At 37.1% G+C, this 283,351-nt stretch overlaps 3 protein-coding genes across 3 annotated transcripts; all 3 read right to left on the bottom strand.

Annotated features, from left to right (window-relative positions):
- Positions 1-13,929: 13,929 nt before the first annotated feature.
- On the bottom strand, positions 13,930-113,231 carry LOC306842597 (voltage-dependent calcium channel subunit alpha-2/delta-1-like; the record flags this gene model as incomplete). The annotated part of the gene is made up of 38 exons (XM_079373552.1): positions 112,907-113,231; positions 104,754-104,835; positions 104,434-104,550; positions 79,974-80,033; positions 76,982-77,017; positions 76,469-76,601; positions 69,486-69,617; positions 67,375-67,444; positions 67,185-67,235; positions 66,793-66,892; positions 59,099-59,257; positions 58,232-58,336; positions 57,277-57,355; positions 57,053-57,102; positions 56,849-56,932; positions 56,685-56,762; positions 54,578-54,658; positions 52,424-52,498; positions 43,454-43,525; positions 42,789-42,860; positions 42,649-42,710; positions 42,472-42,548; positions 34,798-34,858; positions 34,406-34,503; positions 29,896-29,977; positions 29,261-29,323; positions 26,248-26,351; positions 25,623-25,709; positions 24,426-24,493; positions 24,199-24,237; positions 24,026-24,097; positions 23,792-23,944; positions 23,618-23,670; positions 23,474-23,529; positions 20,480-20,606; positions 17,576-17,688; positions 16,039-16,121; positions 13,930-14,046 (listed from the first exon to the last, which is right to left on the bottom strand). Exons 1-38 carry the CDS (start codon positions 113,023-113,025, stop codon positions 13,930-13,932), a joined length of 3,270 nt encoding a protein of 1,089 aa, XP_079229678.1. The 5' UTR covers positions 113,026-113,231.
- An 8,890-nt stretch (positions 113,232-122,121) lies between these two features.
- On the bottom strand, positions 122,122-191,261 carry pclob (piccolo presynaptic cytomatrix protein b; the record flags this gene model as incomplete). Its single annotated transcript, XM_079374277.1, has 31 exons — positions 191,138-191,261; positions 188,604-189,382; positions 187,222-188,097; positions 183,211-184,110; positions 173,678-174,502; positions 172,637-173,536; positions 171,453-172,502; positions 169,579-170,676; positions 157,672-158,145; positions 151,167-157,473; positions 149,086-150,818; positions 146,786-148,919; positions 144,540-144,566; positions 142,321-142,409; positions 141,908-141,983; positions 141,562-141,687; positions 139,752-139,860; positions 139,100-139,167; positions 138,414-138,625; positions 138,239-138,289; positions 137,520-137,650; positions 136,544-136,570; positions 135,923-136,016; positions 130,625-130,696; positions 130,229-130,508; positions 129,467-129,661; positions 125,197-125,302; positions 124,195-124,262; positions 123,298-123,426; positions 123,016-123,161; positions 122,122-122,265 (listed from the first exon to the last, which is right to left on the bottom strand). The coding sequence occupies exons 2-31, from the start codon at positions 189,261-189,263 to the stop codon at positions 122,122-122,124; spliced, it is 19,107 nt and encodes a 6,368-aa protein (XP_079230403.1). The 5' UTR covers positions 189,264-189,382; positions 191,138-191,261.
- Positions 191,262-217,616: 26,355 nt separating this feature from the next.
- On the bottom strand, positions 217,617-259,473 carry LOC306843221 (semaphorin-3E-like). Its single transcript, XM_079374558.1, has 17 exons — positions 259,028-259,473; positions 244,254-244,414; positions 242,986-243,045; positions 242,723-242,842; positions 233,623-233,719; positions 232,559-232,675; positions 230,133-230,275; positions 229,718-229,832; positions 226,846-226,915; positions 226,590-226,734; positions 225,583-225,805; positions 224,427-224,518; positions 224,274-224,315; positions 223,746-223,912; positions 222,282-222,349; positions 221,443-221,570; positions 217,617-220,179 (listed from the first exon to the last, which is right to left on the bottom strand). The coding sequence occupies exons 1-17, from the start codon at positions 259,137-259,139 to the stop codon at positions 219,724-219,726; spliced, it is 2,316 nt and encodes a 771-aa protein (XP_079230684.1). The 5' UTR covers positions 259,140-259,473; the 3' UTR covers positions 217,617-219,723.
- Positions 259,474-283,351: the final 23,878 nt, after the last annotated feature.

Raw genomic sequence — 283,351 nt, forward strand, 5'->3', positions numbered from 1 at the left:
GGCACAGTAAACAGAAGAGTCCTCTCCAAATAAACACACACTTCCTGTCTGTGACTCTCACTCTGGATTAGAGATTGCTGAGAGTTGACACTCTTCCTTGTAATGCACTTCCCTGTGAAAAAAGACAGAAAATAACTTGATAAATTAGTAAAAATCTGTAAACAGACTTATCATGATTGACGACATGAAATAAAAGCATATTTAAACAAAGTACTTTTTAAAAACACATGAAATGTGTTTATTTCACATAAAAACCACATGTTCCCCATTAAGTAATCTCTCTGTCTCTTTCATTTTTTTAATCCAAAACGTTTTGAAATGGATATAGGAATCAGTCTATTAGAGGAAATTTAATAATAATCAACATTTATAAACATTCTGAACAGTGAATAGTGAGTTTGTTTCAGTTGCAATGAATTTGGTCATTTTGAAGTAGTTTCACAAAAGCAAAGTTTAGGATGTGTTTTGTTTAACTTTATAAACAGTATTGTGCTTTCTTTTGGACAAGAAGTCTCCAGAACTTTCTCGAAGTCACGTACATTTACTTCACATGGCAAAAATGTGTACGTCATGTCAAATATTTATGGGTGTTACCACACAAAAGCCATAATACATTGTATGTAGAGTCGACAGAATGGTCTCATGACAAAGCCATTGTGTTTGTGTAAAGTAGTGTTTGGAAGTGGAAGACTTTTCACATCACATGACCTAACAAACATCCCAAGAACTTTAATACACCAATATAAACACAAAAGATCAAACAAAATCAAAGAAGTATTCAAATGTACCTTTGTTGCTCATAAAACGACTAGAAAGCTTCATGAAGAAACACGAGGAAATATCCTTCATAACCTTTCATTCAAAAATTGCCACAGTTTCCAACAAAGTATCATATTTATTTCAATTAATGCAATTAAAAATATCTTGTGACTTTCTGTTGGTAGATGAAAAACATTAGGGGAAACAGGTGAACAAATCTCATAGAACTACACAAAACAAAACAAAAAACAGAACAGAACAAAACACAAAACAAAAAAAACAAAACAAAAAAACAGCAGGTAAAATGGCTGAAGTCTAACAAAACAAAACAAAACAAAACAAAACAAAAAAACAGCAGGTAAAATGGCTGAAGTCTAACAAAACAAAACAAAACAAAACAAAATAAAAAAACAGCAGGTAAAATGGCTGAAGTCTAACAAAACAAAACAAAACAAAACAAAATAAAAAAAACAGCAGGTAAAATGGCTGAAGTCTAACAAAACAAAACAAAACAAAACAAAATCAAATATTCAGCAGACCTGATCTAAAACAAACCAACTGTTTTAAAGTGTGAGAAAGTTTTTTCTCAGATCACAAAACATTTATACATTTTATTGTGATTGATTTATTATGTGGCCACATTGAATAACATACATGTGAAAGTACAAAATAATATTGACATTGGCTTAGAATGAGAAACTATGTGAGAAGGACAACGAGCTAGCTCATGTATGCACGGTATACAAACATGTTGTTCTTTCTTTACTCTGTCTATAATAGACCTATTAAAGTAAAGTGTTTCAATCACTTAAGGCGATCCAGAGGAGCCTGGGTAAATGCAAACACTAATGAGGCGGTCGTAAAGCTTGTATCTTTCACATGGTGACTGCAAATGTTTGAATGCACCCCAAATTTGGGGATAGTCTGGGGTACATTTGAAATGACAAAACAATGCTACTTTTTAAATCTTCAAAGAAACAAAGCCCAGGCCACCTCAACTTACACCTGGACACACAATAGACACACACATCAGTCTCTCTCTACCCCCTAAGCACCTGTCAATATGCATCCCCCTAATTAGTCCTTTGATAGTAGCCAGATTTGGAAGGTCCATTACAGGCAGCTGCGCACAAGTCAGAAGGTCCTGGTTGACTTGAATTAAGGAGCCAGCCTGAGGGGAACACCGGTGAACTTCTGCACCAGGACCTGTGCACACAGCTGGGCTCTGACAGACCAAAGAACTGGAGAATGCCAACTCACACCACTGACTAGCCTCAAACGGAATGTGTGGAATTTTTGTTTCATGCATAGATTTTGGGGGAAAACCTGTGGAACAGCTATAAGCATATGTATGTATATAAAACTTATGGAAGATATGTATATAAATATCAAATGAAACAAATGTATTATAGATATAAATAAATTAAACTAATAAATTAATTAAATTAATAAGCATAAATAATTTATTAAGCATAACTGTGACCACTCTATGCGCATTGATATATAAATGCATGATGAAATTAATAATAATTAAATTACAGAATCACCTTGGCATCAAAATATTTTGTAAAAATATAAAATATATTTTTTTTTATACTATACATATTTTTAATTGTTATTTTTTGTAAGATTTTGTTTTTAATGAATAAAATACCGTCTCTTTCTTTCTTTCTTTCTTTCTTTCTTTCTTTCTTTCTTTCTTTCTTTCTTTCTTTCTTTCTTAGAACTGTGACCACTGTACTTGTATTGGTATATGAATGCACAATAAAATTAACAACCATTAAATGACAGAATTTTTTTGTCTAAATATAAAATATATATATATATATATTTTCCTTTTTTGGACTTAAAAATAAATAAATAAATAAATAAATAAATAAATTGAATTATAGTGTACGTATCATATTGTACATAGTGTATTATATGTGTGTATTTATTACTATTGTGTGTGTGTATTATATATATATATATATATATATATATGTGTGTGTGTGTGTGTGTGTGTGTGTGTGTGTGTGTGTGTGTGTATATAGAAAAAATAAGAAAAAAAGGTCATATGTTGAATTTCATAGAGTATCTTTAATTTAAAAAAAAAAAACGCAAGGGGATATAGATGCTGAGAACTTTGTGAATATTCCGTGTGGTCCTGCTTCTGACACCACACCTACGCACACAAACACACACACACACACACACACCGCGAGGCACATGCAGTGTACAGTCACAAATCTGTGGGCATAAATACACACGCCACTCTTGGGCTTGAAGCACATCTACAGCGGCCCCATGTTTGCGTGATTAGCTCTTGATGAGGCAGTACTAACGCCATCTGTAAATGTTTTAGCTTACGCACACACACACACACACACACACACACACAATCTCTCTCTCTCTCCTTTCAGCCTGATTAGGTCTGAAATAAGCACGATAGAGGTGCTTAAAACAAATGTCAGGGAGGTTTGTGTGCTTATGGCCCTGCTGCTATAATAATTACCGCTGATGCTAAATGACCAACAGATGAGCTATTAGCACATGTGTGTTATTCTGTCTTACATGTTTTCTTTGAATCTCTGTCTGGGTGTGTTGCATGTGGGTGGGAGGTTTCGGTTAATGTTCTGTCATATAGTCATGGTTTTGGTACCAGGAAACCAGTGGAACTAGTAGTTGCTGACAGAACATCATCTATCAAGTGGTCATATTGAAGGCAGCGCTGGAGGTCTGGTAGTGTTCCTGAAGGGCATAATAAATTAGCCAGCGGTATTGTTTTGCTCCTTGTGGTTGATGCTGGGCCATTTTTTTCTTTTGTTTTAACATTGAAAAATACTGACAGAATTAAATATAAGGCTTTGTTCACACTGACAGCTCACATGTGATTTTTAAGCAAATTTATCCTTGTAGGCCAATTTTTTTTTATTACTTTTTTTGGACTCATATTTGGACTCATATTTCACCCAAAAATGAAAATCCTGTCATCATTACTCACCTTAATGTTGTTCCAAAACAGAATTTATTTCGCTTATGGAACACAAAAAAAGATTATTATTTAGAAAATGTTCTATTTAAAACAATATAAATTTACAGATCTTGACTATATCATTATTTAAAAATTAATTAATAACAAATTAATATTGGGGAAACTACATCCCATATGTTGAATTTGGAAATCAAATCAAATTTGAATGCACGGACCGCTATTATTTTAATTTAAGACTACATTCACAATAACTGAAAGCTTAATTAAAATGAATAACTATTAATATTAGTGCCCACACATTTCTTTAAGAAGAGTTGGTTAAAGAAGAACTTTTTATATATTATTATTTATTTTTCCTCATTGGGAATTTTCCTTGTTTTAACTTAAAAATCTAAGTTCAGTTGCTTTCTTAAATTTTTAGGTATAATCAACTTGTAAAAGTTGCTTGAACTTAAATTACATTAAACCAACCTAAAAAATCTGTTGTTTTAAACTGTGTACCGTTTTATCAAATATTCCCCAGGTTGGCACGGAGGCCCTAGTTTCCCTTTCCTGATTGCTAGAAATTCCCATTGTGGAATGTCATTACTCTTGACAGCAACAAGAAGACCAATAAAGGAGAACTTTGGGATTTGTAATGTAGATGTAATGGCTACACATCCATCCTATGGCTAATATGGGTCTCGGCAATTTAATGAGTCAAAGAGAATGAAACGTAGCAGTCAATGAGGTAAGAGTAGATGATTACATGATCATGTTTCAGCCTCTGTTCTCCGATCGATTTTACACATGAGTGCATGCCCTGCTCAACTGCCAACTGAAGTTATACTTATTGCACGTCTACTAGATCTAGAAAAGAGGGGCTGCTGGCACATTGAGTGTACATGTTTATTTGACTGGTTCTACGTTGCTCATTCTACCATAAAAAATTCTCCAGAGGATAGTTACAGGCCCTTTACATATTAATGACTAATTACCATACAGCTCAGTAATGAGAATAGCATGTTGCTCCTAATGATCTGAAAGGTCTGGCAGTCACGGACACTGGCTCTCGCTTTAACACAGCACATAGAATACAATATATACTCATCAATATTTCATTACACCTAAATAAGAACTAATTCTCTTCTCTCTGTGCAACAAGGCTGTTCAATTTGAGTGGTTGCACAAATCTTTACAATTAGCCACTGATGCATGGAAATTACCTAAGGACAAAGACTGGGCCCTGCTGTACTGTTTAATAAAGAACCACATCGATATTTGCCAGAGTTTAAAGCTGCACTATTAAGACTCATTTAGTAGTTTCATGCACTTTTGCATTTATTGCTTGCAGGTGAGTTTGGCAGTGGTCACTGTTCAAGTGTTTGACTGCCATTATTCATGCATTCAAGTTGTTAAACGTGCATCAGAACAATTTAAAATATTTTTTTTCCAATACCTTTAGGCCAATAATTATTTCACATTTTGGCTGATAAAAAAATGGTAACATGTAGTCCTAACGCAAAAAATTTAAACTTATATTTTACAAAATGAATGCAAAATATTGAAAACATTTAAAAAAATGGCCTACCTAGAGGTGAACACACCATTCCTTGTGTCCTTGGTCAAACGTGTTGCTCTCTCGAAGCACAATCTGTGCTTTATTAAGAGACAGGAACTAATCCGTGACCCTCACACTCCTTACAGAAACAAACAGCACCCTTACAAATCTCAAACCAGCACTGACCAATTAAGTTTCAGTGCACAGAGGTCAGAGGTGAATCCAGAGAGTTAGTCTGGCGCTGTGTGCGAATCTGTGTGGTTGTATAACCTTCTTTACTGGCAGCTACACCTCAATAAAAACATCATTCAAATAATAGAACAGCTATAACTTGAACAAGTCATGTTAATTGTAGATATAAAATTGGGTACTTGTCCTGCATTACAATTAAATTCATAGAATTGTGAACTTACCTGCAAACTTACATACTGTTCAAAAGTTTGAGGTCAGTGCAGTTTTAAAAGTCTCTTATGCTTATCAAGGCAACATTTAATTGGTCAAAAAATGCAGTAAACATTAATATTGTGAAATATTATTACAATTTAAAATAACTGTTTTCTATTTAAATATATTTTATTCCTGTGATGGCAAAGCTGAATTTTCAGCATCATAGCTCCAATTTTCAGTGTCACGTGCTGATTTTCTGCTCAAGAAACATTTCTTATTATTTTCAATATTAAAACCAGTTGAAACCTGTCACTGTCACCTGTTTACTATCACTTTTGATCAGTTTAATGCATCCTTGGAGAATAAAAGTATTCATGTCTTTCAATAATAACAACATCTGTAAAAGCTGTTTGAAAGGCAAATGATGGTCACGCCATATATTGATTTGATTTAGGAAAAATAAGTTAATTTACTGGCACTATTTCTGAAATATCTGCACCTTTTCTCACACATAATACCTAATAAAAAAAAAAAAAAAGCTAATTTTCTGAACAACATATGTGACCGTTGCCACTGGGAAGGCCTATGTACACTGCCACGAGTCCTATAATTGGTTGCTGAGACTAGTTGGGGCCCCAGAGGCCTCTGTGGCCCCACACAAGACCTCAGTACTGGCTCACATTAAAGGGCCTAATGTTAATCTGATCCCTCAGATGCCTTTGCAATCTAATTCTAACGGATTGTTTGTCAGCCAAGCGAATATTGCAAGTTCGATCGCTTAGAAAAATAATAGCACACTTCAAACTACACGACTGATGATTCTATTACAAAGAAATCACACACGTCCAGCCATTGTGTAATGACTGAAACACAGTGCTTAGACTAAACTTAAATATATGGATGTGTATATTTCATAGATATACACAAAGGACAGGGTTTTTGAATATGTATATAAATAAATATACACACTTTTCTAAATCCCAACGGATAACCTAAACATTACATGGATCTGTGTTCAAACGTCTGACAGTTTCTATAACCTCCCAGTATCCTTGAAGTGTAATGAATACTGTTATTATTTAGACTTTGATTATCTCCGCTCAGGTTTTGCAGAGGATAGAGTCGTGAGGTCATATCTACCGGGTAGCAAAGCAGAGGAGTGTGTCTCGTATCACACCGTGTTTGTTATTGGTCCATGGCTTGCTTGTTTTGAGATGGTAACTGCGCTCCGGGTCACAAGCTGTGCATCTACAACAAGACATATCTGATTACGGTGACCCCACGCCCCAGATAACCATCTCAAACCCATCCACTGGCCCTAAAAGCATCCTGCACATCCAGTAAACCACTCTCCTGCACATCCAGTAAACCGCTCTCCAAACACCACTGAAGAAATTAAATGATAGTCTCTTAAAAGCCAGAGCGTGGCGCAGACACAGACACACATGCATCTGGACGTCTTCTGCTCAATGGATCGGAAATAACAGGCCAGGCCTGTCATCATAGATAGCCTGTTAAAAGCCATCAAGAAGCCAGGAAAGAGCTCCAGAAGATTCGCTCTCCCAAAATCTGGACTAAGGTCCACGCTCCGTCACCCTCAGTCAAACGTCGTTTCATCTGCCGGCGGGGATGTCCTCTTAGTGGTCGGGTGGGTGCGTTTTCTGACTCTGTCTGTTCGTAAGATGGGCAGAGTCAACAGGAAATGACTGTTTCATGGTTGTGCTAACTTTTAAGAGGCCACATTCCTGGGTGGGTATTCCTTGAGTGACTGACAGAAAAATAGAAACCATATTATATGAAAACTAATATAACAAAATCTAAAATGTAAATACATTTGCTCAAATGGGTTTTACTGAAGGTAAAGAAGTAAAGACCCCCTGAATGTGAAGTGGAGATCTAGTCAGGACTATACAACCCCAATTCCAGAGAAGTTGGGACATTTTTTAAATGCAATAAAATCAAGAATCTGTGATTTGGTCGTTCTCTTTAACTTTTATTTAATTGAAAAAAAAAGTACAGAGAAAAGACTTCTACTCTTTTCACTGACCAACGTAAATGTATTTTGTAAATATGAACAAATTTTGATTTTGATGGCTGCAACACACTACAAAAAAGTTGGGACAAAGGCACGTTTAACACTGTGTTCCATCGACTTTCCTTTTAATTACAATGTTTCATTGTTTAGGAATTGAGGATGCTAATAGATTTTTGTCCAGTCTCGCTTGAAACAAGGCTTCAGATGCTCAGCAGTCTGTGATAGCTGTTGTCTGATTCTCCTTTTCATGACTGGTCATACATTTTCAATAGGAGACAGATCTGCTGGCCAGTCTACCACATTCTCTCTGTCTCTACGAAACCACGCTGTTGTAGCACATGCAGAATAAGAGCTGGCATTGTCTTAATCTAATAACCATGGACTTCCCATGAAAGACATCATCTTGATGGCAGTATACATCTCTGTGCAATCCCAATATATGCCTCCATGTCAATAGTACCTTCACACATATGCCAGTCACCCATGCTGTTTTCTCTGCTGCACCCCCATACCATGACAGATGTTTACTTGTGCTTCTGTCGCTAAGGAAAATCTGGATGGTTCCGTTGGTCTTTGGGACTGAGAACTCTAAATCCATTTTTCCCGGAAACAAGTTTAAATGTGGACTGATCTGAGCACAGCACACATTTCCACTGTCTTTTTGATTATCTGAGATGAGCTCGGGCCCAGAGAACCCTGCAGCATCGCTGCATAGAATTGATGTATAGATTTCTCCTAGAGTAACAGATATTCAAGTTGCATTTCTTGATGCAGCAGCAGACTGTGGTAAATGGCAGTGGCTTTCTGAAGAACTCCTGAAGAAAGAAGTTTCTTATGCAATGCCATCTGAGGGATCAAAGGTCAAACACATTCAACTGAGGTCTCCTGCCTTGGCCAACATGTACTGTGGATTTCTCTGGATTCCCTGAATCTTTTCACAATATTATAGTTGGTGAAAGCTTTTATTTAAATGTAATTTTTGTATTAACAATGCAAGTGTCTTACCACCACTTTTGATAAATTCAACACATCCTTGAATAACAGTATTGATTTCTTTGTATATATATAAAAATAGAATATGATAGGTAGAACTAGATTTATATTTTCTGAAGAAAATGTGAGTGGTGCAAGTGGTAACATGAATAGCATGTTAAAATGAAGTTAACACGATTAGCATGATGCTAATACTTTTAACATGTCATTAGCATTTAATCAAGATGCTAATGTGTTTACCATAATGCTAACACTGTTAACTTGATGCTAACATGTTTTAGGATGTTTTAGCACTTAGCTAAGTAAATCCTAGCATGTGTTAACATGTTTTTATCATGTTCTTAGCATGTTTTGCAATGCCAACATGATTTTAGGGTTAGGGTTAAGTATTAGCTGGGATTTTTATCATGTTTCAGCACTTAGCTATTCACTGCTTGCATGTAGAGCATATTGGAAGTTCTGTCTCCTAGTACGAGTCAAAAGAGCTAACCTATATATGATGTTTTGATGCAGAGATGTAGGTTTTGCTAAATGGTTGCTTACCAGAATGATATAAACCACATTCAGATTTAAAGATATGCCTGGGTTTGGATTGCACTTACTATAGATAGAACAATACATAGATGATAAAATGATAGATAGATAGATAGATAGATAGATAGATAGATAGATAGATAGATAGATAGATAGATAGATAGATAGATGAACAAATAGAAATAAAATACAATATTAAACTCAGAGGTAGTAATGATAAACTTTTATTGTTAATATATTGTATTTGCACAAGAATTACACATTTGTAAACTTTACAAACTTTTTTGTTTTATTTTCTTGAACAACATTATTGTAGAAATGTATACAAAATCGTTTCAGGCGTGTCAAGTTCCACAAGAGAATATTATATATATATATTTAGGTGGGTGGGGCTTTTGAGGCACATACCACGCCCCTTGCCCCTCCCCACCAATGAACACACACGAATCAAAGAGTGACTTCGATACACACTAAAGAAGCGCAACCTCAGTGAAAACTTTCCGGCACACCGAGCACCAACACCAGTAAATACAGACACATGGCAGCCCTATGAGGCAGCACAGCAGCATTGAGAAAAAAAAAATACAATAAATACACGCATCCGATTCCTCTTTACATGGGGGGGGCACGTCTGTACACATCTAACCTTTCATGCGAGGGTCGAAATGTCAAAGAGCATCACGGGAGCACCATGCAAACCTGAACACACTTAAAAAAGTCTGTCCCCTCTTATGTAAAGTGGAATGCTTTTTATGAAACAGATTTTATTGATTTTAACTTTTTGGATTCATGATTTAGACTTTGGAGTGTCTTTTTTCACTTCTACTTAATCAATTGATCTACAATATACTCTTAAAAATAAAGGTTCTTTATCGGTATCTATAAGTTTTAACATCCATGGAACCTTTCCGTTCTTTATAGTGGAAAAAAAAATCTTTAGATGATTCAAATATTCTTCACACTAAGATTCTTTAAGGTTCTTTTAAAGGAATAGTTTACCCAAAAATAAAAATTTTATGAAAAATTACTAGCACTTAGTTATTCCAAAATGTAGATGAGCTTGTTTCATCAACTGAACAATTTATCAAAATTGAGCATTACGTCACTTGCTCACCATTGAATCATCTGCAGTGAATGGGTGCCGTCACAATGAGAGTCCAAACAACTGCTTAAAAACATCACAATAATCCACAAATTATGACTCCAGTCCATCATATAACATCTTGTGAAGTGAAAAGCTGTTTTTGTAATAAACAGATCCATCATTAATACATTTATAATAGAGTTCTCTATCCATAATATTGCTTTCTCCAGTGAAAAAGTATGTTTACAAATCTAAAACAGTTCGAAACAAACAAGTTTAACTTTCATGTGAGAGGACTTTTTCCCTGGAAGCATTATCATGGATTATGGACTCATTCGTTTCTTACAAACATGCACCTTTTTAATTAAAAAGATGCTAATTGATGGTCTGGATTTGTGTGGATTACTTGTGGATTATTGTGATATTTTTATCAGCTCTTTGAACTCTCATTCTGACGGCACCCATTCACTGCAGAGGATCCAAACTCATCTAGATCTCGGATGGCCTGAGGTTTTCATTTTTGGGTGAACAATTCCTTTGAGAACTATTCACTGAAAAGTTGTCTGAGGAACCAAAAAATGCTTTATGATTTTATTCAACTTTTTTAAACCTTTATTTTGAATAGTGTGTCATAAAATATTTTTTTGTGTGTAATATTAAAAGTTTAAAATAATTTCTTGTACTCCATCATGATGGAAAACATATGAAAACACTTTGTTTTGAAGCGAGCCAATAAAATTCCCAACTGAATGCTACTTTTAGGTAATTCGCTGTTCTTGACTAACCGTGTACGCACTGCCAGATTTAAAGTTTTTAGTTTTAGCATAATCATGTCATTAACCGATTTCATGTTTTGCGGACGTTCTTTGTCAGACATGGCATGGGATCAATTTGCGTTCAAACGGTGAAGCAGTCTCTGTGGGGTTTGTATACATTTCGCTGGCATTTTAAACCCAGTATAGTTTGTAAAGAGGGGAGTTAGTTCAGCTCTCTTGGATCAAATCACATCTCACGTCAGCGTTTAGTGAAGTATTTAAATGTTACATCCTACAGCCTCCACCCCAGGCCTGAGATGAGAAATCCAGACTCCGAAAGCCTCCAAGGAGTCCAAAAACGTCTGTAATGATTCATAAATGCACTGCATATTTAGGTCTGTAACTCAATGCTACATCAGTGAAGACAGAAAGAAAAATTCATCTCATTCCGAAGGAAAAAGCCTGACGTGGATGCACAGGTGCGAGCAATATTTTGCGGACATCCAGTAAACTAAACACACACTTTACTTTAAATTGTGCGTTTCTTTACATTTCATTCTCATTTGGCAGTCACAGTGACATTAAACGTCCGCCTTTAATTTTAGTTGCACTTAATATCATCACTGTAATTATATCACTTTAACAGCCTCCTCATCAAAAAGGCTTTAACAAAGAAATAAAACATAAAAAAACTATAAAGCTCCATACAGTCTATTAAAGCCATCATAATTTTTTTTTTGCATGAATAACAAGCCATAGAACTCATGCAAACACTGATTGTAAGTTTATATTTTAAAATAGACAAAGATTTTAAGCCGTCAAACTTCTCTGAAACGATGAGAGAAGCATGTTATTTTATTCCTGGATACTTGGCCTTTGGATTGTGATGAATAAATATTTCATTTTTCATAGCTCTAGGCATTGCCATTGGTTTTTTGTTCTTCTTCCAGAACACGAAAATATTCCCCCGTTGGCAATAGCTTTGATTGATATCATCTAATCTCATGCATGGACCTTCTATCAAATAAATAAAAAAATTAAATAAACATACATTCAACCATCATAAATGCACGATTCTCCCGGGTTGAATATTTTTATAACCTGTCATGTGCTGTGTTTACGCATAGTGGTTCAACATGTGGATGTAATATCTGACACGCTTGTGATATCATGTCTGTCGTGCTGGAACAAAATCTGACAGATGAAGTATCTGGACGACATACAGTAAAACACGCAATCGTCTGATAGCAGGGGCCCTGCAGACGGGATGGGGAGGTACAAAGCACATTCAACATGCTCTGGACACTTGGATGCAAGCGTGTGATTCTGACATGAAAAAAAGCCTTTTCTATACTAATTGGTGCCTGTTCAGTCTTTAGAGTTGTCTGCATTTCGCATCAGATGATGCACTCATATGTGGTTTGATCGCATATGAAATTTTCCTTGAATCATGACATTCAACATGGCACTTTTTTCAAACATTTATATCAGATGCTTACAGTTACCTCAGATGATCGAGTTATCAGGGGATCTCTGAGATGTTTATAGTCAGCAACAAAAGAACGCTAAGCATAAAGACCTAGTAAAAATAACGATACAATTTGATAAAATCACATTGGGTGAATCTCAAAAATTGTCAAGAAATGTCCAGGTCACAAAAAAAAAAAAAAAAATATATATATATATATATATATATATATATATTTTTTTTTTGTATAAAGAAAGTCTATACTGACTTTATTTTCATGACAATAATGTTCTCCCAAAATCTTGCTATTTATTCTAATGTGAAAAGCAAAAACTATTTGAAATATAATAAATAATGATATATTATTTAAATTGTAAAGAACAATTTTTAAAGCATACACACAACACCACTATTTAACTTATAAACTTTGGGGTCAGTAAGATTTTTAAAAATCTTTATTATTATTTATAATAATACATTATTTAAAATATTTTAAATGATGTAATATTATGCAATAAAATATTACTTAAATATTATTCAGCAAGGATGGATTAATCAAACATAACAGTAAACTCTTTTACAATGTCAAAAAATTTTGACATTTTGACATTGAAATTATATTACATTTAAAAACATTAAAATACAAACAGTTTCTTTTTTAATTGTAATAATATTTTGCTGTTTTCTTAATATTAAATGCAGCCTTGGTGAGCATAAAATACCTCTTTCAAAAGCATTACAAAATTCTTACCGACCCCAAACTTTTCAATGATACTGTATATATTTTTATCTCTTAATTTTGAGGTGAAATATGACTTACACATTTCTTCATGAGATTTCCCCTACTGCACATACTAGAGAAATCAAAGAACATAAAACAAGAAAAACAGCCCTTGATGGGCCTAAAGGGCTTGGGTGTGACATCACTGACCTACTACTGGTGCAAAGCTCACTTCCAGCAGAATTCATAATGAGCTCCAGAGCTGAACAGTCTTTCCTGTCCCATTAAACCCTGCTTCAGATCCAGGCTGGTGCTGTGAGCCGTCTCTGACCACATTGTTGACACATATTAGCCTGTTTGTGGCACTAAACATTTTGCATGAACCATTTCTGTGGCCATAACGTGGTTCTGTGTTCCAAAGTAAAAAAAGATAAGTGTATATAGGTCTCTCGTGTCTGACTGTGTTGCTCTTTCTGGTTGGTCTTAGAGGGCAGTATTTGGCAGTGAGTTGATGAGTCGTATGACTTTTACAGTAGAGTTTGAATCTGCATTAGTTGTTTGTTTTTGGCTGACTAACAATCAATCTAAGGTCATATAGTCAAAGTGTGGTTATGTTGTGGTCTGTATAATAAGAAGTTCAGTCAGTAGTTGTTGTTTCTAGTCTGTAGATGTGCTCTGGTCAGGACAAACAAGTTCTGGTTCCAGTAAGCAGCCAGAGTAGAAGGAGCTGAAGAGCCAACATCGGCCAGAGAGACGGACTCAAACTGCAGCCACCACCACAGTCAGATGCGTCCTCCTGCGGTCAATACAGAGACGTTAGTGATTTCAACCTCACATAAACACACCTACATAATACAGTCAGGTCATTTCAGTTCCGACAAAGCAGCTTAAAGAGTCTTGCACACTGAGTCCGAAATTTTCATGTGTTTTTTTGTTTTTTCGTATTCGTCATACGGATGCAAAAATACAGAAAATCAAACCTGATTAAATTTTTTTTATGATGGATGAAAGTTTCAGAGGCAGTGTGTAAACATGACTGACACAACATGAGGTTGTATTAATTTTTTAACGTGTGAAAATTTCAGACGAGAATTTCAGATTCGGTGTGCAAAGACCTTAAGGGTTTCCAACTGACTATTGAAACCACATCTGGTTTGTTTCTGGTTCAAGATGATCTATCTGCTAAAACTAAAACTGAATTAAGGCTGAAATAAAACTATATATATATATATATATATATATATATGCGCGGGGTTTGTGAAGGAGGGCAGTGTTCTGAAAGGAAGGGTCCAGGGTAAGGGGCAGAGTCTGGCTCCCCTCTTGGGTCTGGGGCACGAGGGGCGGTAGCTTCGTTTAGCGGCTTTGTCTTCCTTTGGCCCGCGGTGCTTCCAGGGGTTATACGGCCCGGCATGCTGGCCCGTCAGCCATCTCTCGAGTGTGGTACTTGTCCGGACCATGGGTCTGGCAGGTCATGTCTTCGGCGGGACTCGATCCCTCAACGCTCCCTTCCTGGACCTACGAGGACACCAACGTGCATGCACGGGGAAGAGACCGGTCTCTCGAGGAGAGGTGCGCTCAGCATTTAAACAGCGGTGGTGATGAGGCTCTATTCGGTTCACGTGCGCCTCATCACACGCCGCCAGCCCTGGCTGTTTCAGTGCCCCCCCCCCCTCCTCTCTCACACTCCCACTCCCGTCGGGAGCCTGGTGAAGGGTGGCGAATAAGGGACGGGTGGTGATGATAATAAGGGGGAGGCAGCCAACTAGTCACAGTATTTATATACATATATACATAATAAATATACACAGTACACACACATATATATTATGTACACAAAAACTTTTATTTTGGATGCGATTAATCGCGACTAATCGTTTGAATGTTCTAATATATATATATATATATATATATATATATATATCATATCTAACATATATATAACAACTATCAGAAGTTGTTTTTTCCAGCAGGAAGAAGATCCATAAAGAATGCAACTCAATGAAAAGACAGTCTGATATATGTGAAATGAAAAAAATATATTGTGAATATCAAAACATGTTTTGGCTGAACTGAAAAGGAATGAATCAAATCAATGACACACATGCAAAATCTCTTGCAGTAGAAATAATGCACGACTCTGACTACGTTCTGGTCTTCTGAAACTAGACTTGCGTGCTATAGTATGTGCGTGAAGGGCTTGTCAATGAAAGTCCTGGGATGCCCCAGGTTTGAGAAGCATAGGGGCGTATCATCAATGTTAGCATGAAAACACATCTGGAGTTTCCTATGTTTATTCCACAGAAAATCTCTCAGGGAACTAGCTGGAAATGCACTTCCTACTTTCACAGCAGGAGGAAAGCAGTGGCGTCCTGCCTCTAGATCCATACTGAGGCAATGAATAAACAATATTTGAACCTACATCTAGACCCTTATATGACAGGACAACCAGATAAAATCCAGCATGCTACAATTAATTCAATAAAGAATCAAAGAAGAACGAATCAAAGAAATAGTTCGCAATATAAATGGCAGCAACAGTAAGATGAAACTGACCATCAAACACAAAGCAGAAACAGCAGCAAAATGATGGATGGGTAATAGGTCAATGAAGAAGAGCCACTGATTGGACACAAAGGCTCATCCTAACAGTGACAGGCATGATGAGCAACCAATGAGCATTCAACGAGCAAACAGAAAGGAAATGAATGTTAGTTAAAAAAGAAGAAACGCAAGCAGTGAATGATGAAGATGCATTTGTTGAGAATTACCCATTTTGGTTTTAACTTACATCTGGATTGTTGTCAAAGCAGACGTCCGGTCCTTTCCTGTACCGAGGGTTCTGGGCCAGCACACATGGATCAGGACCAGTAGCTGAAAGAAATCGATAAGGACAATAGCCAAAACTTAAAAAAAAAAAAAAAAGAGTTGGACAGGCTTAGATACTTGAGGAATAATTCAATCAATTTTTTTTCCTCTGTTTGGGGGACCCATTTCTTGGGTACTTAGAGGTCTACTGAGTGGTTACTATGTCTAATGGCTCTTCTGCGGCCTAAAATATGAAGCACTTCTATGGACTGTAGTGGTCTGGGAGTTATTTATTGTTGTGATTTTTATTTATTTATTTATTGGTTGGTTGATTGTATGTGTTATGTGTTGTTTAAATCTGAAAACCTTAAAGTTTGAAAAAAAGTAATAATAATAAGAAGAAGAAGAAGCAAAAGTGTAATTCTTTGTGTTTGAAGCTTTGATCCAAAGTGACTTACACTACAGTTCAAAAGTTTGGATTAATTTATTCATTGATTTAAAATTAATACAGTAAAAATATAGTCATATTGTGAAAAATGTTTACAATGATTACAATTCCTTCATTTGTAAATTTGATCAATTTAATGCATCATATTTGAGCTAAATACAGAAATAAATAAATAAATACTTCATGTATTCCTTATTTTGCCAAAAATGAAAATGACCCAGTTCAAAAAAGTGCATCCAGGGGGTTAATAAAGGCTTTCTGAAGCAAAGCGATACGCTTGAAAAGAAAAATATCCACATTTAAAACTTTATAAACAATAATCTCTAGCTTCTGCTAACTGTAGTACGCACATTCACAAGAGAGTGGCATTCCAGAGGATGGCCTAGGATGGAGGTGTAGCGTAAGCCTTTATTAACACCCCAGAGCTGTGTGGAGTACTTCTATGATGGATCTCAACCCCCATTCACTGCTATTATAAAGCTTGTTATAAATTGAATGAATGAATGAATGAATGAATGATGCATTTATATTGCTGTACACCCAAAGCGCTTTACAATCATGAGGGGGGGTCTCTCCTCAACCACCACCAATGTGCAGCATCCACTTGGATGATGCGACGGCAGCCACAGTACAACGGCGCCAGTGCGCTCACCACACACCAGCTACAGGTGGAGAGGAGAGAGAGATAGAGCCAATCAAGTGGATGGGGATTATTAGGAGGCCATGATAGACAAGGGCCAGTAGAGGGAATTTATCCAGGACACCGGGGTTACACCCCTACTCTTTACAAGAAGTGCCATGGGATTTTTAATGACCACAGAGAGTCAGGACCTCGGTTTAACGTCTCATCTGAAAGACAGAATTACAACTCCGATTGGATTTTTCTGCAAGAAGAAAGTCATATAAAACTAGGATTGCTTGAGGGTGAGTAAATCATAGGGTAATTTTCATTTTTGGGTGAACTATCCCTTTAAGAATCAAACCCATGACTTGTTTCTAGCACCATGCTCTACTGTTTGAACACTGCAAGATAACACTGTAAGAAACAACAAGTGAATCACTTGAAGGATACAGGGCTGTTCGGCTTGTCTCAGCGGTTTGGGATCGCAGGAGAGGCAGGAACTCTTGGCATCAGAGATCAAAAAAACCAAATTTGTGTTTGGGAGCTTCTCGGCCCGATACATTCTTGGAAAAAAGGTAGGAAAACAGCAAAATCGTCAAAACAAACACAGTTCTCAACAGCTTATATCATAAGACAGGTATCATGGTTTATGCATCTCTAAACTAAGCAGATATAAGCCTCATCGAGACCACCCATTTTACGGAAGGAGCAGTAAACAAGCATAAACGGCTGCCGACTCACAACATTATGCGTAAGCTCTTTGTCAGGAATCAATTATACACATCTTACATATCCAAAACCGTCCCAACATGTGTGGAAGTCTTTAGTAAGTGTAACAGGAGATGAGTATATTATATTGGAAATCTGCGTCGGTTGGCAGCTTGTTACGTACTGTCATCGCTGAACGAGTTTCAGCCATGACTTTTCTTTATAGCGTTCTCTTGTTCTCTTTTATAGCTCTCCTCCCTCTCTTTAAACAGAGTGACACAGGTTTTTGCACCGGCCTGTGTGCATGTAAACGTATATATGGGGATGTGTGCGTAAAAGTTCTTTGTTACACATCACCTGCTCTCTTGGTAATCACAGGCTGTTTACCGCTACCCAGCATGCTCGCCGGTGCATAACGAGCCTCAGATCATAGCGACCATCGGGGTCACACTCACACAAACACATATGCGCACACACATGGAGGGCTTGATGATCACAGAGAAGCATGGAGTCCTAAAGTTCAGTGGCTCACATCTGTCTGCCCTCTGAGGAATGCTTTATTCATGAGAGCAGGAGAGGTTATAAGAGCACAGAAGAGTGCTTCAGGTGGGTTTATGTGGTCTCCATGAAAAACATCCTGTGAGAAACTATACTGATGTTCCAAAACCTAGTGAGTTACATACTCAGACATCATTTTAAAAGGTTAGTTCACAAAAAAATTAGCATTTTATAATCATTTACTCAAACTCATGTCACTCTAAATGGACACTCTAACACTGGACCTCACTCATTTTTATTATATGGACAAATAAAATGCCATGTTCAAAATCATGTTTCACAAAATAATTACAGCAGTGCTGACCTGGAAATAGTTGCAGCTTGAACTGAAACGTAAAAGTTGCAATGAGTTATTGCATGGACATATTAAATATGTTTGGGGTGAGAAAGTTATTTTTTTAAAGAAATTGATATTTTATTCAGCAAGGGTACACTAAATTGATCAAAGTAGACATTTATAATATTACAAAAGATTTCTGTTTTAAATATATGCTGTTCTCTTGAACTTTGTTCATCAAAAAATCATGAGAAAAAATCCTTAAAAAATGGTATCAGTTTCCACAGAAATATTTAACATAAAAAATATTAAACTATTTTCAACATTGACAATAGGAAATATTTGACATATAAGCTTATTAGAATGATTTCTATGACACTGAAGACTGGAGTAATGGCTGTTTAAAATTCAGCTACTCCATCACAGGAATAAACCATGTTTTAAAACATGAAAATATTTAGTTATTTTAAACTAAAAATATTTTTAGTAATTTTATGTTTTTGATCAAATACATGCAGCCTTAAGTATAATGTGAAAGAGGCTTGCAAAATATATATACTTTATTTAAAAAAAAAAAAAAATTACCATCCCCAAACCTTTGAACAGTAGGTATGTTTAACAAAAGTAACATATATTGAACTCTTTATATGGTGGAATTTAATGATCATTGAAGTGCAACAACATTAAATATTGCATGTATTAATACAACACTAAAAACATTATATTTGCAACTAGATATATCTGCATTTATTTCACAGTTTACATTTCTTTTTTGATTAAAAAACAGTATTCTGTAGGAAAAAATTTAATACACATATATTATTCTAATTGTCAACTTACCTATTTTCATTCTTTAAAAATAAATCATGAAAAATGTACATTGAATTATTGAATTTATTGGCAGTTCATCAGTCGGCTGAGACTGTTTGTTTGCTGCCCATGGTCTTAATTCAGTATAAATACCATGGGTCCAGAGGATGGTACTGTACTGAAGCCAAAATTTCAGTATCGATTCAACCCTAGTGTCTACGTAGGCAGTATAGACAGCAAGGCAGCTCACTAGGTTTCAAAACAGAGGCATTATATAACCTCTGAGGGGAGTGTGTTGTCCAAAAAGCTCTATATCTGTAGGGCTGAAAGAGGACAGGCAGACCTTAGATAACCAATGCAAAAGTCTAAAGAAATATGAAGTCTAATTTGCCGTAGTCTCCTTGATGTTCTGTTTAAGCCATACTTTCTCTGGTAATTCCTGCAGTCCTCTCATCTGTGTACATGCGTTCCTTTAGCCTGAGCTGGTGTTGATGTCTCTGTGAGCGAGATTGAATTACATACGCCGAAGCTCAGGTCTCGAGCTCCTGAGATCTCACAAATGGATTTCTCTTTATGGCTCTTGTTAAACTTTACATGTCTAAAGTAGTTAACATGGAAGAAAAACTATCGTACGCAGAGTTACACGTGGGGCTTGTAAAAAAGGCATAGAGTTTCTGTCAGGCCGAGTGCCCCCACCCACCCCAACACGTTTCGCTTTAGCGGTGTTACATTAAACAGCACGGCCGGCGGGATTTACGGCCGGCTGGATGTCAGACGGATCCGGGGAATGAGGGAGCAGGCAGAGGGGACGGAAAGAAAAAGAGAAGGAAAGCTGAGCTGCTCGATCCTTGGAGAGATGACTTACCGGGATGAGCAATTATCCAGGAAGAAATAGAAAGACAGCGCTGACATCATCTGCACATGCTCACACGCACTCCCACACACGCGGACGGAGAGAATGCGGATGGATTTATGCTCACACAAACAGAAAAATTCCTCACCTGGAGCAGTTTCCACAGTCCATAGCTCCAGAGAAAGATTTGTTCTCGTTCTCAAAGAAATACTGAGTCTGTTCGGTGATACAACTCTCTTTGGAGAACGCATCCGACAAGTCATCCTCCGAGTATGCTGCAAACACACAAACACACCAGCAACATGCTGTGTATATCAAAACACATGCAGATCAACAGCCTACATACCAAGCACACTCACAAAATGCATTTTTGCTGCTTCTTCAATTGACGCAAATTACTACAGCATTTCTTGAACATTTTGACAACAGCATTGCATTAAATCAATTAAAATTTTACTTTATTTAAAATGTAAAGTTCACTTACTCAATGTTTAAACTAATACTCAATGTTCTGTCCATGTAATATATATATAGTGCCCTCCAAAAGTATTGGAACAGTAAAGACAAAATTGCTCTGTTGGCTGTGGAGACAAGACATTTACAAATATGATTAAAAGATGAATATGAGACAAAACTACAGAATGTCACATTTTATTATTGGGTGATTCAACACATAGATGTTTTACCAGCTAAGAAGTTCAGCACTTTTAGAGTTTCATCCCTCTATCTGATGTGAGCATAAGTATTGGAACAGTTGCCTCACAGGTCTTTGTAAGTGATCAGCTGTGTCCTGCTGCATTAATTCTTCAGATATTAAAAGCAGGGAATGTGTCGTATCAGTTATATCCATTACTTCTGTATTCTGAATCCTGCAATCGATGATGAGAAAAGACTTTGACTTTGAGAGAAAAGTAAGCAATTTGGATGCTAAAAGAAAAGAGGAAGTCAATTAGAGCTATAGCAAAAACAAAGGGCATGGAGAAATCAAGAGTTTGGAAACCACCAGCAACATCAGCAACCAACAACGACCTGATCGGCTGAGAAAACAACAGTAGTTGATGACAGACAAATCAGAAAAGCTGTGAAAATGAATCCTAAAAGACGAGTCTGTAAAATCACCAACAACTTCCAGAAAGCTGGGGTGATGCTCTGACAATCTGCTGTCCTCAGGAGACTTTGACACAGAATTACAGATGCTACACAGCAAGATGCAAACCTCTGACCAGCACCACAAATAGAAAGGCAAGATTAGAGTTTGCGAAAAAGCACAAAGGTGAGCCAGAAGAGTTTTGGAACTGTGTTTATGGACCGATGAGACAAAGATGAACCTTTATCTAAGTGATGGGAAATCAAAAATGTGGAGAAAAAAGGGAACTGCAAATGATCCCAAGCATACAGCCTCATCTGTAAAGCATGGTGGAGGTGGTGTCATGGCATGGGCATGCATGGCTGTCTCTGGAACAGGCCCTCTCAACTTTACTGATGACTTAATGTATGATGACAGTAGCAGAATGAATTTGGAAGGGTACAAAACCATCTTGCCTACAATATTCAAGAAAATGCCACCAGATTCATTGGGAAGTGCTTCATATTGCATCAGGACAATGACCCAAAACACCCTGCCAGTTCAGTCAAGGAATTTATAAGGGCAAAGAAATGGAAAGTCTTAGATTGCCCAAGTCAATCTCCAGATTTAAATCCGATTGAACATGAATTTCACCAGCTGGAGAGGAGAGGAAAGGCAGAAACTCCCCAAAACAAGCAACAATTGGGATTGGCTGCATTAAAGGCTGGGAAAAGCATTTCAAAGAATGATTCCAAGAGTCTGGTGATGTCTATGGGTCACAGACTCAGTGCTGTGATTGTGCGCAAGGGATCTGCAACTAAATAATAGCTTTTAATCTTTTATATCTGCCTTATGTTCAACTGTCCCAATACTTATGTTCACATCAATGAGTGGGATGAACTCTAAAAGTGTTAAATGTGACAATAATAAAATGTGACATTCTGTAGTCTTGACTCCACAGCCAACAGAGCAATTTTGTATTTACTGCTCCATTCGGATTCATTTGAGTAATACTAATCTTATACAGGCTACAGGCACTGGACTAAAAATACATTCAATCAGTCATCGCTCCCAAAATGAATTGTTACATTCATTTATTTGACTAGTGCTATACGCTGTATTAACAAAAACATTAATGGCATTAATAAAAATACTTACACTGTAAAGCTATGCAATATTGCATTAATAATCGAAGGCGATTCATCTGCGATTATGAACGTGATATTGCATAGCTTGTCAGTAATCTACGGCTCTGTGTATTAAATGCCACTCCATCTGAAAGCATGTGATGGAGATTTACTACTAATCACAGAACCGGCTTTACTGACGAGACGCGCATGACAATCACATGTGATTTATCGTGCAGCCCTAATTTTGTTTGTTGATCAAAAAGTACAAAGTAGATGAGGTAAACCAGGATGCCGGGTGTATTCAAAGTGCCGCCATAACTGTTTACAATGCGTGGAATGGTGTGTTGTGATTGGTTGAGCGCATGTATCGCATTCTGAAACTATTGTCCTGAAACTAAAAATGGACTTTTCAATACCGACCAGATACAATACTGATTTTGGCAGAAACTCAATTTTTATAAAAATTTAATTTATCACATTTTGGAACCAAACTCTTCATATATATATATACATATATATATATATATATATATACATAATACATATACACAGTACACACTCATATATTATGTGAACAAAAACTTTTATTTTGGATGCGATTAATTGCTATATATATATATATATATATATATATATATATATATATATATATATATATATATAATTATACATAATTACATATACTTCTGTTAAATTATACAAACAATTGTAAACAGTACATTTTAAAAGGAAATAAATCACTACACATACAAATATAATAAATTAAAACACTAGAATAAAATTGTTCAAATTACCTTTAATTGTGTAGAATTAAAAAGTTAAAAGTTTCTTGATTTAATTGAAAAATTAAAAAGTTTCTTGATTTAAAAAAAAAAATCCAAAGTTCATTGAATGCAAATAGAAGAGAATAATGTTTCTTGAGCAGTGTTTTGTTTATGAAACATACCTGTTCCCACTATATTTGGGAGAGTCAGACTGAGAAGTAGCTGCTGCAAAACTGACCTAAAAAGAAAAACAAATGAAAAATCCACCTCACACTGCAAACCTTCATCTGCCTATTTCTCAGTGAGTGGCATCTATTTGTTCTTACCAGACAGCAGTGGAGGCCCACCAGCCTACAGTCAGCATATCTGCTATTGTTGGCTGTCAAAAGCAAACACACAAACATGGAAGCCACAATCTAGACACACAATCAAAAATTTGGACTTTGTTTCCACATTACAAAAGTCCTCCAGAAACCCCTAGTACATTAATGTAACTTTACCACATATACAGAGCGGGGTCCGGCAGCAGCTTTAGTTTCTCTCTCCGGGTCGCAGACGGATTGGTAGTCGTAGGTTTTATTGAAAGAGAACAGCGAGGTATTGACCAAAGAGATCATCAAAACAGGGTCCACTTCACCAAAGAACTGACCTATCTGAAACCGAGTAAACATACGAAAAAGACTAAATACGAAGCACACAATATTGCTGAACCTGGCATTGTAAATATATTCTACCTGTGTGATATAGTCATCCTGATTGGACATGAGCAGAAATCCGCCATCATCCAGAATCACGCAGTCCACTTGCTGAGGAGCAAAACCAGCCATTCATCAGAAACCGAGAGTGAAAGCAGCTTTAGATAAGTGGCTACAGAGGTCAGAGCAGCATGAAGCAGTCAGGACCCTACCTTATCATTTCTGAGGCACCCGCAGATCTCATCCTTGCACTGCGGAGAGGAAATTATGTGAGGAGAGAGCTGAGAATTCATGAAACAGGCCTTTTACAACATTTATTAGAGCGAGTCAATTCATCTCCGCTCTCAGACGGCAATCTCGGCCCATCTAGAGAGGCTGCGTTTGTGAATAAACAGCTTCCACATGTGCCGATAAGGAAACAGGGGTCATTTCTACTTACATTTTTCTTGGTGGTAGCGTTTATGAAGCTGTTCATCCAGGCCGACGCGTTGAGTTTGACTCCCACCACTGTATGATAACATAAAACACACACTGTCATCGGTGTTGAAATCTTACTCACGCGAGGTCAACAGATATAATGCTAAAAGATTCAGATGATGAGATGACGCAATGTCAGGGTCAGACAAAGCTCTGAAATTAACAATTAGTCATCAGTGATGAATCATTAAGACACAAACTAAATTATTTACGCAAGAACTGACCAATTTCGTTAAAGCCAAATACCAGTGACATTACTGGCTTGTTTTCTTTTTAAAAAAGATTAAAAAGATTAACCTTAAATTCAGTTATGACATTTATTATATCAACTAAATATTTAATAGAAAGCATTTTCACTACCAAGTTCAGTGGTCTGTGATTTTTTTTAAATGTGTTCACCAAGGGTGCATTTATTTGGTCAAAATCACAGTAAAAACACTAATATTATGAATTCTATTACGATTGTAAATGCGTATTTTATATCTGAATATATTATTATTATTGTTTTTCCTGTGAATTTTCAGCAACCATTACTCCAGTCTTCAGTGTCACATGATCTTTCAGAAATCATCATTATCAATGTTGAAAACTGTCATTTGTGGAAACCAATTTTTTTTTTTGTGGATTATTTGATGAATAGAAGACTCACAAGCACAACATTTATTTGAAATACAAATATTTTGTAACATTATAAAATTATAAAATCTTTACTGTCATGTTTGAGTTAAGTATTAATACAGCTGATTAAGGAATTCATTTTACTGGAAAGAAATATTGAAAATAATATAAAATAAAATGAATACATAAATAAATAAATAAATAAATAAAACAAAGTAAATCACCCTATACAGTCAATTAGACTGCATTTAAATATTTAAGGTTCAAGATGTCACAGGTTATTTCATTTTATTAATTAATGAAAAGAAATGGCTGAATCATAAACAGTTTTTTTGTGCTATCTACTGAATAGAAGAGTCAAAAAAGTACAACATTTATTTGAAATATAAATATTTTGTAACATTATAAAATGTCTTTACTGTCACTTTTGACCTATTTAGTTCATCCTTGGTGAAGAAAAGTATTATTAATAAAAAAAAAAAGAATTATACTGGCCCCAAACTTTTGAACAGTAATGTAGCTGAACTTTTTAAGAGCTCACCAGCAGGTTTGAGTTTTGCTCCATTAATGTCCAAGTCCACTGCTTTGCTGACAAGGATACCGGACTCATAACCAGACTCTCTGCTCTCTGTTTCAAGGGAAAAGACAGCACAAATTCAGAACAATAAAATGCATTAAAGGTTAGACTGGCCCTCTTTGCTCTATTTCATTTAACTAATCCAAACAGGCATGGTTTTAGTATCCTAATGCTGTTAATGCAATTCTTCTGGTAACACCTGCCAAGGTAGACATGTTACATCTGATATCGAAATGTTTGAGAGATCTATAAGGGTTTCAGTCTGCTTTCACCATTAACTTAAATGGTAAAACCTCTCATAAACACAAGGACCAGGCGTTCCCCTGGGGTTGAGTTTTTGGCACATGGGTGCTTCTCGACCGTGTGTGCATTAGTCCTGCAGACCACACGTGCGTGAATGTGAGGTAGTCTCATTGAATGGTAATCCCCCAGTAATATAAGCTTACTCGACCTTGGCAGGAGATCTGTAGGTGCGCATTTCAAGTAGATCAACAGCTGTCTTAGTAAAGCAGTGTGCCAAAGAGAGCACACGTCGATCCAAATGTTAGAGAAGGGATGTGTACTGAAAGAATAAGAGTGGGCTTCTTACTGTTGACGTATGGGGCAGTGAAGATGTATATGTCATTGTCCAGACTCCTTTTGTAAAAACTTGAGTCATAGGTCTCAGAGTTTTCACCCCATTCTTCCCCGGCACTGAGAAAGAGAGAGAAAAACGAGAGAAATAAATAAATTAATAGGCATTTTAAACAAAATGATGAACAATAGCAATGTAAATAATGTAACGACTGAACTCAAGATTGCATAACCCAAAAATCCTACATAAATGCATACAGAGAATCAAATGCCTTGTACTGGATTGAGAGGTTTTCATTAAGAAAAGGCATCCTGCTTTTATCTTGGCAGTGTAATGAAATCATTTAAGAATGAAAACACAAATGTTTAAATATTAAACATATTTACTTGAATATTTCTTCACTTTCCTACATACAGGTCCTTCTCAAAAAATTAGCATATTGTGATAAAGTTCATTATTTTCTGTAATGTACTGATAAACATTAGACTTTCATATATTTTAGATTCATTACAACACAACTGAAGTAGTTCAAGCCTTTTATTGTTTTAATATTGATGATTTTGGCATACAGCTCATGAAAACCCAAAATTCCTATCTCAAAAAATTTGCATATTTCATCCGACCAATAAAAGAAAAGTGTTTTTAATACAAAAAAAAAGTCAACCTTCAAATAATTATGTTCAGTTATGCACTCAATACTTGGTCGGGAATCCTTTTGCAGAAATGACTGCTTCAATGCGGCGTGGCATGGAGGCAATCAGCCTGTGGCACTGCTGAGGTGTTATGGAGGCCCAGGATGCTTCGATAGCGGCCTTAATCTCATCCAGAGTGTTGGGTCTTGCGTCTCTCAACTTTCTCTTCACAATATCCCACAGATTCTCTATGGGGTTCAGGTCAGGAGAGTTGGCAGGCCAATTGAGCACAGTAATACCATGGTCAGTAAACCATTTACCAGTGGTTTTGGCACTGTGAGCAGGTGCCAGGTCGTGCTGAAAAATGAAATCTTCATCTCCATAAAGCTTTTCAGCAGATGGAAGCATGAAGTGCTCCAAAATCTCCTGATAGCTAGCTGCATTGACCCTGCCCTTGATAAAACACAGTGGACCAACACCAGCATCACTGACTGTGGGTACTTGACACTGGACTTCAGGCATTTTGGCATTTCCCTCTCCCCAGTCTTCCTCTAGACTCTGGCACCTTGATTTCCGAATGACATGCAAAATTTGCTTTCATCCGAAAAAAGTACTTTGGACCACTGAGCAACAGTCCAGTGCTGCTTCTCTGTAGCCCAGGTCAGGCGCTTCTGCCGCTGTTTCTGGTTCAAAAGTGGCTTGACCTGGGGAATGCGGCACCTGTAGCCCATTTCCTGCACACGCCTGGACACGGTGGCTCTGGATGTTTCTACTCCAGACTCAGTCCACTGCTTCCGCAGGTCCCCCAAGGTCTGGAATCGGTCCTTCTCCACAATCTTCCTCAGGGTCCGGTCACCTCTTCTCGTTGTGCTGCGTTTTCTGCCACACTTTTTCCTTCCCACAGACTTCCCACTGAGGTGCCTTGATACAGCACTCTGGGAACAGCCTATTCGTTCAGAAATGTCTTTCTGTGTCTTACCCTCTTGCTTGAGGGTGTCAATGATGGCCTTCTGGACAGCAGTCAGGTCGGCAGTCTTACCCATGATTGCGGTTTTGAGTAATGAACCAGGCTGGGAGTTTTTAAAAGCCTCAGGAATCTTTTGCAGGTGTTTAGAGTTAATTAGTTGATTCAGATGATTAGGTTAATAGCTCGTTTAGAGAACCTTTTCATGATATGCAAATTTTTTGAGATAGGAATTTTGGGTTTTCATGAGCTGTATGCCAAAATCATCAATATTAAAACAATAAAAGGCTTGAACTACTTCAGTTGTGTTGTAATGAATCTAAAATATATGAAAGTCTAATGTTTATCAGTACATTACAGAAAATAATGAACTTTATCACAATATGCTAATTTTTTGAGAAGGACCTGTATATAATAATAAAGAAGGAAATTCACGTTAATTATAGCTGCGTAAATTAAATAGCTGAGGCTCACATCTATGAATCAAATAAAAATAAATATCAAGCAATTAATAAATTAATTTAAAGTGCAGACATAAATCTCAGCGTGGGGACATAAATCTCCAAGATAAGTATTAATAATACAGAATATCAAGAAATTATTTTATTGGAAAGAAATAAAATAAAATAAAATACACCCTATAAAGTCAGTTAGACTGCATTTATGGATCTAAGGTTCAAGCAGCTATATGTTACTGGTTATTTCTTTCCATTAATTAATGAAAATAAACAGTTGAATGATAAAAGGTTTTGTGACACCAACGAAAACGCAAAATATATGATTGTGGGGGAAAAATATTACTTCTAAAGTTAGTTGGCAATGGGACACAAATTTCTATAAGTAATAATAATACAACATGTTAAACATTTGAGGAAGAGGAGAATCTTTAAGTGAGAAGTGGAAAATCTCAGCCATGTCAATCAAACCTTATATTTCCCCCAGTGAAACAAAAAAGACGATTAGCAGTATGTACATGCTGCTCAATGCCAGAAAATACAAATGGATTGTGGTTGGTGCTGTGAAGACCAGGACAAAGAAAAGACAAAGAAACATGTATTTTGTTTTTGGAACTGAGGTGAGTAAATATGAACTGCGAATAAGTGCACCACTGTAGCTTCTTAAACACCATCCTGCTGGTTTATACCACCAGAGAAAATTTATGAACTCAACCAGTCGCTGTTATAGATTTAAGCTAATAAAGACAGGCGAAAGAAAGCGAGAGCTGCACATGGCTCCCATAAGAAATCTCAAAAGAGAGTTACTCTGTACCAGAAACATCCTCTCTCGCTCTTTCTTTCAGTCTCAACCGCAGACCCCTGCGGGGCTTGCCGACAGAGGAAAGATCGTAAAGAATTTAGCATCTCTCACACACACATGCACACATGGGGATGGAGAAGTGCACATATTTCACACAACTGTGAATGGAACTTACCTTTTAGGATACACACGTGTAATGCCTCCATCTGTAGCCACAAACCGGGCCAAAACTCCATCTCTAATGAAATAAAAAAAAAAAAAGACGTCAGTATGTTTAGCATGCAGTTTAGAATTTTCCCAAAGACCGCAAACAGAAACCAAGCAACTCTGACGAGCTTTACACCTGTGAGTGTTTTGTTTAGGTATTCTAGCCTTGCACTTTAAATTCAATTTCTTCAAAAACGTTTCGAGTAACTAATAACACATTCAGCCTCCAAATTAAAAAAATAAAACATAATGGAATATTTGGGTCATTCCTCAATGTACAAATTTAATTGAAACACCATTTGTTTAATTGAAAACACAATTTTGAATTGTGTCACATGCATTAAGTACTGTGTTTTTGGACTCCCACATGGTCGGGTTCTTTAATCCTGGTTATAATTGCTATAGACTCTCGAGTTTGCTTTTGACAATAAGACAGCAGTCTTATTCATGTCAGGACTCTAAATAGAGCTTTGTCTTCAGCAGTCATACGAAGGCGTCTCTCTGGTCTGCAGAGATCTTTGTACTTGAAAACCCGAGACATTTCACACAGACGTAGATGAGTGTTTTATGTTGTTCCATGTTTGTGTTTTGCTCTAAACTTACACATTCTGATCCTTCCAGACATTGACAAGGTCTGACGTGAGACCGGCGTCCAGCAGCAACCGGTTTACAAGCGTGAGATTACCTGAACAATAAAGACAAAGAGAAAGGAAAGTCTTTATAGTTGATAGCTTTGGATTATGTCATGGAAAACAGGATTTTCCCATGTTCAAACTCCACTCCCTGTCAACCCAGAATGTGGAAACTAACTGCAAAACTGAAGAAATATTCATGGTTGTGGCAATCACACAAAATTGTTGAAATGAATAAAATTAACTAGAAAATTCAAAACAGAGATTGTTTGTCAGTCTGGTGTATATATATTGGTTTGTTGCTAATCATAATTCTACATAAACATACATACATACACATATACAGTGCCCTCCATAAGTATTGGAACAGTAAAGTAAGTAAGTCGCTTTGGATAAAAGCGTCTGCCAAATGACTAAATGTAAATGTAAAGACAAAATTGCTCTGTTGGCTGTGGAGTCAAGACATTTGCACATATGATTAGAAGATGAATATGAGACAAAACTACAGAATGTCACATTTTATTATTAGCCATTTCAACACATACGTTTTACCAAAAAGAAAAAAAAACTTTTAGAGTTCATTCCACTCATTGATGTGAGCATAAGTATTGGGACAGTTGAACATAAAGCAGATATAAAAGATTAAAAGCTATTATTTAGTTGCAGATCCCTTGCGCACAATCACAGCAGTGAGTCTGTGACCCATAGACATCACCAGACTCTTGGTCTCATCCTTTGAAATACTTTTCCCAGCCTTTAATGCAGCCAATTCCAAATGTTGCTTGTTTTGGGGAGTTTCTGCCTTTACTCTCCTCTTCAGCTGGTGAAATTCATGTTCAGTCGGATTTAAATCTGGAGATTGACTCGGGCAAACTAAGACTTTCCATTTCTTTGCCCTTATAAATTCCTTGACTGAACTGCAGGGTGTTTTGGGTCATTGTCCTGATGCAATATGAAGCACTTCCCAATGAATCTGGTGGCGTTTTCTTGAATATTGGTAGGCAAGATGGTTTTGTACCCTTCCAAATTAATTCTGCTACTGTCATCATACATTAAGTCATCCGTAAATTAGAGAGTGCCTGTTCCAGAGGCAGCCATACATGCCCATGCCATGACACCACCTTCACCATGCTTTACAGATGAGGCTGTATGCTTGGGATCATTTGCAATTCCCTTTTTTCTCCAGATTTTTGCTTTCCCATCACTTAGATAAAGGTTCATCTTTGTCTCATCGGTCCATAAACACAGTTCCAAACTCTTCTGGCTCACCTTTGTGCTTTTTTGCAAACTCTAATCTTGCCTTTCTATTTTTGGGGCTGGTCAGAGGTTTGCATCTCGCTGTGTAGCATCTGTAATTCTGTGTCAAAGTCTCCTGAGGACAGTAGATTGTCAGAGCATCACCCCAGCTTTCTGGAAGTTGTTGGTGATTTTACAGACACGTCTTTTAGGGTTCATTTTCAAAGCTTTTAAGATTTGTCTGTCATCAACTACTGTTGTTTTCTCAGCCGATCAGGTAGTTGTTGGTTGCTGGTGGTTTCCAAACTCTTGATTTCTCCATGCCCTTTGTTTTTGCTATAGCTCTAATTGACTTCCTCTTTTCTTTTAGCATCCAAATCACTTGCTTTTCTCTCAAAGAAGAATTAAAGCAACAGGACACAGCTGATCACTTAGAAAGACCTGTGAGGCAACTGTTCCAATACTTATGCTCACATCAGATAGGGGGGATGAAACTCTAAAAGTGCTGATCTTCTTAGCTGGTAAGACATCTATGTGTTGAATCACCCAACAATAAAATGTGAAAATCTGTAGTTTTGTCTCATATACATCTTTTAATCATATTTGTAAATGTATTGACTCCACAGCCAACAGAGTAATTTTGTCTTTACTGTTCCAATACTTTTGGAGGGCACTTTATACACACAAACCTTCCTTCTCAGGAGAAAAATAATGGCTATTAAGCAAAGATCTTTGGGTGTGTTCGTGCATGAGCTCTGTAGCGATAGCATCTCTTTACTGAAAAGAGTGAGTCATGATAGCTAAGAACATTAGGATGACAGCATGGAGTCATTACAGAGCAGACTAATCAATTACAGTGTGATTAAACAGAGCGCTGGCAGGGGTCACCTTCACAGACGGCAGGACGGCCACACACGCTGACATCATTTGAGCGGGAATCAACCTGACTCAGCCACTAAAAGAGAGTAATCGGAGCCCTCTCACCTCTGATATCGCTACATCACGTTTTCAAAAATAACCGCAGTGGTTTGTGTTTGCAAAAGGTGGTGTTATACAAGGGGCTGAAAAAGTATTTGAAACTTTGATGTCCAGTTGGTTTGATTACAGCAGGTTTAATATCACTGCAAAAATGACTCACATAAAACACTTGAACATTTAACTATAAACAAAAGAGAGTTCACTGAGGGTGCTTCTATGTTCATTTGAATTTATCCTTCATTTTGAATACTGTCTTACTGCATTCTGTGCAACACACTTTGTTTATACATAGTACATAGTAGTATGTACACTTACACGGCAGTAAAACTGCAGTTGTAATCCAATATTTAAAAAATAAAAATGTATTTTTGCTACTGGCAGCCTGATCAAATTAAAATCAAGAAGGGAATTCTAAATAAATAAATAAATACCCAGGGCATAAATAACACAGAGATTAATTTTGTCAGTTTAACAGCATTAATAATATTTAATGCAGTTAACGCAGGGGCGGAGTTGGCCACCCCACTGCTGCTTCTGTCTCTTTTTTCTTGACAAGAATTGTGTTTATTTAAACGCAGAACGTCTTTACAGATGTGTACTAAAACTTCGTCTCAGCGTCAAGCGCTAGTCAAACGAGCGCGCAAAAAGGTACAAGTGAAGAGGGAGCTTCAGTAGAACAAGAGTGAACTGTGGTCAGATGAGTTGTTGTCAGGCCATATGTCAGTAAATGTATTTTTCCTGTCCTGTCAGCCGTTATATACTGTGCTCATAGCGTGTTCTCTTCAAGTGCATGCACAAATATGGTGGCGCACGCTGTAGCCTGTTTCATTTCATATTAAAGTGCGAATGAAACTACAGGCAAGAGTGTCAGATTCGCGTCACGTTCAGCAGCAGCAGCTCTTAAAGTAAAAGCAGCCAAATAACCTAATAACCCAGCTGCTGTGATATCTGTTAATCAAGGAACAAAAGAAAATAGAGGAAATCAAGAACTTTTTTAGCTTCAAGGATTCATCCATTTTTAATTTTAGAATTTAGTGTTTGATAACTTTATTCAATTTCTGTATATTTCCTACTTGCTGAAGGGCACAGGAAAATATGACATTTATTATAATTGGTTTATGAGAAGACTGTTTTAAATTCACTTAAATTAGAAGTTGTAATTTTTTAAAGTCTAATAAATTTTCAAATTGAGTTCTCTCAATTATACTGTAATGTTGAATGGCTATAGTCAATGGTTAAATATTAGGCGGAAAAACAATTTCCTAGAGCCATCAATAGTATTGGTATCAGTGATACTCACCTTCAGGCAAATAAAGTGAAATTCACGAGTTCAAACTTACATATATTTAGCATAAGTAAGATAATGCGTATTTGGCGAGTATAGTAATGCGTAGTTGGCGTGCTGTCCTGGGGAATGGCCCGGACCCAGAGTACCCCCCCCCCCCCCCATAGTGTGGTGAGAACTCTAGTGATACCTTCTTGAGTGGAGAAGGGGTGGTGGAGGGATGCTGATTATCCGTCAAATGAACAGAGGTATGTCAGCTGTACATTGATTAACTTGAGTGCGAACCTCCTGTGTTAATTAGGCTAAGTATCTGAAGCGCTCCTCCCGAACCTTGTTAATAAAACATCATGTGACGTGACATACGGCCAAGTATGGTGACCCATACTCGGAATTCGTGCTCTGCATTTACCCATCCAAAGTGCACACACACAACAGTGAACACACACATACCGTGAACACACACCCGGAGCAGTAGGCAGCCCCGGGGAGCAGTTGGGGGTTCGGTGCCTTGCTCAAGGGCACCTCAGTCGTGGTATTGAGGGTGGAGAGAGCGCTGTACATTCACTCCCCCCACCTACAATTCCTGCCAGCCCAAGACTCGAACTCGCAACCTTTGGATTACGAGTGTGACTCTCTAACCATTAGGCCACGACTTCCCCAAAAAAGATGCTATTAAACAAATATTAAAAATATACCTTTATGTTGTTTCTCCATTAATTTCAAGATTGAATGTGAAATTATTGCAATATAATAGTAAAACTTTAATGTTAGGTGGGATTAATCACGATTATTTGTGATTAATTTCAGAAACAAATGTGATTCGTTATTTTTTTTAATCAATTGACAGCACTAATAAATACATAAATAAGCAAGCACAGCTTATAGTCATCGCACAAGAAAATGAAGGTCAAGTTTAGCTTATTGCATTGTGGGACAGAGCTCACACTTTACGATGGATAAATGTGTTCAGGTTTGCACTCACACAGAGGATCATTTGGAGTTTTCCTATCAATATACTCATTGAAGTCCATCAGAAACTGGGTGTTGTTGGATGAGACTTTGAGGTCCTTGCAGTATTCCCTGAAAAACATTATTAGTGTTTAATCACAGAAAAACACACAATCAGTCTGATGACCACAGTGCGGCCTGTGTATTCAAGTAGCATGACGTTTTCACCAAACATTTCTGCTGCCGTGTCTGTGGGATCCATTGTTAAGGGGAATGAAGTTTGGGTCTGAAGGTGTGAATTTATAGGCCTTCAAAGACCAATGGAGTCTAGATACAGTCAACATAAACCTGTCACGACTAAACCCTGTGGGAGGTCTGCGGTTTCTGCTCTGTATGTGTGTGTGTGTGTGTGTGTGTGTGTGTTACCTGGGTGCAATAAAGGTGTACCCATATTCCTCAGATTTCTCCTGCTGCATGGTTTCAAAGGCTACCGACAGAGAGAGAGATATTTAAATGTGTTTAGACAGCATATTGAAAACATTTAAAACTATATATCCATCTTAATATTTAGCAATTCTGAGATTAGACTGGTATAGATGGTAACTATCCAAATGAAATACTAGTAAATATGGCATAACAAAATGTTATTTCATTGTATATGTACATCTGGTTAAAGATGGTCTTGCAGCCTTGCCAAGCTGGTCTTCAGCTGGTTTATCTGGTATACACAGCCCAAAACTCTCTAAAACCAGTCAAAAGACCAACATGGGAGACCAACAAAGACAGTCAAGCCATTTTAGGCCGGTTTAAAAAAAAAAATTTTCCCAAAAGGGATATCACACCAGCATTGTAGCAACCATGCCAATCTTTAGTTATTGGTATCAGCATTGGCCATTGAAAAACCCAACATGTTTTACAAAAGAAACTGGCATGTTAAATCAATTGTAGTAGTCTTTCCCTGCTGAAAAACGCACAAAACCAGCCTAAACTGGTTTAAGATGGTCTTGCAGCCTTGCCAAGTCGGTCTAGCTGGTCTAGCTGTTCTCCACAGCCCAAAAAGCCTCTAAAACCAGTCAATAGACCAGCATGGGAGACCATCAAACCATTTTAGGCTGATTTAAGATGATTTTTGTCAACAGGGATATAACATACAGTATATCAGCATTTTAGCACTCATACTAATCTCGGTAACACTTTATTTCGATAGTCCACTTTAGACATTCTACTAACAGTAAGTAACTTTACAACTACATGTCAACTAGCAGTCATTAGAGTATTAGTAGACTGCCTGCTTAATATCTTCTAACACTTTATTTTGATGCGTCCACAACATACAACATACTGACTATTAGAAACTTTGCAAGTATATGTCAACTTACTCTACTAACCCTAAACCTACCCTACTGAGAGTTAGTAGACATGCAATTGCAAATTAATGAGAATTAGTTGATATGTAGTTACAAAGTTACTTATAGTTAGTAGGATGTCTAAAGTGGACTATCGAAATAAAATGTAACCCTAATCTCTAGTTATTGGTATCAACATTGGCCATTGAAAAACCCATATCAGCTGATTTGACCAAAGTTGTTTTACAGGAGAAGTTGGCACGCAAACAAACAAAGTAATAATTAACAGCATGCAGAATGAATGTTTATAGATTCAAAAAAAAAGTGTATGTGATATGAAATGCACTCGTGAGAAGTGAAAGATTATTTTAATAAAACACACATACACAGATGTGACACGACTGCTCTGGAAAAAAGGACAAAAATAGATGCAGGCAAATGACACTGAAAATAAATGATACAATAACTGATGAATGAAATAAAACACGAAGGTCTGAGAAGAGAAGGGTGCAGTACTTGCCCTTGTTCCCTGTGGTGAAAATCCAACCAATCAGAAGACAAAGAGAAAGACAAAGTTACCACAGTCCAACACAGTCCCAAAAGACATCCAAAATTGTAAACCGGATACTCTGAAAACAGCATTTCATATAAAACATGCACATGGAGACGATGGCGGTTTCAGATTAAGCAAAAGTCTGGACACACAACAAAGACGTGAGTTTGAGATTACAGACGTGAAGAAATGGATGCAGACAGTCCTTTCCATTCAACACAGAGAGTTACGAGAGGAGTGAGCGGAAAGTTTGGCAGGCATGGTAAAATAATTCTGACGCTTGATGAAAACATCAAATGACATGATGGTTGAACAAATTGGCATGTGGTATTAACGATCAGCAAAAAAAAAAAGGTCAGCCAGTGTTTGGTGAAGTCACATCAAACTCTCTTTGTACATCAAAGGTGCACACGCAATCAGCCATTAATGTGAGCCAGTAGATCAAAACAGAACCAGACCATCTCAGAATACAGGAGAAGTTGCTTTGCCTGGAAACTTCCGGACTGCACTTTCACCAAGCCACACAAAGGATTAACCCTAATTTTTATGTTAAAACAATAAAAATCAACTGCGATTGTAATAAAATCAGTATAAACAAAAGAGATAGACAAAACAACTCAAAACAGTTGGTCTTAATATATTGTTGCGAACCGATGGCTTGCTGTGCATACACGACATTGTGTTCTTGGCTGAGGCAATTGTTTGCAGAATCTAATAAAAGAAGAATCACTAGAGAACCAAAAGGAATAAAATAGTGCTACATCCAATTTACATATTTTTACTAAAGCCATGAGTTGCCATGTGTTACTGAATTTACTGGGTTAAGGTGTGCATTTATTGGCTAATTTAAAACAGCTTTGAATTTAGAACCAGAAATATTCATGTTTTATTTTTTAAGGGTTCATCAAATCTGGCCCTGGAGGTCCATTGTCCTGCAGAGTTTAAATTCAACCCTAATCAAACACACCAGAGCAAGCAAATCATGTTCTTCAGCATTACAAGAGAGTTATTACAGCCAGGTGATGTTGATCAGGGTTGGAGCTAAACTCTGCGGGACAGCAGACCTCCAGGGCCAGATTTGAAGTACCTTGTTTATATTTTTAAGTGATGCCCTTGAAGGCTATACTTAGGAGTTTTAAACTTTAGTATTCAACTTTGGTGGTATTGCGATTCTTTTTTTTACCATATTACTAAGTGATCTGACTAAAGATGTTCACTTGGCAGATGACAAAAGACCAAAACAATTTCACTGACTGAAAGAGGGACCACAGCCATATCTAGAGACCAGAATATCACAGATTCTTGACGGTGGGTAATCTTGCCTTGGGCTACTTAGCAATCACCCAGAATACTATAAAATACTATACTATAAAAGTAGCAATGCCTTAACACTTACCTACAATACCTTTGAAACTGCATAAATGTATCCACTCAGATCTGGTTGCAAGATTTGCATGGACAAGCATCACTCAAAACTTCTTAATGCACAAATGTATTTTAAAATGTGTTTTAAATAAGGAGCATGGTTTAATTAAATACAGAAGTCCTAAATTTGGAAGCCGTTGCACAGAATCTGTGAAAGTTGTTAGGATTGTTACTGAGTTTCATTGTTGAGTCATCATCACTGTTGTTGTTGTTAACTAAAACTATTCAAAATGATTTCCATTAATTGAAATCAAGCTGGAATGGAATAAAATTATATATACATATATGAATAAAGAAACATTTAAAGATAATTAAAAACAAATAAAGAAACAATTTTAAGTTGTAATTATAAATTACTAAAATGTATATTAAAATGAAAACTGAAAATCTATATAAAAAAAATTCTACTAAATATGAAGAAATATTGTTACAGAATATAAATACTAAAATTTTGTCAAGATTTGACAAGCAGCATGGGGGGGGGGTTGCAAATACAATCAAGCATAATCTGCGGCCTATACACTATACACACACTATGTGTCTATACACAGTCCCTCATTAGCTCTGCTCTCATTATTGCCATTAGCAGAGCTTCTGATCAGAAAACCATGACACAGCCATCACCAGCTGATAGACAAGGAGACTGACGTGATACGGTGTGTCTGTGCATGTCAAAACAGGGTGGTATTAGACCTTTGTTTGTGTGCAAATGTGTTGGAAGCTTCTGTCAAATGTGTCAATGAGTTAATGGCTACACATCTGCTCTGAATTTGCCGTCAATATAATTAACACCATGTCGGATTCTTTTCTTCTCAAACTAATGCTCTCAGCATCTCTGATCTCCAACAAAAACTTTTCACTGCAACCAATTATTTTCTTTCTCAGTATTTTTGTCTTGTTTTTCAATACAAACAAAACATTCTTAAATGAACATGCATTTATTTGAGAAGATATTAAGGGCTAGATTTACTAAATAGGGCAAAATAGCGTTAGAGCGCAATCCCATAAAAGCGCAGATGGGAGGGGACAATTCTGCAGGTGATTTACTGACAATGTGCATACAGCCAGATCATTTCCATAATGACCAGCACAATACCAAGAGCAGCGCGAATTACCACTTGCTTTAAGACATGCTTTTTTTGGGCGTCAAATAATGGTGCAAATACCAGTAATTTGACGAGCTCAAACGTTAGTAAATCGCGTTGCGTGATTCATTTTAATACTCTCCTTCCATTAATTTTGCGTCTGAAAGGGAAACTCCTACAAATGCATATTCAATAAGCTCAGGTGCAAAAATAACTGTGTCCACGCCTTTTCAGCGCTAATTCTTCACTGCACGTCTTTAGTAAATCCTGACAGCACTATTTTAATGCCAAAAGATGGAGTGTGTTGGCACAAGCTGTAAGTAAATCTGACCCTAAGGCTTGTTTTCTGGAAAATGTGGTGAGGTTTTCCTTAAAACAAGAAAACAATATCTGCCAATATCTTCTTTTTTCTTGTTTTAAGCATAAACTGACTTAATTTTGATGCATTTTACAGAAAACAAGACAGTATCTTTTGTCATGTAGCTCTAAGAAAAGGCCAGTATATAAATACCATAAATCTAAAGATAACTATAACGATAACTATTTTAGCATCTACACCAACAGATGATAATGTTCTGTTTATTATAAGCACACACTGCTGTTACATAGTCTTGTCACTTTAAATGCTTGCATCAAATGGAAAAAATACGATATTGGTTTTGCCAACGATATTGTTCCTCTGCGTCGTTATCGTTATAGTTATGGTGTTAACTCTGCTATTCTTCAACATTTAAATCTATATCTTTCATTATCGTAATAGTTACCATCCTAGGAGTGAACGGGCGTTACGACCATAATTTTTTTTTTTTTTGCAGTGTTGAGTACTTGGTGACACACACATGTGAGGCTAATCAACTTCTAAGATCCAGTCAAGTTCAGATTCTGCCAGGTTCAAGCACCCGAGTCCATCATCACAGTTTTCGGTTACGACCAGCCGTAAGGACACATCCCTCGAGAGAACTTCACGTTCACCTGTTCTTCTCATTATTTGCTCTACACGGCTCCCAAAAGCCACACTTCTATAGTTCTGCCTTTCTGAAGTTTACAATCGGCTTTCGGCTTTGGTCAAACAAGCCCTGTGGAGCTCCCAGAGTGCAAAGTCGGGCTCCTAAGGTATTCAGGAGCACACTGAAGACCACCACAAAATCTGACCCCTGTGCCGCTGCCTTTTTCCCCTTTCTCAATAACCATATGGACCTGCCTCTTTACGAGCCCGTAAACCTATGCCAGGATCCTTTACGACAAGAAATGGAGAGAGAGGGAATACGAGGAGGAAGAGAGAGAAACAGATACCACATCTCACACATATCTGCAGTAGCACACGCCAGGATACAGAAATATCGTAATTTTAGTACATTAACACACACCCAAACACGCTCGCACGTAATAAATTAGACACACAATTATAACTGGCGTACAAAGCGTCAAATTCCTGTGACCGCTTGTGCAGCGAGTTTCCTCAAGTAGCTGATTGTTACTGCTTACAAGCCACAATATGACCTTCTGTGGCCCTTCCAGGCTTCAAAACCTGCTTTACTCATTGTTTCACAAGCTAAAATTTCCTTTGTTGGCTTTCTTGCTAGTAATGACTCAAGTTGAAGCTATGTGATCTTACAAAGCACTGTTATGCTAAAATAGTTATGCTGATGAACAGTGAGAAGGGGGAAGGGATTCTGGCTCAGAGCTCTGCATTCTAGTAGCATGGCCTCTGTGCAGTGTTGCAAGAATAAAACTCATAGTTCATCTCACAAGCCTTTACGCTATGGGCCTGAATGATACAACAAATAGTGTGGCTTGTTGTGGAAAGGTGTGCTATCAGTTTTAATAATAATAAAAAAACATTTCTTAAACAAAAATGAAAAATGCTTCCTTTGCTAACTGAAATAATTAAAGTAGTAAAATTACTCAAACTAAATTTGAAATAAAAACTAATTTCAATAAATTTAGAAATTTAATTAAAAAAATTAATAAAAATTATGAAAGTACATAAAAATACTAAAGAAATTAAAATGATCTGAAAATATTAGTGCTGTCAATTAATCACGATTAGTCACATCCAAAGTAAATGATTACATAATATATGTGTGTGTTCTGTGTATATAAATATACACACATACATGTATATATTTAAGAAATGTATGTAATATATATATATATATATATATATCTATTTATATATAATATAAATCATATAAAAATACACACACGCACACGTAAACAATTCTTAAATATGTTAAATATGTCAAATTATTTTGGATGTGATTACTCACAATTAATTTACTTGACAGCAATAGAAATAAAAGTTCATTCAAAATATTAATAGGTACTATTAATAGTAAAAACAATAACACTGCTCAGAACACCTCTTCTGCAACCACATAGCAACACACTAGCAATATGTGGTGGTCATTTTCATGGGCAATAAAAATATTTTTTTAACATATCTGTGCATGCATGTTTAGACAAGCACCAAACACTGTTTAATAATCGGTCGATATTACAGCCCATGCGCAACAAAATACAGGCTACTCAAATGAATGGATGAGTTAAGCATAGAAGATGTAACTTAAAATCATGCATAAATGAATGTAAATAAAAAATAATTGTTAATAAAATGACTAAAATCAGGAGAACAGACAGTGAAGGAACAGTAAAAGACAAAGAGATATTTGAGTACTTGCCCCATTGTGCTGTGCCATTTAAAGATGGAAAGGCAGAAAGGATAGATCAGAGAAAGACTTAGTATTTTGCACGTGCATTTATGTAGAATAAATGTGTGTGTGAAGGCTTCTCTGATAATGTATATCTTCTTTGGTTTAAGGAATAGTCACCATTCTGACATTTTTAATGAAACACATTTTCTGATTCCGGAAAGAATCCTTCTTTTAATCCAGTTCTTTTCAGGAACCGGTTTAAACATCAGACTGATCTGGTTCTCGAATTCACCTCTCTGACTTTGGTCTGTTCGTAAAGCTTCAAAAGACTTCTACAGGAGCCATTTAGACTACATATAATCATATAGTGATGTTTTAGGTACTATAAACATTCATTATATGAAAAGGAGCAACATAAAACATCCAGAAAAATAACAGCAATTTTCATTTCTGGGTGAACTATTCCTTTAAAGAATGTTCTGGCTTAAGTACAAGTTAAGCTCTATCGACAACATATGTCAATTACCACGGAAATATAAGTGTATGGGGTAACGAGATATGATTCAAAATCATTTTCGACTCAGTTTTCTAAATTGACAGCAAGCCACACGCCATCGACAGAGCTCAACCTGGAATATTCCTCCAAATGAGCTGAGCGTCTGCGTATGTGTGCAGATCTGGAGCTCAGCAGCACATGTCCAGAGGGGAGGGAGTGTTCGCAGTCTCTCTTCCCAGCCGGGGCCCCTGTGTGCTGGGGAGAGTCAGATCAAACGCCTGGCTACACTGCTCAGGATGGGTGGAGACCAGCTGGACCTCAGTTTAATACAGAGAGCAGCCCTGACAATCGAGGTCACACACACACAAACAGCCAGACCTCTCTCGCAAGCCGATGAGAAATATTTGCGAGCAGTCTCAGCTATTTCATAAAACAATAGCTTTGCATGACGAAGGCTCTATCTGATCTTTAATAAATGATAGTGTGTTTGCTCAACGTGGGGAGCTGGTTTGAGTGTTCTGGGCGAACAGACGGTACTCACACATGGCTTGTTTTATAGTGTCCCCCAGGTTTGCCTCGATGTAATGCAGACTGTATTCAGGCAAAACCAAGGCCAGGCTGCAGAACACCCACACACAGAGGAAAAAGACAACATGTTTTATACACACAACTACTTAGGAGGGTTATGAAACACTTTGCATAGGTAAAGCCAACAAACCTGTAGTCTGTCCCGTTAACCGGCGCCCAGGTGTACGTCCTGATTCCTCGATCAATATATCTCTGATATTGGAATAAAAGGTGAAAAAAATTAAAGGGGAAAAAATGGTGCAGAAGAAGAAATATATAAGATCTACACACCTCATCTTGAGATTTCACAAGCGTTTCTATTGTTTTCTCCCCAGGGTCTCTGTCAATCATCAGAGTCCGTATCTGAGAGAGCGAGAGATATCAGAATAATCAGTGTTAACTATAGTAATGATGGCAACACCATGGTAATTTGACTTTTACACTGGTTCTACAGTGTTTAAGAAGTTACTCTAAAAAAGTAATTAATCACTCCAGTTAAACAATACAAGGATATACATAAAGTGTCTCTTTTAATTATTTCAAATAAAATTGCATAAATTATTCTTGAACTGGCCAAAGTATATTTACAAAGAGAAAGTTACATTAAAAAGTACACGTAGCAAGGTTCAAATTACAATTATAATCAAATTACAGTAATTAATTACACTCCTAATGTACATTTTCTGCAAACGCATTTCATTTTGTACAAAAAGAAAAAAGCTCTGTGACTTGTGTGGTCAGGCATTATGTCCACTACTATCATAAATCCCTACTATCTAAGCTAACTATGCATCCCTTGAGCAAAAGGGTGTTTTCAGCACGTTTTGTAACAGAAATGTAAGCATTTGTAAGTATTGAAATACCACACGGCACGTGTTTACACATGAAATCAAAACCTCTCAGGTGTTTCATCAATATGGCAATAAAATAATACTGGTGCGTGTATTGTGGCATACCTGAACTTTAATATCATTTTCCAGCTCTGCATCCAGAAAATCCAGTGTAACAGGCTCCTGGAATTTAGGGTTCTAAAGAGGAACCAAATGATGTTAACATTTCTCTCTCTATAGTTTACTTTCAGCTTTACGTTGAGTGTTAATGTAACCCAGGTCTACAATACATCACAGTGAAAGTTTCTGTTGAGCTAAAGAAATACACAGTGTTTAAAAAGTTCATTTATGTAGGCATAAATCTGATTAATATGTTCTTCTACACAGAGAAGGAAGAAAATAAATTAAACTCAGTCCTTTCATGGAAAATAAATCGGTATTTTATTTACATTTAATCTCCTTTGTGTCTCCTTTTCATAAACATTCACATTTTTTGAATAATTGGTTCATCTGTATGTATCACACGTCACATTGCTCATGTACACATTAACAACACTGGCACCTACATCAAATCTATGACTTGAGAAATGCTAGAAAGTGAAATGAGGCAATCAAACTCTTACATGCACCATGTAGAGCAAGCATGAACACGGTCAGAGGAGAGGATCAAAAACAGAGACAATGAATAAATAACATGAGACAAAACATTTCACATTACAGAAAGAAAGAAAGAAAGAAAGAAAGAAAGAAAGATATACAGATGAAAGAAAGAAAGAAAGAAAGAAAGATATACAGATGAAAGAAAGAAAGAAAGATATACAGATGAAAGAAAGAAAGAAAGAAAGAAAGAAAGATAAAAGAAAAAAGAAAGAAAGACAGACAGACAGACAGACAGATAGACAGACAGACAGACAGACAGACAGAAAGAAAGAAAGAAAGAAAGAAAGAAAGAAAGAAAGAAAGAAAGAAAGAAAGAAAGAAAGAAAGACGGATGTACAGATGAAAGAAAGAAAGATGAACAGACAAAAGAAAGACAGACAGACAGACAGACAGACAGACAGAAAAAAAGAAAGAAAGAAAGAAAGAAAGAAAGAAAGAAAGAAAGAAAGAAAGAAAGAAAGAAAGAAAGAAAGAAAGAAGAGGGACATATAATTGAGAACAAAATCAAAGGCAAAACAGTGAATATGAAGCAGGAGTGTAATGAGAGACAGATAACACTATGGAAGGATTTCAAAGTGTCGGGGTCACCCTCTGCTCTGCTACTGGCCCCTGGGGGACCCCCACATCGTCCAGATATGACTGACATGTGTCGGCTTCATGTGTCAGTCTAACAGAGCGTGAGAGAGACTGATGAAAACTATGTCTGGCACTTCTTATATAGGCTGTGAAAATATGTAAACTATTTCTTTTCTACCAAGTGTGAAGATATTCTGCGCTTGAATAGCGCCGGATGCCCAACGTCAGACATAAACGTGTCATGTGGGCGTCACTGTTTAAGTTGATCGTGATAATAATAGCACGCCGCTGAGAGTCACGGTGACTAACCCCATTATCACACTAATTACAGTGTTCAAGAGAGAGATAAAGAACTCAAGGCCTCATTAAAAAACCATCTCATGAACACTACTGAGCATACAGTGGCTCCGAGCCAAAAATACTTGCTCTTTTCTTGCTGAGATGATAACACAAAATTGAAAAACATAATGTCTTAATACTTAATGTCCCCTAAAAGTATTTGGGAATTTACGGTATACTTAAAAACGACATTAATATCATTACATTAGACTTTGAGAAAAGTAGTATCTATGAGTAAATAAATTGAAACAAGCTCTTTCTTAGAACATCTTTTATTTTTTGGGTTGTTGTTTTAGAAAGGTCAAAACTTTTAAATAATTACACTTACATAAATAAATGAATTTGAAAAACAAACAAATAAATAAATACAGGAATAAATGAATTAATACATTTCATAGAACCTATTTCACTTGTCAGGTTGTTGTTTTGGAGGTCAATACTTATATAGTTACAAATAAACAAATAAATAAATTGAAAAAGCAAACAAATAAAATTAATTTCTTAGAACCTATTTCAGTTGTTGGGTTGCTATTTTTGAAGATAAATTATTTTAAATAGGTAGAAAGAATGAATGAATAAATAAATAAGTAAAGAATAAAAAAAAAAACATTTTACAAGTTTTATTTAATTAAAATTAAAATTTATTTAAATTACTATTATTATTTTTTTGGAAGGTTGTTTTAGTAGTGGTCAGTTCCCTTAAAGGGATTCACTAAGTGTTTTATACAGTACATTCATTGCTTTATTTAAAACCTATAAAACGTTTTGTGAAATATTTTGCCTTTCCATTTTTTTTCTTTTTTAAATATGCAAATACTTCCTAGGGCACTTCATTCAACAAAAACAAAGTATTATTCTAAAACGCAGTCAAAGAATCTACAGAGTTACCATCTTTAGCCAGTCCAAACATCTTTCATGCAGAATATGTTGACCAAGGAGCAATAATTTTTATAAACAGGAAAGGAAGATTTATACAAGCTCCTGAGTGTCCTGCCCAAATCCCTCCCTCACCCTGAAACACACAGGCAATGCCAGTTTTACAAAACATGTAACATCATATTACAACCCTATCATATTATCCATTGAAAAGGATCATGAAAAGGACATTTTGCCAATTAGGAGCCCAAAAAAGCATCAGAATTTGTAAAAACATGTCAGGCAGTCAATTCCCCCATAACGCCACTGTGGGACAGGTAATGTACCGTCTCAGCAAACATTTTTCCTTTCCCTTTTCTCCTTCTCATTTTTCACTCGTGTGTTTTCACTTGGACAGTAAATCATCTTTTTGTTGTTCGCATTACAAATGGAGGTCAAGCGAGAAAACAGATCTGCCGTATGAAGAAATCATTACCGAATCCTTCAAGATTACAAGCACATGACATGAATACCAACTGCTTGAGATACACATTGGATGCAAGTGCTGAACGTGCTACAGTAGGCTGAACTCGCCTCTATATCTGGTAATGGTTGGAACAAATAAAAACCATTATCTTTCTGATGCGCCAGACAGGAAATATCTCGATGAACTCTCACGCTGTAGACACAAACAAACATCAGATGGCATGCTAGCACTCCTGATAACCATTACACACACTTACTGAAGTCATATCCCCGCTGAAACCACCAGCATGACTGATCATAAGCATATGCTGTGTTTTGGATGCTGGTTCCCGACATGCTTTGTTGGAGTGCTGGCATCCCCACTAGGCTGCTAAACTAGCTTAACTAGCGGGGTAGGACTACTACTGTTTAAAAGTTCGGGGCCAGTAAGATTAAAAAAAATAAAATAAAATAAATGAATGCTTTTCATTCAGCGAAGGTGCATTAAATCGTCAAAAGTGACAGTAAAGACTTTCATTGCAACACAAAATATTTCAAATAAACAAATACATTTTTTTGAGATTGTTTCCACCACATTCTATTTTTTCTGGATTAAACAAAACATAAATAAATAAATAAAATATTAATAATAATACAAAGGCTATTGCAACTTTTATTTCACAATTCTGAAATGTAAATTAAAATTAAAAATTGCAAGACAAAAGTCAGAATTGATAGATAAACTGTTGCAATTAACTTTAAAAAAAAAAACTATTTTATAAAAAACTTTTTATACCAGGACGTGGGGGGGGGGGCATAATTGTGAGATGTAAACTCAGAATTCAGGGACATGAAGTCGGAATTACAAGAATTAATTAACGTTAGAAATGTGAGAAAAAATTCAGAATTCTGTCTCGCAAATCCAACTTTTTTCTTGCATTTCTGAGTTCTTCAGTCAAAATTGCAAGAAAAAAGTCAGAACTGAGAGATTTTAAATTATATATGTATATTTATATTTTATTCCGGTGCCGAAAAAAATAATTGTGATATGCAACCTAGAATAAAAATCTGAAATTTAATTAATTTTAATTTCAGATTTAAATAAATAAAATTTACAACATTAAGCTCAGTAATGATATTTGGTAATAAATACACTACAGTTCAAGGTCCCTAACATTATGGTTAGGAAGGCATACTAGATATCGTACTACAACTATAGGAGCCAAACGAGCTATTGAGCACTATTTCACTATTTCTATGACAGAACGGACTGGATCTACCACAATTTGCATGGTCTCACCTCAGGGAACGTAAGAGCAAGCTTTTTACTTAGCCTGCGGCGACGGCTCTGAATCCTGTTCTAATGAGAAATATGGAGAGGATTTCAGTGGAAACAGAAAGGGGATTATTTATGGTGCCAAAAACTGACTTAAGCCTTGAAAGAGACCACACTTGTTAACAATGCTGTTATTGTAAAACACGGTAATCCATCATAGATGAGAACGTTTGAAAGAAATAAAAGTGCATGCTATAAATCGATTCCCATCATGTAGGCCTTCCTACTGTTTGAACACAATTATTTCGATCTCTGGCGAGCAGACAACATATGGCTGACATACTATGAGGGTTTGTTCAATTTCTGCACTGTCAAAATCAAATTAGCCCTTCCTGCAGTGTTCAAAGTCTCCTTGAAAGACTCTCCAAAGTTCGTTCGAAGTGGTCGCTTTCTCTTAACTTTAGCCGACAAATTCAGTCATGTGTTTTGCACCGCTGGATGCTGGTGGAGCACTTTGAACTGTTTCCAGTAGATCTGGCACCCCATGGTTTAGGGGCTTGTGTTTGCATATCAGCGCTGCTCGGGGTTAAGTACGGCATCCACGGTTCAGAGATTCAATCCATGCCTACGTGTCTCTCTCAATCAGCCTGCCGATCTGCGGCCGGACCAGATCGCATCTCAACATCTGTCCTTGAGAGATCAAGCCTTCAGATGTGATCAGAGTCGGCTCGCTAAACTAAAGTAAAACCGACCGGATCGCGCAGCCTGTTCCACACATGGAGTCCCGCTGGGAACAATAACGTTGGCGTTTATGTTTGTCATGGCGCATGTATTTCGTTCGTTTTTATGCCTTTAACGATATAGATGAGCTCATAAAAAAAAAAAAAAAAAAAGTTATGTTACGAGTTTGTTTCGGTAAAGTCTTTTCAAAGTCTTTTCCATAAACGATGGGGAGTGGAAGACATCTCAGAGTCTGTCGTTTCTTTTAATGCAAAAGCTGGAGGATGGAACTTTGAGGCAAGATGGAAATATGTCATAACATTTGTTCTTACTGATGCCAAGGACGGAAATGTGTTCTGTATGCTGGATTTGACTGGCTTGTGGACTGAAGTTAATATTCTCCATATATAAGACCTGGAGCTTTGTTTTTTCAAGGTCGATTTAACAGCAAACATCATTCTTCTCTGACCCAACATTTCAGCAATAACACTGACATGTTTCAGCACTTGCTCTAACTTACAAGCCAGGTGTCCTCAGGCACAGACAGCTGAAAGAGCGAAGAAATCTCTCAGAGTTACACATTAGGACTCAACAATAAGGATTTTTTCCGCTGGTTCGCTTTCATATTTTTACCTGCCCTGTTAAAATGTACTGTTATACACACACACACACACACATTTATATACATACAGTGGGGGGAAAAATTATTTGACTCTTGCTGATTTTATACATTTGCCCACTGATAAAGAAATGATCAGTCTATAATTTTAATGGTAGGTTTATTTTAACAGTGAGAGACCAAGGATGTCAGGGACAAGATGTAGACCTACACAAGGCTGGAATGGGCTACAAGACCATCGCCAAGCAGCTTGGTGAGAAGGTGACAACAGTTGGTGCCATTATTCGCAAATGGAAGAAACACAAAATAACTGTCAATCTCCCTCGGTCTGGGGCTCCATGCAAGATCTCACCTCGTGGAGTTTCAGTGATCATGAGAACGGTGAGGAATCAGCCCAGAACAACACGGGAGGATCTTGTCAATGATCTCAAGGCAGCTGGTACCACCAATCACCAAGAAAACAATTGGTAACACACTATGCTGTGAAGGACTGAAATCCTGCAGCGCCCGCAAGGTCTCCCTGCTCAAGAAAGCACATTTACTGGAGGATTTGCCTGAAGTTTGCCAATGATTCAGAGGAGAACTGGGTGAAAGTGTTGTGATCAGATGAGACCAAAATCCAGCTCTTTGGATTCCAGCATGACAATGACCCAAAACACGGCCAAGGCAACAAAGGAGTGGCTCAAGATGAAGCACATTAAGATCCTGGAGTGGCCTAGCCAGTCTCTAGACCTTAATCCCATAGAAAATCTGTGGAGGGAGCTGAAGGTTTGAGTTGCCAAAACGTCAGCCTCGAAACCTTAATGACTGGGAGAGGATCTACAAAGAGGAGTGGGACAAAATCCCTCCTGAGTTGTGTGCAAACCTGGTGGCCAACTACAAGAAACGTCTGGCCTCTGTGATTGCCAACAAGGGCTTTGCCACCAAGTACTAAGTCATGTTTTGTGAAGGGATCAAATACTTATTTGACTCATTAAAATGCAAATCAATTTGTAACTGTTTTGAAATGCATTTTTCTGGAATTTTTTGTTGTTATTCTGTCTCTCACTGTTAAAATAAACCTACCATTAAGGTTATAGACTGATCATTTCTTTGTCAGTGAGCAAAATGTACAAAATCAGCAGGGGATCAAATAATGTTTTCCCCACTGTACATATATTATTAATATATATATATATATATATATATATATATATATATATATATATATATATATATATATATAAATATTAAGCAGTACAACAGTTTTCAGCATTGATATAATAAGGAATACATTTTAAAAACATTAAAATATATTAAAATAGAAAACTGTTACTTTATAAATCATAGTAATATTTTTGCAATATTACATTTAAAGCAATACCGTTTACATACAAAAGACCGTTTAAAAGTTTGGGGTTTGAAAGTTTTTTTATTGCTTTAAATGTAATATGTAATAATAATTAAATGTAATAATAAATTTTACTCTAATTAAAAAGACAAACAGTTTTATATTTTAATATATTTTGTATGTTTTTAAAACGTAGTCCTTATTATTATCAATGCTGAAATATGTTGTCCTGCTTAATATTTTTGTAGAAACATTATATTTTTTCAGGATTTTATTTTAAAGAACAGAAGGTTTAAAAAAATATTTATTTGAAATAGTTTAAAATAAATGTAGATTTCTTGTAATACTTTTAAAGTATTCACTGATCAATTCATGCATACTTGCTGAATAAAAGCTTTAATTTCTTTCAATACATAAATAAATAATACTAACCGCAAACTTTTGTACCCGTAGTGTATATAATTTGAGTTCTAATTTATTTTTTAAATATGATTTTATTTTAATATAATTAATAACAATAACAACAATACCAACAAAAAATTAAATGTACATACCATATGCATACACAAATATATTATAACTTCCTATAACTATGTAAAAAAAAGTCCTATAACTACAAATTCAAACTGTTTTTTTTTTTTTTTTTTGGAAAGCAATGGAATATGGTGCAAAACATTACAATTAGTTTGACACTTCCATCACAAGTCACAATTTTAAAAAAAAACTACATTAGCAGGCTAGATAACATTACCTTGGTTACATACTTCAATTAGCATAATCATATAGCATAAATACATCACCCAAAACCAAATGTTTACGATGAATGTTAGTTCTCACATTGGCCCCGAGTCATCCTTATTGTCGAGTCCTGCACATGTATAACTTTTTGCGATTGCATTTTGAGCTTAAATCAGAGAACGTCTAAACGATTTTCAATCTACAGCCAACCAGACATAATATATTTAATGCATTTTACCTCCTTAACTTGCGAGATTGTCATGGTGGGCTGGGGTTGTCTTAGACTGGGTGATGGACGGTGCTTTTACCATCCAGACCAAGGATAAACTATGACCCTAAACACATACACATGATCTCTTTTCTCTTTCACATTCTTTGTTTAAAAGATGAAATACAGACTGGCCTATGTGTGTGGCTGGATACCAGAATCAAAGGAACCTGGAAACAGACTGATATGTAAGAAGTGTAGTGGACTTGCATTGAGAAACATGTATGCAGGTTCGCTGCCAGAAGCATGGCGTATTACTTCGGGCGATTTGCAAAGGTTATGTGTAAATCTCACCCAGCAGAGGGGCTTGTGTGCTCGATCCAAAGGAAAAAACTCTATGAGCAGCTGTTTACACACAGCAAATGCATGTTCATACATTCTAAATCTACAACTTTACATATGAGGTCAGATACACTTGTCAATAACGATATGAGCTGAATCAGTCGCAGATGCTTGATCTTCCCGTTTGTGTCATGGGATAGATAAATGTAATGTGTTATTAACTATAAAAATATATGAATGGAAGGAAAAAATGGATGATATTAGGGCTGGGTATTGTAATATGTCAAAATTCAATGCATTACATTAAATTCCAATCAGAAAATTGAAACTGCACCAAACACCACATAAGAAAAAAATACCATGCTTTGATAAATCATAATTATGAAACATGACATACAAAGTTTAAATAGTGACATTTTAAGCCATAATTATGACATGTAATGTAATTGAATCTGACATAGTGAAAATTTGTATCATAATGAAATTGATTTTTATTAAGGCTTTATATCTCTTTGTACGCCATAATTATAACTACTTATAATGTCATAATTATTTGATCATAATTATGTTTTTTTTTTGTCGTATGTGGTGGAAATGGGCTTCTATAAGAACCTGCTTCTTCATTAATTGAACTGTGGGAGATTAAATTAATACTGATACAACAACTTAAAGTATCAATGCAAAATTTAGAGAAAAAAAATCATTGCGATTACGTTAATATAAGATTATATTTGCAAAACTCTAGATTACACCACCATTCAAAATTTGAGGTCAGCAAGATTTAGATTTTTGGGGATATAGTGATAAAGAGAGAGAGAGATACAAATCTACAGATGTTAAATAACACCAATGTCAAACAAGATACAAATGTATTAGACAAGTATGTCATGGTTTCCCACCACAAACAGCCTCAAAACCTCCTCCTGGGTCATAAATGTGGTATTTGGGTAGAGAAAATGCTTTAGTACCTTTGGTTGCAGGTTTGGATGGAGCAGCACGTAACCGTTAGGATCAATAGCGAAATAATATCCATTTGGACCAATCTGAAATGAAATAAGAGGAGAACAGTGAGGACACCTCAAAAAAGAAGACCACCATCAAACCCAAATCCCTGCTTGGACCGAATAGGCCTGGTTCCTCCGAGATGTGGCGGTTAATCCCTCACTAGCGGGGTACTGTCTAATATCCCCCGAGAACACCAACCCGAGCTGTCAATCAACCCCGAGCACTTAGCGTTAATCAAATGTGTCGGTTCATCTGGAAACATTCCTCTGAGCTTAACAGAAAATCACAACCATTTACAAATCAAATGTAAGTACAAACAGATGTAATGTACAAGGGCTTACGTCCTGTTAAGAGCGATCTTACTGTAAGGAGGCGAAACCGCAAGACGGCAGACCGCAGAACAATAGCGCATTTATCTTATGCGTGCCGTGTTATTCTTATTACAGAGACTCAAAGAGTCCGCAAAGAAAACATCTAACACATGAGCTTCGCTTTGTTCTCTTATAAATTGAATTATGTAGCGTTCAAGGAATAGTTCAGGCTAAATGAAAACTCGTCGCCATTTACGCGCCCTCACGTCGTCCCAAAACCAGATTTTCTTTCTTCTCAATTTTTTTTTTTCTCATGCAATGAAAGCAAATAGGGCTGTCAAGCACCAAATCTGAGAATAAAGTACCATAAAAGCACCATAAAATTAGTGCATGTGATTCAGGCGCTATATACTATGTCTTTTGAAGCCTGTCTTTGACATCAAACTGGCGCGACACGTCTGACACTTCAGATATTATTCTACACTACTGTTCAAAAGTTTGCGGTTGGTAAGATTTTTATTGTTTTTCAAAGTCTCTTATGTTCATTTATTTGATCAAAACACGGTAAAACTGTGAAATATTATTACGTTTTAAAATAACTGTTGTATAATTTAATATATCGTAAAAAGTAATTTATTCCTGTGATGCAAAGCTGAATTTTCAGCAGCCATTACTCTAGTCTTCAGTGTCACGTGATCCTTCAGAAATCATGTTTATATGCTGATTTTGTGTTCAAGAAAAGATTTCTTACTATGAAAATTATGAAAATAGTTTTCAGGATTCTTTAATGAATAGAATATTCAGCAGAACAGCATTTATTTAAAAATAAAAATATTTTGCAATATTATAAATGTTTTTGTTACTTTTGATCAACTTAATATGGAGGCCCATTACCGCTATGTGTGTACACAACGTCATAAGACGTTGATATTTGCTTAAATTTCGGTTGCGACGTCGGGTGACCAAAATTCAATGTATATTCAACTTAATGTCAATGATAAATTGATGTCCAATACTGACGTCAGCTGACTTAGATATTTTGTTGTTTTTAGGTTGTGTAACCAAAAATCCAACGTTAAGTCAACATCAAATTGACATCAACCCGATTTTCATTTTCAACCAAAATGCAACGTCTGACCGACGTCATGTCCAACGTTAACCTGACGTTATATAGACGTCCGGTGCCTGCTGGGACAATTCTGACTTTTTTTCTGGCAATTGCGAATTTATATCATGCAATTCTGAAAAGAATTAAAATCAGAACTACGAGATAAAAAGTCGCAATTGCGATAAAAAGTCAGAATTGCATATACAAACTCACAATTGCGATAAAAAGGATTGTGAGATAAAAAAAAGTCGCAATTGCCTTAATTTTTTTATTCAGTGGCAGAAACGGGCTTCCATAATGTGTCCTTCCTGAATAAAAGCAATTTCTTTCAAAGAACCTTACAGAGCCCAAACTTTTGAACAGAAGTGTACATGAAGATTACATGCAAATTAAGACTTTTGTATGATTATATTATTATGCTTTTTTGTTATTTTTGGAGCTTCTCTTCAAGTCCTCATTCACATTCATTATATAAAAAAACAGTGTGAACATTCATCATATCTTTGTTGTTTCACAAAAGAAAAGTGGATTTGGACAATTTGGGTTTCAAGTGACTGAAGGGTGAGTAAATAATGACGGAATATTCATTTTAGGTTAGCTATTCTTTTTACTTTTTTTTTTTTTTATTAGACTGGAACACAAACCTCATGAAATGCTGAAGGTATTTGAGTTGAAATGGTAATAGTTGTGATACTCACTGTGAAGCGGGGCGTCAGTCTTTTGATATCATCCAGAGACACATCCACCCCCATCACTCCTAAAATCAATTGGTTCTGATGCTAAAAGAAGATCAAAAACACAAAGTTTCCCCTCTGACATGCAATGGGGTGACATTTACCAACAAATATGAGGCAAAACTATACCTGGAAAGCATAAAACCTTGAATGAGATTTCACAACAACACAAACTGTTGCATTTGGGCAAAAATAACCACCATGACATTATGTGAGGGTGTAGAGCATCGCATCTAAACGGCCTCAGTGCTCGTCATCCATACTGGAAAATGATATTAACTTTATCAAAGAAGCCATTGACGCAGTTGGGGAGTGGAAATTAACGGCAGCGGTTTAGTGGACAAACAATGTACGGATCCTTTGACCCCCAACTGGGAAACTTTAGGATAAGATACTGTATTTATTACTGTATCTGTTACTTTTGTAGTGTTCCTGAGAAGGTCACTGTCCGCATGGTTAATATGTTCAAAAGATAATAAGGTTTACACGTTTGCGTCAGTAGTAGCTCTATTCCCATTAAACGTGACAAAAATAGTAGTTTGTTCTAAGAATTGGGCTATTATTAGAGTATTGGGCCTGTTAATGACGCATCTGGTGTTCTGGTCTGTGTTCAATCGAATGCTTTATTCCCGCTCAGTTTGAAACATTGTTCTTGTTTGTGCACTTAAGGACCTGTGTTCATTTTAAATTATATGTACACACTTATTTTTTTAAATTTAACAACATGAGTTAACATATCAGAAATAATTAGTGGTATCAAATGATTAATCGCATCCAAAATAAAAGTTTTTTTTTTTTGCATAATGAGTGTGTCTGTGTGTGTGTGTGTGTATATATATATATATATATATATATATATATACACACACACATATATATATATATATATATATATATACACACATAAACACATACAGTATATATTTAGAAAAAATGTACATGTCTATATTTCTATTCATATAATTATAAATAAATATATTTAATATATAAAAATCACATATTTTACTGAAATATACATGCATGTATGTGTGTTTATTTATACATAATAAATATACACAGTACACATACATATGAAAAGCAAAAACTTATTTTGGATGCGATTAATCGATTGACAACACTAGATATAATCTTTGCATTTTCTATATAGGCTGCTGTTAATGTAGAAAGAAGAAACCTTTTACAGTACATATAGATTCAATTTTACCAATAGTTATTCAGTCATATTTATACAAAATTAACCATATAACCAGTACTTTTCCCCCACAGAATTGACTTTATAACTCGCAATTGTGAGAATTTTGAGAAAAAAAATTTAATTGTGAGAATTTGTTAAGGGTCTGGTGTGTATAAGACAAAGCGCACGACGAAAGAGTCCAAATCAAAGAGTTTTCTTTTAATAATCCAAGATAACTGAGAAGGGCACAACCAAACGTAAATCCAGAATAATAGCAGACAAAGGAACATGGGAGAACACAGGCTTTAAATACTAAACGTTATCAGGGAGGAACAGAAAACAGGTGTGTAACTAACTAATCAAAAACCATGGAAACAAACGAGGCAGGAAGACAGAGACATAGAAACTAAACTAAAACAGATCATACATGTAACAGATATAAACTTGCAATTATCTTTTTTATATTTTATTCAGTGGCTGTAATAATATTTCACAATATTACTGTTTTTACTGTATTTTTCATCAAATAAATGCAGCCTTGGGCAATATAATAGACTTCTTTCAAAAATTAAAAAAAAAAAAAAAAAAAAAAAAAAAAAAAAAATTCGCCAACCTTAAACACTTGAATGGTAGTGTATGTGGATTTAATATATCTACATTTTATGTATAAATTTATGTTCAAGATTTTATATTTTTTTTTCCTGGTTGGTCACCCGTTTTACTATGAAGTATCTGAAATAGATTTGTTTAGATTGTTCAATTCCCATTCCACAGCCTTAACTATTTCACTTTCATACAAACATTATGAAAAGTAATACAAATAAAGAATTTGCGAGGGTTTCCAAACTATTTATCTTGGGAGCTCAACTGGAAAATCAAGATAAACAATGACCTGACCTGGTTTCCAGATCCACCCTCCCTGGATTTGGTCTTGTTGAACACAGGTAGCGTGCCTGTGATGACTAGGCCCAACTCCTGAGGTCATGAAGAGAACACAAAAACAATCAAACACAATGCACTTTCACAATTTCTATGATGTTTATTAAAAAAAGGGGCTGTACCAGAGCGTCCAGGTACACATTGGTCCACTGCACTTGCTTGGCATCTGCAAGGACCATCGGCCTGCTCAAAACATCTAGATACTCCTATGCAAGAGTGAACAACAAAATGCAATCAATGGGTGGTCATCATTGAACCTTCAAATACTTCTAAATGACTATCTAACCAAATGAGTCACATTTGAAATGCTTTGGCACTTTACAGACCTGTGTGTTTATGCGAATGGCTCCAATGGATGGGATTTCATAGAAATATCCTAGAAAACATATATGGATTATCATATTTAATATATATATATATATATATATATATATATATATATATATTGTTTAGCAATCCAGTGCTGAATCTGCTAAAGAGGCTGTGAGAGGTAAGAATTATTTTTGTGCTACTGCCACTAGGGGGCAAACACAGACTGAGCAATACTTACCCTTATTAGCACAGGCCATCCACTTTATTGGCCCGGTGTCATAGTTATGTTGACCCACAGAGAATGTGAACACACGCACCTACAATCCAACAGCATAGTGTACGAATTCAGACCACCGTTATTGTATTATGCCAAAAAGATCAAACAAAAAATAAAAAGAATGAATGAATGAATATAATTGGCACCCCTCAAAACAATGTACTATAATGTGTTATAAAATGTGTGTAAATAATAAGTATAAAATAATGTGTGCAAATGCATAATAAAATAAACACTACATATAATAATTGAAATCTTCATTTAAATGTTTGGAGAAATTGCTTATGATTTATTTAGTACCAATTCCAACCAACAATTCCTACAAAAGTGTTACTTCATTATAAGAATAGTGTACTCTTTTAAAAACATATTAACAAAAATGATTGGCAGCCCTAAAGGTTAATATATCAAACCTGCTTTTAGGAGCTACTAATATATATATATATATATATATATATATATATATATATATATATATATATATATATATATATATTATCATTTTTAATGTACTTCTATGTACTTTCTATGATTTAATTCAACTCTGTGCACTATAGTTATATGTTCATCATTTGTTTTGTACAGTGGTAAAGTCTGTAATATATTAATGAGAACAGATATAGAGATTAATGAAAAGAAAAAAAAAAAACCTTCGGAAAGATTTATAAACATTTTGAAAATATAAGGGAAATCTGATCTTAATTTCCCCAAAGAAAAATGTCTGTCTGTCAGTCAGTCCATCTATCCATCCATCAATCTTCACAATACTGTAAAAATCTACTTTATTTAAAATTAAATTGCTTGAAATGTAACCATGATATGTTTTTTTTGTTTTGTTTTTTGTAATAGTCACAAACAAGTTGGTGTTAATTAAATTTGTCTCATTACAAACTTTAAAATCCAGCTTCACACAGACCTTTCTGTCAATGTTGTATCTGCTGAAGATTTCTTCTGCCCTCTCCTCGCCTCCATCAGTAAACAGCATTATGATCTTGTTGCAGTTTGCTCTGGTGATGTTTGGCTGAAATAAGCACAATCATATGCAGTTACATATAGCGACCAGCAGAAGTCAGCAGAACACAACAATACTACTTTTACCCTTTTAGGCAAAGGGAAAGGGAAGTGGTGTGTGGCCAAGTATGGTGACCCATACTAGGAATTTGTGCTCTGCATTTAACCCATCCAAGTGTATACACAGCAGGGAACATACACCCGGAGCAGTGGGCAGCCAATGCTGCGGCACCCGGGGAGCAGTTGGGGGTTCGGTGCCTTGCTCAAGGGTCTCACCTCAGTCGTGGTATTGAGAGTGTTGGTTATTCACTCCCCCCACCTACAATCCCTGCCGGACCTGAGACTCGAACCCACGACCTTTGGGTTATAAGTCCAACTCTCTATCCATTAGGCCACGACTGCCCCATTTTAACCCTTTTAGTAAATAAATATTACTAAGCAGAGGTGATTCCAGGAGTTCAGCCTCCAACTTGTGGCTTAGTAGCATATTTCTTGCCTTAAGTCAGCTTATGATTGAATCCATCAGTGACTGAAGGGAAAGATAACATTTAAACTGTACTTATCAGACTCTACAGTATTTTAACATCAGGTAAAAGGAGGATGCAGAGTGAAATAAGCTTATACATTATTACAGACATTCTCTTCAGCCAACATGAAGAGAAATCACACAAAGTGAAGATTTTAAGGCTGCTGGAAACTGAGACGAAAGACTGAATACTTTTATAGATACATTTTCAATATAAAATCTCCCCAAAACAGCAAAAACTCATACATTTGACAGCTGATCGAAGGCAAATTCGAAGCCTTTGGTGTAGTTGGTGATGCCCTTGGCTGTGATGTTCTGTACTGCGTCTTTTAAGATCTTCTTATTGCGAACGTTAGCTTGAACCAGGTGGTCGAAACATGCTGTGTTATTCACTTTTGTGTTGAACTGAAAAAGAGGAGAGAGAGGCATACAGTAAATTAAAAATCATTGGTCTTCTCATTGCTCATTCACAGCAAGGCTTTTCAGAATCACAACAAATGTTTGTGTGACTTAAAAGATCTCTATACTGGGGTCAGAATGTCTGCAGGTGTTTGTGAGTATGCGCATGTGCTGTGGTACAGTGATGAAAATAATTTGAGCCGACAAGCTGGATACCCTTACAAGTTTCTAATTTTCTGTTCAGATAGGGCTCTCTGTGTTCTGTCACTTATTGCGGCTGACCCCTGTGAACCTGTTACTTCAAAGCTTGAGAGATTGAGAACAAGAAAATAGACTTGGGTAGAGGAAGGAAAGAGAGAGAGAAAAAAGAGAGAGAATGAATGTGGGAGGAAAAAAGAAGGAAAAACAGTATACCGCAAACTCTAATAGTCCACGAACAAGTCTAGAAATTAAGTCACTTAAAGCTATAGAGCTATAGATATAATAGATGCACTCTAAAATAAAATAAAATAAAATAAAATATAGGGGGTAGAGTTAGGGACCCAATGTTATTAAATTTAGTTATTAATAAACATATTCCCAATAAAAAAAGCTAGTTAGTTGAAAGTGAAATAATAAAGAAAACAAAATAATAATAAAAATGTATTTGGTAATTAAAACATTGATTTTTTTTTTTACTAAAATTTAATTGAATACCAATTCTATAGATTATATTAAAATAATGAAACAATATTAAAGAAGCTAAAAACCTCTGAGAAGAGTAAGACCCAAATCATCCTTTTTTATTTAGTTTAGTTATTGATAAACATATTTCTAATAAATGAAAAAAAAAATGGTTGTGAGAGTGAAACATTAAATACTAAATAATAACATGTTTTAGTCAATTAAAACTAGTTTTTACAAATAAGAAAAAAAATGTTTTTACTAAAATATAATTTAATATTAATTTATATATATATATATATATATATATATATATATATATATATATATATATATATATATATATATATATATATATATATATACACACACACAACTGAAGACCTCTGTGTAGAGTTTTTTTGTTTGTTTCTTCGTTTTTTTTAATTTTATTTCTACTAAAGGAAAAAAGTTGGTCGGTGAGAGTAAAAATACTAAAAAAATACTAAACAAAAAAATAAAACAAGTTTTTGGCAACTAAAACTAGAAGATAGTTTCACCATTTTAAAGGGGAAACAAGACACTGCCTGTGTTTAAAACTAGTAACATTTCATGCTAGGATAATTTTAGTTATCCTAGTTTAATTAAAGTTAGTTAATAGTTTATTTAATACATCAAACAGTTCTTTCTAAAAAAGGTTCCTCTGATGCTTAATTGGACACCAATTTGTACCTTACCCAGGGACGGCGCCTCCTATAACCCCAACAATGTGAAAAGTCGGAATGATTAACAGGTGTGAGTCAATTACGGCACCATTACAGCTAATGAGGTGGTATGTGAAAGCTCATGCTAAAATTAAAATGATTATTATATCTCCAGCTCTCCCCGAGGACGTGAAAAAGCACATGATGCACTTCCTGTGGCAAGTGCAAGCAGAACACACCTTCAAACCTCCCGTGTTTACCATAGTGTAGTTTTTCATAATCCGATTCTTATTGTTCATTCATGTCAACTCAAAAGGCTTCCCGACTTTGAATTTCTGGCCGGACACAGAGAGACGTGCGCCTCATTGATGTAATTGTGTGATCAGGTGTCTGTGCTCTGTTGAATGGGCTGGATGTCACAGTGTCTGCTGAATGAACCGATGAGTCATGGTTCGATTAGTCGCTCTAGCGCTGACTGAATATTTAATTAATGCTCGGAATTATCGCCACGGAGGCCCCCGTGACTCACTGCTCTCAGCATACGGCGGGTTATAAATAGAGGAATAGGACACATTGATGATACACAGACCCCTACACACAGCAGACGGCGCACACTCACGGTGTAGACTGCTTCTTGATTATAACGAGAACGTTCTAGTTCTGTCGAGTCACGGCTCTCCCCAGAGGAACGTTTTATTGCTTGGGATTGCTCGTTCACAGCTCAGGGGAATTAAAAGAGTTTTCATTTATGCTTTAAAATTTCCTCAGTTGCTTCTTCGAAAAGTCCTATGGTGAAATAAAAATAGTAACAGTATTTATCAGGACCCTTCATAAAAAAAATTCCCCTTTATCTAATTTGGTGTTTACTAATTTGATGGAAAAATGCTTGTAAATCTGTCATCATGCTATATTATCAGCAAATCTCAGATTCAATCTTTTTGTCAACTTGTCTTCTTTCAATTGAATAACATTAACTAGCATTTACAGGAAAATAAATATCCACCCTTTTGGGAAAAATGACAAAATGTTTTAACAAAATTATTTTTATTATAATTATCATTTAATTATTATTAAATAATTAAAATGTTAACTGTTTGATATTTTAAATATCAAACAAAAATATTTCAGAATAAATATTTTATTTGTATTTAAATTCTGGATTATGCTGAATAATTACATATTACATGGCAATTCACAAAATTAAATAAATATTTTCTTTTAAGTTTTTAAGTAGCCATTTAAGAAGCATAAAAATGTCACATTTCTTGATATATTGCATTGTTTATTAAATAATTGAAATTTAATTTGATTATTATTAGAGTATAATCCTGGGCTAAAATATTTGACATTTTTATTTATTTATTTATTAGAAAAGGCCGCAATCAAGGCAGGTGATACATTTCACACTATTTTTCTTCTCACAAATAGTTAGAACAAGTTCAACTTAAATAGTAAATTAAAACTAAATATTGATTTTATCTTGTATTTAAAATATTGAATTTAAATATTGAATTTATTTTAATATGTGAGAAGAAAGAGAGCATGGAGTGATACAAATTATTATACAAAAATAAATGCAAAAATAATTAAGCAACCACTGTGCATGATCAACCAGAATCAAGTATTCCAGACCACAGTGGAAATAAACAGCTATTAAATGAACTGACTTGATATGCTGAAAAATGTAAAAAAAAAAAAAAAAAACCTTTGAGACCTGGTTAAAATCTCTTTTGAAACCTTAAAAATGAAACCTTGACAATTCTGAGAAGCAGAAGCAAAAGTCTCCATTTAGTCTCACTGCTGTATAGGAGAAACAATTAAGATATTAAAGAGATTCCAAAAGCATTAGAAGCAGAATTTAAATGTCACATTTGCAATTTTTCTTTCCAATATAGATTACTCTTATTGTAGAGAGGGTGTAAACCCTGTACAGAGTGTGTATGTGTGGGGATGATTCATAAACCGAGAATCTTATTCCATTCGTCATCTCCAACCAGGGAAAGGGACACGTTTCCTGCATGAAATCCACCTCTTTAACCCAGAGCAACCTCTAGGGACCAATTTAAACCTGTAATCTTATGTTCACTGTTCAAATTGTTTGTCATGCTGCAGGTCAACTGCACAAGTCAATCATTTCCTATGAAAATATAGATGAGCCCCACAGATGAGTCAATATAAATGATGAATCGGGTAATATCCTTGAACAATTCACACCGTTCACACAAGCCACAGCAGAGCCCTAATGAGCATCAATAACCTTGATCCAATATTTGCCTTCATAAACAACTAATCAAATATTTATTTGGACAACGGCTGAAATTAGAGACACTTTAGCTGACCAGCGAAGCAGACTGTTTTATCATAATATTTCATATTTCGTTCGTCTCGCCTCTCTATAAATGTCACATTTGCATGGATATGCACCATCTATAATGATTACAGCTCTTACATTAAGACAAAAGGCTGAATTTAGCATTATCTATGAAAGAAGCAAGCATGCATTTGTATCACCTACTTTGATTCAGCCTTAAAAATATTTTAATTATGGATTTAATTAATTATGGCTCATGCAGCGTAATTAACAGGTTAAATATTTGCTTTAATAATGGTTTAATTAAAAATGGTTCAATTAAATATGCAATGCAATGTGTGAAATCTAGTCTGTTTTAATCACTTTTCATTTTTGGTACACTGAAAATAGATGAGAAATTCTGTTCCTCCATTTTTCTCCGCCCAAATCCATTTTTATGATCTTATGTGTAACCGACTGCATTATTGGCCCACAAATACTGTATGATCAAAAGACAAAATCTTATAATTTCCTTCAGTTGGCTTTTCAAAAATGTATGAAGATTTATGAAATCCTTGATCTATTGTTATAAGAGCCTTTAGTGGCTGTGTATGTGGCATCGTATTACAAAGCCTTGTTAAAATGAGCAACATTTGTTTGTAGGAGACAGTCGAGAACCCCCATGCTGCATTCACTCACTCACACACACACACACACACACACATACATATATACACCAATAACAGGCATATATTGTGTATACTGTCCATATGTACTGTATGCAGTAAGCAGCACACTAGTATTAAATTCCAAACGCACCCTGCATTACAAAATATTTTTATTCCAAGTCTTGTTCTTCACTGTAACTTGATAGGAATGCATAATATATCTTGCAATAGAAGGGCAAAATGTATAAAATGTTCATGAAGGAGGCTTAATTACAACTGAAATTTTATTTGTCTTGCATTGCTAAAGCCATAAAACTGTTTATTGATCATAATACTCCTCACTTTCTTCATTCATAAACTAAAGAGCTACCATATTTATAGCACATGTTGTTTAGACTGATGGTGATCAACTCTCTATAAAATTATAGATTTATAAATTCAACCAACACAATGCCCACAAAGCCCTTTTATTTAAAACTACAGTACCACAGATGCTCTCAAACTACTGATCTGTACAAACACACACTCCAAATTTGATCTTTGGGTATCCAACTGATGCATTCGCACTCAAATACACCCCAGCAAACTCACACACATAACAAAACGCTGCTACATTCACATTGGCATACGCTCCCTGAAGCGAATCCTGTTGACAGATCTCACAGAGCTAATCCTTTATCGGAACAGTGATTCTCCAATGCAAGAAAAACTCAAAATCCTCTGAGAAGTGAAAACAATAAATAAATCAAACTTTATTCACTGAAGATTTAAAAAATGTGGGATGCCAAGCATGGTTTTTGAGGTAATATCACCCTGAGAACAAAAACTGAGCGTGATTGTTCATTTCAAACCTGTATGACACTTGTTTTGTGTTCTTTTTCATACAGTTACATTAATGGGGACTGAAGCTTTCAAGCTGAAGGACACAAAAGCAACATAAAAGCATCATAAAAGTGGTCCATACGGCTTATGCACTATATTCCAAGTCTTTTGAATTCATACAAACATATTTCAAGTTATTATTCACAGTAATTTTCTCCTGAAGTGAGCCGTCCGAGAAACAGATCAGTGCAATTTGTGAATAAATCCAATTATGTGAATTGAATTAGAGTCATTTAATGATATGACTCAAATTAATCATTCATCAGCATGATGTCAAGATTTTCAACTTACGTTTCTCATATTTCAAGGACACTTGGAATACAGCATATGTACCATTTTATTGTTTGTTGGGCTTCATTTTTTAAGCTAGAAAACTTTATGTAATTAAAATGAAAAGAGCATGGAAAAAAATCACCTCAGGTTTGGAAAGTCACGAGTGCAAATCTTAATTTTTGTTTGAACTACTCCTTTAAGAAATAATGACCCCTATGGGTTTAGACATAGGAAAGTTTGAGAACAAAACTGGCAGCACCCGAGTAAAAGATCAGCTAGCCGAGATGGATTGGAGGTTCCTTCCAAGAGGAATGATATATAGCAATTTCCTCCCTTTTCCTCTGGCCTTCTCTTTCTCACTCAGCCTGATCTCTTCCCCTCACTTTGTCCAGCCATTTTCAATTCAGCACACAGAGCCCAGAAGCAGCCTTTTTCATTAAGCGGCTGTTTTCAAGTGGCAAACTGCGGCCAGATCCATATTTCATTACAACTCCTCTGTCTCTCTCTCTCTCTCTCTCTTTCCCTGTCTCACACACACATACATTGTTGCATCACACAGCAACCTGCAACCTACAAACTCTAGAAACTCCTCACTTTAAATTGAATTCAGAGTAACGCCTTGTTCCATTTTTACTGTACAGCTGCAGCTAAATACGCTTGTTACACTTTTCTGAGCGATTAATCCCATTCAGTACACACGCAGTTTGTTTTTTACACACACATTTTTCTTTTTTATGGAAGTGACAAGCCCTTTCTGCAACCCTCAAAACTCTGAGCAGTGAAAAATAACTTTTATTAGATCCACATAGTTGCTAATGCAGTGAAGCTACACTTTTTTGGATAATGACAGCTCAACTGAAATGTATCTTTCTTGGAAGAACAAACTTCACATGGGGTTTAAATGATATGAAGGTGAGAAAATGATAACAAATTATTAATTTGTTAAGGAATAGTCCACCAAAAATCTAAATTTACCTACCCTCAGACCATCCATGATGTACATGAATTTGCTTCTTCATCAGAACATATTTGGAGAACATTTGCATCACATCAGTCTTCTGCTGTAAATGGGTGCCGTCAGAATTAGAGTCCAAACAGCTGATAAAAACATCACAGTAATCCACAAGTAACCCACATGACTCCAGTCCATCAATTAATGTTTTGTGAAGTGAAAAGCTGTGAAACAAATCCATCATTAGGATGATTTAACTTTAAACCATCACTTATTTAAAGTTAAAGCGCCATAATCTATAATAACTCTTCCTCCAGTAAATGTGATGTGTCCTCTCACATCAAAATCCACCAGTGTATTTGTTTTGAACTGTTTTGGATTACTTTCTCTTGTAAATATGCTTGATTTGTGCATATTTTTCTCCTGGTTCAGACAAGACAATTTTTCTCTGGAGAAAGCAATATTATGGACAGCGGGAAGCAACAGTTTAAAGTTAAAAAACGTCTTAATGATAGATATATTTCACTTCACAAGATGCTAATTGATGAACTGAGAGGTGTGGATTACTCGTGGATTATTGTGATGTTTTTATCAGATGTTTGGGCTCTCATTCTGACGGCACCCATTCACTACAGAGGATCCATTGGTGAGCAAGTGATGTAATGTTAAATATTTCCAAATCTGCTCTGATATAGAAGCAGACTCATCGACATCTTGGATGGCCTAAGAGTGAGTACATTTTATTTTTGAGTGAACTATTCCTTTAAAAACTATAAAGAAAACAACACCTTTGTCAACAGAACTAGTTTAATGTGACGAGATGCCAAAGTGTTGCTACCAGTATCGCTATTCACATGTAGGCTACTCATCTAGCAGATGCTACATGGGTGCTGTCCAAAGTGAATTACAAATTAGGAATATTACAACAAAAGTGACTCATCCTAGAAAAACTACTGCTGCAAAACAATGCTCCAGAAATACTCGGAAAAGTATGGGAATGTATGTGAAAATCAGAATGAGAAAATGCAATGTTACTTTGTAAACCATTGCAGAAACCAGAATGAGTCCTATGGTTGTCACATCAAAAATCTGCAGTGTGCACACATACAGTAGCATGTGATCTTACTTACATGGACAACATTAACATAATCATCATCAGAAAGTGTCTCCAGCATTTCACTGACAGAGGTTCGGATCAGTTTAAGGGTCAGTCCAGATACACTTCCACTCCTGCAACCCACCAATACAAACACAATGGCAGTTCATAAGCAAATGATGACAGAATTTTCATTTTTGGGTGAACTATTCCTTCAAGCCCTAATAAAAGCACTCAATTGCAACAATGTTTAAATAAATGGTATGTTAATATATCTACACATACATCTCTCTCTCTTTATTTATATATATATATATATATATATATATATATATATATATATCTGCAGCACAGCATCTAAGACTAAATGCATATTAAAATATTATAATATTCATAATTTAAAAAGCACATTCACATAATACTCACGCATCAACAAGAATCAGCATGTCCTTGGGCGACGCGGCACCTTGAACATACCTGGATACAAAGAAAGACATGCTCTGGATCTCTTTCAACGAGATTTTTAAACTGAGAGAACAAAGAAATGAAGGTTGAAGAAAAAAGGGACCAAATGAAAAAGAATTCAAAGCGCACACACAGAAATACGCATTAGTACCAAGGTCGCCGGCGTACATCGTACAGGTCGATTTTACTGGGTGTTTTCCTGGCATCCATCCAAGGGGACGCTAAATGGACAGAGAAAGGACATGGAAATATGAGTGACCCCTGATCCCAAACTCCATCTGATTTGTCACATCTCTGTCGTGAGCACATCAGCAAGCCTCGCTAGAAACCAGTTTCTGTGTCCGGTGGGGGGTGGTTTGTGGTTTATATTGACTGCAGTGAGCCGACGTGGAAAAAAAAGGGCCCCAGTAGAATTTCAGCTTCGATTTTTCTCTTTAACGGAGAAAATAACCTGGTGCAAATGAGGGTGCTCATCTGTGACTATCACAGCTGAACATCTAACAAGACGTGTTTCTTCATAAATGGCATCCCACGTTTTGACATTTAGCGAGTGGATTGCAGCTGTAAGTGCCGACAGATAGGCTGAGACACTGCGATTTGGCCACAACAAATTAATCGACCAGTGTTCTGCCAACTATAATGAATTGAAGTTTACAAGAACATCAATATTTTATAGGCGTATATGTATCTATAAGGAGACAATCAATAGTTGGGAGCCCACATCTTATTATATTACAGTCTTAAAGGAATAGTTGACTCAAAAATGAGAAATCACCGTCCTTCGGATGAGACATTAAACCGAGGTCCTGACTCTCTGTGGTCATTAAAAATCCCAGGATGTCCTTCGAAAAAGAGTAGGGGTGTAACCCCGGCATCCTGGCCAAATTTCCCCATTGGCCTCTGACCATCATGACCTCCTAATCATCCCCATAGACTGATTGGCTTCATCACGTCTCCTCTCCACTAGTAAGCTGGTGTGTGGTGGGCGTTCTGGCGCACTATGGCTGCCGTCGCATCATCCAGGTGGATGCTGCACATTGGTAGTGATTGAGGAGATTCTTCTATGTAAAGTGTTTTGCGTACCCAGAAAAGCGCTATATAAATGTAACAAATTTAATTAATTATGTTGTTCCAAACCTGTATGACTTTTTTTTTTAATGGAATACAAAAGATGAATTTCTGAAGACTATACCAGGCCGTACTCTCAAGATAATAAAAGTGAATGAGGACCAGCATGACAAATTTGTGCACTATATTCAGTGAAATAGACGAACAAACAAGACATTTTTCAATTAAAACTTTTTAAAATAGAAAATATAGTGCCTTACACAGCTGAATCACATGTAGGTATCAAATAAAAGTACAATATAAACTCAAACTCAAGCTCATATATATATATATATATATATATATATATATAAACCCTGTACTCTCCTCTACTGTTATCCTAAGGAGGGTCAATTAACAGAAACGCTGCTTAAATGTAAAAAAAATAATAATTAGCAAATTAATAAATTTATTATATTCATGCTACATTCATAAAAGAGAGAAATATTTGTGAATGAACCATTCTTTTGAGTCAACCTGGTTCAACGTTCAATGATCTGGTTTTCTCCAGTTCAATTGTTCAATGATCCAGCTTTCCAGTGAATAATTTTGATCTGCTCCTCACACAAGTGAAGTGTTTGTATGGCTTCAGAAGTTATATGGACCTCTTTTATGATGCTCCTTGTTGAAGCTTGACGGCCCCAGTCTTTACTCACTTTTATTATATGAAAAAGAATAATCAGAATATTCTTCCAAAATTCAGCTTTTGTGTCCTGCAGAAGAAAGAAAGTCATACAGGTTTGGCAAAATATGAGGATAGATATGAGAAATTCAAACTCTTATAAAGCCGTTAAGGCACAGAGGTTCAACGGTGGCTAATACACTATTTATATGCAACATTTTTTAGTACAGCCTTACCAATTACAAATCTGAAAGTAATGAAAATGAATTGACTACCTCATTACTTTTCTCCTCTGTCATCATTAAATCTCAGAAGAATACAATAAGCTCTCTGCTGAGCTGCTGAGATATTTGATATTATAATTTGTTATGAAAATTTGGTGTAATTTGAGCTGGGACTACATGCTATGTTTACCAATTAGAGACAGTGGAGTCTTGGAAAGGGAGGGGGAGGATGTGTGTGTGTGTGATTCTGATTATGATGCACAATGAAATGTGTGAGTTCTGAATTAAACAGACACTACGAGCTTATACCTGGGTAATAGCGAGCTAATCCAGTAGCGCTGCCGAACACCTGCCATAGTAGCGTTGGATCCTCTTCTCGGTTTTTCTTAAAGACGTCTTCCAGTGCTTCAGTCCAGTTCAGCTCATTCAACACAATGGTGGCTGGAATACAGGCAATAGCATACAATGCATGGCATTTCATTGATTGTTTGTTATGGCTTCGGTCAACAAAAGACTTGGAAAAATTGCTTTTTTGTTTTTTATAATTCTAATATTCTGGTCAACAAATGTTATTTATTTTAATTTTTTTCTATGGCCAATTATTATGCTTAGATGCACTTGATAGCAACCATCCAGCACAGCTTAGGAACCACTAACTAGCACCATAGCTCCACCTAACCGCCTATCTAGCTGTATATATGATCTGAACAGATAATTTAGTAAATTCTGAAAGTCTTACTTGTATTACCTTGTAATATTTATAACAATAGTGATATAGCACTAACAGTGCAATACAATATTTTTTTTCTCTCGTATGCTCATCAAGGCTGCATTTATTTGATGAACAATCAGGGTTATTATAGTTAACTAAAATTAAAATGAACAAACAATAAAAAAATAATTATTTGAAATAAAATAAAACTTTCTTTATTTCAGCCAGCTTCTAAAAATATTTACAATTTTAATTTAGCTTAACACTTTTGGATTACTTAGCTTAATATAGTAAAGTAACTAAAACTAAATTAAAAATGAATATATATGAACAAAAACTACTAAAAAAAGACGGCACACACAAAATTACTAAAACCTCAATTAAAATTAAAATTGAAAATATTAAAAAGAAACTGACTCAAAACATTAATAAAAATGAACAGTATTACAATGGCATGAAAATACCACTGAACAATACAGTAAAAACAGTAATATTGTGAAATACTACTACAATTTAAAAGAAGCTTTCTATTTGAATATATTTTAATTTAAATGCCATTTATTTATGTGATGGCAAAGCTGAATTTTCACATGATCTTTCAGAACATGATCCTTAATAATTCCAACTTTTGACCGGTAGTGTATGTGTATCAATAATTATACATCATCGTCATAATCATCAAATTGAATGCTAAATTAATTAATTTAAATTATTCATAATATAAATAATTACATCATCTTTAATTAACAAATAGTGTCATAAAAACCATTTGAATACTTGAATCTATTTATAGAGGTCACAGTCCAGAGAGAGGAAATGAAGTGAGAGGAGGAGGAGAGACACAATGAGAGGTGTAATTTACTCTCATCTCAAACGCTGTTAACAGAATAATTCTGTGCTATGCACTGAGGGCTCTTCATCTCCACAGCCGCAAACAAGCTAATTGACTTTATTACATCATCACTGAGGCAACCATGGAAACCTATAATCATCCTATCAAACCTTGTGCTTCTGAAAAGGCTGCGTGCTGATAGGCAGTCAGAAGTGCTGGTAGAGATATGCTAATCAGGTGAGAAAACAGCCTGCGTGTCAACAATTATTGTAATGAAGCATGAAAAATTCAGTGTTATAACAATCTTAACTTTAATTTTATTGGTTAGCATGCAGCAGAGACAGGAGGGCAGGGTTGAGAGAAAGAAAGAGAGGAAATGAAGCACAACAGGCACATTTTCTTCAGCTTTTTGTCTAAAAAAAGACAAGAGAAACTGCAGCCTTCACAATAAATCAGGTTGTGTTTTAACTGAATTGCAGATATTATAGTATGTGCAAATACTGACATAATCAGAATCATACTTTGACTGTCGAAAATGTGAGCTGTGCTTGCCTGTGCAAAACCATCTATCTATCTATCTATCTATCTATCTATCTATCTATCTATCTATCTATCTATCTATCTATCTATCTATCTATCTATCTATCTATCTATCTATCTATCTATCTATAATCTGATTATTTCTATCTATCTATCTATCTATCTATCTATCTATCTATCTATCTATCTATCTATCTATCTATCTATCTATCTATCTATCTATCTATCTATCTATCTATCTATCTATCTATCTATCTATCTATCTATCTATCCATCCATCCATTCTTTCATCTACCCATCTAACTATCTGTTCATCTATCAATTTATACATCGATTCATCTATCCATCTACCTATCTATCTGTTCATCCATCAATCTATTTGTAAACCTAACCGTCTATCCATTCATCATCCATCTACCCATCTATGCATCTACTGCTCAATCTATCTATCCATCTATTGAACCATCTGTTCATCCATTCATCCATTCATTCATCCATCCATCCATCCATCCATCTTCCCATCTGTGCATCTACCACTTCATCTATCTGTCCATCTATCAGTCCATCTGTACCTCCATCCATCCATCCATCCATCCATCCATCCATCCAATTTATCTGTCTATCCATCTATTAATCTGCCTGCCCATCTATGCATCTATCATCCCTCCATCTATCCAATTTTAATCTATCCATCTATTAATCTACTGTATAAAACCTATCTCTATGCATTTTATCCATCCACCCATTTGTCTATATCTATCCATTCATCTATTATCCATTACCCATTTATATGCCCATGTATCCATCCATCTGTCCAATTTATCTGTCTGCCCATCTGTTAATCTGTCTGTCCATGCATCTACCCATCCCTTCATCTATCACATTTGTCTATCGATCCATCTATTAATCTATAATACCCATATGCATCCATTTGTCCACCTATCTATCCATTCATCTATCATCCATTACCCATCTATATGCCCATGCATTCATCCATCTATCCATCCATCACACTCTGTCCATCAATCCACCCATCTAACTATCCATCCATCCACCTATCCATCCATCCATCCATCCACCTATCCACTTATTCATCCATTTGTCCACCCATCTATCCATTAATCCATTACCCATCTATATGCCCATGCATCCATCTATCAATCCACCCACCCATCTAACTATCTATCAATCCACCCATCTATCTATCCATCCATCCATCCACCCACTCATGTTTCAAGTTTTATTAAACCATTAATATATGAAGAATGTGTTATACTGGGAAAAGGAAAACACTAAACTTGCTTAAGGTATTTAACTGTCAAAATGATTTGGCAAAAAAAGCAAACCACAGGTTATCATGGAACATGGGTTATATTTTACAATATAAAAAGCTCACAGAAAATGCAGTATACATTGACTACAATATAATCAGTTATTAATATTTCATTGGTTCTCCCCTCTATTTGAATAGCAGCCATTCACATGCTCATTCCTCAATTAGCATTTTTCCTCATGTTATCACAAATGAAACAATTAATAGGCAAAGCACATACACTCTCCAAACACCTCTACGAAATATGCTTAGAAAACCCACATCAACATAATACCAACTTGTTTGAATAAAGGGGTGAAGATATCAATTTGCCTGACATCTTTGGCCACTAAGTTCAACACTTCTACACAAATTTAAAGCGTTTTATAGACTAAAATTAGTCCATTAGCCCTTTTTGATGGAGGGGTAAAACACAAACACTACAACTTTTTAAAAACGTGTGGTTTGTTTCAATCAAACACAAACTAAAATCAAATTCACACCACTCACATGCTCTCCACAGTACATTTTGCCTTTTGACAGCCTTGCTCTATTTGATGGTCAATCTTATTTTTTTCTAGTAACATCAAATATGAAAAAAAAAAACGATTCTAACAATTTAGATTTTAATTTTTTTTCATGAACAGTAACATATCACAATGCTCAAAAGTGTTGATTATTTCCTCAACCTCCACTTATATTACATCAATCCTTTTGGACGTGAAAGAGGGGAAATTGGCCAGCACCCACTGTGAGTTGTCTGTCTTAATCATGGTTAAGTTTTTCTTGGTGTTAGCTCCCTGTGGCAGAGGGGGGGTCACCCACCCTCTTCTATACAAACCCCTAAACGATGTACTACTTTATCCACGAAAATCCAATTTTCTCCCCGGCGGGAGCAGCAGATCTGTTATTTCTGTGTGTCTATGTGTGTGTGCTGGAGGTTCCAGGCTATTCGTGGTATCTGAGTGTTTGATAGGGCTTGATGTGTGCAAACTTTGCTTTTAGAGTCGCTAGAGAAAAGCCACTAGGTTCGCACTGCCTTACATAGAGTCAACAACCTCTGGAATTAATGGACATATAGACACTTCAGTAATATTGGACATTACTCACACACAACTGTGTTTAAGTACAGAGTATGAGAGGGTCTGTCACCAGCTCGATTCTACACACGTACTATGTTTCCTTCTGGCACAAGGTCAGGTCAGACCCAAGACCGCAGCAATTATAGCTCTACCCTTCTCGCCTTCCATCTATGTCTCTTTCTGTCACTTGGTTATTATCCCTCTCTCCCGCTATAAAACATACAAGTTTAAACGAATAGTTGAATGAATTCTTGAATGAATAGTTGAATGAATAGAAAATGAATTCTGCTATCATTTACAAAGAATTATTTTGAAAATTGTCCTGACTATCTCATCCATACAATGAACTTGAATGGTAAAGAGGCCTAGCAAAAATAGTATGACTTCTGCAAAGCCATATAACAGCTTTGTTTGAGGACCAGATCAAACTGAAGTCATTATTCTGTGCAAATCGTTCCATCTGCAATAGCTTAAAATCTCATTCACATTTGCATATTTGCGAATTACGGTAATTTCTTAAGAATAATTATATACTGTATATACAGTGTGGAAGATATTGACAAAATTTCAACTGTAGTAAGTCAGTCTGGTCACTAGTAACATACTAGTAACAACATTTGGAACACGAAAAACCCCAATAAAAAAAAATAAAAAGTATAGTTATAATCACTGAAGCTGTATACACTGTGAAAGAATCTCTTACATTGTGCGTACATCTGCGCTTTGTTGTTTATGATAAGAGAATTTGCGTGGAATTCAGTCAGCGAACGTGCGCGCACTCATGGCTGATGAGTTTCAGCGATGACTCATCTGAACGCCTCTGATTGGCCATTGCATTCCTAAGCTCAACAGAATGTGTGTGATTGGCTAAAATGCGCAACACATTAAAAACGCCTCAAATGAAATACGGTGCAACAAGAGAAGATCTTAATTAATGCCACAATCGACACAGTCTATTAATTTTCACTTTGTTAGCAGCAGACATAATAGATTTAATTTGTTTGTGCAGGGGAATTTTTGTTCAATTTAGTGGCATTTTTGCCCCAAGTCCCCATGGCCAGTGGAAGGCTAAGCGTTTCCCAGCCTTATACACGCTCCGCCTATGACTCGGAAACTCTGGTATCAAAATTATTTCCAAATTTCCCAGTAGTAAATACGACTTGAGAGGCTGTTCCTAATTTCCGATTAGGAAACTGGTATTTATGATAATTCCGATAGCACGTGAAGGCAGCATTAATTTTTGAAACCTTTTGAGATGCTAAGAGTGCTAGATGGCGAAGGGTTGTCAAACAGTAGCCATGCATGAAATAACTCCATTTAAGCCACACTTCTCAGTTTGGAAAATACTTAAAATACATATGAATATGAAGGAATAATACAAATTCAGAATATATTCATAGGCTATTAGTTAATGAGTGTGAGTGGGGGGATTCCTTAGTCTTTAGCTTTAGCTTTAAATTACAAAATTAACAGACATTAATAACCAACAGGCTCTTCTAGTTAAAAAAAAAAACCCTATGCCATCATTTATTTAAAATACATTTATGTCATACTTAAGTATACTTTCAAACCATTAACCTCTTTATTGACATATCACTTAAGACTTACTGATATAAAATTATAATAAAATTTTATTTGGAGTATTTCTTTTTTTGCACAATGCACATTTCTTAATATTATGCCTAAAATGTTTTGAATATCACTATTAATAAGGATTGTGTGATCTCTGTATAATATTAGTCTTGAAATTCAAGATATTTAAAGTGAACCTGAAGTGTACTTGCAATAGTTCCACTTTAGTTGGACCTCGGCACTGCTTCCGCACAATTTAAGTGTATAAAGCACAAAATTAGTTGTTCCAGACTTTACGTATACCAGTTTAGTACACCAAAAGTACAGTTGCAGGGTATTTTTTTAAGCACATCAATATATAAATTTATGTATTTTATTTCAAATACATTTTAGTATCTGTGATGAGAACCACAGATAACCAGAGGAAACAACCCTACCCAAAAAGACTAAATGACTCACACATAAAATTAGAAATGGCAATATAGGATTAGGAAATGACTCACAGATAATTGCATAAAATGGTATACAATTACAAGACAAGCGACGAGGAAACTCCCTTCTTAAATTACAGGGGCAGTCACCTCTTTCAGCATGTGTTGGAAAGACTTGGAAACAGTGCTAAGAGACTGAATCATCACTTTATCTCTAAAGTGATTCGGTATTCTGTATTTAAAAAGAAGGCAAACTCATCCACCATATAACATTATGCTCACCGCAGAGCACATCTGTCTGACCTGATGTCATTTCAAATACCTCACTACTCTGTTTACCAAAGGGTACAATGGCCAAAGTAATTACCTGAATTTATTTGTCTTTCATTTGTATGTGAGTGCGTATGACAAGGTCAATAGGGAAGAGCCGTCTAACACCAAACGGGCCAGACGCTATCCCAGCAGGCCAACGGAGACTCTATGGCTTGGCCAGCCTACTATCCCCGCCTAAAAATCATTGTGATATTTAGTTTAAATAGATGCACATGCACACCGTGGGCTTAGCCAAACAAGTGCACCTGCACTTATTCTGACAAAAGTTTCCTCAGAGAGTCTTTGCTGTCAAATGGATTCTATAATTCTCCTCCAAAAGCTCTTCCAAAGACACACTTATACTCCGCTTTATAACTGACATCCAACGCAATCAGCAGCAGAGCGTCTCATCAGATTCCCAGCAGTAGATAATATGTTTACGGCGGAGCAGGCAGAGCGCTATGGAAGTGTGTCTGTGGGGGGTGGGGGAGTTACTTACAGCCGTCATATATGTCCGTGGGGATATGCACTGCCGTGTGGTTGTAGGAGGTGAGGCGGTTTTTGAATGACGGATCTTCTTTAAATTCAGGTCTGATCCGGTTTTTCCTTCCTTCTGTTTCATTGGCTTCAAGCTGGAAGAGAAACAACAGCAATCAACTTGATGAATAAAACCTAATTTTCTCTATATGTTCATCCTGCTTTGCTTCCCGTCTTGTATTTTACACACTAGTGAACACGCTCCCACCATGTGTTTTACACAGACTCATCCTAATTGGCAGTTGAGATGTATGGCACACAGACAGTGTGTATCCGCCAGAAGATTCTGCGTCAACTGAGAAGATTTATTATCATCATATCTTGACTGCCTGAAATAACTCACACATAAGCTCACTAACGCATGATCATAACTGGACAGAAGAGCTCACGGTATTCATGTTTGATATAGTATCTGCGCTTGAAAAAAAATGCTGAGCGTGTCTGTGTGCAGAAGAGTCTTGAATTATATACTCACATTATCCTTGGCATTAAAGTAAACTATATCATCCTCCTGCAGAGAAAGAGGAAAATATGATAATTAAAAGAAAGGAACATTTTTCAGGCACGGATGTAAAACCATGTAAAAGATCTCATAAAGTTGTCCATACAACTCATAGGTTATATTTCATGTCTCCTGAAACCATACAATACTCTTCCCCTTTAGTGAGCTCTTAACCACTGCAAAAAAATAAAAATGAAATAAAGCAAAGCTCAGATAATAAATAATTGCACTAACTATTATGGAGTTCGAACCTGCAACCTTTTGGTTACCAGCTCAGATCTTTTAACCTGTACAGTATGACTGTGATGTGTCCTCAGAAAACCTACCCATCATGCAAATCAGTAGCAGTATCACTGTACTAAGCCAAGTATGCATACAGCATGTGTTCCACAGATCTGAACTGTCATACATTTGCTTTACAGCAAGTGTGAAATGCATTAAGGAGAGCTAAAGAAAGATTGGTAATGCCAGGTTTTGCAGCAAGTGGTCAGGATAACCTGCTGATGTTAAACCGCTCTGGGCCATCAGTGTTGCCGGGGTCAGGCATTTTTCGTCATTCACAGCATATGGTGGGTGTGTGTGCGTGCATGTGTGTGTCTACAGTAAAAATAAATCCTCGGGAGAAATGCAGAATGTGTATTCAGTGAAATCAAATCTTCCGACATCTGCAGGGAGTGTGGGAAGTGAAATTAGATCCATTAAGCTGCAACACATTCCCTCACTTAAACACAAACTCACATATGCACAGAGGAAAAACACTCTGGCCATTGGTACAATAAGATTATTTATTTATTTGTCAATTTATTCACTTGTTTGCATTTAATTGAATGGCTCATGATTTAACTAAACGAAGCAGTCTAACACACCAAAGCATTTAGCAGTGAAACCGAGCAGAGGTAGTATCAATTTCAATAGCATCTACTGCCTGCAGTCTTCATTTGGAATGATCTAATTAAAAATCTGCATAAAACATCAGAATTTATTCTTGCGATCAAGTAAGTCATCTACGATGTCTACCATTGCCTTAAATCAATTTTAATGTGCAGGATGCAAACTGATACTACTATTTTTAACTGAATACAACTGTTAAAGAAATTAAAAATCTATCATATCATGTACCTTCATGTCATTCCAAACCTGTATTACTGACTTTCTTCTGTGGAATGCTAAAGAAGATATTTTGAAGAATGTTGGTAATCAAATTGTTTTGGTTACCATTGATTTCTATTGTTTGGCCCCCCCAAAAAAACCCTAAGACATTTCTCAAAATATCCTCTTTTATTGTTGCAGAGAAGGGGATAAAAGTCACACAGGTTTGGAACAACATAAAAGTGAATAATTAAAAAAAAAAAATTAATAATTAAAGAATTTAAAATTTTTGGGTGATCTATCTATTTAAAGGTTGAATAGTTTTGGAGTGTTTTTGCATGTTTGTAATAAATCCATCCTTAAAGACATTTTTAACTTCAACCCATTATTTACATCTAAAATACAAGTCTCTACATAATATTGCTTTCTCCAGTTAAAAAAAAAAGTCGTTTCATCTGAATCAGGAGAGGAATATGCACAGATCAAACACCGTTTAACAATCTAAAACAATTCAAAACCAATCAAATGAGGGCAACAGGGGATGGACTTTTAAAAAAAAAAAAAAAAAAAAAAAAAGGATGAAGGGTCACTATGGATTGTGGCCAGAAAAATAATAATAATAATAATAATAATTTAAAATGCCTTAATGATGGATGTTTCTTAAAAAACATGCAGCTTTTTACCTCACATGATGTTAAATGATGGGCTAGATGTTGTGTTGTGATATTTTGTCAGCTGTTTGGACTCTCTTTCTGACGGCACCCATTTACTGCCGAGGATCCATCAGTGAGAAAGTCATCTATAATGCTAAAATTCTCCAAATCTGTTCCAGTGGAGAAATAAGCTTATCGACATTCTAGATGTCCTGCGAATGAGTAAATATTCAACAACATTTCATCTCTTTACGTCAGGATAAGCAATCTGATTGGCTGAAAGGTCACAGAACCATGCTGTTATGCGTGTTACTTAGACCACCATAGTTGCATAGTAACAAATCACTTGCGAGTAGAGATGGTTGACTAGTCGTCCAGCAGCCAGCTAGTCGATTAGGGAGATTGCTGCTAAAAATATCAACATTAACTGCCCAGTGTTTTAATTACTGTTGCACTGTAAAATTCTCCACCAGAAAAGTCTTTAAATTCATGCCCTTTAAAGCACCACGCTACACCTAGATGCACTAAGACAGACATCTTTGGCCTTTGAATTGCATCTCACAGTTTTTGAGCATGCCAGTTTAAAAATAGTTAAATGTCTATGTCTTGAAATCCTTGCATTCTATTTGATCTGTTTTTGAATGCAATAATGTGTCTTATGTAAACAATACCCCCAAAAAGGCATGATGCATGGCACATTCAATTTCATTTTATTTGTATAGCTGCTCATGGTGATTATAAATGGCTATTTCCTTGTGTGAACCAGTAACCTTGTAATAACCAGCCCTGAGTTTATTTGAATTAATTTGGATTTAGATTTGCATGATTCCTCTCTATTAAAGGAATGAAAATTCTACCATCATTTATTCACCCGTAAGTCATTCCAAATCTATGACCTTTTTCTCCAATACAGCACAGAAGGGGATATTTTGAATAAAGTCTGTATTTTTATTTTTTTTTTGTCCTTATAGAAGTCAATTGTTGTTCAGACCCCAAAGATCTTCAAAATATAATCTGTGTTGGTTTGAAACAACATAAAGGTGAGTAAATCATGACAGAATTTCCATTATCCCTTTAACATCTAATCTTGTAAAGCCGCTTTATGTCTTATACAAGGGCAATACAAATAAAACTGGCTTGAGTTGATTTGGAACATTAAATCAAATAGAATAACTCTATATGCACCTTGTAAATGTTCAGTACACACTTGTAGAAACACTTACTCCAAATTCATCTTTCCATTGATGCTCCATTTGGAAAATCTCTGCTGCAGTTGCCAAAGTCTATAAAAAGAACAAGAGAAAGTAAATCATTTTAATTAGTTTAGCACTGCATCAAAGTATCTGTGATCATGATCAAAGCAACTCTGATAAGGAGATAGTAAATTAAATGCAACCGTAAAGCAACATTATATAGCCCTACTGGATATGTATAGTTTAGTTTTTTTTCCATCACGATTAAAAAAAAAAGATTAAATGTGACCCTGGACCACAAAACCTTAAGTCTTAAGTCGCTGGAGTATATTTGTAGCAATAGCCAAAAATACATTGTATGGGTTAAAATGATTGATTTTCTTTTATGATTAGTAATATGCATTGCTAAGTACTTCATTTGGACAACTTTAAAGGTGATTTTCTCAATATTTCGATTTTTTAACCCTCAGATTCTAGATTTTCAAATAGTTGTATCTCAGCCGAATATTGTCCTATCATAACAAACCATACATCAATGGAAAGCTTATTATTCAGCTTTCGGATGATGTATACATCTCAATTTCGAAAAATGACCCTTATAACTGGTTTTGTGATCCAGGTTCACAAATGTGTGACTATACACAGACCTTAATCATCAAAACAACTGGACCGAACAAATGAACTGCAAATGGAGATAGATACTAGTCATGTAACAAATATAGAACTGCTGTGTGCATTGTTCCAAAACTCAAGACATCATCTCTAAATTCGCATAAAGAAGAAACAAAACAATTCTGTTCCAGCAGCCTTGGTTCTTGCCCAAAAGGTGACACCAAACAAACATGTGGGCAAGAGGTCTGACAGGACGGTGGGTTCTTTTTAAGAAAAGGGCAGAAGAGAACAGAATAGAACGGAACATTCAGGTCTTTGTTCTGTCACCCGGAGCTCTCTGCAGCTCAACCCCCGCAACACACACAGTCTGAGAGTCTTCCCTGAAGGAAACGCTACTGTAACATGGTGTGACATTTCCAGAACAAAGACGAGGATTCATGAGTTTTCACTCTTTGACACATACAATATTTCAGAATATATGTTGGGATTTTTACAACTCGGACAGAACAAGATGAATTCTGGCACTACTGTCAGTTACACACGACCATGGTTAAACTAAATCAGCAAATGTATAACTCAAGAGAAAAAATATAATTTTCAGTGCTGTGCAGAATATATGGAATTTTTTAAAAAGAACTAAACGACTACATTCTTCAGCAGCAACAAAATACATTTTTCTATATAGTGTAGCGTGACAAAATCTCTTACAATAGTGTTTAATATTACACTCTGCATGATCAGTTGTTTATTTTAAATACATAAAAAATATATATTTAAAAATAAAATTCAACTAAAATACAATTATTATTTTATTTTCAAACACAAAAATAAAAACTATTTATTTAGTAAATTAATACAAAATTCTAAAATAAATTGAATAAAATATAAATAAAATTCATTATTTTAAATAAATTAATTTAAAGCAAATTTTTTCACTACCTTTAATACCACTATATGTAAACGTCCTACTTCTATTTTTATTTTTTGTTTTTTTAAACCTGGCCACATGGTTTGGGGCAGGCTGAGTTTCTGAATACTGAACAAGTGTCAACATGTAAACACAGTCATATTCTAATATGCATGGTTGTGATATTACAATTTGTAAACCGAATGTTTCTGCAGCTTGCAATAAAATGGTCTAGTTAGACAAGGGAGGAAGTTTCGTACTGTGAACTTTCAAGAGCCTATCTACATAATACATCAAACTCTTATTTTAAAAGAGTAAAGAAAATTATATGACAAGAAGATGGAATCATATGAGCCTTATTCACTTGAAAGGTCTGATGTTCAGTAATATGAGCTTCCCAACCCAGCACTTGCCTTAAATAAACAGGTCCATCAAACCTCAAAACCTGCCAACCAACACAGATACCTCAGATCATCAGATACTCTCTCAAAAAAGCCATCACTGCTCTGAAATCCAACCCTTCATCTAGAACTTAGTACTTTATAATTGTGCAATGCCCCACTTCTGAACCCCAAAAAGTTGTGTAATTTTATAAGATAGCAAATGTGGGCTCGTAAGGTGGGAGCTAGCGATTGCATTTCAGATTCAACTCGCTCCAGTCTGCAACACCTCTCACAGTTCCAACAAAAACTTTTACAACAATGACACCCATCATCGAAAAAAAAAGAAGCACGTCAACCCTTCTATCCAGACACTATGGATGGTGTTCTTATAAACAGACGGGCACTCACGCACATTATTAGACACTCCAGACCTGGAAGTCTGGGCTGAGATCCAGCAGTCTCTGCACCTCCTCTGCACAGTCTGGGAGAAACTAAAAATACACTGTTTCACACTTCATTTACACATGCGCTCAGCGCTTGTTAAGCAGGATATGTAAAACTGCGTTCAGACTAACCTTACTCCTAAAATATGGCAGCAAAATCAGAGAAATGCAAAACAGTAAGTCACTCGTGCTCGTGCAAACGCACTACAATTATAACACACCGTCAGTGTGCAAACAAGTCGATATATATCTACACGGCATCGACGGCATGCTGCTGCCATAACAACCGTTTCCAGGAGAGACTCATTAGTGGCCTGTAGTCATTAGAGGTCCTCGAGGAGTAAAGGTTCATGGGGTTCATAATGGAAACTAAGACTGAAGTATTTCTGCTGCTCATTATAGAGAATAATCAATTATGTACAATAGAGATAATGAAAGACGGAGGGCGAGAGTTTCATTCATTCAGATGTTTCCTGGCAAAAAGCAAAGGCAGGCAAATGTTGAGAGTTGAACTGATGTGAACTGTAATTTCTGCAGCCTCTCAGCAAGAAGACATCATCTTCAGATGACAAAGTACAGGAGACAACCATTACTGCAGGTAACACGCAAATGCTATTTACAAGTGAAATCAATAAAAGAGAGAGAAAAAAAGAAAAGTAAAAAGAAAAGAGAAAAAAGATAAATAAAAATAAGGAAAAAAGAAACAAAAAATAGAAACAAAAAGAAAAACGAACAGAAAGAGAAAAAAGTGAAGGAAAGAAACAAGAAACAAAAAGAAAAAAGAGAAAGAAAGGGAAATAGATCAATATAAAAGAAAAAAACAAAAAAGAGAACACAAAAGTGGAAAGGAAAGGAAAGGAAAGGAAAGGAAAGGAAAGGAAAGGAAAGGAAAGGAAAGGAAAGGAAAGGAAAGGAAAAGGAAAAAGATAATCAAAAAAGAAAAACAAAAAGGAAAAGAAAACAAAACAAAAAGTGAAAAGGAAAGAAAGAAAAAAGAAAAGGAAACAAAAAGAAAAGAAAGGAAATTAAATAAAAGAAAAGAAAACACTGCAAAAAATGTTTTTCTTACTTAAGATTTGTTGTCTTGTTTCCAGCTAAAAATTCTTAAATCAAGAAGGATTTTCTAGACAAGTAAAAAATATTTTCTAGACAAGTAAAAAATATATTTTATTTTTATAAAATAAAAAAAAGATTATTTTGCTTACCTTGTTGGCTATGGAAGCATATGTGTAGCTAAATTCAATTTGCAGTGTAATATGCAAAATGGCAATGTATTTCTGTATTTAAATGTACATTTTCCCATTCATATGTGCAACATTTAGTGCAAAATGAAAATGAAAATTCAATTATATCATTTAAATTTGCATTCTACACTATTTTTTATATGCAAATTAAAAACATATTTTAAAGCTTTATAAGTTGCAAAATTAAAATGTATTACCCAAATTGAGTAGATATGTTTTACATATCCAAGCAAAAACTGTAGCAAAATTATCATTTAAATGCATTTAGATTTAGGAGTAGGACACTTTTCATCGTGATACCACGTGATAATTGTAGCAAAAAGCAATGAGTGTTTCAAAATGCATTCTGAGCCAAAGGTGCAGCAAAAGGGTAGCAAAATGCTGATTCAATTGCATTTTCATTAAATACCCTGCGATGAATATAGTTTTTTGTGGATTTGAAAATGCATTCTGAGCCGAACACGCCCCCTAGCTGTCAATCATTACATCAAGGCGGGGCTCAGCAACAGGACACACGATAGGTCAATATTCACCATTAACCAAACGCTTTTCACCTGCCTGAACATCTCTCACCGTTTACAAGCAGATTGATGCACATAAGCAAACAGACAGTGCTATTCTACACTTATTTACTACCTTACCTTATATTTTATTACTCTTTTATTTTTAATCCGTAAAATAACTTGTGTTCCGTGGCACCGGATCAGGGACGTGCAGAGGGGCAGGGGCTTTGGGGGCTCGAGCCCTGTCCTTTTTTCAAAATTACTCAAAAGTGCCCCTCTCAGACAAATATCAATGATATTGTAGTCAATAAAACAAAATGCATTTGAATTCTAATTAACATGGCAATATGTACAAAACGGTTACTAATCGCTCAAAAGTCAGGAAATTCCTGTTTATTTTTACATATCTGTCAATCTGAGGCATTGCTATGGGTAGCGTGCGTTTTGCTCGACTGATTATATTCCACAGTCTGTTCAGAAACCATAGGCTCTCGAGCCATATATAATTCTTTCAGTGAGTGGGTCGACAGAAGGAAAAAAAAAAATTAACAGTTTTCTTTTTTTTTCAAAGCTAGTGTGTCGATTTAACAAACATTAACAAAATCTTGTTTTCTGTTTCTGTTGTTTTTTTCTGATAACAAGGCAATAATTTTTACTTGTCTAGAAAATCCTTCTTGATTTAAGAATTCTTAGATATTTTGGCTGGAAACAAGACAACAAATCTAAGTAAGAAATGCATTTTTGCAGTGAAGAAAAGAAATACAACTGCAACGTAACCAATTTTACTGATTTTTCTTGTTTTGAAGGTCCAATTATTTGATTAAAACACAGTTAAGACAATAATATTATGATATCTTTCAATTACATTTTTTTGCATTTAAATATATTTTTAAAATGTAATTTATTCCAGAAATGGCAAAGCTGAATATCAGCAGCCATATCCCAGTCTTCAGTGTCACATGAGCCTTCAGAAATCATTCTATGCTGATCTGCGGCTAAATATTTCTTCCTATTAGATCAATGTCTTGCATCCCAAAATAATTTGTAGCATATCATTTAAGACATCAGTGGTTGAAACAGTCTACCACAGATTTCTAATCAAGCAGTGAATGCAGCACCCATTAAAAGTTGTTCAGCTAAATGGAATCACTTTAGTTCCGAGGCGGACTTGACTCAACAGGAGGACAACCGCTCTAGTGACGCAAAGGCAATAAAGTGGCACAAAGTGTTACAAGAACTAATGCGTTCTGTAAATCATGACCTTTGTGTGTAGGTGTGTTGAGAACCGACAGTCCCAGTAATAAACTACATCCGCTAAATAACTCCCATAAATAACTTCATCCGCTGCTACTTCACTCGCCTCCAATTCATCAAGCTGATTACAGTAACCACAGTGGAGTAAGTCAATAACCTCACAGGAGGTCCATCAATACCTTTACTCCACTTTAATCTCGCCAGACCGGAGAGAGAGAGAGCGAGAGAGAGAGAGGAGGAAAAAAGTGGATAGTGTCAAAAAGTGCTCACTGGAATGGCTTGTGAATCTCATATTAAAAACTGCATGCATACAATGTCCCGATAGGGTAAAACTCAGTGATAATGTTATAAAATGTGTGGAACATTTGTGTTATAGATATGCATGATACCTCAAATCATGTGGCTTAAAGGGATTGTTAACCCAAAAATGAATTCTGTGAGCAAATGATGACATAATTCATTTTTGGGTGAACAATCCCTTTAAGTAGAGGTGTGATGTTAGACTGGTTATGGTTTCCAATTGGAAGAAGATAAAAGAGGTGAAAAATCCCTCTGACTTGCATTGAAGGAGGGACCTGAGCCATGTCTAGAGACCAGAATATCAAAGACTTGATGGTAGACTCTTTTAACTTGAGCCAGTAAGTAACCACCTCAAACACCCTAGCAACATCATAGCAACACACTAACAACCACTGAGAGCACCTTAGCAACCACCCTCAAATCACCCTTGAAAGCAGCAAGTTTTGTTCACAGCCTTCTTCTGAAGAATTTAATTAAATTCTCTCTCTCTTTTTTGGAGTATTTGGTTTCCTGTCTTTGAAGTCTTTTAAAAATGGTCGCATATGAAAACTAGACATGCATTTCAAGAAGACAACACCAGCGCATGCAGGGCAGAAAAACTATAGGGTAAATTTTTAGGTATAAGGATAGTTAAAAACTTCAAAGTAAACCTAAATTGTCAGTCCTCTGTCGTGTGTGTCATGTGTTCCCGCCTCTTGTGTCCATATTTGGTTTGTTTCCTGTCCTTGTTATATGTAATCATTAGTTCATTCTTGTCCAGCCGTGTTCGTCTCGTTATCTATGATTATCCCTTGTATAATAGTCCTGTCTGTTGAGCTTGATTTCGTCTGGTCTACTCGTTACTCCCCGGTGTTCCTGTCTGTGTCTTGCCCTGCCTTGATGTTATCAGTAAAGACTATTATTTGAAGTTACATCCTCGTCTTCGTGTTCCTGTGTCCTTCCTCGTGTGTGCACCGTGACAAAATGCAGAAGAAAGACAGATTAGCAGTAGTTTGTAATATACAGTAGGCTACTTGGGTAAACAAACAGCAATTTGAGTATGCAAATATTATAACAGCATCATCATCACTAATTAGACTTTAAAATGAAATGACATTCCTTAAGTGTCAATCACAAATGTACAATGTTTCATATTTCTTCCAAAATGTGTTTTTTCAAAGACCAGTGCTAATAACAGTATCTCGATAGCAGGGAAGAAGTTGAAAATCTTTTTTACTTGAAATCTTTGAAATTTTGAAATCTTAAATATGATAATAAAGTCTAAATATTAATAAAAGTTGAACAAAAATTACATTTTCAAAGCTCTATGAAAATACTATACTCTACTATTTATTTATTTATTTTCAAATTAAGTTTTATTTTAATCAAATTATGTGTGTTCCATTCATTTTCTGGATTCCATTTGAATGATTTCATTAATTTTAATAATCAAAAGCATCTCTGATTATTTGCTTTTATAAAAAAAAAATATTTTTTTTTTCTTTCCAGAAATACAGTGTTGTGTATTTACATTTTACAAAAAAAAAAAATAATAATAATAATTATATATATATATATATATATATATATATATATATATATATATATATATATGGTAAGTAATTTCTCTGTTAAATATTCTTTAAAAAAGTATGTTTTAATAATAATACTAAATTAAATTAATAATAATTTATAATAAATAATTTAATAAGAAATAAAGAAAGAATGAAATGTTGCCTTGGCAAATAAATAAAATAAGTACTACAATTACGAAATTTACTAAAATTACTAAATAACCAAAGTAATAAATTACTAGAATAAGATAAAATCACATAATTACTAAAACAAACAAAATTGAAAATAAGCACTGAAAATATAAAAGCTAATTTCAAAATATTACTGAACACAAATAATACTAGAATAACAATTGTAGGGTTAAACTAACACAGGGGATGTAATGATTCATTTACTAGGCCGATATATCTGTCTATCTATTTTAAGTTGTCGCACAACTAAGATTACTTCAGTTTGAGTACATTAAATGGTAAATTAATTGCAAAAATGAAAGTAGGAAAAGAATCAAAATAAGAATATGGTATTTTAGTACAGTGGTGCTGTGAAACACTAACAACAGGGAATAACAAGCCAAACACGCCTTTCAAACTTGTTTGCCACTTACGATTTAGGCTGATCTTTCCTCATGCTAAAACAGAGATGGCTAACTCGGGTCCTGTCCATTTGAAATAAAGGGATTTTGACGGGACTGTAAACCACAGCATCGCATAAAGGTGAAACAAATACATCTCTGAATGAGTGATGAGAGAGAGAGAGAGAGGGAACTCACCGCTGCTATAATATCACTCCCATCAATCCTGGATTATTCTAGCCATTAAAACACAAGACAAAAGAACAAATGACACTCAGAGGCCTGAGCTTACATGGGCACATTCATCTTTTTCTCAATTTGCATTAAGCCTCTCATTTGCTTCCAGAAAGCAAAGCTACCTGCTGCACAAACACTCCGCGCAACTGGCAGCCTCATTTATTCTGTACTGATCCCGAAAACCAGCAACAAAGACGATGCTTTCTCATCAGCTCATCCCGATAAGATGCTCGAGAAACAATCTAAAATTCACCTTCCTGTCACCTGAATGCACCTTACAGTACAGTTGGTCCATTATTCCAGGACAAAGGCCCAGACAGACTGTGAAGTGACACAGGCTATAAACTAAGCAAGGCCGGAGGTATATTGCTTTCTAATGGGAGACTTTGGCTGAGCGTCGTCATTGAGTTACGGCAGTCGGTCATAAATCCTGTTTGGTGCTGCTCTCCTGGGCAGTGGCGAGCTTCATAAATGATTCAAGATCTGATGTGCGCGTCTATTCACAGATGAAGATGTCCTCTGCCCTGTGATGATGGACTGCAGCGGCAAACCCTCACACTAATATGGAGCACTGCCATGCCTGGGTAGACGTTTAGGCAATGACATTCAAGTGCAATAAAGTCAGTAAGGTGATGGAAAAAGAAAACTCATAAATAAACAACACAAACTATAATACAATGTTTTTATTTAAATATATAATATTATTAATAATATGTTATTACTATTATTATAAAAAAAGCATTAGTGATTTTGTTTAATAAAATTATTATTATTATTATTATTTGTAGTAGTAGTATTACAAATTTTTGTTGTTTTATTAGATATTAATAATTATTTATTATAATATAATATTATTATTATTAATAATAATAATAATATTAAAATGCACCGTTGTTTTCATTATATTATTATTAATAATAATAATCAATAACTATGACTATAAGTAAAAAACTCTGGCTAAATTAAGAAAATAAATAAATAAAGTACAGAAAATAGCTTCAGTTGGTACATATTTAATTAAATTTTTAAAATGCTATTATTATTTTTATTATTATTACAAAAATGCATTATTGTTTTTATTTAATTAAACTTGGTTAATACAATTATTATTATTAGTAGTAGTAATTATTATTACTATTATTATTATTATTACTACTAGTATTAATTGTTGTTTTATTCGTTTTTATTAATAACTTTTTATTATAGTACAACAATATTCTTCTTATTATTATTATTATTATTAATAATAATAATAATTATTATTATTATTATTATAAGCATTATTGTTTTCATTAATACTTATGATGATAATAATGATAATCAATAACTATCAGTAAAAACACTTGCAAAATTAAGATTTTCAATAAAATAAATAAATACGTAAAGAACAGAAATTCTTCGCACATTTTTAATCAATGCTGGATTTAGTAATTCATCTTAAAAGTGTGAATTAAATTAGTCTAAAAACAAAACAAACAAATAAACAAACAAACAAACATTTGTTTTCTTATTTAAACTAACAAAAACTAAATTGAAAATGAAATGCAAAACAATTAATAAATAAATAAATAAATAAATCAGCAAACCCTCCTCAGAACACTTGGCAACCACACAAACAGCACAATATCATCGCATCAGTTTGAATAACTTTTCCATGTCATTGTATCATGTTAATTTAATAAGACTGCTTTTTGAAGTCTTATATGGATTCTGTGTGCGTGCTGGATTAACACTGATTTGGGCAAAAGCAGCCCAAGTGTTACAATAGGATTATCCACTACTGTCAACAAAAAAATTCCTTACAAATTGCAAATGGGATATTCAAATAACCTGGCAATCCAGCGGCAGCGGGTGATTATGGTGATGGAAGGCGGTAGAAAGGTGTCTTTAATAATGTGATTCTCCCCAGGGATATTCAGGCTGACAACAATGTTGCATTCATGACTGGATCTCAACACTGCTTTTTCTTTCCCCCAGAGGAGCTCAGAGGAACGATCCAATTACCTCCGCACATTGCATCCAGTTCCATTATTTAAGGGGCACAATCGTTAAACACGGCAGCCAGCATTAGGTAGATGGTTTAGTGGGACGCCTGATTGGAGAAACCCCTTGGCCAATAATGACATAGACATGGCAAACGTGCAATTCAGGTCAGAAAGCTCAGTGCAATTTGACCAAACCAGCTATTTCATTTTCCATTTTCAAGTTTATTCACTTTTTGAAAGTGTCTGGCTAACAGGTTATATCTTACTATTATACAATTTTTAGGTTGATATTTGATCAACCTACCTTCTAGTATAAGTCTGTTACCCTAAAATATAGCTTTCTTTCTTTTTTACAATTCTTTTCACAAAACTCCAAATCTGAATTTTTTAAATCATAACAAATCCAAATTTTCAAACACATAATATTCATAGGGCCACGTGGTTGAGAAAAATAACTGGTGACACTTTAAGGTATAATTAAGGTGCAACAAGGTTCAATTTGTTAATACATACAAATGATTTTTTTCAGACGTTTATTGGAGTATATTGTAGAAGAAAGTACTATTTCAGTCTTTCTACATCAAAATGGCATGCTTAATTCAATGCGCTATTTGCTTAGAAATTTCTAGTAAACTAAATAATACAAAACAAATAATGATACAAATAATTATTATATTATTATTATTATAATAATAATATATAATATAATTATTATTATAATAATACAAATAATAATACAAAGTGAAAATTGTTTCTACACTTTTTCAGTGATTAGGAACCATGAACCAACAATGAACGACACTTATAAAGTGTCATATCATTTATTAATATTTTATTAATAGGTGTGTTCCTCTACTTACCCTAAGTTTCTCATATTTCAGAACATATGTATTTTTTTATTTTATTTTTTATTTTTATTATTATCATCCAGTATTTTGCAGGTAATTTGTTTGATTGCAATTTTATTGCAAGGATTAGTGGCTTGGACCTGGGGAACCACTGGGGGATTTATTAATTTCAATAATATCAATTATAATCATTAAATTACCATTAACACAAGTTGAACAAATATGATTTGCTAATGTACAGATTACAGAGGCATATTTATACATTAACAAACTTAGAAAAATAGAAAAATATCTATTTATTTGTTAGTTCATGGTACCAAATGAATTAATTAATGTTAACAGAAACTGAATTATTGTAAAGTGTCGCCATATCATTAAACCAAAGACATCATGGCCCATATTTCACAATCCAATCAAATCCTGATGGATACAAGTTCTACCTTACATTACTTAAGGTGGGGGACACATTATGGAAGTTCAGTGTGTTTTAAATGCTACCTAATATTGTCTGTAATGTTAAAATAATCCTAAATTGTACAACATCAGTTCTATTGTGGGTGTATGTCACGATTAACACTAAAAGTTCACAAAAAACACTGTTTCAAGGACACACAATTCATGCTTTTCATTTTCTGAAAAGTTTCCCAGGAGCTATATAGTGCACAGTTCATTTCCCATGTTCTCAATGCCATGCAGCGTAATCGTATCTGTTCTGTGATATTCGGTGAGAAGCGTTTGATGCATATGGATGTAGAGGCACTCAGACAGCTGTGTCTCGGTAGCAAACAGAGTGTGCCGAGCATCCATTGCTCTTGCCCTGCCCTCATCAGCGGGCCTCTGGCTACCTTCACACACATGCCGTTATCGACAGCCCCTCGCTAACGAAGAAGCCGATAGGCTAGAGCAAAGAGACAGATACGTCCCTCGAGTCCAACTTGCCAAAAAAATCAATGAGCCATTTACAACAGTCTGCATCCTGTGACACCACACACTAATTTACAACCAGAGATATTAAGCCATGTAAAACTCTGACAAAATAAATAAATAAAACAGTCAGATTTTGATTTAATCTTTGGCAATATTCAACTAGTAATGCAGAGAAAAGGAAATAGACCTGCTGTGTTTTGGAAGAGGAATGGAAAAAAAATATATATAAAATTTGATTTAGTGAACATAAAAAGAGAATGAAATATAATGAGAAATAATGTTCATAATCAGTATAATAAACAACCTAGACCAATCTATTTTTTTAAACAAATAAAAAAATAAATTAATAATCAAACATATACACATATTCTTAAAAATAGGTATATTTATTTGAGGAGCAAGACTTGATACTTTAAATCAAGACACACGAACGAGACACACCTATCAAATTAACACAATCAACATGAGGGGAAAACTGGGTCACAGGGAACACATGTGGAGCAAAACACACACAAAACGCCCTCGGGGAAGTTGTGGCCTAATGGTTAGAGAGTCGGACTTGTAATCCAAAGGTTGTGGGTTCGAGTCTCGGGCCGGCAGTGATTGTAGGTGGGGGGAGTGAATGTCCAGCGCTCTCTCCACCCTCAATACCACGACTGAGGTGCCCTTGAGCAAGGCACCGAACCCCCAACTGCTCCCCGGGCGCTGCAGCATAAAATGGCTGCCCACTGCTCCGGGTGTGTATTCACGGTGTGGAGCAGGTGGTGGAGGAGCCCAAGGCAGAGATGGAGAGCCAACGAGCAAGAGGGATGCTGAGGATCCGGGGGGCCAGGAGGGCTCTGGCGACCGAGGCGGAGCCGGAAGTCCAGAGATCAGCAGCGGAGCCGGAGCGACTGAGGACCCAGGCGGAGCTGAAGGGAGGAAGGAGCACAATGGAGCCGGTGGGACGGAGCGACGAGGCGCAGTCAGAGGAGAGGAGTCCCGAGGCGATGGCGGGTCGACGCCCGACCAAGGCGCAGCCAGAGGGACGAGGGAGCCCGGTGGAGCTGGAGGATCGATGGATGATGGTGGAGGCGAGGGAGCTAGGAGTTGAGGTGGAGCCACTGGGTCTACGGGCCGAAGCGTAGGTGAGGGACACTCCAGCCCGGCAACGCTGGAGGATGGCAGACCCACGGAGTTTGCACTGTACAGATAGGGGGCTGAGGGCGAGCGGGGGGGCTGCCAGACGACAGCGGTGGAGGAGGCAGGAGTGGGTGGGTGGGAGGGCGGGCATTTTCGAGGAGTGGGCTCTGGAGTGCACGTTCGAGGAGCGGGCACTGGAGGGCACATGCGAGGAGTGTGCACTGGAGGATCTGACGCCCCCTCCCTGTCCAGCAGTCCCAGTCCCAGATGTATCTTCAGCTCACCCTCAGCTGCGGTGCAGGGGGCGGCGCTCCACTCCGCGCTCACACCATCCAACGGCTGGCTCCCTCGTGGTGGGCACTGCTCTCGCACCTGGTCTGACGGGTTGGGCTCAACTTCTGGGGCGATCCTCCGCTCAGCTTTGCACTGACTCACTGATCGTAGCGGGAAATGGCTCTCCGTCATCGGTAGGTTCGGGCTGATGCGCCGCGGGGAGATGGTGCGCTGGGCTCTGGGTCTGGAGTGGATCTGGCGAGTCCACTCCACGAAGGCAGTGAATTCTGCTCGAGGACCATCTTCAGACGACAGCGCTCTGCATGCGGCGTTCAGGCTTGCGTCATAGAACGCGCAGTCGTCCGGGTAGCTGGTGAGTTCCGTGAGGGCCAGAAACAGTCTGGTATGGTCCTCGAGCGAACGCTCCCCCTGCTCCAGCAGGAGGAAGAGAAATTCGGGCCGGACGAGGGGATCCATGGGGCACACAACAGAAACAAAAACACTGGTAGAAAACGGGAAACAAAACACAGGGTAGACGCAGAGGTAACTGTTTTTGGTTGGTTCTTCTGTCACACTTCACCAGGGAGAAAGGAGTACTTCAAAAACACGGTCTTTAATAGTCCACACACGTAGGAGACACAGGAACACATGGAAAGACGTTCAGAACCGACAAACACTAAGTGAATGGACAAGATCTAAATACACAGGACAATCAGGGAGGAACGAGACACACCTGGAGTCAAATTAACACAATCAACATGAAAAAAACTGGGTCACAGGGAACACATGGGGAGCAAAACACACACAAAACAGTCCACAATCCTGACAAACACCGCCTACCAAATAAATAAAATTTAGAGAAAAAGTCAGATTTTAATGTAAACAATTCTCATTATAAACCAAATAATGTGAGCTCATGTGAGCCACATTAATTTTATAAAACCATCCACATTCTGTCTATATTTTCTGTTTTTTATTTCATTTTTTCTATAATTTTCTGACATAATTTCTTCCTTGGTATCTATGAGTGCATCCAACCATGCATCAGGACGAGAACAGAAGGGGCTGAGATAACAAACGAATAAGAATCACAGAAAGAAAGACAGAACGGGTGTCGGTGGTTCAGATTCCTGACAGCATGTGTCTCAAGTGAAGCAGGCTGAGAATGCAAAGCATCCAATTTGGTGCATTGGCCAATAGAGGCGAATCTGGGAGTATTAGAGTAGAGGATTTATGGGGCTGTCTGTGGCCTAACTGAGCTCTAGGGATAGATTCCCTCTTTCCAGTGGCCTTTCACAAAGGCCAGCACACACTGCTGGGGACAATAAAGATGAGCCACCACCGATGGTTATTACTCTGTGACGCGAATGTGTACTCATTTATCTCATGATTGCAAAACACCACACACACGACCACCCACATACTCTCACTCAGACACAACACTATAATTACAGCTCAGACAAACCATGACAAAGTGACCCCAATACAGAATTTCACAGTCCATTCAATGATCGCTACTGAGGGATCATTTAAATAATTGAATAGCAAGCATTAAAAGTGAAGTGTGTGATTTTTACAATGAAATAAATTGCGATATAATTTCTCCCATAGCGATGTTATGTGCAGAGACGACTATACTGTAAGCTATTTATACTAACCTCCCTGAAAAGTGTAAACGGTGGATATTTAAAGTAATTTTGTCATACGGACAATTAAAATCTACCTAACAATGACACTACTATGAGCTTGCCAGCTTCCAATTGGTCTTAGTTCAATTGCATTAATTTGAATAATTGATTCTCAATGTGCAGCTGCTCAAAAGCGTTTAAAAGTTTGGGTTTCCAAGATTTGTCTCTTATGCTCACCAAGATTGCATATATTTGATCAAAAATACAGCAACAGTAAATTGTGCAAACAGTAAATTGTGAAAGTATATATATATATATATACACACACACACACACACATACATATATATATATATATATATATCGTGCTTTTCATCGAAGGATGCTAAACATAATTAAGCAATAATTAATAATCGTTAATTATTAATTAATAATTAATAATTGTTAATAATACTTAAGTTCATAATTAATTAATTTTTACGTTTTGGATAGTAGCGTATACTTTTTTTTCCAATTCTTGGATGATTCATTCATCTGCATTTTAAAGGAATCATTCATGCATGTTCAGTGCAACCCATTTAGAAATTTAGCAAAAAAATGCACTAAAATGAAAACTAACGGGGTGCAAGAGCTGTCCAAACATCCCAAAATAACTAAAAGTCATACTATTTTATGAAATAATCTTCTCCCATATATAACATGAGGGTGAGTAAATTATAGCAATTAAAATTTTTGCATGAACTGTTAAGATGTGATAGGAACACACACACACACATCCACACACCATCTTTAAATCCCTGTTTGCATGTGGATAGCAGTTTGAAATCCTTTACACAAGCATCATTCCTTCCATAAACAGCATAAATATGCATTCCAAGCCTGATAACATGTCAATTAAATGAGAATCTGAGCTGTGAATTAATAACTCCATTAGAGAACGAAGAAAAATAACCAACAAAATATAACGCAGATGTCACTGAGCCGTCTGGGCTTATTAAAAATCCTCTGTACACAGCGTGCTTTGATATGAAACTGCTGGTCTCTTGCGCAGACATCAGAACGTGATTGTTTCAAGATAACCCCATCTGCCTGTACAGCACATTTCACCGAGCTGTGCCACGTTATGTCCCGCTATGCTGCGTTATAGCATCCTGTGCAGTTCTAGACTGCATTCCGTGTCGGCCGTGTTGCTACGACGGTTGATTACGTGTGTGTAATGCGAGTGAAAGTTCCTCTGGGCTGCTCTCGTTTGATGTGAGGATATTCACAGGAGGACGAAAGGCAGCATCTGCTCTAGACACACGGATTCAGTAATCAAGCACACTCATTACAAGCCAAACACACACACACACACATACAAAGATGCAAGCTGATGTCCCACACACTCGCACACACTCATAACAAGATGAAACACCAATAAACCGAGACACGATACGACTTCTGTATATAACGCCAATGAAAATAGAGCCAATGACACCAGATAAGCAGCGTCTGATAGACATTAGATTACATAACCGATATCGCAGTCTGGTAGATATGTGTGAAAATGTCCAGATTTATGTTGGAGAGCACACATATGCAGTGTTTGATGGATATTTTCTCATCTTGAGCTCTCCTAAGGAAGAAAAATCAGATCACATAACTCTATTGTTTCTTCTAGAAAGCAATTACACAGACAGGAGATCAAATGGAGTCTAAAAAGAAAAAAAAAACCTCTCCTCTAACTCTCCTCTAGAGTTTTGAAGATATCTCAATGTCACAGATTTCTCTACAATCAAAAAAGTCAACAATCAAAAGTCATAATAAATATTTCAATTTGAACTTTTTTCAAGTTGTCTATTTTGATTTCTCCAAAGAAATTTTAGGAGAAACAAGGAAAAATGTCTGCAGCAGCAATGCGTCACCGTAACTAGAAACATAAAATACCATTTAAAAGTTTGGAGTGAATAGAATTTTTTTTTTTTCTACTTTTACACTTGCATTAATTTGATTGTCAATGAGAGTAAAGGCAATTATAATACTGCTAAATATTTTAAATAGATGATGTTTTTCAAACTTTGTTCAAAGAATAATAAGAAATATTTTTAAAGCACCAGATCAGCATATTAGAATGATTTCTGTAGGAGCATGTGACACTGAAGAGTGGAGTAATGATGCTGAAAATTCAGCTTTTCCTTGACAGGAATGAATTACATTTTAAAATGTGTTCAAATATAAAACAGCTATTTTAAATTGTAATTATATTTATGTATTTTGCATTATTTTTGTTCAAATAAAGGCAGTTGTATTAAACATAAGCCTCTTCTTTAAAAAAAAAATACACAAAAAACACATATTCCTTACTGACTCTAAACATTTGAATGGTATTGTATCCGAGAATGACCAACATGAAATGTGACCCTGGACCACAAAAGCATTCTTAAGTGTCAATTTTTCGAAATTGAGATTTATACATCATCTGAAAGCTGAACACATAAGCTTTGTTAAGATAGGACAATATTTGGCTGAGAAACAACTATTTGAAAATCTGGAATCTGAGTGTGCAAAGAAATCAAAATATTGAGAAAATCGCCTTTAAAGTTGTCCAAATTAATGCATATTACTAATCAAAAATGATGTTTTGATACATTTACAGTAGGTAATTTACAAAATATCTTCATGGAACATGATCTTTACTAAATATCCTAATGATTTTTGGAATAAAATAAAAATTTTGACCCATACAATGCATTTTTGGCTATTGCTACACATATACCCGTGCTACTTAAGACTGGTTTTGTGGTCCAGGGTCATAAATGGCATTCGCAACCCGTATTACTTCCAATTTTCACCATCCTACCAGCTGCAAAAGTAAGTCCTTCCCTACTTTAGTTTTTTCTCGTTGAATATGGGAGTATTTCAATACTAGTTTTATTTTTTGTATTCATTGGTTAACAATATCCAATACGTTATGTCAGCCGAAAAAGTTGTTTCAGAGGCAGAGCAAAATATTACTTTGATAAAGATCACAAAAAAATATATTTTTTTGTTTATTTAGAATAATGCAAGCTGTTGAATTATGCACAATAAGACCAGGAACATGTGCCAAAAAAGTAACATAAATTTTGATTTAATGCTGACTTTAAGTCATCTGAGCAGAAAGAGCAACCTTTGAGCAATAAAAGTCTCCTCTGGGGTGGACTTCATGCCATTTGTCTATACGAAAGGACATATTTCACCTTGAGGTGGGGGATCCCAATTTGAGACGGTGTCAGAAGGATCCCACTTTAGCTGTGCTTAATGATCTGACATAGCAGAGAACAGGCAGTCTGGGATGTATGCACACGGGACAGAGAAATCATTTCAAGTGTCAAACGAAGACCGCAAGGAAGGAAGATAGAATGTAAAGAGACAATAGTTTTGCCCCAAGCCCACTCTAAATGACTAATTACTCTCTTCAATCCAGCATGTACTATTCTCTCCACATACACACATGAAGGTGATTTAATATAAATTATTCAGCTCTTAATTCCTTTTCACATGGCTCTTACAAATAGCCACACACAAAAATACATTAATAATTCAGTTTTTGAGAAGATCCACAACCCAGCTCCCATTATCAAACAGAAATAACACAGCCAGGCTTAATAAACACCAAGAAAACAGCTGGAGGACAAAGGCCACACCACTTGGATGTCACCGCTGGCACTGTAATAATCTCAATAAGATTAAATGGGTCAAGAACCGAGTATGATTCATAAACCAGGGTAGATATTTTACTTTTTTAAATTTATATATATATATATATATATATATAATATACGTGTATATATATATGTCAGTCCTCTGTAGTGTGTGTCGTGTTCCCTGCCTCTTGTGTCCTTATTTGGTTTGTTTCCTGTCTTTGGTCCTTGTTTAGTGTGATTATTAGTTAATTCTTGTCCAGCTGTGTTTGTCTCATTATCTATGATTATCCTGTGTATTTATAGTCCCGTCTATTCAGTTTGATTTGGTCTGGTCTACTCGTTACTTCCTGGTGTTCCTGTCTGTGTCAACCTTGCCTTGTCTTGCCTTGCCTTGTTTGGAGTCAATAAAGACTGTATTTTGAGTTACATCCTCGTCTGCGTGTTCCTGTATCCTCCTCGTGTGCACACCGTGATATATATATATACATATATATATATATATATATATATATATATATATATATATATATATATATATATATATACACATATATTTGTGCGATTAATCGCAAATAACAGTTTTTCTTTACATAATATACGTGTGTGTACTGTGTATATTTATTTTGTATATATAAATACACACACATACAGTGTATATTTTGAAAATATTTACATGTCTATATTTACATTAATATAATTTATATTATAAAAATATTTAATGTATAAACTTAATATATTTGTCTGAAATACATACATGCGTGTGTGTATTTATATATACATAATAAATATACACAGTACACACACATATATTATGTAAACAAAAACTGTTCTTTTGGATGCGATTAATCATGATCATTTGACAGCACTTATATATATATATATATATAAATACACACACACACACACACACACACACACATATATACATACTACACACACATCAAATCGACTGAACATTGAATGATTCTATGAGACGAAATTCTCTGATCTAGCTATCCATCTCCCTCTCACAATCCTCTCCTATTGCACGTGGATAGCAATGATCTAGCTATTCTCAAACAAACGCCTCACATCTATTATTAATAGGAACATGAAGGGGGTGAATTATTCACTATGATTTTCTGTAGATAACAATTAGGTGAAAAATTACAACTTCCACTGCATGACAAAATGCATATTTACTGGAGTGCCATGCCTAGAAGCAATCATTTCCACAGTAACACTGCTTGGTCTCAGTGTGATATTCAACATTGTCTCCTCTGAGATCCCTTAACAGGAAAATATGGACAGAACTGTGAAAATCGGAACAGCCCCCGCTACAGATTGAGGAAATGCAAGTCAATTAGGCAGTAAACATTTCACTATCTACTTAGCTGGGCCGAGCAGACAAATATACACTATTCTAGAGAAGATAATTAAACAACCAAAAAAAAAAAGACTTCATCCCACAGATGGAAGAAATGCCTTTTAATTAGGCAGTAAACATTTCACTAGCTGGGAAATGTTGGACTCTGGGCACGAGCCACAAACAGTAACATATGATGGGACGTCTGGTCTGTGAAATGCATCTGAAATAATTTGAAGTCATGGGATTTATAGGATGTACAGAAGGTGGAGAGGACCCTTCCTGAGCCCAGCGTGTGACATGACCCTGCGGCTCAGTACGGCCACTTAAGAGAGCGACCTGCTGAGCACCAACATGCCCCAGGAAGAGTGTGGCCGGCTGGAGGCTGGTTATCTCAGATACGGTGCTGATCAAGGGGAGGAGAGGGCTATTTAACAATGCATGTCAAAGCAGACCGAATCAAACGCAGGGCTGAGACCAGACTTGTCTCAGACAAACCAGGCCACTGGATCGATCAACTTACACCCATGCACAAACACATACAAATACAGTCACAGCTGAAAATTAGCGAAATGATGTTTTGATGATATATTATTGCTTAACAAAATAATAATAAAATATTAAAAGTTAATAATAATAATAATGATAAGAATTATTATTATTATTATTAGAAATCTTACATCTTTGCTTCCAGGTTTAAATTGGACATTGAATGTGGTTTCAGACATTTGGACCCCTGTATGCCTTATGCTTGTGTGCCATCTACACATACACGGGTTCTTATTCTAATCAACACACTCACAAAAGCATGTCAAAATGACAAGTCCCTTGAATAAATACACAGATATTAACGACGGCTCAGACTTCCAGCTCTCCACACACCAAGAAAAGTTAAAGCTGCCTACTGGTAAACAGTCACAAACCTAACAATACACACACGCCACATGATGTGAGAGGTTGCGGCTTATTTACGTGCTGCATAGCTAGCTCTAGTGGCTGTTGACCTGCAAATATTAAAAACACACCATAATGAGGAAAAAACCTACAGACCACATGTGACACACAAACACTCGTTCTCAAGCTTGAAACCAAGCCATGCTACGTTTCATCTGCATCATCAAAGCAGATCACAGAGGTTGGAGCTGAGAAGGCTGAGGGTTTGTGTCTGTGTTTTCAGAATGGTGCAGTGGCTGAGAAAAACAGAGAGACAGATGCTAAAGCAGTCCTTTATTTAGTCAGCTGACGGCCGCTCTAGGGGAAGCTATGTCTGCGATTAAAATTTTCATCAATCACTAGAAAAAAAACGGAAAAAGATTTGCATTTCCTTAAGGAAATAGCAGTGGCTGTGAAGCAGAGAAAGAATGGTGTAAAAGTATTAGCCAAGATTAGATTTTAAGCTTTAGTTCTGTTAATGAAAAGCCGAATCAGAGCTCAGAATCTTGTCAGCTGTGCAAGAGAATCAGTACACAGCCTGACACCAGCTTTGTATTGTAAAGGCAAGTAGAAGGTTAAATAGATGCAAAAAAAGCCACATCATGATTCGGTATGCAAATGGATGCAAAAGACTAATCACAATTCAGTATGCAAAATATAATAAAGTCATCACTGTCAGTTAGATTTCCAATACCAAACATTCTACAGTCAATGGGAGATTTTCAGAAAGTAATCATACATTTCTGAGTAACATTAAATAATAATTATAAAAAAAATAATAATAAATAAGACACTTGAGGCTCAAATTAAATTAGGAAAGCAGAAAATTGTGTCAAGTTGTTCAAGGTTAATTGCAAAAAATTATAGCCAAAAAAAAAAAAAAACAGCAACAAGATTTCTTAGATGTCTCAAAACCCTCCTTCAATGTAAGCCTATGGAACGGTTATTATTGTAATTAATAAAACTAATAAAAATAGAAATATAATAAAACAAATATTAGATAAAATACACAATTAAATAAAAACCTAAATTAAACTAAACAATTTTTTTTTTTTTTAACTAATATACGTTTAAGTTGAAGCACTACAATTACAAACTGGCAATAAATTGAAATAAATAAATAAACCTAAATAGTATTTTTTTAAAATTTATAAATGGCATTCAAATTAAAACGGAAAATTAAAAAGCTAATTCAAAATATTAATAAGTATAATCCAAATAATACAAAAATAGCACTGTTCTATAAGTTTTTTGTTTTGTTTAGTTTTTTGCTTACTTGATAGTCTACTAGGTTAAAAACCTGAATGCTAATGAATTCTAAATGACGGCTGAAAATAGTATTTTTAAAGCACACAAAATTAATAAACATCTAATCAAAACTGAAAAAATAAAAAGCTAATTCAAAATATTAATAAAAATATACAAGTAATACTAAACAAAGTATTACTTGTATATTTATTTTTCTGCTTATTTGATAGTCCACTGTAAAGAAAGAGCATAGATCTGATTTGAGACACGATACATTTCCGAAACACGAACAACAGAATGAGTTACATGCCAAAGTTTAATACTCACACTTTACCTTAATAGCACCACAAAAAGAAGTAAAAATATGAATAAAAGCAATCAATACTGTTTACACAAACAGCAAAACATCTCCTCATTAGCGTCCTAGTAAATGACTTCCTTGTGGCATTTCTAAGAAAAGGAATCAATATCCAGTCTTGCAAAACCTCAAATTAAACCATCACTCCTTCGTCCCGCTCTAATCTTCCTGTCCGTATATACACAAGACAATCGTGTGACAAATCGTAAAAAAAGATTAAATCTATTCTAGTGAAACATTTAAGTCAATGTTAAGTGTTCTGGGGAGGCCGAGAGATGGGGGGATGAAAAACAAGAGCACGAGTGTGTTATTGAGACAGATGTGAGTGAAAGAGCGAGGAAATTCCCAAAGGCCTGTCTGTCTGTCACTAAAAGACGAGAGAACACCTGAGTAATGGGCTGAGAAGGACCAGTCCAAACATCCCTCTCCCTCTCCTGCCTCCCTGCAAAGACAACAACATTATTCACACAAACTAATACAATCATCGCCCGACAGCCTTGACCACTACTGAGACTTCCTCTGCATGCTAATGGAGCCACGGGTAGACAAACACAGCAGCCATGCCAAACCCCCTCCAGGTCTGCAGACAGGCATCAGTGAAGCGGGAAAGCCCGACACATCTGCAGCGGGCGCAGACACCCAGAATCTTTCAAAGGCTGATAACAATTATAACCCGCTGGCATCCGTCCATCCATCTTTCCAAAGAATATGCCAGCTGGCGTGTGCGCGGAAACACATGTACACACATTCTCATGGATGCTTAGATCAGATGCAGGTCAGTACGAGCACACAAGAGGGTAGATGCAATTTTATTTTGCTGTAATCACCTCTGGTGTGACTTTATATGCAGACCTTGAGCCAAAAACTCATCACCAAACACCAATGACTTGTACATAAGAGTGCTGTCATTTTAGACACGGCCAAAACTGTTGCAGCAGAGATGGAAATACAATTTTTAAATACATGAATTATGTTTCCATCTTTGTTGCCACAGTTTTGTTAGTGCCTTTTTCTGTTCTAAAGAAGGGGGTGTCCCAACACTTTTGTCCTTATAGTGTCAGTACAAGTCATTGGTGTTTGGTGATGAGTTTTTGGCTCAAGGTCTGCATTTAAAGTCACACCAGAGGTGTTCAGCTGGGATCAGGACTTGGCTTTCTGCAGACCAGTCAAGTTCTTCCACACTGACTGAATCAATCATGTCTTTTTGAACCGTGTCTTATACACAGAGGCACTGTCATGTTAGAATAGAAAAGGGTCCTGTCCGAACTGTTGCTATAAAATTAGAAGCACACAATTCTGTAGAATATCATTATATGCTTAAACATTAAGATTTGTACTCATAGAAATTACTAAAGTAGTCAAACATGTTCATTAGAAGGGGGTGACCCAATACTTTTGGCAATATAGTGTATGAATCAAAGATGAAAAGGTATTTTCAAGCATCAAAACAACAAAAGTTTAATACAGCTTTAATTTTTTTCATACAATAGAATATGTCCAATACATTTTTTTTTTCCTGAGCATAAAATAATGTTTATCATACATTATCACCATGTTTTACAGGAGAAAACCACAAAAATGTCATTCATTGTAACTAACACATTTGAATTATTTTAAATTAGTATTGTCAAATCGATTAATCGCTATTAATAACGTCCAAAATAAGTTTGTTTACACAATATATGTGTGTGTACTATGTATATATTCATTGTACACACACACACATATTGTGTGTACTATGTATATATTATAAATACACAGAAATACCTGTATATATTTAAGAAATATATGCAAAATGTAATAACATTAAGCATGTTTCATTTGTAAATATATGTGTTACGATGAATGACATTTTTTGACATGAGCTATATATATATATATATATATATATATATAAAAAATTGTTATATAAAACTACAAATTATAATTATGTGTGTGATGAATATTTTGTTGTTCTAGATATACATATACATATATATATATATATATATATATATATATATATATATATATATATATATATATACAGTATATATATATATATATATATATATATATATATATATATATATATATACATATATACATGTGTACTTTATATCGTTTGATGTTTATGCAATCATAAACAAATAAAAGTAGGATGGTCTTACCTCTAGAGCTGCGGCTCGCTTCTTCAAAAAATTTTCTATATTCCGTGCCGCTGTTTCTACAAGCTGTGCTGCATTATTTGTTTTCACAGTGAAATAATTCTGATTATCCATAAAGATCTGCCATAATGGAGAGAAAAAGACACTCATTAGGGACTCTGGTAATGAGATGATGGTTTACCGGTAATGATTGTTTTGATAATTAAGCAGGCTTAACTTTCGCTTATGATTTGTTGGGGTGAATACACATTAAAATACACATACATCAATATGTACAGGGGTGTTTGTGCATGGTAAAGTGTGAAGGCCTTTGGACCTCTGACCTGTCTTAGATTATTCCCAGCGCTGGCTGTGTCTGCTAGAGAAACCAGCTCCTGCTGCAGCTGATCTACCCATTCTTTTATCCTGCAAACACAAACACTCATATTAAATACACAGTTGCAATCTAAATATATACCTAGAGAAGTCAGAAAATGTGATGGAAAACAATTCAAGTCTTTATGAAGTAACTAAGCCACAGTCATGAATACAGATACATATGTGAGTCATATTGAAAACAATTTGCAGTATGGAAGAGTTACAGCAAATGTGATCTCATGACAGGTGCTTTTAATATGCACGTTTTAAAAATAGCACGAAGCAGCTACAAACGACTAAACAGTCAGTTAGTGCACTGCAAGCAAGAACTCAAGATGAATAACTTGAAGGCACAAAAAACCCTGTCCTTCAGAGCAAGCACAAAAGGCTTCGAGCACAAACGTGTACCTCAAGAATGGCTTTAGGGATCGTTTGTTGGTTTGTAAATGTTGTGCTTTTATTTTGAAGTTTGTGTGACCCTACCTGATTGTTTGAACTAAAGAAATGGCTCATTTATTTGATCAAGATAACACAAAAATCAATCAAGCAAGACAAATCCTCAATAAACCTGGGCATATCAAACATGGCAGACGAAGGGCAGGAAAACACGAGTGTCGTACAAACACAAAGAAGTTATGAGTGAAAACGGCACCTATACCTGGAAACAATCAGCGAACATATGCAAAATAAAAACATAAACGCACAAATGTACAAAATGAAATGCATCTGCAGAATAACAAAACTGACAATCCCTCAAACTGTTACTCTTCTATATTTTTAAGTATTTATATTTTAAGAAAGCAAACAAAAATCTTTAACCTACAATTCCTCTTGCAAATCTTATAAACTGTGCATGGCTGCAGAACTGTTCATAAATACAAAAAAAAAAAAATGTTTGTACATAAATACGACAAAATTCAGAGAAGTCACTAGTTCCAATGACTGCTGCGCATGGTTAAAAAAAAAAAAAAAAGTCGTGACTTATTGTCAAGTATGGTGACCCATACTCAAAATTGGTGCTCTGCCTTTAACCCATCCAAGTGCACACACACAGCAGTGAGTAGTGAACAAATCCACACACACACACACACACACCGTGAACACACACCCGGAGCAGTGGGCAGCCATTTATGCTGCGGCGCCCGGGGAGCAGTTGGGGGTTCGGTGCCTTGCTCAAGGGCACCTCAGTCGTGGTATTGAGGGTGGAGAGAGCGCTGGACATTCCCTCCCCCCACCTACAATTCCCGCCGGCCGGGGGCTCGAACCCACAACCTTTCGATTACGAGTCCGACTCTCTAACCATTAGGCCACGACTTCCCCCACATCTAATTATAGCATCTATAGATATAACATCTAATTAATATTAATAATTACTATACAACCACACTTTGACTCTCTTTCTTCATGATATTCCTTGATGTTACACTGCAAGAGGAAAAGAAGAGTGAATTCATGGACATCAGGGTGAAGTCACATGTCTTTCATGGCCTCTGTGATCACAGATCTAAAATTACCCAAACCACGATGAGAAATTTGGGAGGTGTTTGCGAAGTGTGAAGTCCATTGGAAAACTAGAGGTATCATCTCCTGAAGAACTATAATTCTGACAAACTGTGATGCTAAACACTCATTTTTTTTTATTCAATATACATTTTATATTTTATCAAAATATAAAATGTTCAAAAGTTTTTGTTATTATTTATCAATATTTATTTATTTGTTTGTTGTTTATTTTTTACTTATTTATTTTTGAGGAAATGTGTCCTTGCGAAACAAAACTTTTAATTTCCTTAAACAATAAATTAAATAAAAAAACGATGAAATAATGTCTATAATTTACAAATAATGCGTCACACAAAAATATTAAGCATCACAACTGTTTTTAACATTGATTATAATTAAAAATATTTCTTGAGAACCAAATCTGCATATTAGAATTACTTCTGAAGGATAAAGACGAGTAATGGCTGCTGAAAATTCTGCTTTCCCAACACAGAAATAGGGGGAAAATACATTTGAAAATATTAAAATAGAAAACTGTTTAAATTGTAATAATATTTCACAGCATACTGTTTTTACTGTATTTTAATAAAACAACTGCAGCCATAGTAAAGCAGCCTTTTTCAAAAACATTATGTAGTGTATATTAAATCATTTCTTATCTTTAATTATTAAACATTCTCACTCACTTATGCAGCACAGAAATATTCGGTAAAGCATTCTGCCCTCTCATGTATTATTTTTGTGAGAGACCAAAAGTCTGCTGTCTACATAAAAGAAGCTGAGTAGTGGATTTGTGGTACCAGAGAAGGCCAGGGTCTTACTCTCTTTCCCAGAAGAACAAAAACACACATATCCACAGCAGTCGTCCAAGTTTAAGTTGTGAACCTAGACCGTCAATACTATGATAATAGAACCCTCCAGTGATCTCTGTATTGGGGTCAGAACCGAATTTGAAAAAGGAAGTGAAAAAAGATAGATGGGCTGCAAAGAATTCTGAATTTAATATAGGCTCCTCCATTCTTCTCCTCTAGTGCTCATTCTATTCTTCTGTCATAGGCTTTTTCCTCAGGGGCTGGAAACACAGAAGCACAGATGTAGGTTGCAATGAGACAATCTGTTGGCTGAGGTGCTTTCTAACAAGCAGAGGTGGACAGATATGGTTATACCAGCACTTTTTTTGCACTAAGACTGCCAAGTCAAAATATCCTGTTTGCAACTATGCCTCAAGCAATGTAAAGTCCCACACATTCTTTAAAACACCCTGTAAATAAGCCATTACCAGTCAGACCTCCTTCACTCACAGGATGTTGCACACTACCTAGTAAACTTACAACCACACACGTTGCCAGGTTTTATGGTGGAAAAAAAGCAAAGTTTCTCACGACTCATGTAACAAAGTCTTAATGAAGTGAAGTGACATACTGCCAAGTATGGTGACCCATACTCATAATTCCTGCTCTGCATTTAACCCATCCAACGTGCACACACACAGCAGTGAACACACACACACCATGAACACACACCCGGAGCAGTGGGCAGCCATTTATGCTGCGGCGCCCGGGGAGCAGTTGGGGGTTCGGTGCCTTGCTCAAGGGCACCTCAGTCGTGGTATTGAGGGTGGAGAGAGCGCTGGACATTCACTCCCCCCACCTACAATTCCTGCCAGCCCGAGACTCGAACCCGCAACCTTTGGATTACAAGTCCGACTCTCTAACCATTAGGCCACGACTTCCTTGGATTAGTCAGGTGTAAAGTATAATGAAAGTTCTTAATTTTAATCACAGCTAAAATATACTACAGTACTTGCAGGTTTCTTACTATGCATACAATTGGTTGATTATAATGTGTTTTAATGCATTTCCCTCTTTAAAGGTGTAACATTGATGTTGCAATTATTCATGAGAACAAACAATGGTGCATTTTGAGGCCTAATTAATGCAATAAGAAAACTTTTATAATGTATAATACATACAGGCCTCAAGTGAAATGTTACCTAACTGTTTATGTATCTTTTAAAGGTACATCCAACAGCATGATCTTGAATTAAAAGATACATCTATCTAGTACAGTAGGTAAGATAAAATGTCTAGTCAAAGGAAACAGCCACAGTTCTTTAGATGGTTTCTGCTAAAAAGGTCATTTGTTAGTGATCATAATGAGTTTATTCCAGCGAATGTGTGCTTTCATTCACTTCCATTTCCAAGGTCCATTCAGAGATTTCCCTGTGCTCCTCTATAATAAGCTATTTAATCCCTTTACAGGCTGAGGATTAGCACTCATCTGACAGGGGAACAGAACTGTGACTCTAAGCTTTTTTCTTTTTAAAGAACTTATGTCTAAGCTTACACTAAACAGTTGCTGCTGGGAACAATGCAAGGTTCTAGACCAGGCAACCATGCAACTATTTTTTAAGGGGGCACCAGTAGCAGTTAGACTTGGGTGAGTTAGGACAGATTAAAACAAAGCTCTAATGCCACTAAACTTGCACGCTTTGGCAAATCCTGTTATTGTTTCTTTTTAAAAAAACATGTTATGGATAGCTTAAACATTCCTGTAGCTTAAACTGTTGAGCATGGCACTAGCAACACCAAAGTCAGTGTTTAGTTAATTAACTAATAAAATGTATTACTTAAATGCAACACAAGTCTGTCAAACACTATTCAAAAGTTTGGGGTAAGAAAGGCGTCTTGAAAGAAGCCTCTTATGCTAACCAAGACTGTATCAAAAATACAGTAAAACCGTAATATTGTTAAATAGGGTGGTATTGTTAAATGGGGTGGTGATGGCGCAGTGGATAAGACACATGCCTTTGGTGTGAGAGACCCGGGTTCGAATCCACTATGAGACACCAATGTGTCCCTGAGCAAGACACTTAACCCCTAGTTGCTCCAGAGGCGTGCGACCTCTGACATATATAGCAATTGTAAGTCGCTTTGGATAAAAGCGTCAGCTAAATGAATAAATGTAAATGTAAATATTATGACAATTTAAAATAACTGTTTTCTATTTCATATATTTTAAAATGTCATTTATTCCTGTGATAACAAAGCTGAATTTTCAACAGTCATTACTCAAGTCTTCAGTGTCACATGATCCTTCAGAAATTGTTGTGATATGCTGATTTGGGCCTGCTTGTTAGCAGAGCTTCTATTATAAATACTATTTTAAAATAATAATAATAAAACAAACTTTGCACAGCTAATGAAATGAGAATGCGTAAATAATATAATCATTTTTGGCTGAACTACTCCTTTAAGTGCACTCTTATAAATATACCGCTTAATACAGCATAACATATATCTGGTCCTCTCCACAGGTGAGTGGCGTCTCTGTGTCAGTAAGTGGACTAGTCTGGGACCGAGGGACAGGTGTCTCTGGCTGTCAGGAGGACACAGTCACAGTGATCACCTGCGTCATCTCTCGGTGGGAATCCTGCCTCAGTCCCCTTTCGAAAAAGCCTGTTTCTGCACTAATAAGAAACCAGAGGAGCAGTGTGGCTTATGTCGCTCCAAATTGAGTGGATTAGTTATTGCATACTCTCACTTCCTTTATAAGTGTATCTGAGGCACAGATGGGAGGGAAAGACAAAAGTGTTTTATTTATTTGTTTTTTGCTGTTTTTGTCTTGATGCACCTTTTCTTGTTCTCCCACAGTAATGGTTTCAACAATTTTTATACATCCAAGAACAGACAGCAATAAAAATAATTGTGGGAAGCAAAATATATATGCAAACAAGACTGAGCTACACACATACACATATATTAATACTTTACAGTATCTCTCACAGCTTAAGAAGATGGTTAAATATGTTATCTTAAAGGGACAGTTCACACAAAAATGAAAATTTGCTGAAAATTTACTTTACCTTAGGTCATCCAAGATGTAGTTCATCTGAACAGATCTGGAGAAATGTGGCATTACATCACTTGTTTACCAAAGGATTCTCTGCAGCAAATGGGTGCCGTCAGAATGAGAGTCCAAACAGCTGATAAAACATCACAATAAAACAACAACCAATCCACATGACTCTAATCCATCAATTAACGTCTTGTGAAGTGAGAAGGTATGTGTTTGTAGTAAACAAATTTGAACTGTTGTCCTATCACATCAAAATTGACTGACATTTTTTAGAACTGTTTTTGCTTATAAACAGTGCTTTTTCTGCGCATATTTCTCTCCTGATTCAGACAAGATGAATTTTCACTGGCAAAAACAATATTATGGATAGAGTACTCACATTTTAGCTAGAAACAATAATTGCTATTCGCTTGATTGACTGGAGTGTGTGGATTAATTGTGATGTTTTCATCAGCTGTTTGGACTCTCATTCTGACGGCACCCATTCACTGCTGAACCCATTCACTGATGCAATGCTAACTTCTCCAAATCTGTTCCATTGAAGAAACATTCTCATCTACATATTGGATGGCCTGAGGGTGAGTAAACTTTCAGCAAATTTTCAAGTTGTGGTGATCCATTCCTTGAAGCTTTCCCCTTACTTTTAATTTACACTGTACTATTCTGCTGTAACATTTTCAAGGAAACCTTTTCAACAACTGAAAATAACACAAAGGCATATCATTCTTTTTCAAGCAATGCATTTTTTAAAGCAATGCATTATTGACGTAGATTCTCGGAAATCTACCAGAAGAGCCCATTTCACTAAAACAATTTCACAAAAGCACTTATCCTGTTTTTTGGGGGTTTTTTACGGCCATTACAAATGTATTGACATCAGTTCAGGCCACCCAAGAGGTTTCTTTTTCCTGAATGCATGTTCTACTGCATGAACAAACAGGTGGTCAAATCAAAAGGTCCAGCTTCTTACATAATCTTTGCAAATTGCTATCTTAATGCATTGCATTAATGCACTTCACACCATGCAATAAAACACAATGTGAGACAACAATCACAATGTAAAAATACACTAATTATGTCTATTACTGCATTCAGAAATGACAGTTTATAGATTTATGAAAGCATGTAAATATCTGTGGCATGTTAAGATTGTATAACAGTGTGGAAACTGACAAATCTCTTGTTCTGCTCTCACAACCACCTGGTGAAACAATCACTTTTTAAACAGCAGTGCAGACAATAAGAGCAATTCATCTCAGATGCATATGTCCTGAAACATGCAGGAACACCTCAATGTACTGAGCTGGGGAACAGCAATGGGCCTTTCCGTACAAATTCACGACCGTGCACATCCACTTACTTTTCGCATAAGATATAACATGTCTGCTATACAGACTCATTTAAATATCAGGTTAACAAAAGACTTGCCAGCTCAAAACAGAAAAATGCTCAACCATCTGTCAGGTCACATCTGTCTCTCACAAACACAATCACTTGTTCGCCAAACATGCACTTCTGTTGAATATTGTTATGCAATGCATTAACTGAAGCCATACTGAACTTTTGTTCAAGTAACATTGGGGCAAATAATCTGGGAATCTTTAGCAAGGTAAAATAATGAGTCAATTTTCAGTTAAATATCTCATGCTGAATGATATTTGTAAGGTGAAAAATCTTAAATCGTGGGAAAAGATTACATAAGGTGAAAGTGAAATGGAAACCACAGGAGGTAAAAGCTTTAACCTGGCTTAACCTTTAAGATTAGTGTAAGTACAAAGTTGAACACATACACACAATATGTTTGCAAGATTAACAGACCTTAATTTGTCAAAATTCACCAATAATCTAAAAGAGAGCGTTTAGCTGGAGAACCATTGCGAACAGATCGCTGACTCAGATTTTAAGAACTGGAGCAGTGAATGAATAATTTTTTTGAGCCAGTTCTTTTCAATTGGTTAAACCAGCTCACAAATTGTACTGATTCTTTTATGAATCATAGTTCAACCCTGACTCACTGATTCAGTCCCACGGGTTCTCAAGGTCAGTGGAGGAGAAGATCATAATCAGAAGACTTGAGAAGACTTGGAATTTCGCTCACAAGTCAAACAGAACACTTTTAAGGTGCTTTTTGTTCCTTTGTTTGAATCTCAACAGTTGTGCTTATCAGTTGCATGGAAAAGACTTACATGACAAACCTTTTTTTTGTTCCACAGAAGAAAGTCAGACAGGTTTGGAACAACATGAAGGTGAGTGAATAATGGCAGAATTGTCATTTTCGAGTGATTTATTCTATGCCTTAATAAACAAATTAAATCAATAATGGGAAATAATGTCTCCTCCCCCCAATCATTCAACTTAATTCAAAATATCCATTGTGAATTTGTCTGCAGTATTAATAAACAACGTTAAACACATAGAACATAATTTATATATTGTCTTTAAGTTTACATTTTTGTTTCAGCGTTTGAACGTTATTGACCATTACTGGGCCATATAGGTGTGAAGACAATAATAAAACAAAAATCTAAATAAAGTACAGATTACATACGATGCGTTAAATTCATGTTAAACTGCTCACAAGTAAATAAATAATTTGTGCATTATGCATCCAGCACGATATGTGCACTCACAAAAACTTAAAATTACACTTACGCACGTTCAAACAGACACAAAGCGACTGAATGAAAGGAAAATGCGTTTTAATCAACAGTTGAAACACTGTGACGTTCTGCAAGGACAACAACGTCAAAGTACTTACATGAGCGGACTAGGGAACTGCGATGGGCACGAGATATGAACAGATGCGAAGAGGAACACCATCAGCACGGAGATTCTGAACGGATTCATGACCAGATCTGTTGATCTCGAGCGCACCATCACCTGTCAGTCCACACCAGTTACTTTTCTCCAGAGATATAACGCGTCGCTCTGCTGTCCTGCTGGATAATCTTATTATTTCCCGTCATCAGGTTTGAGACAGACGGGATCGGATTGGTGATGAGTGTCCTGTTGGATAGCTCTATACGCGCCGCTTCATGTTACAAAAGCGCGTGTGTCTCTTCTGTGTGATCCTGCGCGCGCTCTGATCAAACTACTGACCCCGTATAGAGGGGAGGGAGAGATCAATAGCCCCGAATCAGCGTCATTCTGCCCCCACCCCTCTCTCTCTTGCCCTCTTATTGCAATAGCCTGCTATCTTTCATCGGATCTTCATGCAATGCAACCCTCTCCAGTCCCTCTCTCTCCCTCCTCCTCCTTCTCTTATGCTTCCTCAACAAATACTAAGTAACACCCTCCTGAAATCAATTAAGAATACGTACAAAAGTGCCGTGATACCCACTGAAAGCCAACTAAAAAGATTTGGCATTTACATTTTTACGTGAGTACAATAAGTTTTTGGCACATAAAGAAACAAACTGCAAAGATTTGTAAAAAAAAAAAAAAAAAACTTGTCTTTTATTGATATTTTATATACTTACGGTAAATGCTTACATGAATTTTATATTATTAACGCCTCAATATTATTAATCTGCATGCAATAACAACAACAAAAACAATAATAATAATAATAACAATAATAGTAATAATTGTATTTAGTCTATTATTTGATAGAATATTTATTTTAATATAAATGATATACATATTTATCAAATCTGTACTACTATTACTACAAATACCTAATATATTTATATGTATAAATTATTATGTTTATTATTATTTAATAATAATAATATTAGTATTCCACAACAACAAAATAACAACAATAATATATTAAATAAAAACAATGCAATCTTCATCCTACATGAAAAATATTTTATTTATACATATTTTTAGAAAAATGATGAACATTTTATATTATATTATTACTTAATTATATTATTATTCAATAATAATATTATTATATAAAATAAAAACAATAACATCATGAAAAAATATTTTATTTATATAAATTATAAACATTTTATATAATAATAAATAATCATCATCATTATTATGAAAATTATATTATTATATGTATATAAATTATACACATTATATTTTAATAATAACGTTTTTTATTTGTATTATTATTATAAAAATAACACCAAACTACATGCAAAGGCAGTGAGCTAATCAACTGTTGCCTAAAATACACTGCATTTTTATGCTTTTGTTTGCATCTGATCAATATCAAAGGCTCTCTGTAGCTTGTTTTTCACATGCATTCATTATTCATTTAGGGCGTCAGTGAATGATGTATCTCATTCATAAACACATGCGTCTATATATCTTGCATGTACAGCATCCTCTTTTTTAACATAATATAAGGCAATGCCATAAATCGCAGCTGAGTTATATAGCTATAATGCTCGTTTAAATGAGATACTCTTTTTTTCCTTCCCAATGAAATAAAGTTAATAAGCCAGTGATCAGGGATGGGAGGCAGGTCGGGGCAGTAAGCGGCGAGTTACCCAGGGATTTCGGCTTTCACTCGTTGCCTAGCAACCGCGCTCTCCTCGGCAACGACGAGTGTCAAAGCCATGCGCGTGCAACAGGGCGCGAGACTGCGAGAGAGCACAAGCTCTATAATAGGAGAGGCCTTGTGCTTTTGTTCCCTGGTCTGTATGCAGGTCCATTAGCACCCATCCATCCTACCGAACCGTGGATCCAATAGGGCCTAGAGGAGGTTTTATACTGATGCACCACTGCAGAGAGATACAGCGTGACCCTGTGGTAGCTTCAAGTAGAAAGAGTAACCAACTACATAACAAACCAGGATAAAAGCTCTGGGCCTGAACTCGGCTAAATGAAAAGACACCGTCCCATCATCAAAAACACACGTTCTCATTAAAACTCCCAATAGGTCTTAAACAGACAGCACTGTTGTGACCTCTTTCCTCTTATGCACGGCCCAGCCGATGATTAAAGGATGCTGGGAAGCGGAGTGCATGTGCACTTTGCTTGCAACCAGTTTAATGTGTTCACCCAACTCTTTTCAGACAGCTCTGTGTTTATGGGGTCGGGCCTGCACACAAGAGGCTCTGGCAGTGAAGTGTATTAGACATCGATGTGCATTAAAAGCATTTCCGTGGACCTTCCAGGTGCATTTGTGGATGAAACTCTTTATGTGCCGGTAGTGTTGGTGTGTTTGTGAGCGTGCCTGTGACTTGACCGTGGGCCATTCAGTAAAAGCTAATGACCGAGCTTGTTAAATGTCGACAGGAGATTCTCTAGCTGTTTATCTAGACAGGGGTTTTCAAACTAGAGGGGTGCAAGGCAGTGCTAGACACTGTTATTTTATTAATATTTTAAATTAATTTTTATTTTTATTTATACCATTTTCATTTGAATTTGAAAGTTTTAGTTATTTTGTTATGTGTTTTTGTGATTTTTAGGATTTTTTTTCCCCTTTTTTTTAGTAAGTCATAGTATTTATTTATTTTCATTCATTCATTCATTACTCATTAATTAATTTAATCCAGTTTTAGTTTTGGAACATCAAGTTAATCTAAACGAAAACGAGAAATGGTGCTTTGGCAACTATAGCCGAAACTAAAAAAGTTTTTTTGTTTTTTTTTTATAACTCTATTTTATTATTATATTATTATTTTATAACCTTGAAGTAACAACAATTTTCATGGTTTTAGTTTCATTTTTATTTTCAGTTAACTATAATAACCCTGGTTCTAGGTCAGTGGTGAAGTTTAAACATAACAAAATAAATATAAATAAAGAGATTTATAAAAATATTTTTTTTATTTAAACACACAATAATAATAATAAAATATTTGTTTAAAAAACAAATACAATATACAAAATAAAAATACAGTTAAATAAAACTGATTTAAATAAATAAAAATATTTAAATAAATAATTGAATTAATCCAAAATAAAACTGGATTTGAATAAAACACCTAACAGTAGAGTACACTGTAAAATATTTTTTAACATTTGTGAATTTACAAGCAATTTGTGAATAAAAACTTTCCCTACATCAGTTTTTTTTAGTGTAGTATGTAGCAAAGTGAAATGATGTAATAAAAGAAACTAAATATTTTACAAATAATATCTTACACATTTATATTCTAATTTTCACAGTGTAAATTGGGTGTTTATACATGAAATTAGTATAATTGCCTTTTAAATTATATGATGGGTTTAAATTATATGAATAACTTCCCAAGAGAATTATCATATTTTTACTAAACTGAAGCTATAGTGTGTGCATTTATGTATTTATTGCAACCTGGTTTCGGTAACATTAGCTACGTGTTGATTAGGCCTGAAACAAAACACAGCTTTGCCTCTTGGGAGAGTTTTGAGGAAGCTAATTAACTTCAGATATAAGACATTTGTCAAAGCAGTCCTTCGACGGCTATCGAGCTAAAAATGGTGAGCGGCGTTCGCTCGATTTTCAGGGAAAGCGTTCTCATTTGCACAGATTTACAGAGTAATGCTGGCTGATTAGACGGATCGAAAACAAGAATTTATCATGGTCTGCTGAACTGAGGATGATGAGTATCACACATCCTGCTACATCGCTCCCCTGGGTCCTCCCTCGTCTCCATGGCAACATGCCCTGCCTCACATTACCCAGAGAGAGAGAATGGATGCTCTCAACACTCCTCTCAGAGTCTGTGGTTCTTGTTGTTTCTGCTTTGAAACAAACCTGAGGCTACACTGGTGAGTGGTGGTTTCTTTGTGTGGTGGCAGGACTTTAATTTAGCCCTGACAAAAATGCTGAGAGGATAATGAGGCGCGGATGACTCACAGTCCCTCTTTCTCCCTCATTTCCTCTTTTACTTAGTAAACATGTTCATGTTTGTTACAGTTCAAATAATAGATACATATAACACTGATTCTTTCGTTTCATAAACAGAATCAAACAGCTAAGCTAATCATGTTGTTGAACTTCTTTTGAATACTCACGAGTCTCTGAGGTACTTCCTGTGTAATTATTACAAATATTATATCGCCATCTGCTGTCCAAACACTGTATGTACATCCACAAATTTATTTCATTCACTCGTACACAGTATTTTGCCCCAATACGGAGGGGACACGATAAAATGAACAAATGTACAATTTAGTAATCCTAAACCATTCTCGGTAGCTAATGTGAAGGTCAATCTCCTTGTTATAGACCCTAATACAAGCTACGTATATTTAATAATAATAATTTAAAATGTAATTTATTCCTGTGATGGCAAATCTTAATTTTCAGCGTCTTCAGTGTCAAGTATTCAATCAATTAAATCATTCTAATATGAAGATTTAGTGCTCATATATATACAAAAATATTGGCTCCCTTGCAATTTTGTCAGAAAATGCAACACTTCTCTCAGAAAATTGTTCCAATTGCAAAGGTTTTGGAATTCAAGTGCTTATTGTTTTTGTTTGCACTGCAACAAGACACACACACACACACACACACACACACACACACACACGCACGCACGCACGCACGCACGCACACACACACACACACACACACACAAAACTGAGAAGAAAAGTCAAATTTGATAAAATTTCACACAGAGCTCAAAAATAGACTGGGCAAAATTATTGGTACCTTGTCAAAATTGTACAAATTAATTTTTTTAAGCATGTGTTGCCCCTACCTGTGGCAAGTAACTGTGGGCAATATAGTAATCACACTTGCAACCAGTTAAAATGGAGAAAAGTTGACTCAACCTTTGTGTTGTGTGTCACACTGAGCATGGAGAAAAGAAAGAAGTGTAAAGGGTTGTCTGTGGATTTGAGAAAAAAAAAATGTGGAAAAGCATGGATAATCTCAAGTCCATCTCCAGAGATCTTAATGTTCCTGTGTCCACTACAGAAGCATATGTGACAAATAAAAATCTTGAATCTTGTCCACTGTGCAAAATATCATCAAGAGGTTTACAGCCCATGGCACTGTAGCTAACCTCCCTGGACGTGGACGGAAGAGCAAAATTAATGAAAAATTACAACGAAGGATTGTTCAAATGGTGGATAAAGAACCCCGATTAACTTCCAAACAAATTCAAGCTGATCTGCAGACAACAGTGTCAGCTCGCACTATCCATCGCCATATAGATGGAAAGGAATGTTATGGTAGGAGACCACTGCTGACACAAAGGCATAAAAAAGCAAGACTGGAGTTTACCAAAACTTATGTGACAAAACCACAATCCTTCTGGGAGAACGTACTGTGGGCAGATGAGACAAAAGTAGAGCTTTTTGGTAAAGGACATCATGGCACTGTTTACAGAAAAAGAAATGAGGCCTTCAAAGAAAAGAACACCGTCCCTATAGTCAAACATGGTGGAGGTTCAAAGATGTTTTGGGGTTGCTTTGCTGCTTATGGCACTGGATTCCTTGACTGTGTGAACAGTATCATGAAATCTGAAGATTACCAAAGAATTTTAGGGCGCAATGTAGTGGCCAGTGTTGGAAAGCTGCTTCTCCACCAGAGGTCATGGGTCTTCCAGCAGGACAATGACCCAAAACACACTTCAAAATGCACTCAGAAATGGTTACAAACAAAGCACTGGAGAGTTCTGAAATGACCAGCAATGAGTCCAGATCTGAATCCTATAGAACACCTGTCTAGAGATCTCAAAACAGTTGTGAGAAGGCGTCCTTCAAATCTGAATGACCTGGAGCAGTTTACAAAAGAAGAGTGGTCCAAAATTCCAGTAGAGAGGTGTAAGAAACTCATTAATGGTTACAGGAAGCGATTCATTTTTTTTCCAAAGGGAGTGCTACCAAATATTAAGTTAAAGGTGCCAATAATTTTGTCCAGTGCATTTTTTTGGGTTCTGTGTGGAATTGTATTAAAGATTTGACTTTTCTTCCCTGTGTTTTTTTTTTGTGTGTGTTGCTGCAAAGCAAAAAAAAAAAAAAAGACATGTGAGGACCAAAACATTTGCAACTGCAACAATTTTCTGAGAGAAGGGTTGCATTTTCTGACGGAATTGCAAGGGTGCCGATATTTTTGGCCATGACTTATATAAATATATGTACACACACACTACACGTTGCACTAATATTGAGTGATCTAGAACCTTTATATCAAGAGTGCCATTGTAAAGACTGATCCCTCACAGTCTCGTTTTTACCCATATTAAACTTAATATGGCATCTAACCTGACTAAGGTCTATGGTCCTAAAATAAGGCTGACAAAGCACTCTGCAATATATAAATTAATTCAACAAATAACCATCAAATAATAGTGAAAAATGTAACTTTTCTCATGTAACTGTCGACAATATAGAAGCATCATAGAATCAAAACAATGAAATGCATTTTCACATTTGAAATAGAATCTATTCTTTATTATTTAGACGCAGGGAGAAAGTTTTTATTTCTTAGTTTTCACATAATCTTTTTTCTCTACTGCACAATTTGCATAATTTCATGACATCCTGTGGACAACCACAAAACCATAACATTAGATTTTTTTCTACTTTTTTTTTTACACGAAGTGAAAAACAAGACTCATTTTACAAGCATTTTTACAGTCCGCATACAACTTCAGATGATGTGCTTAATTTTTCTCTCTTTTTAAACTGAATCCGGAGGCAAAATATATCAACAAACATCTAACAAAACATGCAACATCTATGTAAAAACATAGAAACTCTTTGACAACCATTCAATTTGACAGGAAATTTTGTGTTGTCTTTTTTCCTTTTTTTTTTAACCGTATCGGTTTCATTCTGAGAGATGTTGTTGATTTCGTCAAACAGATTGGAATGGATTGATCAAACACATGATTTTAAACAGATCCAGATATTATTTTCTTACACAGTTAGACAAATACAATATGTACAGACAGAGTTTGATCTTGATCACAATCACATGCTCAACGCCAGACCAAATAAATATTCAGACCTCTTCTTGTAGAAAATATCCTATATATTTACAAAATCAAAAAAATAACCAAAATCACATTCACGCAGTTTACGGCAACTGAATTCATCAAATGCATCATGATTTTAAAAGGAATGGGGTAGTATTAGAATGAAAAGATGATATTTAGTAGTGAAACAAAATCAATGTGCAGGTTTAAAGGGAAAAACAGACTTTGAAAAAAAATCACACTTTGAAAGGTGTGATGATCTAAATAACACTGATGACACTTGATACGGGTTTTAATTGGCCATCATAATTATGCACCAACATAAAATATGCATTATTATGTTTCACATCTACACAGATTATTTTTTTCCTTTACAAAAAAAAAAAAAAAATCTAATTTTTCTGGTCAGCATATATATATATATTTTTCTTTGTCATTATTTACGATGAAATTTAGAAACCTACGAAAACAATAACGTAAAGTGCATATGATTAATATGTACTGTGCCATAAAGAGGAAGTAAAAAATAAAAATAAACACTATACAATATTCATATAATTAATTTCTTTTTTTCTTTAACAGATATACATATATTCAGACACTCGCTTGATGTCGCATGTTAAGGTTTATGCATTCAAAGAACATAATCCATGTTGCATAGATTTACCCAAACAGAACCAGTAGATTTGGTTAAAACATCAGGTTGGCACACGATAGTTCATCTTACTATGACAGCAACCTTATATTCAGGTACATCTGTGCACCACTTGTGCAAGATGCAGATTAAATCATATGGTAACATTAGTGTACATTTTATTAGCCAGGTTACAAAACAATCAGTTTCCATGTGTGAAATATGTCCACTGATATTGATAATGGAAACACTGACTGTTAAGTTAGAAAATGACTGTCTGGTGTTAAGATCCTAGACAGACAAAAACACGTGCCTTTATCCATCAATGGCACATACTAGTGTAGCTACACACTGATATGGTGCAGGTTAAAGAGGCAGTGATGATAATGAAAAAGAACTAAACCGACATGAGCAGATGAATTTTACAGCAGAAAAAATCAATATTGCACCACCATGGAACAGTGACACGTGACGCAGGACAGACACCTTGCACCATTCAAATAAACAACAAACGTTACATCAGGATTTCAATCAAGCCAGTTGAGCCAGAACCCTTATATAAAAGCAAAGGAGGACTCAAATGTACGTTAATTATTATCATTTTCATTATTAATCTTTTTTGTCATTGCATATTTGGATTCCACATACAACTTGGTCACAAAACAGAGACTATTCATGACAACATCTGACCACTAACATGACATTTACTTCAAGATGCTGTTCATAAAACAAACACACATCGTGGACACTTCATACTTCTAGACAGAAAACAGATGCCCTTTAACTTCAGAGAACCAAATTTGAGTGCTTGAGACGCTAAAAACAAAGCACGCCCTCATTTAGCATCCGACAAATAACCATTCTTGAAATAATCAAGAGGACTGCGTGAAAACCAGATCATCTCAACTTGATTGATGGATCCATGTCCAATAGCTGATGTCAGTCACAACCTTAAGTTTCAACATTCCCTAAACACTGAAGACGACACTCAAGACATTATAAACGGAGGAATCTCGAACTGTGCACGGTTGGATGTTGCATTCAATAAGGGGAATTCATTATATTTACGATTGTCTTTCTTTCTACCCTCCATACAGTGCATAACATATTCTGATATGGTCATTACACATCACATGATTGTGTCAAGAACTATATGCTTCGTCTATCTCCTTGTGAACAATGTTTTTTTTGCAAGAAATACATATGATTTTGGACATGTGATAACAGCTGAAATGACATTGAAATGTAATAATTGGCTCATGCCTAAGATATTTTAGACGTAGAATGTAGTTGCAGAAATGACTCCCTCAAATAGACATTTGCAGTGCTCTGGGAGTGTAAATAGATTTATATATCCTGGTGAATGGCTTCAAACTCTTCGTCACAGTATTTAACTCAACTGATTTTCTCTTTCCATGATCTAACGGTCATTCCAGATCCACAAACCCACCATTTCCTGTTTTATTTCTCTTTTTTTTATTATTTCACCAATGGGAGATGGACGGCATGTGATTATGGCTGCGTTTGACTGGTGGTGGCCACTAGCTTGTGCCAGCTGACTGCCCGCTTACGCATGTCCACTTTGTCCAGCCAGATGTAGGCCTCGCCAATCAGGGTCTTCTTCATAAACTTCCCTCCATTTGACACCAGGAACATCTTTGAAGAGGAAGGGGATAAAAAGCAAGAGAAATGGAAAACAAAAAGTCAGTGGAAATAATTTAAATAATATAATACATACACCATCGTTTCAAAGTTTGGGGTCAGTAAGATTATTTAAATAAGACATATTTGAAATAAATGTACTTGATGTAATGTAATATTTACTTGAATGATAGTAAAGATTTTTACATTGTTATGAAAAATATTTCTATTTTAAATAAACGATTTCTATTCATCAAAAAAAAAAAAAAATTTTGAAAAGAATGTATCACGCTTTTCTCAAAAAATATTAAGCAGCACAACTGTTTTCAAACATTTTGAGCATCAAATCAGTATATTAGAATAATTTCTGAAGGATCATGTGACACTGAAGACTGGAGTAATGATGCTGAAAATCCAGGAATAAATTCCATTTTAAAATATATTAAAAAGGAAAAAAAATTGTAATAACATTTCACAAGATTCATGTTTTTACTGTATTTTTGATCAAACAAATGCAGCCTTAATGTGCAGAAAAGACTTCTTTCAAAAACATCTTACCGACCCCAGATTTTGAATGGCAGTGTGTGTTATTCACACGCACACACACCCACCCACGCGCGCGCACACACACACACACACACACACAGATTCATTCACACAGTCATTCATTTGAACTTCCCCTCCATAGATTGGTTGTCGTCTTGGGACTGTGATATACTGCCTGTCTGTCATTTTGAATTTGCCTCAGTTCATAATTTCTCTCACCTGAATAGAGTGGCCAACGGGATTCAGGTTAAAACGAAATGTCTCATTGAATGATGGCTCTCTGTCATGGCGACACACTCTGGTCTTCTTCTTTATGATCTTCTTTTGAGTTGCCACATTCACCACATAAAGCTTTACATACAAGTCTAAAAAGACAGTTGAAATATTACAGATTTAAATACTCTATCTGCTTCTTTCTCAATGGACATTTCACTTATCTTGACTGCAATATTTGTATATCAGTGTCATTTCTGAGGATGTGTTTAAGGAAAGTTTCATTACCAGGTAGGTGGTCTGGAGATTTGAACTTGTAGGTGATGTTTCTACACTGCAGGATCTCAAGAACCAGCTGCTCTCCTTCAGTCTTCATTTCCTTCTTCAGAGCAACCTTGATCTCTCCCATCATCTTACCTACAGCCATAGATAGATAGATAGATAGATAGATAGATAGATAGATAGATAGATAGATAGATAGATAGATAGATAGATAGATAGATAGATAGATAGATAGATAGATAGATAGATTTGAAGTTAATATAAGTGGTGGGAAATAGTGGGCAGGTGTGGAATTGCAATTTTTATACTGAGCAAAATGGAAAAGCTGGGAATCTAAGCAGACAAAATCTTTATTTAACTGTTAATACAAAATATATATTTATATGATATAAAACATAGAGCAGTATACTGAAATAGATTACAGAACAAGAAATCAGTGGCAAAACAATGTTTCGTGTAATGTTCATTATGTTGTACAAAGATAAACAAAAATGTTCATTAATGCACTTTTGACACTTTGCCATGCTCATGACACACTTAGAGTCCATGTTTTGTTGTGTCGACGTCTGTCTCCTTTGACAGCAACAAAAACACACACCCTGTGCTGTGATGAATTATTCAGCAGTGTATGGCAGTGACACAGTAGAGCGGAACAGAAGGGGATGACTGCTGTTTTCCTCTGTCTAACAGGTTGTTAGTCTCCTCAACAGCTTTCAGACAAGCGCTAATTCAACCTCAGGGGTGAACCTGACCTGACGGTTCAAAGCCCTATTATGACTCACAGTTTGCCAATTTTATTTCGTTCTCATGAGGTTCACTGCTATTGAGCATGGAAATGTCTAAAAGTAGACTGCATGTGAAGTGAACATGTAAATGAAACTGCGATTGAAAAGAGACTGTTACCTTCTGAATCAGACAGGTTCAAAGATTCAAGTCCTCTGCTTTTATCTGTTCCATTCGGAATGTTTTTCCTGATGGAAAAGAAAAGTGTGAGAACTACAACTTTTTACTATTTGGATATACAAGATTAGATGTCAACTATTTGGGTTTCTTAATGCAGATATTTATACAGTTGTAGCTAAAAAATATTGCATTTAAATTCTTATTTACTTATTTATTTTACTTATTTGTTAGTTTTAATATTTTTCTTTCACCGGAAAATATTGAACACACAACTAATAATAAAAATAAGCACTAAATCAGCATATTATAATGATTTCTGTTTTTTATTTATTTATTAAAATAGAAAACAGTTATTTTAAACTGTAATATTTCACTACATTACTATTTTTTACAATATTTTTGTTTAAATAAATGCATTAACATTAACATTACTGACACTAGTTTTAAAAGGTATTATTTAATCTAAATATAATCATAATTGTAAATAAAATATAGAATTACTTATTATTAAAATAGAGCATTTATAGTGGTCTCAACAATTTTGGACCCTACTGTTTTATTTATTATCTCTTTTGCTGATTAAAAGCAAAGGACATATACTCAAATGTAAAAAAAAAATAAAAATAAAAAATTGGGTTAGTGTCACAACTCAACCCGATATTTACTCAGAATTAATTCAAAGATTATTGAAATAAACAAAAAAAAAAATTGCAATATACATTGGCAAAACTGGTGGCACTATCACTGTTAATCCAGGCCTGGTCTGGGTTTCCCAAAAGCATTTTAAGATTAAAACCCATTGAAACCAATGGAGCTACGATCAATTTAGGCTTACAGTGCTTTTGGGAAATGCAGCCCAGCATGGTTATAGCCTAGGCCAATGCACATAATCTCAAAACAGCCAAATATCATCCAACATATCAATCTATCAGTCCACTGGATACACTGAAATCCACAGAACACAGATTAATTGCAATTACAGGAGGGAACAGGCATACTTACAGCTGAGGGACCTGAAATATGGCACTGTCCAGAGCGTTAGTCCCCAAGTTTTCTTCACTGTCCAGAGTGTATGCATCCCCATCAATCATTCTGTGGTTTGTTTTATCTGTAGAAATACACACATACACAAACAGACAATTAGACATCAGCCATATTAAGCAAGGCACTCATTATTTACAATACTAACTTAAACACAATTTATGCAAAAAGAATGGATATGCAATTTGCACACAAAGTTACATATGGACAGAAAAGATAAGAGAACTAAAAAAAGAGAGACCATCACAGTGAAATGAAAGGTAATGCACTCATTTTAAAATAATGTTAAACATCTGTTTAAAAACAGAATAGATTTTTATGCAAATATCATGGCTGCCTTGATTTTAGATTTAAACATTTTCGTGTTTTGCTTCTATACTGGAGGTGTTGTTAGTGCTTATTTTAGTCTTATATTTAGAGAGAGGGAGGAGTCACGTGTCTCTCACCTCCTCTAGCAGAGATCCCTCCATGATGGTCATCTGACTCGATACTTTGTTCTCATTGGCTGGAAGATGTTGTGTGATCAGTATGGGGCCAGTTCTGCCTTTAGATGGGGCTGTCTCTACATGATCTCATCCAGAGATTGCATGGTCGCCCTCACATGAAACCAGCTTATGATTTTTACACACCACAGTCATGCGGACATAGATATGGGTTTGATTTGAGGGTAAGGGCCTGGGATTTTACTTGCAAGGGGGAATGAGGTAACAGAGGGGTTCATCATGCTCTGGATGTCAGTGTGAAGTGTTTTCCAAATTTAGCATCTCTATGACGGCAGGAAAGATTTATGCAGTACTTTGAGGGATTTTTATTTTATTTTTTTATTTTTTTAATGCAACAAATGCCTCCTCTGCTACTACAAAATTTGCTGTGTTACAAAGAAACACTAAACCTGAATGTCTGACATGAAATTTTATCTGGGAAATAACATTTTTAATTGCTGACCCAAGTTTTACTACAGCTGAAGGCAGGTTTGTGATATTCGATTTATGGACGGGAGTTTAACAGACATTGGGCCTCATTCATGAAACATTCGTAAATATAGGAGTAAATTCCGAGTAATTTGCGCGTAAAACAGACCTTCCCGAAAACTCTCCTCTGGATTCACAAATGCTTCGTAAACGTCCGATTTGATAATTAAACATGCGTATGTTAATGAATTCCAATCATTGGTAAATAGGGCGCTCGTGCACGCTCATTCACAATGAATTACGACTGTCAACTATATATGGGCATCATATTATGAAACGAAAATAAGGATTTCATAATGTCCTCTCAAAAGCGAATGAAAAAGAAGAATTTCTCAGATGCAGAAATTGAAGTTTTAATATCAGAAGTGCATTCCAAACGCAACATTTTATTTTCAAGTGTACATACTGGAGTATCAGGTCCTAAAAAAAAGGAATCTTGGCAGCACATTACAGATGCTGTTAATGCAGTTTCATCTGTTAATCGAACTGTCCCGGAAGTTAAAAGGAAATGGTTCGACATGAAGCTTGACTGCAAAAAACGCATTACTTCATTTCGACAAAATCGTATACAAACAGGAGGAGGACCACCATCATCATCGAACGTATCTGCATGCGATGAACGCATCATCAGTATACTCGGTGAACCCTCTCTGTCAGGTATAATTCCCGATGGTGACAGTGATGAACCTCCCTTGCAGGAAAACATTTCGCCACAGTCAGGTGGTAAGGCTACAGTTTTATTAAACAATTTAGGTCAATTTGAAAGTGTTAAAACTAAGAGATATAGTAATTTGAGGAAATGCACTTTTCAGCTGATTTTTATTTTTATTTTTTTTATTCTTTGTAAAGACAGACAAATGCCAACTGTGTCCGGCCATGAGACCACTGAAGCGATAACCAGACCCATAACTTCTACGGCATCTGGACCGGTAACCTATTCCGCACCAACCCGCAGTGTTGGCTCTGCACAGACGGTTTTAAGTCAAGAAGTGGTGGATAAGCAAGACAAAATTTGTGAAGCTGTGTTGGCAATAAATAACACGTTAAAGGAAATAAATGCAAGCATCCGAGAAATATGTGACGTAATTAAACATAAAAAATAACTTTACAGAAACTATTTTGTGTGCTTGTTTTAAATCGCATACATACACCCCTGGAAATGTAGAATTAGTTCCTGTCGCTTTGCAACTGCAGCCACAGGTATGACCATTTTTCGGATAGGCGACCTTGGAGGCACCATACCACGCTCGGGTCTAAGTATATCCTCTGGGTCTGGCAGACCATGTTCCATGGCAATGTTGTGTAGAACGCAGCAGGCCAGTATTATTTTGCAAACTTTTTCTGGTCTGTATAATAGTGTACCACCTGATGTGTCCAAACACCGCCAGCGTCCCTTTAAGATCCCGTTTGTGCGTTCAACAACTGACCAGGTTTTTGCGTGTGCTTCATTGTATGCCTGTTCCTGCCGGCTTTGGGGATTTATCAAAGGGGTCATAAGCCATGGTGTCAGGGGTTAACCACTGTCACCTAAGTGTGAGGGGGGAGGGAAAATTAAAACAGGCCAACAGTTATTTATAAAAACAGGGTTTACATACCAATTAGCCATCCATCTTCAACTGCACCACTGTCCAAATGTCTGCAAATTGAGCTGCTCCGAAGGATGAAACTATCATGGGTTCCACCCGGCCAGCGGGCCACTACATTAAGTAGTGCGCATTTAGCGTCACAAATTAGTTGCACATTGATGGAATGATAGTTTTTCCTATTTAGAAATGCAAATGCATAATTTGATGGCGCCTTGATGCGAATATGTGTGCAGTCAATTGCCCCGATGACATTTGGCAGGTTTGCAATTGCAAAGAATCTCTGCTTCACCTCCAACTGATGAACCAGATTATAGGGGAATTTTATATATTGAGGCAGTAGCCGTATTAGGCCATCAAGAACATCTGGGATGATGCGACTCATGGATGACTGAGATATTCCTGACCTGTCTGCAATCTCCCGCTGGAATGTTCCTGTTGCCAAAAAACCAAGCACGGACAGCACCTGCAAGTGTGCAGGAATGCTGTGGGATCTTCTGGTTTCCCTTCTGAGTTTGGCCTCCAATATATTGCATAAATACAAAAGAAGTGGTCTGGGTAGTCTGAAACGACTAATCAACCAGTCATCATTCCCTGCAAGCAAGTCTGCACGGTCTCTAAAAATACGTCTTTTATGCAGCGCTCTGTCTGCCAAATCAAGCAATAGCGCTATATCAGCCATAGAAAATGTTTACTGTTATGCCTGATTCTGACGATTTTATAGAAAACCATTTTTGTAATAATTGTAAGTCTAATTATACATCCCTAACAGAAGTAATTAATTATTTAATTAGGCTTAAGTGTTAAGTTTGCAGATTCTATTACTGGTGTTCATAATAATAGTAAAATCAAAAACACAACATACTGTATATAATTACTGTATATTATTTTACAAAAATGCTGCGTGATACATACGTGATTATGTAAGGTAGGCCTAAATATTTTTATTAAAATGTAGCGCCATCAATGAGCAAAACATTCGGATGTTTTACGCACCATTTACACCTGGTAGGGAGCAGGTGTAAATTTCTTTCGTAGCAACTAACGTTTTGAAATTACGAACATTTTTATGAATCCGAAAATTTACGCCAGAACGGATTTACGAACGATTTACACAAAAATTCGTTCTGCTCGTGTTTCATGAATGAGGCCCATTGGTTGTTTAAATTATTTAGGGTTTTATAGGCTTTATTAAAAATTTAAATCTTTATAATGCAATCATTTCTATTTTGCCACTCAGTATGCAAATGTAATTTAAATGCTGGGAGGTTTAAAAAGTACTTTAGAAGAATCAAATTTTTCTGAAGATGAGTACATTTTCAAAAAATTTTCAATTTTGGGCCAACTATTGCTTGAATAGTCATTAAGATATTTTCTATTTTGTGGATTATTAAATATTACGTTAGATATTTTTATTTAGTGATTTTAGGTGTAGGCTTTAATTTATCAACATAAAATGATGAAAACAAAAACCAAACTAATTGAAAAAAAAAATGTGTCAGAAAAGTGAGGATGAGAGGGAATGGAAACGAAATAGCGGAAGAGTGCAAGAACGAGAGGACAGACAGAAAGGAAGAAAGAAAGAGAAAGAAAGAAAGAAAGAAAGAAAGAAAGAAAGAAAGAAAGAAAGAAAAAGAACAGATAGGCCGTGAGCTCATGTGAAGTAGTAAGGGTTACTTGGATGGAATCGGGCCTGTTGCACTGCAGCCTCAGCTGCAGCGATGGCGTTCCCGGCCTCTTCCAGGTGGGCTTGAGTGACGCTGCCTTTGCTCTGGCTGCGTGAGGGGCCATGGGAGCGCAAATGACCCTCAGAGGACGATTTGGAGCTGCCGGGACTACTGTGGGACTTTTCTATTGTAGAGACCTGCGTGTCTGTGAACATACAGTACATGCCCTCCATTAATCCAGCACTGATCCCAAATGTTAAACCTTCCATCACCTGTTAATTATACACTACTGTTTTTTTATTGTTTGAAAGAAATGAATACATATATTCAGCAAGGAAAAAATCCTGAGGAAAAAAATGTGTATCATGGTTTCCACAAGGATATTAAAAGCAGTACAACTATTTTCAACATTAATAAAATAAGAAATGTTTCTTGAGCACCAAAGCAGCATATTAAAATCATTTTTGAAGGATCAAGTGACACTGAAGACTGGAGTAATGATGCTGAAAATTCAGCTTTGGCATAACAGGAATTTTACATTTTAAATTCTATTAAAATAGAAAACAGTTATTTTAAATTGCAATAATATTTCAATTTTTTTGAAACTATATTTTGACCAAACAGCCTTAGTGATTTATAAGAGATTATAAGAAAAAAAAAGTAAAAAAAAAATGTACTGGCTAAAACTTTTGAATGATATTCTAAAACAAGTTGCACTAGTTACCACCTGTGTGATTCCTGTGTGTATTTTTGTTAAGTATGCATGACCTACCTTTAGCGGGGTCAGGGAAAATGCCGTGACTTCGGCTCTTGATGACAGAAGTTTTAGGGGACTGCTGGTTCCCCAGTTGCCCTCCTTGACCTCCAGAACCTCCTGGTCCTCCAGGGCCTCCCTGACTGCCAGGGCCGCCCTGACCTCCGAGTCCCCCAGAGCCGCCGGGCCCCTGTGGAGGGTGGGTCCTTCCATGCTGAATACTCTCGCTTTGCTCCTTTAGAGGGTGCCAGCGAGGCGTGTTATCCAGCTGAGCCGTGTTTGAGAGATCAATGAGCACCTTAAAAAAAATATATATATATATATATTTTAAAAGATTTAAATTTACTCATCTGACTTCATAGACATTTTTTTTGGGAGGGGGTGCACAGAACACTTTTATCTTATAACACTCACTTCTCCCAGGAAATCATTTGAGGAATATCTGTCATAATCCCACACAGTAACCTCCAGAGTTTTCTTCTTCAGCTAAGCCGAACACAAACACACACACACACACACACACACACACACACACACACACACACACACACACACACACACACACACACACACACACACACACACAAACATTTTCAGTCAGATGCAGGAAAAAGACATAATTCATCAAGGCATAAACATCTTTTAACATGAAATCTGTGACTCAGTAAACAGCATAGCAATGACAGCACAACTGGGTCAACTTTCAGAGTTTTCAAGCATGGAAAGCCAAGTTTGGATTGAAAAAATGGGACACATGGGGGATGTGACTGCGATGTAACTTCCCTTGTGTTTTTGACTACTTTAATTACATGTAAAAAGATTTGTGCATATTCCTTGGACTATATAAGCTGTAACCTTACTGTATATAGATCTTGAGTGAGATGAAAGATGAGTTGTAATAAAGAGGAAAAAGAGAGAAAAAATAGAGAGAAAAGCACACAAAGGGAGAGTTTTGTTATATAGATATGATCTTTTAGAAGAGATAAGAGAACTGGTTAATATTTTGAAACAATTAGTTTGAACTCAAATGTATGGTCCCCAAACAGGAAATAACTATATAGTGTTGGATTACAAATTTATAAAATGATAAATCTAGGTTCCAATGTAATAGTATAACTATTTATATAACTATATATAAACTGAAACAGTGTGTTTTACATTTTGAGGTAAAGATGATGACATTCTAAGATGAAGTCAGGCAGCCCAGGTGTCTGAGACATTAACCTTTTGTCTTTAGGCACTTCCTGACCATTTGGGTGATACTGTCAGGCTGATTGGATTAGCACCTATGCATTTGAATCATACTGTTATGCTGATGATGTCAGGGCTAGGGAAATTCTGGTAATGGGCCGATTCCTGTACTGTATTTGAATTCTTTGTTTAGATTGTCTCCACCTCTGTATCCCTCCCCCTCGAAATGTATATAAACTACAATGCATACTGTTTGAGTCAGACTTGGATGACTACAGCGACTACTGCGAGTTCTCAATAAAGAGTAACTTATCCCAAAGTCTCCTGGTCTCTGCTTTGACGAAGGAAAATGTTTCCAACAGTTTTGGTGCCGTGACCCGGATAGAGCTCCTCACCTGAATCCAGATTGAAACTTCAAGCTCAAAGATCTGACTGTGTTCCAGACTGAATCTTTCTGTAAAACCAAGGGTTGGTGAGTGCCACTCTATCCAAAAGAACCTTTAAGACCAGTACAAATGTATTATCCTCTGCGCCGTCAGAGAAGAGTTAACAGACAGCTGTAGGGTTTGGTTAACTAAGTTATCCTCTAAAGTTTTCTTTTAGAGATGAAATTTATCCTCTGTTCAGGCAGGGAAGATTAGCATTACATGTTAATATTCGTTATCCTCTGTCTAATCAGGGAAGGTTGTTTAACAGACTAGTTTATCCTCTACGTTGCTAGAGAAGGTTTATCCTCTGTAAAGTTAGGGAAGATTTATCCTCTGCTTTACCAGGGAAGGTGATTTATCCTCTGTGTAGTCAGAGAAGATTCATCCTCTGTTCAGGCAGGGAAGATTAGCATTACGTGCTAATATTTGTGACCCTCTGTTCAGGCAGGGAAGAATTGGTTATCCTCTGTTCAGGCAGGGAAGATTAGCATTACGTGCTAATATTTGTGACCCTCTGTTTCGGCAGAGAAGATTAGCGTAAAGTGCTAGTAATTTGCGTTATCCGTTGCTCTGGCAAGGAAGGTTAACAATAGTTGATGTGTTAACAAGCATACCCTCTGTTGAACAGAGAAGTTTTAGTGTTTTGATTGTGTGGTAACAAAGAAACTCACAATATGTTTAGAAAGAATGCTAGACTGATCCCCACAACTGAAAAAGGTGGTCTAGCGACTCCTTTGTGGTCAGATAGCGAATTCAAATCACTGTTAGGAGTACAAATGAACCTAATAGTCACTGAGAAAGTTAGACAAGAACTAACGCAGAAATATGAGATTCATCCAGACAAGACTTGGTCGGTAGATGAGTGTAAAAAGGTACTAGGAGCATGTATTCGCAAGAACAACGTGAAAGGCATTATATGCTGCCACAGAGAATTTGGTTTAGCGCTAGCTACACAACAGTCTCAGCGTAACTCAGAGCTAGAGGAACAGAACAAAGAGCTCCGTGCTAGAGTATCCTCTTTGACTAAGAAATTGAACCGAAACAAAGCTTCAGCAAAAACTGATGTGGAAGAAGTTAGTCAGCCTGATAACAATTATCCTGACTTAAAAGCTTTCTTTGAAACAGATGTAACCATCCAATCAGTAACTGATGTGCCTGTAGATTCAGTGAAGGTATGTGGCGCTAGGAGAAGATCTCAGGGAATTGAGGGAACTGAAAGTGTTCCTCCCAACTCTTCTGTTGTCCAAATACAAACTGTTGCCAAAGTGCTAGGACCTAAAGATATAGAGAGACTATCCCAGAGTTTACCCTCAGCACGCACAAATTTTTCTGAATTTAGAAGAGCATTGATCAGCAAAATGCGTCTCTATGACATGTCGTTGGCAGAAGTCACACAGCTAATGTCAGAAATTCTAACTGAATCTGAATTCAACAGTTTTGAGTCTGCTGTTACTTCTGAACTACAACATGCAAGTAAAGGCGATTTGAGAGAAGGTGTTTTGAAAATTCTAAAGAATATCATGGGACCCAAAATAGACTGGTCCAGAATCACTAACTGTGTGCAAAGGGAAGAAGAAACTGTAAGTGAATACACTGAAAGGTTTTGTCAGTCAGCCGTAACTTACAGTGGAATAGTTGATGATTCTGAAAGTGTGTTAGATGACAAAGGACCCCTAGTCCGCATCTGGGCAGATGGCCTTGTAGCTGAATACAGAAGAGCCTTGCCATTTCTAGATCTAACTTGGTCTAACAGAACTCTCAGAAGTAACCTAGACAGGTTAGCTACATGGGAAAGAGATGCTGATGTTAAAGCCAGAGTAAAGATTGCAGCAGCATCCTATAAGGTCAATACAGAGAACCACCAGAAACGTAAATGTCCTAAGAAGGAGGGCAGTTGTCATTACTGTGGCAAAACTGGACACTGGATGAAAGAGTGTAGGAAAAGTAAAAAGACATTAGGAGAAATTAACAGCTTTACTCAGCTCCTACTCAGTCTACTTACTTATCTGAAGCAGCCCCTCCCCACTTCACCGAACTGTTGGAGCAGCTTGCTCAGGTGTTAACTGTTAGGGCTGTGAGTGCTTAACTTCACTAGTAATGTACAACAAAGATGAAAGATCCTTTGTAATTTAAATAACAGGAAGGTGACTGTCACGTCCTTCCATTGAGAGAACGCTAGCTAAGTACACTCACAGCCTTCAAAGCTATACTACAGCACACTCCAGTCACTCACCTATCCTCTCTGGGTTATGATGTTTGTTATGACTGATGTTCCATTAGAGGATGGAGATGTCGCACAGTAAAGTTCGTACACCAACTACAGGGACAAACTAGGACACACAGACCAGTGAGAGCCCAGGGAAGAACCGAATGCAACAGGCTTCGGGGGCCAACCCTGCGGTGAAGACTCCCTCATAGGCCTTCCCCATCCACTAGTCCATCCTTACCTCACTGTTCCTTAGGTGTCGCAGGAATTAAGAAATAGGGAAAGAAGGAACAACAATAGCAGACTCAGATCGAACAAAGGACACAACCCTAGTGTTTGCAATCTTTTAGAACAAATACTGCTCTGTCGTCTTTTGTTTTCTTTCTTACTCTGTGCAGATACCACTTGATGGCTGTCCCGAGACCCATACGTACCGACCTCCTCACCTGCGTATGAAATCACAACCTCTAAAAAACAACTAGACCCACTGCCGAGCCAACTGTCACGGAAGACAGAACAAACAAAAAAAATACACAACGCAGAGACTCACATACGGGAACTTCAGTCATCCATCAACATGATCAAGATTGTCGTACTACTAACAAGATCCAACAAGACATTTTTGATCTTTCAGAAAAAAATACACAAGATGACTGAAGATAATTCTTCATGGTTCGGAAACTTAGGTAAACCCTGGCTGTGGATCAAGGAAATAGCAATTCTTCTGTTGTTTCTCCTACTGGCGTACTATCTATGCGTCCACAGTATCAAGTGTTTCATTCAACAAATGACTCACGCCTCTCACGAGAAAATGACAGTTCCAACCAGAAAAGACTATTACCCGTAAGAACTTCACGGACCCTAATTGCATGTTTGTTTTCTGTGTCAGCATGCAATTACAGAAAATCAACACAGAGCATGTGCTATGTGCCTGTAACGATCACAAGTTACAAGAATGAACTTTTAAGTGTCTAAATTTGTATTTTGTGAGAGTTATTAGAACTCTCAAAGGGGGAACAAACTGTTGGAAACTTTTTCCTTCGTCAAAGCAGAGACCAGGAGACTTTGGGATAAGTTACTCTTTATTGAGAACTCGCAGTAGTCGCTGTAGTCATCCAAGTCTGACTCAAACAGTATGCATTGTAGTTTATATACATTTCGAGGGGGAGGGATACAGAGGTGGAGACAATCTAAACAAAGAATTCAAATACAGTACAGGAATCGGCCCATTACCAGAATTTCCCTAGCCCTGACATCATCAGCATAACAGTATGATTCAAATGCATAGGTGCTAATCCAATCAGCCTGACAGTATCACCCAAATGGTCAGGAAGTGCCTAAAGACAAAAGGTTAATGTCTCAGACACCTGGGCTGCCTGACTTCATCTTAGAATGTCATCATCTTTACCTCAAAATGTAAAACACACTGTTTCAGTTTATATATAGTTATATAAATAGTTATACTATTACATTGGAACCTAGATTTATCATTTTATAAATTTGTAATCCAACAATAGGAACGGAATATATAAATATAATCTTTTAGAAGAGATCAGCAGAACTGGTTAATGTTTTGAAACAATATGCTTGAACTGAATTTATATTCTTCAAATAGGAAATAACTATATAAAATCTGATCATTTATAAGTAAATGCATAGGTACAGAACAACTATATATCTATACATTTACTTTTACGGTAATAAAAATGAAAACATAACAATTAAGAGTTATAATAAATACAAATGTATAGAATATTTGTAATAATATAATTCAAAAGATTCTAATTTTCATGAAATAGAAAATAGGGACACTTAAATGTGTCCTTAAACTTTTATACAGTAGTGTGTGTGTGTATATATATATATGATCATGTATGTCGTACTTACCTGCTCTAGATGGATGTTTTTGTAAATGACAGTCTGGTTCCACTCTGGGTTCTGAGTCTTCTGAACATACTTTATCCTTCTCTTGTTCTCAGCACTGAGAGGTTATTATGTGGAGACAGGATACAAGGAGCAATAAACTTAGATTATGGATTTCAAATGTAGCATATTTATAGCCACACTTGAGGCTAGTGGAGTTTCATAAAGCGATGACCTTACAAGAGGCAACACCGATACATCTACGGTCCATGCCACCAATGATGATAATGACATTATCAGATAACAGACTAAAAGGTTGAAATTCCATCTTCTACATGAATTTATGGGCAATCTATGCAAGCATACAGAAGCAATTGACTCTTACAATGAGCTGGTGTGAATTTGCATAATGGTAGAGTTGCACAACTGTACTTAATATTTACTGACTTTGAGGGAATTTATTGACATCAAACAAACATCAGAGGTAGAGGTTGCTTTGAGGTAGATCTGAGACACCGCACAGATGACGCAGTAGGTTTCACCACATGAATGACAGCTAGATAATGAAAGAAAGGAAATCCAAACACACACACACACACACACCAATGAAAAAGCAAAATGAAAAGAACAGAAACGCCACGCTACCTTGCGTTCTGGACAACCATGACTTGGCTGAACCAATCCGGAGATTTGTATGGAATGCAAAGTAAAAGTAGACAGACAAACAGACAACAGTCAGAGAATCCAAGGAAAGGGTAAACAGGAACCCCTCAAAAAGTCACGGTCCAGGTGGAGTCGTGGCTGTGGGGCTTTTAGCGCCAGACAAAAGGATCATTTGTGCAGGTAATAGGAACTAATCTCATAAACACTGCAGATATGGCCATTAGGAGATGGCAGATATAGCATTACACACCCCATACTGGTGGAAGCCATATTGATTGTGCTGTCTCTGCACTCCGAGACACTGAGCTTGATTACTAGGTAGCATGTTAAGAGGGGAAGGCTAAGCTAATAAAAATTGACTTCTCTAAGGAAGATCTCTTCCACTTTAGCCTTCCAATAAGTCATTTCTGTACTAAAGAGGTGAGGACTTCTGCCCAGGAAGGGAGACCTTTAAGCCCACTTGATATTCAAGTTATTATCAGTAACATTTTTTTTTATTCTGCCATACAGCATTTAAGTTCATTATTAAGCATTTTTGACATTTTCATTCCACTGTAATTATTATGGAATAATTTGTAAAGGGGTACAATGGAGCTACAGGCGCACTTGCAGAATCTTGATATTGAAGAAAAAAGTGATTTTTAGAAGATCAAGAGTAAAACAATAATAGGAGCGATTAAAAAAAAAGGGTAAAATAACTAAATTAAGTGACTCAAGATTCAAGTAACTTAAAAAAAAATCAGACAATAAATTAAGCACAATTACAACATTTATATATGTGGACAAGGACAAACATAAAATAAATATATGTAGTACGTACTGTAAAGACTCTCTAAATCTTTCATTCTTCACTCTTACTATCACTTTAACACTTGTGCGCACACACACACACACACACACACACACACACACACACACACACACACACACACAGAATCATGTGCACAGGGATACTCACCCTCTCCCTGGCAAGAGATAGACCTTAACGAAGGGGTCTGTATATCCGTTGTTTTCTCTAGGAGCGAGGTTTCTAGCTTGTAGCACATGAACAATCAAATTGCCCATATTCCTGTCATAGTTGATTTGAAGCTGAGGAAAAGATACATTATGAGATGCATAATACTATAGATAGTCTATTCAAATTTAATTTCACTCTAAAATAAGCACTGGATCAATAAAGCAGTCAATACTGGCGTATGTCAGTGAGGCTGATAGATCATAATTTACTATTTTTTTTCTGCATAAAATGCATCTTAAATATATTTAAAAGGAAAAAATATTAGGTTTTTAGTGCATTTTTTCATTTATTTAAATCAATTCTTATTATTTTCTTTATTTCTACACTGCGCACTTCTACAACTTTTCATCCTGCATAAATAGTTTTGCTCGCACATTAAATAAATAACTAAATAACATTAAAAATATAAATTTATTTTCTGTTACAACAGATATTCTAAAATCATTTACATGATGTTTAAATTATGTTTACAAAATTGTAAACAATAGCTGTCTTATTCAGATAAGTAGAAATGGGAATAATGACTTAATCTGGTTATGACAGTGTTTTTACATATTGCACACACAGTCAAAACACAATCATGTAATTCAAATTATTTTTAAAATAGTCTATTCAGTACATATAAATTTGGTCATTGTGAAATTGGTGCACAGACTCACTTGTATTTCACCAGTGATTGGATGTGGTTGTGGCTTCAGAACCTCTGCTGACTGAAAAAGAAAATAATGAAAAATAAATCTCTGTCTGCTTTAAACCTAATTTAGACACAACATTTGGTATATGCTCTATATACAGTATTTGGCATCTTCCTGCACATTTTTACACATACAGCACCTTGCTACTATGGCGTTTCTTGTTGACAGCAGGGGACCCGGGTTGCCCAGGGCTGGGGACCCCACTGGAAGCGGCAGATCCGGTGCCAGAGTGCAAGTGTCCTGCTCTCTCCAGAGCAGACAGCACGGAGGCAGGAGCCTGCTGCTGCGAAACCTTCTGCAACTCTGCAGCCAGCTGCTTTGGGTCGACACCTGGAGAACGCTGACGCTCACCTACAACACACGCACACAAAACAAACCCATTTCAAACTTCTGATCAATACAGACACCTTTTCCACCGTCGGGAGTGCAAGAATTGTGATGCACACACACCATACTAACACACAGATTCATGACCTGGAGTTAAAATGAGTGCTAAGAAAAGCTGCAGGAGAGGAAGTCACAACTTCCAGTTAAAATAGCAAATAACCATTTGTACCTACTGGTTGCATGCATATTAGCTGGACCTTAGCCTGCTTAAAAAGCTCATTTTTGATGCCACTGAAATATGTTATTGAAACATAAGCTTAGCCAACATTTTTATAGAATTTCCAAGTATATTGGAGTCTGTCCATGACCAAGATGCCTGCAGAATGGATGACTGATTTACTTTAAAGGGATTTGTTTTAGTGTGAAAAGCTTATTAAAGGCAGCAAGACATGTAAGCACAGTATGAAGGGAAGAATACAAAATGTTGGAGAGACTCACCAGCTCTAAGCTGAGTATGGAGCTCCAGTTGTTGAGGGTGTTCTGTGTTGGAGAGCATGTTTAGATCTCTAAACAGCAGTCAAGATAACAAATATATTAGCATATTGGCTTAAAGGCCAAAAACTGCAATATAATACATACTTTATAGTTAAATCAATATTTAAATGATATGCCCTTACAAAAAAAGCACTGTACTACCATTGTACAGTGAGGTGCCTTGCTCCTTTTTTACATTTATCAAAATGAATACTTTTAAAACACTTTTAATGATTTGAAATTATTCAGCAATTACACATTAAATTGATCAAATGTGACAGTAAAGACTCTTACATTGTTACAAAAATTATCATGGTTTCAACAAAAATATTAAGCAGAGCAAATGTTTTCAATAGAGGAATTTTGAGTGATTTCTGAGTGACGCTGAAGACTGTAGTAATGGTTGCTGAAAATTCAGTTTTGCCACAGGAAAATATGACACGATCAAATATATTCCATTAATTTTACTGTTTGTTTTTTCAAACAAATGCAACAGTAGTGTGCAAGGTACTACTATTCTCTTTGTTCAACAAATGCGTGGCATTAACATGGTAATTTTTGTTGGTGTTGTTGGACTAAATTGAGTCTTGAACACAAAATACATATTGCAACTTACAGGCGCACACATATTTCTGCCTCTCCATACTGCTGACCCACAATGCTTTGCACTTCTTCATATGTCTTTCCCAGCAGAGAGATCCCATTCCACTCCAGAACCTGCATTCCTGAGGAACACAACACATGCCACCAGAACCAGTGAGTGAAATACATTTATTAGGTTAGAATAGTAAAAACAGATACTCACAGTGCACCTTAGCCATGTCTGCATATCGTTATGGAAAGTATTAAAAAGAACTGTTGTTTATAAAAGTCACCTACTGTATGTTTATTTTTAAAAACCTAAAATCTAGAACCAAAGTTCAGTTTCTGTGCACTCTATTTTGGGGAAATGTCAAAAACTCTTATGATAGATTCACACACAGATAGACAGATAGATGCTATTGTGATTCTGTAGGGGGAATTCAGGAAAAACAATCACTGAATTAACTACTGTACACACATAAATAACACACACACTTTTTCAATAGCACGCTTCCCTGAGCACTTCACTCACTACAAGAAAACAGTCCTGGAGCATAAGAGACAGAAAACAAGTGCAGAAAACAGAGAGGGAAAAAAATATTTTAAAAGCATCACTGCAAACTCAAGCCCACTTCAGGCCAAACCCCAGGCACTTACACAAATGAAAGCGAGTCTTCAGATAGGTCTTTTGCATTCGGAGTGCTTCAGCAGCTGATAACAACAGGACATCATTCAAATGTCTGTTCATCTCCACACAATCAATCCCTTCAGTTTCCACTCAAAAACCTCTCAAATGTTCAGCAAGCACGTCCGTAATATCTCCATATTCCTCTGCAAGATTACCACTAGGCTAAAACCATTCTTTCAGCTTTGAAGTTAGTATCTAAATGATTCATGCATAATTGGGAATCCGATTCGGCTCATTTGTTGAAAATACTTTGTGCTATACAAGTGAACATTTAAAATTATCTCCAAAAAGCTTTAATGTTAAAAATGCTTTAATATTTTCCATTTTTATTCATGAATGGTATAGGTAATCATGGTCAAAATTGCCAATGTGTTACTGATTCGCTAGCTAAATATGGAAGATCCCTGTTTTATTCAATATTAAGCATGCATACTTCATGTTTCTAAGTTGAAGCGCATGCATATGAGTATGCATTGTGCAATTGTGCATTCATTTGACTCTTGGCCCAAATAATAATATTGCTTCAGCTATCAGATATTAAATCTGCTCTCTAGCACATTTTCCACTGTGGCAGCAGACATTATTATACGGTATCAAGGGAAAAGCATACTAAGATAGAGAACAGATGCTTGTGTAATCTGCCAGCAGATTGGTGCTTGCATATTTCAGGGATGCAACAAATAAAATAGATAAAAGATTTGACACTATAAAAAGAAACATTTCAATACTAAGAGTCTTTGCTAAAATCATGAGTTACGAAAGAATAAAAATCAAGCAAGCAAAAACATGTTCAAGAAGCTGAGCTATTCTCAGAGGAGCTCATCTAAATTGACACAGCATGCTGAGCCAGCATTTGTCAACAAGAAGAGCAATCATACTGCAACAATAGCCATCCCGGTTAAAATGAGAAATGGCTTTCTAAATTAGACACTTTTCCCTTTGAAAGAATACTGAATGCTTAAAATGTATGATTTTGCTGATGCTTGCTTTAAAACGCTTTCTAACATGACCTTTAAGAACTGAAAAATGCATGAATGTAAACTTTTTTAAAACCAAATTTCCTTATCGCATCTCTTTGGCTTCATTAACCCCTTACTGTCTTCAAGAAAATTTAACTTGCTAATATTATCAGATTGACTAAATCAGAAATTCTTACCTTCTACAACTTTTCCCATATGCTCAGCACATCCTCCTGCTGAAACTTTGGCGATGTAGGCGCCTATCTCTCCGTTGGTCCCTGGAATCTCTTTTCCACCCACAACTCTGATTCCCAGCCCACTCCCTGAATTCAGATGGGTTCAGTTTAGCTGATGAATGGCCGAGTAATTGGATTCTAATCAGAGTATCTCAGCATCATTTTAAACATGATCTCTTCATCAATACGACTACCACGAGATAGATTACAATTGTTGTTTTGCTTTTCCTTCCAGTAATTTAATTTGCAGGCCTAATTGACTACAATTCGCTGTGTATCTTGTGGAGTAATTGCTATGAAAACATACCTGAGATGGTGTGGTCCTTTGGGTCCCGTTGCAGTTTGATGCGAGTGTGTGGGAAAGGGTAATGGCTGCCTTTCATCTGCAACAACAAAAACAATTCAAGCAAATGAACTATATATATAGCTGAAGCTATAACAGTGCTTTTGCAGATGCAGTCTGGCGTTCTTTCAAAGATGGGTGCAGTATATTGTTTGCATGGTGAGTGAGTAGAACATGTTCCTAGAAAAACATTTGGATTGTAATGTTACTTTATAGTTTAGATTGTGGCTAAACCATCATTGATATTGACTTATAATTGCACAGATTTTGAGATTTTATCGTTAAAACTATAGGTATGTTGTTCTAGGATTGACAAACGTTTCCAGGAACACATCCTACTTGGCAAATTTACGTTCACCCTGTGGGTGCCACTTTACCTGTCTTCTCTCTGGCCCGGCTTCTGATCCACCACATCCCTGGCGGGGTTTGTCAAACCAGTCTGTCTCCTCATGCTGAAGGTGATATGCTAGAAGACGGGAAGAAAGCAGCCGCTGTACCATCACAAGTGACAAGACTAGGGCATGTGTCCCACTTCACAACTTTTCTCCCAGACAACCATCCTTTCACCACCCCCAGTTGGGGACACTTCTTTGCTAGAGTGTTTAAACTGACAGCTTGATGGATTTGGGTCAGGGTTTCCAAGAACAATATCTATGTTTCAAAAGGGTTGGACACTAACCTCCCTTCCACAAGGTCTCAAATCAAGAGCAGTTGTTTAGATAAATGCTAAGTGTACTAAGTAGCCTGACCCCAGGGGAAGCAGTGAAAAAGGATGGTGAGGGTAGAAAAAGCAATGATCTGAGACACGTGTTGAGGCATGCACACATGAACATGCATACTGTCCCTTCCGGACTGGGCTACGTCATGCGTCGAGAATTTGATAGAGAACTGCTGTGGGAATGAACCACAGCAGATATACGCACATACACACACCATCATAAAACAGTGTGATGATGAGATGCCTTACCAAATGTCTGATGATTAGTATATTTTCTGTTAGTACACGCTCTAGTACACTAGTTAGCATATACAAGTAAAACACTACTCAAACAAAACCACAGCTTTGTTCTATAACACCAGACTTTCATGAAGCAATTTATTTAAAATTGCAATCTGCACTCCAATAATAAAAAAAAAAAACATTTTCTTAGTGTTTTCATCTTGTTTTTCAGCAAAAACTTTTAAAACATTCTTAAAGATAAATTTAGTTGAGATGCAAAATTGTGTAACAAATCTAAAACTACATCCTTTTAAGCATAAAAATGATTCATGCTGAAAATAGCAGGTACGCTCTTAAAAATAAAGTGTTCCAAAAGGGGGGTTTGTAGCGATGACCTAGAATAACCATTTTTGGTTCCCTAAAGAATCTCTCAGTGAACAGTTCTTAAAATAAACTTTTTTTTTTTTTTCGTATTGTGAAGTATGAAGAACCTTTTGTTCAATGGAAAGGTTTAATGGATGTTAAAGATTCTTCATGGAACCATCAGTGCCAATAAACAACCTTTATTTTTAAGAGTGTAAGAAAACTTCATCAATCAAAGATTGATTTCTAAAAAATGCAATTTTGGCTCTCAAGTAAACTGATCTTGTTTTGTCTTAAGAATGTTTAGATATTTTTATTGTAAAAACAAGACAAAATACCAATTAAGACAAGGATTTTTGCAGTGTACTTGTTCTCATCTACAGAGTCGCAATGCTAATATATAAGATTTGGATCCTATGAGACTGTATATAGGCCTGCTGCTGTTTTTTCAGCTTCTATTTCAAATAACTTTCTTCAAAGACATTGGGAATTCCTAGAATAATTCATAACTCGAGCTAGGGCAGACATGTCAGCACATACCTAAAATATATCAGGCGAGCAATATCTTCTGTTTCGTTTACTGGGTATTTTGCAAAACCTGCAGGTGCCTTGATTACAATACTGTGTAAGCGAAGCATTTTTTTATTCATGAGGCAGCACTACAGTACGCTACAAATCATCATTTAACTCCTAATAGAGTGAGAAGAAAACTGACAACTGGATCTGTCTGCAGGAGTTCTGCAATAAAGTGTTTGACGTGCTGTCCTTCTGCAAGGAAATGTCACTTTAAATCAACAGTGCCTTCACTTTATTACCCAAGTTAGAGGATGCTTTGACCATGGCGAACCTATGGCCTGTGGAAAACTGGCATTCTGGCCAACACGCTATCAGATGGACATTTCTCTCTAATGACTTTTATCCTGCATCACCAAAACAGCACCCTTGTTCTGTATTTGAGATGTCAACTAGTTTAGAAGGATTCCATTATATTAGTGGCATTTTGGTGGGGCAAGATAAGTTCCTAGAGTGTTGTTTTCTAATGACACTAACCTGTTCTAGGAAACTTCTGCTACAGTATGCACACATATGTACTTGTGTATGTAGACATGTATGTGTCTTGGTTGATATGATTAGGCCATGCCAGAGAGACCTTGAGGAAGTGCAGTGATAATGAACACCAGGATGGGTCTGAGGTGCACCACTGAGAAATGCCCGTCACTCAAGACTATGGCACGCATGAAAGTAGGTTTATGCTTAATGATATTTTAAAGGTTGTTGAACAACAGTTCTCACCTTTCACATTCCAGCTAGGACCTCCAGCTGTAGTACAAACATTGCATTTCAGAGAATTCATAGTAAAATTAGCCTTAAAACAGAGCTATGTTTTGCCAATAAAAAACACACTGTTACATTTGCAGTGGAAGTAGATGATGTACTTTTGCAAATATCTAATTTCATGCAATTATCTCATTTTCTAAAAATATGTAAAGCACACACCATTGCAGTCAATATTTTACTCTATAGAGAGCCTTTTAAATACATTCTGCATTCTATAAGGTAGCCCCATAAAAGTAATGATAATTCGATATAATAATATTTATAGAAAGTGCTAAAAGTATACACAAAGCTATACAGGCAATTATTTCTTTAGCAATACCGGCTTTGGTGGTGTTAAATAAATGTCCCAGGTTCAAAACTAACTAAGCTCTATTGACAGCATTTATGGCACATTTGCAGAAACCACATAAAATGTTTAAAAGTAAAATGGATGGCTTTAAAACAGTTTGTACTCTGTGTTTATACAAACTGAGACTACTGAAAGAGCTTTTTGAAACTTGAATGTTGCTTCAGAATAGGTTGCTTGAGAAACACAAATAATTTCTGATATTCTCAAGACAGAGGCTGGGGTTACGTCTGTGCAAACCCAGCAGAGCATTTAGTGTTGTAAACCAATATATATTCACACTTTGCACTCTGTTTGTTTATACCATCTTTACACCTGGCTTATGTTAAACTTCTCAAACAGCTTGACGTTTAACACAATATTACACTATAGAGGGGATTTTAAACAGTTACTTAATGCTGTTGTCTTACTGGTATTGAGAGCGCCATGAAAGCACAAAGATTAAAAATATGTTTTTACAATAAATTTAAATGAAGAATTATATTTATTAGCCAACCCATTTGTGTAATGATTTCACATATTATAAGACTGACCTTAAAACACTTTAATACCTGGGTGATTTTAAACAGTAATACTTGCGTAATGTTCATTAAAATAAAAAGTACAACATATATTGTAAGATATAGTACAAAATACATAAAACACACAAAAAGAGAATTAATAGAATATTCACTGAAAAAAATAGTATTCTTCATGTAGCATGCAAGATGTTTTTAAAGTCCCATTCATAAGCCATGCAAATAAAAACTGAAATAGCAATAATTTATTGAGGATGAAAATTGGAAACACCCATGACAGACATTAACATTACATGAAGAAAATTATTAAACAAGTGAATTATGTAGTAGATTTGGAGGTAATGGAAAACTAAGATCCAGTGAATGTATGTTATAACCAGATTAACTTCTAAATTTGTCTAAACAGACTCCCTTATTTAATTTACAACTTTATATCATCACTTGTCAAAAGCACAAATTTGCCTATATAATTGTCCACAAGGACAGAAAAGGGGAAAATCTAAATTCACTACATTCATTTTGTCCAATTTTGCAATATGAAATATTCTGGATTAATGAAAGCTAGACAAACTAAACCAGGTACTCGCATGAATATAACATTTCAAAATGTCTTCACAAGAAGACAGAGGTTTAATTATGATTTAAATAAATGGATTAGTATCCCATAGCTGCTGGAAAGATAGTGAAAGACACTGGCAGCTAGTAGACAAATTTATATTCTACCAATCAACTGCATAACTGTTTTTTATTTTTTCCCCAAATACAGCACAAAACAAGATGATCACAATCCCATTTATCTAATTCATAAACAATGTACTGCCTTCCTAAGATAACCAGTCACTAAATTATTCTGACAGAATTATAGGATGTTGTAACTTCACAGACTGAAATCAGATCAATCTTCTCGTCAACTGCAGGGCTGTGATAAATAGCACAAGCACTGAGTGTATAAGGAATTAAAATATCTGAATTAATAGTTTTGAAGATCTTCTTAATTGCTTCTATTCTTATATGTATGATAGAACAATAATGGCAAAGTAAACAACCAATTTCCTTTTGCATTTAAGTAGCATGCAAATTCATTAAGAAACACAAGGTAAATGTTTATAAAAAAAAATGTATACAAATGTAGATGAAAATTAAAATTTAAGATGACATCATGCAAATGTAACAGCCTGAAAAGTGTAAAGCAAAATCCGAGATAAAAGATGAAACGAGTAAAGGAAAATATAACATTCGAATTTCGCAGAGATATAAATAATGCATTCAGAGCCATACAAAAAGTGCATATCAACAAAATCTAGGGTTGAAGATAACAGATCTCATAACAAATTTACCTTCGCTATCTGACATGGCCCCCTGAAGGTCATCCTTTATAAAGGCAATGTCTCGTTCATAGCCACTTGTCCTGGACTCCTCTCTCATGTGCTGTTGGACTTCTGGAAGAGAGTGACTAGAGCCAAACTGGTCCCGTGAGTCTGCTGAGATGGGTGGGAGTGGGCCTGCAGATGCTCTGGCCATACCCATGGGCTGACCAACAGGGCTTAGTGGACTCTCCTCTTCAGAGTTTTGTGCAACAATGGGAATTCGACCCCTGCTCTGACTAATTGGCAGACTTGTTGGTTTAGCCCTAGATACGAACTGGGAATCCATGCCCTCACCCTCTGTTTTCAGGCGTAGTGAGGAGTTTGACAAGTCTCTTTTGATAGATAGGTCCAGTCCATATACAGAGGAAGGCCTAGAGGAAGGTCTTGACCGAGTGCCACTGGGGTAGGTGCCATCATCGTGAAGGGAAGACCTTATGGTTGGCCCTAGGTTGAGAGATTGGCCAAAGTTGAGTGACTGAGCCAGGTTAGCGCCAAGAGCTGAACCCAAATATTTCTGTTGCTCTGCTAGGTTCTTCCTAAGACCAAATGTGATCTCATCCTGCAAGAGTCTTGCCCTGGCAGACAGTCCACCAACTGAGCTGGCAGAGGCCAAAAAGCTGCTGTAATCTAGTTCAAGGTTCCTGCTCTCTTGGATGGGTGAAAACTTTGTAATTTTGGGGTCAATTTGTGCTTTTTTATTCTTTAGCTGTTTCTGGTAAAGAACTGAGGCAGGAAGTTGCTTGGCAGCTTGCTTCTCTAAAGTAAGTCTACCGATGCTATATTTCTCAGCTTTGGGGAAATGCCTAAAACTAGTGTCAGAATGGAGATAGTGAGGCAGGCCTGTAAGCTGTTCAAGACTATCTGTACCACGTCGGAACTCCTGCTTAATTTGCTGTTTCAACATCTTCAATTCATATGGCTCCTCCATGGAATCCTCGTCAGCTTTACCATATGAATGCAATCGAGAAGCAGCCTGAAGAGGACCAAGAAAATCCGCCACATCTGCAGTCCGACGAACATCAGCAGTCCGGAGAAGTCGGTCAGCTTTGCTGATATCCTTATCGGCAATACTGAAGCTTGAAGCAAGGCCCGTGGAGCTCTTTGTGAGTTCGCCTATGTCATCAATCAATACATAGTTCCTGGAATTATGGTGATCGAGGTCTGCATAGAAGGACTCAGCTGATATGCTGGACATGGGACTGCTGGCCATGCTGGCTCTCTCTTCCAGGCCCATCCTCAGATCAAGGCTACTGTATTTACCACCGAGATGGGAAACTCCGTAGGCACTCTCTGTGGATGTAGGGACAATTAGGAGGGGCTGGTTGCATACGACCTCATAGTTTGTCGTAATCTTTGGTTCTAAGTCAGACAAAGTAGTCTGACAGGGTTTCTGTTGCATCAGAAGGAGTGAGGAATGGTCATAGCCAGTCTGCTGGGACTGCTGATTGAGTGAGGGCACTGATGAGTAGATGGATTGGTAGGGGGACACCTGCTGATGGTAAAGAGACTGCTGCTGGTACAATGTCTGTTGAGGATACTGACTTGTTTGGGATGCATATTGATAGTGGGAGTATGGGCTTCTAAGCTGTGCATACTGGGACTCAGACTCAGTCTGTGGTGGAATGAACTGGTTAAACTCTGACTGTGGGGCAGTCCGTGGCCGTTCTAGTCCATGACCATTACCTCGTGCCTCTCTGATGTTGCTGACTTCACTATCTGACATGTAGTCTCGCTCTTCTGCCACTCCTTGTAAGTAGGCTCTCTCCCTCTTCTCTCTCTCTTTCAGTAAAGCCTCTTTTCTTCGATTTATACCCATCTCCAGATATCTCAATTTAGCATCTATCTCTTTCTCCTCCTCATCAAGTTCTGCCTGTATCTTACGGAGTTTTGAGGACTCACGTTCAACTAAATTCAGCTCTTTGTCTATGTCTTGGAGGATTTTGGCCCGCGCCATAGTGGTGTTCCTGCACATTCGTCTTCTGGCAGAAGCAGTAGTATACCCAGAGAGGCCAATAAGGGTATCTTCTTCTGGAGGTGGATGAGGTAGCGTGCGTTTTACTTTCTTCTGAGTGCCAACTGGTGTGCCGCTCTGAGAACCTTTGCTCTGTTGATTAAAATATAAAACAGAAATAAAAAGAAAAACAAGCAAGCGATAGACATGATATATCCAGCATGGACACTTGACATGTAATCATTTGGAGAGGAAAAAAAATATATTTTTTTGGTCCTTTAGATAACAAGAAAAGAGTGAATACAAGTGCGGTACTTACCGAGTAGGTTTCTGAGTACTGGTATATCATTCTGTCCTCAGTTGTTGGACTGAGTGACTTGGGGTCAGATAGAGATCGTTGTGAAGCCCTTAATGATCTTGGACTACTGAGATGCCTTGATGAATCAGTGGTAAGCATCTTCTGTGAATTTTTCCCAGGGGACACTGGTGAAACCGGGGAGCATAATACCTTTGGAGATTTGGTAACTAACGATGCTCCAACATCATCAGCTGTCAGGTGTGTGCTAACACTTATCTCAGTGGAAGCTGGACGTCTTTTATCTCTGTCTGATGTAATGTCTGAATCGCTTTCTGTTTGGCCCTCTCTGTGTAAATCTACTGTTGTATCCACCTGAGCCCGAACAGGAGATCTCCTTATTGTCCCTGAATGCTCTGTCTGAACTGAAATCTCTGCTACAGTCTGAATCGCAATACTTGATACCTTGGAGCTTTTTCCCTTCTCTCCATCAGCATATCTACTGGAACGAGACCTGCGTCTGCTCCGAACGGGGACATCCCATTCATCCTGATCCTCATCATCAGTTTGCACACAGCTATCGACACTTCTCCTATTTCTTCTCCTTCTACCAGAAGGAATTTTTTCAACACCATCTTCATCATCTGTTTGAACACCGCTCTCAGTCAATTTCTTCCCAGTTAATCCCACACTTTGCTCTTGCTTGGCTGTATCTAGCAGGTTTGTCGACCACTGCGTTTGATCCTTCGTCTGTGCACTCACTGGTACAGGAATGCTTGAACTATACTGTGTAAAAGCCCCAGAAGTTGTTGTTAGCCAGTTTTGACCTGTTGTGGAGTCATGGGTGGACACTGCAGATGATGTTGAATTGTCATCCTTCACTGGCCAGTATTGTCCATTATCTACACCGGAATATTTTGTGTCAAGTATGATGTCTGAACTCAAGGGTGGGGACATACCCTCACTTGGCCCAAATCCATATGGGTATATCTTTTGCTCTTGTAGTTGTTGCTGGAGTTGCTGCTGTAATCTATGGATTTGCTCTAGCTGATGTTGCTGCTGTGCAAAGGTTTCTTGCTGAAGAATCAGATGGGCTTTGCGTTCCTCTTCTTGCTGCATTAGAAGTTGATGCTTCATGTTCTGAAGCTCCTCCAGCTCCTTCTGAACAATGATCTGCTCTTGTTCACGGTAACGCTGTATCTCTTGCCTCTCCCATTCAAGCTCTTCAGCTAGACACAGCTGTTTCAACTTCTCTAACTGTAAGAACTCATGTTCAGCCTTGTACTCCTGGCTCTTGCTGTCATCTAAATCAGGGAAATTCGGGGATACCAGCATGTCCAGTGAGGCTGCTATTGCCTCAAGAGTAGCATCCGAGTAGAGCTCAGGGAAGGTTGTCAGGGACGGAAGGAGACTGGCTAATGCGGAAGGTAGGATATCCTTTGATATATCAGACTGTGGGAATATTGATTGGTCTGTGGCTGTGGTGTGTACAAAGCCATATGGAGCAGGCTGATTTTGAAGTGCTGAAAGTGGATCGGTAGAATTGGTGAGACTATTATATGTTGTGCTAAATACTGAACCTGGTTGGGTAGTAATTGCATACGTGGAGGGAACGGGTGCAGCAACCGATGAGTAAACAATGCCATTTGTCGTTCTTAGTAAACTGTTAAAGCCAAATGACGTTCCTTGAGAATATGGAGTAGTGGTGATCCCAGTAAATGCCAAAGCTCTTTTCTTTGAGTAGTCTAAGGCCTCTTCTGTTATGTTAGGAAAACAAAAAATAGCAGCATCATGAGCATCTAAATGAACAATTGCTCTGTTTCATGCAACATTAACTAATAAAACATCAAATGGAAGCCAAAGAGCATGCAAAGATCTTGTCAGTGTCATCAGATTAGCAGGATGCAAAGCCAAAACACTGAGGGACAACACGGAGGCAAATGCATGCATCTGTGTTAAAAAAAAGAACAGAAAAAGGCAAGAATGAAAATCAATACATTCAGAGAGAACATCACAAAAATTTGGGACATAACCAATAAATAATACATTAACATACCAATAAAAAAACGAATCAATTAAGGATACATGCGCACCATCATACTGACCTGTTGACATTTTAGCTGATGTCAAATCAATAGCCCCCTCAGATGCCCCATTCTGATAGGTGAAGCCATTCTTCCTTTCATAACTAAAGAACCCAGCCTCTTTGAAATTACTATCAGATATTGAAGCCTTCATGGTACTGAGATCTTCAATGACAGGTGCTGTGGCAATATCAATTTGATAGCCAATTTGATTGTCTGGTTGTGTGGTCACAGGAGGCTGTGTTCTGCAGCTCCCTGTGAAAGGAAGCCTGTAAATTACATCGCAGCAAACAGTCCGTCTTCCAGATGTTAGATCAACTGGTGTACCGTCATCTTCCAAAACAGTTGTGACTACTCCTGAAGATGAGGACAAAGCAACCATGGTTTTCATTGGCTTAGACGTGGTGAGGTCTACAGGTCCAACTGCCGTTGGCTCTGTATGTATTGGTATACCAACAGTGCCATTTGTGAAGCTCACCGGGGCTATAGTAACGGGCATAAGAGTTGGAGCTGTGCTTGCAACAGCTCTGTATGAAAGGTTAATAGGAATCTCTGCACTGGTTGTAGCCTTAGGTTGTGAATTTACAGGTCTGTACACTATCTGTGCAAGTGGCTCAAATGGATTGTATGTGGTAAGTGGAAGAGGCACTGAAGTAGCATTTCCCAGGTCCAGAGGCTTGTCAACTGTGTTGTTGTTGTTGTAGCCAATTGTAGCTGTGCAAGTAACGATTGTTATGCTGTCAGTTACAACAGAGAGTGTTGTAGTGGGGATTATTTCAGCACTAAGATTCACAATTTCGGGCTGTACAGCAGTGGCCTGTCGCCCACTTGATTCACTTGACAAGGAAGACCTACTTGAATCTGGGGCTGTCAAATCCATTCCTTGGTCAGTCATTGTAACATTGACTTTAAATGTGGTAAGATCTATAACGTCACTAGGGTATTGTATTCTTCCATTCTGTTTAGGCTTTGGATGGACTTCTGGCTGGATTGTGATTGTAGCACCCACAGGTTCAGCTAAGGGTTCGACAGGAATCCTCTCCTGGACAACTGACACAGTTGTTGTTCTTTGTACTTCAGTTGTGACAACTTGGGTTACAAGATTAGGCAATGCATCAGGACGCTGCTCAGTTTTTGAGATTGCAGAGTAGACTTGGCTCATGCTTGATATAACTTTATCTTGTCCACAAATTTCTTGACTCTCAATAGATTTTGTAAATTGGGTAAATGTTACTGGTACTGGTGGCACAGTTGTTGCAAAGGTCACTACTGGAATATCTTGTTTTTGCTCATAAACTGTTTGCTGCCCTTGAAGCTGTGTTATTGGTACTGGTGATGGACCCAGTTCAGTTAAGGCCTCTTCAGAAGCTGAGACTATCAGTACTTCTTCCATATCCAAACCAGGAATATCTTTATTTTGAGCCGGGATTGGAATCTGGGTTATTGTTATTGGAGCAGAATATGTTTTTTGCATTTGTTGCATCTCAAGTTCTTGTTGCACATCACTCACTGTGTAGTGAGGAACGGACTCAGTAGAAACTCCTGACACTGGGGCTAAGGCTACTGGTACCTCCTCTGATGGTTTTGATGTATGCACCACTGAGACTGGAGCCATGGCAAGAGGAGAAATCAAGGAAGGTGTGGGGTATGTCATTGCTGGATATGCTGTTGATCCCATAGCAATGGACGGTGGTGGTGGTGCTGCAACAGGTGCTGCTGAAATCAAAGCAGAAGGTGCCATTACAACATGTTGTGTTATAAACGCAGATGGGGAGTGCATTGTATTCTCCATTGTGATATGAGGAACAACAGTTATAGTCTGTACAGAAGCAACTGGCAGCTCTGGGACCGTTACACAAGGTTCTGTAATACTTTGTCTTGAATCCACAGCTAGTGTAATATGATGAGTCTCTGTTGTGACTGAAGCAAAGTCAGGTGCCATCACCTCAAGGGGCACTGCTGTATTTAAAGCTGAAGTAGGCTTTGGTGGGGCTGCTACAATTTGTGCTGAAATTAATGACATGGGTGCATCCACTGCAGATGGAGCAAACACTCTTGGGGCATCAGATGGAACATGCTGTCTGGGAGTTGGCAGTGATGATCTTCTCATCGGTGCTTGAGTTGTAATGCCCTCAACAGGTGATCCTGGTTCTGAGGGTAATGTTATCACCACATATGTTTCAAGAGTTCTAGCAAATCTGGGTGACAAAGGTGATTTTGGTGATGAAGCACTGTGTTTGGTCTCTACAGGGGCAGTCAAACTTAGTGACAAAGCATTTGGAGGTTCCCTTGTTCTTGGCAGCGTTGCAGAACGAACTGCTTGAACAACTACTGGCTCAGGGCTAACTGGTGGCTTTACGCTCTCTCTTGATCTGTGACTAAATACCAGTCCTGGGGGAATACATACAGGTTTGGGGGGAACAGGGGGTGGTGATTTGTGTGTTGGAGTCACAGCTGGTTTTATATTTACGCTGGCCACATTTGGTGGGGGTTCAGGTAGAGTTACTATAACTGATGAGGGAGTTGGGATAGACTTTTGCTGGTTAAAATCAGCCTTGGGTACTGCGCTATATGGCAATTCTGGTGGTGAAGCTGGAGGAGGTGGTGGAAATGAAATCACTGGTCTATCTGTTCTTTCTTGAGGAACATGGGGTTTTACAGATGTCACACAAGCTGGAACTGTTGAATCATTGATGAAACTTGATATTGTGGCTGGATAAGTAAAAGGAGAAACACTAACAATAACAGGGTGCCCTCTCCCATCTTCAATAGTTGTTTTAACTGCCACATTTTCAAGATTTGGCAGTCTGACAACAACTTGACCTTGCTGTGTCTGTACAACAGGAGAAATTATTTGTGAAACTGACTGTTGTGAAGAAATTCCATCATCTGATCCATTTTCCTTCTGTATTTCCACCATCCTGTCCTGAATATTGGTCAGCACTGATTGAACTGGTTGGGAGGGTGAAGCTACAAAACCAACAGTTGTAGTAATAGTGGGAGAAACAACAGAGACTGTCTTTGCAGCAATATGCTCTCCATGACTTGCTGGAGGTGAAACAGTTGCTGCTTGACCTAACTGGGGTGTCATGTGTGGTTTGGTATCTGCTGGCCTCTGAATAGGAATTTGAATAGAAACACTGGTTGGTGACTGAATCTCTTTTGCAAAAGCAGGAATACTGGATTGAGCAGACAGTGGTGTGGCCACTTGTTCAACAGCTGAGCTGGTCTGGTCTGTTGAGAGAACCTTTGCTGGTATTGAGGCTGATACCATTATTGGAACAGAAATAGGTGTTTGATCCACTGCTGAAACTATAGCTGGAAGTGGGGCATAGGTTAGAGAAGGTACTGGAAAGGTCACAGATATTGACTGAGATGGAGAAGTGACCAGGTCTAGCATCTGAGAAACAATGGGGGTAGTTGTAGGAATCTGATCCCGGAGTGCAGTGGATGACAGGGTAGGCGCTGAAACTGGAGTTTTTTCTTGAAATGGATGGTCTAATGCAGGGGACACAAGATCGGGCATTTGAACAATAACAGAAGTTTGTGTTAAAGGTCCTTTGTGAGACTGAACAATCGGTGTAGCAACTGTAGTAGGAGGAGTTTTTACGTAGTCGACTTTTGGAGGAATTATTGGTGCAACAGTTTGTTTGTCTGTAGTGGCTGATACAGCAGCTGAAAGTGGTTCATGTATTGCACTGGACAAAGGTCTTTGAGCTAAATCTTGAAGATATGAATCCAGTATACAGGATGAAACACTATCGGAAGTAGGGACTGTTTCCTGTGTAGGTTTTGATATAACTGTTGGTTTTGGTGCAGGAGTTGATTTTGGACCTGGTGTTGGCTTTGAAACAAGAATTTCAGAAGGAGTTGGAGTGCCAGCATTTTTTGAGACATGTGGTGAGGCTGGAATGACCGGTGAAGGGGATCCAATAATCTGTGTGGATGATGCAACAGGAGCAGTTGCTGATGGGTGTGTTGTGGCTTGCTCAGACACCAAGTCTGGCATATGAATTACAACTGGGGCAGAAATTTCAGCAACACTGGGGCTAGCTGGAGTAGTTAATTCAGATGCCTGGCCAGAAACTGGAGAGGATGATGGTGCTGTTGTTAGTTCCATATTTGAATCTGGGGATGACACTGCTGGAGATGTTGGTGGAGACAATGGTGATATTGCTGTTTTCTCCACAACTTGTTTTGATGAAGGAATTTCACATATTACAGAAATGGGAACAGTTTCAAATGATTCTTCTGGGGCTTGTGGTTCCTCCTCACTTTGAGGGATATCAGTTGGCTCAGGGGACATTTTTTCTTGTGTGACACTGTCCTCCTCTTCAACTTCCTCTTCACCAGAGGAGCACTGAGTGATCTTTAAGTCAGGAATTGGATATAAAGCTTTATTCCCAGATACATACTGAGTACATGTAGAATCTGTAATATAAGGCTCCAAAATGCATTCAATAGGTTCAGCTAGGTTGTCTTCTTCCCCACTTGAAGGGATGAGTATCACCTCAGGGGAATCATATGATGACTCAGACACGGTCAGAGGGGAGGCAGGAGACACAGGAGTTGACTGAGTAGGGCTTGTTCCTGGTGTTAAAACATCTTTTTGTGCCTTCAATCGCTCTTCATATGCATCCTCTGTTTCCAACAGTGGCTTTGCATTTTTATCTGTAGAAAGTGCATCATTTCCAGAAATACTCACATAACAAGTGTCACTGACATCAAGTGGCAAGGATGTGTTGATCTTTGTTGCATGTGCTTGCTGAGCCTCCTTCTCTTTTTGCAAGATCTTGCTTCTTTTATTCAACATCTCTTCATAAGCCTCATCTGGTGTCATAAGTATCCTCACCGACTCATGTTCAGACATCTTTCTCAAATCTTGATCATTGGTGACACTACAAAGAGCTGTTGCAGCCTGTTCATGTTCTTCAACTAAAGTTTCATAAGCATAGTCCTCTATTAACATGCCTCCATATAATGGTTCAATATCAGGTGGTGTGAATTTCTCTGATGTTTTGTATTCCTGTGCTTTTTGCATCATTTCCTCATATACCTCTTCAGCAGTCTTTAATGGCTTCTCTGTAGCATCATGTGTTTCAGATGATAATGTTCTGTATTCTGCATTCTCTGGTTCAGATTCAAAACTAGGTGAAAAGTCAGAAAAGGAGGAGGACTTCCGTTCCTCCATCCTTGCTCCCTGCCTTAATTTATCAGTTTTAGTCAAATTATCCCGTCTCCTTTGCAAGCCCAGATCATATCTTTCTGTCTTTAATTTTTTTGTGACCTTTCTTAATTGTGGCTGATCATCTCTTTCATCTTCCTGCTCCATCTGTTCACTCTCCTCATGTAACTCATCCTCCTCAGATGAGTCCTCTATAGTGGGAAGGGCCTGACCATGAGGTCTGTGTTTTGCCTTTCTTTGCTGTTTACTCTCTGCTCTTGCCTTTTTATGACTTGGGCTACTATCACTGTCCTCATCAATAGAGGACACAGAAGTAGGTGAAGCTGTTCCCGGTGTGATGCTAGACACCTGAACACTGGATGACCCATCACCCTTGGACAAGTCTTCAATCAGACTCTCATGCTCCTGCGTTGTCTGTCTAACAGGAGATTTTTGTGTGATGACAACTGCTGTGGTGTCAGTAGCTATAATCTTCTCATCGTCATTTGACAAATCTATTTCCACTTTGATTTCTTCTAATGCTTCTGAGACAGGGATGACTTGAGCAGCTTGATCATCTTGGTCATGAGAAGACAGAGAGATATAAGAAATCTCCTCAGGCTCTACAGTAAGTTTCTTTAGGGCACGTTTAGGCTTCATGGAATCATCCAATTTTTCAACTTCTCTGGTTTCTTGCTGTGTTTGTTGTTCTTCTCTGTGTTTTTCCTCATCAGAAGGCAAGTTCTCGTCTTCACCCATGTGCATAAGTTGCCTTCGTATGAACTCTTCGTCATCTCCAGAATTTGAACTGTCTAGTTTGTAGTCCTCACTGCTGGAGGAAGCAGGCCTCACTCTTCTCCTCTGTATCTGAGGGGAGGGTTCACTCTCACTGCTGTCCTCATGGTATTGTTTTACACTGTCTGGTGCTCTGACAGGCAACAGTTTTGTAGCAGTTTCTTTTATGGCCATTTCACTTACTCTCTGTATCTCCTTAAGCTCCTCCTCAGCCGAGCTGTATGATTCTACTGATACCGGCAAGATGTCCTTTCTATGTTGCTCTTTAATATCTGCTTTTAAGGTGTCTTCTTTAGACATTTCTGGAAGACTGCTATCCATCTGTACCACAACATCTTTCTGTTGTCCTCTGTATGTATCCTCTTTAACCTAAGGAAAATTAAGAAAGAAAAATGGCAAATACATTAAATTAATATTGTTAAATTAATATTTTCTTAAAACATGCCTGCCTCCTATTCATGACTAACAATTTTTAAAAAATACACTACAATAAAATAATATAAAACAAATGTTTGAATAATAGAATAAAAAAACGCATTGCTCAATAATGTATATGTAAAATTATACCTTTACTACATCTGCCTCAGTTGGCAATGCTGGAAGCAGAGATATCGGTTCTATTTCTACTTGTGTCTCGTCAGGGACTTTGTCTTTGCCCGTTTCTTTCAAAGTGACCTCAGCAGCAGTAATAACAGCTTTCTGAATCTCTGCAGCTGGTATTGGTTCCACCACAGCTGTCATCACTGTCTGCAGCATATCTGTGGTAGGAATAACAGAGAGAGGAGCAGGAACCACTGGAGTGGTCACTGCTGCCTTTGCAACAGTAGTAGAGATGGTTTTCTCCTCTGCCTGCTTTCCAGGTGATGGTTTTGGCTCAGATTTTGGAATAGGTGTCTGTGCAGACGCAGGAGTCTCAGACAGCTGTGTTTTGGATGTGACTGTAGGCCTGTCTTTTGGGCTGGATATTGGCATTTTTCCCATGTCTCCCAGCTTCCCAGCTAGAGCTCTCTGTGTTTGACAATTCAAGCACAACCATTCAGCCTGGAAAAAAGACACATACAATGAGATTTGATAAATATACTGTAGAAAATAATCTTTAATTTAAACGATATTAAGAAAATATCTCAGAAATAAAGACATCCTATTAATTTAGTGTCACCAAATATTCTGATGGTCCTTATAGCTGCACCATAATATTGACCCCCCCCTCCCAATTAAATATGTTTGAATGTTTGAATATGTTTAAACATTAGGGCATTTAATTTATTGAAAGATTGCAGAGGATACCAATCAAATGCACAATAAATACACAGTCCACAGCCATTTTACAAAGGCCCTTTTCTTTGTATTATTCTGGCAAGTTAAAGCAGCAGTAAAACACCTGTCTCTGTTCCTACAGGGGACAGCGCTTACAGGTGTTTACACGTGTGTGTGTGTGTTTGTGTGTGTGTGAAAGAATGAGAAAAAAATGCTTGCACTGAGGACATGCTATGATTCAAACACGAACACACACACACACACACACATAGAGAGAGAGTCTTAACAGGAGATTAGGGTTTATTCCCACGTCTAGTGACGCAAACAAACCATAATTCATAGGCACATGGTCTGACTTGAACACTGTTCTTTATGATATAACACCCCCTCTGTCTCTTTTGTCATACTCAAAGGCTTATTCACAAAGCTGTGATTATAGAAAAACATTTTCTAAGAAATTGCATTGTAAATCAAATAATTTAAAAAGCATGGGTATGCAAATCATTTCCAAAGGAAATAAATTGAAAGACAAATCCCAAGACTAACTCCAGACTGAAGCTGGAACTTCTTTGCAACATAGCTATTCTATTAAAAATGCTGCTAAATCTCCTTATTTGTAAATCATTTTTATTGCATCTCTCTTGCTCTAATGACATTTTATTAATGAATGCAATAGAAAGCTGACAGATGTATTCTGGATCTTTTTAACATTGTGTACTAGAAATAATAAATGAGCCATAACCAGATGATGGTAGACACATGTAATCACAGGCAAAGAGGATGAGTCAATGATGTAGATTAAGAAAGCCTTCCTCTTCAGAACGCATGAATTACAATAAAATACCAGACAAACGAACAAGGGTTTGACTGGGTCATTACAAAGTGTCACCATGGAAACCAGATACGATTTAAGTCCCCAACAGCACAGTCTGTCTTGAGCCTTTAGCTCTGTACCAAAACCTAGTGAGCTGTCTTCCTAGACAGCATCTTAAGGCACCCTAGGTGTGCTTAGGAAGGCTGAAAGCATTGCATCTATTCTTCAGACAGAAGGCAAAATTAATTTAAAAAATATGTTCAAAATGATTATCATAATGTACTAGTTGGCTCAATGTGGTGTTTATGCTATTGAACTGTACGCTTAGCAACATGCTAGTGAACATGAACATGCAAATTCTACTGAAATCATATGAAGGGTAAAGAGTATGCCAAAAGCCAATTACATTTTAATCCACAAACATAAGAAACGGCAACAGAGTGGAAAAGCTTTGTAGATCTTGTAAATTTGGGGAATTTTATGAATAATTAGTAGCAATTGAGTCACATTGGTGAGGCAACTGCCTAGAGCAGCTTGTTTATTGAGAAAAGCCCTTAAGGGCACTTCTGAGCAAGAGAAGTAAAGCATGAGAAATAAAGTGCTTCTAATAAGGTTCAGCATCCAGTACTTAATACATCCTGTAAATAAAGCAACAAATATGAACATGATATACTAGATAACTACTGGCTTACTATAAACTAGATATATCCCTATTAGAGTGAGATAAATTAACAAACACAGCCATAATATGAACAGAAATGCCCATGGTTGCAAAAATAAATGAGAACAAGCTCATTTCAACACTGGCTATGGTTTTAGTAAAAGGTGCAATCATCACCTCTAATTGTAAACTTGACGGCTTATGCATATGCAAATCAAGAGAAGCCTGATTCAACGCACAGGACCATCAGAGCAGGGAGACCAATCAGGAGATTAATTAACAATAAAAGGAACCAATCATCTTTTCCAGCATGTACGACTTTGTGAAATAATGTCCTCATCACTGCTGCTTGTCAGTACTGTGTATGCGGGCAATGTAGAGTGCTGATCACGGCACATAAATAAAACTGCAAAAACAAAAAGAATGAATTGTGGGTGCTACAAACAGGAAAATATGCAAAAAGTGCTCAATCAAGGTGCTAAACAAGGATGTGCAAAACTACATATTTTTTTAATCAATTACCCTGTGTCTTGCCTGAACTACATGACTAATCTGTCTTATTATTTTGGGATTCACATAACTCACATAGCACACAGAATTTGATTTTCTTATTTTTGCAGAATAAATAGATATGTAAACTGTGGTGATTCCAATAGTGTCGGGATCTAAAGCTGCAGAGTATCTCTCAGTAATTTATAAAATTCTTCCTCTATGTTATCTAAATTATCTTCCTCAACTTGACTTTGACTGCTTTTTATTACAGTAGAGAAATGAGAAAAGGGCAACTGCAGAAGCATTTTCAGATCAATCTGACTACATGCCATGGTGATTTATTCTACAACGAGATATTACTCTCTAAGATCAATTATGTCTGCTCAAGCATTTGGGAAGAAATATCAATGTCAGCGTCCTTGATTAACATAGCCATGATTCCTTTGTGATACATATATGATTCATTTGTGGGTGATTTACACTTCTCTGGGAAAAATGGTTTATACTGCATATTTGTTAGTTTCACATCTTACACTATAGAAATACTGCAACAAGGAGAGGTAAGAAACAGAACCAATCGGTCTCTGATAGATGAGGAAATAATGTTTCACAAGAAAAAAGCACAAACGCCTACATTTTGAGCACATTCTTACCAATGCTATAAAAGATAGCAATCCAGCCAACATAAGAACGTGAACAATAAATTGTGCACTCTGATTACTATGACTTTTTCATGCAATACAGCAGTGGAAGATCACGCAACATTACCCAACATCATAGCTTCCCACCTCACAGTGTTAGTAAGGCTGGTTGCACTTGTTTTGACATTCGTGCCATTTACTATGGAATATGAAATGCTAAAACTACTAGTGCACTGGTACAAACTCCATCTTACAATTTACAATGTTTGACTGACAAAGATTTTCTCTTGTATGTTTAAAGTAGCATTTTCAGAACTTCTGTAATTTTTCATGACTTTTTCAGTTGTTTGTGATGACTAGTTAATATGTATTATTTAGATTTATGTGTGTCTCACAATTGCACTCACAAATAGTAATTTTTTTAAATACTGACTATAACCAAAAATGCATTGACTACAGAAATTTGTCAAAAATGAATTTTATTTGACCTTTAAGAATCTATAAAATTTGCATAACTTTTCCAGACCTGGGAATCATGCTTTTATGAACTCCCCGAAAATAAATGTTTTCTTTTCCATTTCCCACCCTTTTTTCAGCCCTCAAGGGCTCTGCTGAGCAAGAGAGGCTTCACAAGAAATAAAGTGCTTCTAATAAGGTTCAACATTCAGTACTCAATAAATCTAGTATATAATACAACAAATACTAACATGATATACAAATCTAAACAAAAAAAAAACCCTTTTAATACCTGACATCACTGGTTATATAAGTATTAGATACTTATGTATACTCAAGTTTACTGCTGCATTATGTTCTTATGTCCTGTGTTCTTGGCTGTCCTTAACCGTAATTTTATGTTGCGTTGGTAGCATCCTAGTAGAATGACTGTGAATAGTATTATTACTTGGTCCTTCCTGTTGTGCAAATGCATCTCTGTGTCCGTCGTAGCTGCTTTTGAACCAGCTGGGCCTGGCTGAACGCCACGCAAAGTCCTCTTTAATTACACACAACTAGCGAGGACCAGCAGGCCTGGAGACAGGCCTCACATGCGCCTTTGTTCTCAGCGATTAACCCCAGAGAAAAACACATCAGCTCCCTGATGATAAGACTCATAAAGCCTTACAGCACCACAACAAGGCACACTCCACTGAAGGAGATATCTGACCTTTTACCAAGCTCTAATCTGTTAAATCTGTTAAACTTCAACCAGCCAGGATGACTTGGGGTAATAACGAATGCTTAGCCATATAAGGTGCATCGTTTCAATTTCTGAAAGCTATCCTCACTGCAACCTGTTACTCTCTAACCATCTAGACAATTGCATTATTCCTTAAGAGCTCCTTAAGATATAGCTCTTCCATTCATCTGCTAAGGGCAGTGCAATCTGCAGTGCCAAAAGCCATTAGGATAATAACACTTTGTATTCAACATTCACTGCTGCAAAAGTTTGCTCTGTAAATAAATGCATACTAACAGCGTTCCAAGCTGCAGCTCTTTCAAAAAGTATACAATTGCATTTAGTAGTAACATGCCACACATTTGCATAATATTCTAAAACATCTCACGACATATTCCAGGTGAAATAAAACTAAAGACCAGTAAGCATCAGTCAGAGTTTGTTTTATTTTGTTAGCCTGCCTGTACTACAAAGCTGGAACAGATTTGCATTTGAGAAGTAAGATGAATTTATAGCCAAAGTTATATATTAGAGGTGCTATTCCTCCAAGGGACTGCAGCACTGCAGAGCAGCATCTGACACTGTATTGATTCCTGGCAGCTGCCTTTGGCAACGGTTGTAACTGGCTAATATAGTGAGCTTTCAACCACCCCCACAGCGGTACAGTCCCAATAAATCAGGCCCAATGATAATAGAGAATCTTGACCTACTAATCTGTAATAAGCAGAGTGCTCGGCACTGAAGGCACAGAGCCAAACCGTGCCGCCCACCGGTGTGACAGAAAGCAGATAAACAGAGAGAGAGGTGTAGAGAAGTTTTTTTTTTAAACAATATCCTCTTTTTATTCTTGCGTGCCTCAGCAAAAAGTATAATTGAAGACATGCAATTTATCTTGGGTGCAGGTTGAAAGACAGAAGATGAAATATTTCCAATTTCCTTTATAAATGACCAAACTATGCTGAGTGCTTCAAAATGCTATGTTTGTGCCTTAGTGATGTTCTTTTGACTGCTCTCATTTAAAGAGCCAAACATGCACAGACACGCTGTAGGAGCATCTAGAGAGCTCACTGCTTTAAAAGCAGCTTGCGAGAAGTGAAAAAAAGGTTAGGTGCATCTCTCTAGTCTCGCCTCAGACTATTTATACACCCACCGTCTCCTCCAGGGCAGCTCTCCTTTTTGACTCGGCAACAGTTGCCGTCTGCATTCGAGAATATGAAATATCTCTTCCTGCAGCTGTCTGTGATTGCTGCAGCATTTGCGACAGAGGCAGTCTCATGCATTGGGGTGCGTGCAACCTATGAATGTCATTACGATTGTGCAGGTCAAAGATTAGGATAATTAGATTTGTTGCAGTGTAATTCCTGAAAATTGTGCTTGCTGCAGAATTGCTATAAAATCATTCCAATATCTTTAGTAGAAAGAAATGAAAGCAACAGACTTACATCTCATTTATTTCTATGCCTGTGCATTAAAAACATTGCTGCAAGCAGCAATTATGGAGCCCAGCACACTTGTCGAATGGAATATTGTAATGTAGAGTAGATTTGTGGAATATACCTTTTAAGGCTGCACAGATTTGTGTAGTCATGACAACCGCTGACAGCTAGTGTTTGAACAACTGGTTCAAAGGCTAAAAGCAAATTCATTATTGCATTATTGCTTTTGACCTAAAGCTTAGTGTTAATGGCAAATACAGAAGTTCCTTTTCAGTATGAAATCTTTTGTTTCAACATTTAGCATCCTCACTGTTAACTTTGTAGCAATGCTGCAGTCAATCTGAGCCATTTCCATACTAGTAGGTGGCAGTCACCAGAATAATTCTGCTAGTCATTTCAAGGTAAATACATCACAGCATTGTGAAAAATAGCCTCGCTTCCTGATTTGCAATACATTGTTGACCCATATATGCAAATTCTTCGGTATATCCAAAAAAGGAGGAATAATCCAATGAAAACTGTTAGATGCGGTTAAAGGAAAACGGCACCGTTTTTCCATATTCCAATATGTTCTTCCCTCAACTTAGACGAGTTGATACGTACCTCTCCTGTCTCAGTGCGTGCACTTAATCGCTCTAGCGCGCGGCGGCGCTATGCTAGCATTTAGCTTAGCACCATTCATTACTTATGATCCAAACAGGGATGAATTTAGAAGCCACCAAACACTTCCATGCTTTCCTATTTAAAGATGGTTACATGAGTAGTTACACGAGTAAGTATGGTGACACAAAATAAACAGTGGCAATTTTCTGTGGATAATATAGAGTGGATAATATAGAGTGGATGTATAACTATGATCCTAAGGAATGAATGGTGCTAAGCCAAACGCTAGCATAGTGGCGCCGCGCGCTAGAGACAGGAGAGGTACGTATCAACTCGTCTAAGTTGAGGCAAGAACATATTGGAATATGGAAAAATGGTGGTGTTTTCCTTTAAAGTATTCTTTCGACAAAATTTAAAAAAATATATATCTGTTGGGAATAAATTGAAATCGGCAGTTCTTTAAAATTCAAAGAAAAATTATACTATGATAAAAATTATACTATTTGGTTAAAAAGGTAATAAAGCTAAAACGCACACTTCCGGTTCAGAGTTTGGACTCAGGCGGATTTTTGTTTTTGAAAGAAGTATCATAAGCTCACCAAGCAGTATTTGATTAAATAATACAGTAAAACTAATATCCCACTAAACATTGGACGTCGGATAGACGTGCAGATCATGTCTATATTGGGTCCGTCGGTCCATGACCAATTCTGGACATCTATTCGACGTCCAAACTAGGTCCACTATTTGGACGTCCAACCATGACCCAACTTGGACGTCATTTTGACGTTCAACATTTGACCTAATCTGGCTTATTGTTTTTGGACGTCATTTGGACGTCTATGGCAGTTGTGATATACACATTAGACGTGCGGTAGACGTCGAAAAAAGACGTCGCCTGGCGTTACAAAACAACCCCATTAATGGACGGAAATTGGACGTCCAAAATGACATGGAAAAGATGTCACTACGACGTCACATTGCGCAGTGGGATTGTGAAATAATATTAGATTTAATTTTCAGCAGCCATTACTCCGATCTTCACTTGCTCCTTCAGACCCACTCTAATATGATAATTTAGTGCTCAAGAAACTTTTCTAATTATTATCCAGGTTGAAAACAGTGGTGTTGCCTAATATTTTTGTGGAAACTGTGATACGTTTTTCAGTCGTCTTTGAGGAATATAAAGTTCACAAGAACAGCATTTATTTGAAACAGAAATCTTTTGTAACATTATAAATGTTTTACTGTCACCTTTAAATCAATTTAATCCATTCTTGCTGAATAAAAGTACTAATTTCTTAAAAATTTAATTTATGAACAACTTTTGAAGAATAGTGCATCTAAAACATTCAACTGAAAGGGGGAAGAATGTTGCCATCAGGATCAAGAAGACACTCCTCAATCAATGTGCCAAATTTCAGACTACCAGACAGAAAAAGCAGCAGAGGAAGATTAAGATGACTAACAGATACAATATATGTCCACACACCTTTGGCGCTTGGCCCCATAAAAAGATCAAATGTAGCTCCTTGCAGGTGAGGTTATACAATACGAGTTAGTTAATGGCATTAAATTAGTCTAGCGGGTTTTACGTGCCTCTCAGAGTCTCAGTATAATAAACATAATTTATTAGCAAGCAGAACACACCTTGAACTCTTTTCCACGCAATGCACCACTGGGATGATCATATTACTGTGCATAAAGCATCCAGGGCACAAACACACAGACACACTAAAACACACCCACACATATGCGCACACACAAGACTAAAAGGAGAAAGACAGGAAGAGGGAAACTGTGTGCGTGGTGACAATGGCCATGTTGTGTAAACCACCAGAGCTTTGTTTGGTGTTAATAACATGCCATAGAAAACTCGGTCCCATCGAGAGGAAACACAACTCTCTCGGGCACAGCTGGGCACCAGTGTATTACCACCAGAGGAACAATGAGGAAACACCCACCGCTGCTCAGTCCATTACTGCATATAAAACAAAACAGCACACTCTGTTCTTTAAAGGAGACATATCATATAAAATAGAATTTCTTGCTTGCAATAAGTGTTTCATATACAGTAGCTACGTAAACCATTGGAAGGAAATGAAAGTTTAATCTCAAGTACAAACAAACTATTACAATAAAGCTGCTCTAAAGAAACTGGAAATGGTGGAATTTCTAACATCAGAAAAAAAAAGAGATATATAATACCTGGAGAAAGCTATCGATTTGCATTCCCATTCATCTTAATGGCAGTTTGCTTGGCTAGCAAAGGACATTACTGCACTAAGGTGGAAATGGTATTGTAAACTAAATATCACAGATGTTTTTGATGCAAGAAACCTTGACTATCATTATAAATGGACATGTTAGTGGACAAAATTGAATTTCTCTTTAGCAATAAGAATGTCTTGTACAATAACTCAGTATACAACTCAAAGGAACTGAAAGCTTAATCAAGTACAAACAGAAATGAAAAATGGTTGGATTTCTGACATCAGAAAAAATTTAATCTATAATACCTGGAGAAAGCTATCGATTAGAAGTCTCACTCATGTCATTGGCAGTTGATTGTCTAGCGCAGGTCATCACTGCTCTAAGGTGGAAATGGTGGCATGAAATAAAATATCACATATTTTGGTGAAAGAAACCTTGACTATCATTGTAAATGGATTTGTACTAATAAATTGTAATAAATAAATATAAAATGCTAAATTAGTATAATATGACCACTTTAAATATATGGCAATGTATTATAGATTATCACCCTAAACTTTCACCTAAATATATCATCATTATTCTATTTTTCATAATTAACTACTTATTAATAATGTCTTTATTTTTCATTTTTTTGCAAAATCTGCAATTGCAAAAAGTAATAGACTGTTATATGGCATCCAAAAATACACAAGTTCCCTTGGGTCCAGCGATAGCTTTCTTGGAGCCGCTGTCACAATGCTAGCTAGATTAAAATCTAAAGCTATTTTTGGCCAACGGTGTGCCAGATGCGGACACAGCGTATCACTAAATATCTTAATATCACGCATCAACGTTTGAAGCTATGCCTACAGCCTTACGCATGACAGATATGTGAATGTGCATTGTCATTCAAAAGGTTTTTTTGGGCATACACTGTATTTTTAAATTAACATCAGAAGCATAGGGTCCGTTTTCTTGTGTGAAGGTGCAGGATTGTGGAGGCCAGAGTTAAAGGCTCGTGTTAAGGGCATATTACAAGAGACTGACTGTGTCATATCCAAAAGGGCAGGATGACAGTGCAGTGCCAAATATGATTTAGCACATAAAAATACAAGGCTGTGTGTTTCTAAGTGGGCCATATTCTGCAAATACTTAAATAAAAAAATAAAAAAATGAAATGTTCCATGGACTGAATAATAAAAGGACAGGACAAAAAAAAATCTATCAAATCTATTAATGCAATAAATAGCCTATTTATCAACCACTAACTTTTAAACTATACAGAAGCACTGCAAATATACCAACTGATAAAACATCCACATAACAGTGCATACTTGTTCCATAAATTGATATCAGATGATATTATCCTGTAACTGGACCTACAGATGACATGGGTGTACAGAACACCCCAACAAAGTCAATTGTATTATAGTTCAATTTGCCCATCTACATCTGTTTCTACAATGCACGCATGGTGCATTTTTCAGCTGCAAATATACTGATTACAAAGACGTGGCATAAATGTATTTGCACTGATCCATCATTTTAGGAAACAGTGGATCACAGGCGATATATTAGCATGCACAGCAGGCAGAAAATGAGATGCAAGCTAACTGTCAAAACAGAGCTCCTATAGTTTGTCAGAGTAAAGGCACCACAGGAGCATATTTTACCAGGTTAACTGCTTTCCTGACACAGTCAAGTGTTTACTGATTAATTCAAAATTTAAATCTCCAAACATTAGCCCATTATATTTACACTTTCTAAATAACTGAAGTCTAAAAAATACATGCAATGCTACGGTTGTATATGATTTGCAGTGCACCACTGACAGAGAACAGCTGCAGATGGACACAGAACAGACAATCATTACAGAATATTAAATACTGTAACATGCTTTATTCTCGTGCCATTTCCTTCAGTGTGCTGTAATAATCCACCAATCCATAAATCGAACAGTTTTCTCATTAAATTACTTCTGCAATCACAGCTCCGATGAAAGCAATGAACATAGCTTGTTGGGGTCACAAGCACAGGAAGTCACATTAGCATAAATGATGGGTGGCTGACATGCTGTGGAAGTGGCCATGCGCACGCTGCAGATGGCGTGGGAGATTTAGTCCATCAGTCCACAAGCACGAGAAAGACATCTGACAACTCACCCAGCCCCCACACTCATCACCACCTCCATTTATTGGGATATCATGAGGCACACACCACCCGTCTCCATATTCAAACCCTCAAACACTTTAACAGTGTGCTGCAAGCTGTTTCTCTCTTCAATCAGCATGTCATGTAATCACACATTTTGTCCAAACACAGGTATTCTTCCCCTGGATTCAGCACTCAGCACGTTTCAGCATTAGCGTGAAGCTATGCTCTCATAAATACCACTCATGCAGATTACTGCCTCTGCTATCCAAGCTTAGTGTTTACTCAAGGCCTGAGCATCTCACCAAATAAAACTTTGTCCACATTTGCAATGCAGAGGCCATGCATAATTTAAAAAAATAATTTTAAAGTGTCTTGTTTTGCATACAAACAGCAGTTTTAAATCATCACAGCAACACTACTGCCCACTTTCATTTTTTATGCTTTGAATTCCCAAACAGTTTCATATATTAGCAGTTTTAAATCACCAAAGGGACAATAGAGCCCACTTTCATTTTCTAGGCTTTGGATACACAAGTCACTTAATTTCTTAGTTGGGTTTTGTTGACTCAATCTACACAGGCTGTTATTGGCCAAACCTGAAGGAATGTCAATCACTCATTGGTCCCTGCAGAATGCTAATGCATTTATTGGCTCTTCTACTGCATCCTCAGCCGTTGTGGAGTTTTAGTGAAATTACAATCATTTGGAAAGAGCCATCTGGAGAATGAGTGGGCATAACAGAGGTTACGAACTGCATGTTGGAGAACCCACCACTCCAGATTTTCTGTCTGTCAGACTCATGCACCCAAGAACATTGGCTAATTAGTCATCAATACATAAGAGTTAAGAAAGATATCAGACTTAGATATCAGTCAGAAGAGCCTTTCGAGTAGTGACTCCCAAACAAGAGTCTAAAGTACTTCAGTGAGGGAATCAAATTAAATTAACAATCAATGCTTTTATTATCTATTTACTAAAGACACATATCAAAACCAGACCTTCAGAAACAAAGACTTAAGACAACAAAATAATCAATGACTCACCTCAGCAAGGTGAGGCATGGGGTTAAATCCACAGAGATGACATACAACGCTTTTACATTCAGTGCAGGTGTTGTAATTAGGAGGGTCCTTTGAGCCCATGTTAAGATCCACTTTGCAGAGTGGGCAGGTGGATGGTTGAGGTGCACTTTCAGGATATTTTACTAATTTATCCTGTCCAGTTTCAGGTTTATCCTTTTCTGAAGTAGGTATCCTTGATACTTTGGCCTCATTGAGCTGCTCTGGTTTCTTTTCAACAGGTGGTTTGTTCTCTTTTTCAGGAAGTACCTTGTTGGGTTCTGTTGCAACAGATCCTTTGCGAGATGTTGGCGGTGTAGCCTTGGCAGAGGCCACTGAGCCTTTGCGAGAAGCTGGTGCTGTGGTAGATTTACCAGACTCAGTAGAAACGGTAAAGCCTTTTCGTGAAGTTGGAGGTGTCGTGGATGGCTCATCTTGAACAGTTGAGGAGATCAGATTAGACGCCGAGCTAAATAATGAGGATCCAAAACCCAGAACTTTCCCGGAGACAGCAGAAACTGACTGTGGTGAGGGTGACCGAGATCTAGCCTTATCTGTCAGTCCACCGAATCCACCAAAGAACTTTCCTGTGGTTGATTCAGATGGTTTATAAGAAGAAGGCTGTGCTTTAGGACCACCTAATCCAAAACCAAAGAAATTTGATTCCTGTTTTGGGGGTTCAACCTCGGCAGGTGGAGAAGATTTTACAGGAGTGGCTGTATCTTTGGGTGGCTGTTGTTGTGTTTTCGCAGGATCTGGTTGAGTATCGTTTTGCTTAGGAGGCTCTTTTCTTGGGGTGATTGTATCAGTTACCTTAGCATCAGTACCTGTCTTCTGTTGAGGGCTTGGAACTGAGATCTCTTTCTTTATTTCTTGGGCAGGGGCAGCTTTCTTTTCAGCTGCAGCAGGCTTCTCATTAGGTGTAGACTCAACTGGAGCTGTAGATACCTTGTCAACTTTGGATGGAGTTTGGTTGTCTTTCACTAAGGGCACTGGCTGAGGTTTCACTGTGGGACTTTCAGATGTTTTCATCCCTGTCTGTGCCCGTTGTACCTGGCAATTCAGGCAGAGCCATTCCTCAACCTGCAATAATTAAAGACAATTACTAGCAATAAGATATTTCATCCTCTACTCTAATGTCTTGCAGTAGGTTTATATGTTGAAAACCTAATAACTACAAAAAACTGCAGCTTGAACACACATTAATATAACAAATTAAAATAAATGAACACTTATTCACATCATTAACATTGGCTCTGTGACAATTTTCTTTCATCCTTACTTTACATATCTGCAAGTGAAATGCATAAAAAAGCCGGTGAGGTTGAACTGTTGTTGAACTTAGTTGTATACTCCTTAATTACGCAAAATAACTGCCTCAAGTAACACTGCTACAGAATATGTCTTGAGAATTTCAATGGCTTGCCACACTGACATCATGACTACAAATGGCCCCTCCTAAATATTGTTTTTAAAAACAAAATAAAGCAAATAGGCAGTTAGCAGACAAAAAGTAAAATATATACTGTACTTAGCAGTATTCAAAGTAAACATAGACATACAAATATAAGTGAAATTAGAGTTTAATGATAAAAGACTAAAAATGCATGGTGAAATGTCCTGTTTTTGAATTTAACTTTGTTTTTGGAATGTCTAAAAAATAAAAAAAAAGAATAGTTACATTTTATTTATTTTTTCCAGAATGCCAGTGGCATTGTTATGTTCTGTAATATGATGGCAATGCAAGTTATACTGGCTTACTGTACGTAAATACTGTATCTACAGTATAATGGAATAAAAGACAACAAGAATGGTACATGGGTCTTAAAAGTGTTAAAAGTAGAGGTTAAATGTCTTACCTCTGTTTGATGAGGTACTGGATTAAATCCACATTGGCTGCACACTGTTGTCTTGCATTCTGTGCATGTGTTAAAATTCTTGGCATCCTTGGAACCAATATTGAGTTCCACTTTGCATAATGGACAATTGGTCTTGCCTTCTTCAGGAGCAGGTTTCTGAGGTGGTTTGGGTGCTGTTACTTGCTTGATTTCTGCTTTTTTCTCCGCTGGTTTCTCTGCATCTTGTTCTGCATGTGGTTTGGTGTCTCCTATCTTACTAGAGGCTTGTGTCACTGCAGATCCTTTGCGAGATGTGGAAGGAGTAGTCTTAGCAGAGGTCTGGGAAACTATGGATGCCTTTCGAGAAGTTGGAGGTGTGGTGGAAGGTTCATCCTGTACAGCTGAGTTGATTAAGTTAGATGCTGAGCTAAATATAGAGGATCCAAAGCCCAGAACTTTCCCAGACACCGCAGAAACAGACTGTGGTGATGGTGATCGTGATCTAGCTGTTTCTGTTAAGCCACCAAAGCCAAAGAGTTTCCCTGTGGTTGACTCAGATGGCTTAGAGAAAGCAGGTTGTGCCTTAGGACCACTAAATCCAAAACCAAAGAAAGTGGATTCCTGTTTTGGTGGCTCTGCCTGTGGAGGTGGAGCAGATTTTAATGGAGACTTGTCAGACTCCTTTAAGAGTGTGTCAGTTTCTTTGTCTCTCTTTGAATCTGATGTTTCTTTCTTCTGAGAGGATGCAGGTTGTGCCTTTATGTTAGTCTCTGGTGGTTTTGGTGAAGCTGCGACTGATGCTTTCTTTTGGACATCCACTGAAACAGGAATCTTAGTTTTATCATGGATGACCACAGCTTGAATCTCTTTCTTCTGGGTTTCAGCAACATCAGGAACTTCGGTTGAAACTAATGATGCTGCCCCTGGTGTTATACTTTCTGCTTTTGGAGGTGATGCTGCAATGGGGACATTTTCAGGTTGTTCTTGGGTCTTTATTTTTGGAGGTCCTTGTGGTTCCATTTCATTTAATGCTCGCTGTGTTTGGCAGTTTAAACAAAGCCATTCATTGACCTGTAAAGAAATATTAAAAAGAATTCTGGAATTCTTTCTTCCATGATATTGATGCAACATTGACATGAGATTGATTTTGCATGGATACCACTAATGCTAGCAACAGTTATAACAAAATAGTAGCATTCCCTTACCTCTGTTTGATGGGGTGTTAGGTTGAATCCACAGAGGTTACAAACAATGTTCTTGCACTCCATGCAGGTATTGTAGTTAGGGGTTTCCTTTGAACCCACATTAAGATCCATTTTGCAAAGAGGACATGCTCTGGTTTCAGCTTTAGGAGTTGCCACAGCTACTACTGAAGCTTCAGGTACTGCTGAATGCTTTTGCACTTGCTTCTCATCTGTTTTGTCCTCCTTTGGTTTGTCTGTTATAGGTGCTTTTGTGTCACCAGTAGGTGGAATTTTTTGTGAAGTAATAGATCCTTTCTGAGAAGCAGGTGGTGTTGGTGAAGTCTTAACTGAAGTTTGGGAAACCACAGATGCCTTGCGAAATGTTGGTGGTGTTGTAGTCTTTGCAGACGTTTCAGAAGCTGTGGAAGCCTTTTGAGGAGTTTGTGGCAGTGTGGAGGACTCATCTTGAACAGCTGAGGAGATTAGATTAGATGCAGAGTTCAAAAAGGAGGATCCAAATCCTAGAACCTTCCCTGAGACAGCAGTCACTGAAGGCTGAGGGGATCCAGACCGAGCACCACCAAAACCAAAGCTAAAGAAACCCGATTCCTCTTTAGAAGGTTCTGGTTCCTGTTGTACAATCAATTTTGCAGGAGAAGGATCACGTTTTGGCATTTCAGTTGGTTGTGTTGTAGCTTGTGTAGGTTTGTTCTCTTGATTCTCTTTAGCAACTGATGTGCTTATCTTCTCAATAACATCTGGCTTATTTTTTGGAGTCACTGAAATTGGAGTATGTATGAGAGCCTCCTTGTTTTCTGGTATTGTTGGTGGAGATGCTTTGCTAACCTGTGGCTGTGGTTGAGCAGAGGGAAACACTTGAGCTTTCTTCACCTGGCAGTTCAAACACAGCCATTCCTTAACCTGTAGGATAATAATTGGAATTAGAATTAAAATAATAAAAGATGTTCTTGAAATTACACTGATTTGACACTGAATTAATTTAATTAATGCAATAACTGAGCAACTCACAGAGATACAAAGAAACAAATGAAGTACTCTTACCTCAGTTTGATGTGGCATGGGATTAAATCCACAAAGATTGCACACTGTGTCCTTGCATTCAGTGCAAGTGTTGTAATTTGCTGGATACCTCTTTATGTCCACTTTACAGAGTGGACAGGCTTTTGGAAGCTCCGGAACTGGTCTGTTAATGTTCACATCAGCGACTGGTTCTTTGGTCATCTCACCCTGTGGTTTATTTCCCTCTTTGTCCTGTTCATCCTGTTTCTGTGCAGTAACAAGTTTGGCCTCTTCTGCTGGTTTCATTTTTTGTGTGGCTTGTGAAGCTTCTGAACCTTTTCGAGATGTAGGTGGTGTTGGAGTCATCTTAACAGAACTTTGGAACACAGCGGATCCCTTACGAGAACTTGGTGGAGTTTTGGTGGATGACTCATCCTGAACGGCTGAGGATATCAGATTAGATGCTGAGCTAAGGAAGGACGACCCAAAACCCATAACTTTCTCAGAGACAGCAGATTGAGGAGAAGGTGACCGGGATCGAGCACCTCCAAAACCAAAGCCAAAGAAACTAGACTCTTCCTTAGTCTGTTCGACTTTAGATGATGGAGCAGGTTTGGAAGGAGAAGCTTCACCTTTAGACTTTTGAGCATTTGGATTTGGAGTAATTGTATGCTTTGTAGACTCTGCTGGAGGTTTCTTGTCCTGCTCAGCAAGGACACTCTGCTTCTTTTCTGGGGAAGTTGGAATTTGAGCCACTTTCTTTTCTGGAGATGCTGGTGGTAATTTGTTGGATTGTGGTTGTGGCTGAGCAGGGGGAGGTCCTGAGGTTCTCTGTACCTGGCAGGTCAAGCATAGCCATTCCTTCACCTGTTGATTATTAAAAAAAAAAAAGTTAATGAAACCATTAAACATACCTTCTTTTACAAGTCAAAATCTACACAAAATAATTCATTTTTACATTTTCAATAGAGCCTTTACGTATATAACTGTTAAAGATATTGACATATGGTACCTCATTTTGATGGGGATTGGGATTGAATCCACAGACATTACAGACAATTTTCTGGCAAGAACTACAAGAGCTGTAGTTCTGTGGGTCCTTCTTCAGAGTTTCATTGCAAAGTGGACAAGTTTTTGGAAGCTCCTCTGGAGCATGTGGAGGTTTGGCCAGATTAGGATGTGGGTTTTTCTGCACTGGCTTTGTTTCTAGCATTGTTGTAACAACTTGCTTTGATTCCCCTTCAGGTGGTTTTTGTTTAGCATCCTGAGGGGCAGGTGATCCTTTTCGAGAAGTGGGTGGTGTTGGTGTGGTCTTACTTAAAGTCTGGGAAACTGTAGATCCCTTGCGAGATGTTGGTGGAGTTTTGGTGGAGGATTCATCCTGAACAGCCGAAGAGATCAGGTTAGATGCTGAGCTGAGGATGGAGGATCCAAAACCAAAAACCTTATCAGAGACAGCAGTCTGAGGAGAGGGAGACCGAGATCGAGCACCACCGAAACCAAGGCCAAAGAAACTTGACTCTTCTTTAATCTGTTCACCTTTAGGTAGTGGAGCAGACTTGGAAGGAGAAGCATCACCTTTAGATATATGAGTATTTGTTGTTGTTGGTGTTTTGATCTCTATAAGAGGTTTATGTTCCTGCTTAGCTGTAACACTTGGCTTCTTCTCTGGAGTCTTTTCCTTTTGTGGAGATGCTGGTGGAAGTACTTTGTTAGACTGTGGCTGAGCTGGGGGAGGACCTGAAGTTCTCTGCATTTGGCAGGTCAAACATAGCCACTCCTTCACCTGTAGATCATAAGAAAGATTACCACCTATGACCATGCAAACTGATTTACCCATCATTTTAACCTTATCTCTATTATTATTTTTATTACAAAATCTGTAGAGAATAATTTCTGGTAGCAAAACGAGTCTTTATTATGAGATATAATAAGTGTAAAACACAGACTTACTGCAGTTTGATGTGGATTGGGATTGAATCCACATAGATTGCAAACAATGCTTTTACAAGAAGTGCAAGAGCTATAGTTTTGTGGGTCCTTCTTAAGGGTCTCTTTACAGAGTGGGCAAGTTTTTGGATGCTCCTCTTTCACTTGAGCTTGTAGAGGTTTGGATGATTGAGAATCTGGTGGCTTTTTCTGTTCTTGGCTTGGTGAAGGGGTTGGATTTGATTTTGCTGCAGTAAGATTTAGTTTAGTGTCTTGTGGAGCTACTGATCCTTTTCGAGATGTGGGAGGTGTTGGTGTTGTCTTATTCGAAGTCTGGGAAACTGCTGACCCTTTGCGAGAAGTTGGTGGAGTTTTAGAAGGTTCATCCTGGACAGCCGAGGAGATCAGATTGGATGTTGAGCTAAAGAAGGAGGAACCAAAGCCTAGAACCTTCCCAGAGACAGCAGACACAGTGGGCTGAGGAGATGATGACCTTGAACGAGAACCACCAAAACCAAAGCTGAAAAAATCAGAATCTTGTTTAGCAGAATCAGATTTAGGCGGTTCATCAGATTTGGCAGGTAAGACATTTTTCTGGATTTGGGCCTCTGATGTAGTTTCTTTGGAATATGCCAGATTGGGTTTGCCTTCTTGTTTCGCAGAAGCATTAAGTTTCTGATCATCTGCAACAACACCCCCAGTGTCTTGTTTTTTTGGTGATGCAGGTGGAGGTAATTTAGTAGTCTGATTTCCTGGTTTCACAACTGTAGGTTTGGGAGCTCTCTGCATCTGGCAGTTCAAACACAGCCATTCCTTCACCTGTGGGATGATGAAAAAGGTAACCATATAATTATGAGAAATAAAGACGACTATTGTTTCATTTTGAGATATTATAGACTGCGCATTCATAATAAATCAATTACCTTGCTGAAATGTATTTTCAATAATTGTGACTGAGAAAAAAAATCTGTATATATAATTATTTTCTCACCTCAGTTTGATGTGGCATTGGGTTGAATCCACAGAAATTACACACAGTGCTCTTGCAAGTAGTACAGGTGCTATAATTTGGTGGATTCCTCATTATTTCTGCCTTACAAAGTGGGCAAGCCTTTGGAGGCTCAGACGTGTGGTCACCATCTTTTACAGCTTTACGCTGAACTTCTGTCATTTTCTCTTCAGGTTTCTTGTCTTTCTGCTGATTTTCAACAGATTTAGCTCCCTGTTTTGTTGACACATCAGCTGATCCCTTCTGAGAACTAGCTGGTGTTAATGTAGTCGTCACAGGAGTATGTGAAGCTGATGAAACCTGCTGCTGAGTTGCAAGGAGTGTGGTGGAGGATTCATCTTGTACAGCGGTGGAGATAAGATTAGAAGCCGAATTCAACAGGGAAGAACCAAATCCAAAGACCTTCCCAGAAACACTGGAAGCAGCAGGTTGGGGAGAAGGTGATCTAGAGCGTCCAAAACCAAACAAGCCGCTCTCTTCTTTTGTGGATGCAGCCTTTGGTGAGGCAGTAGATTTTGTGGATAGAGTATCATCCTTCTGTGTTGGCTGTACTGGATTTTTGATGTCCTGCTGCTGGGGTGGCTTCTGTGTTGGTGGAACTGCACTAGCCTTATTAGACCCTGGTGTTGCATCTGCAGATAGTGGAGTCTTTTCTTTTTCAGTAGCATCTGTGGAATTAAGTGGCTTCTTCTGGGGTGGAACAGGAGTTGGTGTTGCTTTCTTTAGAGGTGATACTGGTGGAGGTACTTTGTCAGTCTCAGCTTGAGCTCTTTGCATCTGGCAGTTCAGACATAGCCACTCCTTTTTCTGAAATGGCATTCCAATAATCAGTTTAAAATTGAGCACACAAAGCACTACAAGAAACAAATTCACAATATTAAATTACTTTTTAATATAATTTTAATGCATTTTTTCATGCTTAAAAAGTCTAAAGTCATAAATGTTGGTGTTTTGTACACAGTACTAATTAAATGATAATTATAATAATGAGTATAAGGTGTCTTATGTTCAAGGTAAAAAGGCTGCTTACCTCTGTCTCAAGGGGCATGGGGTTAAAGCCACATAGATTACACACTGTGTTTTTGCACTCAGTACAAGTATTGTAATTGGGAGGCTCCTTCTGCAAATCGACTTTACAGAGAGGGCAGGCTTTGGGAAATGATTTAGTGGGCTCTGTCCTTGTTGTTTCTGGTAGATCTCTATCTTTTGTAACTGATACAATTGTTGGCTGTGCCTGACTGACCAAGGATTTCTTATCATCTTTTTTTATCTGTTCTTGTATATTTTCAGGATGTACTTTTTTGTCATCTGAAGGAAGCATTTTAGGAGAGACATCAGATCCTTTTGAGGAAGCAGGAGGTGTGCTGGTCTTGAGAGATGTCTGAGAAACTCCAGAAACCTTTCGTGAGTAAGGTGGAGTGGTAATCTTATCTGAAGTCTGGGAAACTGATGAGCCTTTACGAGAAGAGGGTGGGGTTGTAGTCTTAGCAGATAGTTGGGAAGATGTGGATCCTTTGCGAGAAGTGGGTGGTGTTGTAGAAGGCTCATCTAGAGCTGATGAGATCAGATTACTTGCTGAGCTAAAGAGGGAGGAGCCAAATCCCAAAACCTTCCCAGAGACAGCAGATGCTGCAGGTGGAAGTAAAGGAGACTGAGATCTACCTCTAGACTCTTCAGGGATTACAGAGGAGACAGGGACATGTCCAACTTGGGACTTTCCTTGTTCTTGCTGCTGTGGGGTAGCTCCTTTAGTGGTTTCTTCTCCTTTTTCTGCGACTTTAGTTTTTTCCCCATCTGTATTTTCAATGCTTTTAGAGTTTACTGCAGCTTCAGAATCCTTCTGTGAGGTTGGAGGAGTTGTTTTATCAGACGTTTGTGAAACTGTAGAACCCTTACGAGAGGTAGGTGGAGTGGTATTAAATTTACTGGAGATTTGTGAAAATACGGAACCTTTCCGAGAGGTTGGTGGTGTCTTATCAGACATTTGAGAAGATGTTGAAGCCTTGCGAGAACTAGACGGTGTTGTAGAGGACTCATCTTGAACAGCTGTTGAGATTAGATTAGATGCTGAGTTAAAGAATGAAGAACCAAACCCTAGAACCTTCTCTGAGACAGCAGAGACAGCAGGCTGAGGAGAAGGTGATGGAGATCTAGCTCCTCCAAAACCGAAGCCAAAGAATCCAGGTTTGTCTGGTTGCGGATCAGTTTTTTGAGATTCTGACTTTGGAACTTCTGCAATATGATGTTGTTTCATTTCTTTTTGGGTGGGTTGTTTAGTCTCTGCTAATGTTTGCTTATTGTCTTGTTTCCCTGCCTCTTCTGGTTTCTTATCCTTTTGAACTGCATCTGCTGGAAGATGTGGCTTCTTCTGTGATGCATCTGGAGTGGGAGTATCCATTTTAAGTGGTGCAACTTCCTTAGCGTGTGATTGAAGCTGTGCAGGATGATGTTCTGGTGCTTTCTTCATCTGACATGCCAAACAAAGCCACTTCACCTGTAGTTTTGTAAAGTAAATTGAATTAATCATTTTGTTACTCAAATTTACATTATACAGCATCCCAGACTTGGATTAACCACACTGCTTATTAACTTGCAATGTTCCAAGCCAGATCAAATCAATTAGATTAAAGAAGAGATGAATATTGTAAGATCTCCTGTCAACATAAAACTGTGGGTTCTCAAATTGCATCATGATAGTTAGCATTAAAGTCAGCATGAGCTCAAAATTTACACTATTTATTCTCTTAATGCAACTCACTGGTCTTATTGTAAACAATTAATTCATGTATTTTTTTTTCTTTGAATTTGCAATCTTTAAATCAGACTGTCTAAATGTGTTCTTCTTGTGATATGCTCTCTTCTCTGTGCAGGCATATGGAAGACCACACAGCATTTAAGATCTGCCTCCATTCTGGTATGCAATGTTTACTTTTCACAATCAACAGGCTTTGTCTGACAGTTCAGACAAAGCCATTCTTTCAACTGAAACGTAAGACAAATTGGTTAGTTTTTTTTTTTTTTTTTTTTTTCTTGTTTGATCAATGTTTTACTCAGAAATGTCACAATTTGTTAATCTGTGTTACTCTTTATTTTGATATTCCAGTTTAGACATTCTACTAACTATAAGTAACATTGCAACTATGTCAACTACCAGTTATTAAAGTATTAGTATACTGTCTGCTGTATCTGCTAACACTGTATTTTGATGATCACCGAGCACCCAACAGGCACAAGTACACATCAGCTCGTTCTACTAACCCTAACCTAACAGTCTACTGATACTCTAATGAGTTAGATGACATGTAGTTGCAAATTAATGAGTTAGTTGACGTAGTTGGAAAGTTACTTACAGTTAATAGATTGTCTAAAGTGGCCTACTGAAATAATGTGTAACTTAAAGTGGTTTGCAATGTCCATTCATGACTTTAACAAAACAAAATTCAAAAAACAAACTGTTCAACACAGCGACATTTTCTTACCTCATTTTCATGGGGCATAGGGTTGAACCCACACAAGTTACATACAATATTTTTGCATTCAGTACAGCTGTTGTATTGATCTTTCTTGAGCTCCACCTTGCAAAGTGGGCAGACCTTGGGAAGAGGCTTGGAAATAGGTGTCTCTGATTTATCCTCTTTTACTGTATTTGATGGCTCCTTAGTCTGTTGAAGTGATGGTGTCTTCTCCTCCTGTTTCTGTCCAATTGATTGTTTAGAATCTTTACTAGGTTGAGCTTTCTGGGAACCTTGCATGGTTTCAGAACCTTTTCGTGAGATAGGAGACGTTGTGTTGTTGTTGAACAATGACGGAGAGGCTGTAGAGCCTTTACGGGAGCCAGGAGGAGGTGCTGTTTCTGAAACTGACGAACCTTTGCGGGAGGTTGGCGGTGTTGTGGAAGGTTCATCCTGAACAGCTGATGATATCAGATTAGATGCTGTGCTAAGGAAGGAGGAACCAAAGCCTAAAACTTTCCCAGACACAGCAGAAACAGGAGGCTGAGGTGAAGGAGACCTGGATCGAGCCCCACCGAAGCCAAAACCAAAAAATCCAGACTCATCTTGATGAGGTTTGTCTGATTTCACCTGCTGAGATATCTTCGGTTGACTGAGCTCTTGTGGTATCACATCAGTGGGCTCCTTTCCCCCTACTACAGCTGTTTTCTGACCAGTTCTGGTGGCTTCTGCATTTTGTTTCTTCTGCGCAGATTCTGGAATGTCTTGCTCCTTCTTCTTTGGCACCGGGACTACTTTCTTAGCTTGATCTTGAAGCTCTGCATGGGAAGGCATTGATGCTCGCCGCACCTGACAGGTTAAGCAAAGCCACTCCTTTGCCTGCCAACAAATAAGATAGTTTGAGAAACTCCAGACAAATTGGTTTACACAAAGTTCTTAAACTTTGAGTTGAAATAAAATTATTGATGCAGTTTGATCATACAAAACACAGCAATATTGCTGAATTAGCTGTGGAATTATAATACAGTAAAAAATATTTTATATTAAAGGTATATACTCTACAGCAGGGCTAGTCAACTCCAGCCCTGGAGGGCCAGTGATCTGCACTGTTTACTTTCTACCCTTATTCAACACACCTGTTCAGAATTTTTAAATAGTCCTGAATACTTTTATTAGCTTGATCAGGGGGTTTGATTAGGTTTGGAACTAAACTCTGCAGGACACCGGCCCTCCAGGAGCCAAGTTGAAGAGCCCTGCTGTAGAGGCCACAGCTCATTTTCCAAATACTGAAATATCTTACCTCGGTTTGATGAGGCATGGGATTAAACCCACAGAGGTTACATACAATACTCTTGCATTCAGTGCAGGTGTTGAAATTAGGAGGATCTTTCTTGAGCTCTACTTTGCAAAGTGGGCATTCTTTAGGCAGCGATTGAGAGGACATATCAGCTGCTTGAGGCTTTGATGGAGGTGTAGATGGTGCTTTGAAAGGTTGAGATTGTATGGACTTCTTGTCTGCCAACTGCTTTTGAGAAAGAGGCTTATTTTCCACAGCCTGCATTTTTGTTGAGTCTTGGGATGCTGTAGATCCCTTGCAGGATGTAGCTGCTGTGGTATTGAGAGATGTCTGTGAAACCGATGAACCCTTACGAGAGGCGGGCGGCGTTGTAGACATCACAGAGGTCTGGGAAACTGTTGAACCTTTATGAGGTGGTGGCGGTGTTGTGGAGGACTCATCTTGAACTACTGAAGATATGAGACTAGATGCTGAGCTGAGGAATGAGGAACCAAACCCTAGAACCTTCTCCGAGACAACAGGTTGAGGAGAAGGTGATCGAGATCGAGCACCACCAAAACCAAAGCCAAAGAAACCTGTATCTTCTTTGGAGGAATCTGATTGTGTTGTGGTTTCGGATTTGACTGGGGTACTACTATCTTTTGGCTGTTTTATAGTTTCTTTCTGTGCAGGTTTTTCCTTCTGGAGATTTTGTACTGTAGACATAGTAGTGGGTTTTCCAAGTGCTGTTTTTGACTGGTCCTCAGTTCTACTGGCTCCTGGAGGAGGCTGATGTGGAGCTGTTTTGTCTTGCAGTGAGCCAGCATTAGTCTGTAGCTGGGGATTTAGACTTAAAGGTTCAGGTGCTCTCTTTATCTGGCAATTCAAACAAAGCCATTCCTTCACCTGCATGACCAAAATCACAACCACAAATCAGAATCAGAATCAACATTATTGTCCTTCAATAAATCAATTATGACCAGTAGAGTAAAATAAACTTTTTCTCTTACCTCTTTTTCATGAGGCGTGGGGTTAAATCCACAACGGTTACACACAATGTTTTTGCAATTGGTGCAGGTGCTAAAATTAGGAGGATCATTGGTAATATTGGCCTTGCAAAGTGGGCAGATTTTGGGAAGAGGCAGGGGAGTTTTGTCAACTTTTGCAGACAATGTTGGGTCTGTTTTTGCTTTCACAGAAGATTTACTGGATAGCTGAGGTGACTCAGAAATCTTTGTTTCTTGTTTTTGTGCAGTAGGTTGTTTAGTATCCCCTGTGTTTGAGGTCTGTGGAACAGCAGAGCTCTTCCGAGACGTGGGTGGTGTTGAGCTCTGGGAAACTGTGGAAGCTTTGCGGGAGGATGGTGGTGTTGTAGATTTCTCATCTTGCACAGTTGAGGATATTAAATTAGATGCTGAGCTGAGAAAGGAGGAACCAAAGCCAAGAACCTTCCCAGATACAGCACCCATAGCAGGCTGAGGAGATGGAGACCTTGACCTAGCACCACCAAAACCCAAAAATCCAGTTTCTTCCTTGGCTGTCTCGGCAAGAACTTCAGATTTGGCTTTTTTTTCTTGCTGCTGGGCTTTTTGGATTGGCAGAGTACCATTTGGAGCCTTGGTTTGTTGTTCTTCTAATTTCTGAGGAGGGTCAATTTTCTTGCCTAATTCAGAAACACCTTTTGTTTGAACTGAGGGTGAAGCCATTGGTTGAGTGGTAGGGATTTTGTTGGGCTGTGCAGTCTCCAGCTTTGGAGGTCCTGGTGGCTCCATTCCTCTTAGAGCTCTTTGAGTCTGACAGTTCAGACAAAGCCATTCTTTCAACTGAAACGTAAGACAAATTGGTTAACACAAATTCACATATATCATTCAAAACTTGTAAAAAGTATTAAAAGTCAACATAACAGTACCTCTGTTTGATGCGGTGTTGGGTTGAATCCACAGAGGTTGCACACAGTGTTTTTGCACTCAGTACAAGTGTTGTAGTTGGCAAGGTCCTTTTTGATTTCTACCTTACAGAGTGGGCAGGATTTGGGCAAGGTTTGAGGGCCTTTGTCTGCTTTTGGCATCTGTGAAGACGGTTCTGCTTTTTTAATTTGAGATATTGGTGCTTTGTTCTTTTGGTCTGCAGTTAGCTCTGTCTTTTTCTCTTCTTTCTGACCATCTGATTGATTAGCCTTTCCTGTAGACGTTGATAATGCAGCCCCTTGCGGTGATGCGGACCCTTTGCGAGACGTCGGTGGAGTAGAAGTCTTTAGGGAACTTTGAGAGACTGAAGGTGCTTGAGGGTTATTTGGTGGTGTCGTATAAGGTTCATCTTGAACCGCTGATGAAATGAGATTAGATGCTGAGCTCAGGAAGGACGACCCAAATCCTAGGACCTTACCAGGCATGGCCGAAACAGCAGGCTGAGGGGATGGCGATCGTGACCGGGTTCCACTGAAGCCCGAAAAGCCAAAAAATCCTGACTGTTCTTGCTCGGTCTCAGCCTGTGGTGTTGCTTTAGACACAGAAGGAGAGGGGGCATTTTTTGCTGTCGGTTGCTGTAAAGGTTTAGGAGAGGGAGCTTGCTTTGCTCCTGCTGCACTAGTCTGTTGTTCATGCATTTCCTTTTTCTGAGAAGCAGGTTGGTTGGCAGGACTAGTCTTTGTTGGCTGAGCCATGGGCTGTTTCTCTAAAGGACCATGTGTAGATTCCATCTTTTGAGATTTGCTGTACTGTATTTGGGACTTTATAGTGGCTTGTCCCGGAGGCTCCATTCCTTTCAGCGCTCTCTGTGTCTGGCAGTTTAAACAAAGCCACTCTTTTGCCTGCAAAAACATTACAAAATATAAGGAGTTATTTCTCCACATTTATTTTACAACATGAATAACAAATTATAAAAAATATATTTTATTTTATATTATTTTTAATATTGTGTGTGTGTGAGACTGATTACAATAAAAACAGCAGAAACTTTTTCTGTACTCTGAAAGTGTATATTCATTATTAATATAAATATTTAAATATTTCAAGCACACATAAAAAAAACATGATGTGAATTTATATATTTTGGTTACTTTTAGAAAAATGCTGCAAATGCTTTCTTGAGAATCCTTCCCAGCAAGCTGAAATTTGAATATGTTCATGTCAGAGCAGCCCTTACAACTACAGAACTCTCGGCTATAGAGTTTCATTACCCTGGAATACTCCTACACATCACAGACAACTGTAAAGTATACTGAAAATGCATATTCTGCCAGAGGCCTACAGGCCTACTTTTATAAACACTTTCCAAGCTACAACGATGAAACCACTGTATTGTTATCTCACACCAGCCCTAAGACACTCTTAAATGTGTCACTTCACTCAAATGTTTTCTTATCCTGAAAATGCAAGTTCTAGAGGCCGACAGTGTAGTCTCTCTGACTTTCCACTAAACTAGAAGGCTGAAACAAATATTTTCATATCAGAGCCCTCTGATGACCCATAAAGTCCCATTAGGCTACACAGAAAATCATTTGAAATATTTATAAATGGTCAATGGGCTCTTTTGTGTTACAAACAACAACACAACCATAAAATGTGGATTTGTGCAACATTCAGAACTGTAGTATTTGTGCAACATTCAGAAAAATTGTCTTATTTGCATAAGCTTACATATACACACATTCTGCGCACATTAAAAAAAAAAAAAAAAATCACAACTGACATATTACAGAAAAATCTGCTTCTGCACTGTGTTACTTTGGCATGCTGGGGGAAAAAAATCTGTAAATGTTCCTGTCAATTTTTTTATGATACATTTCAGAGTTTGAGCTGGTGTTAAATATGTATTAACTGTTTTAAACAGCTTTTGTTCGCTCTTTGCTATTTTGCTACAATGGATGTCTAAGGGTTAAATTAAATCCCCTCTGTATCTCAAAGTTTTATTTATTTTTGTGCTGCCTGAACAATTCTCAAGCACACGGCTCATCCTGAAGCCCAAATTTAATCTCTGGAGAAAGCCAGCAGCACTCTTTTTTAGGCCTAAGGAAACAGACCAAATCATTTAGATAATTTTAGCATGGGATAAAAATATACACAGATGTGTTGCATTTGCTAATTATCTAGACAATTCCCAGGTTTGAATATTTCATGATTAAACACTAACCACACAGTTGTGGCCATGAATGAAGGTGACCTTCATATCCGAGACATATTTTTTCACTATTATCTCATTTCAACAACACTGAGCACTTGACACTGAGCACAACAGAGTAGCAGATGCCACTGTAATCTACACCTCATCTCTGTGCTTTTGAACTCTCTTGGAAAAGTCTTAGATGTTATCTCCGAGGACTACCCACTGATCCTCTGTCTGCCGAGTTTTTGTCACACAGCTGGCCCATGTGACCCAATAGCCTTGGAGTCACCTTGCGAGGCTACACATAAACTCTGAATGGTTCATTACAGAGTCAAGTGTCTTTTGTGCTCAACACATCTTAAAAGATGAAATGGCCATTTAGGGGCCAAACTGGCATGCTCAAGACTTCCAGATGATGACAATAGAGATGGTAAGGGCTCTCTGGGGGACATACATTATTACAGCAACTTCACTGCTAAGACTAAACACATTGTTTGCCTTTGCTTGACTATACCAGTCCCTAAATATAAAACCTGATTGCCAAGACACAAAAGTTAGTCTGTGTTTTGGAAAACCTATAGTTGCAAACACAAACATCATTAATGCTAGAATTTTAGATGTATGATATTTGTAAAAAGTGTATGTTTATGGCCTCAAGAAAAATATTGATCCCAGCATGCCAGAAAGTAACCAACTCAACTTAATATTAAACATGATGAAAGTGATTTCAAATGTTTTGCTGACTTCAGCCACACTAAATCTCTCTCCAAAACCTTGCCCTCAAAAGACATATTGGCTAAATTTGTAATGGCATTGCAGCATATTATTCTAAATACAGAGAGTGTTTTCTAGTTTTTTTTTGACTGATTTTACAAAAAAAGAAAACATAAATCAAATAAGCGAAAAAATTTTCAGGACATCTATTTCAGTGATGTATCTGTTAGTACATAGTTTTATGTGGGGTATTTCAAATAAAAAGTTAATCTATACTTGTTAACTAATTTACAAACAAAATTAGGTGATAAAAAGGGAAACCAGCAACAGTGGTAAGACGTCTTCAAAATAAAAGACATGAATTCCCTAGGACTTCAAATTAAAAGACATGAATGCCTGAAAACAATGACCAACAAAATGGTTACAATGAAACAGTAGATCTAACAATTTCAATTGTGAAAGGAAAATCATAAATCCCCTTGGATCAAAACACAACACTAAAGCCCACAAGATCGACATGAATGAACCTTCCTCATCAAGACTATCTTGATGGCTTTGCTGGGTCTGGAAAGTGACTAAAGGCAACACAATGCATGGAAAGCTGGGAGGTAAAATAGACAAGCCACTAACTGCAATGTTTGACCCAGATAGATCATTAAACCTCATAACACAAGTCACTAAGCACAGAATGTCTATTCATTCATAACATCTATTTATTAACCAAAGCCCTAATGGATCTGTGAATCACTCTAATGCATAACTAAAAAAGAAAGAAACAGTGTGAAATTGCACATTGATGTTTTCGTTTTTGCCTTGAGAGTCATGCACTTTATTTTTGTAAGTTTAGGCAGGGAGTAGTCTGAGGTAATTGAGAATCAAGGCACATTTTGTCTCTCACACAGCCATTTTCGGTCTGCCTTCCACAAGACTGCCTCCACACAAACCAAAGACACTAGAAAATACATCCATCTTTTACAACAGAATCACTGGAATCACTGAGAACATGTCCTCTGAAATTGCTCTTGACATTTTCTGTCCACAGTTCATTGCACAAACCATAATGTGAACCTACTGCAAGAAAATGCATTCATCTGTTTCTTACCTCTGTTTGATGAGGCACAGGATTAAATCCGCACTGATTACACACGGTGGCCTTGCATTCAGTGCAGGTACTGTAGTTGGGAGGATCTCTTCTCAGGCTTGCCTTGCAGAGTGGACAGGCTTTGGGAGGAGGTTTTGGGCTTTGATCTAATTTAGTGGCCTGAGCAGATGAGGATTCCTTTGTTGTCATTGTTTTTTGAGTGTCTTGGGGTTTACTTTGTTGCTGTTGCATTTTTCCCTCCTGTGTCTGTGATTTAGGAACACTGATGGAGCCCTTAGTGGCCTCTGAGCCTTTTCTTGAGGAGGGGGGTGTGGAAGTCTTGGCAGAGGTTTGGGAAATGGTGGAACCTTTTCGAGAGGTTGGTGGGGTTGTGGAAGGCTCATCCTGGACAGCTGAAATCAAATTGGATGCTGAGCTAAGGAATGAAGAACCAAAGCCTAAAACCTTTCCAGAAACAGAAGAGGCACCAGGCTGTGGAGAAGGAGAGCGGGATCGAGCGCCACCAAAACCGAAACCAAAGAAACTGGACTCTTCTTCTTTTTTAGGGGGCTCAGTCTTTGATGGTGTCTCAGTTTTGGCAGGAGGAGCACCTTTTGTCGTCTGTTGTAGAGGAGGTTTTTGTTGTGACGTTTGCTGCGAAGGATGAGCTGCACTTGTACTGGACTGGCTTGATGGTTTCTGACCCTCTGTTGGTTTGGTTGGCTGGCTGGCAGATGGGGGCATCTGCTTACTATGAGGAGTGTTTTTCTTTGCAGGGTTCTGTGATGGTATGGAGTCCTTGGGCTGTGGCTGGGCTTTTAGCGTAGGAGGTCCGCTGTTTTCTGTCCCCCCCAGAGCTCTCTGCATCTGGCAATTCAGGCAAAGCCACTCCTTAGCCTGTGTATATGGAGGATACACAATTGTTATACAATTGCTGGTTTTCAACTTAACAAAAAGTTCAAATTAATCAGTTGTTTTGCATTGTTCCGCACAGAAAGACAATTTTATACAGTGAAAAATATTAGGATTACTTATTCATTGTTGCATTGATGAAAAACTCTATTTACTTCTTTAGTGAATGGTGATAAATAATTGTGAAAAATATGAGCTTTTGGGGAAAAATAAAAATTGTCAAAGAGTTAAAACCATCACAGTCCAATAAAACATGCTTCAGAGACAGTGGACTCTGGACTGAAACACATGATGGTGGACCTTCATTTGAAAAGTGACATGTAAATCTAGAGAGGTCTATTATGCAATGCATAGAGATAAAGATCTTGTTTCTTTTCCTTTTTAATAATAATAAAAAAAAAACTTAAAATGAGGCATGTATATTGTATACTACTGCTTTATGTATCATGCTAATACAGATAAAACTAAATGAGTTGGGAATTTACACTCACGGTTGCATCTGGAGGACTGAATCCACACATGTTGCAGACCATTGATTTACACTGTGTGCAGGTGTTATGGTTGGGTGAGTCCTTGGACTTAAGATTGAGTTCTGTATTTTTACAGACTGGACAGAGGGATTTCACCCCAGCTCCAGGTCCACCTTTCATCTGAGGCTCTGCTGAAGGAGGCCTTGAGCCAAAGGCACCTCCTGGATGAGACCCAGGTCCACTCGGGCCTTGTTGTTGAGGTCCACCTTTCCCAACACCCTGCTTAGGAGATCCACCCCCACCTGCTCCTTGTTGCAATCCTCCCCTGCCTGCTCCCTGTTGTGGAGGACCTCCCCTCCCAGCTCCTTGCTGTACAGGACTTCCCCGTCCAGCTCCTTGGGGTTGAGATCCACCCCGTCCAGCTCCTTGGGGTTGAGATCCACCCCGTCCAGCTCCTTGGCCTCCCCTTCCCACACCCTGTGTCTGCTGTCCACTTTGCCTCTGAGGCCCCTGTGAGGCTGGTTGGCCATTCCCCTGCTGTTGAGGATCCTTCTGCTTTGAGGGTCCTGGAGGCTGCTGCTGTTGTTTTTCCCCCTCATCCCCAAAAAGACTGAACTTGTTTACAGCAGAGGACATTGCATTTAGAGGATTCCCCCCACTCAAAAAGTTGGAGGAGAACATGTTGGCTGTTGGGAATGGGGCTCTGAAGACTGGTGTAGGAGAGGGCTGGGATGGGGGGAGCCCAGAGGAGGGAGTCTTTCACCAGTTGCAGTTATCCCTCACATTTACCTCCAGTGTCCCTTAGAAAATAGAAAATGGACAATGAAAAGAGAGAATTCATGCATCACTTGTGTTTTTATTGCATGCATATATACAGTATATAATATACATACTAATAGTAAAATATTAGTAGTTCCAGACTCCATAAACAAAATGATTTAATACCATGTTACAATTTAAATATACTTCAGTTCTGCCTAAGACAAAATGGGGTAAAATGAAAATAGTATTTTGACAGAAAGTTGTTATTTTCAGGCATAGTTTAGCCAAGTCGTCTTCTTCAAAGCAAGTAAAAACCTAATTTATGAAAGAGTTGTACCTAAAACAAGCAAAACATTTAAACAAACATTTGTCAACTTCATAATTCATAATTGTTAACTGACATGTAGGGGTTGTAGATGGTAGATGATCAATCTCACAGTCACGATCTGCAGTAATCACACTGACACATAACATCCAGTCAGATAGAGACTCCCTTACTGCCCTGATCATCATGTATCCCCCCTTTACTTAATCTAAAACTATTTTAATCAGCACCTTTTTATTATATAGTTTACATGATCTTCTGTTACCTGGTGTTCTGAATGACATTGTGCTGAAATGCATAAAATATTGACAACATATATGTTATAGACCATACTATAAAAACAATACATTGATAAAAAAAAAAAAAAACAGTCCATGCCCATGGTATTTGATAACTACAATCCAAATTGTGAGTTAAGATTCTGCTGTTACAGTGACAAAACTAATGGCAGTTTGGCAAATAAACAATTTTACAACGCATATTGTTTATCAACATGTGTAATACACTTTTAAAAAAAATCCAGCATGAACAGCGATGAAACACTTAAAATCTCGTGTAAAGCATGACTGCATTCGCCCTGTAATTGACGGAGCGGTTGGACGTTTCCCTTCAGCACCCTGGACAGCGCTCTACGCTCAGCTCATGCGTCACGTCTCTCTGCCTTTCAGCGTGAAATACAACACGCCATACCATTCACAGCAGTAACTCTACGCGGACACATTTATGATGAGGAACTTTAAGGGGTCAGTGGGTTTTCTGTGTGTATTTATTCACAAATGTAGAAATGTTTTGCAGTATACCGCGCGCCATCAATATTAAAACCCGATTGGCGACCATTAACCTGATATCAACGTTAAATTGTCACACTGTGCTCCTCTAACAGCCTACAAACATATATTGACAGATTATTGTTTTTTTTTTTTTCTGCTTCTGCTCCTTCAAAAGCAACATCTATAGCCGTCTACAAAAATCCTCCGTCGGCATATCCGGGTTGTAAGAAAACTTAATGTTTCGTTATTTACATGATTGGCAGTTTTAGTTACACAAAATCAAGATGTTTTTGCTCCAATTGACCAAAAAAAAAAACAAACAAACAAAAAAAACGCTGTAATATTATAGGTTGGTTATTTGATATGAGGCTGTAGATGGTAGATGATCAATCTCAGACAGTCACGATCTGCAGAAATCACACTGATCTCGCCACATAACATGCATTCAAACGGAAAATAAAAGAGCAAACAGTGAGAAATGGAGGTTCCCCCACTGTCCATATCATGATTTGCCCTTGGATTTCCCAGCCTCATCACTAAACCCGCATCCTTCCGAAAGCATTTCCAGACTAGAAGTATTCCTCTACTACAACACACACCATAATCATCCTTCCTCAAAACTACCACTGTGATCAAATGGAAAAACATGATTATTTTCATCAGAATGGCCAGCTGAAGTGGTACAAACAGCATCCTACCTTACAGCGTGCGAGCATCATTATTTATTCTCCCATTTCTGTCTCTCCAGTGCTGTTTGGTGATCGGCTACTCGGCGTCTAGGATGGAGGTTACACGGATCTGAGGGCATACCCGCTTTCACAATCGCCCTCTCTGCGCATGCGCCGCAGATGACAGGTGATCAGCATACATCACCTCGCGAAAATTGAATTTAAAGAGACATAATCATTCGTCTTTGACAAACTGTCCGCTAATAATCGGCTTCCGTTTGTTTGGACATCTGTTAGGGGTTTGTTATCGTTTGGGCAAAAAAAAAAAAAAAAAAAAAAAAAAAAAAAAAATCATTTATTATAATTTTAATCATTTTATTATTAAAGCACATAAGAATGTTGACAGTGTATTAGTATAAATAAATAAACAAAACATATTATTAGCTCCATATTATTAGTATTATCACAATACAGTTTTTTATCAAATGTTTAAACAGGCCTATATTTAATATTATTACCTGTATGATAATGATGATTAATATTGTTGTCACCTAGTTAACCTCTTATCTTACTTTAATCTAAATGTAAAAGCATATAAAGAAAAGGTGGATACTTTAGTAATGAATATAACAACGAACAAAAAATCTAAATAAAAACATAACTTCAATATTATCCACCCCACTGTCAATACACAATGATACTTCTGACCAATAAACAAGCAATTCTTCATAACACATAAATAATTTATATGATTTCAAATGTTTCAATGATCTTCAATGATACTTTAGATAAATGCTTTTCTAAAGGAAACTATACAAAGCCACATAAGTAACCTATATGTAAAATGTAAAAATATGTAAATTGTTGTGCCAGAAAAGATAACCATTTCATTTACATCTTTTGTGCTTGAATGAAAATACATACATACAACCCTTAGGCAACAGTGTGCAACAGAAGGTTAAACAGCGACAACAACAACATAAATAAAAATTATTATTATTATTATATCAGCTTCTAAGAACTGTGCACTGGATGCAAGCTGCTATGACATGCAACCTGGTTTATGTATATTAATTTAGAAGGTCAACTGTAGTCAGTATAAAAGAATGAGCCTGTTGCAATGTCCTAAATCGGTTCACCTTCAAATTCACAGTAAACATTGATGGGATATGACAATCCATGCTCTCACTTGTCTCTTCTACTTTTTCCTCTATTCCTGCTTGTCATTTGTCTGTGCACTCACTCACATGTAGCATCATTCAATTCTCAGGGAGTGAGAGAAGCATGCTTTTTCTCTGTCTGCATTATAGTTTTTTTGCCTGGCAGGATCAGATACGGTCCTGGGAGAATCTAATGTGCTCCACTCTACTGCTAATGGTCGATCCATAAAAGACCATCAGTGCTGCCATGCCAGCACCATTACCTGAGTCTTGCTGCCCCATCCTTCTTCCAGAATGGAGCTCTCAACAGTCATCAGACTTCAAATATTTCAATAACTGGCCAATACAAGATCTCCTCTTTCCTAATGCCCCAAAAGTAACTGGTTGCATTATAATTGTGCATAGTCAGCAAGTTTATTTTTATGCAGTAAATAGTTATGGTTCTGCATTGGATCACCAATCTGTGGCAGTATTTCTAAACTAAAAAGTGTTCAAACCACAAAGAAAGCAAAGCACCGTAAACATCTAATGAAGTGTTAATTTCTTCTTTACTGAACAGTGATTCTTTCCCATGAGATCCACTGATTTTTTTTAAAGCATTACATTTAAAAAGGGCTGTTAACTGCTTTCACTGAATTCAATGTTTGCAGAGCATGAGTGGCCACTTCTCACATCCACACTGTCAAGGGCCAGACGTTCCTTATACAGTAAGTGCTCGTCTTCTATTTTTATTCAGGCTTTGAACTGAGCCAAACTTGTACCTTTTCAAATCAAATGATTTTATTGACACCATATTCTCTCTCTATTTTCCCCCTTTTCTCTAAAATTTCTAGTTGCTAGTGGAGCCCAATTGCTCACTCAAAAGCCAGACTGAAAACCATGTTGGCTCGAGGTCACATAAATCAGGAGTGCCTGGCTTACTGCCCAGGTGAGTTTTCTACAAGAAACATTTGATTCAAGACTGTAGACCAAGCCTGTCACCCAGCAAAGTGCTGAACAAGAGCAGTCTAAACAATCTGCCAAGAAACTACACCACAGATTGCATCCCTTCAGCATCTCTCTGGGGATTAAGTCCAAAACCATAACTGCCATTTACTCCTTCCAATGCAAATTAATTCTCATCACTTTAGAAGAAGCCCTCAATCATTCTGAGCTATAGTCTAGCAATGCCTTATGGAATAATCATATATCACCTCACTGTAATGTGCAGAGTCAGATGATATTGGGAAGAATGTCTCTTCCAGCAAAGTCAGCATGTTCTGAAACCATATCATTAATGGATCTCACCTGCTTGCTTTGAGTTTGAAGTTTGAAGATCCAAAATTAAACGTTTATTCACCCATAAACCAGAGCTCAGAACTAAACCGAGAATGCATTTTAAATTATAATCCAATTAGTGAATTTGATTTGAACTTGAACTGCAGTAGAAATCAGGATGCAGATTTGCAATTCAAATGTAAATGGAAGTAGAATAAAATTAGTTTTAATATTATATAAAAGTAATTGTTTAACATCAAGTCTTTTTGAACCTTGATTTAGAATAAGGCTTTTTCAAATGTTTTACAGTATGATGGTACAGCAGATGGCTAGAACAAGAACAGTAGAACAATATGATTAAACAATAAATAGAACAATAAAACAATATGACAGACAAAACAGATAGAATTACAGATAGAACGACTGACAGAATGATACAATGATAGAATGACAAAAATAGAAGGTTACACTTTATTGTACGGTGTCCTTTTTACAATGTAATTGTATATTAGTTATACATTTATTATATTAAGTTATTTATTAAGTTATTATATATGTACTTTTTATATGGGTAGGGTTAGGATTAGGGTTTGTCTTAGGGTTACTGCATGTAATTATGCATAATTTATTGTTACCTTAAAATAAAGTGTTACCAAATAGAATGATAGATGTAATAATAGAATTACAGATATAATAATAAATAGACAGATAGAGCCATAAATATGACGACTCAACAGATTTAAGACAATTTACAGATTTAACAGATTTAAGTTAAAACAATAGAACAAGATAGATAGATAGATAGATAGATAGATAGATAGATAGATAGATAGATAGATAGATAGATAGATAGATAGATAGATAGATAAGAACAAATGATTGAACGATAGATAGGTAGACAGACAGACAGACAGACAGACAGACAGACAGACAGACAGACAGACAGACAGACAGATAGATAGATAGATAGATAGATAGATAGATAGATAGATAGATAGATAGATAGATAGATAGATAGATAGATAGATAGATAGATAGATAGATAGATAGATAGATAGATAGATATTCCACTGAAGAAATAAAAATCATTGTAACAGTATTGTAAAGGACCATTAATTCTCCCTATCTCTGAAGTGGGCCGTCTCCTTTATCTCCAGCCATAGGGGGCGGTGTGGTCATGGATTACCTGAGAAAGGTTTTCTCAAAAGGGAACTCTTACTAAACCTGAGCCAAATGTTAAACCTGAGCTAAAAACTTTGTTTTGGTTTATTAATGTTTTTTGCTGAATGCTTAATGTTGACATTGTATTTTTATTTTTGTTTTACAAGAGCGTCCGTTACTTACCACATATGCTCTTATTTTGAAGTTGGTAAAAGGAAGTGCAGCGGCGCGCTGTGTGTATTTTGGCGCACTTTCTATGTGAAGTGCCATTCAGATTAAAGCTACCAGGGAAGTGAGATGAGAGTTCTCCAAACTGTGAAAATACAGCTTTAAAAAGGGTTTCTTTCTGCCTTTTAGCTCCTGGCTGATGAAGGGCACAAGCTCTTACTGTAGCATTTGAACGTCTGATAGATTGTTTACAGGAAATTAGGCCTTTATTTGGTCATTTCATATATTTTAAGTTTTTCTCTCTGAATTGAGATCGTCAGCTGTACAAAAATAATTCATAGTTAATTCAGTTATCATTTAGTCCATTTAGCACTTTAAAAGGAGATTGTTGTAATTAAAACAATTTATAATTTATATTCAGGTTAACTAAAGTACAATAAGGCCAGTACAAAGACAATTAGATTGTAAATGTGTGTTCTCATGTGTTTATGGAAATGTATAATTTGCAGTGAGATGTCTAATGTTTGTTTGTTTACTTTCATTTAGCTCTTACGGTGTTTCTGGGAATAAAATTCTTTTTAAACATCAGTCCCTGAGAGTAAACTGCATCTGTTCAGCCGGGAATGCTACAAGTATAGTGATGAGTAAATGATGAATACATTTTCTTTCTTTCTTTAATCCAATATGAATCGCTATATTAGCACAAGGTTAGTGGTTTGTGTTGAAATAATGCATTTTTATAAATTCTACCAACATACTGGAAAATGTTATAAATTGCTTTGAATGAGGTATGTGGTGAGAGACAGAATTCGTCTGGAAACATGCGCTGCCAAATAAAATTGTCTCTAACACAGTAATGTTAACATAAACAACAAATTCACCCCACATCTCTATTCCGTCACTGAACAGACAGAATTCTGCCATTAAAACACACAGATCAAGACAGCCAGAGAGAGCCACGTTTCCCCAGAGCCTGCTTCTGTGAGTGAGCGTGTGTACGGTAAGGATGTGAGTGAGTCGTGCATGGCTTCAATCCCCCATGCTTCACTCTCCCACTTGGCCTGTGCGTCATGTGTTGAGGGAGGGCCGCGTGTGTACGCATGTATGCTGCTGATTGTGTGTTGCGTCATGCGTGGGGAAGTGTAAACACTAGGAAGCTGGAATCATTTTTCCTCTCCCACCATTTGTCTGTGTGTGGGTGGGTGGGTGGATGTCTGTAGACATGGTCAGATTGGATTGCATATTTCTCTAGACATGGTTACAGCACCATTCTCACCCTGAGGAACAGATATTGCTCTTTCAAAGCTCAGTAGACTGAATGGATTTCTCATTTATGTTTCAAGCAAAATCAAATTTGTCTCAGATATATCTCAGGGAGAAATAAAAATATACACAAACCAGATTGACACATCAAGAGTAAAGGAAATAAGAATTTAATGGGGAATATTCATGTTTATATTGAGATCTCACATACTTTGCTGTTTATATGTGTGTGTGTGTGTGTGTGTGTGTGTGTGTGTGTATAGTTGAGTTCTCACCTGAAACTCTAAAGACATACTGAAAGACGTACTGAATAAAGACCATATTCACATCTTATATTTATACTGAATTCCAAGAAACTTCCAAATTTACCATAGTATTAACTATACATCTTCATAATATTACATATTCATATTAACTTTTCAAATGTTTGGGGTTGGTAGGTTTTTCAAAGCCACATATGTTCAGTAAAGTTGCATTTATTTGATTTAAATAATACAGTAAAAACAGTAATTGTGAAATATTATTAACATTTTAAATAACTGTTTTGTATTTTATTTTTTATTTTATTTATTTTTTGTGATGCAAAGCTGAATTTTCAGCAGCCATTAATCCAGTGTTCAGTGTCACAAGATCCTTTAGAAATCATTCTAATATGCTAATATGGTGCTCAAGTATTATTACTGTTAATTCTGAAAACAGATATTTTTTGGGGTGGGGGGGGGGGGATTCTTTGAAGAATAGAAAGTTCAAAAGGACTGCACAGAATAATCTAAAATGACATCTAACATCCTGAATGTCTTTACTGTCACTTTTGATCAATGTTATGCACCATTTCTGAAATAAAATGTTAATGTCTTAAATTAAAATAAAATGTAACTGACCCAAATTTTTGAATGGTATACATACATACAGTATATAGACACATACGTGTATGTAAGCAAATAAATAAAATCTATCTATCTATCTATCTATCTATCTATCTATCTATCTATCTATCTATCTATCTATCTATCATCTAATGAAAAAATAAAAGCCAGTCATTTAATTTAGAACACGTCTATAAAAATATCACACTTAAAATTTGTATCATGTCTTAGATGATCATTAGAAAGTCCTTGCCATAGAAAGTTTGAAAACCCAGCTCTAGTAATTTCATCGGTTTACTGTAGCTTGCCACAGGCCTATGTATAGATCAATTGTTTGTTTGTTTGCGTGTGTGTGCATGTGTTAGAGTGATGTCTGAGGATGTAGGAGCATGTCTTCGCTTTCGGTAAGCTCTGCTGCTCCGCTGAACCTGACATGTTATTCCATCAAGCATGCCTAAACCTTTTGACATTTGTCCTGAAACAAACTTTCTCTTTTTCTGTCTCTTTAAGTGTCTCAGCTTTTCATGCATAAAAAAAACGTAGACATAGATATCGATGCAAGCATGCATAAACACTTCTAAAAATATACACGTACCAAAACATGAGGACATGAACAGATGGACAAGCCCAGATAAACAGAAGCCGACATTGACAAATACACATTCACACGTGCACTCATCATGCTAGGCCTTAAATATTCTTGCTTTGACTCAGCAGTATTCATTCACATAATAAGTGTATATTTGAAGCACACATGCTGATGTTATTAACTGGATGTTGTAATCTACTTATTTACACACACACACAAAGGCAAACATGCACACAACCCTCTCTGCATGTGGAGTACAGCAGAGGGTCAGGCTGTAATCAATATTGTAACTTGATCACACACTGTTTGCCAGTTTCATTAAATTTAAATATCTGCCCTGGAGAGGAAAAAGATGGACCGGGTTGTCAGCCAGAAAAAATAGCTTGACAGCTAGTTCACACTGGTCAACAACCCCCATCCCTCCGTCATAAATTAATTTCATATCTGCAAACCAAGCGTGATGTAAAGCTTGCATGTATGATAGTGTACGCTTACATTGTTGAATATAAAATCTTGGAGCCAATAACCTATCCAAATACTCATTCTGGCAAAATAAATAAATAAAGTATAGTTTATAAAAAAAAAAAAAAAAAATACACGATTGCAACCACTTACCTAATTTTAGCCCCAACAAATTAAGGTTGAACACATGCAAATAATCAAAGTCCAGTGTGTTTGACGGCGTTAGGCTGTGCAAATTCCTTTAAAATGCTGTTAAATCCACAATACATCAGCGTCTCTCCTTGTCATCCATGTTCACAGACTGCCACTGCACTGCCGCCACTAACTCTGCTTTTCCCCACCACTGACCATCATCAACTATCAGCCTAAAAATACTCTTAAAGAGACGACATCACTCTCTCTCCCTCACACTCTTTGGACACCCTTCCAGCTGACTAGGGACTGCCCTAATCTCCTGCTTGTGCAGACCAATCAGAAGCAGGCAGGAAATCAGTAGTGATGTGTAGTGAGAGGGGAGGAAAGAGAGAGAAATAGGCAGCTGCGGATAATAGATATGGAGCGAGCGTAGACAAGAATCAGCAGGAGATTATGTACTTAAAAGATCCTGCCCGGTATATGATGGCTTACAGGATGCTGTGGATGGGTTTTTACCATTACCGTTTCAGTTTATGTTACAGAAATCATTATAAACTGCAACTTCATTAGATAGATAGATAGATAGATAGATAGATAGATAGATAGATAGATAGATAGATAGATAGATAGATAGATAGATAACTACAAAACAAACAGAACGCTATAATGCTAAATATATAGACGGAGAGAAATAGAACGCTGCAAAACATACAGAACGCTAGAACGATAAAATGTACAGATATATAGATAGAACATTAGAGAGATAAAATGCTGCAAAACAGACAGAATGCTAGATGTGAAAAAAATCCTGGGTAATTTTTTTAAACCCAAATGCTGGGTTCAAACTGTTGGGTCATTCTATTGGGTTATTTTTTAATATTTTTTACCCAGGTGCTGGGTAGTTTTTCTCTAACTACAGTAAGTTGCTGGGTTATTTTTTTCTACCCAACAGCTGGGTTCAGCCTGTCTTGGATGAAACAACCCAGCTGCTGAGTTACTGTCATCGTGTTTTGCACGATGGAAATGCCCTTTGCCTTGCATAACATAAATGGATTTTATTCGTTATAATACTGAGTTTAATTTAATTTGTTGTTAATCTCTCTAATCTCAGTACTGTTTGTTTATTGACAGGTTTTCGAGTCAGTCATGACATCTTTCAGCTACAAGTGAAACGCATGGCTGCGGTCTGAAGTTTGCAGTTCCCCCACCGAACAGCAGCCCTTCACCGGCTCAGATTTCGGCGACATACCGGCGTGAGAATTAGCACTATTACGGTAAAAAGTGATTACATGGAACGGTTCTATGCATTTAAATTAAAATGCTACTTTTAAATGTTCCATTTTTTATTTCTAAAATGCTTGTTGAACGACAATGTATGTAATGTTGTAAACTATGCTGTATTCACCCAAATAAATTCAATTTGTCTTGGATTTTGTCCACGTGTTCTTGCTTAATAATAAATGTTCATCTTTTGATTATTGCCGTTGCATCTAGTAATTCTCTGTGTGATTTTTTATTTATTTCCAGCCCATTTTAAGGCAGCTGTAACAGGGCGAAGAAGACGTGCGGATCCAAGTGCAAGCTTTTATTTAAAAACAGTCAATAAACAGGCAGGGTCAAACAACGGCAAACAGGTATGGTACGGGCAAGACACAGAGCAATCCTAGGGCTAGCGAGAGTCGACGATCGGCGAACAATATCCAACAGGGCAAGGCAGAGAGATAATCCAGGTATACGAGCAGTAGTCCAAGAGAGGTAGCAAACAGAATCCGAAGGGCAAGGCAAAGGGTTAATCCAGGAAACACGGGCAAGAATCGAAACACTAGAAAACACACAAGGCAAGGCAAGACTAAGACAACAAAGAGGGTTCCGTAGCTAAGACTAGGACAGTTCTAAACGCAGAACAATACTGGAACTAAACAGAAAAACAGAATGGCACGGTAAGGCAGCTAACACTAGGGGAGTTCTATACGCAGAACAATACTGGACAGTCAGGGAGAGAAAGTCCAAGGCTTATAAAGAGTGTGAGATAGTGTGTGATAATTTTCAGGTGTGGAATCAGCTGTGTGTGTCGTCAGTGCAATGGATGATGGGAAATGCAGTCCAGTGTGATGTGTGGTGTGAGAGTCAATATGATGGAGAGGTGACCTCTTGTGGCAGTCGGACGGAAGGCCACGAACCGGATTCGTGACAGCAGCAATATAATAATTTTTAAACAATAGTTAACTTAAATATAACAACCCAGCATGGTGGGTAAAAACATTAACTGGGTCAAAATAAACCACCATGTGTTCTGTCCAAAATTACCCTGCGCTGGGTTGCCAAATAACCCAAGTTGGGTTGTTTTTAACTAGTGCTGTCAAACTATTAATCGTATCCAAAATAAAAGTTTTTATTTACATAATATATGTGTGTGTACTGTGTATATTTATTATGTATATATACATACACTCACATACAGCATATATTTTGGAAATATTTACATGCATATACATTTATATATTTATATTCTTATATTTTATATTATATATAAATATATTTAATATATAAACAATTTTTTTTCTTAAATATATACATGAATGTGTTTGTATTTATATATGCATAATAAATATACACAGCAACACACATATATTATGTGTAAAACTTTTATTTTGGATGCGATTAATCACGATTAATCGTTTGACAGCACTGTTTTTAACCCAGCACTTTTAGAGTGTCGAATGCTAGAGGCAAAGAACCCTGCAAAACAGACAGAATGCTAGAATGCTACATAGAAAGATGGATAGATAGAACGTAGGGAGAGATAATTCTGCAAAACCGACAGAACGCTAAACAGATAGACGGGTAGATAGAATGCTATAGTGATAGAAAGCTAGAATGCTAATTAGACAGACAGACTGACAGAAGGACAGATAAAATGAAAAAGACAGATAGTTAGACCGATAGACAAGGCTAGAGAGACAGAACTCTACAATAACAATGGATAGAATGCTTGAACACTAAACAGACTGACACATACTGTATACAAATGGATAGAAAGGTCATTCATCTGGAAAAAAATTATCTGGAAACATAATTGCAATTGTACCATTTGACTCAAGTAAATAATTTAAAGATACATGCAGTAGATTATTAGAATGGACTCAAATGTTTTTTTCTTATTGTTATTATTATTATTCATACATGCACCATCAACAAATTCTCGTTGAATAAATGAATAGGTTGAATCACAGAGAGAGCAAGAGGGTGTTTAAACTGTAAAGGCTTAACTGACATGGTTTGTTGATGAGATTTGAGGTGAGGTTCTTACCCACGCCGCATCCTCCTGCCACATGTCGTCCTTGATGGAGTAACACAATAGCAAGGTCTAGACACTAAGCACTGTATAATTGACGATGTGTAAAACAAGATGGGCATAAAACCTACCTCAGAAGTCTTGCCCTCGACTCTCAATGTTGTTTTAATGAGTCACACTCTCTCCAGACCTCAGGCATATAATTTTTTAAATGTTTGCTTTGGGGAACGAGGTGAATACAGAGCCCATCATGTCTTCAAGCTGAAAGCAAACATTCAGAGACCATCTGTTGCATTGTGCGCTTGATATCTGAATGATCCATTTTATGGTTAAATGAAAAGTTATTGTGATCGCATTATTGCTATATAACAAAATCTTCTTTGTTTTGCCTGAAGAGCAATTACAATCATAGTCAAGTGAGTTGTTGATATAGTGAGTTTTTTGTTATGGAGGACAATTTTGTCAACCACAAAAATATTGCACATTGAACTTGTTTTTTCCAGATGCAGCCCAATTAAAACACTGAAGGTGCAATTTAGCACATTTTAAGAGACTTCAAACTGCACATTTGATGTTCAAATAAAATCTCAAAGCATTTTCTGGTGGTGCAGTACTGAGACGTTGCTTAGAAGTTCATGATTGTTCCCTCTCTATGATTTGGAATAACAAAGCCAGGTGCGTAATGACACTATTCCCAGCATATGGAGCACCGGGTTAACATCTACACTGCTGAACGCTTTTATGTGACAGGACTGACAACTGCAGCCCTCAAAGGACAAACGGGTGAACGTATCACCTTTACTAATGCTGGATTTAGAGTTAGCTATTTAACTTAAAAACTGTTAGACACACATATTGTTCTTTAATAAGCAGCATAGCCAAAATGAACAGAAATTGCTTTGTTTTAACAAAGTAACTACGTGATTTTCTTTTTAATTAACCATAAAGAGGCATACAGTGGTTAACACATTAAGCTCTCGCACATTTGAGCTGCAATGAACACATGGCTGAAGAAAGTCTCAATAATTTGAGAATTATTTATAATATTAATAAAAAATGGTTGTTGGAACTTTTCTACCAATATTAAACCACTTATGAACCACTTACATGGTTTTACTGCAGTAAAAGTTTAATAACGATTTTTTTGTTTTGTTTTTTGGAATAGTGATTACCATTTGTAGGCTACAGCGACAGTTTTACTACAAATACCATGGTTAAACTACGGTTAGTGTAGCAATTTATAGTTTTAACTAACTTTATTTGTAGTAAAACCATGGTTAATTTTCATAAGGGATAGGCAGTTTTACAAATCTTTTCATTGGCCAAAACAAAAACAACATACAATCAGATTTTTTAATTGAAAATACGTGCCTGTAGTGACATTTCTGCTAAACGATATTATTGTGGTAATGTCCAATAAGGTGGCGATAAAAGAGAGATTAGTTTTATCCAAAACAGACCGACATGAATCTGGTTACATTTTATTATGCTGGCTGTTACATGTTGCGCCAGTTCGTCCGTGAGTGGTGCTAAAGGGTTAATGTTCTATCACGTTTGAAAATGAAGTACCAACTACACTAAACCTTACCAATAATGTTACCAAAAGCAAATGAGAGATAAAAACACATTTGCTTAAGCAACATTCCTGAGCTCTCTGAGCTCTTTACACAGAGAATACAGAGAAGGTTTGCAAAGTATTACTTTACAAATAATACGCTGTGTTTAAAGCGTTTTGTGGTCACAAATCACTTACCCCTATGTCATTCCAAGCCCGTAAAAGCTTTGTTCGTCAAACCGCGTATGCTGTTCTGTGTCAGTCGCACCACAAGGATACGCTGTTTAAATTCAAATCAAAGCATAGAAAACGTATCAGTGTTGTCCGGCTGACACAGAAGAGCTTACGCAGTTTGCGTCCAGCAGATATTCTCCAAAATGGCGCTCAGCTGACACAGTGGAGACAAATTGTTAAATAAAGTCATTGTTTTTTATTTCTTTGCGCAGAAAACGTCACTTCATTAAATTCAGATTGAACCACTGATAGCAGATGGACTATTCTGACGATGCTTTTCATACTTTCTGGGCCTGACAGTGTAATTTACTTGGCAGTCAATGGGACAGTCACAAACCTCCTTTCATCCAAAATATCTTAAATTGTGTTCCGAAGACGAACAAAGCTTTTACATGTTTGGAACTACATGGGGGTAAGTGATTAATGACAAAATTTTCATTTTGGGATGGAGTAACACTTAATAATCTGCCCCTATAATCATAATTTGTGTGAAAAGAAATAGCATTTTGCTGTCTCTAGAGTTCATTTCAGCTTGAAACTGCGGTGAATTGTATGTATATAGGTACAGTTTTGAAGTTTTACAAAAATGTAGGTTAAGCATGTTGCCAGTTAAAGTCCTTGTGCCGAAGACCTTGTGCTTCATGTCCAGGTTGTTGTGGAAGAGAACACGGAAGAAAAATAGCATCACTTTTCAGGTGTAACTTTCATGACCAGGGGAAAAGTTATACTTCAATATCACCTTCACTGGCTCTGCACACCCACTGGGGTGTAAAGTCAGGGAGGTTACTCCAGTGCTACACTGGGAAATCGAGTCTCTTCTCAAATATTTATAGGCCGTCACTGCCACACAGCTGTTGCTGCTGCTACTGCTCAAACACACACTAACTGGCCCGTGGTCAATGTGAACCTGCCTGCCAATCACCACACTGATGCTATCGCATAATATAGCAAAAAAAATACACATTACGTTCATCACTTCAGCAAGTTTTTGTGGGACTAAGTCTGTATGAATGATGTTGGTTGGGTTAGCTGAAATAATAAAGGCTCAAACTCAGTTTGAAAGGAAGTGAATACAATGAGAATACTGCAACTTATTCATTATGATTCAACTGTCGGAAGACTTGATGTAAGACTGCAATGAACCATATTTTCTTTCACAATACAGCCTCTCATGTTAGATGACTGAAGTAGAAGCAATGAGACACTTTGTCCCTGCGGAAACTCATTTTCCTCAGGCCGCACACATCTTGGCCAACCGCTTTTCATCACTTGTATCACTTGATATCCGACACTCACGGATTAAAGCTTTAGCGTTTGAGCTGACCAACTGGTGGGTTTGTAAGAGATGACGTAAAAACAGTGGGTCTCATCCACTAACTGTGCGCACGAACATATTCATGCATAAAACCTGTGTGCAAATATTTCAATGCAGAAATTGAGTCATGACATAAGTTTTTCTAAATTTAAAATCTCTTAGAGGCCTTCTGAAACATTGATAATAATATTATATGCAACATTTTTGTACATACAATATTATATATTTAATATATATATATATATATATATATATATATATATAGATATATATATATTATATATTTAATAATAATATTATATATATATATATATATATATATATATGTGTGTGTGTGTATGTATATATATACACACAGTATATATTATTTTTATTTATTTACTTTCTTTACAGGTGTGTATGTACGACTTTCTGGTTTCATATCTATATATACACATATTTTTCACCTGTAAAATTTTGCATAAAAAATGTCTGTACACTTAAGGACACTTGCCAATATTATTAAAGAATGAGATCCAATATCTTGGTGACAATTTTAGCTGTAATTGTGATTAACGACATGATGTGTCGAGGTGTACAAGCCATGCAAATCTACAAGTCGATGCTATTGATTTAAAAATAAATATTTCCTGCATTGTGTCTCCCTGTATATTTTGAGCTGTCAACATGTGTTTGCTGTCCCAGTAACAGATGTTATGGAGCAAAGGTCATGATTATGCAATGTGCGTACACGAGTATGTGAGATTACAGAGCGGAATTGAAGACATGAATAGACACACGGCAGGTTATTACTCTCAGATTAAACACATTCCAGCCTGACAGCAGTTTGGTTAAGCTTCTCCTATTGTACAGAGCGTAACAGAGCAGGGGTCATGAAGAAAAACGAGGCATACAATGTGATATACTGGAGGACGCCACTTATTCCTACAAGGGCAAAAGGGCTTGGCCTTCTGTTGAAGACCACTGATTTTGTCCCATCATTTTAAGATCTATATTTTAGACCATTGTTTCATAATTTCATTTTTGAGCCCTCTAATTTCAGAAATAATCTACACATCTTCTTCAACCCTTTCAAATTAAAGGCCTGAAATGCTCTGGACTCATCACTTAATTTCTCTCACCATTCTAATGGCATCTGGGTTGCCAGATTTCCAGGACAAAGATTTTAAAATAAAATCAAAACTAGTCTAAAACCAAAACTCAAACCATAAAACTTCCAAACCAAATACAAAAGAACCTAGATTATGCATTTTCAGATTATAAGGTAGCTCTCTCAGAAATGATGAAAGCAGAAGGCATCAATTCAAAGCTGAGCTGAAAAACCAGCATCATCATTGCCAAATGTCAAATGCTCAAGCTTTGAGAAGAGAAATTAGGCCACAGAATAGTTTAAAAGTAGCCTAATTCTGCAGGAAAACCACAGACTTGGCGACACTGTGCTGCATGACCCACTAATCACATTGCATTACTCTTTCTTCAAAGATGTCCCACAGGACTCTGTATTCAGCCCTTTAATATTCTCCATTTCCACCAAATTACTCAGTTCTCAAAGCTGCATGGCTTCATTTTTCTATTATACACGAACAGCATGCAACATTACTCCAATCATCCAGTTTTTTTTTTCTACGTGATCTCTGTGATGTCAGTCTGTTTCTCAAAACATCTTGACCTGAATGACAAAAATCCATGTCACCCCTAGTGACATCCTCCTCAGATTAAACTCTCTTCATCTTACCTGAAGGTCACACAGGTCCCCCTGGATATAGAAAAACCACTGCATGACCAACTCACATTACAATCCTGCTGTTTCATGCTTCACAACTTAAAAAAAAAAAATAGTCCCAGCTCCTCAGTTTGGCTTGAGGTATTTCATGACCACATAACTTGTTGGCTTACCTAAAATTGCAACCACCATCCATGTTAAAACTACAGAACACATTACACCTTTGCTCAGGTTCTCTCACTGACTAAATGAAGTGTCTTAAAATAATAATAATCCTCTATTATTCTAAAGTGCAGTCAACAATGTAGCTACATGCTTTCTGTAATCTTAAACCATTCTGCAGACTCCACAGTACTGCTGCAATTAGTTACATAGTCATCGAAAATAAAAAAAGACAATTTTATGTATAATATATTTTTTGGCCATATATTGTAAATGTATAAATATTTGCATTTATTATTGTATTTAAATGATTTTTTGGTAAGTTATAAGTGCATTGAAGGTCTGACAAATGAAGGTCTGAAACAAAAACACAAACGTGCAGGTAAATATATTTTGTAATATAAATTTTAAAATGTTGGTTTAAATTCACAAAGTATATGTAATTGTTAAAAGTAACTGTGATATTACAACATATATTTTGCTACATGGAGCATTTCTAATGTTGTGCAATAGTAGTTATATCCTATACCATGTGTCCAAATTATGATTTATGACCCCTGTCAGCGTTGATTGACAGGTTATCATATGTCAAATGTGTACATGGATAGATTTATCACCTGATTTCTGGCTATGTGGCCCCCTCTGTCACATGTAACATGTTATGACAAGACAAACAAATAAACATTTTAAATAAGCCCTGCTTTAGACAATGAACACACACGTAAGGGTTTTTATACTGTACAAACTGTATTTTCCATCACCCTACACCAACCTTACACATAAACCTACCCCTTACAGAAAACTTTGTGCGTTTTAAGAATTTCAAAATCAGATGACACAATTCACATTTTGTTTGTTTGGCCGTATTTGTTTTAAGACTCCTCTGCAAGTTCATGCTAATCCTTGCATGGGAAAGAGAGCATGACGAGCACACACGTATTCATTTAAGAAAATTACTGAACATTTGACTGAACTTTTTATTATTTTGACAAACCTCCATTTCAAATTATTTCCCTTGAGATGTTTGTCCACAGAATCTTTTTCAAGACAACGACATTAAACATTAAAGAATGTTATCAGTCACTATCGCCATCTTCTTTGACCCAAATAAAGCAACATCTCTGGTGTACGCAAGCATCTACAATGTGTGCGCGTGCTAAACATCTTTGTTTCTCCACTTCTGTCATATTTATTTGATGTAATGCAAGCATATTTTGAGAACTATGATGTTCCACGCTTTTGTAAAGGTTATAGAAAAAAATTCAAACATAATCTTTACATAGGAATTATCTTTGCACAAAAAAAAAGGATTAAAAATCATTGAATTGCGAAATGCAAAGTGTATACATCATTTAAGAAAAATTGCTGTAATGCATACAGAATACAGAAATCCTCCTCTTGATCTATTGTGACTGACATTTTACACTCACAACTGAAACATATCTAACCATTGTGCTCAAAGCTACACATTCAGTAAAGTTTGAGGTTGTACACAGTCCTGAAAAGGCTACAGACACAAAATAACAAGGAATTTGTCCAAGTCACTAAGAAAATGATCATATAAATACAGAAAACCATAACATTATACTACATTCCCTTTGAAAAGGTTATAGACATAATCGTTTATACAGGAAATATGTTTGCACAACAGAAATATGTATCAGTATAACAAATACCTAATACTGAAATCCTCTCTTCTAAATATATTGTTAAAGTTTTAATGTTGATTTTGATGGCCTACACCACTAGCTGATACCACTCTATACTTTTTAATTGTTTTTTAAGATGTTTTTTAAGACTATTCTCAGAATCTGGTCAATCATGTCGCGAGTGTTTGCAGGAAACCATTATAAGATAATAAAAGGATAGTCCTTCTACAAGAGATTGTTTAAACTGAGATTGTGATGTACTGTTAAGCTGTTTCTGGCCATGAGACAAGCCCCTCGATCCTACTGTTTTTCTGTTACACGTACATCTATTTCATTTAGAACACAAAGTTGCACATTACAAGTTGAAGATAGTGTGGAAACACTATTTTCTTTGCACACGTCTCTAAACATGATTTTAATAAATAAATCACAGATGTCATGTAATTAATTCATTGAAAGGTGCATGTTTTTGACCATTTTAGTTGGTCTGCACCAGCACACAGACACATGTTTTAGGTATTCATCTGACCAAAAGGTTTGATCCTGGGGAAACACGCACAACAGCAGCTGTGTGTTGTCATGATTGTCTTCATAATTGATCCACTTTTATTAAAACAATGCGGCATGAAGTTACTGTATTCAATGGCACGTCTTCTTGGCCAATGGCATATCTTTTTTTCCCCCTTCTAAATATCTAAACATGTATTTAGCTGAAATATTAGTTGTTAAGTGTTTACAAAGTTGTCATGCCTGATGTTTAAAAAATTGTTGCATACTCGGATTTGTGTGTGTGTGTGTGCGCACGCACACACACACATCAAAGGACATAAATTTGTATAATGACACAGGTATGACACAGGTATTACAAGGTGAAGGTGACTTTTCAGGACATTGACCCATGTTCCCTCTTTTCAGAACGCTTATAAATCATACAGAGTGAGGATTTTTGGGGGAAAGTAGAAATGCACAGTCTCCTTTGAGGGCTAAGTTTAGGTATAGGGTACAGTTTGTACAGTATAAAAACCATTACGTCTATGGGATGTCCCCACTTTTCAGAAAAACAAACGTGTGTGTGTCTGTGTGTGGCTCAGGTATACCCTACGTTATGGGGACAAAGATGGCTATATTCAAAATTCTTGTCCTTGTGGGGAAATTTTATTTGTCCTTAAAAATCATACAGAATGAAGATTTTGAAAATCTTAAAACGCACAAAGTTTTCTGTAAGGGGTAGGTTTATGTAGGGTGATGGAAAATACAGTTTGTACAGTATAAAAACAATTACGTGTGTGTGTGTGTGTGTGTGTGTGTGTGTGAGAGAGAGAGAGAGAGAGAGAGAGAGAGAGAGAGAGACCAAATAATCAGCCAAAGTGTTGATTAAAGCAGGGCTTATTTAAAATGTTTATTTGTTTGTCTTGTCATATCGTGTAATGTACTTTGATTTCTTTTAAACAATATGGTTTAGCACAATGGTCAACCACTGATTTTTTATTGTGCTTTATAAATAGATTGAACTGAACTGCAGCATGATTCTGTGCACATCTATATAAGGTGGATGCTGTAAAGCCATTAACACAAGCACATAGAGGATATCCGCTGTCAGTTAGACACCTTCACTGTTAGAAGGAAATGGATAGGTTAGATTAGGTTGTTCTGATCCTACAGAGGTGTTAGCATACACAAATCGAGATGATAAAGAAAACCGTTTAGAGGTTTGACACATGTCTGGATGTCTTTCATCCCCCCAAAAACAAAGAACCATCCCCGTTAACAAACATATTAAAACATTATATCAGACACTGACTACATCACAGTAGGAAACAGATTGGGGAGAAGCTTTGGGCTCTGATGTCTAGACACCAATCCACCAAAGGTGTTGATCTAAAACACAAACATGGAAGCCAGATGCCCCAGACAGCCTCCTTATTCAGAGGAGGTTGTAGACGTTGCCGGTAGGGACAAATTGGTGACTAGGCATTAACATATACCGTATAGATCAAACAAACATTGATCCTGTTAAGGTGTCAATACGCACCCCTTTGCTCAGCCATTTTTCCACAATCAGGAAGAACCCGACACCTCCAGACTGGAAGCTAGCTACAGCTCAGGAAGGAGATAAAAACATCTTAAATCCACTCATAAATCCATCAAAAGTCAAATCTAACATCTGTTTTGATCTTTGATCTTCTACTGTCATGTCATTCAGGGGTGACAGGACCCTGTGACGTGACAGTCAGGGTAACAGAGAGGGTCACATAGCCATAAAAGGTCATAAAATCTACCCATGTACACATCTGACATATGATAACCTGTCAATCAACGCTGACAGGGATCATAATTCATCATTTGGACACATGGTATAGGATATAACTACTTGCAATTATATTATCATTCTTTTTGCTACTCTGAGGTTTGGTGCTACTGTACATGATTTGTGTCCAAAATAAATGCTCATATCAATTTATATTCCTCTCTTTTCTTCTCTACTGTTCCTCTGATTTTCTTTTCTATCTCTTCTGTCTTCGTTGCCAGTAGCTCTCCTCTCTATCTCTCTGAGTCAGTGTCTGCGTGCTCACGCCGAGTTGTAGTGGGTGAAGTGTCACACAGGCTGATGAATTGTGGGTATTACTTCCACTCCCTCGCTGTCCTCCTCCATAACTGTGCTCTAGGCAGTGTGAGTAAAGCAAAGCCTTGAGTGTGTGAGAGTGGAGTGTGTTTGTGTGCTTGTGCGTGATGTATTGTGCTCTGCAAAGCAGGGGCTGATGGCTATCCTATGTGACCTCTGTTCTTAGCGACAACAACAGCAGCCACTTTCTTAAAAATAAAGTTTGCAAAGGGGGATTTTCGCATTCATAAAAGAACCATTGTTTTTTCTTATTGTGTTGAACATTTTAATATTCTGAAGAAACTTTATTCATTATAAAGAACCTTTTGTGCAAAAAAGGTTCTATGGCTGTTAAAGGTTACTCATGGAACCATAGATGGCAATAAAGAACCTTATTTACAGTCTTTAGTTAAAGGGAGAATCTCAAGTTTATGTCTAGGTCATACATTATCCCCCCCCCCCCCCCCCCCCCCCCAAAAAAAAAAAACAAGGTACCATTTACATTTTTTGACAATTATACATATTTTACATTTAAAATATAAATGCCTAACACAAATGTTGACAGTGGCCTCATTTACAGTTACGTTACAAGTAATTCTTGCTGGGAAATCCTCTCAAGACTCACGAGAGACTGATTTGGGATTTATCCTGAACTGAATTGCAGTATTTGGAAAAACTGCTTCTTAACGGATGCTGGGAAAATCAGGCTGGGGTTTTTGATAACACATTTGCTCAGCCTCCTCTGGCGTCATTCTGAAGTCAAAGACAAGTGTTTATGTGAGAGCTGATGAGCTCTGATAAAGAACAGTGGGACTAAGCCTGCTCTGTGATGATATCTGCAGCGCAGCATCACATGAACGCCTTTCAAAGGATTTAACATGTCTGAGAGCGCCAGGAAAGCTGAAAGCGAATGTCAGCAAAGATTACAAATAATTATTGGTACTTACATTGTGTTTGATGGATTATTAAAATGTTAGACTAACTCACCAGGTATAATAATTGGATTTAGTTCAACTGCAGTTGGATTTAGTCCACCTTTATGATTGAAGCATATAATAATATTTACTATAAGGAATTTCTTCCTTGATTAGTTCATCCAAAAATTCAATCATTATTTACTGACTTTTCAAATATGTGAAATAACCATTTGCGTAAGTAACTAAATATATTGTGGATCATATGCCTTCAAAGGGGAAGTCGTGGCCTAATGGTTAGAGAATCGGACTCGTAATCCAAAGGTTGCGGGTTCGAGTCTCGGGGCCGGCAGGGATTGTAGGTGGAGGAGTGAATGTCCAGCGCTCTCTCCACCCTCAATACCACGACTGAGGTGCCCTTGAGCAAGGCACCGAACCCCAAACTGCTCCCCGGGCGCTGCAGCATAAATGGCTGCCTACTGCTCCGGGTGTAAAGTAAAGTAAAGTCGTGACGTATTGTCAAGTATGGTGACCCATACTCGAAATTGGTGCTCTGCCTTTAACCCATCCAAGTGCACACACACAGCAGTGAGTAGTGAACAAATCCACACACACACACACACCGTGAACACACACCCGGAGCAGTGGGCAGCCATGCTGCGGCGCCCGGGGAGCAGTTGGGGGTTCGGTGCCTTGCTCAAGGGCACCTCAGTCGTGGTATTGAGGGTGGAGAGAGCGCTGGACGTTCCCTCCCCCCACCTACAATTCCTGCCGGCCGGGGGCTCGAACTCGCAACCTTTCGATTACGAGTCCGACTCTCTAACCATTAGGCCACGACTTCCCCCGTGTGTGTTCACAGTGTGTGTGTGTTCACTGCTGTGTGTGTGCACGTTGGATGCGTTAATTGCAGAGCACGAATTCTGAATATGTGTCACCATACTTGGCAGTATGTCACTTCACTTCACTAAAAAGGCTAAGAAGCCTGCATAATACGCCATGGAATTAAAAAGTAATTTTAATTGCAACTTTTTATCTCAGAATTATGACTTTTTTCTTGCAATTCTGAGAAGAAAAATGTGAAATATAAACTTGCAATTCTGAGAAGGAATGTCCTCACTGAAAGTCAAAACTGATATAAAGTTGCATACAGTATTAGACGAATAAAATACTTAAATGAAAATTAGCTTAGAATTTTAAGTTGAAGTACTAATATAACAAAAAATATAAAAAATGCATTACTTTTATGATGCCTTTTTTCATCTGTTCAAAAACATTAATGGAAAACAACAACGTGAACAATCTGCTAAACATCTCCTTTTGGGTTCCATTGAATTACCGAAATCATGTTTAGAACAGCTTGATGGCGAGTAAATGATGACAGTTTTATATTTTCTGGGTGAATTATTCCTTTAACTTCAACACAAAATGAAAACTGACACTTATTTACTTTCTTAATGCATGTTGCTGCAGATTCATTTGGACTAAATGGTTCTTTAGGCATTGCTTTAGCAAACTCACACTCTATTAAAGTATGCCAGGCCTACTTTTTACAATCCAATCAATTCCTGATGTATAAAAATCAAGTTTCACAGTCATGAACATTTTAAAACAGAGGTGTCCAATTCAGTTCCTGGAGGGCCGCAGCAAATAAGTCTGAAGGACCTAATTAGTTGGATCAGGTGTGTTTAATTAGGGTTGAAACTAAACTCTGCAGGGCTGACACCCCTCTTCTAAAACATGTCAAATTGCAGAAGCAAAATGGATTGAAAACAGCAATTCACATTGCCTTTAAAAGGCTTCAGTCTTTATAATCACAGGTGAAGAGAAAAAGGTCACTAACTGAAATTAAAGGCGTTTGGTGACGATACTGAATATTAGGAGGATATCTGTGTTAAGACGAGATAAGACACCTCCACAAAATGCTGTTGCACTGTCAACGGAAGCCTTTGAACCGCAAGCATACCATGATCACACACTTTTTCAGGAATCCTTTATAAAAAGATGTCTGTGGGCGAGGTGAGTAAAGCTAAAGACAGGAAGCCGGCTGTGAGAGGTGTTCTTCTCATGAGAGGAATGAGTTCAATAAAACTAGGTCTGAATGAAACCGAGCAAACATCCCTTATGAGAGTGTGACTCGTTTTCCTTTCAATAGGCTAAAATTAGCCTAAATCTACACCAACAGAATGAAAAGAAGTGCTCAGCAAGAAAAGAAGAACTATGTATCTTCAGGAAATGATTCACACATAACTTTCAGCTTCGGTGCCTCCTTTATATTTCCAATTTCCGGTGCTGTTTAAAGACTCAAAGACAAACTGACCATCAGTTTGCCAATTTGCTAGGAATAGTTGAAATGTAAAATAACTCATTTCAACAATAAAAACAATAGTTTGACCACTGGTTATTTTCCTTCTACAGAATATGCTTTCCATGAACAAATCATTTAGACTGGTTTTGTAAATGTTTTATGCCAGCTTCTGTAGCTACTTTTAATAGCAAGCTTTATTTCATTTTTAAACAATTTATCTTTTGCTAAAAAACAAACAAACTAAAATTTGGTTTTAATTAAAAATATCTTCAAAGGTGTTAACTATGTAAAAAAGTTTTCTCACAATCTAATAAAACATGCTTCAAAGGGGTTTGACAAAGAACATATTGGTGGATCATATATATATATATATATATATATATATATATATATATATATATATACACATACTGTATATATATATATATATATATATATGATCAGTATTTCAAAATCAGTATTTCAGGATGACACGTTTATATATACAGTATATATTTATTTATATACTGTATATATAAACGTGTCATCCTGAAATACAGATTTTGTAAACTGCGTAAAATAATAATTAAATAGATTCAACTGAACATTCAAACATCGTAAACAAATTGTAAACATCTACTTTTATGGTGCCTTTAAAAGCTTGGAAAAAAGGTGTTGCTATTGGTAATTAAAACAAATAAAACTTTTCAGCTATTTAATTAAAGATAATATAAATATTAGATGAAAAATTACACTGAAAAAAAAGGTTTCCCTTAGCAACTAATTAAATATATATATAATTTTAAAATACTAAAATTACTAAGAGTACAATAAAATTAAAACTATGTAAAACTAATTAAAATGACAAAAGCACATAAATTACTCAAACTTAAACTAAAATTTAAATATAAAAGTTAACAAATAAATGAATAAATATAAAAGTATAAAAACAATACTAAAACATCACTGCTTGTATCCTCCAACCCTAAATGCAGCTGTCTAGAAAAGAAAGGCAAACGAAGTGCTATTTAAGAGGGTCAAGAATGATATGAGGGCGAGAAACATGAGAGAAATTTCATGTTGGGTAAACTACTGTTTTAAATGGATGGTACTTTTTCTCCATTCATTTCTGGCAAATATTTTGGATCCTGGCAAGATATAGAAGAACTAACAGAAAACATGCTAAAATAGTTTAGCACAGACTGATCTCAGACACCAATCTTCGTCATTTCAATGCAATAAAACATTAAGTACATAATCTGAACATGAGCAAAAGGTTCTTGAACTCAGTGCTATGTTGAAATGTTTTAAATATGAGAAAAATGAAGGACTGTGGAAGCAATCTCCATTATAACGAATCATCAGCACAGGGTCTGCCGCATGTTTATGATGAGGCGTTATCAGCGACACACTCGGGCGACTGTCTCGCTCATAAATGAAATACATTATTTCCATTGCAGACCGGCGTACATATTGCTAATTAAGGGGCCCATCTGCAATAAGCAGAGAGAAGAAGAAAGAGCAGGAGAACGGCTGTGGTGGAAAGTCACAAGGCTGAATATTAATACGCCATGTTATGGACCTCCATGAATACAAACTGCTTCCATCCATCATGTCAAAAACAATATGGTTCTTCCCATCATGCTCACCCTGAACTCCAAAGCTGGGTTTCAGCAAGACATAAGATATATTTCATATCAAACAAAAACAATATAACAATTCAGAAGTTTGGGGTCAATAAGATTTTTTGTTTTGGAAAGGAACAAAAGGAAGGATGAAAAAGCGACAGTAAAATGACCCGAAGTGACAATAAAGGCATTAATAATGGTACAAAAGACTTCTATTTCAAATAAATGCTGTTCTTTTGAATTTTCTATCAAAGATTCTGAGTCACAGTTTCCACAAAAATATTAAGCAGCACAACTGTTAAAAATATTTCTTGATCAGCAAATCAGCATATTAAAATGATTTCTGAAGGATCATATAACACTGAAGGCATGAATAATAGATGCTGAAAATTTAGCTTTGCCATCATAAGAATAAATTACGTTTTAAAATGTATTCAAACTGAAGACACCTTTAAATTGTAATAATATTTTACAATATTACTGTAACAGTTTTGTGGTTGTAGAGGTAGGCGCATGACAAGGAGTGGACGAAAAGGAGTTTTAATAGGCATCAACACACTATACCATTATAAAACATTAAACCAAGACAAAGACTAAGGGAGAATTGAGGACTTATAAAGGGACTGGAACAAAAGGAACAAACGAGATGATAAATACAAAACCGATGAATGGAATAAACGATGATTAACTAATGACAGGAAACCGACCAAATAAGGACAAACAGGAAATAAACTGAAACCAAAACATGACAGATATCGTCCCCCTTCCGGAAGGTGCCTCTTGCATCATAACAGTCACATCGGGGAGGCTGGAGCAGGCCATGGCGGATCGGGGAGCTCGGGAGGCCATAGCAGGACAGGAGACTCCGTGGCCTTGACCCTTGGCCAGGCCACACAGGCAGTGACTATATTGCCCCCCTGCCCCCCTCCCCAAAAAAAATTCTTGGGGAAGTTCCCCTCTGGGAGCAGTTCAGGAGGAGAAGGCTCTGGAAGCGCGGACACTTGGGGGCGCTCTGGAAGCGCGGAGCTGGACGGAACCAGTGGAGACGAAGGAGAGCTGGATGGGACCAGCGGAGATGAAGGAGAACTGGACGGGACCACCGGAGACGAAGGAGGGCTCTTGCGAGGAGCAGGCACTGGAGGGCACTGGCGAGGAGCAGGCACTGGAGGGCACTAGCGAGGAGTGGAGCTGGCCGACTTGGGGAACTCAGGAGACGAAGGGCTGGATGGGACCAGCAGAGGCGAAGGAGACTCTGGGGCTAGAGTGGGCGCAGCAAACTCCAGTGGTAGTGCCATGTCCAGGAGCGCACGACCAAGCATCAGTAAGCTTGCCATACTTTCTATAGGCGGGCTTACCATACTTTCTGCTGGAGGGCCTGCCATACTCTCTGCAGATGGGCTTGCGTTGGCCACTAGCGACAGTCTTACATTGGCCGCGGATGGCGGCAGGCTTGTGGCGGCCGCGAACGGCGGCTGGCTTGATTTCCCTGCGAATGGCGGGCTTTGCTTCCCCACGGACGGCAGCGGCATAGGCTTTGCCGTAGACGGCGGGCTGGAGCGAGCTGCGGTCGGCGGGTTGGTTCTGGATCGGGGCAGGACACTCTCCAGAGACCGGAAGATCCCTTCCCTCCAGCTGAGTCCGGTGGTGTCTGGGAGGTCCACAGGCGATGGTAATTAGCCCCGATCCAGAACAAGGAGTTCAGCGTGGCATCGTCTGGCCCCATCCATACAGCGAGTCTGCTGAACTCCTTCGCATACTGAGTCGGCGGCAGATCTCGGCGGGCCAGGGCAGTGAGGCGAGCCGCAAACTCCATATACTGTATTGGTCTTGGTTTCTGTAAAGGTTTTGTGGTTGTAGAGGCAGGCGCACGACACGGAGTGGATGAAAAGGAGTTTTAATAGGCATCAACACACTATACCATTATAAAACATTAAAACAAGACAAAGACTAAGGGAGAACTTTGGACTTATAAAGGGACTGGAACAAAGGAACAAACGAGATGATAAATACAAAACAGGTGAATGGAATAAACGATGATAAACTAATGACAGGAAACCGACCAAATAAGGACAAACAGGAACTAAACTGAAACCAACGCGTGACAATTACTGCTTTATTGTATATTTGATCAAATAAAGGCAGCTTTGACCTTCTTTCAACATTAAAGAAAAAAAATCTTACCAATCCCAAACAGTAGTGTATATTATAAGAAAGTCATTGATAGCTGGAAAAAGTCGTGAAACCGTTGTCTGTTAGCATTCCCATTTATCTCAACAGCAGCTGGTCAATGGTGTAGTTACAGCATCTACCAGCAGGGGTTAACAGGGCCACGTTAACCAGCTAAAACTCGACCCTGTGTGGATTTATGGCATTTATTATACAACACAGCAATTAAAAGGTTTAACACATTTTTACACACCATTATACAGGGCAAAACTGTTGACCTCACTTCTAATTTAGTAGTTCACAGCAAACAAATATTGTCTTAAACACTAACCAAGGAAGATGATGTTGTTTGAAATGCTGATAGAAACTCATTACGGTCAACCTATACACAACTGAAATGCATTATTACATGTCCAGTTAAAACTATGAGAACATCTAAAACTACTACAAAAACACTAACAAATCTTACACCAACTAAAATAATTTATAAAATAATGAAAATGCAGATAAATATACTCAGTATGTGCGTAAGTTTTGTCAGGAGGGTTTTTTAGAAGCCAAGTAACCGTTCACAGAAATGTTTTCCTCAGTTGAATGGAACTCTTGAATTGTCAACAGTGGAAAAGTCATTCTGTGAGATCTTCAGAGGAAATCTCACATCGTTGACAAGAGGACAGCTGGCCTCCGCCATGCGTCATTGTTCAGAGCAGTCCAAGAGAAAACGTTTCCTTTCACATCCTGAGAGGGTCTTTGAACCCCTTGTCTTTTAATGGCCCAGTCAGTTAGGTAGAAGTTTCCGTAGAAGAACTTCAGTATTTTCTTTCTAGCACAAATGTTACACAAGAGCCCTATACAAATATTCACATCGATTACACATTTTCTTCCTTTTTTTCAGTTTTTAAAGGTACACCAAGTAATTCCATGCATTTGTGGTATGCATGCTCTATGTATATTCTTCTTATTTCCCATAACAATGGAATAGCTGAATGACCTGTTATATTTTCTAAAATGTGCCATGCATGCCATTTTAAAGACTTAAGACTTATAGTTCCCATACTGCAATACTCAACCCAAAGATCTATTTCCAGTGCTGCAAATGATTTTTAATCTCCTTAGTAATGTGTTCAAATAATTAATAACAGTTAAAGTGTCCTAATACCAAATTGAATTAAAAATGCAAAATAAATGTTTTTATTTCCAATAACAGGATGTGACTCGCTGAATTTAAACACAGAAATACACTGCCATTCAAAATTTTAGGATTTGGATGACGTAATGCTCATCAAGGCTGGATTTACTAGATCAGTAATATTGTGAACAGTAAAACTGTAATATTGTGAATTATTACAATTTAAAATAAACATTTTCTATTTGAATACATTTTAAAATGTAATTTATTCCTGTAATGCAAAGACGGATTTACAGCATCATTACTCAAATCTTCAGTGTCACATGATCCTTCAGAAATCAGTCTAATATGCTGATTTGGTGCTCAAGAAATTTTTTACTTATTATCAATGTAAAAAACTGCTGAGCTGTGCAATATTTTTGTGGAAACTGTGATACATTTTTTTCTGAATTACTGGATGCATAAAAAGTTCAAAAGAACAGCATTTATTTGAATTATTATTATAATTTCTTTTTTTTTGTAACAACAACAAAAAAGTGTCCCTGCTGAATAAAACTATTTATTTCTTTAAAAAAAAAATCTTAATGACCCCAAATTGTTGAATGGTAGTGTAAATCATAGGGAAAAAAATTAGCAATGTAGTATATTTGTGTTAATGTATATTTGCATAATGTAAACGGTTTCGTTTTGCTATGATCTATGACGTCTATGAAAAAATGACTTATCTGGCATATTGACTACAGATTAATAGTTATCAGGTCAAATGATGCAACTCTAAAGACTCTAAAAGAAATGCTTTAATGACTTTACCAATCATTCCTTTCTTAATAATAACAATAATAAAACTGTCTATATGTAATCATCTGCACGGAGCATGAGTTTGAATGTTCTAACAGTCTTTACTGTCCCTGTGTGTGTCGAGGTGCCCGTGCTCTCGCCCGCTGCTCTGCCCCGGGTGTGTACCGCCATTTGGGTGCCATTCCCTTGAGTTTCTTCCTCTTCCTGTCAGACACGCACCACACCTTCTCACAGTACTGCTCCACCCGCTGGAAGTTGCTGTAGCCGATCAGCTGCATGAAATCCTTGTACCAGAGCTTTGAGGAGGATGGAACAGAAGGCAGGCTGGGGAAGGGGCAGGGTGGAGGTCTGTGCGGAGAATCGCCTTCATCTTCCTCGCCTTTATGCAACAAACCCTCCACTTTCCCCTCATCCAACACCTCCAAAGTGACACGCACCACCGTCTGGACAAAGCCGTGCTCTGTGGACTGGCACACGTAGACCCCTGCGTCTCCCTTCGCTATTTTAAGGAGCAACAGGCCGTGGGGGGTTTGAATCACATGATCATCGCCTTTCACCTGAAGGAGAGAAACAGCATGCAAAGGACACTATCAAAATTTGTGTACTTTGCTTGATAGGCTATTCTGGCTGGTTTCTAGGCTGGTCCAAGTCAAACGGGTCCACTTCCAAGTCTTAGTTACATAATCAGATTACTTTTTTTCAAGTAACTTATAAAGTAATGCATTACTTTTACATTTACAACTAAATATCTGAGTAAATTTTTCAAATAAGTAACGCCAGTTACTTTGTTTTTTTCCCATTTATTCACTAACATCTCTCCAGTCCCTGTGTTGAGAGAAATTGGGAGTAAGTGCAGAGACAGAGGCACTTCTTTCATCCTGAGGCTTAGTAAATTCACTTTACAGTTGTCAAAAATATAACCTTTGGGTTTTTTGTTACCAAAAACAAATAAGCAATCCCAGCCCAGGTGACAAAAATTAACGCAAAAGTAATGTAATGGATTACTTACCGTAAAAATGAACTAATTAACGCAAATAGTTACTTTTTATGGAGTAGCCCAATATTGTAATTCATTACTTTTAAAAGTAACTTTCCACAACATTGTTAACCCACATGATTTAAGGTATAATTATGCATTAGGTGTATGAAAATAAAATACTTTTGGGGAATCTGTTCTAATCCCTAAACACAAGTAAAAGCTATTGTAATGATGCTCGGCTTAACTAATATGACTGATATATGTGTCATTATTAAAAGTCTAATTTACCATGATTCTGCAGAGAGATGTCTTGGAGCACAGAGATGGTCAGAGTGACGTTCTTCTTTTCTATTTAAGATGAATTGAATCACTAGGGGCTATATTACTCAGCCTCCCTGTGGTCAGAATAGTAAAATGAAGCTTTAATCTATATTTAACAGCCCTCTCTCAGCAGGGGTTCAGACCATAGCTTGTGATGAAATCATTTCTGAACCTGACCATATGAGGAGAGCTCTATATTACACACACACACACACACACACACATTTCTGTCTGTGTGTGTGTGCATAAATGTATGTATATATACCCATCGTAATAATAAAAGTTAAAAAAAGTTATCTTAGGGTTAGGGATTCGGAAAGTATTATGTCATTTTAATATAATATAATATAATATAACAATTATATATTATTATGGAGGAATTTTTTTTTTGATCAATTATTTATAATTTTTTCCTTCTATAATTATAAAAATAAAAAAAAGAGTTAGGTTAGTAATATAATATAACACATTTTATTTAAAATGATAAAAGTCTGTATATTCTAGATGCATGTGTTTGTACCTCCTCCATATCCACGCCATGTTGAATGTACCATGTTACAGACGCCTGCAGTGATCGTGGTCTGCACTCCAGCAGGGTACTATTGTTCTCCACACCATATACCAGCTTTTCTGAGATGATTTGTTCTTCTGTAACACAAACATACCCACATACTGAACAGCCTAGTCTAATATATTCCTTTTAAGGTGATATTTTCAACACTGAACACAATCAACATCTTGCAACAGGATTCAAACTTGTGTCAACTGTTGACATTGTGTTTTCATTTTTATGTTCTCAGGTAAACACAGTCTTACATTTTTTCATTCCCATATGTTTCATTTTTAACGGTGTTTTCACTTTTGTCTGCCTTAGTTATTTTCAATTGTGCTGAAAAAAAAACGCACTGACCGAAAACATTTGAATATTTTGTCACTAAATATATAAATAATATACATTATCTATATGCATAGATATTATAGTTACAGTAGGCTATGCTTTAACGTTCTTTCCACCATAAACAATGTTAAATTCAATCATTTAAAGTTTTGAATTTGTACTTTTCTTCACATTGTTAATATCTTTTAACTTTAATATCAGACCTTATATTTGAAGTAGGTTTGATTCAAGATGAAATGGAGAAAACGCATAGGTAAAATATTTCTGGAATAAAGGAACTGGGCAGTCACCTTCACAGGATGTCTTTCTGCTAAAGTAAAAGCACCATCTGTGCATGAAGCGTCAGAAATAAGTGTACTCCAACCTCTTCAACTTTCACAGATCTCATCCGCCTCACTTTTCCCTATAAAGCTTCTAAGACTCTAATATCCTCCATTGATCAAGCTCTGGCCAGAACATACCGCTAAGCTGAAGCCCGTTGCACTGCTGAACCGCGTTGCCATGGCGGACGTCTTGCCGTCTGAAGCGCCTAAAGAATAAGAGAGAAAAATGAGACATTGATATAACCCAGACACAGCCCGCATGTCTGCCTGCAATTGTCATAATATCATCCTGCCACCCAAGGTGTGTAACAGTACAGGGAAGTGACAGAAATGCAATCAGACTCGCTCTGTTTTTTGTCCGTACTCTTTGAGTAATGACACTGACAGTCATTTGGTGCCGATTGTGTGTGACTTGTCTGGCTTTGCATACAAAGTGAGTGTGTGATGGGTATTAATATGGACGTGAGGTGTTAGCATCAATCGCTAACAAGCTCAGATTGATGACCACACTGAGACAGCTGACAGGCCTTTGAGTCTGGATTAGGGAAACACTCCCACTCGCCCTTCGCTCCGATACGCTCGGCACACAAGCTATATCCTGTGGCTAAGTGAAACATCAAAAGAGCTCTCACAAAAACACACACTCTCCAAGTTCACTGAGCGCACTAATGGAAACACTGGGTTGGAAAGCGAACAAGATTATCGTGCACATGCACATTCTGACAAGCTAGAAACTGTAGACTAAAAAAAGTTGCTTCATCAAGAAATGCATTAATAACCTAATTTTGCAATGCAAGACATGGAAATAAAACACATCATCTTTTCCAAATGTCAAGACGCCTAAAATTTTCTTATTTTCGTACAGTCTCAGTACTGTCAGTATATGCACTACCAGTCCAAGACTGATATTTACAGAGCATTTTTATGCACAGACCTCCCAAATGAACAAGTTATTTTAGTGTGTTTGTTTAAGATTAAAATATTAAAATGTCAATAGGCATATGATGAAGTGACTTCTACTAAAAGAGGTTTAAAGGAAAAGATTGCCACCCTTGGAGAACATTAAAATCTACATTAACCTAAACAATTAAGAACAAATTATTAATTTGCTGTAAGAATGTATGAATATTATTGCATTACATGACAAAATCTCAAACCAGCAAATATGACAAAATAGTTGCATTAGGTTTCAAATAATAAAATTAGTTGTGCAATTTCTACTTTTCATATCTATGCAAGGAGATAATTTTAAGCATAACAATCGGAATAATTAAATATTTTGATGTGTGTGTGTGTGTGTGTGTGTGTGTGTGTGTGTGCATCTCAAAAAATTTGAATATCATGAAAAAGTTTTAAAAAATTTGTAAAATTTCAAAAAGTGAAACTTTCATTTATTATATATTATATATATATGTTTGGAACACTTCAAGGGTGAGTAAATGATGGCAATTTATATTTTTGGGGTGAACTATCCCTTTAAGGCATTATTTTCTGTAAAACTGCTTTGGAACAATATGTAGTGAGAAGTGTTACACAAATAAAAATGACCTGACTAAATATAGGCTATACATTTACTATATATCTTTATGAAATTGCTAGTACCTTTTTGTATACAGCCCAGCAGGATAGTACCGGGAACATGTGAACCCGTCCCATGCACAGTAGGGGTCTCTGGCCAGGCAGCAGTCAGCGCAGGCTGAACCGTACAGCCCACACTGGTGCACACGGATCTGTGTTACACCCAACTCAGAGCCCACGTACAGCTGTTGCTATGGAGATACAAACACTGCTGTCAACCGCTTTGTTACATGTGATGAATACCATTATGTCCAAATCACCACGTTAGCATAATGATGCAGATAAAATCATTCTGCAATTATTTGTGTGCATTGTAAATAATATAATATATTACATTAATAACACAGAACAAAAGATGCTCATATTTGATTCATAATATTTACTAATGACTGCAAGAATGAATAATTAACTATGAAGCATATGACTTGTTATAAATGCTGAATTTGCCATAGGTTTCAAGATGATCACTCATCCGTGAAAAGTTTACTCAATACCACCATCTCCAGGTGGGAATACTACAGTGTCTGTGAGGACAAACTGAGAAAGTCTTACTCGCTTGGTAGAGATGAGGATCTCTGTAATAGGAACAGGGACCTAGAATGAAAAAAACAAAAACAAACTGTGTTTAGTGTGAAGATTGTTTCCAACGGAAATTAAATGGTTTCAGTATAAAGATAAAAAGTCACGCAAAGGACTTCTGATGACCTTGAAAACTTGCAATTCCTCCAGAAGAACTTCTTCAACTGTGTCGGCTTCTTTGTTGTAGATTGTGATCATTTTTAATACTACAGAATTATCTGGGTTAAAGAGAGAGGACCAGAATTATTTATGTAATATAATACGTAATGTAATATTGTGAAACATTTGTAAAATTTAAATTACTGTTTTCTGATGATTTTATGTATTTTAAAATGTAATTCATATAATGGCTGAATTTTCAGCATCATTACTACTCCAGTTTTCAGTGTCACATGATCCTTCAGAAATCATTCTAATATGTGACCCCGGACCACAAAACCAGTCATAAGTAGCACAGGTATGTTTGTAGCAATAGCCAACAATATATTGTATGGGTCAAAATGATAGATTTTTTCTTTTATGCTCCATGAAGATATTTAGTAAATTTCCTACAGTAAATATATCAAAACTTAATTTTTAATTAGTAATATGCATTGCTAAGAACTTCATTTGCACAACTTTAAAGGCGATTTTCTCAATATTGATTTTTTAAATTTATTTTTTTGCACACTCAGATTCCAGAATTCCAAATAGTTGCATCTCAGCCAAATATCGTCCTATCCTAACCAACCATTCATCAACGGAAAGCTTATTTATTCAGAGTTGACCATTATGACTGGTCCAGGGTCACATATGCTGATTATTATCTGTTCAGTATTATAATTATATTTGACAGTTGAGCAGTTATTTTGTTGTTGTTGTTTTTGTGGCAACCACATTTTTCAGGATTCTTTGATGAACAAAGTTCAATAGAACAGCATTTATTGGAAAGATAAATCTTTTGTCAAATTAAAATGTCTTTACTGTTACTTTTGATAAATTGAAAGCATCCTTGCTGAACAAAAGTATTAATTTCTTTCAAAAAATAAATAATCTTTCAAACCCCAAACGGTAGTGTATATATTCTAAAATAATTGTCAACTTTTTAGAATTACATTAGCTTATAGTTGGCCTTAAAGCTACAAAACTCTAAATTTTAGGGATTTTGTACACTAGAGATCAAATAAAATAATAATAGTTGATTGTTATGTTCCTTTAAAAAGCAAGACATAAAAAAGAAGCTAGACCCACTGCGAACATTTAGTATAGGTATAAAGGAAATATAGGTACTAAAGTTGAATACCAGTCCCTATGAAGAGAACATTGTAGTGTCCGTCCTCAGCTTCCACCCGGTCCACCGCCAGCTGTGTGAGTTTACGTCCTCCTTCAGTGTCCAGCAGAATGGGCCGTCTGTGAACGGGCTGCACCGCCTGGAACATGAGGGGATGGGAACGCACAAAACGCAGGACCTCATCCGGATACTCCTTTGAACTGGAAAACTGGCCTCCGTTTATCTTACTGGCGCACTGTGAGAGACCAACATCAGTAAATATGAGTACAGCATGAACAGAGTTCTTCAAGCCACGAAAGCCTTCAGGTCTTTCATTTTGTTGCTCCTGATCTGAGAATAGCTCGCCCGCTTCTCGCTGCTATAACCTTTTAGAACAAGAGACTAATCAGAAATCCTGCAGTGCAGACTAAAGCTACCAAATTGCCTTTTAAAAGGTCAGCTGTCAGAGACATACTTTTTTCATTTGCTTTTACCAAGAATAACAGCATATGAAAACTGAAGAATTGAGACAAATTCTGAAATGTGAACAATGGATGTACCCCGATTCTTCAATATGAGACAAGACACGATGCACCAGAGAAAATGACTGTGAATTACATGTCATTACTATTGGAAACAAATCTTACTCTTTTATCGGCTGGAGATAAATAGCCAGAGAAGGACATTAATCAGCACATATCAGATATAATTATAATTCAGACCACGGCAATTTAAACGCCTCGATTTCACAGTACCTCCGTAAGTGCTCGGTTTCAGGCATTAATGTTAAAGAATTGGCATGACACACTCGAGGAGAATAGCGATGTGCACAGTCATGCTGAAAATAGACTCATCTGCCATGAGAGATTTTGTGCGTCTGAATAAATAAGATCCAAAATTCAACATTCACTCAAGTGGGCCTCCAAATGAGGCCATGTGTCGGATGTGTAAACGCAACAGTCCGTGACATTTTGTACACTGGGATTTCTGACATAACAAAAAGATGACACAAAGCAACTGATGGAGCAAATATTACTCACCGATCCAGGTCGTGGGTAGGGGACCCTTCCATCGTACACCTTCCAGTGGTGGTCAGTTCGTTCCCGGTATGTAAAAGGCCCGTTAAACGCTGCACGGATGTCTTCCATGTTATACATGCACACTGCGTATCCTTTAAAGACGGCACTGAGTGACAAAACAGATGAAGATGAGCATCCAGGCTGCAGTTCATCAAAATAAACAGAGAATATAAAAGTATACATTGCTTTGTTCAGTGACACATGTGACCTCACCCACCTGGTGGTGCTAAACAGACCAAAGATCTCTGGATTTTTCTCATCTTTCTTCCGCAGTACGAACACATCCTCTAAAATAACACAGATGCACACAAAAAGTGTCATCATCAAATAAACCTGAATTTGTGTTAAGCATGATTTTACAGCATTTTGCTGGATCAACATCCTTTTTTTGGACCTGGAACAACATTATTAATCAGTTAGTGCCTTCTGATTTAGAATAAGGGTTAGGGATTGTTTAATAGGAAAATATGTTAATTCAGATGAATAAGAGTTTGAAATTCATTTACTAGAGAAGATATTTCTCAATTTTTTTGGCAGCCAAAATTCTTTGGCCTAAAATATTTATATGAGGTACTACCAATATATATATATATATATATATATATATACATACAACAAATTAAATAAAAAATCGAAAAAGAATATAAATACTGACTGGTTACTTTGTTCTTATATTAAATACTAAACAGGTTTCTTTATAAGAAACAAGTAGAATAAATATGCAATTGATTTACGGTCGTGTGTGTGCGTGTGTTTTGTTTTATAAAAAGAAGACATAGATAAAATAGAATTAGAATAGAGAGTGCTAGAGTTAGAGGGTTAAATAAATATGGAAGAGATGTGTTTTTAGCCGTTTCTTGAAGATGGCTAAGGATTCAGCTGCTCTGATTGAGTTGGGCAGGTCATTCCACCAGGTGGGAACAGTTAATGAAAAAGTCTGTGAAAGTGATTTTGTGCCACTTTGGGATGGCACAATAATGCGTAATTCACTTGCAGAACGCAAGCTTCTAGAGGGCACATAGGTCTGAAGTACTGAATTTAGGTAAAGGGTTGCAGAGCCAGAGGTGGTTTTACAGGCAAACATTAATGCCTTGAATTTTATGAGAGCAGCTATTGGTAGCCAGTGCAAACTGATGAACAGAGGTGTGATGTGCGTTCTTTTTGGGTCGTATTAATATTAATCTTGCAGTGGCATTTTGGATTAATTGTAGAGGTTTGATGGAATTGGCTGGAAGACATGCCAAGAGAGCATTACAATAGTCAAGTCTGGACAGAACAAGGAGTTGTGTTGCATGTTCGGAAAGAAAGGGCATGATCTTCCTAATATTGTATAAAGCAAATCTGCTGGACCGGGCAGTTTTAGCAATGTGGTCTGAGAAATTCAGCTTATCATCAATCACAACTGCAAGGTTTCTGGCTGTTTTTGATGAGCCTAATTGGAAGGTGAAATTGTGATGAAGTAATGGGTTTGCTGAAACTACAAGCAGTTCTGTCTTAGCTAGGTTGAGTTGAAGGTGATGGTCCTTCATCCAGCAAGAAATGTCTGTTAGACATGCTGACCAATTATCGTCGGACCATCAGGATGGAATGAGAGGTAGAGTGTCATTAGCATAGCAGTGATATGAAAAGCCATGTTTCTGAATGACAGAACCTAGTGATGCCATGTAGACAGAGAAGAGAAGTGGCCGACTTGAATACTTCACCTCTCCAAGATACCTTGAAGGACCTATCAGAGAGGTAAGACTCAAACCACTGGAGTGCGGTTCCCGAGATGCCCTTTCTCAATAGGGTTGACAGGAGGATCTGGTGGTTGACCATATCAAAAGCAGCGGACAGATACAGAAAGATACGTAATGAAGACTTGGAAGCCGCTATTGCAAGTCTTAGGACTTCAGCAACTGAAAGCAACTGTTTTTTTGTTTTTTTTTGGAAAGCAAGAAAATAACTGATTAAATAAAAGTGTTCCTTGAATGTTATGCATATCACTTTGCATAAAATCATCTGCCAATTGCATAAAAAAAAATGAAAGTTTCTTTACACATCAAAGCCAAACAATACATCTGTAGTAACACAATGATTGCATATTTATTAATTATATATTAAAATAATATAAAAATGTTGTAAAATATAACTGAATAACAAAAATGACAATGCCAATTAAATAGATTATATAGATATAATAGTCTCATCTTGCACATATTTGGAACAGATGAGGTGTTTAATAGGATGTCAGTGCAGAAACAAATGAGCTATCATCTGAAAGTAAAAGGGCCCATCAGAGAGATGCTTCAAGATTACAAAGTTTGGTGATGGTTTAACAGCACAGCTGGTGGAACAGATTTAGATTTTCAATTCACACAGCTAGCTTATGCTGTGAGATCTATTGCAAATTCATCCGGATGGACAGATGGATACCTGATGAAATATCTATAGTGAAAGGCAAAATGTGAATAGCAAAAACTGATTTATCAGCAGTTTTGTTCTGAGGCATATGATGAATAAAATCACTGAGCTGGAAGAAACGGCTCATCTGAGGCTTTTTTTTTTTTTAAATGTGCTATTGTGGCCATTTCAGTCAAGCGGCCCTACGTTGATGGATTCCAGATAACTGCTTAGGACAATGACTTCCTCTGTATATTTCCAATACATGAGCTATATCAAAAGTTGCAAACTATGTTTTCTATATACAGTAGTAAGCAATATTAGGGTATGGCATCACAAATATGTCAGCGCTAACCAGATGACATACTTTTTATGGTTCATTTTACAGCAGCTCAAACAGCAGAGCAAGGCACTAGCAATGCCAAGAACTGAAAACCTTGAATGCAATGCATGTCGCTTTGGATAAAAGCATCTGCCAAATGCAAAAATGCTATTTTATTTGTGTGTGTAAGTGCAAGCACATTTCATGTACAGTATGTACAGTATATGTGCAAGCTTTATGGGCTAATATCACACACACAATCGCTTGCACTACAGAATAAGACGAGTCTGAGATGTTCAAAATGCTTACAGTACACAACAAAAACACAATTTTAGACCTAGTACTGGTAATTCTCTATATCATAAGAAAGTAGAATGTCCCCTACCGAGCTCATCAAAGTGTGTGTCAATGCCGTTGGGTCCAGCCACTGAGCAGATCAAACGAGTCTTCAGGAAAGAGCTCCATCTGTGTACCAGCATCCTCTGACCACCCTGGTCATTCTGACAGCAGGGAAGATATAAAATGACACTTCATTTCACCTGACCCATGGGTGGTGCTGTCTTGCAGCACAAGATTTTGTCAAAGACAAAAAGTAATTGGCCAGTGCTTGGCTGGTTAGCATCAGAAATGAATCTCATTGAGTCTGGTTTCCTATGAACCTTTATGAGTATAGGGGGTCAATAGCATATGCTTTGAGATGAAGAGGAAAGCTAAGTAAACGCTTTCTTTAAGCATTATAGATCATGCTTTTGAATGCTAAGCAAGACTAATTTGATTCAAGCATGTTTTTGGTATCATACCGCGCAGACTCTGGCCACTCTGGTGTAAACGGCTTTGTTTCCTCCTTCCATGTTGGCCACTCGTTCCGTGAAGAAGTAGTAGACCTTATTATCAGCAGGATCGTCATTGTCAGGGATCACTGCCGAACCCACAAACTTGGGCTCTAGGAAAAAAAAAATATATATATATATATATATACTGTATATAAAGAGGTATGGTTAGAATTACACAGAAATACACACTTGTAAAATACTGGTAAAAGTTTGGATTTTTTTTTTTTTTTTCATGTTTTTGACAGAAGTTTCTTCTGATCACCTGCAAGGCTGCATTTATTTAATCCAAAAATACAGTAAATATTTTGAAATATTTAAAATGTTTTTTTTTTCTCTCTCTCTCTCTCTCTCTGATGGCACATCCGGATTTTTAGCATAATCACTCCAATCTAATAATCCTTCAGAAATATTTCTAATATGGGGATTTGCTGCTCAGGAAGCAATGATTATTATAGCTAAAAACACTGCTTAATATTTATGTGAAAACTATCAATTATTATTATAGGTGCTCAATTATTAACAATGATTCTTATTATTAATATTAAAAACCATTGCTGCGTAATATTTATACACTACCATTCAAAACACATTTATTCAGCAAGGATGCATTCAATTGATCAAAAGTGACATTAAAGACATTTATAATGTTACAAAGGATTTCGATCTCAAATAAATGCTGTTTATTGAACTGTCACTTCATCAAAGGATCCTAAAAAATGATCACGGTTTCCACATAAATGCTACAATGATAATTTTTCCTAAGGATCACGTGGCACTGAAGACTGGAGTAATGGATGCTAAAAGTTCAGCTTTAACATGCAAACAACATGTAGGATATAAATCTGTCATTTTAATGTGCAAAATGCATTTGCCTTATATAATCAAATATGAATAAACCCACTATCTTATTATACAGTGTGATCCGCATGTTGGAGGGAAATGAAGCTTTGTGCAGTGAATGTGAGTGGGATTAGATCTTCAGCGCTTCATGAGTCAGCAGCGAGAACACTTAACACCAGTTAACACCATTCAAAACATGAACAGAACTCAACCCCAGACTATTAAGTGCACACAGAAAATGTAAAAATCTCCATGGAGTCGTGCTCTATGCTCTGCATTACGCACTCGAATGTTAGAGCAGATGACCTAAGGATGTGATGGTATTTGACCGTGGTTTATTATGTCTGAATGGATGTTAGAGAGATGGATGGTACGTGTCAAACATCTCGCTCTCGGTCTCTCTGTATGATTAATGCATCACAGCAGGGGTCGGAATCACATGTGAGAAGTGAGGGAATGCCATATTTTTTAACATCTGTCTGACACACTCAGGCTATCTTCAGAATGAATACAAAAGCTTAATTCATGCATCATCCAATCAGAATTTAAGTCAAAACTATCTGTTCTTAAATGCACATTCTGGCAACTGTTATAGATCATCTGTGCATTCTATCCACATATACAGTTGGATTCTGTGCATACTGCAAAAATAGCATTGTAGTACGCCATTGTGAATATATCTTCAGTCACAGTTGGCGTGGAGCTGATGTGTTAACTGCACCTACAATGAGGCCACAAGCCTTGCTACAGTGATACGCATGGTAAAAGCATCACTCTCGCTGCTCTGGGCTGAAGGCCAGTTCTCGCGTATGCTGCAGGAGGAGATATACAGCAAAGGGAAGTATTAAACCGGCTCACAGCAGGATGCCGCAGGCCTCTCTAAACCACACACAGGATGAACTGTACATCAATCTTGAATTCTACTTTATTGCTCTATTTGATTCTATGTATGCACATTTATGTGTATACTTGTTTTATATCCAGTGGCTATACGCTGTCGTTCAAAAGTTTGGGATCAGTAAGATTTTATATTGTGAATTAATATTGTGAAATATTATTGCAATTTCTAATATTGGTTTCCTATTTTAATATGCTTTAAAATATAATTTATTTATGTGACACAGCGCTGAATTTTCATCAGTCAGTACTGCAGTGTTCAGTGTCACATGATCCTTCAGAAATCATTCATATATGCTGATTTATTATCAGTGGTCAAACAGTTGTGCTGCTTAATGCTTTTAAAAAAAGAACAACATTCATTCTATATAAGTCTTTACTATCACTTTTTATCCATTTAACAACCTTGCTGAATAAAAGTATTAATTTCTTTAAAAAAAAAGAAAGAAAGAAAATTTACTGACCCCAAACTTTTGAATAGTAGTGTATATTGTATATAAAACTTATATCAAATAATGGAATTGGTGAAGGCAGTTGACCAAAGAAGTGTTACTGGTTAAAGCTAGATTAAACAACAACAGCAACAACTTCTTGAGGACACCAGGAAGCATTATCTGCAACAGAAAGTGCTTGTATTTTCAATAGTTTTCTCTCACCATTCAACTGCTGTCTGTCACCCACTTCAGTCCTAATGAAACTGTGGTTGCCTAGACGATATAGAGCGGCATCATTCTCCCAGTAATCAGTGTACAAGCCAACAAACAACTCCCCACCTGTCAATCAAACATGATTTAAAGAGAGAGAGAGAGAGAGAGAGAGAGAGAGAGAGAGAGAGAGAGAGAGAGAGAGAGAGAGAGGAAAGTTAAATCAGTATTATGGAATAATATTGAGAAATGCTTATTGGATTTAATACTGTAAAGCTGAAGTGTTTTTTGACAAGTGTTTAAGTAATTTAAGCAGTTATTTATTCAGTTTCAATATATTATCTTAAAGAAAAATTGTCACTTAAAACTGGTAAGTCTTAAATTGGTTCAGTAATGTTACGATTTCATATTTCACATGACAATTTCGATATAATATGTAATATAGATACACATCAACACTTAATGACAGACATTGCATCCCTGAACACTTAAGCAAATGTATAACAGCTCTAGTAATGTGTTTGTCCTATATTGAGATACCACTAGGTGGCACCACAGACACTGTAAATAAATAGTCTCTTTCACCAGTGAGTAATAAATCCTGCGGAAAGTCACGAAGTAATGATCTAAAGGGCAATATCAATTTAGCATCTAAACATTCTTTATTATAAACGATCTGGGGTGGCTGGGAGAGACTAAATTAATAACCCAGCTGAAAACAGTCTGCAACTGCTGTCAGAGAGGAAGTCATCAAATTCATCTCTCAATTTCCCTTCAATCAAATCCCTGCTGCCATGTGAATGAGCTCTCTGAAGGACTGGAGCTGAAGTGTGATATGAAGAGCTTTCATGCTCGGTGGCCCCTGGCTCAAAATGCACTCGCTTCCTTTCAAAACTCAAGAACATACACATTCTGAACATCATGATGAAAAGAAGAGGGGAAGCTACAGAAAAATAAAGATATAATGGGATGAAAGATATTTGGATGTCAACAAAAGGAAGAAAAGACTATTAAAGGATGGAGGACTGGAGGAGAGGTTATTCTCTAGAAAGATGCAGGAATGGGTGAGTGCTTACGGTACATAGTGGATGCTGAAGGGCTGTTGGGATGGAATGGACATCTTCCTCTGCCACTCTCTATGTGATCAGACTCCAACCTGAACTCTCCTTCCTGCTGGAACACAAACACACATTTAACAAGCTAAAAACAATAATAATAAAATAAAATAAATACAATTTATGAAGAAACATAATAATAATATTAAAGTTCTTTGTTGAATAAAATTAAATTTTACAACAATTTATCGATCAAGAACCTGTCACACTTCACCAGGAACACAGAAACTCGGAGACACAGAGATTCAAGTAACAGGCTTTACAAATTTAAATCAATGTATTGTTTTCTGTGAGCAAATAAACAAGATGATTTTCACATAATTTTGAAGCAAACATTCTAGGGTACAAGATCCAGTTCTCGCAAGTCTTGTGAACAATTGTTCTGTATGTGTTTTATGGTCTTATTTCAGTGACTTAAAAATTTTCGTTTTTCACTAACCACGCATAAACGTTGATTTCTCAAAAACACAATCATGTACATAAATGCTGCTAACATATTATTGTAGCCCAGTTTGTGCTGTTTACAGTGTTATTAGACTTTAGCCATTTATATTTTTATAAGCAACTGAAAAAAGCACATATGTCAGGGCATGTCGAAAGTTCTCTAGGCCCCCAAAACACCCTCAGACCCCAGAGGGTTAATGGCACTGGAGACATGGAACACACACAGGGAAAACATTCAAGAACCGACAAACACTAACTGAAAGGACTGGGGCTTATAAACACAGGGTAATCAGGGAGGAAGACGAGACACACCTGGAAATCAAATTAACAATCAAGATGAGGGAGAAAAACACACAAAACAGTCCACAATCCTGATATATCGCACCCCTTCTGGAAGCAAGTCCTCGCACCGTAGTAACATCCAAAGGGGAAGGGCGGGCGGGAACTAAGGAGGAGGCTCAGGAGGAGGACGGACACCCGGGAGGGGGCCGGCAGACAGAGACCAGGGAGATGACGAAGGAGGGATGAGCCAGGGAAGAGACAGGAGGGACCCGGAGCAGGAGGCGCACAGCTGGACCCAGGCCACAGCCGTGATGATGTCCACGGTGGAGCCGACGGAGGGAGGAGCCATGGAGGAGGTATGGCCGCCGACTCCAGGGGGCCGACCAACGGCGACGGAGAAGGTGGTGGAGGAGCCCGAGGCAGAGACGGAGAGTCAACGAGCCAAGGGGATGCCGAAGATCCGGGGGGCCAGGGTGGAGTCGAGGGCCCTGGCGACCGAGGCAGAGGCCCAGAGATCCGCGGCGGAGCCAGAGCGACTGAGGACCCAGGTGGAGTTGAAGGGAGGAAGGAGCCCAACGGAGCCGGTGGGACGGAGCAACGAGGCGCAGCCAGAGGAGAGGAGTCCTGAGGCGATGGCGGGTCGACGCCCGACCAAGGCGGAGCCGGAGGGACGAGGGAGCCAGGTGGAGCTGGTGGATCGATGGGTGATGGTGGAGGCGAGGGAGCTAAGAGCTGAGGTGGAGCCACTGGGTCTATGGGCCGAGGCGAAGTCCAGGCCTCGGAGGCTGGAGGAGGAGGTGAGGGACACTCCAGCCCCGGCGGCGCTGGAGGATGGCAGACCCACAGGGCTCGCACCGTACAGATAGGGGGCTGAGGGCGAGTGGGGGGCTGCCAGACGACAGCAGTGGAAGAGGCAGGAGCAGGTGGGAGGGTGGGCATTTTCGAAGTGCAGGCACTGGAGGATCTGACTCCGCCTCCCTGTCTAGCAGTCCCAGATGTATCATCAACTCACCCTCAGCCGCGATGCAGGGGGCTCCACTCCACTCCACGCTCACACCGTCCACGGCTTGCTCCCTCGTGATGGGCACTGCCGCCGGCTCTCGCACTTGGTCTGACGGGTTGGGCTCAACTTCCGGGGTGATCATCCGCTCAGTTGCTCTGCTTAGCGCTGGCTCGTAGATCGCGGGGGGAAATGGCTCTCCATCATCGGTAGGCTCGGGCTGATGCTCCGCACCGCGGGGAGATGGTGGGCTGGGCTCTGGGTCTGGAGTGGATCTGACGAGATCATCCTCAGGGGAGACTGTGAGGGGCAAACCGTTTATCGCCAGAGTCCACTCCACGAAGGTGGCAAAATCCTCTCGAGGACCATCTTCGGACGACAGCGCTTGCATCATAGAATGAGCAGAGCACGTCTTCCGGGTAGCTGGTGGCGTTAACTAATAGCAGGAACAGTCTGATATGGTCCTTGAGCGATCGGTCCCCCTGCTCCAGCAGGAGGAGGAGGAATTCGGGCCGAACGAGGGGATACATGGGAACACAATGGAAAGAAAAACACTGGGTAAAAAACGGAAACAAAAACAGAGGGAACACGCGGAGGTAGCTGTTTTTGGTCGGTTCTTCTGTCACACTTCACCAGGAACACGGAGACATGGAGATTCAAGTAACTTTAATGGCACTGGAGACATGGAACACATGCAGGAAAGACATTCAAGAACTGACAAACACTAACTGAGAGGACTGGGGCTTATAAACACGGTAATCAGGGAGGAAGATGAGACACACCTGGAATCAAATTAACAATCAACACGAGGGAGAAAAACACACAAAACAGTCCACAATCTTGACAGAACCATTTATAAACAGTGAGTAATAAAGTTACTTTTAATAATAATAATAATAATAATAATAACACCAATAATAGGTTGTTCACTAAATAATAAAAATGACAATTATAATTGTAACAATAGTATTAAATCAATCAATCAGCTGATTTAACAAAAAAAAATTTAATAAATTTGTTATTCCATCAGAAATAATGTTTTAATGACATTTTCACACTTGAAAATATCACCTGTTCATCACCAGCATAAATTTAGTTTTTTGTAATATCAAAACTACAAATAAAAATAAAATAAAATAAACGTATACATACATTTGTTTATTAAGAATCTTTCATGAACAATGCTTTTCAGACTAATAACTAACTATTCTAAATATACAATATATTTACAATAACATTATTGGACTTTTAAGTAAAACATGATTTGGATGATTTATTGACATTTCAAGTAGTAGTAGTAGCAATAATAATAATAATATTTGTTTGTTATTTCTTTGATAATCTTTAATAATAATAATAAATAAATAAATAAATAAAATAATCAATCAGCTTATTTAACAGAAGAAAAAATTAAGTTATTCCCCCAAGCATTAACATTTGACTTATTTTTCTCTTGATAGTATTTCCACTCAAAATGCCACCTGTTCATCACCAGCATATGTTGTGTTTTTATATGCTTTAGCATGAGATCCCCAGCATGACTTGCTGATATGCTGGCATCCCCTCTAGGTTCCTAAAAAGCTTAACCAGTGAGAGCTGGTCAACCACCTTCAACAGAAAGTTCATGCTGGTCGAGCAGCTTCATTATTAGTTTTGATGGTGAACAGCATGGAGAGTCATGCTGGTGTAAGCTGGTATTTTCAGCAGGGTAGACAAAATAGAAATCTGACACTGCAAAGTCTGCAGTTCTTAGCATTGCAGCAAGAAAAAGAAAACAGTGAAAATAATCAATCAGCCTGCGGGCAACTAGCATCATAGAGTATAATGCATTAACACATCAGTATCAGTGTATATTACAGTAGCTTTTCATCAAATAACACACAGGCCTTCACTGCATTTCCTGCAGACTCAGGGGAAATGTAACATCCAGGTGAAGCAATGGAGGGTAAAATGAGATTGGAGCGCACACAACCAAGCCCTTCCCTACATGAAAAGCCCTTTGAAGAATCCCTTTCTCTCTACCGTTATTGCAAAGCTCACTTTTACCAGAAGGTGATGGTATAAGCCGTGCAACATGTGTCACAGAACAGGCTTTCACGAGCTTGATTTATGTGTTCTCACACTGTGTGATCCTGGAGAAACAAACACCAGACATGTAACACCAGTCCATCCATCATTTTCTGTCTTAGGATTGTTCTTCTACTCTTTCCGCAGGTAGACGTTTTTCCGATCATTACTTCATACGAAGCAGGAATGGAAATAAATCCTTAGCCAAACCCATAACTTCAGTTTCATTTTATGAAGCGTGATGTTACATGGGAGAATTATTGGTATAAATCATAAAGGTTGGCGTGCTGGTTTATGCCGAGGGGCTGTAAGGTTCTTTGCGAATGTACAAATCTTACTTAACACAGTCTTGTGATCCCTAGACAGATAGCATCAGCGCTTGTGGCCAGCACACATGGTTGTGAATGTGCATATCTGCTCGAGCAGATGATGTGCCTGAAGTAACATTTGTGGCATAGCTGAGATGAAATAGATCGAGATTCACATGATAATCAGCACACCTTACGGCTGATGAGTCAAACACACACAAACTCACATGCACACCTTGTGGAAGAACACATGGTTTGGATTTGCATGAGGTAATAAAGTTGCATGAGGTTTGGTGATCGTGTTGCGCATTGTCAGGAGGGATGAAATGTTAGGTGAGAGATCACCTGAAACTGACAGCCGCAGAATACCAAAAATGAGTGTTGGTGGAACTAGTTGGTGTACCTCAGATGATGCTAACCAAAAACATATAAAACTACCAAATTTTGCTTAATTGCAACGTTTAATCTCAATCGCATCATATAATCATTGCAGTTAATAGTGCTCACTGTCTGTTTGATTACATGTAATTTGTAACTAACTGCATGATTTATCCTGTACATTTCTGCCATAGTCACCACTAATAACCTACTCCTGAATATAATGAATAAACTGAATTGAATTGAACTAGTGATGTGTGCAAAGGGATGGTTCAAAACCAACTGCAAACTGAGAGGTGAAAAAGTGCACAATACTTTATAATATTGTTTATTAGTGTGTAATAATGCATAAAATGTTATATTTTATCATTAATATTTAATTTAACAATGTGTGTATTTTCCAACAATAATATATTATTTTTTAAGCATAGTTATATGAATACATAATTATTTCTGAGCTGTTACAAGATGCCTAAAAGGTCTGTTCAGACCGCTCAAACAGAAGAAAACGTTTGTAGTAATCATTACAGAAGAAAAATGTAAGCAATGTCTTAAATGCCCAATTATATGCACTTACAAATTATAAACCAAAGATATTAAGCAATTATAAAACAATTATAAGCAATTATACACAGTTAACAAGCAAAAATACATGGCACACACAAAGCAATTTTAATTCGACTTAATTATAACTTTTTTAAAATCATTTTTAAAGGAGCGCCGCTCCCCCATTCATAGAGCGGGGGGGGGGGGGGGGGGGGGGGGTTCAACCGTTCTATGAACTTCTGTTTACTCACCACCAGAGGTCACTCGCTCACCACATTAACTCTTGCACTACACTACTGTTGTGGACTGCATTTCCCATCATCCATTGCACTGATCACAGCTGTCAGCAATCACCCATTGCACTGATTACACAACTGATCTCAATAGACATGCTTTATAAGCATTGGACTTTCTCTCTGTCATTGCAGAGTATTGTATGCACTTATCGCTAACCTAGCTGATAGCAACCTTACGGAGCCTTTCGTAGTTTTCATAGTCTTGCCTTGCCTGTTTTGATTCTAGCCTGTGTTTCTTGGTTTAACCCTTTGCCCTGCTGTTTCGGATTGTGTTTGCCCCTGCCTGGATTATTGCTCGTGTACCTGGATTATCTCTCTTTGCCTTGCCCTGTTGGATACTGTTTGCCGATCGAAGACCCACGCTTGTCTAAGGAATACTCTTTGTCTTGTTCTTTGTCTGTTTGCTGTGTATCGACCAATGCTTGTTTACAGTTGTCTGATATTACATTTAAAGTTGATATATTTTAAATGTACAAAATTGCAAGGTCATAAACACAGATGTATAGCTAAAATATATATTTAAATGACATACCATAAATGCTTGTCAGTACATTTGGTAGTAGATGATAACAGAATTCTGAAATTAATTAAGAAATATTTAAGTGGATCAAAAAAGAACTTTAAAGCTGAAGAAGTTCAGCTAATTGCATTTAATTTACTTTTAGTCTTCTTATAGCTCAAAAAGTAGAGCATGACACTAGCAGCACAAAGGCCATGGGTTTGATTCCCAGGGAGAGCAAGAACTGATAAAACATACCTTGAATGCAATCAAAGTCAGTTTGAAAAAAAAGCATCTTCCAAATGTTCAATTTAAACTATAATACATTTTAGTTTAATTGTGATTAACATGCAACATGCATGTTATTATATTACATTATATTATATTATATATTAGGATGCTCACTTTGTTTCAGAACAACATTTTATGTGTTTATTCTGTTGAGATGTGAGCAAGGTATGATGTGGGTGTATTAGTATATAAGTTTTTGTACAGCCCATTAGAAAAAGCAGGGTTTTGGTGAAAGAGGAGATGGTGTGCTGTGATGTGTGTATGGGCACAAAGGGCCGGAACGGTGCTTAGATTCCCGATATTAGGGAAGGAATGCAATGCGGGCCGTTCGCTTATGGGTACATGTATACGCCTCTCACTGGCTCTCTCCAGTTCTGCTCTGTGTCTCTGTAGCTTTATCAGTCTTTCCTGTCATCATGGCTACATCTGTAGCATGTCATCCCAGCACTCCAGGGCCGAGTGTGTGTATAATTGTGCAGGTATGTGCATCCATCTTTGTCACCATGTGTATATCTGAATGCGAAGCCTATATCTTATGTGCACGGATGCATATGTGTGTCATATGCGTCTCATTAATGTCTCCGAGTGTTTAGGGTGTAGTTGTTCCAGACTGAGGCGTGTGCTTGAGGCCTGCAGCTCAGCGCTGGAGTTATCAGGCACCCCGCTGAAGCCTGTCTCCTCTAATTAAACCCTCTCTGATCTCCTGCCTATGGCTCCCATAACGCCCGTGGCTCTCTCGTTCACCTCTGCCGGAGGGTCAGGGAGCCAGAAGTGCTTCCTATTCCCAGCCATGAATGCCGATCTCTGAACCTAGTTGGGATGAAAAGCGGGAATGAGGTGGGAAGGGAATTCACCATCTTGAAACCTCCAAAAGATTGTGAAAGAAAGCCTGTAGGCCATCTGCCACGATCAGGATTCTCGGTTTCCTTCAAATAAACGTCTTGTCTTTGCTCTTTTCTTCTTGCCTGCTCCTTCAAATAAAGCTTGCTTCTCTATGATTAGCCGCTCTGTAATTTGACTGGGGCTCCCCTGGGAGGATGGAGATGTTTGTTTTCGCTTGTCTGGATGTTTGGTTGGAGACTTTACAGAGTGAGAATGATAAAACTTCCCGTTGCACACAGTAAAACAAACTCTGTCTGTCTCTCTGGAGATCAGGCTTTCTCCACAGGCGGTTGAAGAGTGTTAAAGTTGCTTCAGAAATAAAGTGCTGTCAGGAGTACTTTTCGTCACTTTTACATGTTGGGGTTTTGCCTCTTCATTAGAGAGATAGTGGAGAGAATGACAGGAAGTTGTTGGAGAGAGCGAGAGAGAGAGAGAGAGAGAGAGAGAGAGAGAAAGAGAGAAAGAGGAAGGCAAGTGATCAAGATGCGTTGCAGACTGGACTCAAACCTGCATCACCTACATAAGCAAAATGTCAGAATGTGAAAGGTTAACATACAAATTAGGATGAAAAAGTCTATAAATGCACCACTTATGGTATATACACTATATACCATAAGTGGTGCATTTACAGACATAAATTTTCAATTTGATCAATGATTTGTACATACAGACAGATCGACTACTTTTTCACAATGACAAAATTTTAAGGTGGTTCTGATTACATGTACTTTTCAAAGTAATAAAGAGGCAAAAAAGTATAAATGAACAAAGCCTGATACAGATGTATTAAAATTAGCATGCTAAGCATGAAAACCTTCAACTTTTCCACACAGCAGTGCAGATGTAGGTCACATTGTTCAGTCTCTGCCTCTCTAAACCACCAGATTTTTAACATTCCTTATAACGATAATACAATTGCATATGCTTTTAAATATGTCTTTCCTTCCAACTGAGAACGGCAAAGTTTCAGCAAGCTGAATACCAGCCACCATGTTATCAGACAGCCCTCCAAACCAAAAGAAATGCGCTCCTAAACCTCATGGTGACACACAGCATCTGCATCTTTTTACAAATCAAAGATTTGACCAATGTTTTAGTGTCTTGAAATGTTAAGCGCTTTAACTTGTTACCACTCTGACTGGTTTCAATTATCGCAAGTCTCTCTGCACGTCTCCAGCATGTGTGGAATACAGCGAGAGAGACAGTCGCAGACTGCAGGGGTAGTTTCCAGTATGGTCTCTGGTGACAAACAACAGCACAACAATGGACACAATTCATCCGTGAGTCACTACGACACATTCCTCAGAAGACAAACAGGACCTCCTCAAGACCTGTTTTTCTGGGATATAAGACAGAAAGAGGATAAAAGGCGACACCGGAGCTACATGCGACCTCAGTCTGCTTCCTATACAATAAAAAGCTTCAAAGATGTTGCGGTCACTGAGGCATCTCTGAAACTTTGTTGTCAACAACTGTGACTAACATTACAGTTTTAAAACATGCCAATTCCATCATGTTTGTTCACCTTTAAGCTTTTAACTTAAAACAAGAGGGTTTCAGTGATAAAAGAGGCGACAGCGTTATTTTTTTCATGTTTTCCAATAATTTTAGGGGCAGTCGTGGCCTTATGGTTAGAGAATCGGATTTGTAATCCGAAGTTTGTGGGTTCGAGTCTCTGGTCCAGCAGGGATTGTAGGTGGGGGGAATGTAGGTGAATGTCCAGCGCTCTCTCCACCCTCAATACCATGACTGAGGTGAGACCCTTGAGCAAAGCACCGAACCCCAAAACTGCTCCCCAGGTGCCACAGCATTGGCTGCCCACTGCTCCAGGTGTGTGTTCACAGTGTGTGAGTGTGTGTGTGTTTGATCACTTCTCACTGCTGTGTGTGTGCACTTGGATGGGTTAAATGCAGAGCACAAATTCCAAGTATGGGACACTAATTAATTATATTTTACACACATATATATATATATATAACTAAAACAAGAAAACATACATATATATAACTAAAACAAGAAAAAAATAAACACTGATTTAAGATGATTTTCTTTGCCACAGCAGATTTACCTCTGTTCCACGGCCCACTCTGATATAGGCACACACTGGGCTGAAGGCTCCAGTCCCACATGCTAACAGGTGGGTGCTGTTATAATGCTGCACCAGCTTAATGTAGTTTGCACACTCCGGCTGTGAGAGAGGGACAGAGAGAAAAATAGAGATAAAGAGATAAAGAAAAGAACGCTTTTAACACTTTTCAAGATAAACACTGTAGCCATGTAACAGGATATCACTGTGTTATATATACTGTACAGTATGTATAACAGATTTACCTTCTCTCTGCCCTGCATTAAACAATCCCCCACCTGCTCCTCAGAGCTTGGCCAGTGAATCTAAAACAGAGAAACAAGCGTATGAGTTCTGGGCATGTTGTTCTGGCACAGAAATATGCTTGCTGTACTTGGCAGAACACAGTCATTGTTATGTTTTTTGACCTGTGGTTGCATAAAAAAGACTGTCCGCATTTCTGTAGTTCAAACAGTAGAGCATGTTGCTAGCAATCCCTAAAGGGTACATATTATAACCTTAAAAGGTACATATTAGTACCTAAATTACACATATTAGTGCCTCTTGAAAGGGTGCCTCCCCAGTAACAGCTTTTGTAATATTTTTGTGAGACTGTGGAGTGAATCTTTAATTATAATACTCCCTAAGAAGCCTCTTATAAGTCCACTAAAATATGTTCCACTTAAAAACATTTCACACCTGAAGAAATAAATAGCACTTTGGACAAATGTGTTTAAAATGATGTACAATCACATGAGATAAAGACTCATATGAGAGGCTTATAAAAAAAAGCTATTACATAACTTGATTCTTATGTAATACCATCTACTTTATCTCAGTAAAGCCGCCTATCTCCGACAAACATCAGACCGGAAGTCATTCATTTTCAGTGGAAAACAGTAAAGCTGTGTGGATACAGATGGATGCATATAGAAAATGTCTATATCCAATTTGAGCTTTAGCTGCATCAAAATCTTTTGTAATATATATATTTTGCATGGATATATTCATACATTTATTATTCATTCCTCTTACCATTGCAAAAAAAAAAAAAAATCCAATCTGAAAGTTGTGTGGTGCGACTGTCATTAGGGGCCAAAAAATCATAAATAAATAAATGTCAGAGACAGTGGAATGGCTGCTTAACACCCCTATATACTGTATATAATTATATACTGAGAGTTTCAGAGTAACAACCTCAAAATGAGCACAAGAATTTGTGAATGTTTGTAAATTGTAGTTGAACAGATGGTTGCAATACAGTCTCTGTGTTCTCTTTGTATGAATGCTGTTTTTATTTATTTAGTATGTGCGTAGCTATCCTGAGATTTATTTAGCAAAAGACGCAAATTGCTTTGCGCAATGTACTGTCATGAGCCAAATGAGACGATAAACTGTACCACACGCACACACACACACACACACACACACACACACACACACACACACACACACACACACACACACACACTCAGATGACAATGCCGGACAGACACATTGCCAAAATCCTGAGAACAGCTATAAATGCATGTACCTCTTTGTGAGGGGCAGTGATGCGCTCCAGATTGAGAGAGTACAGTATGTCTTTGCCTCCGATGATCAGCCTTTCCTGAGTCTCATCCAGTAACATACTGTAGTGCTGCAGACGCCCCTCTCCAGCCTGGAACACTCTCGTCCTGTTCAGCTCCCATAACTCTACAGACACAAATTAGGAAGCATTTTAATCATGTGATTATTTAGAAAAGTATTTGTATTACTCTGCTTATTACACATGATTTGAGGCACCATTCATGCATGGCCAAGTTTTAATTCATAGGGTTAGGGATTTGTTGATGAAGCTGGTTAACCAAGATGGTCAAGAAGTTCAGAAGTTCACTCAAAAATGAAAATTATGTCATCGTTTTCGCAAAACAAACACTAAAGCACCATAAAAGCATCATGTACACTACAATCTTAGTCTTCTGAAGTCATATGATTGCTCTGTGTGCAAAAAAAAAAAAAGTTTATTCAAATGGCCAATTTGTGAATTAATCTTTTTAGGTCTTTTCAAGACTGCATTTATTTGATCAAAATACAGTAAAAAACTGTAATATTGTGCAATACAATTACAATCTATTTGAATATAGTCTAAAATGTAATTTATTCCTGTGATGGTAAAGCTGAATTTCAGTATCATTACTCCAGTCTTCAGTGTTACGTGTTCCATCAGAAATCATTTTAATATGCTGATTTGGTTCTTAAGAAACATTATCAATGTTGAAAATAGTTGTGGTTCTTTTAGCATTTATTAGTAAACAGAAATCTTTTGTAATATTACGAATGTCTCTATCATCACTTTTGAGGCAGCTGGAACCGGATTAAACAGACCACATATATGACCAAAATCAGACAGAGATGCACTGCTTCACTGAATCGTGATATAAGAGAAATTGGATTATATGATTAATCAAAGTATGGGATGTTGATGATTTATGACAGATTTCCTGAGCGTGTTTGTGTGTGTGCGTTGGGTTGCTCCATGGGGAGTTGCCCTCGTAATGGTCTTGACCTTCTGATTTATTCAGCGTGTGCGAGTTGGCCCTCCAGTCATACACACCCAATGACAAAATGTGTTTTTCATTTTAAATGCTCTCTGGTTGCTTTAAGACTGAAAAATGGCAGCCTCCCAACACACACACACACACACACACACAAATATGCAGGCAGATCCATCGATAAGTGGATACACACACATCACTGGACGCTGGTTTAGTTCAGTGACACATGGAATAAAAGACAGTATTAAAAGGAAAAATTTAGCAAAAAATTGAAAATTCTGCCATTACTTACTTTAAATGTCATTTTCAAACTCATATGATTTCCTCTTTTATTTAATGTGTATTTTTATGGAATTTCCTAACCACTTTTTTTTTTCAGTTTAATGAAAGCGCACAGGGACTGAGGCTGTCAAGCTCCAAAAGCACAAAAAAGCAACATAGAAATACTTTTAAAAAGCATACACTGAATCAGACTGAAATGTAGAAAGCTGTAGCTCTCTGAAAGGGAAGATCATCATTGAATAATGACTTAAATTTCACTTTTTCACCACACAGATCTATCATATCACTTCAAGAGAGTTGCTTAAGTCGTATGCACCCAATTTTGTGTCCTTTTAGAAGCTTGAAAACTTCAGTCCCCATTCACCATAACTGTATGAAAAAGAGAGACCAGAATTTCTCCTTTTGTGTTCCAAGGAAGAAAGAATGTCTTACAGGTTTGGAATGAAACGAGGGGGAGTACATTTTCAATTTTGTGTGAACTAATCCTTTAAAAGAGTCACTTAGAAAGTTGAAGGGCAAAAGCATGTATGGAAAGAAGATAAGCGAAGCAGACAGACAGATCAGGGATAAAACTGGATTACTGAAATGATGGCGGGAGGGATAAACAGACATGAAGAAAGTGGAAAGAGAACGACAATGTCAAACACAGACATTTAAAGAGGCAGACTTTGATCACACTTTAGTGTCTGAGAGCAGTTCTTCTGAAAGACACTCAGTGTGTTTTTAATTATGTTTATGAGTCTTGCGGTTAATAGAAATGCCTTAGGATACTCAGAAACATGAAAACAAGTAACACACATACACCCACAGTGTTCAAGTTCATTTGGAAGTCAATGTAATACCTCACTCTGATGTTTAACAGTGAGGTATAAAAGTTAAGACAATACTGATAATCTGGGATTCAAGATCTAAAAAAAAAAGTTTTAGAATTCTGAAATGATCCACTATTTGGGAAATATTATATGACAGAAAAAGGACAACAACGATGCAGAAAACAGATGAATAAGACAAAGCAGATAAAGACTACTACGACAAAGAATACAAGGAAGAAGATAAAGATGAATAATAAAGATTAGACGACAGCAAAGAAGAAATAATATTATTATTAAATCAGCTTAGAAAAATGTTAAATAGAAGCTTACTAGGGGTCTCAAAGGTTGGATCAAGTATGTGCAACATATCATATGTTTGTTTAGATGTCCATAGGGTGTCGTCATGTTGAAAGCCCATGAAACAATTTCTTCAAGATGTTACAAATTACAATCCCTTTTAAAGTGTCAACACCTTACACAACTTGTGGTGCCCATGTGTCGTATTGAAAGAACCAAGAGTGTGTTAAATAGAAAAATGGAACGAATCATTGAATGCCTTCAGGAATAATTTCCAGTTCCCTGACCATATATACAGCAAAATAACAAACAGATTGGATGAAGAATTTCACATTGCATCCACTCTGATTAATCCAAGGTCTTTGCTCTATTGATCTTTATTGGACCTGTCATTTAGTTTTATTTATGTTCAATATATGAAATCAATTCCACTACGCCTCTCTCATTCATTTTGATTATGAGCATCTTTCTCATTTAAATCTATGGGTTTGGCCTCTTGTTCATGAAGATAAATGAGATAGATAAAGGAAAGAAAGAAAACCAGACTTAGCTCATGATTTGACTTGCCTCTATATGTGATGCTTCACAGGGTTCACCCACTATAAATATTTATTTAATACACATTTTTCAGTAGAAACCACAATGAAAAGACATACAGGGTCATGATGTTTATAAAGAGACCTTATGTCTAGAACAAACAGCAAATTGCACATGTCCCAATGCAAGTCAAGAAAATAATCCTGAACTCCCTGAGGCAACGGTCATTTTAACCCCTCACCGTTATTAACGCAGTGCCCTGACAAGGCAAGGGTCGCACCATTAGGCTGTTCATCAGAGGGGTGGGGAAGAAATCAGGCGAAAAAGACAACCATCCAACCGATATAATAAATTAGTGCACCCTTATTATACTCATTGCATGAATATTTGCAAGTTTGATACTACATATCTATAACCATAGCATAAATGTATATATACAAAGATGTATTTGTTTATATATAATAATAATGATGGATTTGTTTCTTACAAACACACAGCGTTTTGCTTCACAAGATGTTGACTGATGGTCTGGAGTCATGTGGATTACTTGTGGATTATTGTGATGTTTTTATCAGCTGTTTGGACTCTCGTTCTGACGGCACCCATTCACTGCAGAGGATCCACTGGTGAGCAAGTGATGTAATGCTAAATTTATCCACATCTGTTCTGATGAAGAAACAAACTCATCTACTGTTTTAAACAAAACTGGCATGCAAATGATTCAACGACTCATGTAAAACTCGTTTTGTTCTTGAATTAATAAGTGATTTGAAAAAAATTAGTTCAAATTGATTCTCACCCAAAACAAACACAAACAAAGAGCAACCCAATTGTTGCCATTGACTGGCAAAACTATGTGGTTGCAAAATTATTAACTGAGAAATATCCACCACTAGTATGAAAAACACAAATAGGACTCTAGATATGCTGACCAGACAAGGAAATTTCAGGAACAGAACTAATGGATAAACAATGATTTGCGTGTACAGTATATGTTATTGGCAAACAATTTATTAATTCAGACTATAAGTGAAAGTGTTTTTTATGGGTCCCCTTATGCTTTTAAGACAGGAAGTGACTGCATTTATTCACAGGAAACACTGTCAATCCCATTCTCAGGCTTGTCAGCTAACAAAACTGAAAAAGCGGTTATTGAAAGGGAAATGACCCAAACTCTCTCTAATCCAAATCCCCATGTGCTGAACAGGCTGTATTACCCTCTAAGCCAAACTAAAGACCTGTTTCCTCTGCCCAAGTCATCTGAACCTCAGCCGGGTTGAGCAGGTCTAAGGAAGTGCCGATTCTCCCTAAAGAGGACTTTGGAGGCTGGAAGATTCCAGGTTTAAGGATAGCTGATAGGCTGATTGCGGATGTGGACGTCTACTCGGGGCTATCGGCTATAGGGAAGTGCTTTCATCCTAGGAAGGAAAAGAGCTTCCTACTTTCATCTGTCACTCTGAGTTCCCCATTTTTTGTCTAACAGCAAAGGTCATTTTGTAGACCCCCTGATGGATGAATTTTACATAAATCATATTTATACACACTGCAGTATAAGGCGAACTTGTCTATATGAACAGGGGTCCATTTTATTTAATTCAATGAGGAGGCAAAAGCCAAAGCTAATTACTATAAAAGATCTGATTCTCAGCAGAAGACTGAGGGACTCTGTTTAAGAGAGCACAGCATATTGACTGTGTTAACCTGCTAACCCTAGTAATTATCGTAAGGGTTATCCTGTATTTGGGAATATGATCTTTGCCTTCTTCCAGACAGACTGCATGTCTGGGTAAGGCTATATATCCTTCAAGAGTAAAACTCTCTTTAATGGAATCAATGTATTCAATATTTATTGTTTACTAATCAAATAAATAAGTAATAAGCAACCAAAGTCAATGGGCAATCAATGCCCTTTATAATTCAATACACATTGATTTGTAGTCTAAATTCCCTAGTTCAAAAATAAAATAAAATTGAAAAATAAACATTTTTAAATATATATTTATATTTAAATATTAGCATTAACATGTATATATTTGCATGCAGAAGCATAAAAAATCTAAACATGTGCAGCCTGAACATAATCCAGTCCACCACCCTTGAAATATTTCTTCTCTAATAAACTCAACAGCTTGTTAAACACTTGTCTCTGTTGATCTGGAATAGTGAAGGTTTTTGGTTTAGATATGAAGCCCAGAGGGGTTTGTTTCTTGTGGGCGGGCTGGAAGGGAGAGTTTCAGTGTGGCCTTGAAGGTAGTGTGACGTGGGGCCTCAAATAACATTAAAGGGTTCTTACCGAATTGTGTATCATGTACATATGATTCGCACTGACGCATATTGTTTGTACTTTCAACTTGTGCTAAATTGCAGCTGTAATACTTCAATGAACCAGTAGAGAGGAAGTAAAGCTGGCTAACATCAACCTGCCCTTCTCTCAACAAACCACTACAGGAGACTGAAAACATGAATAAATGTGGAGGTGAAACAAGCCAGATTCAAACTCAGTTTGCCCATATAAGCAGACCAGGTGTCTGATCATCACATTGATTCACTTGACAAATTAACCACATTTAATGACAACACAAAATCAAAACTGAACCCATTACATTTCTTAATTAGTGATGCAACATTCCTGAGTTATGAAAATTGGGCTAATATTTAAAACTGAAAATTATAATTTATTATTACATTTTTATTAAAAAGTTATTTATATACGGTATAGATTCTTAAATAAATAAGTTATTATTTATTTGTTTGATTATTTATTCATGGCCCATAATGATGAAATTTATAACTGCTTTAAAATAAACAACAAAGGTCACATGTATCTGGTCTTCTAGTGCATGATTGATGCTTGATGCATGTTATTCCAAAAATTAAATAAAAAGAACAAAAAATAAATAAATAAATAAAAATAAAATATATAATATAATAAAAATATGCTTATAATATTATGCAAGTAAACGTGCAAACAATGTTGACTGTATGAAAATACAGTCTGAATTTTCATAACTTAATACATATTAATACATAATACAGTATGAGATTACATAACTTTATGGATTTATATTCATTCCAATGCCAAAACATATTAGCCAACAAAATACACATTTAGATACATTTCACATATGAATCATTCTTTGCATGGTGTTTGCATTTATTTACAAACATTTATCTAGCCATTTTATCAGCTACTGTAAATATGTCATGGGAAATATCTTATAATTCCTTACTCCCATTTCATCTCTATGATGAAACAATGGCACTTTAAAGATAATGCACATTGCAAAGAGGTGTTTTGTCTGTGCTTTATAGCACGTAGGTTGAGATTAAAGCTTTTACCAAAGCGTTTAAAGCAACAGTGGCACAATGACTCCACATTTAGATGCAACGCTCAGTTAAGGGTGAAGATATGAGATGGGGAGGACTTAGATAAAGATCATTTCCATAAACAGTCTCAGCGATGCTTGGGTGAAACATGAGCAAGCAGCCAAAATGGGGGTTTCCTGAATGACATAGTTTTCAGTGATGGTATGAACGGACCAAAGAAAGAAAAAAAAACTGTTGGCGTCATGGAGCGTGATATCATGCTCTGTGTGATAACATGTGATAACAGCTCTGTATGGAAAAGAAGAAGAGCAGTGTAACCAATCAGACATTGCACAGAAAAAAACAAAATGGGGGTAAAAAGCCCCATCTGCTCGCCCTTTCATAGGCCAGGGTCTTTATGTCCTGTCAATCAAGTTAACAAAGACAGACAGGTATTTTGATTTCAAACATCAGCGCAGACTGAAACAACATGCTACTGGCGATTCCACAGTGGCTACGAGATAAACTTCAATTACCTGCTAGGACACATGATGTGTTGATACAAAGCACATTTTCAAGAATACAAACACAGAATGCATGTCAATCATCCAGGAGGCGGAGCTAAGCAAACAGAGGTCAGGTCCTCCTGATGGAACGCGCTGTGGACCACATGAGGCTTGTGGAGAGACACATGGAAATACTGCCAGATCCAGCTTGTCATGTATTATTCTGTGGTGACTGAATGATAGCATTTTGTTAGTATTGAATTTTTCCTCATGCTGCATTCAAGAATGCCAGAAAAAAAGCCATTTATAAAAACATGAACTCAACTTTGTGGAACTGGAAATTTTTAGCAAGGGAACTATGTTCAAAGAACATTTGCTGTCCATGCAGTTTACATGCACAATAAAAGAATGATTGAGCTTACCAAGGCCAAACATATCATACGCTATAGTGTCTCGGGTTAATGAAAATTATTATTGCAAATAAAGATGTAAAATTTCATCCAAAGTTACGAATTAAACTTATGCGCAAAATTGGAATATTGCATTTATTGCATAAAACATTTGCGATTAAAGCACAGTTTCCATTCAGGGAGTTGAAGAGAACAAAATTGTCACTTCCTGATTAACATGCACTAAATATCGCAAAGAAAAAATAAATTTGCTGCAGTAGAAGGCAATAATTTGTATATACAATAAATTAGGAGCTTCAGAGCACGCTGATGAAACGCGGTCATGTTATCTTATTTTCGGAGTCTGCTGTTTGGGAACGCAGTTCTTGGAGTTAATTATAACAAAGCACTTTGACGAGACTTGCATATTGACAAAACTAGTATTTCAGATGCTGTGCAATGAGATCGGTCCATTGGTTGGTCCAGTTTTACACTGTCCCATCGCAAAGTCACATGTCTTTTTTGATGCACATTAAGGAATTTAATCGGGAAAAGTGTTTCCATCATAGTTTAAGCACATTTTCTTACCGGATAAGAAATTGATCCTACTTAGTTGAGCACATACGTTTTTTATGTGCATTTTTAGGATTTATGTGCATCTTGGCCTTTCCATCCAGCTTTTTTTTATGCAATATCCCAAAATGCGCATAAAAATTGTAAAAAAAAAAAAATAATAATTCAAATTTCAAATAAAATAATCACTATAAAAGTTACAAATTGTATTTTCAAATGTTCTTAGTAAATATTAGCAATTGTTATGCTTGTTGCTTGTGTTATGCAGTATATGGAATCAGCAATCAAAAAACAATTATATCAGTCACTACGGCATACCAATTATTTCATAAAGTGGTGGGGGGAAAAAAATCGCTAAGACAAAAAAATTTTTACAAAAATAAATAAATACATAAATAAATAAAAAGCCTATGCATCTGTTAAGATCAAGTACTCTGGGACATGATATTTTCAATACTCATTCAAAAAAAAAAAAAAAAAATACAAAACATCTACTAGGTGAATCAGCCTTCTCAAGGTATTTTAAAATACATGTGATTACCACAAAACCACTCTCAGCGTTTCTACAGGAAACACCCATCTCTTCATATTATATTTATGAGTTTTTCACTTTTTAACCTCCTCAAACATCTGAATGTTTCATTAAGATACTCTTTGAGTTCAATGTCTTGGCTTGTACAGAGATAAACACACATTTTAAGTGATATCCTTTGAAAACAAACTGAGGGGCTTTCCATGGTTTTCTTCCCTATAATTTTCTCCCACCTGGAATAACCGCTCATGTTTAAGAGCTGCAAAACTCTCAAAAAACACACAAGTGTTGGATACATTAGGGCCTGTCGCTCACTCACTTCATGGAAAAAGAAGCCTTTCAACACCCAAAGCCAGTGGGTTGAAAGATGCCAAAGATTTCTGTTCATAAAACATTTCTCTCATATTTAACCTTGACTGAGCCTTGGACAACATGAGAGAGAAGGAACAAAATTTACTACTTACTGATTTAAATAACAAAAAACCTTGACATTTATACATCATTATTCTTGGACTGCCAGTCGGAGTAGATTAAACCTGACTAAGTAGATCTCCTGAGTAATGTCACATCGTAATTCACTTACAGATATAAGACGATTAGCTCAACTCAAACATCCTCTCACAAGAACTGCCATAAATGCCTCAAGAGACAAGTCTGTAGATGATTACTGGGCACAAAAAAAAAAAAAAAAAAAAAAAAAATCGAACAATTTAACCAAAGTTCAGTAGTATGAAATCACTTATCGACCCTATGGTTCTGAATCAGTAGTTTGAAAGCTTTCTGGGATGACAGAAAATTACACCATCTTTACAAAGCCATTGTGTGTCACCTCTAAAATGAATGCCAAATGGACACAAAGCGAGGGAATGAATACAAAGAGCATTAGCTGAAGGACAGAGAACATGATCCAAATGAAAACCATCAACTGCCTTCACTGGATTACAATATATCAAAGATAAGAGGATGTCACATGGAGCGCAATCCTTGAACGTTTGATGAAATTCCAGGCCATTGTTTTGTTGAAAATGGTCGTTCTGGTTGTTTGATGTGGAGAAACAAGCTGACTGACGATACATTGTAAATTACCTGACCTTGGAGATCTTTCACTGACCAGAGAACTATGTGCATTCATTGAAGCCACTGTAAGTCAAGGAAACCCTTGTTCTAAGGGGCCATTTGTGGGTCTGCTGTCCAGCACTGATTGTACTGACTGTGAAGTTTATTAAAACCCAGGATTTCTTCCTTCCCGTCATGCTGTCTCTGAAGAACACGTCTCCATGACGACCCTTCAGATGCCCCATTTGAAAGGAAATTATGGGTTTACTGGGTAAACAGGCCTTTTGGAACTGTCAGGAGAAATACTGAGAAAGACACAGCGAGAGATAGGAAGAAGCAAGAACAGACCAAAGCAGGAACAAACTCTTCCAAGAACATCGTTAATTACGCAATGAACTGCGGACCAGCTAAACACATGCAACGCTATCTGGATACAATGACTGGGTGATGAAACATCAGGAGGTTTGCTTGTATAAGTTCTTTTCCTTTCATGTGCTGTGGACTCAAAGCTAAATTTGCCTTTGGAGTGACAAATAGGTAACTATTACACCTGATCATTTAAGACTATTTAGAAAATGTCTCTTTTTTCAATACATTAGAAGTCAATAGGGTCTAATGTTGTTTGAACCACAGAATATCTTCTAATTATTCTATATTCTTCAGAAGAAAGTCATACCGAGCTGGAATGTCAAGAAAGTGGGTAAATGGCACAATTTTCTCTTTTTTTTGAGAGGGGTAAATTATCCCTTTAAATGTGGTCAGCGTCCATTTCAGACAACCTCCAAATAGTTTCAGTAATCTAATTATAATCCGATCAGGGAAAATGCATGTGAATGACAGACATACAGTAAAGTTGGCTGGAATGACTGGATTATGCCAATAACACAAGGACAGCACACATAAATGGGTAGATGAAAACCTTCATATGAAATCACTTGGAATGGTAAAATATGATTTGAAAAATTAAATTTTACTCTAAATGTTACAAAAACAGTCTTCCGTTTGGGAATAAAATTCCCCCATTCACCACAAAAAAAAAAAAACCCTGGGTAAACTCATTTATAATCATCTGAGCATAGATGAGCCTTCTTGTCTACGTTGAAGTAGGTTTAAAATTACAGCAGAGACTCGCAACATGAGCTGTCTAATAGGCTGTTATACTGTCAATTTAAAACAGAATATAAAAATTAAACACAGACCTTCGTCTTCCTTGCTAAGAGCCAAAAGCTCTGTAAAACAAATCCCAAGGCTGAATTCAAAACTTAAAGATCGTGTTCTCCAGTAAAAGGTGATGAAAAACCGATTTAGAGTGCTCAAACTGTGATTAGTCATTTAGTGATGACTGACGATGGAAAAGCTACTATAGCTTGTTATTAGAGACCACATAACATGGCGAAACTGAAGTATGCCGCCTATTTGACAGAGAGCTCAAAATATGTCTCTTTTCTCACATTTATATTGATGTAGGGGGCAAACGTCTTGTGTTTTGGTTGTTTAAAAAAAAACTCATAAAACGTTCACGAACATCCATTTACATGATGATAGCTACAACCAACTGGAGGTCCCTGAGGATTTGTATATTTGAACGGCTATAGATTTGGGATAAGAAACTGACACTTTTTATAAGTAGCTGGGACAAGGGCTAAAAGCTCTGGAGAGCTTTTGGGGGCTCCTTGTTGAAATTTTGCAAGGGGTAACTGTTCAGTAATACCGCACCGAAGCCAGCATGGTTTATTTATACAAGTTAATGCACGAAACTCAAACTCTGTCTTAACAGCGTGACATCACCTCAAACCGGGGTTGGACACTCCAGAACCAGTTGGAAGTGTTTTGAAATAATGTTTAGAGTAGTTTGAAACTGAATTCGCTCTCGAATAAATATACAACTCTTGCAGATCATGTGTTCAACATGTTGCCCCTCGGACCATGCAGTAGGGAAGAGCGTACAAGCTCATCGCTAAATAATTCGACCTCACTATTCAATACTCTCAAAAATACCTGCATATAATTAAGGTGCCTGTAAGGTTCAGAATGCACCGTTGGGATGCAGTTGACAATTTTCATACCTGAAATCATGGCAGCGTTACACTCCCTCATAAACAAACATATTTGCCAAGTTGTAGCTTCTACTAATTACACCAATTTCAATGGTAATCTCTTAACTCTCACTTTTGTTGTTTTTAGCTTGATTAAACCCTCAAAGCCATTTAAAAATGAATATCAAATATGTGCAACCACCTACACAATCCCACCCAAACACCTACAAACCAGCTGAATGTGTTGTTGCTTCAGCTGTTAGACAATGAAGCCAAAACATGGCTTTTTAAAATAAGCTTCCTTTACACCTAATTAGCATTTGCTGTAGATATTTTTATTATTATTATTTCTTTAAGCAAAGCTTAGCCAAATCATAGCAGAGAAGCACCTTGCCCTTAAATTTGAATTGCGAATTCCCTTTTGAACTCAATTTTCAAAAAAAGGTTGCATTTCTGAAATATTACAGGGATAAAACAAATCCAATCTTAAAATTGTCATTTTGTCAAGCCCTAATCAAGGATTAATATGCTTACTAAAACAAATTTATAAGCTTAAAGAAAATCCCACTCAAACCTCCCTGCCTACACAAATTTAAAAATTATTCCATTAAGAAAAAAATTACTTTGCACTGTAGTAGCTTTTCAATGCAACAAACTGAAATGTAATAACCAGTTACTTGTTCAATCAGGAAACAAAGGTGCATTCATAAAATCCACAAAGGAGACAAACTCAAGCTCTACAGATATTGATAAGCGTGTCAAATACATTCCACTCAAGTACACAAAACACAGGTTGCTACAAGAAACTGTTGGCTAGGTGAATTCATAAGTCCACAAACTCTACACCTTTAGAAAAACATACCATTGTAACTATAGGTTTTGCTCAAATACTATTGATTAATAAAGTAAAAATGTGGTAACTTTGTAATATGAGCCACCACTGTCATTAAAAAAAATAAATAATACTAACTTGACAGAAAATCCTCAGATAGAATTTTCCCAGTTATGATTTTACAAATGGTAAAAAAAGCAGCACTAAAGAACCTTGTATAATATGATGAACTATTTGCACCAGGAACACATACTTTGTTAATTTTGACTTATCTGACAGTTCATGTAGTGGGTGACCTACAAGATGTCTTTGACAAAAAATGATGTAAATTAATAAAACAAAGAAAACAAAAAGTAAAAGAAAATTCATGCTTGAGAAAGTAACAGTTGCATTTATATATTTTATATACAACAAAAATACTATTTTTCAGGACATATAATATGCAAAACCAGTTTATATTATCACCATGTCTGATACACGGTTTCTTCCATCTAAGTTGGTAGTTCTTGGCCAGAATAAGTTGCACACAAGGTCAAAGGTCAGGCTACACAAGACTTCACAGCAGTCAACATAGCAAAAGAGATCCAAACCCACATTTACTTTTATTTTTTGGGCTACTAAACCTGTCTGAGGACTAAAAGACTGACTCAGACTCTAAAAAGGAATCTCTTTGCACATTTGCAAACTCAATTTTATAATTAACGGTCTGGTAAACTGCGCATTCAACAAGTGCCATGTCTGGTAGGCAGAAAATTCCCACTCTGGTTAGCACACAGCATGTAGCCGCTGGCAGATCAGGGCAATATTTAATTAAACCAACTGGTTTTAATTTGAGTTATAATTTAAGACATCTTTACAATTTAGGAGGAGAATCCCTTGGGTTTAACCACAAGTCAACCTGATTGCTCCAAGGTCGACAAAAATGCCTCAACTACCTCTGAGGTCTTCATGTTATTCAAATTTTAAAGCATACGTGTTTTTCATTCCATAATGATATGATACATGCACAAATGTTTCTTCTGCTGAGTAGAGAACACTTTATCAGTCTAGACATGCAAATAACACCAAGTGAATGATAGAAACAGAAGCAGGGGGGGAAAAGAGATGGACACCAAGAAGAACTGTAAATGGCTAATAAAAAGAAACATTTGTAAAACAAATCTGTTTTAGAACATTTTCCTCTCAAAATCAACCTTTTAAATCAAAAATTAAAAAAGAAAAAACAAGATACAGGGAGAAGAATGGCACTGAGAGGATTGGGAAAGAAATTCCACATTTTATCTTTGCCTGGGGATATTTCCCCTGCTGCCAGCCAGTTTCTTCGCCACACATCAATCACAATTTGCTTGAGTTTGCAGCAGCTATGTGCTCAACCCACTGAAAGTGACATTGTAAATCAATATTGTGACAAATCTAATGAGAAAAGCCACTCAAACACCTCAGTATAAAACCTTTGTCCAAGGCACATGGTGTCAGTGTTTTTTCTCAAAGGAATAGCACTATTTCCATGAGCAGGTTTTACAGAACGCTCATAGATGGTATTGGTTTGATTTTCCATGCACTGAAATTCCACATGGACTCTCAACCATGACCAACGCTGGGGTGTGGATTTTTATATGACACAGTTTCCACAGCATTCTGATCAAAGAGGAAGACTGAGAGCGGCATAGGCTATTTGCTTTGGGCTAGGGTGTTCATCTACAAAGGATGCCCCCATCTATCCCTGAATTTCACTGTAAACATGCCAATGAGAGACCAGCATAGTAAAAAGAACAGTTGACATTCCTTCAGTGAACCGCTTAAGCTGACAGAAAACCACATTGTAGAAACTCAACCACCGTAACGGTGAGGAAAAACACAAATAAAAGAGAATCCAGATGTATTTATGGCAGCATCAGTGACTTCCAAATCATTTGCATGTCCATAATCAACTTCACTGTCATTCATTCATTCACGCTATCTAACAGATTAAAAATGTAGTACACTCAAAAGTATAACAAATAAATAAATAAATAACTATATAAATAAATAAAACATATTTAGAAATATATATATATTTAAAAAATTGTAGGAAACCGTAACAATTAGATTGTACAAAATTCTACGAAAGAGATTATAAATCGTACAAATGAGATCGTATGAAGAAGATCGTGTGAATATCGTATGAAATCGTATAAAATGAGATTGTATGAAATTGTATAAATATTACAGATTTTACAGAATCTTACAAGAGATCGTACAAATGAGATCATGCAGCACTATGATGAATGAAAGAAAATGAAACTACAAATTTATAAACTACAAAATTACAATTTGCCATGAGAGTGTGTTTAAATAGCTATAAAACAAATGTGAATATAAATACATAAATTTAATAATACCATTTAATAAATTATTATAAATTTACTTGTTTAAGACAGTTGTCCATTTTAACAGTGGAAGAAAGTGGTAAAATAATCAGTATGCTTAACCTGTATAAAGTCTTTGGAAGAGCTGTATTGGGATGTCCATATTGGGAAGTCTAAAATTATGGCCAATAATTACAGTTTCAGCTTCAATTTGACTGAACTTCATGCTCAAGCATTGTACACACACACAAACCTGTTGCCTTACCTTTGTGAGACAGTCGTAATCTTGGATACACAGTCTTTGCCGACTGAGTCGCAGAGCAGATCCATAGTGTCATGCAAAGCATGAAGGTCCACACACCCCATGCCATCCTCATGCAGTCCTCTTGAACGTCTCACACTGACTCCTTATGATCCACCAATTGCAAGTTGCAGAAGAATATTAGTCTGCTGTCATCAGAACAGTGCACTGAAACTCACTAAATTGACACTTAGGGTGTGTTTTGAGATGCTTCTGTGGGTTCCAGTGTGAAGAAAGTGTCTAAACTGTGCGCAACACTGTGACTCAACCCTGGCTGACTGTTCCTGTCACTCTTACCACAGGCGATGCATTCCTCTAACTCATAAAAATGTGTGAGTGCGAGCGTGTGTCAGACAACAAGCGCACTGATCTTGGAGAGCTTCCACCTCCTTTAATGAGAAGAAGCCTCCTTTCTTTCCTCTCTCTCTCTGTGAAATACTGCCCTTCCACGTGCCAGCCCTCTCTCCCCTCCTGACTGCTTCAGCTCTCCTGCCGCACACATGGACAACGGCCAGATACTCCCATCCACCCCCACCCTTCTCTTTCACTCTCTCCTTCTGTCTCTCTCGCTCTCTTAGTTCCACCCTTGTGTTCTCCTCTGTTTATGATGTACTTCTGTTGTTCTCATCTCAGGGACCATGTTTACATGTAACTGAAAATTATGATTAATATTGTAATTTGGTCATATTGCGGTTACCTCAACTGCAGTTGGACAATGTACGAAATTTCAGAAATCAGGCAGCTGGCAAATGGCTTAATTATTCAGAAATCTGTCATATAAACACTTCTTCTCCAGAATATCTATATATAATATATTTATTTATGCACATGTCCAGATGAAAGTAATTATGAGTGAACACATTTTAGAAAGGTCAAGTTAACAAAGAAACATTTTTTGGAGTAAAGAAGCAACATTATTTTGGCTAAACGATAGACGATATAAAAATAAATCAATCAGGGTGCTGACACTAGGGTTATGAATGAGAATGAATTCAAGGCATAATTAATCCAACATGGAAATTCTGTCATTATTGGAAGTCAGAGGGTTTCAGCATATCATCTTTTCCACGAAACAAAGTCAGCTTTGGAACAACATAAGGGTGAGTAAATGATAATAGAATTTATGTCGTTCCAAAGCTGTATGACTTTGTTCTGTGGAAAAGATGATATTTTGAAGCCCACTGACTTCCAGTGATGACAGAATTTAAATTGTTGGTGAACTGTCCCTTCAAGTAATGTTAGTTCATTACATTGAAATAACTGAATTACAATAAATAACTGAAATAAATGCCAGTATCTCCTGTATTTCCTCAAAAGAAAGAAGAACAGAGAGAGAAAAAAACACACTATTTCACAATGCTGATTCTATGATTAAATATAAAAATTGTGGATTTCAATAAATAGATAAATACATAATTTCCTGCTGCTCTGTTAAATCGCTTATCCTCTCTCTCTATCTCTCTCACACACACACACACACACACACACATTAATTTAAAGCAGGGGCCTCAGTTATTTTCACTTGAAAACTAAATTCAACAACAACAACGCATCAGTGCATCCATCTTTATACTGTAGCAGCTGTTCTTGATCAAACTTATCTGTAATTTTCCAGTTAAAAAGTAAAAACAAACATGTATTTTCTTGACAATTATGATGGGACTTTACAATTCATGAAGTAATAATTAAACCACCCCACTGCACATAATTCAGTTTTTGTTGTTCAATTATTGTTGATCCAAGTGTTGTTGTTCCAAATTTGGGGGGGTTCAGCTGTTAGCAATAAAAATAAAATGAAAAAACAATGCCCAGGAACACAAATTCTGTTTTGTGTCAATCCTGACAAGACAAATTAATGCTGACAAGAAATCAGAAGTGGATTTGTTGAATGACAAAGCACTGACTTAACTCGTGTCTGACATACTATCAATCCACACAAACAATTAGCAATAGTGTATTTTGATTGCCTATGTGTAAACCTACGGTAAAGTATAAGGGCGCTTACACAAGCAAGACCTGGGCTCCAGCGATTGATAGTGAGTTAGCTGGATTATCTCTAGAAAATTCTTTGCGGTTTTCTTTCAGGAACTATAATCTTATATAATTGATTGGCCCTAATATGTAAACCATACACACACACACACAAAATGTTTTGTGTTGACTGTCACTCTACGAAATAAATGTGCTGCAAATTCTGTTATGGGCTGTTCTTTTCTCTTTCAAAATACGGTACTCAGATTGTGGATATCAATATGCAGAAATAGTAACAAATTAAAACTTATTTATTTTCTTGTCAAACACTTACCCTTAACACAGGTGGAAAAAAAATATTGAACTATCCCGTTTTTAGAGACAAAGGACTTTTCTTTTGCAAAGAGTCAGTAAATTTACAAAATAAAATTAGACGTTTCACTGCTGTGAAACTCCCCAATAGCAACAGAAAACAGTTCAGCGATGAATTAAGTGATGTGTCACACCTAAGAAGATGACCGATGGAGTGGATTTGCTGTATTACAAAGGGTGGAGCATCCTCCCCTTTAACAGATGAAACTGTCTTTTCTTCACAGAGAACCACATGAAAATACTCCGATGCAGTTCTATAGCTGCCTGGGTCCTTGATTCCAAAGAAAAATAAGAAAGAAACACTTTCGTCCTCTCATCTGAAATGAAAAAATGGCGGCTGTGACGTTGAGCAGAATTCACCCACTTTATAGTTCTTTAAGGACACAGAAACTCGTCCTGTTATGCTGAATACTATATTGGACATGAACACTATCACTATAGTACTTAAACAAAATAAAATTAGATGTTTTCCTGCGCTACTCTAACCAACAGCTCACGAACCAATACTCAGACGAAGCAGTTGCACCGACCCTCTTCTCATTGGTTGCTTAGCAACACCCCAATCTCGAAGGAACCCCATTGGTTAGCTTTTTAAACACTTTAGAAAACAGTTTACGTGAAAATAACGAGCTTGAAATGTATAAAATATTGAAATACACACAAACATACATATCCCAAGGGGGAAAAAATTAAATAAACATATACAAATATTCACGGGGTTACACCCTCCCCCCACCAAATTCCAGCATGCCCCCATGACTGGACTAAAGAAGAACACACAAATATAAACTAAGTGCACTCAAACCTTGCATTACAATTATTAATTCTTGAATTACAATCTAGGGACTATGCAAAGGAAGGTTTTTGAGGTTCTGATGCACACATTACACAATGCTTGCAAATTACCCACCACCACACATGTTTGTTTTCACCAGCTTTACAAAAACATGAAAACTTATGTTCGAGACCATCAACCCTACAACAGTGGGAGGTAACAATTGTTTCCTTACCAGGTCTTCCCAGCTCAGGATAAGTAAACCTCTCAAGGGGTTTCCTTTGTCTCTCAGACCTCCTCACCTGAGAATTTTCTAGCACATCAGATGGTTCTACAACTGAAGTCTCGGGAACACTCAACTCAGATTAGTTATCAGTACGTTCAAGCTGCTGTTCACTTATACTTTCAACTACCCCATCAGTGTCAACATGTTCTTTGCGTAACATATCACCTTGGTCTCCCAACAACTGACCCACCTCCTCCACCCTGGGGTGCTTGCAGACATCAAACACTAAAGAACTCCCATCTTGTGGGTCTTGACCCTGCTGTTCAACCCCCGGAGAGATAGAATCAAAATAAACGAAAGGACCATACCCATATTCTGACTCGGAGTCAGACGAAAAATCTCTCTGCAGAGTCAACAGGCTCAGGCAGGCGGTTAGTGTTTTCATTTTGTTTTTTCCTGATCTTAGGGACTTTGAAAGGGGGTTGGCTTTCCCTTTCAGGGCTTACATGTTGTTTTAAAGGCAAGATACGATTCCTATGCAGAACCTTTTTAGGCCCGTTACCATTTTCGGGTACCAATTGATATACAGGCAAGTTAGACAACTGATTCTCTACCACATATGGTGTTGAATGCCACCGATCTGCAAGTTTATGCTTGCCTTTTAAGCCAAGGTTTTGAATAAGTACCCGGTCTCCAGGATTTAGACTATGAGGATGCACTTTCTTGTCATACCTCCGTTTGTTTTCCTCATTCGCACGAGCAGAGGCAGCTTTTGCTAATTCATATGCATCCTTTAATTTCTGTCGCATTCTTTCGACATACTTCCCATATGTAACTGGCACAACTTCATCAGACTGCACCCCTAAAGCTACATCCACCGGCAACTTAGATTCCCTTCCAAACATGAGGAGGTAGGGTGTATATCCTGTTGCTTCATTAGGGGTACAGTTGTATGAATGAACCAAGTGAGCAATATACTGGTTCCACTTTGATTTCTGCTGTGCATTCAGAGTACCAAGCATATTGAGAAGCGTCCTGTTAAACCTCTCGGGTTGCGGGTCTCCTTGTGGATGATATGGAGAAGTGCGGGATTTCTTCACCCCCATCATAGTCAACATTTTCTTGATCAAATGGCTCTCAAAATCCCGCCCCTGATCAGAGTGTATTCTATTTGGTAGGCCATAATGGACAAAATACTTCTCCCACAAGGTTCTCGCAACCGTCAAAACTTTCTGGTCTTTACAAGGAAACTCCTGAGCATACGGAGTAAAATGATCGGTAATGATCAACACATTACTCACATTTCGGGTGTCTGGCTCAATTGTTAAAAAATCAATACAAACTAAGTCCAGAGGGCCAGAACTGTGCATGTGCGACATAGGTGCGTTTCTCTGAGGTAAAGTTTTCGTCACAATGCAGCGATCACAACTTTTGCAGTAAGCTTCCACTTCAGACTTCATTCTAGACCAGAAAAAAACAGTCTCTCACTAATGCATAGGTTTTCTCAAAACCTAAATGACCATTGCTGTCATGAAGTAACTTCAGTACTGAATTTCGAAACGTATTTCTCTTTTGTCTGGTTTAAGGATGACTCTGTACAAAAGGTCTTGACTGATTAACAAATTCGCCCATTCCTTCTTCAGGAATCTCATGTCTGGATGGTCAGACTGAATACTGTCAGCTGGGTGCTTCTGCCTGATCGTGAACCACACTAAACCAAAGCAAGGATCCTTTTGCTGAGCAGCACTTAATTTGCTAGGCAACAAGTCAGGTAAATGTCCAGTGGTCAGGTATGTATATGTACACAAAGTTTTTCCCCCATCAGTTAAGCAAACACTCTGCTGTTCATGTACTGCTAGAACATTAACACATCCTTTCTCATCCTTTGCTTTTACGGATTGGCAGAGAGTACGAACCTCAGAAGCTGAAGTTCATGCAAGTCTTCCCCACTTCCATAGCTGTAATGAGGTCGCCTCGACAAAAAGTCTGCATCAACGTTATTCTTTCCTTGTCAGTACTTCAAGCTGAACTGGTAAGTGGATAGAGCTGCAAGCCATCTGTGACCTGTAGCATCTAACTTTGCTGAAGTTAAAATGTAAGTCAGCGGATTGTTGTCCGTTCTGACCTCGAAAGTCACTCCATAAAAGATAATCACGCAGCTTATCAACTACGGCCCATTTCAAGGCCAAGAATTCCAGCTTATGTGCTGGATAATTCCTTTCAGAAGCAGAAAGACTTCTACTAATGAATGCCACTGGGCGCAATCCTTCAGGATTCTGCTGGTAAAGCACGCCACGTAGTCCATCTATACTGGAAACTTATACTTTACGAGAAGTGCCATGTGATTTTTAATGACCAAAGAGAGTCAGGACCTCGGTTTAACGTCTCATCCGAAAGACGGTGCTTTTTGACAGTATAGTGTCCCCGTCACTATACTGGGGCGTTAGGACCCACACAGACCACAGGGTGAGCACTCCCTGCTGGCCTCACTAACACCTCTTCCAACAGCAACCTAGTTTTCACCGGAGGTCTCCCATCCAGGTACTGACCAGGCTCAACCCTGCTCAGCTTTAGTGGGCAACCAGTCTTGGGCTGCAGGGTGATATTGGGCTGCAGATAGCTATCCGATCAATGAAAACGCATGAAGTGACCAGGTGTAAACAGGCCCATATACTGATCGGTCTGCGCAGTGCCACTTTAAGTCGAACACACCTATTGTTGGTGTTCAGTAAGTTCCGTCACAAAATATACGTCATTCAACCTGACCAATCAGGTTGTGAACGTATGACTGTGCCTTTCGGTTCAGGTTCTTTAGTTTTGCTGTCAAAAATGCCAGTGTGAACGCTAAGTGGACAAGAACTAAATGTAATGTTTTCTTTTTTGGTCCGGACCAAACGAACCAAGAGAACTGAATTACAAGTGTGAACGCACCCTAAATGTTGGATATGTAAGTATTATAGTTAGTAAATTACAATGTTTCTTTTAAATTGTTAAATACAAATTCAGTCATATTAAAACATTTTAGCGTAGAGTTGGTTCACTTTCCGGCAACGAATCCAAGTAAATAAATAACTAAATAAATTAGCACGATAATATCGTGCAACGATATGAAAATTAAGCATATCGCCCAACACTAGCGTAGAGTACACTACTTGCATAAAGAGTTTATCTGAAACAAGCAACAGCTCAAGGGCATGGGTAACAAAAGGATCTACGCGGGTGAGTCCATTTACATTGCAGGATACCACTTCCCCTTAACAGTTTCCATCTTGTTTTTCAATATTACACACATTAGAATGCCAAAAGATGATGGAAATGAAGGACAGAAGTTAGCCCAGATGTGCACTCATTCATGTAAACCACAAATAAGAAGGAGCGCTCATGCTCTGATAATTACCAAACAATCAATTCACAGCGTAGATCTTGAGCTGTGGTGGATTGTGAGCAATCCCTTTCATCTGCGCCTGCGGTTACGCAGCCCAGTGCTAGAATCATTACAGCAGCTCTGTGTGCACCAATGGTTATTTTTGCGAGCACTGTTAAACTGCACTTAACTTTTCTCTTTCAAGCCCTTTTTCTTGGTCATTCTCACATATACACATCCCTCTTATAGTTTGTGAGGTTTGAGTTCCTCCGGTCTGTGACTGATTATGTTCTGTCTGTAGATACTGAAGCACCTGAGCACACTTCCAGCTCTTAGATCAATCAAAAATGATTATTAATGTCATTCACCTGTCATCTGAGAAGAATAGAGGTCGCTCTGTTCCTCCTGATAGCAGCATTGCACAGTGTTATTTTGTAAACCAACAGCAGCCGATCCCTGTTAAAATCTGAAATGATCTCATTGTACTTTGCATGTGGCATGCTGGTTACGCTTGCTGAAGCGGATGACATCATATCGCTTTGTAAATACTCTGCTGGACCTATACTTTTTTTTCCCCCTCATCAAAAAGTGATCAAAAATTTCTCCCATTCAAACAATGCTACATAGTTACTCATTAAAAATCAGTTTACCCCCATCTGCAGGCAGGAAGTACTTGGCCACAAAACTCAGAAAAACATAGTTTATAACTTAAAACATCTCAAATCAGTCTTTAATATTCTTATATTTTAATAATAACCTGGAATAAAAAATAAATAACTGGCTTAAAAATAGACACTTAAGATGAATGTAAAATATATGAAAATAAAAACATAACACAATATCAAGTGGAATGTATTAATTTATTTGTTATTACTTTTTATTAAATAATTATTTATTAACTAAATAAATCCTATATACCAGGTCAGTGTCTTTTTAAAAAAAATAAATAAATAAAAAATTTTATCTCTCATACAGTATTTAGCTGGACAAATCTCAACAGTCTCTGGACAACCTGTTTTTATAGCTTAGTTTAAAAAAATGGTAAATGAAAAACTGAAAGATGCATTTCTACATATCATAAACTGAAAAAAAAAGTTTGAGTAAAAAAAAAGTTACACATCAAATTAGAAGCAAGATTAGACTGAAATAACATTTTCTTGTAAAATGTAACCCAATAATCTGTTTTATTTACAATTTAGAAGAATTCTATGTACTAAACTGTAGTTAAATTTTTTTCTTTTTTTCAATTTCAATAGTGCAAATGCGATCTCATCTTACTTTTCCATAGAGTGACTACCAGAATAAAAATGGCAAGGCCTGTGGAACAATGACTAATTGGTTCCTTTTAAATACAATCCACATGAAACTCTGTGAGTGAGTGTGTCATATGTGTAGAGTTGAAGTCTGCTGTTTGAACTGCTTTGGCTGCGTTTCATTCTTGTGAATGAGTTGATACATGCCAGTCACCATCTGCATGCTGCCCATTCCCCTAACCTTTCATTATCCCCTTCTTTCACTCTTTCTTTTATAATAACAGCTATCCGACATACTGACAGTCACCCTACAATCTCCAGCTGAATGAGAGACAGAGAGAGAAATAGAGAAATAGAATGAAGGCTTTTGGCAGCTGCGCCAGCGCAAAGGAAGTCATCAGAAATCACTCTGCTCATGCCAGCATGTTTGACACACTTATTATACTGACTGCGATGTTTAAAATGGAAATGGAAAAAGATAGTATTGTTAATACTAGTAATATTTCTGCTGTCAGACATTTTCACATTTTTCTTAAAGTACTTTTTTTTTTGATTAGCTGAAAAGGACAATTTTCTCAGGTTGAAGAAACATTTCAGACGATCATTTGTAAGAGATATAAAAACAGATTTTAGAACTAAACAAACTAAATCTTTGGGCTCAAGTTGAGGCTTAATAACAGTAAATTTGAAGGTTTTGGGGACATATCCTAATGACAGTGATGAATTAATAATAGCCAAAAGAGGACCTATGACTTCTGGAAGCAGCTCTTTTAGTAGTTTAGATGGAATAGGGTCTAACATACACGTTGTTGGTTTAGATGATTTAACAAATTTATACAATTCTTCCTCTCCTATGGTAGAGAATGAGTGAAATTGTTCCTCAGGGGATCTATAGTGTACTCTCTGATGCAATACTGTAGCTGACTGCTGCATGGTTACAATTGTATCTCTGATAGAATCGATCATGGAAGTAAAGTAGTTCATAAAGCCATTACTGCTGTGCTTTTGGGAAATGCCAACACCTGTTGATGCTTTATTTTTCATTAATTTAGTGACTGTATTGAATAAATACCGGGGGTTATGTTTGTTTTCTTTGATCTTCCTTAAGCGTAAAGGAGCAACTGTATCTAAAGTGCTAGAAAAGAGAGAGTCCATAGTTTCTGTTACATCCTCAAGTTTTTCTGCGCTGTTGGATATGCTGAGGAATTAAGATAAATCAGGAAGATTACTTACAAAGCAGTCTTTTGTGGTAGAGGTGATGGTTCTACCATACTTGTAACAAGGAGTAGAATTGACAGTTTTAGCTATATGGAGTTTACACAAGACTAGATAATGATCTGAGATATCATCGCTTTGCTGCAGAATTTCAACACCACTAACATCAATTCCATGTGACCGTATTAAATCTAGAGTATGATTTCGACAATGAGTAGGTCCAGAAACGTTCAGAATGTCTATGAATGCTGATCCTAATGCATCTTTTTCATTATCGACATGGATAATTAAAATTGCCAACAAATAAGACTTTATCTGCAGCCAGTACTAACTCAGATAGAAAATATATAAATGTAATATGCTAAAAAATAGCACCGACATTTAAAGGGGGGGTACAATGCTGTTTCATGTGTTCAGAGTTGTTTACACTGTTAAAGAGTTGGATTAAGGAGCTCAGCTTTATCCGGAGAGAATCGTAAAGTTGTATCTTTCTTTTATTAATATGATAAAACTAAAGAGTTTTTGGTAATATGAAGGATGCAGTACTACACTATAGGTACTCAAGATTAACATGAGATTGGGTGAAACTGCGTGTGTAAGGTCCCCTTTAAATTATATTCATAAAAAATATTTTAAAAAATAATAAATATAAATATATAAATTAATTTTTAAGAATGTAAGGGTTTTTTTTTTTTGGTGGTAATCAACATTGGTAACATTAAATTGGAGCTCAACTTAACCCAGACTATTCTTTTAAGCAAAAGTCTCCTTTTGTTCTCCATTCAGTCTCACTGCTTTATCTCACAGTCACAACTAAGCTATTTTAAGATGTTATGTTTCTTTTCTTTAAGCCAAACTGTATTTCTAGCTCATAAACTTGACCTTCTCCATCTGTCGATCACAAAGATCTTTCCCCTCCAAGTAACCCTGGACATTTTGTTTTGCAGACCCCTTTTAACCCCCAATCCACATCCCCTGTCAGTTCAGACGGCTTGCTGTGTGAAAAAAGACAGTTTAATTCGGTGTTAATATAGCAGATTAGTTTCCCTTTGGCCTTGTCTGGAGCCGCTGCATGCTTTCATGATTCACACAGCAGTGAAAATATTTTCTCTCATGTAAATGCTATGAAAACATCCTCCGCCAGCAGACAGCCATACCACAGGGATGGGAGGAGTGCGCTGTCAGAGTGAAACATGCACCCCGTGATGAAAACTCCTGGACGAGATACTGCCGGCTCAACAGGGGTGCGAGGCTGCAGCCTGCAACAAAAGCTCTCTTCATCTTCAGAATGAATTCTGCTCTGCATCTAGTTTACACAGATGTGCATCACATGTTCTCATAGTTACATGCATTCACAAGCTTTCACAAAACTTCAATCATACATAAGTTCTATGCATTAACTCATTATACTGTCTAATTGACTCAGCAATGCACGGCTTTAAAGATGCAGATTTTTGGTTGTAATACAGTTGCATATCACGTCACACATTCTTATGGACACTTGCACTAATGGCGACTGTTTAAGCAAGACATCTGCAATAATTGTTGACAAACAATTATACAGAAAAAAAAGCATTTAGGAGCAAACGGATGAAAAGTTTTGAGTAAATTTGTCATTTTGTCAAGAAATGACATATTTCGCTCAAATTAACTTTAAAATAAAAAAGACCATTATTTAAATATTAATTTAATAATTATTTAAAAATCAAAAACATCAAACATATATTTAATCACCCCATCTATTTAAATTTTACTATAATGATTATTTTCAAAGATATTTAATAATGAAAAATAATTTTCATACATTTCACTGTAAACAGAGACAAATGCTGATATACAATTTTAATATAAATAGTAGCATAAATGAAGCAGTAAAAAAAATAATGTATACTTTTTTTTTAATAAATGAATGGAAATTTGTTGACTCCTGAAAGTAATGTCACAATGCAAGAAAAAAAAATGGAGTCACCCTATATAATCAATGGACCGTTGAATTATTGAAAATGTAATGCACACCATAAGCATCTATCGTCAGTTACTCCTTACATTATCAACATGGCAGTCTGCATAAAGAAAATACTGATCAAAGACAATCCCTCAATGCTAGGCTTTAATTCAAGTCCTTTCAAAGGTCTTGAGTGGCGAAAAATCACTTGGAGAGCCCTAGAGAAATGGATCAGCCATGACCAAATAGGCTACTCCCTTTAAAGGTTTGAGCGTGTATCCATCACAATGCCATGGTCGAGCAGGCAGAGCGATTTAAGAGCCTCGAGTGAAAGGCCTCTCCGCTACACTTAATACAGAATGAAGTGCAACTTTCCAGCCAGTACCACAACAAAGCCTCACTCTGTAGGACCGTGGAGGAGCAGAGGATTACCCACAAGAACACTCTACATAAAACCCATTTCAGCTGAGGTGATTTCTCAAATGTCAGCAGCTGTAGGTCCATTTTCAATAGAAAGCTTGTTAGTTGCTTCCAACACAGATGCCTGCATGATTCAAACAGTTGATCAGGTATCACTGTTTTTAATAGAACCCTCAGCACTTTTTCATTAAGGAGATGTTGTTGTTGTTTTAATATCTGCCCACAGCTCCATGACAGAGATTAGATGACCATCAGAAGACACAATCTCTCTAAAATGCACTGAGATCTTGCCAACGAGGTCTAAGACGTTGGATCGCTGCCTCTCTGAACTAGAATCCAATAACACTGGATTAAAGTTGTATTAAGGTGAATGCTGGAGCACGATAACACAATTTAAAAGTTAACAAAGTTAACTGTTCTGGTGTCTCATGCTCTGTCAGTCAGTCTCTTACTGCCTCGTGGTAAGAGTAAATACACTTAGGCCCGGTTTCACAGACAGGATTTATAGACTAAGCCAGGATTAGGCCATTGTTCAATTAGGACATTTAAGTCATTTTTATAAATTTGCCTTAGAAAAAAAAAACATTACTGGATTTAAAAGACAAAACAAAGGCACTGATATGTTTTAAGATCAGTCAGTGCAAATTTATTTCAGCTGAAACAGCTCAGATTTACATTTTAGTCTAGGACTAGGCTTAAGCCTTGTTTGTGAAACCGGGAGTTAGAGTACTGTATATATTTGTTTTAAGCCCTAAACACACTGCACGATTTTCAGCTGTCCCAGACGAAAGATTAGCATCGTGAAACAGTCGTGGTGAATCAGAATTTTTTTTGTAATTTTCAGGGATCCATGTGAACAGGGATCATTTTGAAAACACTGCCGTCTACCCTAAGAATCTTCAAGCATGTGTCAAGAAATCTGGATCATATTTCACGCAAATCATAAAGGAAAAAAATACAACCTTTATTCAATTATCAATCCAATTAAAATTTTATTCACACATATTGTTTTTGGTAAAGCAACACTGTTTTAAGTCACCATGACTAAATGGACCACAAAACACCATAAAAGAACCTTTTAGAAGTACTTTTTAAAATTTCATGCTATAATCTTATAGTCATTATAACTTATCGGAACAGAATTTAGGCTGTTACTCAGCTCTTTCTTCTGTGTTAAACAAAAAAATGAAAACATCGGTATGACATTTTTGGGTGAACCATTTCTTCAGAAGCTACATTCAAAGCCAAACAAAATAAGTTACCGAGCAGAGACTGTCGTGACAAGACAAGATTTACTTCAACGCCAGACGTTCTTCAGAATTTTTTTTTTTTAAATGGGACATCGCATGCCATGCTGGATTTTATAGCTGCATTAGCACACAGGTTCAGCTGTGATTGTTCTTAAGCGTCTTAATGCATTACTGTTTTGGCAGACATAGTGTCTGCCTGAGTCAGATAAAGCTTTTAGCTTCATAAAGTGAGCTGAGGTATGCCTTTCCCTCACACCGCTTCAACTCTTATCTCAAAACAGGGATAAAAATCTAATCTAAAAACTCTGATATAAATAATATTTTGCCACCAACCCTTGAAATCGAAAGGAATGTTATCTTAAAAGTTTGGAGGCTGGAGATATGACCATGTCTGCTGATAGCTTAAGTGAAACCACATGTCTATTTTTGTATGTGTGCACGCGTAGATGCGCTCACCCAAATAAATGCTACATAAACACTGAGCACTATGGATAGGGTAAGGGTTAAGTAATTCAAAATGAAATTACAAGCTAACTCCAGATTTACTTGTCTACATTCCTCAATTGATGAGTTATTGTCAGTGAATAAAAACACGGGATGACCTGAATGTCAGTGTTCTGAGAGCTGGTATGATCAGTTTCTCTGTTCCTGACGGTGAATCCAGGTGTGTTTTCACTGGCTCACGCATCACTTCACACACAAACATCAGGCTCCATGACCGAGGGAGTTTTTCTCTGGACCCTGAGGGGCTGCAAGAATGTCCAACGTACAAACACAGAAAGACAGGCTTGTATAAAAGAACCACCTGACCCATCCAGCGCATGTCAGAGAGCATCTGGAGAGAAGAGAGGGGAATCTCTCGTAGCATTCTTAGACAATGTGTTATGAAAGTACAACAGCATGCATAACTTGACATCTAAATACTGAAGAGCTGCTACTGTTTCACTTAGCAGTAAAATACTTTGTATGTAGACTTTGTTTGTATTACTTTGTATGTAGGTCTGTAAAATACCCAAATTAGTTCTTTATGCCGAGGAGTAGCTGCTGTGATTGTGACAAATTAATGTAGACTAAAATTTACAATCTCTGCGGTTGAAACCACTGGGAATGAAACCATTGACCACTTCCATGGATGGTACCGGCTTTCCCACAGAAACCAGAGCTAAGAAACAGTTCAGGCTGGAGGTTTTATGTGGTCTTTCTACAAAAAGATGACTCACATGAGTGAGTGGAAGTGGGTAAGAATGCTGGTACTTGAGAAATTAAATAGGAATTTTAATTTGGCCATTATTGTTTAGGGTAAACTACACTGACATTGACCATTTGGTTTTCAAAGTAGAGAAAGAAAGACTATCAATTTTAAATGAGTATACCTGCTAAAGATAACAGTCAACTTTTCGGAGTACACTGATAGTTGTATTCAAAGCTAACACCTACTGACTAAAAGCCACAAAACTACAATTCCGACTTCATGGGGTCTTAAATAAGTCTGTTAATCTGCCACAAACGCAATGCTGAAATAACAAACGAGCGACAGTTTGTACATTAAGAACATATGCTTTTGAAATATGAGAAACGCCATCTTAACCCATGCTTATCTGCAATACGGGCTGCTTCGGAAATGAGCTTTGATATTACTTCATCCAGAAAGGAAATGTCCAACTTGGCATAAATTCAAGTCTGTGGGTGTATCTGAATGTATTTGAGTGTAAAATATATATGAGAGACATGATGATGAGAACAGATGAGGCCCAACAGATGGTTGGGCGGTTTAGATGGACTTACATGTATTTATCTCACCGTAATATCTCAAGAGTCTAGTACTTGTTATCTACATGGAAGTTATGTAGACCGCTGAAAAACACTTAGTCCCCAAAGTAGTATACAGTTACTTGTCCTGGCTGCCATATCGGACTGAAAAAAAATCACAAAACACAAAGACATCTATAACGAAACTGCCATTTAATTGTATGAATCTGGAAGTTCTAGAGCTTGACTTGAACGTTGCCTCTGAAAAACTCATTAGCAGCGTGATTGTGCAGTAATGACCTCTCATTCCACCTGGTTGTCAAGTTTGCGTCCTGTTTTTGTTTTAAGACCTATTTTGAACGATTTTACACCCTGTCTCTTGAGTATTTCCTCACAGTTTTTCCCATAGCGCCATTATTAGTGTCCATTCAAAGTTCTCTGCTCACCTGGCTTACAACCACTTAATTTCCAATGCATGATATATTTGTGTGTCATGCTTTGTACAGTATGTCATAGTGCAGAAAAAGATCTTACAAGCAGACCATTGTTCCAATAAACATAAATGTACAGCGGTTTGCTCCAAACCTTCTCGACAAATCAAAAGTGAAAAGCCGCAGACATACCAGAGAATGGAAACTGTCGGCCATCAATGATGTCTCGATGCTTAACCAGACATGTGCTTGTGTAACTTGTATGCATGACAGGAAAATCAAAGCACCTGGTGCTTTTAACTAATTTTCACTGTATAAAGCCAAACCAAGGGCAGAGCAGCAGAGTTTTAGAACGGCACTGCACAATTTCTGTAAATTCTAAATGACAGGATCTTATATGTACAAAAATGACTAGCTATAAAGTGCAATGACTTTAAAACCTCTTTACTTTTTTTTTAAACGTTCTACACTGTGCAAAAGTCTTTTCAGATTATTCACAAAAACATTTATATAGCCTATTTTACAAAAAAAAAAAAAAACATCTTAATGGCTTATTACAATAATTGCAAAAGAAAGGTTTCAGGAATAAAAAAAAAGAAGAAGAAGATATTTGCTGCTAGAGCAAAAGATGAAAATCTGAGGATGCACAGACAGGCATGATGCTTCTGATTTCTTGTGATGAAGTGCAAAATTAAAAATTTCATAATGGAGTAGGTATATGTATCAGAGTCAACACTAAAGCTCTCACAAACAACAAGATAAAATGAATAGACTTAAAACAAATCTGCAGAAAGAAAGAGAAAGTGCGTGAGAGAGAGGAAAGGAGGAAAAAACTGTAACTTGATCTTTCTCAGCTGGCTTGAGGAAACTGAAGAATTAAAGCAGAACCCTCTTGGAGGATTTCCTTTGTACTGGTATGACTGGTGCAATTTAAGACAAACTGAATTGCTCTTATTCCCTAATCCAGTGAGACCACCCTGGATCCACAAACACTTGGGCAAATGTTCAGAGCCCATGTTTTTACTCTCTGCGTTTTGATCTGAAAGTAAAACTCTAAAGTCAACCAAAAAAGAAATGCTCGAATACTGAATAAATATAGCTTCTGTTAAACGTCAATAACGACTGTGGGCTTTTTAGAAATTAGTGTGCCAAATAACTTTTTTTCAACTGGATTATGCTTTGAAATGTTATGCCATGTGTATTCAAGGATAAAGTATGTTCTTAAAAATACTACTGTAATTTGGTCTCGTCATAACATTTGGTTCAAGCACAGAAGATTTAGTTTGATACAATATTGTTTTGTTTTTTGCTTTTTTGAAGTATTAAATTTTTTATGCAGTGGCTGCCTCGGAAACAAAATAGATTCACATTCAAGAAAAGATGAAAGAAAACAGAAACAAAGAAAAATTGAAACATATGAGGACCTTCAGGCATTTTAAACTTTCCATTATAAGAACATTAACCTTCGGGGATATTTAAAGTTTGAAAAGTGAATTAAACAGAAGCTTTGTGTGATGATTAGCATATTTTACTTTTAACATGCATCACTTTTTACAGTACATATAAATGACTGAAATATTAGTGTGCCATAAAAGTAATCTGATCAAGTTGTACTGAAACAGCATCCTTACATTAAAGGGTTAAACTAAAGATAATATCCAAAATATCCAGAAATGTTGGGGCTGATAAGTAAGTTTAATTTTTGGGTGATTCTATACCAACTGGTTTTGGTTATCCTCCAGGACTGACTCCTGATTTAATAAGTTAGATAAGTGTCCTGTCCCTTTCAGGGTGCTGTTAGTGAGTTCAGGAAGATTGCTTGGTGAAAAAAAAAAACATGTTTCCCAGAGACTTCCTGTTCAGTGAAAGAGTGTTTTTTGTTTAACAAGAGCCACAGTGATAACCTTTAGTACACTTGAGCCCCTATTACAAGTATGATGGGCAATAAAAGTCAAGATGGTACTGACCAGCCTCAGATAGTACTATTACAAATAAAGACACTAAATACTAAAAACTCTCTAAATTCATATACATGAGTTTACTTAGTTTTTCTTTCTTTGACTTCATTAACATTATTGTAAATTTAGTTCTGTCAGGTCCACTATCATCAAAATGATTGACACTTAGCACACAGTTTGGTTTGGCGGTATGGTTCCGTTCTGGGCAAAAACTCCCTGCCCATCCATGCAGCCTGTCATGAATGAGTAGGGAGAGCAGCAATAATAACTCCCCTAGGGTAAACAGAACAGAACAAAGCAGATAACATTAATGTGCTTAATAATTGCATAATTGTAACACATTATTCAAGGTAAAAGGAGTCTGATTCAACAAGGAATATCAGAAAGACAAGTCCTGACTGGTGAAAGGAGGAGCTGGGGATGGAGGAGGGTAATTTGCTCCTGAGCAAGTGAAAAAGCTGCTATATAATACTGAATAGAGCTTCTATATGAATGCCGTGATAGGTGTATTTCTAGATGTAATCAGCAAAGAGTCAGCCGATGCAAGCTTGACTCGCGTGACCTTACAGAACTAATGCTATATGCTTAAGTTGCAATATTAACAAATGTCTTTACTGACATTTTGATCAATTTAAAGTATCCTTGCTTAATAAAAGTATTTAAGAATGTAATGATTCACTCAACTCACAATGTGATACTGGTTTCACAATACGATTTTCCCACAATTTTAACAAAATGAAATTTAAGACAAATTGTAAATGTCCGTTTATTATTTCTCAGACAGAATGAAGCTTATTACTTTGTGATATTGATATCTTTTATGTCAAATTACAGAAATAAAGTATTTCAAAATTTTAAAACAACCCCCAAATCAAATAAATACACAGATGACTAATACAAATAAAATAAACCTTCATATAAACAAACTGGTCTTTGCCTGTGCTTTTTCTCAGCTTGGAATTATTATTTTTGTTATTATTATTATTATTTAAGAAATATTAGCATGTTGTCCTCATTGGGCATCCTGAGCTCGAATCCCAGCTCAAGGACTTTTCCCGATCCCGCCCCCCTCTCTTTCTCTCTCTTGCTCTACATTGTCCTATCTTAATAAAGGCAAAAACGCCAAAAATAAATCTTAAAAAAAAGAAAAGAAATATCGGCATGTCCACATTTTCCAGCAGAAAATGCACCTTGCTCAGAAAATGCAGTTGAAGCAAAGAAAAAAAAAAAACAGGACTGTCTTATCCTATCCCAACCTTTTGAATGGCAGTATATCAGTTTCTACAAAAATATTAAACAGAATGTAATTTATTTATCTGATGCAAAGGCTAAATTTTAGTTTTGCCATCACAGAAATAAATGACATTTTAAGATAGAAACCAGCTCTTTTAAACTGTAATATTATTTCACATTATTATGGATTTTACTGTATTTTTAATCAAATAAATTCAGCCTTGGTGAGCATAAAATACTTCTATTCAAAAACATTAAGAAAAACTTACTCAAAACCTTTGAAAAAAAAAAAAAAAACTCAACTCAAAAAAAGACAACTCACATGATAACTTAATGCCATTTTAGAAATAAATGATCGTGAACAATGAATCACATTGATTAAATCATTTAGTATTACATACTGCTTGTTTCCATACCATTTTAAAAATAGTAGCGTAAGCAGTATGCTATTCCATTCCAAACACAGTCTGTCACCTCTGAGAGAAGGGTGTTCAAGGGTGGATTAAGTCTGCACTCAGCGGTCAGCGTCACTCTCTGACCTGTCACTGCTCCAGGGCTCCAGAAAGTCAGAAGAAAGTGTGCTGACATAAGGATTAGCTGATGTCAAGAGGTCAGATAAAAGTTGTGTCATGTTATGTTTGAACGACCTTGAGTCGCACCGTATTTGAGTCACATGTAACACTAACACTGCAACTGCGAACACCATTTCACTAGCATGTGACACCTCTGTCAGCACTTAAAGAAAACTAATATTCTACTCTGACATAGTAGTTTAGGTTTGACACAGTCTTAATATGCAACCAGTAACCATGGGGTAAATTTAGAAGCAATTCAAGAAAATGTGGTGGTATGTTTACAAAAACAAACTCATAGGCACATCAATTTACTAAGCTAATCTAAAACTTTTTAACTTAATTGAATTACCCTTGAATTCCATTTAGAGTTGTATCTTTCACATCTCTTTGGCCTGGTTTCTGATAGCCACAGTAAACTCGTCAGATGGAAGCTAATGGGGATAAAGCTTCAATAATTAGTGCCACATTACTAGACAGGGCACGGTGCCACAAAACAGGACCACAATCCTCTCGTTCACCTCATTCCAGTGAAACAATCCCTCCGTCTTTGTTGGTATTTTAGCTCTGGTGCGTCTGAGCAGGAGAAACACAGAGTTACTGTCTTGAACTTCTGGAAGCTATTACAGATGCCTACTTCAATATCTTGCTCATGCCAAACTACACACCTAAAGCCTGTCCCATCACCCCCACTGCTTCTACACCACCTCCTTCATCATAAATGATGAGGTCCTACAGCAAGAACTGGTGATGTATAAGGAGATTAAGGATTGATATGTACAAAAATAATAATAATAATAAATTAATAAATAAATACATATTTTTGCCCTATTCAACATGACTATACAATAATAATAATAATATAAATTATAAAAATAAATCAACAGAGACATATATTACTATTGCAATATAACTATAGTACTGCAAAAAAGAGCATTTAATAATAATAATAATAATAATAAAAGCATAATAATAAAAACTAACTTAAAAACAATAAAAACATACAAATAAACAAATAAAATAAACAATAAAAACTGGGAAAACTATTCAATAATAATGTTGTTAATAATAATAATAATAGACCTATAGTACTGTAAAAAGAGCATTTAATAATAATAATAATAATAGAATAATGTTATAAATAAAAACAAAATATATTACAACTTTAAAAGTGCTACAGTACTGTAAAAATAATAATTATTATTAATAATAAAGAACACCAAAATTCTGATATTTATTTATTTTCTGAATTTTTTTTTCCCCTCAAATTTACACAATTCACATGGGTCACTTATTCAACCTGGACTATACAGATATCCGTATACGTACAGGAGGGGGGAAAAATGCTTGACTAATAATCTGAAAATTATTTTCATGTTATGGCCCAAACCCAATAAATTGCCCATAATAAATTTCTGTACTAGCTTTTGTAAATAATTGAAACACTTAAAACTAAAATCACAATTATTTTAAATCACAACATTATATTGTACAGCACGAAAAAGAAAAATAATGTTTATTCAAAAATTTGCTAAAGCTTAGATTTAATAGTGTTATAAAATTGGTGTTAGTGAACGTCAGATGATGGTAAAAAGTAATCTGAAATGTAAAAAATAATTTAAAATTAATTTGAAAAAAAAAAAGACTAATAATTATTTAACTTTTTAATGTGCACAGGTCATTTCTATTATTATAGTGCTTAATTTGTTTATTTATTTTTGGTAGCAGCAAAAGGTTAAGTAAACAATGAACTTTCACTTTTGGTGAACTATTCCTTTAAGAGTGAGACTTTAAAAGTGAGGGAAAAAAATATTAATGCAGTATTGAGTGGTGGTGAGATGTGAAAGTTAACAAAACCTGATGTGACATGGTGATGGTGGAGCGCTGCTAAACAAACACACTGCAGGCGTTCTGCAGAGAGACGCGCGGTAAACTGACTCACTGAATAAACAAACACTTAATAAGTCCTAATGCCAAAGAAATCTTTATCTTCCCCCTCTCTCATGAGCCTAAAGCCTCCTCCATCATGCTAGCACCATTTTATTTGGAGAATTATGGTCATGAATGTGTCGCACAGAACACAGAGCCAACCACCACAGCAAGAGAAACTGTGGACTGCATGTATAGTGTTTTGTGGACTGAATTATTGAAGGTGAGTGTAATGGATGCTGTACAAACACACAAGGCCGCTTTGATGCTGCGCTGAGGGTTTGACGCTCACCCTCAGCCTGCCAAACCCAGAAACCGTGACAGAATAATGCCCATACACGGCGCTAACCAGGAGATAAGCCAATACAAATTCAAAACAAATAGCTGTAGAGCCTCACCTGGGTGTGTTTCGCCGTACGTGCCAGTTTAACCACAGGCAAATATAAGCTGAAATGAATAAATGGGGCATTATGCTGGAATAACATTTCATTACACACTTACAATGCTTGCAACAGCCCTGAGAGGAATTTTACTTGAACCAAGAGTCATCAGAGAGGATTGTGGGATTTGTTTGATTTTGTTGTGAGGTTTGTAATGCTTCATCATTTTCAGTAAATTTAAAGAAAGCTCACACTGCAAAACAGTGAAATATTATTGTTCTCGATTTGAATATATTTTAAAATGGAGTTTATTCCTGTGATGCAAAGCTGGATTTTCAGGATCATTAGTCCAGTCTTCAGTGTCACATTATCCTTCAGAAATCATTCTAATATGCTGATTAGCTGCTCTTATTACTGTCAGTTACAGATATCAAGATACATTATTTTATGAATAGGCAATTCCACTGATTTCTTCTGTAGCTGTATTTACTGTCACTTTTGATCAACTTAATGCATCTTTGCTGAATAGAAGGGGGATAGAAGGACAATAACATTTAGTATTTAAGCAAGAATGTGTTTTTTTTTTTTTTTAGTTTTTGCAGGTGTCTAGCTCATGTCACCCATGACACTAAAGCAATCAGTCTTGTTCACATTGGCGTTGAACAGACACACACTCAAACAGTGTTTCACCGTGGTCCTGGTTCCCCTCTGCTGGCTGTGTATCTGCCTCATTGAACATCTCCACATGTGTGATAAGACCAGAGCAGGAGGGCTTGATCTCTGACCTGTGATCTAAATCTGAGGGAATAAATCAGTGTGTGTGTGTTAGACTTAATTTAGAGCTTAGTGGCAAATAAACACCGAAACACATATAAGATGTCTTCTTTTCTAATCCAACACAAAATCACAATGTCTTCTAAAATGTTACACGACCTCCTTTTAATTAAAGCATTTATGTACTAGTTTGTCTTAATTTAAAAAAACAACTACAAACAATCATTTTAAATGTTACACATGCACTCAGACATCACAATATTACACTGTACTGTATAAAAAAAGTAAAGATATTAATTTTGAGATTTGCTAAAGATTCCATTTAACATGTTATTCAATTATTCTTGTTTCAAAGATAATTTTAAGTGAGTGTTAGATGTTGATAAATGTCAAAAGGGGAAACAAGCATACACAATCAATTAAACATAATATCAATATGTGACCCTGGACCACAAAACCAGTCTTAAGGCGCTGGGGTATATTTGTAGCAATAGCCAAAAATACATTGTATGGGTCAAAATTATAGATTTTTCTTTTATGCCAAAAATCATTAGGGCATTAAGTAAAGATCATGTTTCATGAAGATATTTTGTAAATTCCCTACCATAAATATATCAAAACTTTATTTTTGATTAGTAATATGCATTGCTAAGGACTTAATTTGGACAGCTTTAAAGGTGATTTTCTCAATACTTTGAATTTTGTGCACCCTCAGATTCCAGATATTCAAATAGTTGTATCTCGGCTAAATATTGTCCTATCATAACAAACCATACATCAATGGAAAGCTTATTTACTTATCAGCTTTCAGATGATGTATAAATCTCAATTTTGAAAAATTGACTGGTTTTGCGGTCCAGGGTCACATATATTCAATATCTGCTGAAGTTTATAATCAAACAAAAAAACAATACTGGTGGATAACTAATGCCATCAATATTGTGCAGCTCTAATGGCACAAATTGTTTTGTATTTAAATTAATTAATTATGTAATAACACTATATTTGACCTTAAATACAGCAAGCTAATGCCTCTTGGCACAGTAAAACACAAACTACAGTTTGACTACATTTGAACATGTAACCATACATCCAAGAATCCCTCCAGAGGGCAGCATAGAGTCATGAAGCAATACAATATTGCATCCAGCATTGATAAATAAATGGCCAGAATTTTTATGATAACAGCTACATCATGGCACAGTATATAAGGCAGTGCAAACAGCATCTACGTATAAAGATAAAGGAAATAAATGGGAAAAAAATATATCAATAACTAAACATATACACTTATCCATATAGGCCGATAGCCAGCATGTTTTAGAAGGCATTGGAGGAATTTTCCATTAAAGCACGCTGCTGTCTCTGAACCATAATAATCTCATAAAGGCTTTCATGCTCTTTGATAAAGAGGTGTAAACAATCCTGACACTAAGACACGTTCTTCAGGCAAACATCTTTTACAAGATGATGACACAGAGGGCATCCAGCTGGTAAACATTTTGGCATCCTGTTTTTCTAAGCTTAATAAATTTAAACAGATAGTGTTTTAATAATTTGTTTTGCATATAGTCGTAATGTAGAACACAAATGTCAAGTACTTTAGTTCTACATTATAAACCTACTAGGGCCTTCTGTTATATATTCTATAGCATTACACAGCTGTCCAAAACTCTGAATGGCCTTCTGGATTAAGTGTCACACACACATTCTGCAGGGCATGCAGAACACATGCCTCAACACATCATGGAACACACAGGCTCATTTGGTTTGAAGCACTCCCAAAGGTGTAAACTTCAAATAACTGCGCTCTGGGCATATATTCTCAGTGTCAATGGTCTGCACTGTGGAATCCTGCCCAGTTCATTCATCACACAACCACTAATGCACTCGTTCGTAGATATGGACATTTACGACACACATCTGTGTCCACAGGGCAGTCTGTGGGGTAATCAGGACGACCTCTGACCTCTAGACACTATACATGACCAGCAGTCACCTTTAGGCATGAGTGAGTTCAGAAGTCCATAAGGGAAAACATGGAAAACAATAATTATTATACTTCCAGTTTTGATAACTAATTCATTTTTACCATCACCTACAAACATGAATCTGTTCCTTGCATTTCTAACAGCTGAGCTGGGTATACCTGGATTTACAGAATGCTATAAATGTGTTTAGAGAGTAATTTAGCTGCAATGGCCTTGTGGTAAATCAACTCTCTGACAAGCTGTGGATTTTTAAACCTGTAAATGCAGTACCACACTCTACCACCAGATAGCAGACATGCCTTTTGTTTTGTTCATAAATAACCAAAACTAGATCTTTTCAGTTTACTGAGGAAAATGAGGGGTGCTTGACCAATGTCCATGCAAAAACCTGATACTGATAGGGTGTTGCTGTGAGGTTGCCAGGGTGTTCCGATCTGGTTTATAGGGGGTAGCTTACAGTTTTTCTCCATTGGTTTGGCT

The sequence above is a fragment of the Barbus barbus genome (genome assembly GCF_936440315.1).
Source record: "Barbus barbus genome assembly, chromosome: 23".
Taxonomy (NCBI): domain Eukaryota; kingdom Metazoa; phylum Chordata; class Actinopteri; order Cypriniformes; family Cyprinidae; genus Barbus; species Barbus barbus.

Coding starts and splice junctions, on each gene's coding strand:
- LOC306843221 (XM_079374558.1), bottom strand. CDS start 259,139: ATGAGGATGGCATGGGGTGTGTGGACCTTCATGCTTTGCATGACACTA. Junction 225,806..226,589: donor CCTACCCACGACCTGGATCG/GTGAGTAATATT, acceptor GGTCTCTCACAG/TGCGCCAGTAAGATAAACGG. Junction 222,350..223,745: donor GCTGGGCTGTATACAAAAAG/GTACTAGCAATT, acceptor CTTATTCTTTAG/GCGCTTCAGACGGCAAGACG.